The sequence below is a fragment of the Talpa europaea genome (assembly GCF_964194135.1).
Source record: "Talpa europaea genome assembly, chromosome: 1".
NCBI lineage: Eukaryota > Metazoa > Chordata > Mammalia > Eulipotyphla > Talpidae > Talpa > Talpa europaea.
In genome coordinates, this window is record NC_140073.1 from 46819298 (window position 1) to 47107655 (window position 288358).

General features: G+C 43.1%; 6 protein-coding genes and 2 pseudogenes across 10 annotated transcripts; 3 read left to right on the top strand and 5 right to left on the bottom strand.

Annotated features, from left to right (window-relative positions):
- Positions 1-2088: 2088 nt before the first annotated feature.
- On the bottom strand, positions 2089-34578 carry CHRDL2 (chordin like 2; the record flags this gene model as incomplete). Of its 3 annotated transcripts, XM_084245349.1 has the most annotated exons (12): positions 2089-2179; positions 2980-3072; positions 6480-6534; positions 7386-7559; positions 9726-9920; positions 10867-11035; positions 12792-12847; positions 14519-14612; positions 16678-16820; positions 18717-18810; positions 22768-22880; positions 34497-34578. In XM_084245349.1, the coding sequence occupies 12 exons, from the start codon at positions 34576-34578 to the stop codon at positions 2089-2091; spliced, it is 1359 nt and encodes a 452-aa protein (XP_084101475.1). The 3 variants fall into 3 exon arrangements, with proteins under 3 accessions (XP_084101475.1, XP_084101477.1, XP_084101476.1); XM_084245351.1 differs by lacking the exon at positions 6480-6534 and having other exon boundaries at positions 2100-2179; positions 12795-12847; XM_084245350.1 differs by lacking the exon at positions 6480-6534 and having other exon boundaries at positions 2100-2179.
- Positions 34579-48921: 14343 nt separating this feature from the next.
- RNF169 (ring finger protein 169) lies at positions 48922-124661 on the top strand (the record flags this gene model as incomplete). Its single annotated transcript, XM_084230146.1, has 6 exons — positions 48922-49438; positions 73640-73713; positions 99124-99270; positions 107091-107209; positions 122942-123041; positions 123477-124661. Exons 1-6 carry the CDS (start codon positions 48937-48939, stop codon positions 124659-124661), a joined length of 2127 nt encoding a protein of 708 aa, XP_084086272.1. The 5' UTR covers positions 48922-48936.
- Positions 108301-108808, bottom strand: LOC311168572 (superoxide dismutase [Mn], mitochondrial-like; annotated as a pseudogene). The gene has a single exon. The product of its transcript is annotated as a superoxide dismutase [Mn], mitochondrial-like (transcript).
- Positions 124662-134661: 10000 nt separating the features above from the next.
- XRRA1 (X-ray radiation resistance associated 1) lies at positions 134662-182354 on the bottom strand (the record flags this gene model as incomplete). Its single annotated transcript, XM_084249461.1, has 17 exons — positions 182257-182354; positions 180117-180298; positions 176252-176323; positions 174294-174366; positions 171495-171592; positions 167067-167200; positions 154577-154705; positions 153663-153880; positions 152585-152625; positions 149343-149468; positions 144304-144397; positions 143466-143581; positions 140359-140700; positions 136438-136636; positions 135595-135710; positions 135266-135371; positions 134662-134915 (listed from the first exon to the last, which is right to left on the bottom strand). The coding sequence occupies exons 1-17, from the start codon at positions 182348-182350 to the stop codon at positions 134662-134664; spliced, it is 2394 nt and encodes a 797-aa protein (XP_084105587.1). The 5' UTR covers positions 182351-182354.
- A 4891-nt stretch (positions 182355-187245) lies between these two features.
- Positions 187246-203135, top strand: SPCS2 (signal peptidase complex subunit 2; the record flags this gene model as incomplete). Its single annotated transcript, XM_084249393.1, has 5 exons — positions 187246-187350; positions 195132-195215; positions 195760-195917; positions 198067-198204; positions 202949-203135. The coding sequence occupies 5 exons, from the start codon at positions 187246-187248 to the stop codon at positions 203133-203135; spliced, it is 672 nt and encodes a 223-aa protein (XP_084105519.1).
- Positions 203136-214941: 11806 nt separating this feature from the next.
- Positions 214942-224252, top strand: NEU3 (neuraminidase 3; the record flags this gene model as incomplete). Its single annotated transcript, XM_084249585.1, has 4 exons — positions 214942-215040; positions 215229-215322; positions 218005-218216; positions 223227-224252. The coding sequence occupies 4 exons, from the start codon at positions 214942-214944 to the stop codon at positions 224250-224252; spliced, it is 1431 nt and encodes a 476-aa protein (XP_084105711.1).
- Positions 224253-266950: 42698 nt separating this feature from the next.
- On the bottom strand, positions 266951-268000 carry LOC311172647 (olfactory receptor 2AT4; the record flags this gene model as incomplete). Its single annotated transcript, XM_084236179.1, has 1 exon — positions 266951-268000. The coding sequence occupies one exon, from the start codon at positions 267998-268000 to the stop codon at positions 267029-267031; it is 972 nt and encodes a 323-aa protein (XP_084092305.1). The 3' UTR covers positions 266951-267028.
- A 15401-nt stretch (positions 268001-283401) lies between these two features.
- LOC311181334 (olfactory receptor 2AT4-like) lies at positions 283402-284703 on the bottom strand (annotated as a pseudogene). The gene is made up of 2 exons: positions 284616-284703; positions 283402-284307 (listed from the first exon to the last, which is right to left on the bottom strand). The product of its transcript is annotated as an olfactory receptor 2AT4-like (transcript).
- Positions 284704-288358: the final 3655 nt, after the last annotated feature.

Genomic DNA, 288358 nt, shown 5'->3' on the forward strand with positions numbered 1-288358 from the left:
CCTTACCTCCCTTTGCTCTTTGGCTCAGACTTTATTATCCTGCAGCAGTGAGTTGTTTGTGATTCTCCCCTTCACATGCTATTCTTCATCCTCCATGCAGTTGTCCCCTCCCATGCCATTGCCATCCTTCTTCCCTAACCCCTACTCATCCATCTGAGCCTGCTGTGGTGTCTGGGCAAGCTGTGCTCCCCGTGTTCCTGCAGTCACAGCCCATTGCACTCATGGTTGTGATGCCCCCACTTTTCTTTAAGACCTTGGTTCCCAGGGTAGGGTAGGATTCGCTCCTTACACTGGCATGGAGCATCCGGCTTGCCCCAGAGCAGTGCAGGCAGGATTTTTGCATGACTATGGGGAGGGAGAAGGCAACAACTGAAGGTGGGGTATAGCCATTGTCTGGTTGCTGAAAGATTCTTCGGGTAAGCCTGGTGTTTGCATGATCAGCAAGGTCTGAACCAAAGTCAGGAGGTGTTGCTGTGCTGTCCTGCCTCGCACAGTGGGAAGGGTTTGGGGTGTACATCACAGGCTTCATGTAAGTCCGTCAGAAAAACCAGGAAGGCAGTTGGCTGCAACACCAGAAAAAGCATACATTCCTGTCCTAAAGCCTTGGAGCTGCCTCTGATGATAGAGCCAGGCAGCCAACCCCCTTCTCCAGCAGAGGGGAGGGGCCGTGGTACAGGAGGAGGGGAGTGGGTGGGAGTGTCAGAGTAAGTTTCCCTGAGAAGACCACACCTGACCTAGGTTGAAGGGTGGCCACAGGTCACCATGTGAATAGCTGAGCTCTCAGATGCCCTCAGTTCCAAGTTAACCCTATGCGGTGGCAAGCAAGGCCTGAAGAACGGGCTTCTCTAGCAGGGATGGATAGGGTCTGTGAGGAACTGATATCTTCTGACCTGGGAAGAAAGGGCCATTCCAGCCACATTCCCCCAACCTCAGGTTCTTAAGAGAGGTCCCCGGGAGCTGCAGAGGTCATTCAGGGAGAGTGACACCTGCTCAGCGGCATTGGCAGTCTGCCTGGTCCTTCCAGACTTCAGACACCAGGTCCAGGACTAGAGCTTGAGAGACAATAGCCAGCGCCACTAAGTGGCTGCAGGTGGCAGAGCTCCAGCCAACAGGCCATTCAAACCACCCAATCAGGTAGCCAGGGTTAGGGGATCGTGGAGAAAAGGGGAACAATGAGAGAGGACTGGTCTGGGACAGGGGACTGAGCCCTAGTCCCAACTTCACCACTCATCACTTGAGGTTTTGGAGTAGACACTGGCTGATCCTGAGCCTCATTCTCCTCCTCTTTAAAATGTGGATCATTCCTTCTCTGTCCACTTTTAGTGCAGTCATGGGCTTTAAAACATCTTTGGAAATTTAAGGGACTGTATGCATCGGCAGTTACATTATTGCTAACTTTAATCATAATGGTGAGGTCTTCTCCGACTATGGTGCGAGGACTGGCAATCTGACACCGAGTCTTGGAAATCTTCTAGGTGAGCATATTTGGGTTTATAATATTGGTCACAATAAAAAGAGTGGGGAGGGCTAGCTAGGGACATGAGATCTGGCCTCCAATTCCAAATCTGCCACTGCCTTTCTGTGACTTCAGGCAAATTACTGCCACTCCTTAAACTCAGTTTCCTCATTATAAAGTAGGGCTGTTGATTTGTAAGGCTCCCTGGAATATTTGCTGGGAAACTACTTTGAGTCTTTACTTCCCATGGCCCAACTAGAGTCAATTCCCTTTCCTAGCCTTGGTGCTAAAATGTTCTGGGTGGGAGAAGTACTGATAAATGCAGGAGGTGCCCTGGCTGGGGACTGGACAGGAGCAGGCGGAAGCAGGAGAGAGGCCAAGGTGGCAGACAAGGGCCTGGTGGGGAGGCCTCGGGGCCACCTAGACCTGCTCTGGGAGCTACTCACCGGGAGAACAGGGGACAGTCTCTGCCTCTTTGCCCCTCAGTCTCCAGCCCTGTAAAATGGGGATAGCCAGGCCTGCCTAGCCGTCACTGTGAGGCTAGGAGGAGGGTATGGACTCAGAGGGCTAATGCAATTTCTTATTTATTAATAGAGAACAACAAAAATTATAAAACTCATATCTGCAACAGTTTAGGTGTTTGTTATAAGGTCTTGGTTGCTTTCTCTGGATTGGCTGTGACCTTCAGCTCTGGAGTCTGGGCTAGGAAGACGTTCCAGTGACCTGCAAAGAGGAAGGTTAAAGACTTTTTTGAGTATATGTGGTGTGGCATGTGGTATATGTGGTGTGCATGGTATGTGTGGCATAAATGTGCGGTGTGCGTGGTATGTGTTGGGGTGTATGTGTGTGGCATGTATGTGTATATGGTGTGGGGTGTGTGTGGTATGTGTATAGTGTGGTTTATGTGTGTGGTTTGTATGGTGTGGCACGTGCACATGCATACACACAAGCAAAGTCACTTGGGGTAGGAAAAGCTTAGGGAAAGGAGGACTGTGGGCTAGGATTGGAGCCCACAGAAAGGTGGGCACCCCCATCACACAGTTCAGGCACATGACCCTGCCCTCAGCTAACCAACACCAGGGGCTGGGCTGGCTTCCTCACACCCATTCATGATCCTTCCATCTAGGACTTCTTCTCCCCAACTTGGAGCCCCAGCTGGGTCCATCTCCCTGTGGTGTCCAGCAAATTAAGGGCCTCAGGAGGACGTGCTGAAGAGGGAAAAGTTCCAGTGGACAAGGAGTAGACAGCACAAGGGCTTGGGGGGCTCCCTCCCCCACAGCCTTGTCTCCCCAACTCCCAAGAACAAATCCAGCTGACTCTGCTTCACCTTCCCTCTGGGAGCTCCAAGTTGAGAAATTTCCGGCCCAGACTCCCACTAGATTCCTGTGCCGGGAATTGATGTCTGTGGCTGACGGTGGGGGGAGATCCCCCTTTCCAGCACCAGCAGCCTGGAACTCCCCAAGAAGCCCTGGCCCCTAGCCTGGCTCTCTTCCCAGGCTCCAGTCCTCAGCCCAAGGTCCCACCTTCGTGGGTGCTGGTGAGCAACCGGAAGTTTTGTGCCTCTTTCTGGAAATCCTGCTTCCTGACTTTCTTGATCTGAATCAAGTGGAAGATTCCTGAGGGCAGAGACAAGGGCATGAGCAACATGCAGTCAGAGAAACAGGGTGACTTAGACACAGAACGGACCCAGTCGCTCCCTCCCCTTCCCTATTCTGATCACACACCAAGCCCTGTGGACCAGCTTTCCTAAATATTTTCAATCTGTTCTCCCAGCCCCACCGCCACTCTCCCCATGCAGACCCCATCATGTCTTGCCTGAGTCACTACAGTAGACTTCTGAGCCCCTTCTAATCTGTGATCCAAAAATGGAGCTATGCACTGATATGACTTACACTGTCGTCCCCCTACCCTGGGACCCATTGCCTCTCTGCTGACCCCACTCCTGTCACTATCACCACCCTGTTCTCACAGGCAGTGGCAGTGGCAGTGAGACTGTCCACAAAGCAGGAGGGAGGGAAGGAGGGCCGGAGGAAGCAAGGAGGGTCAAAGGTCAGGCATGGACTGATTCAGCTTCTTTTCTGGGCATAGAACGTAGGATGCAAATCAACAGGTGTGCTTATTTAGACACCAAAGGACAAGTGCGGAGTTGTGGGGTCCCTTTCAGCATGAGCTCCAGCTCACCTCAAGCCCTAGCCAACTACTGCTGGTCTGCTGTGGAAGCCAAGGCCACACGCATGCCATGCCCTCTGCTGGAACCCCAGCTCCTACTGCCTTCTCCTTCTCGTGGCCATCAGCTGAACCCCTACTCATCCTCCAGTCTTTGGCTGGGAGGTCTTCCTTGATTTCCCCCCTACCCCCAGATATTTATTCATGTCCTGCTTGGGTACCCTTGGCACTTGGCTCCTGTTTGTGATTGTACAGGTTTCATTAGACACAATGCAGTCATTGTGTCTATTCTCACCTCTCCTACAAGACTGGGAACCCCTGGAGGGCTTTCCTTGATGGGTCCCCTGAGCCTGGCCCACATTATGCATGTAGAATGAATGAATGAATGAATGAGTGGTGGGTGGGTGGGTGGATGGATGGATGGAAAAGCAAATATATATAACCCGTTCAGGCTAGGCCCTGAGGAGCAATGAGATATTAGCTGCATCTCCTGATGTTTGCCTCCCTGGGGAAGCAGGCCATGGGCATCACACATGGCTCTGAGGCCCTGAGCACACAGGCCGTAAGGTCATACCAGCTGTTGCTACCAGAGTCTGTGGCCAGAAAGAACAGATGCAACAGCAAGACCTCCACTAGGTCAGTACCACCCTCAAGAAAATCAGGAACTGGCCTTGCTTGTGGGAATCTGAGTAGTACCCTAGTGGGACGGACAACCCTGGTCCTGGGAATGAGGTTCCGGAAGTAGGAATGTCCAACACTGTGCTCAGGCACCCGGCACAGAAACCGAGGACCAGGACGGAGGCGAGACTGGCTCCAAAGGCCCAAGCTACATCATAAGCATGAGTTGGGGATGGGTCCTTCTGGCCCAGGCCTGCCACTGCACAGAACCCAGAACACAAACTGGAGAAGGTAACAGGGATGAGGGTGGGTCCTCACACTGAGGCCTATAAATCATGATTCAAAGTACCAGACTCCTGTATCAGGAATCAAGAGCTGGCCTGAAGGTCATGCTCATGCCCTTGTCCTTTGCAGGGCATGATGGTCTGAGTTCTGTGGACCCCCAGGGCAGAAGTGGCACTGTGGGTGAGTCCAAGGAGACAGCACAGGCTCAGTTCTCTGGGTGTGGCATCACCTTACTGGAAGCAAATCTCCTGTTTGGATTTGGGTGTCAGGTGTGGGCGTGGATAGAGACCACCAGGGAGCTGCAGGGGGGCTTCCTTCCCAGGCAGAGGCTGGGGGTCCCTCCTACCCTGAAACTTCAGAATCTTGCCAGGTATTTAAAGGCCCTAACCCTAAGCCAACTCTGCTCAGTTTCTGGTGCCTGGGGTTGACCCCACTGTGACCAGACCCCACCTAGCCCAGGTTGCAGCATCCACCTGCTGGCTGCGTTCCAGGCGGGTTTCCCCTCCCTCTCCCAGCCCCTGAGGCCTGCTGTTTCCTCTCCTCTGGGGGAGGAGACAGTGAGAGCTTCCAATCAGACCTTTTGAGTGTTTTCTTTGACCCCCATGGTCTAGGACAAGAAGGTAATGGGGAAGCTGAGGGGCATTCAGGCACCCAGGGGGTCAGGAGATGACAGGATGGTGGGCGTGGCAATGAGGAGCTGTAGGGTCCTCTCCTCCTTGTCTCCTTTCTGTTGAATCTGGTGGGAATGAAACTGGCCTTGACCCATGACAACCCCCACTGTGCCATTCTGGGCACACCTTGGCCTTTCTCAGGCACCTCCCTAAAAACATAAGGTTCCTTCTGCGGAGGCAGCACTGGGGATGGTCAGACCTGGGTTTGAAGCTTTGTTTTACTGCTTAAACTGTGTGACTTTGAGCAAGTCATTTTACCTCTCAGGCTCAGTTATCCTATCTGCCAAATGGGGCATCATTTTTTATATGGATTAAATGAAGCACATTACACACAGTGCCTGCTACACAGCAATCACAGAGCACAGGGCACAGAAGTGTGAGTTCTGGAGCCAGAGTTTGAGCTATCATCACTACCCTGCCTGAGACGGGCTCCTCTTGCTTTTCCAAGTCTTCTAAGCCCCGGGCCCATTCTCCACGGAGCCTTCCACGGGGGCTCAGCTCCCAGGGAGCGCTTGCTTATTCAGACCACTAAGCCATGAGCTACCAAGGACAGAGGCTGGGACCTTTGCTCTCCTGGTCCCAGCACATGGGGGAGAGGATGTGGCGGGAGGCCCAGAGGAAACACAGATAGCACCTGTCCTGGGGCAAGTAGAATCGTAGGCTCAAAACAAAACAAACAAATATATATATATATATTATAAGGGGTTACTGAATCTGACTGCCCAGTTATGGCAGAATCCCCACCCAGCCCTTGCTTGCACACTTCTGGGAATGGCGCCTGTTCTCTCCCTTCCAAGAAAGTTGCACTGGCTGAAACCTGCTTCTCTACAAGTCTGACTGATGATGTGGGATGAGAACTAACATTTTTAGCACCAATGAAAGGTTAGGGGTTGTGCCTATATTGTTTCATTTAATCCTCCAAAACCCCTCCTCCTCAATGAACAGAAGAAAAAACTGATGCCCAGAGAGGTCAAGTGTTGCCCACGGCCACACAGCTAAGAAATGGCAGAGCCAGGATTGTCAAACCCAGGTCTGTCTGATTCCAAAGCCCCTGCTCCTTGCTCTGGTCCTCGTGGTCACTCAGAACACAACTGCTCCCTCTGCCTGGGGCAGTTCTTCAGAGCCAAGAAGCCAGCGGTCCTGTTCCCCTGAGTCTTCTCTTCTCCAGGCTGAACAGCTCCGCTTTCTTCGTCCGTTCCTCCCACGGCAGGGGCAGAGTAGAGCAGGAAAAGAGCCGCATCTGACGTCAAAGACATGGGCTCTAGCTCCCGTTCTCCACTTACTGGCTGTGTGGCCTTGGGATGGGTACTTCACCTCTCTGAGCCTCAGTTTCCTCATCTGTAAAATGGGGATAATAATACCTATCTCTCAGATCCTTGAGGATCAAATAAGATAATGAATGTGCAAGCACTTTGTAAACTCCAAAGCGCTTCACACATTGCTTGTTATCATTCTCATCATTGTCACCGCTTCCTCCACTCCCATTCCCAGCCACACCCAGCAGACGCAGCAAGTGACCTTAGATCTAATTCACAATTAAAGGATTTAGTTTGTTCTACTGCACCCCAGAGACTTACGTTTCACAAAAAAAAGGGGCTTATGTCAGTTTTACATAAAACCCTCAGCAGTTCCCTTATCAATGAAAACTCTTGGCCTTCACTTGATGGTTTGAGTAGCCTGTTGAAGTGGATGAGTTTCTTACAAAACGAGAACTATTTTCTGATGTTGGTTTACCCTGGAGCGACAGAATGCACCACCTAGAAAAGGCTGCATGAGACTAGTCTCCTGGCTCTCCTGCTCTGAAGATGCTGTGAGGCCTCCTGCCTGAAAACATCTGCCCTCAGAGTGCTGAAATTCTATCCTTAGACATTTACTTATTTCATCAGGGGATTTTTACTGTTTTGACTCCTTGCAAGGTGCAACAACCTCCTCCCCCCAGAAGAGGGAGCACTTCGAGGCCTTGGCCTCACTGCCGGGTGAGCTTATCAGAACTGTCAGCCAACCACAGAATCGTTGTCTCCCTCAATTTTGGAATCAGGGACTGTTATACCAGGAAGGGTGGCCAGAGGCAGGTCTTCTTGAGCCAGAGGTTAATCAACAAAATGTCCCTAAAACACTGAGGAGAGGGGCCTGGAGCACAGGAAGGGGGCAGGCCAGAGGTACGCCCAGCTGACCAGGCCAAAGCTCACCTTTCACCAGCTTCCAAAGGTAGATCTCCACCTGCTCAGAGGTCTCACGCTCCAGGGCAAAGCGGTGCTGGTTGTCGGGGCTTGGGGAGACTGACGTGTGGACAAGGACCCGGCCTGGCGCCTTCGGACACCTGGTGCCACTGACCTCACTGTGATCAGGGTCTGCCTTGTCCTCTGGGAGAGACAAGGAGCTCGTGAGTGCTCTGTCTCCCCACCCCTGTTAGACCCAGGAAGAGGAGCCACTGGTCTGACATCCCCCTCAGAGACTCTATAGACTCTGAGTACCCCTGGGGAGAGGACAAAAGGGGGGGCATTGCCTTCCTCACTTCCAGTGATTAGCATATCAGAAAACTTCTTCCTTCAGGGCCCACTTACCTTCTACTTCCACTAGGCAGCCCTCTTGGGACAGTCCAGCTTACCCAGTTTCCTCCTACCCACAGCCTGTAAAATCCTACTGGCCTCCCACTCATGTCCTTGATCCCGCACTGCCTTATGATTACTTCAACTGGGTACATTTTCTCTCTAAAGAGAGCCACAAGGTGAAGGACAAGATGTATGTCCTCCAAATTTTTTGCGTCACTCATGCCACCAAGTGCAGGCTTTCAATGAACACACATAAAATGACAGGTTTGAGAGTGGTGGAGGCAGTGACGATGATGATGATGGGGGAAGAGGTGGCAGTGGTGATGTGGTGAAGGCCACCGTTGGGCGGGGGGGTCGTGGTGGTGATGTTTTTGGTAGTAAATTGGATCCAGTACTAAAGACCTGACATGCTGGAATTCTAAGGACATTCTCCAGAACTTTCTATGTACCAACATTCCCTAACTATTTTTCAAGGACTGAAGGATCAAGTCCTTATACTCCTTACCCGGACCCTCCCAATTTCTAGACTCTCAATAGTTCAGAAGCACTTTAAGATGAGAACTACAAGAGCTATGAGTATGGAGTCTCAATATTTTTAAGAGGAAGTGGGCTGGGATCTGATGGCAGAGCCCAAGGCCTGTCTGTGTGTGAAAGAGTCCAGGAGTGAGACTCAGTCAGTCTCAAAGAGAATTCAAGTGGAACCCAACCCCTCATGTTTTCCAGACCCCATCCTGTCAGGCTCCCTCCCTGACCCAAACCCAAAAGCTTATTACTCTGATAAATAATAGTTACCTTATGTTTGGACTTTGGCTTACAATTCATAAAACATTTTCATCAATTCTATGTCTGAGACTTAGAAAGGCAAAGTCACTTCTTAAGATCCTAACAGAAATTTAGGTCCATCAGTTAGTCAGCTAACGCAAACTTAAACGTCCTGACTTTAAGTTCTGTGGTAAGTGGAGATGTAGTCACTCAGTTATCTCACTTAGGAAGTAGCTGAGTAGTGGGGATTAAATGAAACATGGGAAATCTCAGTAAAATACCTAGTATATATAAGTTCTCAATTCACGTTTCCTTCATCTCTTTCTTCCCTGTTCCTCTCCTCTTGGTCTTGCAAACCCAGCTCTCTAACTGGGCCAAGCTCAACCCTCACCTTCTGTCCCATCTGCCTTACTTCCAGGCCTGAGAGAGTGGGCCTGGCCCTCCACAGCTACCCTTGACAACCACTGGCTGCCCTTCTCAGCACCATGCTCTGCCGTCTCCCACTCTCATTAATCCCACCTCACATGACACCATGGAATGAACTCAGCCAGCTAGTCTGGAAGCCTGAGTTCTGGCTTCAGCTCCTCAACCACTTCCGTATGTCACTTAGGAAAGTCCCTTCTCTTCACTGGGTCTCAGTTTTCCCACACATAGATGAGGGTTAAAGGAAGACAATCATGGTCAAAAGCATTGTCTTTGGAATCAGACAGACAAGTTCAAATCCCTGGACTGTTGCTGATGTATGACCTGGGACAAAGACTGACCTTCTCATCCTGAAAATAGAGATAAAGATTTATCTTTAATGGACCTGCTGCGTCCATTCTGGTGAGGGTTACATGCATCTCTAGATGCCATACACCTCCATGGCACATGACAAGTGGTTAATAAACACTGACTACTATCCTTAAAAGTCCTAATGTCCCAAGGTTTTATAGCTTCATAGAATCCACATCATTGTTTGAGTCTATATATGTGTCTGAGTCTCTGAATCTGTCCCTGTACATTAGATAGTTTCATCGTCTAATATTTTTCGAGCCTGGCATCTCCCACTCTTGTGCTTCTAACATCTGTACATATCAAGCCCCTGCATCCTATGGCTCTGAGCCCATGCTCCATCCATGTCGGAGTTTCCCAGTGTCTGCACCCTGGGGAGACAGACCCTGGACTGAAGTTCCCTCTCGCCACTGCCCTCCCTGCCCCAGAACCTCACTGTACCTGGGCAAATCTTGCAGCACTTCCCGGTCACTTTCTCGGGGTGATGGCAGGGATACTCTGTGGGGCAGGTCACCCGCTGGCAATCCTGGCGGCCATCTTGGCAGGTACACAGGATACAGGGCAGGGGTCCAAAGGAGCGGAAGGCTGGGTGCCACACTTCCCCATGGGAGTACGTCTTGCCACCATGCACACAGGCTGGGCCAAGGAGGGCAAGGAAGGAGGCGGGTCAGAGCCTGGGACACAGGCCAGAGCCCGCTGATGGTGGGGATGGATCTCGGGAAATCCCCCCCATCCCCATTCCATCAGTCTGGCCCAGTCACACTGCCTGCAACATGGAGGTCAGGGTATAAAACTGCCCTGTGCCTACTCACCCTCCCCTCCTCCATCTCTGCACTCAGGACTAAGGCACACCTAGTGAGTTCTTGCTGAAGACAGAGGTTCTGTGGCCTGCTGTGTCAGCTCTGGGGGCACAGAGAGGGCTGGACTGCAGAGGAGGACTGAGAGCAGGTTCTGTCACTACCCAGCCATCTGAGAGGCCCCTTCCTTTCTCCGTCTCTGTCCTATCAGTACACCAAGGGGCTGGGATAGAGGCCTCTGCTGCTCTTCCCACACCACCAGCCAGGGTGCCTGCAGCTCCGTCTGCCTCCCCCTCTGCTTGCCGGGCCTCCTTCCCTGCTGCATCCCAACTGTCCTCCTATGGTCTGGCTATGGGCACCAGCCCTGGTCCCTCTTCCTCTATTAAAACCTTTCCTTTAGTACTCCCTGTAGTTTATTTACTCGGTCTCCCCTGCTGGGAGCTAGGAGCCCTTCACAGAGAGGAACCATTTTCATTTCTTTGTTTTGTGCCCCTTGATTCCCAGCAAAGACATGGCAGACACTCAAAAAAGTTATGGTAGTGACCTGTAGTCCTGATCTCAGGACTGGATCTGTCTCTAATTTAGTACTCCGGCCTCAGCATCCTCATCTGCCAAATGGGACTTATCACTAATGTCCTTTAAGGGCAATTTCAGTTTTCATTTCCTGACTCTAGAAGCTCATGGCCAAGCTGCAGTTGGGAAAGCGCTGAGCGAGGGATGCAGGGATGGGAGGTGGGTGTATTTGGGCCCTCCTTTCCCGCCGCACGGGAGGTCCCACTTCCCACCTTTCTTATGTTTCTCCTTCAGAACAATCTTGACTGTCGTGCTGCCTGTCCCCTTTAGTCGGAAGTGGCGAGGGATGAAGCCCAGAGGGTTGCTGAGCTCAGTGGGGGCTGGGGTGCTCAGGGCTCTCTTTCTTCCATCATCACCGGCACATGAGTCCTGGGGATGTCTCTGCAAATGTCAGGAAGGGTGGAGATCGCTGAGAGACCCCTGCCCTTGGGGGAGAAGCAAGGTAGAGGTTGAAGGCAAAGGCCTGAGGGTGGACACCTGGTGACTTCCCAGTGAAGAGAGGGCACAGGCTTGGGCTAGGAAGATCCAGATGGGGTCTAAGATGCTTGAAAACGCTTTCATTTTTGGAAACTCTTAGATCTGGAAATAAAGTTTCCAGCAAGCCTTCTCAGGCCTACCACAGCCATGGCCTTGGGGCTGAAGTGGGCAGAGGGTGCTGAGCTCTTGATCTGGAAGACACACGATCAGGAACCTGGGGAACTTAATAGTTAAGAAACAGAAGGTGAGAATGCAGCGCAGATGAGCGGGAAAATGCTTGGTCTGAGGAGATTCAGGCGATGAGACAAGGGGACGGGCCTCTGAGAGTCTCACCAGGCCCCAGAAACCCATGGTGCAGAAAGACTAGGAGCAGGACCCGTCAGGAGACAAAGGGTCTCTGAGATTGGCCCCCTTTCCAGAGCCCCTGGAGTCCAAGACCCCAGGACACTGTCCCTCCAGACCAGGTTTGAAAGCAGAGGGTGGGAAAGCCAGCATAATGGGGGTCTGAGGGCCTTTGAAATTATGTCTGAGGATTAGGAGCTCCAGGCCATGGGAGAGAAGCAAGTGGGTGGGGATGAGGGCCAGAGCTGCTCACACCTCTTGCTGGGCTTATGCCTCTTACATTCCTTCCACAGCCCCTTCCTGCCCTGTCCAATCTCAGTCAGTCCTCTGATGGCCTGGAGCCTGGAGTCCGAGCCCACAAGAGCTCCCAGGGTGGAAACTGTGCCCAGGCCCCAACAACAGACCCGGGAACACAGGAGGCTTGTCAAAGGGGAACATAGGCAAAAAGGAATGGAAGAGGCTACCCCCAGTGGTGACTTGCCCATGCCATTCAGGAAGTCAGTAAATAGCTGTTCAGGGCCCGCAACTAAGCCTGGGTGGGTTTCATTAGCACGCAGCCTCCTGGGGGGGGGGGGGATGCAGGGGAAGGGGGTGGGATGGCTCATGTTTCTGGGCACAGGCTGCACTGGAGAAGACCCAGCCTGGGAAGGGAGGATGAGCTGGCAGAGGAGGAGAGAGAGGTCATTAGTTCAGACTCCTGGGAAGTCTCCGGCAAGGGGAGCCCAGTCTGCAGTTCCCAGGGTCCTGGTGACTCAGAGTGGAGGCTCCGGGGGAGGGGTTCACATTGTAGCACAGGTGGTGGGTCTGAGACAAGCGTCAAGCCCATTCTCCCACCTCTTTCCTCTCCAACCAGAGAGAGCTGGTCGGTTAAGCCCATCTCAACTCTAGACCAAGAGCAAGAGCAGCCAAGACAGAGGGGAGCACAGAGAGGTAGCCTCCAGGCAAGGAACCAGTACCCCCTGAGCTGGGTGGGGAAGGCAGGCCCAAGTCAGAGGCCGCTCCTTCCAGGGACACGCCGGCCTGAGGCAACCTGAATGTGGACAGACGCAGGCTCCGGATGGAATAATGTCAACGAGTTTCCAGAGGGAAATCAGGAAGTTTGGGGCCTGCTCCTCCCTTGCGTGGTGCTTGTTTCTAGGCCCCTCCTGACCCATCAGCCACAATGGGAATGGGAGGCTAGGGAGAGGGACATGGCGGGGGCTAGAGGCGCTGGCCTAGGGGACACATGAGAAATAAAGACAATAAGTGGTGTTGCCTATTCCAGAATCATGGAGATTTAGGCCCCTTCCTCTCCCGCCTTGCGGAAAAAGGCACTCACCACTGCGTGCTGTGACTGCGTGGTGTCCTCTTCAGTGGATTTCTCACTTGATCCATCTGGAAACACAAGGGGTAGTCAGGTGAGCCTCCACCTCCTCGGTCTTGCTGCTCAGAGAGCTGAAGACCTGAGCCTCTGCCCTTTCAAGGTCAAGTGCCCCATCTGCAGCCCCCAAATGTCAGTAGGTCCCTTCGCCCCAGTGGGGACCTAGTCTCTCTTCTCATTACATTGTCTCTTCACTCTTGGGTTGACGAAGACCCTGTAACTGGCCTGCTGCCTCGGTTTCTCCCCACTGACCGCCTAGCCACCGTGAGGACTGAATTGCTTGGCTGGGCCAGAGCATCTTGCTCAGTGGCCATCGTGGCTGGCCCAAGGGTCCTGAATCTCATCCCTGCGGTCTTCTGAGCTGCAGCCCCCTGGGCAGTCACTCTGCAGGCCACACGTGAAGTCACCAGACCTTGGTTTACATTATGCACATCCAGGGACCCCTTTCTAGCTAGCCAAGGACTCCTCCACCTCTAACCCCTGGGGTGCCACCACAAAAATTCCTTGGAGCCCCTCAGTTTCTAAAACTCTGAATGGGATTCTCTATATAGTTTCTGTCTCACATACAGTCTGGCTCCCACTGAGCAGTCCTGGTTCAAAAACCCAAACACTGTCTATTAGAAATCACCGCGGCCAGCCTCTCAGCACACACAGCACAGCTGAGGCCCAGAGAGGGAAGGGACCTGCGGGAATTAACTGGAAGAACCAACATTAAATTGGAGTCACCCGGTTCCTGGCCCAATGCCTTTCTATGACACCACATCTGGGGAAGCATTCCACTGTGGAACACTTGCCTCCGCCAGTCCTGCCTCTTCCAAGAAGCTTTCCTGTACTACCGCAGCTCCCAGGGAACAGTCTGACCACCTGTGCACTTATTCTACTCCAGCCTTGTGCTTTTCACTAGCTGATATGTTGGCCTCTCCTACCCTATACAGAGATGCTACCTGGATTCTGCCTGACACAAGCACAGTGAGCCCAGACCCATGCCCAGCTGTGCTGCGGGAAAGACAAGAAGAGATGGGGTACAGACCCCTCTCTTGTGCCTCTTTGGATCATCTTGGCCTCATGTGGTTATGGGGCCCCATCGCTCTACTCAAGCCCTGCTCCATGTGAGAGCAGCTGACTGCCGAGGCTCAGCCTGCCGCTTGTCTCAGGCCTGTACCTCCTGTCCACGCCTCCTGTGCCTCTGCTTCCTACCAGACCCCACTGCTGCCTCCTGCTCCCAAGGCTGTTTCCCCCCAACATGCATGCACAAGAAGGAAGTATGAGGGAATTGCCATCTTTGGGGTACACCTTTGAACAATGGGAGTCGGTGACTGGTGGACAGATATTTGTTCTTCGCCTATGACCCCCAGACTTTTCTGAGAAGCAGAAGAAAACTTAGAGCCACAGGTTACACTGATATTAAACAGAGGTTAGTCCCCCAACACTTTTTAGGTTACCTCTCCCTGCTGCCCTGCTTTAGACTCACCTTTCTTTCCTCCTTCCTAATCCCTAAGGTTACAATTAAAATAAAGTACGCATCAGCATCTGACTCAGACTCAGCTTTCAGGGGGCCCAGGCTAAGCTATTCCTCTTGAGGGAAGGCTGTTTGCTAAGTGTCCCTGAGGAGGTTCCCCGACTCTAATGGTTCATGGCCAGGTTGAGGGGTGGGGCGGCATTGCCAGGTCTAGAGACACACTCACCTTTGCAGGCTTGACAGCAGGACGCAGGCAGCGGGAGAGGTGGGGGGCAGCCTGGCTCCGGACAGGTCATGAGGCCGCAGTAGATCTGGCCCTCCTGACAGACAGAGCACACAGGAACTGGGAGAGGAACTGTGTGAGGACCAGCCTTGGGGCTATGATGGCACCTGCCCTGAGGACCAGCCTGGGGGCCATGATCGCCCCCTGCTGGAAACGAATGGTCTCAAGGTCTCCTCAGCAGTGGAGGAGGGAAGGAGCCGCAAAGCATCCTAGGCAAGCACCAGTCAACTCAGAGGGCATATCTCCTGTGCCCTCCCCTCTCCCACTGCCAGCCCTGATGTGGCGTTCAGTCTTCAGCTCCACTGTGTTTTCCCACCTAGCCGTTCCCTAGGATGTCACGGCAATTGGTGAGGTGGGATTCTCCCATCCTATAGATGGAGAGAGCCTGAAGTCAGAGACACAGCCAGGCAGACAGGGCTAGAGTCCAGTCTTCAGGCTTTTTCTACTGAAATCAACATGCCTCTCCTCTGGCCAGGAACAGGAGCAGCACAGGGGAGGGCTGTGATGCTGTGATGCCTGGGGTTCATCCTGCTCTTAGTGGAAACCCTCCCTAAGCTTCAGGGCCTGCTCTGAGTCAGGTGGTCAACGACCTTTGGTGGGTCCCTTTTCTTCTCTGGACCTCAGTTTCCACCTCTGTGAAATGGGAACTCCCATCTAGCTCATGAAGATCAAGTGAAGGAGTAATTGTGAATATCCTAAGGCACGCTCTACCTGGGAGGAGGTGATATATTGAGTCCTCTCCCTATTCTTTTTCCACTGAGTCTCAGAAGTATGAATTCTAATCTCTCAGATGAGAAAAGGAGTCAAACTGGTCCCATATAAACAGGGATAAAAAGAAAGGAGACAAGTATCCAGCAACAAGGAATCCAAGTGCATTCACAACCCTACCACCATCATTTCTGTCTCACCTTGGCCCCCCTCTAACCCGGCCCCTCATCCCTGCATTGAAGCAGGAAGCAGCACCGTTCAAGCAAAGAACATGGGAGTTAGTCATGTAGCCCTTGGTCTGGAATCTGTCTCTGCCACTGAATGAGCTGGGCCACCTTCGGCAAGTTGCTTAACTCTTCTGAGCCTGTTTCCTCATCTGAAAAGTAAGAATAGTGATTTTTTTCTTTCTCCTAGGGTCACTGGAATGCTGTATGTAAGTGAGGCATTTCCATGAACCTGTAGGTACAATGTGCCTGCCCACCGTAAGGGGCTCAGGGCCTGAAAAAATAACTACTAGGTTAATTTATGGGCTGTTTGCTCTGCAGCAAAGATACTTTAGGATTCAAAGCCTCAGGCTCACAGGATCCTTTTACTGAAAAGACGGGGAGGCAGGCTGGAGAGAAGCAAGTTGCTCAAGGTCACTCAGGGAACCATGTCGGGTGTCCGACATCTAGGCTGGACCTCTTACTCTCCCATTACTGCTAAATCAAATTATCATCTTAAATGGAGAGGACACTGGAGATCACCCAGACTCCCTAGAGCATTCAGAGAAACTGAGAAATTTGATGGTCAGATAGTAAGGCCATAAAGAGGAACTAAACCCAAGGGTAAGGCTGACATCAGTGGGGCCATGACTAGAAGCCTCTTCCTCTTAGGAGGTGGGTGAAAAATTTCCAGGCCAGACCCCGCTTGGCTTTCATCTCTGTCCCATGAAAATAGCAGTCAGCCCTGCCTATCGCTGGTCTCAACTGACCACAGCCAGGGGAGTTTAAGCAGCTTCAGGTTAAACTACATTTGCTAAAAACAGTCTGATTCTGTCTTTGTGCCCCAGGACTGAGAACTGATCATTCACTCACTCACTCATTCATTCATTCAACAATCATTACATGCCCTCTGTGCACCAGGCCCTAAGCAGGCAATCCTGGGGCATATAAAAATGAATTGGTATGTCTCAAGGGGTGCACAGTCTAGTGGGCAAATGCCAGCACGAGGCCCTGAGTGCAGCAGGTAGGCAGCTCAGAGCATGCAGAAGAGCAGGAGGGGCAAAAATTCCAGAGATTACCTTCCCCTCAGCCCATTCATTCTCACTTTGCTTTGACCAGAGGGAGCAACTCCTCCCCAACTTGCACCACTGCTTTAGCTTAGACTTAGGGGGAGTAGGCAGAAGGTCTTACGGTACAGCTGCAGAGGACACACTGGTTGGGCAGACGGGATGGAAACAGCTCATGGGCACTGAAGATCTCTCCATGTTGGTACATGGTCCCGTTGTGCTGGCAGGACTTTGGGGGGGCCCGGAGTCCAGAGGGTGTATGAGGTTCTGCAGGTGGGGAGAGGCAGGAGGAAGCTTTCATGTGGATCAAGAGCTTTGCCCCAATTAAATGGGCCACTTTCCTGAAGATTTTGCATTTTATCCCATCATGTCATTTAACTGATCTCTGAACTCACCTGCCCAACCCATGCCCACATCAGCTAACCAAGAGAGTTCCCTCAGACCTACCTCTGGTCATGTCCCTCCCTCCCATGGCTCCCCCTTTTAGCCCCTCAATGTTTGATCTGGTCATGAGCAAAAGGCATGACCAGAAGCCTCAGATCCACTACCCCCACCCCTCACTCCCCAACAGGGACCTGTCGTAGTTCATCCAACATACAGTGAGTGTCCATGGAACACCTCCTAACACCAGGTGCTAGTCCAGGTGCTGGGGGAACAGCAGTGAACAAAGCAAAAGCATGGAGTTGCACCCTAGTGGAGTCACCGGGGATGATCCAGACGGTCCCTGTGCCTGGTGTCACCTCCTGCCACTCACAGGCCACCAGACGACTCCTCCCCATCACTTGCAATTAACCAATTCTCCTCCTACTAGGTAGAGGGGTAAACCTCCAGGCCTGAGGGAAGATTCTTTCATGACACCTTTCTAAGCACCGTCTGTGTACCAGACGCCAGGCTACACACGGGGAGCAAAGTGCCCAGTACGACTTAGCCCCTCCTGTCAAGAAACTCACAATCTAATTGGATACAGGCAAGCCACACGCAGTGGCCTGTCCTATGGAGGGTTAGGGTAAATCTAAGCAGAGAGTGTGGCACACAGAGGAGGAGCCCCTCACTAAGGTGAGGGTGGGGTAGTCACGGAAGACTTCCTGAAGGGGCTGGTGGCTGAGCTGAGTTGAGAAGTAGAGTATACAGAGTCAGACAGGCAACGGTATAGGGCACAGAAAGGGAGGGACTTCAGAGCCCATGAGGAAGGGCCCAGCCAATCAATGCAAGGTCAGGATTTGAGGAGGCAGCCCCAGACTGGAAGGAGACACAGCGTCCCCTTTAAGGGCAGGGTGAACCTCAGAGACTCTGAACCCAGGATCCGGGAGACAGAGCCAGGAATCCCTGTGACTTAAGTGGAAGCCATGATCAGATTGCTACAGGGGTTCCACTTGGAATATGGGCCCTTTACACACATACTCCACGTGGGGCCCCTGCTCACCAGGAGGACCCTGATTCCACAGCCTGCAGCTGAGGCCACAATGAATGAATGAATGAATGAACGAACGAACGAATGAGCACCGATTCATCACTTTGATGCTTCTAAGCATCAACTCTCCCCTCAACTTCTCCCCCTTCTGAGCAGGCATCCCCACTGGCTGCCGAGCACTGGTCAATTGGTTTTGCCACTTTCTTCTCAGAAACCTCCTTTCTCCTCTCTTACCTTTAGTTCCTAGAATCCCAGCCACAGGGATTCTTGGAATGGTAGAATCAGGAGATCACAAACATTTCACATCAGAACATATCAAGTTCCTAAACCTGAGGCTGGGAGGAATCTGAGTCCTACACCCCAACTTTGGACATTCCAGCCCTGGACACTCATCTTGGAGCTGCTCTGTAGGGCCTCCCAGCCCCACTCACCCTCCAGCTTAACAGGGCATGTCTCCTCTCTCTGGCTCCGGGCAGACTGGAGTCAAGCACACCCTTATTTCCTGCAGCTACTTTCCAGATTTCCTCCCACCTCCTACCCAGCATAGTACTAGGAACAAGGAGTTTGCTGCTCTCCCTGGTCTCTGGGGGATCCAGAGTGTTTACCCCCAACATCTTTGTGTCTCAATACCTCTGATGGGTGGAATCCACCCCTCTCATTCCAGGGACCATCTCAGCCAGAGGTCTGTGTCGGGAATGGATAAAGTCAGTGGAAAGGGGTGGCGTGCATCAGGGAGGCCACAGGCTACTTACCCACACACCGGGGACAGCACTGCTGTGGCTCCGTCACAGGCTGCGGGCAGTGGACAGGCGGGCAGTGGAGGCGGTAACAACTCACATGGGCACTCTGACAGGGACAGAGGGGTCAGTTGAGGTTCCAAAGAGCCACTGCCTCCCATCTGAACCTGCCTTTTTTTCCCCAAACCCCCACCACCTGCAGGCTCTGCTTGTTTGAAGTCTACAGTGGGTTAAAAAACAATTCACTGTGTGTGTCCAGCCTCTCCCGTCCCTGCTCACCTGTGTGACTCGACACCCATGTCTCTGCCCCACCACGGAGGAGGACAGTGTGTGTGGATTTTTGCAGACTTTGTGTCCCCTCATGGAGTTTGAGTTATTTTGACATTGACCTTGACTGTGCTGTTTTCACTCCAGGATTTTTCTTTTAGTTCTGGGTCCAAGCCTCAGAGGCATTGAGGGAGGGTGACAGAGCTGGGGACACAGCTAGAAAGCTAAGGAGGAGAGGCCTCAGGGCTCTGTGATGCACCCCCTAAGGCTGCAGGGGGCCTGGGTGGCCCTACGCAAAGCCATTGGAACTGGCATCAGAGAAATACAGCGAAGGAGAGAATGGGGCAGGACGCACACACAGAAAGAGGAGCAGAAACAGAGGAGCTGGAGCAAGGCCATCACCCTCCTGGAGGTTTTCCCATGTGGCCAGACAGAGTTTGTCAGCCTGTCCTGGGCTACTGCTCCTTACTCTTCCTTTTGCTATGGATCAACACACTGTTTTGTGATGGGCCATTTACATCTGTCTGTCATATATTTAACCACAAATTCCAAAGAACAAGAACCAAGCACCTTTGATCTATCTCTGGATTGTCAGCACAGGGCCTTGTTCTATGTGAGTCTCTGAAGTCTGAATGAATGAATGAGTGGGTGGTTGAGTGACAACCCACAGAGGAGGGAGAGATGATTGCCCTCTTAGATGAACAGAGCTGGTTTTGTTCAAACTTAGAGGCAGGCAAGTATTTTTCTAGCTCCTTTGCCCACAGCATTTCTCCCAAAGGCGTCCTCTTGCTCCAGGGGAAATCTGGGTCAGGCTCGGGCCCCTCTGGAGTCACTGATTCCCAAGATGGCAAGAGGTGATCACGAGTCCTCCATTGTGCTAAGAGACATCCTAGAGTCCTCAACATCTGCCTGAGCTCTAACAGGGGCCTCTAGAGACCCAGCACATACGAGTGCTTAGTAACTGTCTAGGGGTCAACTCAACCTCTCAGATGAGATACTAGGGTACTGTGAGGAAGTGCGTGGCCTGAAGCTGTAAAATCCTTCTCTAGATTCCAGCTTTGGAGGAGGCAGGAAATGGGGTGATGAGCAAGATGCACAGGAAATAAGATGTGCCTGGCTAGGGGCTGAGAGGGAAGGGGGTCTTGTAGCCCATGGGTTCCTCTCATGAACATCAGAGCTACCACTTAAGGAGTGGTTACCAGGTAGGGGCTTCAGGTTGTAAAGGAGCAATTAGCGCACTGTGTCTTCTCGACAGCCCTAGAGGTAGGCTCACTTCTGAAGTGACAAAAGAGCTCCCAGAGGCTAAGCTACCTAAGGGCACACAGCAGGCAGCATTGTCTCCAGGGTCTCTGCACTTTCCGTGTGTGTGTGTGTGTGTGTACGTGTGTGTGGTTTATTCATTCACTCAATGTTTACTGCAGGGTCGGGGTGCCAGGCCCTCTTCCGAGCACTGGGGCCACCAATGAGTGAGACCCATAAACTTTCTGCTTGCAGGGAGCTTACATTCTAGCAGCAGGCTACCAACTCTAAAAAACAAGTAGGAAGAAAAACATTTCAGGTTTATGATAATGATCAAGCAGTACCCTGATTAAGCTAACAAGGTTAGATTATTTGAGAAATATCTGTCAGAGAAAGCCTCAAAGGAGGTAACATTTAGGTTGTGAACCACAAGATGAGAAGAAATCATTCAGGAGAAGATCTGGGGGAAGAACATTCCAGATGGAGGAGCAAGAAGTAGGAATGAGTGGGTGCAAGAAGGAAATAAGGTTGGGGAGAAGGCACAAGGGGAGCAGCGAGGCTACTCTAGCTCTCCTTAGGGATTCAGGAGCCTGAAGAGCCCCCGGCAGGGGATTTTGAGTCTTACTTGAGGTGCAACAGAGGTTCTGGGATGGGCCTCCCCGGTGGCACAGCGGTTGAGCGCTGAGTTGCGAGGCTGCCCGCAGTCTCTGCAGTGCAGGTTCGATCCCCGGCAGCTCCCCGGCCACGGGAGGTGCACAGACCTCTCCTGCCGCCTGCTGCTCCCCTCAGCAGTGTACTTCGGTCCTTCTGCCTGCTCTGCTCCCCGCTCTGGCTCTGGTGAGTGCTCTCACCCTCCCGCGCTTCTGATTGTACCCAGTGCATGTATAAATAAATAAATAAATCTTAAAAAAAAAAAAGTTCTGGGAGGAATTTATGGGAATGACAACAGTTTCATGGTCTGAAAGATCATTGTAGCTGCTGTGCAGAAGCTGAATTTAGAGGGGGGACACAGGGAGGCCTGTCAGGAGGTTGGTGTGGCAGCCAGGTGACAGGTGAGATGAAGGGAACTGGGTTGCGGAGTGGTGATGGTGAGACATGGAGGGGTTCATCAACAACAGTCCTTCGGGTTGAGGAAACTGCATGTGTGAACTCTGGGAGGGAGAAATGAATTCACTCCAGTGCATCACAAAACTTGGACTTTGTCAACTGGACAGCATGATATGTCTGGAATTTTCTGTTATGGTTTCCTTTCTGTTCTTTGGCTATATTTCATAAAGCTCTATTTGGGAAGGCTGATTTGCCTCAGATGTGCTAAGGAAAACCAGGGGGAGGCAGTTGTAGGGGGTTTTGTCCCCATTGGTGTCAGAGTTCTATCGGGGGCCAATGTGGCAGTCAGGTAGAAAGATCTCGGGAGTGAAACCCCAGCGGCCACGTCAGGAAGGGGACTGGCCATGTCTTCCACCTCCCGGCGTCTCCTCAAGATCGTCTCTGCTCCCGCCCTGAGGATTGTTTTAAGAAGGGAGGCTCTCACAGGCCTTCTGCTTTCCTCTCTTGGCTTCGTGCAGGGCAAGAGAGGAGCCAAGCAGCTCATCCAGCTGGAAGCTAGATGCCCCTTCTCCCCAAGCGCCAGTACGTGGACAGAGAGAGCTGAGGACATCACACCAACCAGGCTGGGCCCCTGGCTGCTGAGCTAAAGCCAAGGGTGTTCCAAGACTCCTAAATCACTCCTTTCCACCCCCTCCTTCCATCCTTCCTCCTGGCCTGAGCACTCGGGACCATATGAGGGTCTCATTTATTTCACTCCATTGATTTTATAAGGCCCTGTGGAGGGTGCTGGGGTGAAGTGGGGTGCAGTGACACAGGTGAGTAAAAACCTGGGATTTCTTCCTCAGCATGTCAGCCTTTGACAGGTCACTGGACAAGGTATCAGCACACTCCCAGGAAGGTCTGTTCTCAGAGGATTCATCTAGGAGGGGCAGTAACTGACACACACAGATTACTATTCTACCTGGCTGAGAGTGATCAGCAGAAAGCAACAGAGAAACTTATGTGGAGTCCCAGGAGAGAATGCTTCCCTGGGAGGTATCCAGATTTACTGAGAGTCTAGATTGGTAGCATTTGAATGAAGACTTGAAGGATCGACATTTGGACCATGGCATTAGAATACTTGCTAAGGAAGGGTGGCAAAAGAGGTGGCTGGAGGAAATCACACAAGGAAAGGAAGGAATGAGAGAAAAGTTCAGAAAGGCTCTGTCTTCTACTTGGGAGGAAGAGAGGCTGGCACCTGCAGAGGGGGAAAGAGGCCTTCATCGCAGCCCAGCCACTGGGCCGTCCTGGGGCTCGTGTCTGGAAGGCACACACTGGTGAGAGTATATATTGGTAACTCGGTGATGAAGTTGCTTGATCCCAACCCCCTTGGCTGCTCCTAACAGAGGGGGCTTGTTCTAGAGTGCCCCTGACCTCCGGAATCAGGCTACCCCTTCACTTTGGGGAGACTTTTCTGGAGTGCCCCAGACTTACCTGACACAGGTGGCCAGGCAAGGTGGCAGAAGGAACCTACCTTGGAGCAAGTACAGCGCAGGCAGTACATCAGGCCCTGTGGCTCCAAGTAAGGGTGCCAGCTCTCACCGGGGGAATATCTCTTCCCATGGAAAAGGCAGAACATGTCTGGGCCTGGCAAACCAACCAGTGCTTTGTCAGGGCCAGGAGGCTCCAGCCCAAAGACCCTGCCTCATCCTTCCTTCTTTCTAATTCTAAGAAGGACGTCCTCTGGACCATTCGGGGGAAAGAGAATTACTGGAATTGCTCTCCTAGCCCAAAGGAGTCAGAATGTCTGACTTCTAATCACACCTTTGCTGTGTGACTTTGGGCATGTCACCATGCCTCTCTGAACTTTAACACTTCACTCATGGGGCAGTTAGGGGATCCAGCAGTGAAAGTGCTTTACAGATTTAAGTTGTGGTGTAAATGCTAGTTGTTATGATTAGATGAAGATTCTGAGATGGTAAATTATACCATTGTGGTCCATAAGTCAGGCACCAGACCGGTGTGACAACCCATCTCTGGACTCGCAGTCCAGTGCTCTTTCTGCCCTCAGACTCACATTGCCTTCCTTTTCCCTGGTCCCATTTTTTTAAAGATTTATTTATGCATACAAGAGCTGGGGGTACAGGCCAGAGTTGTGGGGGGTGAGAGGATTCACCAGAGACAGAGGGGGGAACAGAACAGGCAGATTGACCAAAGTACACTGCTGAGGGGAGCAGCGGGTGAGCCAGAAGAGGTCTGCTGCGCCATATGGGTTGCTCCCTGGCCGGCCGGGGAATGGAACTCGTGCTGCAGAGGCTGCAGATAGCTTCATAGGTTGCGTCTCAACCCACTGTACACCAGGGAGGCCCTGGTCCCATTTTTTTTAATGACACTTTGGCACCCACCCCTCCACCATACCCCTTCTCCCTGGTCCTGTGACCTAGCTGCTGAATAAAGGTAGTTTTCTGTCTTCATCCTCTACTGTGTGCCTATGTCTCAATGAGTTATGATGGAAAGTGCTTGAATTGGGGGAAAAAATGGTACCTTGTGAAAGGTTGTTAGAAAAGTGAATTTTAGGCTTCCCTGGTGGTGCAAGGGGTTAATACGCAACCTATGCAGCCACTGCAGCATGAGTTCGATCCCTGGCCAGGGAGCTACCCACATAGTGCAGCAGACCTCTCCTGGCTCGCCCGCTGCTCCCCTCAGCAGTGTATTTCAGTCAGTCTGCCTGTTCTGTTCCCCATTCTGTCTCTGGTGAATCCTCTCACCCCCCCACACACACCTCTGACCTGTACCCCAGTTCTTGTATGTACAAATAAATAAATCTTTAAAAAAAAAGAAAGGTGAATTTTAGATATCCCTAAAAATGGGCAATGCTACTATTGTGCTTGCAGAGTCAATTGATTGTCGTGTATGTGATTGTTGATCAGTTGTTTGGGGTTTTTTTTTGTGATCTGTTTAGTGTGGTCAATATGTAGATGAAGCATCCAAGAATGAGTGCAGTCATTTCTTTCCTTAGGTGGTTTAGATACGCTCTCCTGCCTTCATGCTTTCCTGAAACCTCCACCTCTCATTCAAGGCTCTTGGACAATCAGGCACCCAGCCTTGTCACTCTCAAGAACACTTCTGCCCTCACTTCTTACCTGCTTGCCACCTAGACCTGGCCAGGTTTCCAGATCCTGCCTGGCTCCCTCCTACTCCCCCTCCTGCCCTGTCCCTGTTGATCCTCTCCACACAGCTACCTGGTGACCCACAGGACCAGAAGGAATGCTATCAATTCTGTAGGAAAATTCTGCATCACCTAAAGAATAACCCGATCTCTTTTAGGGGGGAACTGGGAGGCTAGCACAAAGGTTACTGGACGAAATGAGATTAAAATACAGAGAAAAGAACCAAAATTTATTGATTATCTTCTCTGGGCCGAGCCCTTTTCACTCATTACTTAATTATTTCATTAACATTATTGTTTTGAGAATTAAATTAGATAATACTTACAAAGGGCTTGCTTAGCCCAATTCCTGACACTAGTTGATAGCTATAGTGATAATTATGCAAATAGTCACCCTGCTGCAGATGGACATGATCATTTATTTCCAGCAGATGATAATACTCATTTGCAGGATGGATGATAATGTGTGCCTTGCAGGGTGGCTGGGATTATTATATAGTATAACTACAAGAAAATGAGGATCATAGAGACCAAGTGATGTATCTAAGGTCTTGGGCTAGTGATTCAAACTCAGGACTCCAGGCTCCAAGCAGCTCCTTTGAGTTAGCTCACCTCCCAGGGCCTGTAGGGTCCTTCTCTCTGCCCAAACAGCCACCATCCCCCATTCCTTATTTTTTCCTCTCCTAGTCCCCTATTGTTCTAGAATCTAGAAGATGATTTTCTGGAATCTCACACTTTCTGAGTCATTCTTCTCAAACTTTCAGCCTCAGAGACTGATAGAGGGCAGGAAGGAGTGCTCTAGAAGGGTGAGCAGACACCAATGCAGGGATTCCCTCAGGTGCTACGGTGGGCTGGGACGCAGCCCCCATGTGCACACCTCTAGGGAAGAGTAGCTCATGGGCCATCCTTGACCTTCAGAAAGTTTCCTTTGGAAGAAGCTGGAATTCACCTTCCTGCTCTTCCTCCCTCTAAAAGGCTCCCCAGAACAAGGATTTGAGACTGCAGTCTTGATGCTCTCAGAGCTTTGCCTTAGTGGTCTCTGGTGATGGTAGGAATATTATTTCCCTGCCCAGATGCCCCCAAGTAAAGAGGGGGGATGAGACAGCAGCTCTCAGCTAGGCCCCGGCTGGCCTATATCAAATGAGCTGTGTTTATCTGTCAGCTTCTGCTGGCAGAGAGGGCAGGACAAACCCAGCTGGGGTGCTTGCTGGAGTCAGCCCAACTCTCCAAGGATTGAATAATGTCTTTCTTTCTCAGTCCCCTTCCCCCACCAGGGAGAGGGCGATTGCAACATCACCCTAGCCTTAGGCCTCAGCCTTGTTGCTAAAGAAATGCTGTCCCACCTTCCTTGGGGCAACCCCATAGTCTGTCCTCTGTGCCAACTGTACTCCCTGCCTCTCAGAGCATGAAGACAGAGACAATGTCTAAGCTGATGCCCAAATGTGGAGGCCCCTGCCCCCCACTAATAGGCAGAGGCTGAGAATGTGAGGGGTCTGGAAACCACCCCTCATCCCCATGAGGGGATGAGCCCCACCCTGTCACACCCTCCAAGGTGAAAGGCACAGGAAAGGTGGAATTGCCTGGAGCTCCTTCTTGAGGGAGGTGAGCACCAAAGGCTGTTCAAATCCCAGAGGGTGGAGGGGTTACCCAACCTCCTCTGGGCCCCGCAGTCCTAGCACTAACCCCAGTCCTCACATAAGGAGCTCTAGCTCTTCGGTACGATAAGCCCACCGTGGAAGCTTGAGGAAGATTAACCTTCCCTGAGCCTCAGTTTCCCACCTGCAAAATAAGGGGAGGGATGGACAATGATATCTAAGGGGCTTCTGTGCAATTTATGAATCCGTGATTTCAAAGGTCTAAGCCTCCAAGGTTCCAAGTTTTTCTTTTTTGTTTTTTTTACAGCCCAACCTCGACAGACAAGATTCCAAATTGTTAATATTCAAGATTTGAGAACTCCATATTTTCAAGAATCTGTATTTTATCAGAACATGAAGTTTCTAGAATTAAATGATGTTGTGGTTCTAAGATTTAAGTATTTCGAGTTTCCATGATATCACTAAGATGTGTTGATGGGTCCATATACCCTAAGCTCTTGGGGGCTCCAAGGTGGGTTAGGATAAGGTTCAGGGAACCCGTGGGGCCAATCCTGAGTGACATGGAGAAGGAACAACCTGTCCCACCCTTCCCATCTACTCCTTCGGTCCTCTGTGGCCTTCCCAGTCCTGGCCTAGCCTGGGCCTGCCCTGCTCCTCCCCCCACCCCATGCCACCACCATATCTCAGCCTGCCCACCCATGCCCACATCTCTCTCCCCAGCTCAAGGGGCAAGTGAACCTTCTCTTCAGAATTTTTCCAAGTCAATAGGCTCTGGCTGTGATGTCTAACCCAGGGAAAAGACATTCTTGGAGGCAGTGCTCCAGGACAACTGGCAGGACAACCGGCCCTGTTTCAAGCCTCAGAGAGACAGAGAAGGACTGAAGTGAACTGGTTTCATAGCCTCAAAAATCTCACTCAGTGGATGAGTGTATGTAGCCCAAAGACCCTGCCTTAGGAGCCAGATAGTCTAGGGTTCATTTTGGATTGAGTTTAAGACAAGCCACCAAACCATTCCAGCCTCAGTTTCCACATCTGCAAAAAGATTACAAAAATCTCTACCTCTCGAGGTTATGGTAGAAATAAATTAGATAAAATATGTGCTAGAGCCTGAGGCATAGTAGAGACTCAGTAAAATAGTAGGTTAGAAAACAAACCTAAGAGCAGATCTGGGCACTGACCCTGAAATTCCTTAACAGTCTGTTTCTCAGGACATTGCTTTTACCCCCAGATTTCTGTGGGTGGCCCCTGGGCACCGATCAGACATGGACACAATGCTACTTCACTGGGGTCAAAGCTCCCAGAAAACCTTTCTATCCCCAGTCCTCATCCTGTGGCTTCCTGCAGTCTCCTAGCCCCACTCACAAGACAGACTCTCCCTCCACCACCTCGGTGCCTACACAGGCCTGGGCAGGGCCACAGAGATGACAGTGGACAGAGAGGTGGGAGGACCGAATGGGAGGCGAATGACATGGCAGGGACAAGGCAGGAGATCAGACTGAAGAGAGGCAGAGGCTGCCAAGGACCTTGAGGGTCCTGAGGGTAAAGGAAAGTCTTGGAATAGTTTAAAACTGGGCATGTTTGTGATCAGGTTTGTTTTTGAATCATCACTGTAGCACTGGGATGGAGACTGGAGGCACAGACAGCAGGGGAGGCCACGGTGGTCATGTGTTCTGAGATCTTGCTGGCCTGGATGAAGACAGAAGAACCCCCACGCAAAAGTACAGATTTGTAGGACACATAGTAGGTATAGCGAACTGTCTTTGGGACCGACTGGATATGTATGGAGAGGGTCAAGAGGGTGAAGGAGCCATCCAGGATGGCAGTGAGGTTTCCAGTCTAAGCAAATAAGCAAACATGAGGTCCTTAGTACAAGAGATAAATGTTAATATCATGGGTCTCCCTGGTGGCGCAAGAGGTTAAGACGCAACCTATGAAGTTATCCGCAACCACTGCAGCACGAGTTCGATCCCCGGCCAGGGAGATAGACCTCTCCTGCCTCGCCCGCTGCTCCCCTCAGCAGTGTATTTCAGTCTGTCTGTTCTGTACCCCACTCTGTCTCTGGTGAGTCCTCTCACCACCCCCCCCACATCTTTGGCTTGTACCCCAGCTCTTGTATGCATAAATCAATAAATCTTTAGAAAAATGTTAATATCATTAGCTATATGTCATTAGTATTAGTAATAGTAATACGACTTCCTGCTAGTCACTCACTGATTGTGTTTTATGCAGGTCCATGGGCCTGGCCCATGACTAAATAAGCACAGTCCCCACCCTCCAGGCAGTTATGGTCTAATCAAGAAGGCAGGTAGATGAGAACCCGTCTTGTACACAGAGTCTTCAAGGAAAGTGTTCCTGAGAAGAGGCCTCAGTTGGGTCCTGAAGGACCCACAGGAAGGGCCTCCCAGGCAGGGACCTTCCTGCAAAGGCACAGTGGCGGTGTACAGGGATGTTCCCTCCCTGAGGGAAGCCTCCAGTTGGACAGGCCACGGCCAAAGCCTCTCACCTAGCTTGATATGACTCAAAGTGACTGGACTCAGCTGACCTAATGTGAATTCAGGGCAGCAATGTTTACCAGACAGACTCCACGTGTTATCAAGTCATCCTCAGTCTGTCACGAGCTGACATCCACCTGCTTTTCCAGCACGCCCCTCCATGGCGGCTTTGTTTTCAGCCTCTTCTCTTGTTAATTTTTAGGCTTCCACCAGCCTAGCAGGCAACTTCACACTTCTGTGCCCTTGCACGGATGGTTCCTTCCCCCTGGAACGTGGTTCCTCATCTCCAGTTTGACCGACTCCTCCTCATTCCTCAAAAACTTGTGTAGATGCTGCCTTCTCTGGGAAGCACTCCCCCCCCATACCCCCAATCTTCCAGGCCTCTGGCTGGTCCCTCCATGAGGTTCCCACAGAACTGTGTCCAGCCCTTGTAACTGCTCTCATCATATTGGGTTAGAAGCACATATTAAGCGGGGTTTCCTTTCTCACTAAACAATGGGCTTCCTGAGACTAAGGGCCAGATCTGATTAATGTTTCAACCCCCACAGCTCTGTGAAGAGCCTAAAAGAGCAGGTTCTTGGTCAATAAATGCATGAGGGAAGAATAGAGTCCACAGAGAGAAGAGGTTTCTGTAAGAGGAGCTGATTGATGGTCTTTAGCCTTGGAAACCTCTTTATCAAAAAGAGAATATGACATGTTATGATAATCATATGTAGCTAATGATGTTAACAGTTAGTAATGTTTATTGTGCCAAAGGCATCATGTTTTCTTACCCCTTGCCACCTAGCAGGAATTAGTCTTTCCCCACTCCCCCTTTTTAGCTCCTCGCCCTCTAAACTCCCACAGCATCTACCAAACTGAATACCATGTACAAAATGGTCAGGAGGGCCTCCCTGGTGGTGCAAGGGTTAAGCACAGCACTGTGAAGCTATCAGCACCCACTGCAGCATGAGTTTGATCCCCGGCCAGGGAGGTGACCCACATGGTACAGCAGACCTCTCCTGTCTCGCCTGCTGCTCCCCTCAGCAGTGCATTTCAGTAGATCTGCCTGTTCTGCTCCCCACTCTGTCTCTGGTGAATCCTCTCAGCCCCCACACCTCTGGCCTGTACCCCAGGTCTTATATGCATAAGTAATAAATCTAAAAAAAAAAAATGGTCAGCCGCCTGGGCAGGTAAGGGGATGAGCAATCCCATCACTTTCACGCATTTGTCAAGGTTTCTGAACTCTCCCACCCAAGGTCATCCCAGTCTGGGACCCAAGGTCATCCCAGTCTGCCTTGAAATGCCTGTGCTGTGATAAAGGTCTCCGAGGGGATCAGTTAGGAGTAGGTAGTGTGGCTAGGAATTCTTCAAATTGGAAGCAGAAAAGATAACCAGAAAGAAGCTTCCAGACTGCAGGGCAATCTGTAAGGGGGCATGAAAATGGCCCTTGGAGGGGCTGGGGTGTGAGGGGAGCACCCTGGAGCTGTGGCTGCTCTGCCCCAGCCTGCAGGAATTCAGAGATCCTGAGTGAAGCAGGCTGCACAGGAATGTGAGAACATTTACATCTCTTCCCTCACACCCACACAGTCACACTTTATTTATTTATAGTTCCCTTTTCACACAAACAAACTTGATCCCCTATGAGACATAAGCTCTGCTCTGGGTGCTGGCACCCAATGGGGGATAACTCTTAAGGGAATCAGAAGTGAAAACCTCAGCTCCTCAGTGGCTGAGCTGTGTGACCAGGGACAGGGTCTGGCTCTCTGACTCCCCTTATCTGGCCATGCAGATGTTCAGGGCATAGAGGCCCTCAAAGAAGAGACCAGTCAGACCAGTGGAAGCAGTTCTGTTTGTTACCTGAAGGCCCAAGGGGCAGAGATGAAACTGTTTACACTGTGCTCTGCTTTGGACCTACACAGAAAGTTAGGGACTGAGAGATGCCATCCAATCCGCTATTTTACAGATATAGAAATTAACTCCCCAAGAGGGGTTGGGAGTGTCTGAGGTCACTGATTTGTGCTAGCACAAACTCTAATGGCAGTCCTAGATCGGAGGAGGGTGTTTATAGGAATACCCTTTCCCTAAGGGTCAGCAAGAAGAAACGGCTGTAAATTACAAACAAAAGGATTTAGGCGATACATGAGAAAGAATTCTGCTTACAAGAATGGGAGCATAAGAAGATTGTGGAACAACCTTCTCTGGGATGGGGTTCTGTCTAGAGGCCGGGGTACGCCTGAAGTGATCTCAACACTCCATCTCCTCGGGACACTGATCTCATGCCAGTCCTTTTCTTTGAAAGTCCAAGGGATTAAAGATCCCTCTCCCAGTGCCCAGCACTGTGACCTGTGACTGGGGGAACTTGAGAGGCCAGTCCTGGAACAGGTGCAACAGCTGGAGCAACTGTGCAGCTGTTGCTGGGCTCTGCTCAGCAGCCTGCAAGGGAGTGAGTGAGGCAGAGACCTCTACTGGTGGGAGAGAGGAGGTGCAGAAGCACCTGGACAGAGACCCAGAGAAGGACCAGCCTGGAGCCCCAAGTCAGATGTCCATTTGGATGCCCTCCATACCCCAGGCCCACCACGTACATCTTCACGGGTGGATGGGGATATGACTAAGCTGAACAGCAGCACAGGGGCCCACTAACAGGTGTCCCTCTCTATCCACTGCCCCAGGCCCGGTGTCTAAAGGTCTGTCCATCTAGACAGTCCTCCCTGGCAAAGAGGACACCAGGCTGTAAACCCACAGTCTCCCAATTTCCTTTTCCAAAGGTCACAGTGGACTCAGAATCAAGGCAACACCATCTTTGGCTCTCAGAGTTTTGGAATCCTGGGATGTCTAAAAGTTAGAAATGGTCCTCAGTCATTATCTGTTTGAAACAAACAATCACCCTTTACAGTTGGGAAAAATGAGGGTCAGATCAAGGCAACTTGCCCAACGTCACAGTCGGAATGGGTGGCAGATCCAGGGCAGGAGCTCTGGATCCAAGTTTGCCCTTCGTAGCACATCATACACACAGCTCCTTTCCTGCCCCCCTTTGTTTCTGGAGTCTGGGATCTGTCACCTGGGAACAAAAGCATCGATTCCTGTAATGCCCAGAGACTTAGGAGAGAGAGCAAAGGGAGCAACAGTTTCACATGGTAACTGACTCTTGCCTGAAAGCAGAACTGGATGAAGGGAAAGAAGAAAAAGCAAAAGTGTGCTGGAAACTTTACAGGAAAGGGGGGAATCCATAAGGGAAGTGTACAAAGGAGAGGAGTTAGTGCACGGAAGAGCACTGGAGGGGGAGTCAAGACACAAGGCAGGATCTTGTTCCCCTGCGGGATGAGTGCCCGAAGTGAGCCATGTATGTGAGTCAACCTGGGGCTGGGGCCAGACAGTTGGTGACCTGGCCCAGGGGGTGGAATTGGGGTTCATCCGTGGTGAGAGTTTACAGTTCAGACCTCAGTCTGTGGCTGCAGTTGAGATTTCACCTGAGCTGGGAGGAGGGAACACTGTGGCAGGAAGCAGAGGTAAGGATAGAATAACCTCTGTTTGAATGCCTGGTCCTCTAAATGAGGAACAAGCTGCCATGTGAGCTTACAGGCCCTTGGCATTGGTGACAGGGCTGCGCCACCAGCCACACAGACAACACAGACCAGAGAATCTGCAGCTGTTGGCACCACTTCTGAAATCACCTAAAATGCTATCAGGAGACCTCTTACCAACAACAAGTCTGAGATGTCACTTAAACTAAGATAAGGAACTTCATAAGAGGCTTCAAACTGGACAGTGGAAATGACTATAGAATTGTTGCCAGATTCATAGACTGTCAGCACTAGACAAGATGAAGGCCAGAGAAGAGAAGTGATTTGTATCAATTTCCACAACCAATAAGTTTTCGAAATCAGAGACTAGGATTCAGGTCTCCTTCTCTCTTAATAAATCTGCTATGTCCCCTTGACAAGTCTTTCTCTTTCTGGGCTTTAGTTAAACTATAAGGATAGGTACATGAGGGGGAGAAGCAGGTGGTTCTCAAAGGCTCTTCGAGCTCTGACATCCCAGAATATTAGCACACCCCCCTGAATGCCAGTGAACCTCATTTTAACTAAACAAGTCTGCTCCAAGTGTAGGTGAGACAACAGCAGCAGGATCCAGAGAGATCTGGCCCCGAAGATCAATGGAGGCACAGAAGAGAGGAGATCAGCGTGGATCAGGTGGCCAAGGAGAGCTTTCTGGAAGGGGTGTGACCTAAGTAAGGTGTTGATGAGCTGACAAGATATGGCAGGCAAAGAGAAGGGATATGGGCAGGACATGAACAACCCTGCGGGATAATCTGAACCTACGTCCTCTTTCACAGATGTACCAAGGGCAATGATAGCTGAAGGAAAACCTTAAGAGCTAAGGAGGAGGTGCCACGTGGCAGGGAAGCAGGCAGGAGGACACCCTGTCCCAAGTTTCTTTGAAGGAACAGCAGGTACTTTTTAGGAGGAAACCTCCAGGGCTCAAGGAAGGGGAGGAGACAGTCACTGGCAGTAGGTCCTGCAATGGACACTTTAACACTGTCACCTCCTTTCATCCTCCCAAGAATCCTCTGGGTTCCAGTTGAATATGTGGCTCAGCTAGATGAAGAAATTGAGGCATACAGAAGTTGTAACTTCAGAAAAGTTACACAGCTATTCAGAGGCAGAGCCAAGACTTGAACCCCAAATTGAGCTCCTTCCATTACTCAGCTTCACTATTTGGTGCTGAGGATTTCCTTGAGCTGCACGATGCTGCTGGCAGCCCCGAGACAGCCAGAAGTGTCTGTCCTCACCAGCAGAGACAGGGTGAAACAAAATGCAGCAGCGCTGGCTCCAGACGGTCATACAAAAAAGAAAGGCAGAGATGGGGTGCTGGGCTGTGGAGAAGAAATGTGCACCAGGGTGGGAGCTGGGAAACTCAAGTCTGCCTCCCAGGCTCTGCCTATGGAACCTGCAGCGAGCCCCTGCCCCTCCTGGGCCTCAGTCTCCTTAGCATGTCATTTCAGAGTTTAAACTAAGCTCCCTCTCTCTCCTCAAGAGACTCTGATTCTGTTTTCCATCCTCACAGCATCCTGAGAGATTAGCAGGGGAGGGGGAAGCTGTCCAGAGCCTATTGTGGGGCCAGTGGGGAAACTGAGGTTCAAAGAAATTCCACAAACTGCTTAAGGTTACACTGTGTCTAAGTGGAAAAATATGAATTAAGGACCTTCTTTCTTCTTCGTCTTTTTTTTTTTTTTTTTTTTTGTCCTTTAAGACCCTACCACGGACAAGCTAGTTACTGGTACCAGTTGCTTTACAGGTTTTCTCTAATGTAATTCTCTACTCCCATTTTCTACATTAGGAATCTGAGGCTCAGAGAGTGTCCTCCAGCCTCCCTCCCAGCAGCCACTATTCAGATTCAGGGGGCCTGGGGTCCGGAAGACCCTGCTCTCTGTCACTGCCTCCCACCCTCTGCTAACAGCCTTTCCCATTGGAGAGTTCTGGCTCTGGGCGGCACCCGCCTCTGTAAACTGGAGCAACTTTCTTTTCTCAGCCTGTGCTATCTCGTTTGTGAAATGTGAAGGATACATACCCACCTCGTGAGAATTCTGTGAGGATTAACCGTGATAAAAGGATGGGAAGGCCATGCAGGGAGCTCTTCTTTCTTGCACCCACTCTCCTGCAGTGCAGCAACCTTTTCGGCTGCACCTCACCCTTGCAGCCAAACAAAACAGACTCTCTAGGAAATAATCAAGCCCGCTACCCCATCTGTACCCCCCAAACACAGCCCCTCGTCCTCTCTCCCCTGCCCCAGTCCTACCACCCTCGGGTCCCTGGCAGCAGCCCCCGTGAGGCTGAATTTTGCCAAGTTCCCAGCAGTTTCCAGACTCGCGGGCCCGTAGAGCTCCACAGAGGAGTCTCCACCTCTCCGCGCAGGTGCCGACGGACGGCACTCAAACCCGTCCGGGGCCCCAAGTTCTGGCACTTTCCCACACATTTTCGGGGTTCGCATCCCTCGTCTGTCCATCTCTGTCCCTCCCTTTACTTACGGGCTCGAGCGTGGGAGTCCAAGGGGAACCACAGCAGCGCGAGTCCCAGCAAGGAGGAGAGGACCCTGACCTCGGGCACCATCCTTCCTTCCCCGGGCCAGGCCGAGGGAGCGCGAGCCGGGAGGGGAGTCGGGGAAGAGAGAGCAGGAGCGAAGCCGGGGGCTCGGACCAGCAACCAGCCCCTGGTGGGCTGCCGCGGCCCTGGAGGGTCGGCTGGAAGGGTCGAGCAGAAGGTGATAATAAGAGAATAAGGGAAAGGTGCCCAGAAGACCCGGAGGCGGGGTGAGGGAGGCGGGGGGCGCGGGAAGGTCCGCGGGAGGGACGCGGGGAAGGGCGCGGAGGTGCGAGGGTGCGCGAGGAGAGCGCGCGAGGACGGGCTCCCGGGGTGCGCGAGGAGAGCGCGCGAGGACCGGCTCCCGGGGCGCGCGGGGCCGGCGGGGCGCGCGGGACTCGGGCGCTGCTGCGGGCGCGCGGGCTGGACGCGGCCGGCGCTCCCCGCTCGGGGGGCTCAGGGTCGAGCCGCGGGGTCCCGGGGCCGGGAGGGGCGGCGGGCCCGGCGGCGGCGACGGCGCGGCGGCCGCGGGGGCTGGCGGGGCGCGAGCCGGCTGTGCTCGCCAAGGGCGCCAGGCGCCGCGCTCGGGCGCATTTGTACTTTGCCGCGGGAAGCGGCAGCCCCGGCCTGGCGCTGGCCTGACGCTGGCGCCTCCTCTGGGGCACCGCGGGCTCGGTGGATTGGCCACCCGAGAAACAGGCCCACTTTCCCCCTCCTCTCTCGCGCCGGTCTCCCGGACGGCAGCCCCAGCCCGGCGCCGCGAGGAGGCGAGGGGGCTGGGGAGGGGGAAGGCCACCCGGGCCATGGGTTTAACCCCTGACTCCCCGCGACGCCCGGACTGCACCGGCGAGGCCTCCGCGCGTCTTAAGGTGGAGAGGTCAGGGTGGAGAGGGGAAGCCGTCCTGGGGACCCTGCAGAGAATTCTGCCTCTGGGTGAAATCAGGACACTTGCCACCCTGAATTCTGTCTGTGGTCTCCCGTGCCTCCTCAGAGTCTGTTCCTCTGTCACTAAAGTGGGGCGCTTAATGTCTTTAATATTTCCCCCAGTGGTTTCAAAGATGAAATGAAATAACTGCAAAGTGCTGAAATCTCGGAAAGAAGGGTCCTCATCCCAGGTGCCTACTGTGCCCTTACTAGTTGCTCTCTGTACTCACAGGCGCCATGGCCAGATTGAAATCCAGTGCAGCTGGTCCTTCCTCTGGAAGTCTTCTTCTCCCCGTTCCTCCCACTACCACAGCAGCACCTCTCCTTGCCTCTGCAGGTAAGTCCTGCATCTTTCCGAGAGAGTGATGGCCATGATTAATCCTCTTCAGTAAGAGGATTAAAGTCAGTTCCCTGAGGGTAGGGCCCTGAAGGAACTTACCCCCAGCCTGTGGCTGGTGCTTCACACCGTGTGTGGAATGGACATGAATGAGTAGGACCCTCTTTCCGGACAAGAAACCCCTAAGTTCTGAAATCAAAGGGCATGGCCCTAGTCCCAGCTCTCCCCCCAACTTTTGGGGCCATTTTAGCTCAGTACATACATCCCTGATTTGGACCTCAACTTCCTGCACAAGTTCTCTTGCAGAACCTACTGGAAACTCTAGTGAGTATTGGAGAGGGAGGCCCCTGGGAAGAATAAGAGGTGAGGCAGGGTGTTGAACCACCTCACACTCTGGTAGGGAATCACATTTTCAGATCTAAACACTTGTGTCTATAAAGATACCGTCCTGGGCCAAGGCTGGGCTCCCCATTCGACTGTGTCTCCTGTGTCTCCCTCAGGACAGAGAGCACTGGGAGGAAACAGTGATCCCAGAAATAGAGCTTTCAGAATCAGGTACAAGCTTGATCTGCACCCCCATGCCCTTTAGGCTTCGCTTCTCCATCTCCAATCTGGCCAGTCTCTTCCTTTGCCTGCCTACATACTGCGCAGGTAACGAGAGCTCTGTATGTCACTGTGCTTCCCTCTTTACCTGGGCTTTCAGAGAGCTGAGAGTTCAATGTCCTGCTTAGATGCAGAAATAATCTCATTCCAAGCATTTGGGACAGAGATCTTTTCATGTCTTCCTCTTCATTTACACTCTGCTTTGCATATATACTCATGTCTGAAGTATAAGGTTTAAGGTAGGCCTTTCCTATATCCTGTCCATTCTAGGAAAGGTCTCTACCATGAGACCAACAAAGGGTCTCAACCCTGCTCTCCATCCTTATTTCCAGAGTTCAGGTCATCCTCACCCCTTACTTGGTCTTTTCCAATAGCCTCTTAACCAGTCTTTTGCCCCCAGTCTGGGCCCCTCCAATCTAGTTCCTCACACCTGACATAAGAATGATGTTGGTCATTTCTACTGACAAATCTGATCATATCACTTTTCCCTTTAAAACCTGTTATTGGAATTAAAAAATAAATAACATTAAATGCAATGTGCTGTCCTAGATTAGAGAGTGACTGTAAAAGAGTATTATTTAGAAAAACTGGTGAATCAGGTCTATACTCTAGTTAATGGTAATTGTACCAAGACTGGGTTCTTACTCTTGGTAAATATACCACAGTGCTGTGAGATGTCAACACAGGGGAAACAAGGAATGGTATGAGATAAGAGCTCTGTACTATCTTTGCAACTTTTCTGTCAATCTAAAATCCTTCCAAAATGAAGAGCTTATTAAATAAATAATGGGGGAGAGGAACCTCACTATTGGCTTCTTGTCATTTGCAGAGTAAAATCTCAAATGTTTAAGCATTGCATCCAAGATCATGCACATTTTGACTGCTGCTTACCATCACAATCTACCTATGCTTTGACCAACCACTGCCCTCCCCAAACTGGTCGTGTATTTTCATGCCTTCATGTCTTCGTATATTTTCCTTCTGCTTAGATGGTCTTTCTCATACTCCTTCCAGTGAATTCCTTTTCACTTCTTAAAATTCAGCTCTGAGTCATTTCCACTTTGAGGACTACTGTTGAGTCCCCAACAAGGGAAGCAAATTTTGGCTCTTTATGGCACTTCATATGGTGATTACTGGAGTGTAAGTGTATTCATGTGTTGCTTAATGGGTCAATGACAGACTGCATCGGTAACAATAGACCCAACAGGCTATGCCGCATAACCCAAGTGTGTAGCAGGCAGTGTTTGTCTAAGAGAGTGTGATTATCCTGTGACATTTACACAATGATGAATTTGCCTACAGACACATTTCTCAGAATATCCCCATTGTAAGCCACACATGACTCTCCTTCCACTCTACAACATGAGGGCAGGAGGTTTTTTGGGTTTTTTTGTTTTTGTTTTTGTTTTTTTTCATTTATATCTGCCTTTCCAGCACTTAGCAAGCGAAGTCCCTGACACATGAGCTACTGAAACATAATTGCTGCATGAATGAGTGAACACCTCAGTGCTTTGAAGAGGCATTTTTCTTTCATAGGAGGGCCTTCAGCACCCCAATCCCCTCAGTTTTGATCGGATTTACCCAAAAAAACAGTTAAGGAAAGTTTTTTGTGTTTTCAATAGAATTGCTGTTGAGGAAGGTTGTCCATGTATTAACTGACATCCTTCTAAGAAGGAAGACTTGATACGGTCTTGCAAAATCCAGTGAGAAAAAAATGTATCTACCTATAGCAATTTGTTGCACCAGGTTTGTCCCTTGCTACCTTCATAGGGAACTTGCTAGTTGCCTTCCAAGGCAGCCCATTGCTCTGTTGGACAGCTCTGTTGACAGTTCTTTGAGTGAAATCTGATCCTCAATGATTCTGGAGGCAACTAGCTCTGATCCCAGTGCTATATTTAGCAATCCAGCACCTTTTTGTCTTTTGAGAACTCTGCTGAGATTTGAGGCCCACCCCCCCCCTCTGATCTTTACCATCCTTACCTGCCCAAACCCTCTTGCTATGTCAACTCTTTTCTTTAAATGTGATGAATTATTTTGTCTCCCCCACCCCACACACCCACTTCTGCACATTGTTTTTGCTAATCCCTACCCACTCTTACATGTCTGATCAGCCTATTTTTCCAGGGTCAAGGTAATCATGACCTCCTTCATTCTTCCAACAGTTATTGAATGCCAAGCCTGTGCCAGGTACCATGCTGGGTGCCAGGGACAAAGTGAACAGTAAGACAGATACTGATACCATAATGCAGGTTCCCAATGAAGTATTCTTCAGTCTCTGAGTTAGCTTCCCTCTTCAAGCTTCTGTATCTCCATTGTAGCACTTAGCACATTGTGTCTTCAAAGGTTTTGTGTTACCTCCTCTAACTAGTTCCTTGAGAACAGACTATTTATCTAATATCCTCCATTGCCTTCAGCACACAACTTGGCTCATAGTAGCTGCTAAATAAAAGTTTATGGAATAGGGCCTCCCCGGTGGTGCAGCGGTTGAGCACTGGGTTGTGAAGCTGCCCATGGCCTCTGCAGCGCCAGTTCGATCCCCGGCTGCTCCCCGGCCACTGGAGGAGGGTCCCACATGGTGCGCAGACCTCTCCTGCCGCCCGCTGCTCCCCTCAGCAGTGTACTTCGGTCCTTCTGCCTGCTCTGCTCCCCGCTCTGGCTCTGGTGAATTCTCTCACCCTCCGGCGCTTCTGACTGTACCCAGTGCATGTATAAAAAACAAAACAAACAAACAAACAAATAAATAAATAAAAACATGCCTCTATTAAAAAAAAAGTTTATGGAATATTATCCTTGTTCCTTCAAGCAGTCCTCTTGTAACATGTTATTTGTGCTTAAGGCTGTTTGATTGTGTAAAATTGGCGTATCAGTAAGGGTCATCGAGATCAGTGTCAAGGAAAGACTTGTTTATCTAGTCCACTTAATACTGTCAATAAGATTATAAAAGCAGATTCATCATAAGAGAGTTACATAACAGAGTCTACATAATAGAGTACCTACACAAGTGGTGTGTTGGTAAATAGTTAACAACCGACTGTCCAGGGGAAAAGAAAAGCCTTGGCTTATAGCAGTTGCCAGTTTCCATGGTGTAAATACTTCCATGATGGCCACTTTCAAGCTGCCAATGTGACATCATTGAATATGGAGTTGCACAATAGGAAGCCATTATGCAGATAAAGTAGACACAGCAATGTGTAGCAAATAGTTAGGAGGTGGCAAGTTTGAAAGTTTTAGATATAACTTATTTAATCATCTATTATGTAATATAATTTTTAGTAATAATTGTGTTTAATAATTGATTTGAAAAATCCCATCCTTACAAGCCACTTCTAGCACATTGCTTTTACTTGACGATGTCCTGAATAGCATGGACATGTTGACCCTTTAAGCTGGGTCCAATTTAAATACATCGGGAAAAAAGTCATATTTACAGGAGCTGTCAAAGTTAATTTGTCAAGTGAACAATCCCCATTCTGCTCCTACCCTTCAACCAGGTCAGAGTTAATCACCTGTGTAACAAACATTCATTGCAAACCAACTGTTAGTTTAGGACATGTCCATTTGGCTCTCCAGATAATTTGTAGTTGACCAAAAAGAATGCTGTAGAAGCAACCTGCAAAGCAACCTGTGAAGCTCACTTGCATTTATTTGTGTGAGTTTTATGTGGCTATATGAATATTCCTAGGTCTTTTTTTCTCCCCTCTTCCCAAGACAGCTTGCACACAAACATTCTCATTGGAGAGAGGAAACCAGGAGGAGGAACACATAGCCCTTAATCTCAAAGAGTCATCACAAGGGACACTGATTGGGAACAAAGGGTCTTCAGTGAAAGATGGAATAAGATTATCTTTCATCCAGGTACTAAGTTTTACTACTGACCAGAGGCTTTGTCTACTGCAGGTGTCATCACTAAGAATGGAACTTCCACCCCTGCCACCTCCACACTCAGGACGACTTTCAAAACACAGTTGATCTCAGAGACTTCTTTCCACAGGGCTTGTGGAGATGCAGCTAAAGTGCCACAGAATGATGCCCTACAACTTGGGTCCCATGGCTAGATGGTAACGGGCATAGTATCCACCCAAAGATGGCAATGAGGAGCCACCCGAGCTACCATTTTAAAATGGAGATTCGGTACTATCATTTCCTTTCTTAAAACCCCTCCTTTTCACTTCAGCCCCTTTGTAAGTCCCTGCATGGTCTGCCTCCACTCATCCTCTGACTTCACACCATTCTCCAAACACAGTGGCCTTCTTTCTGTCCTTGCATGCAACAAACTGCCTGGACCTGCCTGGCTTATAGCAGTTGCCAATTTCCATGGTGTAAATACTCCCATGATGGCTACTTTCAAGCTGAGGGCCTATGCCCTTGAGGTTTCTCCTGTTTGGACTATTCATCCCTCAGTTTTCACCCAGCTGACTCCTCATTCAACTTAAATGCCTTTTTCTGGTGAAGTTTCCCTGGTCCAGTCTTTCTGGTGATCTCTAGCTTCCAGTCATTTTCTGGCACTTAGTCTTGTTTAATTTCCTTTGTTTTACTTACTCTGATCTGAAAAGTATTTCTTCACTCGTATATGACCTGTCTCCCCAAGAGTATGACAATTCCATGTCAGCCTGGACCTGAACTGTTGATCACCACTGAATCCCTAGCTCCAGAACAGTGCTTAGCACAGAATAGAGGCTTACTGAATGCTTTTTAAAAATAAATCAAAATCAATGGGGGATAAAATACTTCTCAGGATTATTTGATTCAAGTGAGAAATGAACCCTCGACTCAGGGTGCAAAATCATTAGAATTCAATGACATTAGTATTTCATCATTATTATTAGGATGATCATCATTATCAAGAGTGTTACTTGGCACATAAGGGTACTGTTTGTTGAATGAATGAATGAACAGGCATCAACTTTACAGTTGATCTCAAACTTTTTCTAAACTTATTTACTACTTCCCATCTGCACTTGAACATCTTACATTGGACCAACCATTTTTACCTGACACACCATGATTTTATGTCTCCCTGTGTTGGCTTATTCTGCTATTCTTTCTATTTGGAATTTTGATTTTCTTTCTTTGATAAGTCCTTGTTCTTCCTTAAAGACCCAGTTTCATATCCCATTCAGATAACTATCACTCCTCTCTGTGCTTCCACACTGCTTTATCTATTCTGCTATTAAAAAACACATCTTACTGTTGACATTGGCCGTGTCTATCCCCCTACACAGTGAACTCCTTGAGGGCAATAACATTTTCATCTCTGTATTTTCAGGAACCATTGTTGGGCTGCCCACATAGCAATTTCACAGTCCTTGTTGAAGTCCTCCATTTTGTATCAGGCACAGCCTGCCTGCAGAACTGTGCTAAATCCTGGAGGAGGAGATGTACAATGCTGGTCAAAACATGGTCCTTGGATTTACAGTCTAACTGGAGAGACAAGTCCTTTTCACAGAATAAATATCATTAAAGACCAGATATTATAGAAAAAAAATATGAGGAGAGATCTTGATGTGGTGGAATATACAGAGAACTGGGGCACTTAGCTTGGTTTCTAGTTCCTGCGTTACCATGAGCTCACTACATGGCCTTGAAAAAGCTTTTTTCTTTAGATCTGGGCTTTCTTCTCTGTAAATGGGCAATTTCATGAATCCAATTCCACCTCTCACTTTTTGAATTTGGCTCCTGGAAACAGAGTGGGAGACGGTGGGGGAGACGGCGCAGTGGTCTCCGTTTGCCCCCTGGTGGCCACTCAGCAATAGTGCAGTCCTCGGAGACTGTTGGAGGCTTTCCAAGGAATGGAAGTAGCAGAACTCAGAGTCTGGTAAACAAAGAACTATGGGACAATGACCCTTCTAGAAGAGAAGCAATCATGTTTCTCATTGGCCGCTGCGGCACTGGTTTAGGATGAAGGAACTTGGGAGGTCACACTCTCTGTTCCCCAGTCTCTAGCCAAACCCATCTTTCGTATTTGTTTCTCTCCAAACCAGAGGATGTTTTGTAATCTCCCTGACTTTTTCTTCTGCCCTCATGACAGGACCCTCTTCTCAGGCAAACTCTCCATTCTGGTCAGTATAAAACTATCCATTCATGTATTTATGACAAAATCAAGACTTTCCCTCTCATTCATATCCTGGATCCCTCTTTTTGGGAAATGTAAAGATATTAAAGAGCTGTTTTTTCCCCATCTGTATGCTTATTAGATTTGTTTTCTGCTACTGCACGCTACTTCAAACCCCTTGCTAGACACTAAAGGCATAACAAAGGGATGACATTCATGCCACAGCACCTGGAATGTACCAAACGCTGTACCTAAAACTGCCCTCACCAACATCAGCTCAGCATCAGTACCTTGCCCAACTTGTCCACTGCTGAATTCTCAGCCCTTAAGCTATCCTGCCACATAGTAGGCATTTGACAGTTACAGATTTTTCCTGTTATTGGCAAATGGGGTGTTCCTATGAAAGTTTTGGGCAACTGAAATGGCATAAAGTGAAGAAGCATTACCATTCATTTATTTTTTTTATTTTTTTATTTTATTTTTTTTTAATTTAATTTATTATTTTTTTGGCATGTATTTATTTATTTGTTTTGTTTGTTTTGTTTTGTTTTGTTTATACAAGCACTGGGTACAGTCAGAAGCGCGGGAGGGTGAGAGAATTCACCAGAGCCAGAGCGGGGAGCAGAACAGGCAGAAGGACCGAAGTACACTGCTGAGGGGAGCAGCGGGCAGCAGGAGAGGTCTGCGCGCCATGTGGGACCCTCCTCTGGTGGCCGGGGAGCAGCCAGGGATTGAACCGGCGCCGCAGAGGCCACAGGGAGCTTCGCAACCCAGCGCTCAACCGCTGCGCCACCTGGGAGGCCCTACCATTCATTTATATAGAAAAATTTTTGAGCATTTCCAAATCATACTAAATAGCATACAAAAACCTAAAGTAACATTAACACATAGTATAAGCAGGAATGAGAGGCTAAATACACAGCCTGTCTAAAGTAATTCCTGGGCAAGGCAGAGCTTGGTGGAGAGGGCTGGGCCACATTAACTAAGTCCTGAGGGTGCTTATCTTAGTCATTAGTTGCCTTTTGTCATAAAAGCAAAAAAACTCTATTTCTTTCAGTTAGCCAAAACAGATACTAATGTAGGTCTTTGGTAAAAGCAAAATGGCATAATGCAAACTTTTGAAGAGTAGGGACTGTCTTTATTTGTTGAATACTTGAATGTTAGGGAGGCTTTCTCCAATGGTACTTCAACTCCGAAGAGATGGGCTGAAGACTGCTCAGATTACTTTTATTCTTCACTGATAATGATAGGATTGAAAGTTAACCTAATAAACTACAAATCCATACATAACATTTCCTTGGCCCAGATATGAAATCTCACCCCCCAATATTTCACTCTAAAGTGGAGATAATAATTCCAGAGTTAGGTTTAAATTAGATTTTTTTTTTGCTTAGCATGTGCCTAACACAATGTAGTTGCTTGACAAATTCTATTGATAGTTCCCTTATTTCTCCAATTTTCTAGCCTTGTGTCCAACACAATGCTCTAGCCACATCGAATTCCTTTTCAGCCTCACATGGCTCCTGACTTGTGCACTTTTGTGCCTCTGCTTTTTTTTTTCCCTCTGCCTAGAATACCTTCCCCTGTGCCTACCTGATAACCCCCCTCAGCCTTCAAGGCAAGCTCAAATGTCCCCTCCATTGCGAAGCCTCCCCCTTCCTCTTTTTGCTCTCTGCTTCCTCCATACCCTGTATGTGTCTTAGCTGTAGGGCTTGTAATTCTAATTCTTATTCTCCTGTCATAATTTTTAAATTTATATTTTTGCCTCTCAGGCTGTGAATTTGAGGGGGTAGGGCAGGGACCACATCTTATTGGTATTTATAGAGTGTTTGGAAAGAGTCTGGAGGAGGCTGGAAAGAAGACAAAGAGAGGTGGTGGTTAGTGAGCAAAAAGAACTACTTTTTTCTCTGAAACAAAAGGGAAGGATCTGAAGATGAGCCATAGGAAGTCTGTAGAAAACAATCTTTTAAAAATACTTATTTTATTTATTTATGCATACAAGAACTAGGGTGCAGGCCAGAGGGTGCCCGGGGGTAAGAGGATTCACCAGAGAGAGAGTAGGGAGCAGAACAGACAGATCTACTGAAATACACTGCTGAGGGGAGCAGCAGGCAAGACAGGAGAGGTCTGCTGTGCCATGTGGGTTAGCTCTCTGGCAGGGCATCAAACTCATGCCAAAGTGGCTGGCAATAGCTTGATAGAACTGAGACTTTATCTCCTGCATCACCAGGGAGGCACCTGTAGCAAGAATTTTTAACGTTAAAGGGACCAATCTGAAGGGAGAAATCTGGCTTGAGGGAGGAAGGCCTGAAGACATGAGAAAGGTAGGGGGCCTCTCTGGTGGCCTAGGGGTTAAGTCTCAGCATTATCACCTCTATGACCTGAGTTCAATTCCCTGCCAGGGAGCTAACCCACATATGGCGCAGCAGACTTCTCCTATCTCTCCCACTGCTCCCTCCCCTCAGCACTGTATTTCAGTAAAGCCACTTGTTCTACTCTCCACTCTGTCTCTGGTGAATCTTCTCACTACCTGGTCCTCCGGCCTACATCCCAGTTCTTCTACGCATAAATAAAATCTTTAAGAGAGAGAGAGAGAAAGAGAGACAGACATATGAGGAGGGTAAAGAAGAGGTGGCATTGGTGCTGCCTGAGGAACAGATCCTTCTCCTTCCTCAGATGTGTGAGCTCTCAGGATGGACCCAGTGCCTGGGTTGGCAAAAAGGAACTTGGGAGAAATCACCAAATGGTTTTGTTTTCACATTTGAGTCCAGCAGGGAGTAGCTGGTGCCTCCAGCTGGAGGGAAGAGGTAAGTTTTTCCAGTGATGCGCTTAAGAGGCGAAGGGTTAGTGGTGGTAGGTAGCCTAGAGTGTTCTTTAGGCAGATGCACTGTGAGGAGGATGGCAGGGAATTTGGGCAGCAAGACCATCCTCAGGAAGCATGGCAGGTGTGGCAGTGCAAACGCAGCTGGGGAGGAAGTGTCCGTAGGCGAGGCTGCGCTGCTCTTTGTTCCACTGACTGCATCAAAGCCAGTCCTTCCCTTGGTGGTGAGGACTTAGAAAAAAAGCAACACTTGGCATGTGTTGCTATCAGACTAGGCCATCAGACTAGGCTGCTTGGATTGCTTATTGTTTCATTTACAAAGCACCCTTGAGGGCCTCCCTGGTGGCACAAGGGGTTAAGCACAGCACCGTGAAGCTATCAGCAGCCACTGCAGCAAGATCCCTGGCCAGCCAGGGAGCTACCCATATGGCACAGCAGACCTCTACTGTCTTGCCTGCTGCTCCCCTCAGCAGTGTATTTCAGTTAGTCTGCCTGTTCTGTTCCCCACTCTGTCTCTGGTGAATCTCACCCCCCCTCACCTCTGGCCTGTACCCCAGCTCTCATATGCATAAATGAATCTTTAAAAACAACAAAACACCCTTGACAACCTACTTCAGGTGACCCTTCAAAAACATCCCACCAATGTCTTGGTCGAAGTACTTCATTGCAAACAACCGAAATTGTGAGGAATTTATTGAAAGGATACAGAGTGTTCAGGGAGGCCAGAGATCCGCATATGGAAAATGGGTAGGCCAGGCAGTGGGCACCACCACTGAGTTCATACCTCAGGAACAATCTGAATGATCACTGTCCCAGGCAGGGATGTCACCCCTTCCCTCACACCCCTCGGGGACCCACTGCAATTGGACACCTGCTGTCTCTGTCTCTGTGAATGATTCTGAACTTGTCAATACATCTTCACATTATTCCCCAAAAAGTTAAAGTTCACAAAGGAGTGATTTGCATCATATGTCCTGTTTGGGCTTCTAGGGAGCAGGGAGATCTATATCTCCCTGATCTAGCATTCGTAGTCTCATCAGTACTACCTAGAATGGGGCATTCCCTTAAGTAGGAAGGAGGTTTGGATGCTGGTGGTATACTCAACACTACAAAATGCCCACCATGCCCTCATTTTTCTGATTGGTTTTCTTTTCTAGTTACTCTTTTTTTTTTTTTTTTTCCAGGTGTCAGTTGTGACCCTAGTCCTAGGTTCCCAGGCTCGCAACTTTAGAATTATCCTCATCTCCCTTGTTTTCTCATATAGTCAATGACTCCAGATTTCTTACATTTTCCCTGCTTTCTGTCACTGCCACTGCTTTAGTAAGATGACTTTAGCAACAGCATAGAGGACACACTGGAAATTGGGATTCACAATTACAGACTGTTAGAACTGGAAGAACCCTTTGAATTTATTGCAATGTTTTACCTAGGAATATGGTATTAAGAAAAAAAAATATATATAGTGACATCCCATTCTCAGTTTGGCTCAGAAGATCTGAGATAGGATTTGGGTGTGTGTGTGTGTGCGTGTGTGTGTGTAGTGTAGTGCATTGTAGGTTGTGAACTGCTGAATTCCAATATGCTGATTTAAAAGATGAAAGAAACTGAGGCCCAGAGAAAAGCTACATATTTGAAATCACAAGATGACCTATAAAAGGGGGAGAGAGGCTAGGACCATCCCAGATCTCCTGGTTTTTGGTCCAGACCGCTTATTTTTTTCCCCTCTGCGAAAAGAAATCTCCTGTTTTTATTTGCATCCAAGAAATGATGCTATAATTTCATGGTTCAGCTCAGATTAAGAACCCCAAATTGTGAAGCGTTAACAGTCCCATAACAAGGACCCTGTTTTCTAATGGTTGTTGGCTTGATCTCTGGACCACAGACTTCCTGTGTCAGAATCTGGGCAAAGATTCTTAAGAACCTCAAGTGGGTAATGAAGTGAGGAGGCTGCCTGGATAAAGGACAGTCCTTCTGAGTCTGGCAGATTCTGATTGAGCCTCTGTGCACACAAGCCCTTGTTTCAATTACGTATTGCCCCTTCCTTAATGTTTGTCTGTTCTTTAGTCATCTGTTTCTCATCTGGAGAGCCACTTCTTTTTTTTCCTGCTCTCTGACCTCCACCAGTCACTCTGCCTTATATCAGTTTACCACCAGTTCAGGAACTGCTTCCTTTTCTGAGCAATCTCATGGAAAGCCAGGGTTTCTGAGGCCTTCCATTACCCACTACATTCTGCCGTTTAGATTTTGCTCTCCTTAGGAAACTTGGGTTTTCTTTAAAGATTCTCAACAGGAAATGTCATTTGTTTAATGCTGTCCTGCTCCAAATCTACCTGAGTGCAAAGCAAGCAGAGTGGAGGAATTGCTACAGCAGAGCCATCTCTCTACTAGAGGGGAGCTTTCCCCCAGACCTTCTGCATCCAGAAAGGGGCTAGCATCAAAGTCTGGGCACCCATTCCAAGCAAGAATGACATGGTCAGAGCTGTCCTTTAGGAAGAAACTTTAACAGCTATAGAGGAAAGAGTGGAGGGAGACAATTTCTAGAAGCTTCTGCAATAATCTAGGGGACATGGAAATTCAGTAAGACCTGAATTGGACAGTAAGAGAGGGATAAAGAGGAGAGGATGGGTAGGAAAATAGACATGCTGGTGGGAGAATTGACAGGAAAGAAATTGATAAGAAACTGACAGGATGTGGGAGATGAGCAAAAAGTAGCTCTTGCTAGGTTTGAATGTTGAGGAACTGGAAGGGATAATGCCTTTAATTGAATGAGGGAAATAACTGTTTTGAAACGAAGGTGGAAGACATCGACTTTAGTTTTGTACATGAGGGAGGCAGACAGCCACGAGGACGCTTCCATCAGGCGGTGGAATATGCAGGGATGGATTCAGGTCTGAACTGCAGGTATAATTTTGGGACTTTCAGCAGGAAAAACAGGGGAGGGGTATTGGGGGAGTCAGACAACATGAGAAAAGAAGAGGACGTAGGCCTGAGCCTGGAGGAATGCCCACTTTTAAGCCCCAGATAAGAGGGCGAGCACAACGAAGCAGTCTGAGAAAGAGCTAAGGGGTTGGGGAAAACAAAACGAAACAACAGGTAAAACAAAAAAACTGGAAAATACGGTTTTGCCAGCCAAGAGGGGAGATGCAGGAAGCGATGTGGGGCGGGAGGATATGGCGATGAGGGCCGAAGAGGAGCTGATGTTATTTCTGGCAATTAGCTGCTGGTCAGGGCAGGCCTGGCTCAGTCGCCACAGCTCTCCCCACAGTAAAAGCAGCACCGAGGCGAGGCTCGGGGTGATTCGCCCCCTCCTCACAGACTTCAGCCTCCGTTATTAGAGTGTCGCGGGATAAAAAGCCTCACTGCTTCCTAAAGTTCAACAGCCCCCCGAAATTCCTAACAGATCCTCTTGGTCTTTCGCTTCATTTGAGTCAATACGAGGAAATCACAGACTGGAAGCTGACGCGCAGGCAGCCACAGAACCATCCTACATATTCATGAGGCCCCGGCTCCCGCCAACCCGCTCTGGGGCGCACCTTCCCCGCCGGGGAGCCCCGCCCCTCATGAATATGCAGCCGGCGCTGCCCGCCGCGCCCCGCCCCGCCCTCTACTCTTCTCCCTCGCAACGGACTCTCCCTTCAAACGGGAAACAAGATGGCGGCCGCGGGTCCTAGTACTCGGGCCTCTTCCGCGGCGGCGGCGGCCGCTCTGAGTCGGCGGGGCCGGCGGGGCCGCTGCGACGAGATGGCGGCCACGAAGACCGGCGCCTCAGGCCCGGCCTCGGGCTCCGCGCTGCTGGTGCTGCCGTCGCCGTTGCCGCAGCCGCCGCCCGCGCCGCGGCCGGAGGAGTCGGGCTGCGCCGGGTGCCTGGAGACCCCGGGGGAAGCCGCGGCCCTGCCGTGCGGCCACTCGCTGTGCCGAGGCTGCGCCCAGCGCGCCGCCGACGCGGCAGGCCCGGGCTGCCCGCGCTGCCGCGCCCGCGGCCCGGGGTGGGCCCGCCGTCGGGCCCGCGACGACGGCCAGGCCGACGCGGAGGTGCCGGGCGAGCGCGCCCGCCGCGGCCAGCCGGAGCGCTGCCGCCCGCGCCGGGACGGGGGCGCGGCCGCCGCGGGGCCCAGGCCGGAGCAGGAGCCGCGCGCCGCGCCCGCGGAACCAGGTGGAGCTTCCCCCGTCCCCCTGGGGTCGGGAGCGAGGCCGAGCGCGCCCCGGCCCGGCCCGGCCTGGCGAGGGGGTGGCGGGTGTGGAGCGCTCTCGGGAGGTCGGGACCCGGGCGCTGCCCGGGCGCAGCCTCTTGTTTCTGAATTTTCAACTTCGGGATGAAGTACGGGCTCGTTGTTGGATTTGGAGGGGCTGTGAGGGGACCCCGCGCCTTGCGTAAGTCAGAAGTTTGGGGGGACCTGAGCAGTCTCGAAACAAGTGAGGGGCAGGTGGGAGTTGCTGTGTGGAAGGAGACTGAACTTTTGCAGGCGCCCCCGGGCCGCAGAGAAGTGCGCGGTTGAGGGTGGGGTGCAGAGCCGGGGGGCGTCGGACTGCTCGCAGAAATGGGGCTCCTGGGCCCGAGGGGGGTCATCGAGAGGGGTGGCGTGTCCGGAGGGTAGAGGACAGCTTGCGCTGGAGGATATGCAGGGAGCCTTGCAGACTTGAGAGTAGACTGAGTTGAGAGAATGAGCTCCCAAGTGCAGTTTTCACAAAATCTTGAGAAATGCGCGCCGAGCACAGGGTGCTCACAAACAGGGAGGAAGCAATACGTGACAGCTATTTATATTTATAAAATACTACTACTAATAGACGCCAGGAGTGCCCGGCAGAAACAAAAGCTGACTGGGATTTAAAGGTTTTGGAAACAGAGATTGGCTGGCGGGGGCTGCCTCTCTCCCCCTGACAGAGTAGATTTTCTGCAGTTCAAAGTCTGTTGCAGGACCCTTGTCTTCCACTTCTTTGCATCTCCTACCTTCTGCAGCCTGTCAGTCTTTGGTGCTGAGCTTTGACATAGAAAATGCCCTGTTGAAAAGAAAACAGAACCGTTATAACTTGCGACTCTGAGACCCACAACATCTGCAGCTCTTTGAATAAAAATGCTTACCTAAGTGGAGATTTTCAAGAAACATAATCAGGAAGGGCCATATATTTGCAGCTTCTGTGCCGGGAATCCTGCCATGTGTTATTTTCAGTAGGGAAAAAGAGGCATAGCTTGTTTATGAAAGCACAGTCTCTGGAAACTACAGGTTCCAGAATGCAGTCTGTTAGGATTTCAAGTAGTCGGACACCTGCTACTGCCCTGGGATACTTAATTCTGCGTCTTAGTTTCAACGTTCCGTCTAATTTTTTTAAGCTTCACAACATCCTTATGAGCTAGGTACTATAATTTTACAGTAGGCAATAGGCTCATAGAAATTAAGTAACTTGCCTGTGGACAGAAACCTAGTTCCATCTGATGCCTGTTCAAATCAGGGATGAAGGCCTCCCCAAACGTCAGCCGATTTGTGGACGCTGTGTGCTAATTGCTTCAAATTCTGAGATTATGATGAAAAAAAGAAGACACTTTTTCTGGCCACCCTATTAATGCTGTCTGTTATATGGTCAAGTAGGATAGAGATTTCTGTTTTTATTTCCATAACTTGGACTACCTTGTGAAATATCAGGTCTGAAATTTGAATCATGGGAAGAATTAAGGCTTGATGATTTGTGCAAATCCTTTTTTCTCTTGAAGAAATTTGTCATATAGTAGTGATTAAGGAAAATTATATGAAATGAGATTCTAACTTAGGATGTATTGAGTCACTGAGTAGCCACCAATTACTTTATATGTTTATATGACCATTATCATGAAAATTATTTTCCCTTCAATGTTCTTGTTGGATCATTGAGTGTCTACAGTTACATACTTGAGTCAAAGCATGGTAGAACAATGCTGAACAGGGTTTGGGATTATCTTTCAGTTTCAGCAGATAGAACCTCTTGAGGTTATATACATTTCTTTTAATTTAAAATTTTAGTAGGCAGTGCAGTCACATGATTCAAACTAAAATATAAGAAAGTTTAAAATGAAAAGTTTCCTCTATCCTTTTTCTCATTTCCCACTTCCACCAAAGATTCTTATTCTAGTTTCTCTGCTTATACACAAAAATGAGTAACTCAATTTAATTTTTAATCCTTTTACAGAAAGTTATTTATTATACATGTTGTTCTGTGTCTTTTATCCTTTAATAATACATGATGGGAATCTTTTCAAAGAAATATTTAGACTTCTTCATTCTACTTACAATTGCAAGAGATTTCACTGAATGGCTGTAAACATAATTTACTTAACCATCTGTTGGTAGATATTTGGATTGTTTCCAACCTTTTGCTATTATAAGTAATTGTTTATAAAATTACTATACAAGTGTGTGTGTACATTTTAAAGGAGAGGTCACCTGTAACTTTCACCAGATTCTCAAGATTTGCAGAAAAAGATTGACCATTACTTTAATCAAGACCCCTCATTCTACAGAAGAGAGAACTGAGGACCAGAACAGAGTGACCAGCTAAAAATCTTGTGAGTCAGTAGCAGATAAACAAGGTCTAAAAGAACAGCTTATTAATACAAGCTAAAATATAGCCTAATTCATAATTAAGTGCGCGCAATGACTTTTTATAGAAAAAAAACTGAAAGTACCAGTTTCATAAATATTTGCATTGTGCTTTTACAAGTGGGAAATGTCAGAATTAGCAATTTTAGGTAGATTCAAAAGTATTTTGCTTAGCAGAGATCTTCTGGCTTAGTTCAATCAATTGATAAAAGAAGGTTCAGGCCTGCCTGCTTTATGATTCTGGAGGCAAAATAGTGTAGTAAATGCAGTGCTGTTTAAGTGAAAATCTTCCAATTTTAAAAATTTTGTCAAAACTCCATGAATTTTGGAATTGAATCATCTACGGAAAAACGGGCAAGAGTGTGGGCTTGTTGAAAATTTTTATTTTTTGTCACTTTCTTGGCAAGCTTTAAGTTTCAGAACCTTAGTGACCCCCATGTAAAATGTTTTATTTTTACATGCATTTTCAGTTTGCGTTTGGGTATAACATGAGTTATTGTTCTTGTTGATTTGTGTAACACTGTGTATGAGGACTAAGTCAGCGATTATTTCATGGTGAACCCAGATTTCAACTTTATGTTCTTTGAGGATCTACAGCTCATTGACATATTAACATTTGGACCATCTTGAGCAATACTCAGCAAGTATTTAATGAGAGCCTGCTGTTCTAGGTTCTAGGGAGACATCAGTGAATGAAATAATCAAGCTATCGCCCTCCTAGAGCTTATATTCTGGTTCAGTGACTTAAAAAGCATTTGCCACCCAGCTATCTATAGGTAGATTTACAACTATATGCAAAATTAGTACTTAAGTCTCATCAATAATAATGAATAAGTTTTAAGTTTAAGAATTAGTCTTTCAATTGGACATCCAAGGATGATCATTCTAAGTTATACTTGAAACCTTTTAACACAATTCATTTTCTTCTACCATGGATAGTAATTGGAGAGAAAAGCTAGACAAAAGACTGATAAATCTTTTAAATTGACAGTCAATTTTTTTTCTATTTGTAGTATTTAAAGTGCATTTCAAGAAACTGAATAGATAAAAAAATTTAGTGCCTCATCTATCCCTGCCCTTTTCCCCATCCCAACTTCCCTGTTCACTTAGGATTGCTGTGTACACATTTAAAGTATTTCCTCTTTCTATGAAAAACAAGTAGTTCTGGTTTATTACTCAGTTGACAGACAATGTTTTGTTATGTGTAAAGCCTAAATTGCATTTAGGACTAATGAATAATGAAATCATGTGATTGTAGTGTATGAGGACAGGAATTCCCCTATTTGTAAGGATTTGCTTTAAAATGTATAAAATGACTCAACCTTTTATCTTTAATGACACATATTCCAGAGTTTGAGAGTGTCCTATGTGTTATACTAATGCAGGAAATATTTGCCTTGTGTTTGTTTTTTTTTTTTTTAAAGATTACCTCATCATGTATTCTACTAACTAAACATGACTTACATGGACAAAATAGCTCTACTCTATAGGATTTAGGGATGAGCAACAGGAACTTAGGAGATACTTGCTTTTGTTCATTCATATTTCAACTCTCTGACTTCCAGTTACTCTGGGGAGAGTTGCTTATCTTGAATTCATTTATATCTGAGATTGCTGTAATATAGAACGTAAGGTATTTTTTTCAAGTTTCATTCTATTAATTCGATGAGCATATTGGAGCACACAGCAAGTAAGATGATACAATAAAAAAGATGAATAAGGTGTGGACTCTAAGATCCCCCAATCTAGTTGGGGAAACACACCCTTTTGAATAACAATAGAAAGTAGCAGAGTACCAAGTACCAACACTGGTACCTAGTACCAACACTGTATGGGAATGGGCTGACAGTTTGCAAGAAACCTGAGGAAAGCATCTGACTTGGATGTTGAAAGGAAGAGTAGGAATTGGTCAGATGAGGGGATACAGAAGAACCTGTGTGTACAAAGGCAAGAGCATGTTTGGCATATTTAGGGACTGACAAGGAGGTAAATATAGATGGAATATGGACTGGTGTGGGGAAGGAGATATCAGAAGTTAGATCATGAGGGGAATTGTGTGTCATGTGAAAGGAATTTGGGGCTTCTATAGATAGCACAAAATCTGTATCTTAAAGATTTTTAAGCAGTGGAATGATGTCATAACATCATTTTGAAAGATGATATTGGTTGGCATGTGGAAGAAAGATCTGAGTAGAGGCTGGAGAAAGGAAGTTCCATTACAGGACTATTTTAGCAGGTCTGGAAAGAGATGAAAAGGGGCTGGGCTAAAGCTGTGACTCTGGGGATATTTCAGTCATTCACTAATTTAGTGATCATCTGAGGGACTCCTGTGAGATAGGCAACTAGCTCTAAAAACCAAGGCATGATTTTGCCTCAGAGTCAAAGTTTAGTGGGAAAGATTTGTATATAAACATGAAACTAATGTGGTATGATGAATGCAGTAATAGCTTTAATGCAAGATACAGTTGTAGAAGGCATAATGATGTAAATAGAGCCAGTTAATGGAACAGGATCTGGAGACAGCTTCCTAGGGTTGAATTCCAGCTCTGCCACTAATTCCAGCTCTGCTGTGTATCATTGGGCACATTGCTTCAGCTCTGTGACTTATTTTCCTCATTTCTAAAGTGGGATAGTAATAGTAGCAAAATCCTAAGGTTATTGTAAGACCAAATGAGTTATTATAATGCTTGACATATAACAACTTGGCAGATAAGAGCTCAATAAATATTAGCTGTTTTCAAAGAGAAGGAACCCAACTTGGTGGGTCAAGAATGATTTTAGTGAAAGGCAGATATTTGACCATGAATATTCAGTAGGTAGGTGGGGATAGAATAAAGATGAGGGAAATCAGTACATTTAAAGAAATTGGATTATGAAACAAGGACCGTTGTGGAGATTATAAACTAGAAGTTTGTAGCATCAAATACATGTGGGAGAGTGGAGGAGCAAGAATTGCAGAAATAAGCAAGTGCTGGATAATAGTGGATTTTGAAAGCCATACTATGGGGTCATTATCCACTGCAGAGTTTTCAGGAAGAGTTCATCATTTACTTTTCAAGTGATCACTCCAGTAGGGATTGGCAAATGGATTGTAGAACCCAAATTCTCTTAGCAAGATGCCTAATACAGATAAGCTGAAGACTCCTCTACTACAGATATGGAGAAAAGCTGGATAATATCAAACAACAATTCTTTTAAACGCATCCCTGAACTTGCAAGAAACAGGAAAATCTCCAGGTTCTAGAAACAAAAATGGAACTAAAATCCAAAGCTGTGAGCCCTTGAGTTCATCCTGTGTTGCCCTAGAGCAGAGGGAAAGAGAGGAGTGAGGTGTTACTGGTTTTCTACTGCAGAGGGAAAGAGAGGAGTGAGGTGTTACTGGTTTTCTACTGCTAATGGATTGAGTTTTAACCCTGTGGAAAAGGAACCAAAACTAAGACTTCTGCATAAAGCTGGGATTCTAGATGTAGTATATTGTAGGTTAAAGGGTGAGCTAGAGAAAAATCTTCCCATTGACATGAGTCAATAATAAGTAATTTTGTCTTGATTTTCTGAGCTCCCGGCAACAAAGGAAATGGAAAAAAACTTCCCTGAGAAATTAAAGCACAAGACCTATATTTGCTTATATTTGAGATGTGAGTTTATATACTATGGTTCAGGTGTCTCCACGCTGAGAATTTCCTATAAAAGCTGGCTCCAAACTTATGATACACATCAGTCACCTAAAAAAGGTAAAACAGGACTTGTAACAAAGGATTCTAGCAGAAGAGCTAAGCCCAATTGAAGATGAATTTATAATTGAAAATGACAACACTTGAGGGAGGTTTTCAACCGCAAATGAGAGCAGATTGAATTAGCAGGAGGATTATAGCTCTAAGAACTAGAATAGTAGAATGGCATTTTGAAAAGTAATTTAAATTAGTATATCTTTAGTGACTAAAACAGTAAAGAATTAATTGACATTCCAAGCAGTGAATAAGACGTTATGAAACAGGCACATTTGAAAAGAAACTAAACATGAAAAGTATAATGAGTGAAGTTAAACATAACAACAAACAGCTCAGTAAATAAGTTTACACAGATGAGGAGAATAGTGGGAGTTAGATATAAGAAATACCTGAGAATGTCAAACAGTAAGATGATGGAAAATATGAAGGAGAGATGAAGAGAAACAAGACCCAATATCTAATAGAAGTTACGGAAGGAGAAACAGAATCAGGAACACATGGAATATGAAGAGGTGATGCCTTGAAAATGTTTTGGAACTAATAAGACATGAATCCTCAGGGTTGTGACTCACGGGACTCCTGGCAGATAAACCAAACAAAAATCTCACACTGAACACATTGCAGTGAAACTGCACGACACCAAAGGCACTTCGAAAAGCAACTAGAAAGACAAGAACAATCATACTGAGAGCATGTGTCTTTTAATTAACAAGAGAAACACGAAGAAAATTGGATAATAGTTTCCAATTGTTGAAAGAGATCTGAATTTCATACTCAGATAAGTTTTCATTCAAAATTGAGAGCAAAATAAAAATATTTTCAGATAATAGTATAATTTAGCACAGTGCTTCTGAAATCACTATTTTAGTAAAGAATGGATTTCAGGAAAGAAATGTAACTTAGGAAAAGGAGTAAGATATAAAAGTCATGGTGAACAATAAGTCAGTAGGTAAATTAAACCAGCATTGACTGTATAAAGTAAAAGTAATGATGACAAGTTTGTGGTGGCTAAAAACAGTGTGGAACCAAAATACTAGACAAGGGTAAAATGTAAATTGGGAAAAAAAGTCATCAGCATTAAGAAGTTCCGAGATTCTAAAGATAGCTTAGGAATAGGATAAAGATATTGATTAACTTTAAGCTTTCAGTCAGATACATATTAAAAATTTAAGAGTAACTAATCTAAAAAGAAATACAATGTATAACTTGATCTACTGCACTTATTTAGAACCAGACCTCTCCACTTTGAGAATATACATTATTTTTAAAACTGGACCATTCATATAATTAGACACAAAATGTCAACAGAAGATCAATATATCAAGACTGATACATAAACCATATTGTCTGACCCCAATACAATAAAATTAGAAATTGTTCCCCTCCCACTAGGGGGAGACTGATCTTTCTTGTATGAATAGAGGTGCTTCTACCCGGTGACGGATTGCTCTATGTTTTTGGACACTCTTGTTTCAGTTTTTTCCTCTAGTGAATCAATCTGCTCTCCTCATTTCATTATTCCAGTATTTAAAAACCACAATTATTATTTCTATGTAAATTTTAGGTTAAATTTATCAAACTCATCTTTGTGGTACTCCTTTTCCCGAAGATTCTGGTCATGTCAGAGTTAATGGAATCTCCTAGTGCTTTTTGAAACCTTTTTGACCTTTTGTCATTTATGATAATTCTGTCTGGGATGTTCTTCCCTCTTATCCTCCTGGCAAATTTATAAGCATCTTTTAACATCCAGGTAAAACATAAGTGCTCTGTGCATTTTTTTCTCATTCAAATAGGAGTTACTGTTTTCTTTGTGCTACCATTTGAGCATGCGCATCCTCATGTCTGTTCCACTTTTGTGTGTCTGTCTCTGTCAGTCTTTGAGATCAGGGATTATCTTTTTGGGTACCTAGAATGTGTTAGACACTCAGTAAATGTTTAATGAAGGAAAAAGATTCCTAAAAAAAAAACCCTTAAAGTTTGTGTTAATGTTTCACAATTACTATTCTGATCACCTTTAAATGTGCAACTCAGAAATGACCCTAAAACTTTAAATAATGCATGGTGCAAAATATAGTGGGGTATATGACCTCTAACTGCATGCTAAATTATTATTAAAACTATCAAAGATTTTGTTGACCTTGTTCGTACTGAATTTGTAGGTCTCAAAACTGCCTTTTTTCCCCATAAACTGCTATCAAATCAGTCTTGTCTATATGTAAAATTAAGCCTGAAGGCAACTTATATACAATTTTAGTGTTTATTTTTTTGAGTAACAGTGGAATTATTTTGCTTTTCCTTCTTTTTTTTTGCCATTTCTCATGTTTGGTTCTACTGCTTGGTTCTCATTACCTAATCACCTCTCCAATATTTAAAAAAACCTCAAAAGATCGGACGCCATTAATTTGAAGTTGAGTTGGGCTTTGCTAAAATTTATCTCTGCTTTAACTATAAAATCTTTACTAAATTTAACTTCCTGCAGACAACACAATCTTTAAAAGATCTTAGTACAAAATGGTGCTCATGTGAAAGTACATTTTTATTGGTTCATTTAAAAAATAAGCCACTTTCTTACATTGACACACATACCTAGACATCATCCCTGTCTTCAAGGAGATCTCTTACTTTGGGGTGTCAGAGGCAGAGACAGGTAATTGTAACACCTGTGATAAAATGCTACACCAGAGGGAGTACTCCAGTTGAGACATATGCAGAATGTTTGAGGGCCTGCAGGAAGCTAATGTAATTTTCTCTTGGTTAGCTAGAAAAGCTTCACAAAGGAGAGGGCAATAAACAGGGTTTGGAAATAATCACATAGTGAAAAGGGCAAAAAGCATTCTGGGAAGAGGAAGTGGCATATATGAAGCCATAGAGGAAACAGGATATGACATATTTTTAGGAATAATGAGATATGGAGGGGAACAATATTGAGGGAATGGTAGGAAATGTGGCTTAAGTGGTAGATTGGTTTCTGTTTATAAATCTTAGAAACAGAGGGAAGCAAATGAGAATTAAACTGGAGAATGATAGTGTCAGTTCTCTTATTTTATATATAGTAGGGAAGCAATGTTGAAGATAGAATGAAATAGAGTAACAGGCCAGGTACACTACCATTTGACACACGCTAAGTACTAAGTAGGTGTTGTATTAAGTAGGTGTTGAAGAATTTGATGAGATGAAGAACCCTGTTAAGATAGTTGTTACTCTCATTTTATAGATGAGGATACAAAGGTTGGGACAAAGCCAGTGGGTAGTAAGTTTCCAAATCTGGCACTTTTTTCTAATTTTGTTGTCATTCTTCCTGTGGTCTATTGTGAACAATTCTTTATCTCAAACAGCAGATTGTACTAGGATATTTTGTAGTGGCTATAGAGATGGGGACAAACTTGGAATCTTCTTAGGGAGAAAAGACTTGTCCTAGTCTCTGCAGCATTCCTTATACCCACATATGTTTCTGTAACCTCTTTCATTGTGTGCCTTATGTTGTTTTGACTGTTCTGATCCAATATGGATTGCCTCACTGTATCTTGTTGTTTAGTGCTTTCTGGGTTCAACAAGGAACTGTATTGCTTTGACTTGACTTGCTAAATACTTGCTTGTACAAATCTGCTTGATACCTATTCTTTGTCTTTCTTTAATCCTATGTCTTAGTCAGTTTGGACTGCTGTAACAGTACTATGGACTGGGTGGCTTATAAACAACAGAAACTTACTTCTCATAGTGCTAGAGACCGGGGAATCAAAGATGAAAATGGTGGTATATTTGGTGTCTCTTGAGGGTCCAACTTCTGATTCACAAACAACCATCTTCTCTCTGTGTCCTCACTTGGAGGAAAGGGGAAGGGAGCTTTCTAGGGCCTCTTTTATAAGGGCACTAATCCCATTCGTGAGGTCTCTGCTCTCATTACCTAATCACCTTTGCAGGTCTTCCCCTGACCCACCCACCACACTAAATATTGTCACATCGGGAATTAGGTTTCAACATACCAATTTGGGTAGTGGTGGTAAGGAGGAATAGGTAGGCAGACACAGTATTCAGTCTATAGTACTAGGATTTGGCAAATCATAGTCAGCCAACCAGATCCACCTGCTGCTTACTATTTTAAAGTTTATTTAATAAAGTACTTTCTAATTGTCCCACTAATGTATATAAAACACTTCTGGTACCGTTTTTTTCTTCCATTGAATTCCTTATATATTCTTAGATTCTGAAAAAGGTGAAATTTTTCTTTTACTTTACAGGGAAGTGTCTAACATTAAATGAATATCAATTATATATTCAAAATATACTAAACATTATATTAAGTCATTTCATTTTACTGTAACAATTAATTTGAGGACGGTATTATTCTTTTGGAACATGGGGAAACTGAGGGCTCAAGAAGTTGTAGCATGCCCCAATGTTACACTGATAAGTGATGGAATAGCCCAGGATCTTTCAACTTATAGGAGTTAAATGAGATACTAATGTGGCTGATAAAATGCTACCGTAAGAAAAAGAGTTTAATAGAGTATAGTTAAACATTCCTGATAGAGTTACTGGTACATTCCTGATAGAAGTTGCTCCCTTATAATGTATGGAGGGGTGATTCTGCCCCAATTTCTCATTGTTAACCACAGGAAGTTAATGAACACCCTAGTTCCCAGGCATGCTGCATGACTGAAGTTTTACTGTTTATTAATAGTCTTACCATAGGGATAAGATTAAATGTGGTATATTGTCACTTTTGCCTGCAGGATCAGTTTATTTCTTAGTCTAATATTGAAGGCTCTATAATCTACCCCTCAACCTACTTTTCTGACCTATAAAACTCTCCTATGCAAACTTTCTCCTCTAGCAGAACATATTTATTCACTATCAAATAATAAAATGTATTTTTTCTTGTGTAAACACGTAACATGAAATTTACTTTTCAGTGTGTAGTTTAATAGTGTTACACTTTTTTTTTTTAAAAGATTTATTTTATTTATACAAGTGCTGGGTTACAGTCCAGATGCATGGGAGGGTGAGAGGATTCACCAGAGACAGAGCAGGGAACAGAACAGAACAGGCAGACTGATGAAATACACTGCTGAGGGAGCAGCGGGCGAGATAGGAGAGGTCTGCTGCGCCATGTGGGATTCTTGCCAGCCAGCCAGTATCGAACCCATGCTGCAGAGGCTGCGAATAGCTTCACAGTGCGGCACTCAATCGCCTGTGCCACCAGGGAGGCCCTAGTGTCACACTTTTGATAATGCTTTTTTGTTTACCTAAATTCTTCTTCCTGTTTTTTTACTTACCTAACTTTTGCTGCTTAGACTCAACTTCACTCCATCTTTTTTAGTTCTTCTCCTTCCAAGCCCTTGTTCTCATCCTCCTACAGACTTATATTGCAGTGTGTGTTTGTAAAATTCATTTGGCAGTAGTTTATTTTGTGACATTGCATCATCTCAGTAGTTGCTTAAATCTGTTTTCAAAACTTTTAATGAAAAACAATATGTAAAAAATGCTGGCATTGATGTGGTGGAAAGGGAACTCTTGGTGCACTGTTGGTGGGCTTATTAATCGTATAGCCACTATAAAAGGCAATATGGAGTATCCTCAAGATTTAAAAATAGGACTACCATATGACCCGACAGTTTCACGTCTGGGAATATATCCAGTGGAAATGAAAATACTAACTTGAAAAGATATCTGCCGCCCCCGCATTCACTACAGTATTTATAATCCAGACATGAAAACAACTGCGTGGCCATTGATAGATAAATGGATAAAAAAGTTCTCTCTCTCTCTCTCTCTCCTCTCTCTCTCTCTCTCTCTCTCTCTCTCTCTCTCTCTCTCTCTCACACACACACACACACACACACACACACACACACACGGAGGAATACTCTTAAACCATAAAAACTGAGGAAGTCCTACCATTTGCAACAAGATGGATGGATGGACCTTGAAGACATTATGCTAAGTCAGACTGAAACACTCTATGATCAACTTATATGTGGAATAAAAAAAAAATTCACAGAAAAAGACAAAATTTTTGGTTACCACAGACAGAAGATGAGGGAAGGGGTAATTGGAGGAAGGTGGTCAAAAGGTACAAACTTCCAGTTATAAATAAACACTAGGGATGCAATGTACAACATAACTGCAGTTAATACAAGTGTATGGTATGTAACGGATTGTTAAGGGAGTAAATCTAATGTTCTCATAAGAAATATTTTTCTAATTTATTGCATCTATTTGAGAAGATGGACATTAGCTAAACCTATTATAGTAATCATTTCACAACATATGTAAATCAAATCATGCTAGAGGCTTTAAACTTAAACAGTGATATATGTCAGTTGTTTCTCAATAAAACTAGAAAAAAATAAAAGGCAAATTGTGAAGTAGTATAAAAAATTTTGTGAATTTATCTTCATTAATGAAGCACAGATATAACTGGGAGACATTCTGGGCTTGGTTCTAGATCACCACAATAGAGTGAGTCACATGAATTTTTTGTTTCCCGGTGTGTACTAAAGTTTATACTTTGCTGTAGTCTATTAAGTGTGCAATAGCATTATGTCTAAAAAATTGTGTACAGATTAAATGTGATACAGAGATACGAAGTAAGCACATGCTGTTAGAAAAATGATGCTGAAACTCTTGCTTAATGTAGGGTTGCTATAAACCTGCAACTTAAAAAATACCATACCTGTGGCATTCAAGAAAATGAGGTATGTCTGTATATTTCAATGTTTTAGGATAAGGTCTCATGTCTTTTTTGTGTGTATTTTCTGTCTCCACACCTCTCCCTGGTTTCTCATTGCTTATTCCCTCTTTAATTTCCAATATTTAATTTGTATTAGTGTTCAGTCTGGTGATTTCTATCTCATTTAACCTAAATGGTTTCCTATCATATTAAAGTGATATATTCAAAAATCTTTCCATATAATTTTTAATGGCATTTTTTAGATTCTTAGAAATTATTAGGTCAGAGTGACATTTTATAAGTTCTTGGTATGACTTGATTTGTTCTTTAGCACAGGATAGTTTTACTATACAAACAGTATAATTTAATATAGTAGTAATTTATGGTGTTAATTATGGTCCTTAATTTTGATATTAACATTTAATTAGCTTTTGGCTTTTCCTTCTGTATGCTTTCTCTTATTCCTAGGTAAATATATTTATTTATTTATTTTTTAAAAGATTTATTTTTATACAAGAACTGGGGTACAGGGCAGAGGCACAGGAGGGTGAGAGGATTCACCAGAGACAGAGAGTGGAACAGAATAGGCAGACAGACCGAAATACACTGCTGAGGGGAACAGGGAACAAGACAGGAGAGGTCTGCTGTGCCATGTGGGAAACTCCCTGGCCGGCCGGGAATCAAACCAGTGCTGCAGAGGCTGCGGACAGCTTCACAGTGCAGCGCTCAACTCACTGCGCCACCAGGAAGGCCCGGTAAATATGTTTATATTGCCTACTATAAATTGTTAAGTTGTCTTGGGCAAGTGGGTAAACGTGCACTTGCATAAGTTGACAGTTGGTACCAGGCTGTCATTTGTACTCTTTTTTTTTTTTAAGATTTGTTTATGCATACAAGAACTGGGGTACAGGGCAGAGGTGTCGGGGGTGAGAGGATTTACCAGAGACAGAGTGGGGAACAGAACAGGCAGAGGGGAGGTGGGCGAGACAGGAGAGGTCTGCTGCACCATGTGGGTAGCTCCCTGGCCAGGGATCAAATTCGTGCTGCAGTGGCTGTGGATAGCTTCATAGGCTGCGTCTTAACTTCTTATGCCACCAGGGAGGCCCTCATTTGTATTCTTGGAGTTAGAATGAGTAAAGTAAAAAATAATGTATATAAAATGGGAACTACTTTAGTTTGGTTTTAGAACACATTTGTGGTTCCTTCCCTGTGTTTCTATCTTCCCACTTTTAAATAGTGTTATGCTTTAATTGAGCTTTAAACTTTCTCCTTTTACATATTCCTTTTGACAGTGGTTGTTCAGAAGTTTGGTGGGTAGTTTAAGTAGGCAATCATGAGTCTAATATGGAGAATGGCCTCTTGTTTCCTGTGCATCTTTACTTATGTAAGTTTTGTTGTAGAAGATACAGTATGACTCATTGTCTTCCTTTGGCTGTTCTGCCTGTCTACCTCTTGATGTTCTGTGCAGCACTTAGGGATAGTTTTATAATTCTTTGACATACTCTAGTTTCACTTACGTATGTTTTTCTTCCCTAGTAAGATTTTAATTATTTTGGTATGTGAACCACACATGTACACCTTTATTCTACTTCTTTCTTGACTTCTCAAAGGAATAGTCTCTGCTTATGTCTTCTTCCTTACTTCATTCCCTCTTTAGTAATGGTTTGTGGTTTCATCATGAAAATTTTGTCTTCTCCACTGCTTATAAAGAATGTAGATTTTGCTTCTGGCTGTGATGGAGCAGATTGTAGCAGACCAAAACTCCTGCTGAGAATAACTAGAAAAGCCTGATTAAAAAAAAAAATCTATAAGAAGCATTGGCAAGTTGCCAAGGCAGCTAGGACTTGTGGATTCTTGGCAAAGGGGGAATGTAGTTATTAAAAGGCAGAAAAGTCGGCAAGGCTTTCTTCATGGATCTGAGGATACAAAAATTGTAGTTTAGGGCTACTAAGGCAACCAGAATTTAAGAGGCCAAGATCCCAGAAAGAAGGGGCAGGTATCCCTCTGGCTCCCTCTGCGTACTTTTTTCTTGACACATTTGCCGATTCTTCAAACGTGCAGGGTAACAGGCAAAGAGGCCTCAGAGAAATCTACTAAAAAAGCAAAGCCCTGTTTTAGCAGTTCTTCATGTTGAGGAAAAAAAAGTTCAGGAAGTTTGGTAAACATACCAGACTTTCAGTTGGACTCTTGGAGGGCTAAAAACTAGAGTAGAAAGAGCTTTATGAATTTAGGCTGTGGTCAGCCTTGAATCAGCTCATGTCCATTGTGTGATGATCTACCCTCATTCTAACTGCTTGTTAGGAAACATACTGAATCCTCTGTAGGAAGAGAATATCAGGCAGAGCCTCTACAGTTTTTCATACACAGTGAATGGCACTCTAGCAAAAAGTTACTAGTAAACCAATTTAGGAATAAAGACAGGTAGTTTAGATGAAGATGTATGGTGTCCCAGTCATCCAATAATTTATTCAGTCAGTCTCTAATTAGAACACATTTAGGTTGTTTTCAGTCTTTAGTATTGTAAGTGATCTGCGGTGAACACATTCCTGTATATATGTCTTTGTCCACATGTATATTTTTTAAATCAAATTTTATTTTAAAAAAAAATTTATTTTTGTGTCAAAGAACTGGGGTGTAGGCCAGAGGTGCGGGGGATGAGAGGATTCACCAGAGACAGAGTGGGGAGCAGAGCAGGCAGATTTTTTGAAATACATCGCTAAGGGGAGTAGCAGTCAAGACAGGAGCGGTCTGCTGTGCCATATGTGGGTTAGTTCCCTGGCTGGGGATTGAATTTAGGCCACCAAGGTGGGCTTTCATGGTGATAGTGCTGAGACTTAACCCCTAGGCCACCAGGGAGGCCCCATATGTGTGACGTATCTTTAAGAAAAAGGATACTTTGCTCTTTTCTTTATCAAACTTTTTGATCTATTCCAAAATCTGACACATGAAAATGTTTTAAAAATGTTTGCTATACTGAAATAAGTGAAAGTGAATATTTTAATATGTTTATAAGTCATCTGAATTTATTTTTTTATACAATAGTTGTACATCAGATGCCCATTGTTATACAGGATTGTGAACCTTTTTTTTTTTCTTTCAAATATTGAAAAGGTAATAAGGCATAGTGTATAAGAGCACAGATCCGAGAGCCAGATTGCCAGGGTTTAAAATCACAACTCTTTCACTTACAGTAGTGTTAAACACTGTATTTCTCAGTTTCCTCATCTGTAAAATGATGATAGTAGTAACATCTCCCCATTGGGTCATTATGAAGATTAAATGAGTTAATTAATATGGAGTGTTTAGAAATTGGCCTGGTCTTATATAAATGCTACTTAACTGCCCGCCATCATAATGATGCTGCTGGTGATGAATAGAGATGGAATTTAACCTCTTATTGTATGGTAAATACTTTTTCAGGTTTGTCTTATGCTCTGCAGAAATATAAGCTGAGTTTTAAAGATGAGTTGTTTTTAGCCTGGTACAAAGCTGGCTGTGGAGAGTAAGAGTGGAAAAGGAGGCTATTTCAGGCAGAGACATGGAGGCAGAAATAGCATGTTTTGGCCCAGAAATAGCATAATTTGGTCCAAGAACCCTAAGGTGTTGATGAAATATAAAATAAGAGACAAAGACTGAAGTGAGATGAAGCTGAAGAGGTAGACAAAGGCCATGTCATGTAAATTGCCTCTTAAATCATACTGAAATGTAAATGGTATTTATACCATTTGTGCTTACAAAAAGTCATCTGTATGTTTAAAGAAAATGCATTAGTCCTCAGGTAACCATTTTAAAGCAGGTATTAACATAACCAGCTACTTGTGTGGTACAAAATAGATTACCAAACACTTAATAGCTTATAAGCTTTTGAATTCATTATTAATTTTACCTGTATTTCTGAGATATAGTTATACAACTACCCCAAGTTATGGGTGAAGAAATCAAAGAGCAAAGATATTTTTATATTTTCTCAAGAACAAATGACTAGTAAGTGGGAGGATTCAAATTAGGATCTAGGTTTGTCTTGAGACTTTTAGGTCCAAAACTGTTTTCATTCTGCTGTGCTGATAAGAAGTTGAACCCACAGGAGTAAAAACTCAGGCACAGCTTAGGTAACAAGGGAGTATTACCTTTTGATTTGAAAGCCCTTGGAATTGTATCTTTCCAATATAATTGAAGAAATTCCTTTTCTGATTTTGTATTGTGAATGTTTTGACAGTGATACATCATTTCTGAGGGTTTGGAGCCATTAGCAAAATGCCTGTCTTACAGGTTGTTTTGTTTGTCTATGTTAATAACCAGTCACTTCACCTCAGAGAAAATCCTTTTCTCTGAGGAAAGGATTTTCTGAGGAAGGAGCCTTCTTAGAAGGAGCCTTCAAGGCAGTATAAATTGCTCCTATAGTTCTCATTAGACTGAATGCTGAACTGAGCATAAGTCAATAACCACTGCTGTGTGTCATCCTTACGGCACACTCCTTAGAGTTTCTCTTCCTCTTAAACTTAGTAGCCAGAGCACAGGCATTAGGAAAGTATTTTAACTGTTGGATTCGTTTACAAATGTCAAATAGTCAGCATCTCAGTGCTACCTAAAGTAGTTTCTAACATTTTTTTTCTGTGAAGTGAAGGAAAGGTGAGTGGTTGTTTCTGTTACTGAAACACTTAAAAATTCCTTATAGAAGCTGGTGGAGCTATTGGTGGATTTGGGACTAACTCCTGGATTAAGGAAGATAGAACCTTTTGCGTTGTTTTTTTCTTAATATCTTGTTGCTCAGCCTTTTTTTTTTTTTTTTCTTTTCTTTATAGAATTTATTTTTCAGCAGTTTAGTCATACAAAAAATTGAGAGGAAGGTATGGAGATTTCCCATGTATCCCCAACCCCAAATATATATAGCTTCCCCTGTGATCAGTATTGCTCACTAGAAGGTAGATTTGTTACCAGGTAGGATGAATCTATAGTCACATCATAAACACCCAGCATCTATAATTTACCTTAAGTTTCACTCCTACTGTGCACATTCTGTGGGTTTGGACAATGTATATTGACATATGTATGCATCATTAAAAGGTTATACAGAGTATTTTCACTGCCCTAAGGATCTTTTGTGCTCTACCTGCTTATCCCTACTCCCTTCCTGTACTGAACTTTTTACTGACTTCATGGTTTGTCTTTTCCAGAATGTCATGTAGTTGGAATGATGCAGTACATTCATCCTTTTCAGAATGGCTTCTTTCACTTTGTATATGCATTTAAGATTCTTCCTTGTCTCTTCATAGCTTGATGGCCCATTTCTTTTTAGTGCTGAATGCTCTTCCATTGTCTGGTTGTACTTTATTTTATTTATCCAAGCAATGAGGATGTCTTGGTGACTTACAAGTTTTGGTGATTATGAATAAAGTCGCTATAAACAACATGGGCAGGATTTTGTGTGGACATAAGTTTTCAAAGTGGGTAAAGCATGCTGGATTGTGTGGTAAGGCTCTAGTTTTGTAAGAAACTCCCAAAGTCTTCCAAAGTGATTGTACCATTTTACATTCTCACCAGCAATGACTGAAATTCCTGTTTTTCCATACCTCTCCAGCTGGTGGTGGTGGTGTTTCTGAGTGTTAGCTTTTGTAGTAGGTTTGTAGTGGTAGCTCGTTGTAATGTGTAATTCCCTGATAACATATGGGGAACATTTTGTCCTGTGCTTATTTGCCACATGTATCTTTTCTTCGGTAGGTGTCTGTTCAAGTCTTCACCCATTTTTTAAAATCAGGTTGTTAATTTTCTTACTGTTTAGTCACATGAGTCACAACTAACTCATGGTTCTTTACGGTTGACTGTTTTAGTATTCAAGAGTTACTTCATGCAATTTTTGAGCTTTTGGGCATGATGCCATTTAAGGTAGCACAGTCCTAGTGTGACAAAAAGGCATTTGACTATTTAGCATTTTGTGTTCTCATAGCATTAAATATCATTAATCTTAATCCAAGATTAAGATTTTGGTGAATGTAAATTAATACCCCAGCTTTCCCTTGCCGGTTAACCTTAATTCATTCATTTTTTTCCAATAATAGAGCTAAACTTTATTTTAACATTTATTACATGTTTATATTTGATGTTGAATATATTAGAATTGCCATACAAGTTGGGAGAAAAACTGACATTCTCCACTCAGTGGGTTAAAAGGAATATAAAATTACAAAATACTTGTTGAGGTGCTGAATTCTGAATTATGACAAACTATAATAAATACCTTGCCATTTTTCTCTTTCTAGTTTTCCAAGATGGAATTCATTATAAAATTTTTTTTTCATAACAATTTCAAGAAAGGAAGTAAGGGATAATCATTGAAATTATTTTAAGTATAGAGTAGAAATAAATTAAGAATCTTAACACAGAACTACTTTTCATATTTAAATTGCAAATACTTCATGGTATTGTGAATTGAGGGAGGCTAATTAATGTCGGCTAGAAAATGACTTAAGCAAACCCATATATGCAATTTGCTTTTATGTGGAACAGTTAGACTGATTTAAAGGTGACACAGCACACACAGATTTGACATCTGTTTTAACCATTTGCTACTCAGAATGGGAATGGCCGAATACAAGTGCTTATTGATGGAATTAATAATCAGATGGGATTAATCAGTTCTAAGTGGCTAAGAGCTTTATAAAATTATCATTCAGTTTATAATCATGTATAAACATAGATTTTTAACTCAGAATTTTTTTTTTCTTTTATAGAGGCATGTTTTTATTTATTTATTTGTTTGTTTGTTCATTTGTTTCGTTTATACATGCACTGGGTACAGTCAGAAGCGCGGGAGGGTGAGAGAATTCACCAGAGCCAGAGCAGGGAGCAGAGCAGGCAGAAGGACCGAAGTACACTGCTGAGGGGAGCAGCGGGCGGCAGGAGAGGTCTGCGCGCCATGAGGGACCCTCCTCTGGTGGCCGGGGAGCAGCCGGGAATCGAACCGGCGCTGCAGAGGCTGCGGGCAGCTTCGCAACCCAGCGCTCAACCGCTGCGCCACCGGGGAGGCCCTAAACATAGATTTTTAGCTTTTATGGAAATTCATAGAGCACAAAAAATATTGTCTGTAGTATAATTCCAATGTTTAAACAAAATTAAATTTATGGGTAGTTATCAAAGTTGTTGTTGGTAATAAATAGTTATTTTAAATTTCTGTGAGCCCCTTAGGACATTTTTTTGTGAAATAGATTTTTATTCCCAAATAAGTCAAGGCATAATAAGAATTTAGTCAGTAAACTGCTTGGCCTGGTATATGAACTTTGAGATGTCTTAATAAGTATCCCAGAGTTACACTGTTACAGGGCAACCTTGCCTGACTGTGGGTCCTCACCCAAAAGCTTAAAAGGGACTTACAATAATACTCAACTGCGGGCACACACAAAAAGGTTAATAACAGGTTTATTTACAAAAGAAGAGGAAATGAAGAAATGAATAACTCAGGCGGAAGGAGAGGGAGATAAATTTGTGAATGCATCCTACCAGTTCCGCTGAGCTGGAACCCCAATAGCACACTGAGAGCTGGCGAAAAACTAAGAGACCCCCATAGCCCACATATCTGGTTTTATACTACACCTGGCTCTTTAACTCCACCCTTAGGTCCCAGCAATCATCCCTTGGGTGATGATGACTTTATGGGATTTGTAGTCCTTGGTGTCTTGGGTATCTTTGGTCTGGAGTGGGGGTAGAGTCATAAGACCTATTTGTGGAGTTTATTCAGGACATTCTTTCCCCCTAACAATATGAAAAGTAACTTTTTGTATAGTTTGTATTATTTTCTTTGTTCTTTTTAGGTGTACTTTAAAATCCATTAGGCCAAACCACAATTTCTTTATCTCAACAACACCTGAGACAATTTTATAGTTAGTAGATTCAGTCGCATCACTAAATAATTTACAAAGTGTTTTCACTCTCATACTCATTTGATGTTCATACTAACCTGTCTTGTTATTCATAGTGGGTATTATTCTGATTTTTCAAGAAAGGAAGTTGAGACCAATTTAGCCAAGGCTCTGGAAGCTTCTAAATTGGGGGAATCAGGCTTTTAACTTTTTATCATTTACATGATATAATAAAGATATTAAGTTCTTTGAACATTTTGTTCCAAAAGTCTGCAAGAGCCATATTAGAGAAAGCAAATTCTCCAAAGTAAGTTAAATAAAAGTACTCATTTCTACAAAGCTATCACTAAATTATTTTGTTGTCCCTTGTTTTGGATACTAGATATATTTATGATCCTTAATAAGATTATGCTCCTGTGTTGATTCCCAAATAAAAACATTTAGAATTTTAAGGGATATGAGAAGAATCTTATACTTTGTACCAGAAGAAACCATAATAGACTTTATATAATTATATATTAGTCTAAAGAAGGTCTTTCTAAGTATGCATAATGCAAAAGCCATGAAAGAAAGGTTTGATTAATATAACCACATAAGGGCTTCTCTGGTGGTGCAAGGGATAAAGTTGCAGCACTGTGAAGCTGTCTGCAGCCACTGCAGCATGAGTTCGATCCCCGGCCAGGGAGGTGACCCACATGGCGCAGCAGACCTCTCTTGTCTCGCCCACTGCTTCCCTCAGCAGTGTATTTCAGTCAGTCTGCCTGTTCTTTCCCCATTCTGTCTCTGGTGAATCCTCTCAACCCCCACATCTCTGGCCTGTACCCCGGTTCTTTTTTTTAATCATAAATAAATCTTTAAAAAATATATATATGCACATAAAAATAAGTTTGATATAACTACTATATGCAAAGTCAAGACAAAGGATAAACTGGAAAAGTATTGTTATTCATGTGACATAAGACTAATTTGACCTTATCGAGAGCTTTACCCGATGAAGAAAAGTAAACCGGAGTGGAGGAAATGCAAATTGTTCCAGCATATGAAAAGTAGTGAATTTCACTTGTAAAATGAAAATATAAGATGCAAAATTTCACCTCTTAGATTAGCAAAGGTAAAATGTTTCAGCACTTTTAGTGTCAGAGAAGGTGTGAAGAAATGGTACTCCATGACTTGCTATTGGGACTATAATTCCTTCCTGGCTTCATGTAGGAAGGGCAATTTGGTATTGTCTGTCAGAATTGCAAAAGCATGTATTATTTGACCCAGAATTCTGATTCTAGCAATTTAATCTCTGGATATCCTTTTCAACATGCAAAATTATGTATATGCAAGGTCATTCATTACAGCATTATTTTTATAGTCTTCAGGGACAAAAAACTTTCTTTGGTATGTATGTATTAGACCTTTTTATTTTTAATATTGCTTTGTTTTCTCTATTTTTCTTAGCCAGTTTTACTAGTGGTTGGCTCATTGGTCATTTCATAGTGCCATGCAAAACATAGAATCCGCCAGGATTGTTAGTTTTAATCAGCAGAAATCTTCTATGGCAGATTTAAGCAGAAAAGGAATGTATTGAGAAAGAATATGGGTAGCCTAGAAAAATCAGCTAGATAGCTAGAAAACTTGACTTGAGAAATGGCAATCAGGATCCAAAAGCAAAATCTGTAAAATATAATTTCTTTGAAACTTCTTTGTGATCTAGTATACTTTAACACTCTTGCTTGTTTGCTTCAAGGAATATTCTGTTCCTTGCGTACACAAACACACATAATCGGTTTGTTAATTTTATTGTGTAGTTTTCCTTTTTGTTACTCTTTTGGTCTACTTGATCTGTTTTTAGTTTTTCTGTGTTAAAATTTCTTATTGTAACTTTGGATTTATTAATTTCTCCTTATATTCTTACTGGTTTTTGCTGTGCTGTAGGTTGATACAAGTTCATGATCATTATATCTTCTTGGTGGGTTGCCTTTCTAAACATTGTGTGATTTCCCTCCTCGTTCTTATGAACGCTTTCCTCTGGGTTTTGCCAGGTACTGGTTCTATGACTTCGGCCAGTCATTAACCTCTGGTTTTCTTTATTGTGAAATGGAAATAAAACCACCTTATAATGTTTCTGTGAAGAGTCACTGAGAAAATGTATTTGAGGTATCTTACATAGAATAGATTCTTCATCAATTGATTGAAAGCACTTTTTTTTTTTTTTGCCTGTAAAGGTTTGCTTTTCTCACCCTTCTTTTCCCTTTTTCAAAGCATGAAATTTCAAATACTGTTTGTCTATAATTGGAAATATTCTTACAGGATATGATTAAAATAGTCTTCAGGACTTCTTTAAAATCGATGAAGATAATGGAGTATTTGCCTCCCAAACCCAGGGCATAATGATTCTTTTTTGCTTGGTAGAGTTTAAGTTATTGTTTCTTGCATTTGCATTAGGGCTAATATTTCTAAGGCTCATTTACATTTCTTAGGTATACTAAAGAGTTTTTCTGAAATAGTTGGGACAGCTGAAAGAGGACAAAAGTCAACTTTTTGAGGCGGCCACTTTTCTACAACAAATGTTTATCAACTTCAGTGGAATATAGAATTATTAGTAAGTCTTAAAATACTGGGTTTAGATTTCTGAATATACATGGGGGGCATATAGAAGTGTCACATACATTTAAGGAAGCAGAAGTGCTTACTTCACCAATTTTTGATAGCATTTGTGGCTTTTATTACTGTTCTTAACTTGGATTTTTATCATCTTTCTGTAACCACTGTGTATTGTGTGCCTCCTTGGATTTAGATGCTTTGGATGTAAAAATATAGAAAATATCAGTTGAGAAAACAACATGAAAGTTTTAAAAATATGTGATATAGATATAATGACTTGATAGTCAAGGGTTTAGATACACAGTGCTTTAGAAAAAGTTTTGATTAGTATTTGGAGACTGATGAAGAATTTTGACTTTATAGACTGATCAAACACACTGAAGGTTTCAGGATAAAAAATAATCAGATTATATACTGAAAATATCTACAGGTTACACATAGAAAAATCCACAATTTGCTACATTGAAAAAGAAGTCAAAAAATATAATACTATGAATAAACCTTTGTCTCATTTAAAATGTTACTTAGTAACACTGAACAAAGAGCTTCAAATACAGTTTTTCCTTGAGGTCTTTAACATGTTTCTTTGTCAGTCCCTTCTAGACCTCTCTAAATAAAATAATCCCTTTCTTCCATTTTGCACTTATTTTCTTCCAAAGCATGTAGAACTACCAGTCATATTACATATATATACTTGTTTATTTATTGTCTGTTTCCCTCCATGAGATTTTAAGTTCCATGAGAGCAATGTTTCTCTTCGTGTTTAGAACTGTACCTGATTTATACCCTTTAATAAATATTTGTTAAGTGAGTGAATGAATATTTGAATTTAGATGACCACATATTTTTATGTGGTTTATAATCTGGGGGCAGCAATAGGACAAGGCCTTGTTTCCTTCTGAGAAAGTCCTGTTTAAAAGTGTTTTCCCTTTTTTCCAGAGTTTATATTTAGAGCACCAATCAAATTAAGCAAGCCTGGGGAACTTCGTGAGGAATATGAAAGCCTGAGAAAGGTATAGTATACATATTATCATTACATTCGTATTCTTAATGTAAATTAAAATAATGACCTTAAAGAATGCTGAAGGGGAATTTGATTTACTAGCGATTTTAAAAATTTACCGTGAAGAGCCTGTTTTTCCTTCTTACTACCTTAAAACCAGCCATTCAGATTCTGTAGCTATAATGGAAGTAGAGTAAAACTTAACTAAGAAACCCCTTTTTTTAGCTGTTCCTTTGAAAATGAAAATGTAACTCATAGGGCCAATAATTGGCCAGCAAGAGAAGTATTTTTGGCATGAAAATGTTAAAGTCTAACATTTAAGCTTTAATAATAATGGTTTGTGTTATTTTTACTTTTCTTGCAAGGTTCCTCTAATATGTTGTTATTTTTTATTGCTTCCACTCTGAGTACTTCAGAAGAACTGTAACTTAGGCCAGTAAGGAGGTAGTGGAATAATTTCCTAGTGAGAGGACTTTTGTCATTGAGAAAGCTTTTAATTATAGCCTCATCATTTTATTTTTGACATTTTCAAGCCAACTGAAATAACTTAGAGACTTAAGGCTTCAAAAAGGCTGGAAAAAGAAGTATGAGATATGCATCATCCTTCTCCAGCCCCTCTCCCTGTACCATCGCTCACCCACCTTTATAAGTGATTACATAATCATTCTACATGTGGATATTGAAAATTTTATAAAGGCAGTCTAATCTGAATCAGATATTATCATAAATCAGAAGAGAGATAATAAAGTTATTGTGGCATTTTATACTGAATTTTAAAGATTAATATTTAATAAGGTCATGTTAAAGAGAAAAGATAATAGAAAGCTACATAATTACTGTACATTCTTTGGCCTTTTCTTTTAAATGAGGGTGTGATGTTGACTTGGGTATATTTTTATTTATATTTTTTATTTATATTTTATTTATATATTTATTATATTCAAGCCATTAGCTGGAAGATAGAGAAAATAAGGAGTTGGAATTAGAAAAAGGATGTAAAGCAGAATACATAGTAAGAGTAGACATTTTTATAACCCTTGGGAGAGAGAAAGAAACCTTGAAAAAACTTTTATTCCTGTTATGAGGGAGAGACAAGAAAATGACTTTAAATATGGCAAATGACATATTTGCCAGAAATCCAGGTCATAAAATCAAAAGGCCCTATGATAGATAACATATCCATACTATGGAATACCATAGAAAGGCATGATCTACTAATACATGCTACTACATGGATGAACCTAAAAAAGATGCCAGAGGGACAGAAGCCAGGACAAGAGAGCACATATTGTATGATGCCATTTATAGAAACTGTCCAGAATAGACAAATGTATAGAGACAGTTAGTAGATTAGTGATTGATTAGAGTAGGGCATGGGAATGAGGATTAACAGTAAATGGACATGAGTGATTTTTTATTGCGGTGGTAAAGTAAAGATTTATAAAACTGAGAGGGCGGAGCAACATGGCGGCGAGGAGACGCTGCGAGTAAGATCTCCCATTAAAAAAAGTTAATAGGGAGGAAAAGCGGCAGGTCCCAGTGAGAACTGGGACACGGAAGATAAACGGTGACTCCAGCAAACTACCCGAAGAAGAAAGTTGCCATAAAAGAGGACTAGAAGGGAGGAAAGCGCAGAACCCTGCTCCCCTCCCCCACCCACAGAGTCGGCACTCTCCGACCGGCAGAGAGGAGGAAAACAACAAACTAAAACGACCAACAAGAACAAACTACGCATCAAGCGGGACTGTGAGTGGAAAGGAACTATTTCAGCCACCATACCCCCTGAACGGGAGCTGCGGAGAACCCTGCAGGATTCGCCGCAGAGGTGAGCTCCAGGTGCCATTAAACAGAGACCCCGCCCCCCAGGAGGAGGCCAGGACCAGCACACAGCCCCTGGCTGCCCGGTAAGCTTACGCGGAAAAGCAGCGTGCTGGAAAAGCAAACGCGGATCGGGATCGGGATAGCGCGGAAAAGCAGCGCGGTTGAAAAGCAAATGCGGATTGGGATTGCGGCAGCCCAGGTCCCCGCGCCTGCGACCTAGGCTTGCAGGGAGACGCGCGCGAAGACCCTCACTGAGGTGAAAGTCCCTCACGGAGTATCCAGGAACCAGGCAACCAGGCACGGGAGCGGGGTGCAAAAGACGCCATTCTGTGGACACTGAACTGGGCTACAGCCCGCGTTCTGGACCTGAGGGCTTTGGAACTGAGATCCGGGGCACAAAATTCGGGGTGTGGGTCCTCCACGACGGTGGGGCACAAGGCAGACACAGCACCCCAAAGCCGTTGAGGTTTACCCTACCATTCCCGCTCTGTTTCCTGTCCCACGGGGTGAAAAAAAAAAAAAAAACAGCTCCCCAAGGGCTCTAGGAGAGATCTCTGGCGCCACCTAGCGACTTGAAACCAGCAGAGGCTCCTGGAGGAGCCAGTGGCCAGCTGGGAAGTTAGCCCATGCCGGGCCCCTGCCGACCAGTAGTCTGAGCCCACAGGGGGAGCGAGTACCCAAAGCCGGGGCAGAAGAGTGTGTCCCGCATCACCATTTTAGAACAGGGACATTTCTTCAGTAAAGACTGCCTGCAGAAGGCTCCCTCAGGAGCCAGAGGTGAGCCGGGGAAGTTCGCCCACACCAGAACACCTCTGGCCTGCAGTCCAAGCCCAGAGGGGGAGAGGGAACCCACCGCCGGGGCAGACCAGGAGCACAGGGGAGTGTGTCCCCACATCGGCATTTTAGAACAGGGACCTTTCTTCAGTAAAGACTGCTTGAAACTGACAGATGGCTCCCGGAGGAGCCAGAGGGGAGCAGAGAAGCTCACCCAAGATGCCGGCCAGTCCCAGCAACACAGTGTCCCAACGCATACGGCAAATTAGAAAACAGACAGTAGGGAGTAGAAGAACCACACGAAACATAGCAATTCCTCAGGGAAGAAGCACACCACAAAAAGAAAACCAGCCCCCAGATTGCAACGACAGTAACTTGGAAGAACTTCTGAGCCTTCCAGAAAGAGAATTTAAAATTGCCATGATTAAAAAAATGACAGAACTCATAAAGGAAAACAATGATAAGGGAAAAATAATCAACGATCAGAAGAATGAAATAGAGTCCCTAAAGAGGGAAGTAAAAGAAATGCAGGAGATCAAAGAATTAATGGAAGAACTAAAGAACTCTGGGAAAAGCAATGAAAGCAGAATAGATGAAATGGAAGAACAAATAAGTTCTCTTGAAGACACAGAAATAAAAAGAACCAAAACAGAAAAGGAAAGAGAAGTACGAAGGAAAAAGAACAAAGAAAGACTTCGGGAACTATCTGACACCGTGAGGAAAGGAAATATAAGAGTTACAGGAATACCAGAAGGAGAGGAGAGAGATGTAGGAACAGAGAAAATATTCCAGGAGATAATTGAAGAGAACTTCCCAAATGTGAAGAAGGAGCTGAAAATTGATATACAAGAAGCAAGAAGAACACCAAACTTCCATGACGAAAGGAAAAATACAGCAGACACATAATAGTGAAGCTCCCAAGAATCCAGGACAAGGAAAAAATAATGAAGCTGACAAGAGGGAAGAAACAAATAACATTCAAAGGAAAACCAATCAGGCTGACATCAGACTTCTCTGAAGAAACACTACGGGCAAGGAGAGAGTGGAGGGACATAGTCAACAGACTCCAAGAAAACAGATGTCAACCAAGAATACTCTATCCCGCAAAGCTTTCCTTCCTCTATGAAGAAAGAATAAGGACATTCCCAGACAAACAGAAACTATGGAACTTCATTACCAATAAACCCCCACTCCAAAAAATACTACAAGGAATCCTAAAGCCAGAACCTCAGAGGGACGAATAACAACGAAAGAAGGCAAGGAAAAAAAAAAAGATATTAAAAGAATAAATAAAATCAAAGGAAAGACAAACACAATGGCAAATACAGATGCTAACATATCAGTATTAACCCTAAATGTAAATGGACTAAACTCTTCAATAAAAAGACACAGAGTTGCAGCCTGGATTAAGAAACAAAACCCAACCTTTTGCTGTCTCCAGGAAACACATTTAGCTACAAAAGATAAAAATAGACTCAAAGTTAAAGGATGGAAAACAATCCTACAAGCAAATGGACCAAAAAAGAAAGCAGGAACAGCTATACTTACATCAGATAAAACAGATTTCAAACTCAAAAAAATAAAAAGGGATCCCAACGGTCACTACATTATGATCAAAGGGACAATACTTCAAGAAGAAATAACACTAATTAACATAAACTCACCAAACGAAGGAGCACCAAAATATATCAGACAACTGTTGTCATCTCTGAAAACAGACATCAGAGAAAACACATACATAGTGGGAGACTTCAACACACCACTATCAACGATGGATAGATCAACAAGACAAAAAATAAGTAAAGAAACTAAAGCTCTAAATAAGGACCTAGAGCATTTGGGCTTAACAGACATCTATAGAACACTAAACCCCCAAAAAACGGAGTACACATTTTTCTCAAGCACACACGGATCATTCTCCAGGATCGATCACATACTGGGGCACAAGACAAACATCAACAGATACACCAAGATTGAAATCATATCAACCATCTTTTCTGACCATGAAGGCATCAAGCTAGAAATAAACCATAAAAAGAAGGCAAGGAACTTTCCCACCTCATGGAGACTAAAAACCACACTACTGGAAGACCACTGGACTAATGAGGAGATCAAAGAGGAAATTAAAAAATTCTTTGAATTGAATGATAAGGAGGACACCAATATCCTAAATGTATGGGATGCAGCAAAAGCAGTAATAAGAGGAAAATATATAGCAATAGAAGCTCACATCAAGAAACAAGAAAGAACTCACAGAAACAACCTAATCTCGAAGCTCAAAGATCTAGAAAAAGAACAACAAAAAACCCCAAAACCAGTAGAAGAAAAGAAATAATAAAAACCAAAGCAGAAATAAATGAAATTGAAACTAAAAAAACAATCCAAAAGATTAATGAAACCAAGAGCTGGTTCTTTGAAAAAAATCAATAAAATAGACAAACCCCGTGCCAGGCTCACAAAGGAAAAAAAGGGAGAAAGCACAAATAAACAGGAGCAGAAATGAAAGAGGAGAAATCACAACGGACACAACAGAAATAAAAAGAATAATCAGTAACTACAATGAAGAGTTGTATGGAAACAAGTTCAACAATCTAGAGAAGATGGACAAATTCCTACAACTCTACAATCACCCAAAGCTAGATAAAGAAGAAATAGAACACCTAAACAGACCAATTACAAGCAGCGAAATTGAAATGGTAATCAAAAACCTCCCCAAAAACAAAAGCCCAGGACCTGATGGATTTACAAACGAATTCTACCAAACATTCAGAGATGAATTGGTGCCTATCCTTCACAAACTCTTCCAAAAAATTGAGAAGGAAGATACAATACCAAACACGTTCTATGAAGCCAACATAACACTAATACCAAAACCGAACAAGGACAACACAAAAAAGGAAAACTACAGGCCAATCTCCCTAATGAACACTGATGCAAAAATTCTCAACAAAATTTTAGCTATCAGAATCCAACAATGTATCCATAAGATAATTCACCACGACCAAGTAGGATTATTCCAGGGACACAAGGATGGTTTAACATCCGAAAATCAATCAACGTTATCCAACACGTCAACAAAAAGAAATATAAAAACCATGTGATAATATCAATAGATGCTGAGAAAGCTTTCGACAAAGTGCAACACCCATTCATGATAAAAGCCCTTGAGATTCTTGGGATACAAGGAACATACCTCAACATCATAAAGGCCATCTATGACAAGCCAACAGCCAGTATCATTCTCAATGGTGAAAAGCTGAAAGCAATTCCATTAAGATCTGGAACAAGACAAGGATGCCCACTCTCACCACTGCTTTTCAATATAATACTGGAAGTCCTAGCCAGAGCAATAAGACAAGAGAAAGACATACAAGGAATCCAAATAGGAAAAGAAGAAGTCAAACTATCACTATTTGCAGATGATATGATAATATACATAGAGAACCCCAAAAACTCCACAGAAAAACTAATTCAACTCATCAATCAGTTCAGGATACAAAATGTGGCAGGATACAAAATCAACATGCAAAAGTCAGTAGCCTTCCTATACACAAACAATAAATCTGAAGAAGAAGAAATAAAAAAAAAAATCCCTTTTATTATTGAAACAAAAAAATCAAATATTTGGGAATAAATCTAACAAAAGAGGTAAAGGACCTATACAAAGAAAACTAAAACACTGTTAAAAGAAATAGAAGAAGACACAAAGAAATGGAAAGACATCCCCTGCTCATGGATTGGAAGAATAAACATTATTAAAATGGCCGTCCTACCAAAAGCAATCTACAGATTCAATGCTATTCCAATCAAAATTTCAATGTCATTCTTCAAAGAAATAGAACAATTATTGATGAAATTCATATGGAATCACAAAAAACCCCGAATAGCCAAAGCTCTCCTGAAAAAAAAATAAAAAAAAAGGAAGGAAATGGAGGCATCACACTCCCAGACTTCAAACTATACTACAAAGCCATAATCATCAAAACTGCATGGTATTGGAACAAGACCAGACATACAGACCAATGGAATCGAATAGAAAATCCAGAAATAAACCCACAGATTTATGGTCAACTAATCTTTGACAAAGGAGCAAAGACTATGCATTGGAGCAAAGAAAGTTTGTTCAATAAATGGTGCTGGGAAAACTGGGTCGCTACATGCAAAAGAATGAAGCTTGACCACTACCTCACACCATACACAAAAATCAACTCAAAATGGATTAAAGAACTAGACATAAGACCTGAAACCATAAAATATATAGAAGGAAATATAGGCGAAACACTACTTGATTTGCACATCAAAGACATCTTTACAGATACATCACCCAAAGCAGTGATAGTGAAGGCAAAGATAAACAGCTGGACTACATCAAATTAAAGAGCTTCTGCACAGCAAAAGAGACAATAACAAAAACAAAGAGAAATCCCACCAATTGGGAGACCATTTTTGCACCCAACACTCATGATAAAGGACTGATCACAAAAATCTGCAAAGAGCTGATGAGACTCAACAACAACAAAGAAAATAACCCAGTCAAAAAATGGGCAGAAGAGCTAAAAAGAAACTTCTCTGAAGAGGAAATGCAAATGGCCAACAGGCATATGGAAAAATGTTCAACATCACTTGTCATCAGGTAAATACAAATCAAAACAACCATGAGATACCATCTTACACCAGTGAGAATGGCACATATTAAAAAAACTAGCAACAACAAATGGTGAGGTTGTGGAGAAAAAGGAACTCTCCTGCACTGTTGGTGGGAGTGCAAACTGGTCCAACCACTATGGAGAGCTGTGTGGAGATTTCTTGACCTACTAAACATAGAGCTTCCATATGATCCAGCAATTCCACTCCTAGGTATTTACCCAAAGGACACAGAAACATCAATTCCAAAGAGCACCTGCACACCTATGTTTATAGCAGCACTGTTTACAATAGCTAAGCTTTGGAAACAGCCCAAATGCCCAAAAATAGATGACTGGATCAAGAAGATGTGGTACATATATACCATGGAATATTACTCAGCATTCAAAAAAGATAAACACATGCAATTTGCAGCAACATGGATGGCACTGGAAGGGATCATTCTCAGTGAAATAAGCCAAAAAGAAAAAGAAAAATACTGGATGGTCTCACTCATAGCAGGAATCTAGAAAACTTAAATAAGGGACCAGGAAAATGAATAACTGTAAGAAAGTGAAAATCATAATCAACAAAAAACTATGAACCAGAGACACTTTTTGGGGGGTGGGGGGCAGGAGGGGAGGGATTGGGGTCAGAATGTGGGGGTTGCAATTGTATGGGGAATATGAAAATAAAATTTATTATAAAAAAAAGAAATAAATCTTTAAAAATAAAAAAAAGATTTATAAAACTGATTTGTGATGTATTCCACAGATTGATAAATTTACTACAAATCATTGAATTATACAATTGAAATGGATGAATTATATAATATGTAAAATATGGCTCAATAAAGTTGTAAGAAACATTGAAGGGCAGTAAACATTTGGGTGGGGAACTTGATAGAGAAAAAGATGTCTTTTAGAATACATGTTTCCTGAACAAAAGAAAGTAAATATGTAATTATCTGGATAATCTCCAGGGAAAGAAGATCTTTAAAAGTGTCTATTGAATCAGAAATAATAAATGAAATTAATTCTTCACAACTCATCATAAGTAATATGATGGTTAGCATATTAACTAATATACTTATTTAGTATATTTTATTCTGTTTAACAGTAAAAACCTTTAAAAGGGCTGTAAAAAGTTAATAAGATGGTGATGGTGCATGGGTGCCTTGGGGAAGGAGATTCTATGGGGATTCAATCTGAGGGGGTGGGGGGAAGCAAATATTGTCTAAAAAATGTAAAAAATGATAAATGTTAAAATAAAAATAAATAAATTTAAAGTAAGGAAAAAAGTTAATAAGAAATTTTATTTATATTATTAATATTAATAAATATTTATTAATTTATTGATTAATATTAATAAATATTATTAATATCAATAAATATTTGTTTATTTTTAAATATTTATTTAGTTATGCCTACAAGAGCTGGGGTACAGGCCAGAGATGCATGGAGTGAGAGGATTCACTAGAGACAGTGGGAAACAGAACAGGCAGACTGACTGAAATACATTGCTGAGGGGAGCAGTGGGCTAGTCTGCTGCACCATGTGGGTTGCTCCCTGGCCAGCCTGGGATCGAATTCGTCCTGAAGAGGCTGCAGATTGCTTCATAGTGCAGTGCTTAACCCCTTGTGCCACCAGGGAGGCCCAATTCTAGTTATTTTTTTAAAAGGTGTTTATTAATATTGTAGGTCCTCTGTTTTCTTATTTTCTACTATCCTTCCTACAGATAAATAATGTTAAGTTTAGTGTATATTTTAGATTCTTTATATACACACACATGATTTAGTATTTTTTAGTATAAATTAGATCATATGTATTCATTTACCAACATTTATTGTGTTCCTGCTGTGTGTCGGGTACTGGGGATTCAGTGCTGAAGAAGATACCTAAGGTCCTTGCCCTCAGGGAGATTCCTTTTTAGTGGGAAGGACAGACATAAATAAGCAGACAAATATGTAATATATATTAATAAAGCAAAGTAAAAGGAAATACAGGGCAATGGAAGGGAAATTTGAGGAGAGACAGAAGATGATCAGGAAGGTCTCTCAGAGAAGGCAGCATTTGAATTGAAACTTGAAAGAAGTCAGGGAGCAAACAAAGTAAAGGTATGAGGAAAGAGCATTCCAGGCAAAGGAAGCAGCAAATGCAAAAGCCCTGAGACAGAACAAGTTTGACTTGTTCAAGCAACAATGTGGCTAGAACTGAATGTGCAAGTGGTGGGTGGAAGGGTGGTATGGGGATTTGGTGGATGAGTTGGGAGCCATATCAAAGATGGCCTAATTGACTTAATAAGGAACTTAAATTTATTGTGGGTTTGATGGGAAACTAGTAATATGACTTGACTTAACACTTTCAGATGTCTCTAATTGTGTGGGGTCAAAACTATAATGGACCTAGAAGTTCAGAATTGTATTTATTGTGAATAATAGAGACCCAAAATAAATGACTAAAACAAATTAGGAGTTTTATTTTTTTCATGAAACAAAAACAATAGATAGATGACAACGGGCTGAAATGGCAGCTCCATGACATCAGAGATTGAGATTTCTTTCTGTTTAGACATCTTCTATTGTGTGTCTTTCTCCTTGTCCTGTGAGATGACCAGTCCTCCTCTGGAATCACATCTAGACAAGACAAAGGTAGAAACATACCTCTCACCTGAATTAGATCTTTTTTTTTAATAATTCTTTTTTTTAATTTTATTTTATATATTTTTTACATCATTTTTCATTTCTGCACAATGTATGCTTTTTCATCTTGGTTATAGTCCCCATATAATTCCCACCCCCCTTATTTTGCCTGCAATCCCTCCTACCCCCCTTCTACCCCCCACTGTAGTGTGTCTCTGGCTTATAGTTGCTTGTTGATTTTGATTTTTACTTTATTATAATTAGTCTTTTTCCTGGTTCCTTATTTAGGTTTTCTAAATTTCTGCTATGAGTGAGACCATCTGGTATTTTTATTTTTCTTTCTGGCTTATTTTGCTGAGTACATCCCTTCCAGCTCCTTCCATGTTGCTGCAAATTGCATGAATTTATCTTTTTTGATTGCTGAGTAGTAGTCCATTGTGTATATGTACCACATCTTCTTGATCCAGTCATCTACTTTTGGGTATTTGGGTTGTTTCCATAGCTTAGCTATTGTAAATAGTGCTGCTATAAACACAGGTGTGCAGGTGCCCTTTTGAATTAATGATTCTGTGTCCTTTGGGTAAATACCTGAGTGGAATTGCTGGGTCATATGGAAGCTCCATCTTTAGCAGGTTGAGGAATCTCCACACAGCTTTCCATAGTGGTCAGACCAGTTTGCACTCCCACCAGCAGTGCAAGAGAGTTCCTTTTTCTCCTCACCCTTGCCAACATTTGTTGTTGCTAGTTTTTTTAATATGTGCTATTCTCACTGGTGTAAGATGGTATCTCATTGTAGTTTTGATTTGCATTTCCCTGATTGCAAGTGATGCTGAACATTTTTTTCATATGCCTGTTGGCCATTTGCATTTCCTCTTTGGAGAAGTTTCTTTTTAGCTCTTCTGCCCATTTTTTGACTGGATTGTTTACTTTGTTTTTGTTGAGACTCTTCAGCTCTTCGTAGATTTTTGTGATCAGTCCTTTAGTGTTGTGTGTGAAAATTTTCTGCCTGTCAGCGGGGTGTCTGTTTGTTTTGGTTACTGCCTCTTTTGCTGTACAGAAGCTCTTTAATTTGATGTAGTCCCAGCTGTTTATCTTTACCTTCGCTGTCACTGCTTTGGGTGATGAGACTTTAAAGATGTTACTGAGGTTTATGTCATGTAGTGTTTTTCCTATATTTCCTTCTATATTTTTTATGGTTTCAGGTTTTATGTCTAGCTCTCTAATCCATTTTGAGTTGGTTTTTGTGCATGATGTAAGGTAGTAGTCAAGCTTCATTCTTTTGTATGTAGCGGCCCAATTTTCCCAGCACCATTTATTGAACAATCTTTCTTTAGTCCATTGCATTTTCTTTGCTCCTTTGTCAAATATTAGTTGACTGTAAATCTGTGGGTTTATTTCTGGGTTTTCTATTCGGTTCCATTGATCCATGCATCTGTTCTTGTTCCAATACCATGCAGTTTTGATTATTATGGCTTTGCAGTATAGTTTGAAGTCTGGGCGTGTGGTGCCTCCATTCCCTTCTTTTTTTTTTTTCAGGAGAGCTTTGGCTATTCAGGGTTTTTGGTGGCTCCATATGAATTTCATCAATATTTGTTCTATTTTTTTTATAAAGATTTATTTATTTATACAAGAACTGGGGTATAGGCCAGATGCATGGGAGGGTGAGAGGATTCACCAGAGATAGCGGGGAACAGAACAGGCAGACTGACGAAATACACTGCTGAGGGGAGCAGCGGGCGAGACAGGAGAGGTCTGCCTCGCCATGTGAGACCCTCGCTGGCAGGCTGGGATTGAACCAGCACTGCAGAAGCTGCGGACAGTTTCACAGCACGGCGCTCAATTGCCTGCGCCACCAGGGGAGGCCCAAAATTTGTTCTATTTCTTTGAAGAATGTCATTGAAATTTTTATTGGAATAGCATTGAATCTGTAAATTGCTTTTGGTAGGATGGCCATTTTGATAATGTTAATTCTTCCAATCCATGAGCAGGGGATGTCTTCCCATTTCTTTGTGTCTTCTTCTGTTTCTTTTAACAGTGTTTTATAGTTAAATTAGATTTTTTTAAAGAGCTTTCTCTGAAGCTCTACCAAGTGACTTCACCTGTATTTTGTAGTCCGGTGTCACAGACTCCCTCCAATGGCCAGGGAGGCTGAGAAGCATAATGTTTTAGCTGGGTACATTAACTTCCTAAACTCAGAATTCTCAAGGAAGGAAAAAATGGAAATTGGGTAAGCACCTAACAGTCTTGCCTCATGGGACAAGACTAGAAATAAGACCAGCTAGAACACTTGGAGTAAGTGATGTGTTGGGTTTAGCCAGTGTTAGGGTTTTGCCAGAAGTATAACAGAGGGAGAGATGCAGAGGATTTGTAGGTATATGCAAGTAAATTGTTTTGGACCATGGTTATTTAAGGATGGAATTGACAACATGAGAGAAATGATGGATAGTGAAAGAGTGGTATGGTTAATGGTTTGGAAGTTTTGATGATAATAAAGAATTGTTAAGGTGGAGTCACTACCATACAGGTTGGCTAGCTAGGAAATGGTGATCTAAATAAAGTGAGAGAGTCTTAAAGGTAAAGTTTGAGAGTTGGTTCAGTTGTTGGACATGACAAGATTTAGGATATGACCAAGGGGATAGAAAAGTGAACTAGAGTGCAAAAAAGTATGTATTTTGGAGTAAGTGAAGGAACTGAGAGACTGTTTTGATACTAAAATCTTTAGGAATAATAACTGGGGTAGTTGGAGAGAAACTTAGGTACTAAGTTTTTCTAAGGATAGAGAAGTAGGTGGATGACTTCCACAAAGAGGTGTCAGGGGTATTAAATTTTGATGGCAAATATTTCAGAGAAGCTAGGATTTTTGAGGAAAAATATGACCTATTCTGTAACTTGCTTTTTTTCACGTAACAGTTTTTTGGGGAGGGGTACTTTTTCATTCTAAATAATATGTCATAATATGGGTGAGGTATGATTCACTTAAACATTCCATTATCATTGGTCATTAAAATTGTTTCTCATTTCCCCCAGTTTTAAAGAGATGTTGCACTAAGTACATGTGAACATATGTGAGCAAATATTTCATTTAGGTTAGATTCCTAGAAGTGAAAGTGCAGGGTATATGGTTTATAGTATATACATTTTGTGGTTTGGTGAGTATTAACAAATTACCTTTTAAAAAGACTTTTTCAGCTTACTCTTTCAGTAATAATGAGAGAATCCTTTTCTTCAACTCCTTGCCAAACCTTTATAATTGTTTTAATAAGATGATGTACCATTGTTTTAATATATACTTCCTTGATTATTAGAGTAAGCATCTAACACTTGCTGGCCCTTTGCATTGTGAAATGCTCGGTTATAACTTTATTTTATTTTTTTTAATATATAAAATGTTTTAATTAATTAATTTTTTCTTACATTGTTGTTTATTTTTGTACAATAGTTGATTTCTCCACTGTTGTGTAGTCCCCATAAAACTCCATCACCACATCACCCATGAACTGTCACTATAGTCCCTGATACAATTTATTTTTAAGAGACCAGTACCCTGAGTTTTTATTTTATTTTATTTTTTAATTTAAATAATAAATTTTATTTTTATATTCCCCCATACAATTGCAAACGCCCCATTCTGACCCTAGTCCCTCCCCTCCCGCCCCCCACCCCCCAAAAAGTGTCTCTGGTTCATAGTTTTTTGTTGATTTTGATTTTCACTTTCTTATATTCATTTTCCTGGTCCCTTATTTAAGTTTTCTAGATTCCTGCTATGAGTGAGACCATCCGGTATTTTTCTTTTTCTTTTTGGCTTATTTCGCTGAGCATGATCCCTTCCGAAACAAAAAAAATCAAATATTTGGGAATAAATCTAACAAAAGAGGTAAAGGACCTATACAAAGAAAACTATAAAACACTGTTAAAAGAAATCGGTTATAACTTTAAATGTGAAAACCAGTTCCATCTTTGAAGTGTTTGTGATCTTGACTGCATGCTTTTGGTGGGGGGGGGGTGGTGGTGTTGTCCCTCTTTTATAGATATATTATGTTAAAAGAAGTTTTCTGTCTTTTCATGGGGTTTTAAGTAGAAACAGAGTATCATCAGCATGTGCTTAGTCATCCATCTTGTTACATTGTTTGAAGAAAGAATTTTTCTCATTCTTGAAAAAATAAATCTTGCCATATTTTTATCTGCAATAAATATATGTTGAAATGAAGTTAATTTTTAGCATGAAATTATTTCACTATTGATCTTTTTTTATGTTTTCATTCTATATGAGATTGACTGGTAGACATTTTTGTCTTGAAATAATTTATTAATCTCTAAGTTCTATTTATTGGTTGGGTTAAGCTTATTTATAGCATTGTTTCTGTTGCTTTTATGTTTGGTTGGGTGCTTAACTTTGAGCACATGATTAAATAATAGTTCTTTAATGTTAGAGTCAGGAAACACATAATCCAGTATGCTCCTGTTTGTCTTTGAATCACTGAACGCTGAAAGGTTGGAGGTAGAGGAGAAAACAACCTTTGCTTCTAAACTGCTTATTTCCCTAGTTTCTGTAGTAGGGAAAAAATGAAGTACTTTTGATAATTCTGTGGGTCACATGAGTGGTTTAGACTTTCTCTGAATTGGTTTACTGACTTACCCATTTTCTTTTTTCTCCTTCCCCACTAGTTCATTTTTGAGTATTATTTTCCTCCCATTGCAGACTGAATTATTCAAGTAGTAAACATGTAGTTCCTCATCCTTAGGCTGAGAACAGGGTAATCAGATATGGTCAATTGGTTACTGTAGTGAATAATGACCCTTTAAGGCAGTCATTAACTTTTGTGAAGGAATTTTATTAAAGGTAAGTAAACTTTTAGGACCTAATTCTCTTTGAAATTATCTCTCTAAAAATCCCATTTATTATCTCTCTGTCATGAACTGTAACATATAATGTACTTTATTCAAACTTGAACATTTTGCTTAAATCTATTTGACAATGCAGTATATCATGAGCTGAATGTTAAACTGCCCCCAGCCCCCTTTTTAAACCGGAAAGTATAAAATACACTGCAGAAGTAGAAGGTTGGTTGCTTGTCTAAAAAAATTATTTCCTATTAGATTGTAGTATCTTTCACGATGTATTTGTTTGTTTAGTCTCTTTATAAACTATTGTTATAGGACAGGGAGAGGGGCAGCCCAAGCCCCGCAAACCTGCCTATTCTAAATGGGTTCTGCCATCCGCCGCATCAACACAAAACATAGGAGACTTTAATGAAAAGGAACTTTAATAAATCTAGGAAACAATACAGGAAAGGCAAAGAATCTAGTTTCTAAATCAAGCACCCAAAGTGACCCGTCCCCTCGTGGGTAAAAGTCCATCCAAATGGGATTGGCCCAGAGCAAGGCCCCAAGGCCTGCCACAAGTCTAAAGCATCTTCCAGTGGGGACCCATAGAAAAGGGTCACAAACAACCAGACAAGCCCGGAAGGAAAAGAGCAAAATCAACATCAAGATAAAAGTTGCCATGGTCACCTCCCCACGGGTCTCACCCACATCTGTGTCACCCAGTCCACGACCACAAGACAAGCGCAGTTTCTTTACGTGTCTCTAGGCTCCATGCGCCTCCTCCAGGTCTCCTGGCTCCATCCTGCTTCCTTCCTCAGTCTCTTCTGCTTCTCCTCTTCCTGCTCAGCTCCACCCTCCCTTGGGTGGGGCAGGGAACCTCCCTCTTTCCTGGGGACCACCCTGTTACACTATCACATCTAATACAATATCTTTCACATTGGTTGTCTCAAATGTTGATAGAACTGAATTGTTGACCATCTGTTCTCAAAGCCCCTTCTTTAGAGAGAGATGACTTGTATAAGGATATACAGATGGCACATGATATGGCTAGATGTATTGTAATGTTTCTAGAGGTTTTTTTTTTTGCTCTTATTTGCTTCTCCTTCTTTCCTCTGAAATTTTATTATGTAATCATTTTGGAAAGAACTGTGTTTGGTATGTGCAGATGTACCTCTTTCTATAATCAGAAAATTGATACAAAATCTCATAGTATGTCTTTGTGAACAGGTAACCAAGAAGGAAAAGCTCTCAAAAGAGTAAATTTTAATTTTGAATGCATGAGAGAAAAACAATGAGCTTATAGGATGCTCGAAATCTAAAGATGTTAAACATGTTTTTTCCCCTCCTGCTATTTGCATCTACCCAGATCAGGAAAAATAATGTCAAATGATGTACTATTCAAAGAAAATAGCACATTTGGGAAATTCAAAAGCATGATCAAATTTAATTAGAATAGCAGGTTATTCAGGTTATTTCAGCAAATGCTATCTCTCCTTTCTTTCCTTCACTAAAGGGGAAGATCAGTAGTTACTACTATAACATGATTATTACTATATAGTTTTTATGTTTTAAAGAATAGTTTAAAAATTTCAGTAATTTCAATGCTACTTGAAAGTCAAACTAGGGACTTTTCTAGAAACAATGGCACTTTTCTGTCTTTAGTGCAAAATAAAATATTTTGTTGAAATATCTGATTAGTGAGACTCCTGCTTATAAGAGTAGGCAGAATGGTAAAATTCTGTCAATTATAAAAAAAATCAGGTAATAAAAAGATTTAAACAACAAAAGGGAAATTACCATTAATCTTATCACCTAGTAATGACATTGAAATTTTTACTATAAATTTAAGCTGAAGACTTACTACAAAAATAGATTTGGGATCATACTACATTTATACCATGCCATTTTTACTTACTTTGCATATCATTTGAAGCCTTTCATACCAATAAATTTAAATCCATACCAGTAATTTTAATGGTTATATAAATAACAGAAAATATCATTGAAAATATTATATGTGTATCAGTAGTTCTGATAAAGTCCAAGCCATTCAAGATTCAGAAATAAATGTTAAAAATATATGTTAAAAAAATTCCAAAAGATATTTTTAAAAATTTTTATTTATTTTTGCATAGAAGAATTGATGAGTGGGCCAGAGGTATGGGGCATGAGATGACTCACCAGAAACAGAGTGGGGGAGCAGAACAGGTGGTTTTACTGAAATACTCTGTTAAGGGGAGCAGCGGGAGAGACAGGAGAGGTCTGCTGCTCCCTGGCGGGTGATCGAACTCAGGCCATAGTAGTGAGAACACTGAGACTTAACCAGGGAGGCACAACCCACACAATAATTTAAAAAAAATTTTAATTTCTAGCTAAACTGGTATAAAAATTTACAAGTCATATGGTTTCATTGAAAAATTAACAAGTAATCTGTTTTCACTGAAATGACAAGCTTGGTTATATTTTTCTAGATTCAAATGAGAGTTAGAGTTTAATTTACTGCTTATATCTAAATCACATTTTTTGTTTATCTCAAACTTTAAAAAAAAAATCAGGAATTTGACAAAGCACAATATAGCTTATGCGGATATTTTACCTTAGGAAGAAAAGCAGTGTATTATAGTGAGTAAGAGGTAAATGTCTGAGTTCAGATCCTGGGTCTGCATGTGTATTTGGGGAGGCTAGCTAATTTCTCCATGTCTTACTTTCCTGGTGTATATAAAATGGGCACCATAGTACTGTGTTTATAGGGTTGTTGTTAAATAATGCTTGGTTTCATAATAATCCATATATAAGAATTGTTTTTTACTAGTTTTATTGAGAAGTAATTGACATACATCATTGCATAAGTTTAAGGCATACAAATGATGGTTTGATTTACATATATTGTGAAGTGATTACCATAATAAGTTCAGCGAACATCCACCTTCTATAGATGCTATAAAAAGAAGAGAAAAAAGGAAAGAAATTTCTCCTTATGATGATACTTATTAGGATTTACTTACATAACAACTTTCCTTGTAGATCATGTAGTTATCATGTTGTATTGCGTCTCTAGCACTACTTATCTTATAATTGGAAGTTTATTCTTTTTGAATACCTTACTCAGTTTCCATCCCCCATCCCCTTCCATCTCTGGTGAGGACAATTCTGATGTCTTTTTCTATGAATTTTGTTTGTATGTTTTTTAAGAGTCCACCTGTAAGTGACATCATAGAGTATTTGTCTTTCTGTGTCTGACTTACTCAACACAATGCCTTCAAGATCTATCCTTGTTCTCCCAAATGGTAGCATTTCCCCCTTTTTTATGACTAAATTTTCCATTGTGTATGTGTATCATGACTTTTTTTATCCATTCAACTATCAATAAACACGTAGTTTGTTTCCATTTCCATATCTTGGCTATTATAAACAATGCTGCAGTGAACCTGAGGGCACAGATATCTTTTCAAGTTAGTGTTTTTTCATTTCCATTGGATATAGTCCCAGAGTTGGAATTGGTGGATCATATGGTCGTTCTATTTATAGTTTTTATGAGAATCCTCTATACTGTTTTCCATAGTGACTATACCAGTTTACTGTCCCACCAATGGTACACACAGGTTCCCTTTTCTGTACATATATGCCAGCATTTCTTATCTTTTATTTTTTTGATGATGGACTAATAGGCATGAGGTGATATCTTATTGTAGTTTTAATTTGTATCTCCCTAATGACTAGTAATGTGGAATATCTTTCCATGTACCTGTAAGCCTTCCTGTATATCTTTGGAAAATATCTGTTCAAGTCCTTTATCCATTTTTGCTTTTTACTTATTTATTTTTTTTGCTATTGAGTATATATTTTGGACTAAACCCTTATTAGATACATGGTTTGCATATATTCTTATCCCATTTATAGGTTGTCTTTTCACTTTGTTGATGAGTTGGTGGTTTTTTCTTTTTTTTTTTTCTGCTGTGCAGAAGCTTTTTAGTTTGATATAGTCCCACTTACGCATTTTTAATTTTTTGTTCATGCTTTTAGGTGTCATATCCTGTTATTCTTTAAAACTTGGAATTCTATTATAGCAAAGTAACTCCCCTCTATTGCTGCAATTGTTCATTTGAATTAGAAACAATATAAATAATTTCTACCAATTGCAAGAGAAAAAAACCTGAATAACTAAAAGAAGGGATAACAATATTTATAGATATTTCATGAAAGAGGATTCCCAATTAGTCAATAAGTGTACATAAAGCTGTTCTACATTATCAGCCATCAGAGAAATGCATATTGAAGTCATATTTCACTACTAATATATAATACTCAGTAGAATTGCCAAAATGGACAAATAGTCTATTGTGTTAATAAGACTGAGAGCAGTTTTTATTCTGCTACACGGGCATGGGAAGGTGGGTGCAAGTGTAGAAAATTATGGTGGCATACCCATATATTATCTTATGACTAAACAGTTTCCTTTCTAGACTATGCCCCACAGAACACAATGTGTATCGGGAGATATGCAAGAATGTTCATAGCAGTTTATTTGTAAATATCCAAAAATTAGGAACTACTCATATTCATTAGCAATGAATTGGTTGTTTTTAACCGAACAATACAAACCATAAAACAAGAGAAGGAAAAAAATACTGTATATCTACTATGTAGATGAATCTCACAAATAGAATGTTGACTGAAGGAAGACAGACTCAATACCCATAAAATTCCACTAGTAGGGCCTCCCTGGTGGCGCAGGGGTTCAATCCCTGGACAGGTTGCTAACCCACATGGGGCAGCAGACCTCTCCTGTTTGCCCCGCTGTTCCCCTCAGCAGTGTATTTCAGTAGATTTGCCTGTTCTGCTCCCCACTCTGTCTTTGGTAAATCCTCTCACCCCACTGCACCTCTGACTTACACTCCAGTTCTTGCATGCATACATAAATAAAAATAAATCTTTAAAAAAATTCCACTTATATGAAATTTAGAAATAGGTAAAATGATTTTTTTGGTGTTAAGAAGCTGGATCATGGTTACTTTAGGGTGAGGGTATATATAAGGGGTTCTGGTATATGCCATTTTTTCACCTGAGTGATAGTTACATGGATATCCTTGTTTTGTATAATTTATTGGCATATGGTGCTTTCATTTTTAAAAAAATTATTTTTAAAAGTAAAATTTTAAAATCAGGGCAAAATAAACATTTTTAGGATAAAATTTCATGATATTCTTGGTGGTATGACTGAGAATGAGATTAATATACAGAAGTCAGTATTAACATCTGAAAATGGGGGCAATAAAAATCATTCCATGTATAATAGTAGACAGTTTTCCTTTGCTTTAACCTGCGAGCTCCATGTTCAGGTTCCTACTGCCTGTCTCTTGCATTTCGAGGGCTTCTCTGTTGTCAGTACTGCAGTGTCTACATGAGGCTTCCTCAAATTGTACAAGCCAATGTACAGTGGAAGGTGAAAGTCAATAGACATATGATTTTCTTTTTTCCCACTTCAGACTGACAGTTTTGAGGTACATTTCACAGTTTCTCCTATTGTCCTCTGTCACTGACTATTGAGCTGATTGTACCACTTTTATTGGCTCTTTGTCTTTCCTTGTTATGCTGTTCTGATTTTAATTTCTGCTCTCTAATAAATGCATAAGCCATTTTAGATTTCTCAGCTCCCCATAACAAAGAATTATCTAACCTAAAGATGTTAGTAATGCTGAGGTTGAGAGACCCTGATATATGAAGCCGTTGGTTTGCTTTAAAATCCAAGCTCTTGGGGCCTCTCCTAGTGGCGCAGCGGTTGACTGCTGGGCTGCGAAGCTGCCTGCAGTCTCTGCAGCGACGGTTCAATCCCCAGCGGACGGTGAGGGTCCCACATGGCATGACAGACCTTTCCTGCCGCACCCGCTGTTCCCCTCAGCAGTGTATTTCATCAGTCTGCCTGTTCTGTTCCCTGCTATGTCTCTGGTGAATTCTCTCACCCTCCCACGCTTCTGACTGTACCCAGTGCTTGCATGCATAAATAAATAAATAAATAAATAAATAAATAAATAAATAACTCTTACAAAAAAAATCCAAGCTCTTTATAGATTGTTGTTATCAGTCCCTTATCAGTCATATGGAGTGCAAAAATTTTCTCCCAGTCAGTGGAGTGTCTTTCTGTTTTGGTTAATGTCTCTTTTGCTGTATAGAAGCTTTTCAGGTGTTTTCAGGTGTAATCCCAGGTGTTTATCTTTGTCTTTACTTTCTTTGCTTTGGGGGGTGAATCTTTAAAGATGTTACTGAGATATATGTCATGTAGTGTTTTGCCTGTATTTTCTTCTATATGTTTTATGGTTTCAGGTCTTATATTCAATTCTTTCATCCATGTTGAGTTGGTTTTTGTGCATGGAATGAGGTAGTAGTCTAGTTTCATTCTTTTTCATGTGGTGGCCCAGTTTTCCCAGCACCATTTATTGAACAAACTATCCTTGTTCCATTGCATATTCTTTGCTTCTTTGTCAAAGATTAGTTGTCCATATATGTGTGGCTTTATTTCTGCATTTTCTATTTGATTCCATTCGCCTGTGTGTCTGTTTCTGTTCCACGACTCAACAAAAACAAAGAAAACAATCCAGTCAAAAAATGGACAGACGAGCTAAAAAGACACTTCTCCAAAAAGGAAATGGCAAATGGCCAACAATATATGAAAAAATGTTCAACATAACTTATAATCAGGAAAATACAAATCAAAACTACAACGAGATACCACCTTACACCAGTGAGAATGGCACAGATTAAAAAAAAAAAAAACTAGCAATAACAAATATTGGTGAGGATGTGGAGAAAAAGGAACTCTCCTACACTAGTTCAACCAATATAGAAAACTGTGTGAAGGTTCCTCAAAATACTAAAAATGGTACTACCATATGACCCAGTAGTAATCTACCTAAAGAACACAAAAACATTAATTCAAAAGGATACTTGCAACCCTATGTTTATTGCAGCACTGTTTACAATAGGTAAGATATGGAAACAACCCAAATGCCCAAAAATTGGCGACTAGAGCAAGAAGATGTGGTATATACACAGAATGGAATACTATTCAGCAATCAAAAAAGATAAACTAATGGGCCTCCCTGGTGGCGCAGCGGTTGAGTGCTGGGTTGCAAAGCTGCCCACAGCCTCTGCAGTGCTGGTTCGATCCCTGACGGCTGGACGAGGGTCCCACATGGCGCGCAGATCTCTCCTGCCGCCCGCTGCTCCCCTCAGCAGTGTACTTTGTCACTCTGCTTATTCTACTCTCCGCTCTGGCTCTGGTGAATTCTCTCACCCTCCCGCGCCTCTGATTGTACCCAGTGCTTGTATAAATAAATAAATAAATCTTAAAAAAAAAAAAGATAAACTCATGCCATTCACTTAACTTGGATGGAGCTGGAAGGGATTATGCTCAGTGAAATAAGTCAGAAGGAAAAAGAAAAATATCAGATGGTTTCATTTATAGGAGGAATATAGGGGAACTAAATAAGGGATCAGAAAAAAATAATAAAAAATATTAACAGGCAATTATAAATCAGAGACATTCTGCAGGGGAGGGGGAAGGAGAGGGATCAAAAAGGTGAGGGAAGAGCACGAGGGACTGTGGCGATGGTACACAGGTGAATTGGTAGTGGGACTTTTATAGGGACTACACCTGAGAGGAGAAAGCAAATACTATACAAAAATGAATAATGATGCAAAAATATGTATAAATAAATACATTTAAAAATATTTTTAAAATATCCAGTCTCTATGAATTTGGAAAATAACCCCTGTTAATTATTGTTCTATAAAATGGTAGTGATTGATAAAGACAGATCCCTTAAAGATTAAAAATAAGATAAACTTCAAAAACTCAGTGCCTGGAACATTGAAGAGTTCAATGAACAGCAGCTGCTGATATTTCTTTTTTTTTTTTTTAAAGATTTATTTATTTATGTATTTATTCATACAAGCACTGGGTACAATCAGGCACGGGAGGGTGAAAGAATTCACCAGAGCCAGAGTGGGGAGCAGAACAGGCAGACTGATCAAGTACACTGCTGAGGGGAGCAACGGGCGGCAGGAGAGATCTGTGCACCATGTGAGACCCTCACCTGGGGCTGGGGATCAAACCGGTGCTGCAGAGGCTGCGGGCAGCTTTGTAGCCCAGCGCTCAACCGCTGCACCACTGGGGAGGCCCAATATTTCTTATTCAAGTTTATGTGATACTTTCTGTGAGTATAAGAGCTCCTAGAGTCCAAATTCTCAGGTTGTTATAAATAATGGCCAAAAGGGACCCAAAAGAAAGAAAGAAAGAAAAGGCTTCTACAGAACCCAGTATAGGTAAAGCATCAAGATTTAAATGGATATATGTAGCTTTTAAAATTTTATAATTTTTTAGCTTTGCAAAATTCTGTTAGCAGAATTTTTAAATGTTAGCAGTGCATTTTAAACTGTTAGCAGTGCATTTTAATATGCACTGAAAAGTTTGTTTTGCTAGCAACACTAATCCATTGTCAAAAATCAAGAACAGCAATAAGCATTTCGTGGCAGAAGGGATACATTCAAAAGCACTAGAGAAGCCAAGGGGCTTAGTGTATAAGTACCAGTAAACATTAAAGAGAATAACACTAAAATATGTAAAACAGAAAATTTGATATTTACTTTTTCTAAAATAACATGTTTATGTATATATCGTATGGGGCTATTCTGTGCATTAAGATTTTTAGTAGCAATCCCTGGTCTTTACCCACTAGGTGCCAGCAGCACATATACCCCACTTACTTAGCTGTAATAACTAAAAGTATCTCCAGACATTGCTAAATGTATCCTGGGAGGCAAAATCATTCTTTGGTCAGACCCACCGAGATAAACCTAGATTTGAATTTCAACTCCAGATCCTATGACTATATAAATTTGAACACATTACCTCACTCTTAAGCTTTATCTTTCTCAAGTGAGATAATATATGTAAATATTTAACACATGACACATGGTGTTCAGTAAATGATAGCAATTATTATGATACTAAAACCTGTTCTCTTTTGTGCCACTCTGCCTCTCTAACCTTTAAAAATAAAATGCCCCTTTTTGTGTTCTGCAATCAAGTTGTTGAACAAGAATTTCTCATCTAAGATCTTCAAAAGGCATTGATCTTTTTTTTTTTTTAGAAGCATGTTTTATTTATTTATTTATTTGTTGTTTTGTTTTTGTTTATACATGCACTGGGTACAGTCAGAAGTATGGGAGGGTGAGAGAATTCACCAGAGCCAGAGCAGGGAGCAGAGCAGGCAGAAGGACCGAAGTACACCGCTGAGGGGAGCAGCGGGCGGCAGGAGAGGTCTGCATGCCATGTGGGACCCTCCTCCAGTGGCCGGGGAGCAGCCAGGGATCGAACTGGCGCCGCAGAGGCCGCGGGCAGCTTCGCAACCCAGCGCTCAACAACTGCGCCACCGGGGAGGCCCGGCATTGATCTTTCATATGTGCCATTAGCACTGACTTCAGATTTGCTTTCTCCCTGATTTTGAATTTACTTTTCTTTGTCTTATGTTTTTGTTTGAATTGAGCAGAATTGGGAGTACGTTATTTCATTTGAATCTCCTTCTGGCATAGCATTGTTTATGGTGTTCTTTACATATTCATAAACCCTTGAATTAGACACAGTGTGTGTTATAGACGACTTCATTTTTGTAGGAATCAGACCTATAGAAATTAAGTTGTTACTGCTGTTCTTGTTTTTTTTTAACAATTAATAAGGACAATTAGTATGTTCTTTAGCTTTTTATTTTTGCAGCTGTGGTTAAAAATATTAGTAACTTGTAATTACTTTGATATGCATATGTCATCTAAATTTTATTAAAACCCTTGGTAGTTAAAAAATAATAGAGATAAGGAAAGGGAACTTTTTTCTCTTCTTTTCATTTATTTAAATTTATTTATTTTTAATTGAAGTAATATACCCCCATCAAGTATTGCTACTCTAGTATCCTAGGAAAGGGAACTCTTAATGTGCTACAGGTCCAAAGCAAGACATATTAAGTACATTGTGTAGTATATTATTTACTTCTTACAACAATATCTTCAAAATAAATAGCATTATCCCTATTTTGTAGGTGAGCTTAGGATGTTTGCCCAAGATTATATCCCCAGTAAGTAAGAGGCATAATCCAGGTTCTTGGTTCTAGACCATCTTATTTTCATGCCAAACCACCTCCCCAAAATGAAGAGGATATGTCTCTACCTTCAATTTCTTTGTGAGTCTACTTAGCTTAACCCAGCCTCTGAACCACGATAGTAGTACAAATTGTAGGATATTGCAACAATAAGAAGTCATTTCTTTCTTGCCACTATGCCTAACTACTTGTCTTGCTTATTAGCCTAGCCTCTCAGTGACCTTCATCTCTGCTGTTCTCCTGGTCCAGTGCAATTAAAGTCAATTTATAGGAATAAGGAAAGTTTTAGGTTCAGCCTCTTTGGTTAAATGAATAAACATTGGTTATGTGTATTATTTTAGCTTTTTTAGTTTCATATTGCTTAAGAATGCAAAGCAGTTAAATCTTAAGTCACAAAGCATATGTTTGTCAAGAACCAAGTAGAAGCAGATTTACTTAAAAGTCAAGAGAGCTATATATCCAGTAAGAAAAGCAGTCTCGGAACTACTATGTGATGTTTGTTCGGATAGACTACTGAGTGAAAGTTATTTTTACATCTTTAGTTGCCTGAAACTCTACCATTTTGGTGTGATTTGTATCTTTTTAGCTGAGAGAAGAAAAGTTACAAGAGGAGAAAACCTCTGAAGATCACACCCACAAGTTGTTACCAGAGGACACAGAAACAGGGAAAAGGAAAATGGATGAACAGAAAAAGAGAGATGAGCCGTTAATACTGAAAACAAACCTGGAGCATGTAAGTAGATCTCCTTTTTGATGAACATTTCCCTCAGTCAGCAATTAGTTCTGGGGAAGGGAATCTGGAAAACCTATGTCTGTAAACTATGAGAACAGTAACAGTCAGTGACTATGCAGCTTAAGACTAGGGAAGAACTTACATCCAGATGAAAGATGGAGAAAATCATTCATGACTGGGAAGAGGAGATCTGTGCGGAAAGATTAAGGGAACAGTGGGGGGAAGATGAGAGGAGAAACCTATTATGTATACTGCTTATAACATACAGTATTTTATGTACTCTTATTTTGACATGTTTTATTACAGCCTCAATTAGATTTCCATAAATCTTGTATTTTGCTTTCCGTTATTCTTTATAATGCTATAAGCAGCACAGCGCTAGATATAAGGTGGGTCCTCAACATTGGATTAGATATTTAATTAATTAATTAATTTTTTTCCCTTCAAAGATTTATTTATTTATGCATACAGGAACTGGGGCACAGAGCAGAGATGCAGGAGGATGAGAGGATTCACCAGAGACAGAGTGGGAAACAGAACAGGCAGACGGACTGAAATGCACTGCTGAGGGGAGCAGCGGGCGAGACAGGAGAGGTCCGCCTGGCCATGTGGGTTGCTCCCTGGCCAGCCGGGGATCGAACTCATGCTGCAGAGGCTGCGGACTGCCTCATAGTGTGGTGCTCAACCCCTTGTCCCACCAGGGAGGCCCTAGATACTTAATTTAAATTTAACCTAGTGAGATTTCTAATTGGGCTAAATCTTGCCTGAATTTTTTTCCCCTTTGCTTACTTATCAAGCAAATTACTGGAAAGGTTGTGCTTTATTTAACTTAGGCAAGAAGGTGCTTTCAGAGTGTCCAACAATTACATTCAAATAAACAATTGAGGGGTTTTTCTTTCTTTTTTTTTTAAGATTTTATTTATTTATACAAGCACTGGGTACAGTCAGAAGCGCAGGAGGGTGAGAGAATTCACCAGAGTCAGAGCGGGGAGCAGAACAGGCAGAAGGACCGAAGCACACTGCTGAGGGGACCTGTGGGTGCGGCAGAAGAGGTCTGTGCGCCATGTGGTGACCCTCCCGGGCAACCGGGGATTGAACTGGCGCTGCAGAGGCTGCGGGCAGCTTCACAGCCCAGCACTCAACCACTACACCACCAGGGGAGGCCCTCAGGGGTTTTTCTTTACCAAATCATTGAACTGGACATCTTCTATTGCTTGCTGTGTGTGCTTAGCATATTTTTAGAGTCACATCTCTTAAATTATTTTGTGATTTATCAGCTTATTAGTATTTCAGGTTATCTTTCTAATTAGCTAAAATTAATAAAACTTTACCATGTATAAAAGCAAGCATCATATCAGAATAAGAAAAAAATCTCTGGATCAGAAAAAGTCTGCCTTTGAGGTATTGTAGGTCCCAGTTTTGTACAGATTGTACAGCTTTGGCCAGGTTACTTCTTTGTGCTTTTTGTATACTCTTTGCAAAGGTATTTTTCCTGAACTTAAAAAAAAAATGACCTTTTTCAAGCTTTCTTGATTAGTGGTATTTGCTGACTGTTACAAGCATGTGGAGCTTTTTGATTCCAGTTATAATAATAATAGTAATTGTTATTACTAAAAATTATTAAGCACTTATGCTATAGGAAGTTTATCTTCTAAAAGATTCTGTGTAACACAAATGAAATACTTGGGTATTCTTAGTACTCTGTTCAATGTCAACTACAAACTGCAAAAGACTGCTTCTGGAGGGGATATGATTTAGCTAAGAAATCAAGAATAAAATAATGATAGACTATAGCATATAATATCTCCTGACTAATAACCCCACTACAGTGTCTGTTCTATGTTTTCTAAAGACTAACTCTGCCTTTTCACCTCAGTATTACTATCCACTGGGGACCTCAGACAAAACAATCCCAGATTTTTCTTTTTAGGATAAACCAATCTAACAGAGAGAGCTTACCCTCCACTGTGGTCCTGTAGCAAGTACTTGCTGGTTTTGACCCTACTGGATCCAGTTTTCCTCTAGGAGTAGGAAATTGTTCTAATTTTTTCTTTTTGTCTCTACCATCTATGAAATAGAAATCAGTTACATCAACCTAATTTTATTTTATTTTAAATGATGAGTTTTTTTTATTAATTTTTTTTTTATTTTTTACATCGTTGTTCATTTTTGAACAATATTTGCTTGCTCCCACCCCCTCAGGTGTAGTCCCCATAGAGTTTCCTTCCCCAGTGCACCCGTGCACCATCACCTCAGTCCCCTGTGCTCCTCCCTCCCTCCCTCTGATCCCTCTCCCGCCTCCTCCCCTGCAGGATGTCTCTGATTTATAATTGTCCATTTTTGCTTTGTTGTGTTTTGCACTATTATTATTTTTTTACACTGATGTCTTATTTGGTTCCCCTATATTCCTGCTATAAGTGAAACCATCCGATATTTTTCTTTTTCCTTTTGGCTTAATTCACTGAGCATAATTTCTTCTAGCTCCATCCACGTTGCTGCAAATGGCATGAGTTTATCTTTTTATATTGCTGAGCAGTATTCCATTGTGTGTATATACCACATCTTCTTGTTCCAGTCATCTATTTTTGGGCATTTGGGTTGTTTCCAGGTTTTACCTATTGTAAATAGTGCTGCAAAAAGCATAGGAGTACAGGTGTTCTTTTGAATCAATATTTTTGTGTCCTTTGGGTAGATACCTAGGAGTGGAATTGCTGGGTCATATGGCAGCTCCATTTTTAGTAGACTGAGGAACCTCCAGACAGCTTTCCATGGTGGTTGGATCAGTCTGCACTCCCACCAGCAATGTAGGAACGTTCCTTTTTCACCACATCCTCGCCAACATTTGTTGTTGCTAGTTTTTTTGATATGTGCCATTCTTACTGGTGTAAGGTGGTATCTCAATGTGGTTTTAATTTGCATTTTCCTGATTATAAGGGATGTTGAACATTTTTTCATATTCCTGTTGGCCATTTGCATTTCCTCTTTGGAGAAATGTCTTTTAAGTTCTTCTGCCCATTTCTTGACTGGATTGTTTATTTTGTTTTTGTTGAGTCATGTGAGTTCTTTGTATATCTTTGACATCAACCTAATTTTAATCTTAAAAGATAAAAGAAAGTGCAAATTCTCTACTAGATTTGTAAGTTTGTTGTATATAGGAAGTGTCTTAGCTATTTTTAAATTTCCTAAAGTGGGAGGCCTCCCTGGTGGCCTAGGGTTTGAGTCTCAGGCTATCACTGCTAGGGCCTGAGTTTAATCCCCAGCCAGGGAGGTAACCCACATGGCACAGCAGACCATTCCTGTCTCTCCTGCCTGTGTGTCCTTAGCAGTGTATTTCGGTAGATCTCCCTGGTTTGCTCCCCACTCTGTCTCTGGTGAATCTTCTCACCCCCTGCACCTCTGGTCTATACCCCAGTTCTACACAAAAATAAATAAAATTTGAAAAAAAAAAAAGGAAGAAGACCCATGGGAAATAGCTCTTTCCTCCCAGGCTTGGGGTCTCACTTAAAAAAAAAAAAAAATTCCTAAAATGTCTTATACATCACAAGCATTAAAAACATATTTATCAATGGAATTCAAGTGGAGGGAGGAACGTGTTCATTTTAGAAGCAGAGATGATATCATCTGCTGTTATTTTTTTCAGAATGGGAATAAAATGGATGCAGTATTGAATTTAGTATGATTATTATGGTACAGTTAATACCAATAATAATATAAATTGTTGGAAAACAATTAGGTATAACAATGATAGTCACATCAAAAGTTATATCTTATGAAGATATAGCTTTTGGTTTCATTGATCTTTTGAATTGTCTTTTATTTCTATTTCATTTATTTCTGCTTTAATTATTTCCTTTTTTCTATTGGCTTTTGGATTTTTTTGTTGTTGTTGTTCTTTTTCTAGTTCCTCAAGATGGGAAATTAAGTTCTGGGTTACTTCTTGCTTCTTGATATGGGCCTGTATTGCTATATATTTTCATATTACTACTGTTTTTGCTGAATCCCATATGTTCTAGAAAGTTGTGTCATCTTTGTCCCTTGTCTCAAGGTATTTTTTAATTTCTTCTTTAATTTCCTCATTAACCCAATGGTCTTCCAATGGCATGTTGTTCAGTCTCCATGTAATGGGCCGTCTCCTTGCTTTCATGTCATAGTTGATTTCTAGTTTGATACCTTTATGGTCAGAGAAGCTACTTGGCATGTTTTCAGTCTTCATGTATCTGTTGAAGTTGGTCTTGTGACCCAATATGTGGTTGATCCTGGAGAATGATCCATGTGCATTTGAGAAAAATGTGTATTCAGTTTTTGTGGGGTAAAGTGTCCTATAGATGTCTATTAGGTCCATGTTGTCTAGATCTTCATTTAGGGCTATTGTGTCCTTGTTTAATTTCTGTCTTGTTGATCTGTCCGTTGGTGAGAGTGGGGTGTAAAAATCTCTCACCACATACATATTTTCTCCAGTGTCTGTTTTCAGAGCTGGTGGTAATTGTCTAATGTATTTTGGTGCTCCCTCATTTGGTGAATACATATTTATGAGTGCTATGTCTTCCTGGTGTATTGTCCCATAGAAGATTATAAAGCAGAAAGTGAAATTAACTTGTCATCCTACAATCTAGAGATGATCCCAGTAAATATTTTGGTAAATATCCTTCCAGAGTTCTTTTCTATTTATTATTTTCTTTTCAGAAAATGCAAACTAGTGTACATAATGTTTTATAACCTTTTTAAATAAGCTGTCTTTCCATGTCAGTAAGGAATTCCCACATCATTATTTAATGGTCTCTTAATATTCTTGACTATAGAATTTATTTAACTTGCTGTTGATATTTTGCTCTTAAGCCACTACTGTGATGAAATTCCTGTCCCATTTGTTTCTTAGAATAAATTACTAGAAGTGAAGTTACTAGGTCAAAGGGAGTGTCTTTTTTTAAGAGTTTTGATATTTACTACTCAGTTGACCTCAGAAAATTTATATATAGTTATGCTTTCACCAATAATACACAAAATACTAAATGAATTTCCTCACACCCTTGCCGGATTTGGTTACTGTTCTTTTAATATTTTTAGGCACAGCATTAATTTAGGTAATGCTACAGAAATTCCATGATGCATGTTTTATGCCATTTTAAGAATCCATAGTGCTTTAGGCTTATTTTTATTTAAAGTGAAAGATGAGAGGTAATCATTTACCTATCATTCTAGATTTTGTGGGCATAGAAATAAAAGGGTAGAAAAAGAAAAATACCAGATGGTCTTACTCATAGCAGGGATTTAGAAAACCTAAATAAGGGACCGGGAAAAAGACTAATTATAATAAAGTAAAAATCAAAATCAATAAGCAACTATAAACCAGAGACACACTATGGGGAGGGGAGGGAAGGAGGGATTAGGGTCAAAATAGGAAGGATGGGAATTGTATGGGGAATATAACCAAGATGAAAATGCATACATGGTGCAAAAATGAAAAATGATGTAAAATATATAAAATAAAATAAATTAAAGAAATAAAAGGGTGGGGGAGCAGCTCTCTATTTCTCATAATGTAAAGTTGTTTTTTAATAATTAAAAGGAACTTGACATGTATCTATGGTAATACTAAAATTCTTCTTAAATGAGTAATAATATTTAAGTTGACACATCAAAACCTACCTGTAGTTGCATACTTATTACTTGTTAACTAATGTGCTAGATGCTTTTAATGGTTTATCACAATGGAGCAATCTTTATTAAACATGAGGAAAAATGAAGCTCAGAAAGATAACGCAACTAGCACACAATGACAGTAATAGCTAAGTTATAGAACTGGGATTTGAACACTCTTTTATTTGGTACTGAATTGATTATGCAGAAAGAGTTAAATAAGCAGAAATTGACATTATTTGTCCGCCGTTAAGTCTATTATGTCAAAACTTTCTTTTTTTCCCAGAGTTCAGAAGAGAATATCTATAAAATTTAATAAGGGGTTAGTACTATTAAAGTTTTTCTAGTGAATATTTTGTATAACTGGGTTTTTTAAAGAGTGATACCTGACACAATTGAAAGACTTCACTATAAATTTTAATTCTTCAACTCTTTCTGAAGATGTTAGGAAACAGCCTATTGCACATATGTGCCTGTCACATATACCCACAAGAAATAACAAAACATTTAAGGAATGCTGAGCTATTAGGCAAATATCTTACATGCCTCTGTCTATACCTCTCACTTTGATAGTCATTTGATCATTGGATAATCAACTACTCATTTTCTAGTTAGACATTTTTTATTTACCTACTATGATGTTACTGATCTTAATAGAAAGATGGCCACTTGCTCAGAGTTTATTATCTGAAGCAGAAGGCAGACTCCTAAGTAAGAAGTTATATTTCAGTGTGATTAGTTGCTATCCATAAAATGAAGACTTTCATATTGAATCATGAGGCACTTCTTCACTGTATATTGTATGCAAATGGCACATGTCTAAAAGAAACTTCATATGTTGGGCCTCCCCGGTGGCGCAGCGGTTGAGCGCTGGGTTACGAAGCTGCCCGCAGCCTCTGCAGCACCGGTTCGATCCCCGGCTGCTCCCCGGCCACCGGAGGAGGGTCCCACATGGCGTGCAGACCTCTCCTGCCGCCCGCTGCTCCCCTCAGCAGTGTACTTCAGTCTGCCTGCTCTGCTCCCCGCTCTGGCTCTGGTGAATTCTCTCACCCTCCCGTGCTTCTGACTGTACCTAGTGCTTGTATAAATAAATAAAAATAAATCTTAAAAAAAAAAAGAAACTTCATATGTAAATTGAAACTTAAAATTGGAAATTGAAACACTCAAAAAGAGACAACAAAATAAAATGAAGGTAAATGAATGGGTATCAACTAGGTGGAAAAAGCTGACTCGAGAGGTATTTCTCTTGCAGAGAAAGTGACACTTACGATGACTAAAAGGCCAATGAGTATTTTATAGGCAGAGAATGTGGAAGGGAAAGTTTAGGCAAAGAAAATAGCATGTCCAAAAAAGAAATGTTTTTGAAAGACTAATGGTATATGTGGAGAGTAGAAAGTAGTTTGGTTGATTGTAGCCCAAAGAGTTCCCTGTGTGGGAACAGGTAGGACAGAGCTATGAAGTGTTTGGTCTAATCATCCTGAGGCCACCAGCATTTAAGCAGGGAAATGATCGAATCTATGTGTGCGCTTGGTAGTGTGGAAGGGATTGGAGGAAAAAAAGGCTGGGAATAATGAAACCAGGAAGTAGATTATTGCAATAGTCCAGCCAGAAAAGGATGAGAATATGAGGAAAGACAATGACAATGAGAATAGCTGGGAAGAGATTGATGAGAGACATTTTAGGAGTAGCGTGGAGGGAGTTGGGAGACAGACACTCTAGATTTAAATGCTAGCTTTAACTATTAACTCTGCAGTCCTAGGTGAAAAACTTTTCTGAGCCCCAGTTTGCCATCTATAAAAGATAGATCATAATCCCTACTTAATAGGGCTATTTCGTAGAGTATATGAAATAAAATATTTAGAAGCGTTGGGGTACTCAAAACTTATCTACAGTGTTAGTATGACTTCAAAGAAGAGAAAGAGTTGTAATTTACACTGACTTTTCTAACTGGGTTGGCGATGGGATTTAGAAAAGAAAAATAGTGAGTTTGGTTTTGGATATATTAAGTTGGTGTGACATTTAGGTTATCCACCTTGGGATCTCCAGGTGGTAGTTGGAAATACAGATTGGTGCTCAGAGAAAAATGACATGTAATAGGAAAAGAGATTTGAAACAATAACTAGGGGGAGATTTCATGAGCACCACAGATCAACAGTGTTGTTGTTTCTCTTGTCTCCTGCCAGTGTCCTGCACGTCTCTCAGATTCTGAGAATGAAGAACCTTCCCGAGGCAAGATGACACAGACCCATCGATCTGCATTTGTTTCCAAGAACAGCTCCTACTCCTTAGCTTTCCTGGCAGGGTAAGAGACTGATGCTGAATTCAGTCACGGTTCTTTCATTTGGGGGTATTAAACAAAAAAAGGGGCTGGGGGAGCAAAAGTATTTGTTGCAGCTACTTTGGACGGGGGATATGGAAGTGGGGAAAATAGGTGGGAAGTGATTTTCCAATAGGAATTTAGGGACAAGAGATTGACCTAATTTCTAAGGAAAAGTAATATTTACACATTTCTGGTATCCTCGGGGTAGGATTGTATTAATTGCTCTGCTGAAAAATGTGAGCTTAATATCCTGGGAGGAAACAACAGTCTTCTTGGTATGAAACAGCTTCTACATGCCTTGTTCTCTGTTTGATATATACATGAAAAGACACAATCTTTACCCCATTTTATTGTCTGTTTTGTTTATTTGTTTTAAACTGGCATTGTGCACTTTCTTCCTATCAGCAATATGAAATAGTTTTCTCATTCTTGCTGCCCCTATGGGCATACACCTGGACTTTTTTTTTTTTAATCTTAAGGCTTTTTACTGCTTGTCACTAATAAATATGACCATAGAAGCTACCAGAGTTTATGAATGGTATGAGGTATGTACAGTTATGATCCCTGAGGTAGTTTTTATATCTAAATCCTTTTGTATGTTGTTTTGGAGCAGTCTGATTTTGTTATTTCTGAATAAAATTCACTAGCCCTCCTCTCCCTTTTCATATTATCCTTTCTCTAGGTAATGACAGCTCTTTCTTTCAGTAATGCCCTTTCCTAGAAGTATTTATTCACTTATTTGACATGTGTTGAATGGCCACTGTATTGTAGACACTCAGGTTTGATTGATGTATTCAGGACCCAATAAGAAAGATGTAAGCCAGTATCCTTTCCATTTATGATGAAGATAGAACTCTTTTTTAATCATGCAAAGCATGTAATATTTCTAAACAGTTGCTTGATAACAAAATTTTAATACAAGAAATTACTCATAGCATTAAATTATATTTATCAAATACTTGAATAAGCCACATTACATACTACAATAGAACAGCTTACTGGTACATGGCAGTGTTCTACACTACTATAAAAATGCTTTGAAGAGATATTGTGCTCAGTGTGATGATCATGTTTTACTTGCTGCAAGCCTTTTGTCTTTCAGTTATATTCCCCCAGTTGATTACATTCCAAATAGTTTTCAGATAATCAGGTCTGACAGTTTTTATACTGAAGTTTAATAAGCATGTTCCAACACATCAGTCCCCAGCAGTGAAATAAGACCTGTCACTTGCGGGGAATCTTGGTTAGAACAAGCAGCAATCTGTAAACGGCCCTGTTCCTTTTTGAAACCAAGTCAGTCCCAGCCGAGCCGTGGATGCCAAGCAATACAGTGGTTGACTTCTTAAATTTGTCAAAGGAACCAAAGTTCCCTTTGATGGGCTTTGGGTTCTCTTCCACCATTAGGGCTCAGGTTTATCCAGAAAATGGTGTGATTGATATGGCTTCCACCACTGAACTTCAGTTCAGGCTGAAGAACTACCAGAGTTGTAACTTCACCCTTGGCTGGCGCTTCCTGGTGCTTCTTAGTGGCATCAGGTTGTTGACATAGGAGGCATGGTACTTGCTGTGGTGCAGCTGCATGATCTGGGCATTAGTGTGCGGCTCTAGGACACTCATAGGGAAGGTCAGGGGAACTCTGCTTCTGCCAGGAACCCAAAGACGCCAGGGCTGGCACCAACCGCCCTTGGCCTCTGAAGATGGAACTCTTGCATTCTATATATGAGCTTACACTATAGATTCCCTCTGAAGTTAAAAATCAAGATTGCTTGACTAAGAACTGTCACCTGTGGGTTCCCCCATTTATAACAGGCATGCTTTAGTAATTATAAGAGGGGTCTACTGAAAAGGGAAATTTTGTATCATGTCATTCACTCCAATCAAGTACAATAAATACTCCAAGGAACAAATAAATGTTACTTTAGGCCATCTGATTAGTTATTTAATATCTCATAGTTTGAAATGACTTGGAAAAAAATTATATAAAATCCAAGTATGCCAAGGCCAAATTGCTCCAATTAGTTGGAGTAGATATTAAACAGGTGAATTACTTATTACCAATTTTAGTCTTTACTTTTGTAATTTGTTCTTTCAAAGAGGGTAACAGGTTAATATGTAATTATTTAGAAATTCCTAGCAAGGAACTTAGAAAATCCTTGTAAGTAAAACCCAAAGCTTTTATGGAGAGGTGTGCTTTTGATTATGTGTGGTACTGGAGTATCTGTAATATATCTTCTTTTCCTGCTTCCTGGCTATTCTTGCCTTACCCTATATCATTAAGCCACATGGGACTGATTTTTAGGAATGTATTCATTTAGGAATTTTTAGGAATGTATTCATAAAATGAATACTGAATGTATTCATTTTACTGTTAAGATATTTTTGTAGTTAGTATTACACATATGTGAACTTGAGAGTTCTTTTTTTCCAAGTATTCAAGTAGACTGAGTTCAATTATTAGTGCAATTATTGTAACAATTAACTGCTTTTAGTTGACAGTATGATCTTTATAGGAGATAATTTGAGGATGTTATGGAAATGTTAGGTTGGTAAATTATGGTAGCACTGTAAATTGCATCTCTTATTTTTTAACAATGCTTTTATCTTAGATAAGATATTGTTTCAGTCCCAAATGATACATAGGAAAACAATATGGAATTGTTACTGCCATCAGTGAGATGTCATATGTTGGTATTAAAAAAGAATTAGAATGGTGATGGTTGCACTACACTGGTACTGTGAACTTAAATGATTAAAATGGTGATGGTTAAACCTTATGTATTTTACCACAGTAAAAAAGAAGAGGCATTGTTTATAGTTTTGGGGTATTTCAAATGAATTTTTTCCTTTTTGTTAAGCAATAACAGAAGAATAGGTTTTCTCTGCAAGTTCTTTTACTGAAGAGAGTTCCTATATAAGAAGCTTTATAAGTTTTTACAACTGTATGTTAATCAAATAAGTCTGCTCTTTGACTTATCTATTTATAAACTTTTCTTCCTTAGACCCCAAAGCATAGAGATAAGAGTGGGTAGGACTGATAGCATGATTTTTTTGGAAGGACTCCATTAATAGATTCTGGCTACAAGTCTTGCCAGCCGTTCAGTCTGTTTCACTTGAAAAATTCAAAGCAAAAGGACTTTGAAGCAGTATAAATGACGTTCAACAGACCTTTGAAAATGAAACTTCTTTCAAATAGGCAGATAGTTAACCCAAGATCATTGATAAATCAATCACAAAATGTTAATCAAAAAGATTAACTTGAGTCATAAGCTAATTGTAAATTTTAGTTTAAATATATAAAAACTTGGTTTGTTTCTTTAAATTTATTTTCTTTTACTCCTCATTCCCTTCTGCCCACAATGGAATCAAACAAAAAACCTGGTTGTAAATTCTTTTAAAAGCTCAGCCTGGAAAAACTTTCTCATTTGAGCTATGTCTTTTCTAAGAGCTATGTGTCTACTTTTCTTCTCTGCTTTAATTTACAGGAAGTTTAGGATTAAGACAAAGTTTTTAAGTTAGTCGTAATGGGTTTTCAACATGGCCTTTAATTTAAATAATTTTGAGTATCTTCCCATGTTTAGTGCAAAAGTGATCTTTATTCTCTATTAAGGCTCAGTCGTTAGGTATTTTTACTATAAGCCACTTCACATCTTCTTGAAAATAGGGTATAATCATAAAAAATATGTAATCAAACCATTTTCCACTTGAAATAATAACAAAAGAAAGAAAATAATGCAGTAATGACAGCACTGCCATCCCATTAAAAATTGTGTCTTAAATAAATGTTGCCTAGCAAGATTTCTGGCACATGATAAATCTTTGGTGAATATTGCTGCTATTTTGTTGCTTTCTTTTATAAGATGGACTCATCACTAAAGTGGACCTTACTGTCGTTTTACCTAACCCTGTTGTTTTATGGATGAGAAGATTAAAGCCTGGAGAGAGAACATGACTTTCCAAAAATCTTAGATTTTTGTAATAGTAGGAAACTGAGTTAGAGCCATGGATTCGTAACTCTTTCCACTATACTTCATTGTTTCCCACCTTCCCCCGCCCCACATGACCTTCTTCTACATCTCTATGATGCCTCTGCCCATCTTTTCCCATAAGATTTTAAATGCCTTGTAAGAAGGAATAAAATATGATTTGCCATTATATTTGCAGTATTTGATAATGGTACTTGGCATGTGGTAGAGACTCATTGAATACTAATGGAATGTTTGAATAAGATAGGTCTTGTGTGGGGGAGTGGACTAAACTGGAGCTTTGTCAGAACTGATTATTAAACTTGCAGCATAGGTGGGAGGGAGAACTTTGGCAACTATGGATAAATAGATTGACTGGTGGCTGTTTTTCAGCTTTTTAGAGTCCGTAAGATTAATATGGGATTGGGGGTGGGGTTCTAGTGATCATATTGGTGAAGGTTTTAAAATATAAAGTTACCTTTAGCCTCCTAATGCATTAGCGATAGCTTGTGATGATTCTTTTAATAGATTCTATAAAAGAAAGATCTGTGTTCCACTGAATAGAAATTAAGCATTAATTAAGTAGAAATTAGTAAAATAGAACAGGCACTGTAAGGTAGCTGTATAGGACAAGATATAGACAGAGATTGACTGACAGACACAATAATGTTAAAAGTATGCCCAGTCAATGTTGGAATGAAATAAGATAGAGTCGTCCTTCCTTAAAATGAACAAACGAGCATACAGAAACTTTCAAGTAACAAATATCAGACAGACATGGAGTCATATGATAATGAAGGACTAGCTCTAGAACTGATGAGGCAAAGCCAGAGAGGCTGGGGACAGGGCAGGGAGAGGGAGCCTAGTCTAGGATAGATTTTAGGGAGGATGTGGCAGTGTGAGTGTCAGTCAAATCAATTGAACTGCTTCTGTATCTTTGTAAAATGCAGATTGTTATATCCTCCCTACTTCCTAGGCAGGAGGCTTTACCACATGGTTTCTTAAAATTCTCCCACTTATAAAACCAGTGTGTAGAAATGGCTTAAAGCAGTTTTAAAGGGTGGGGGACATGAGGCCAGGACATCAAAGAAAGGGGTGGGGGCAGTTAGAAAGTTAAGTAAAAATCTAAGAATTCACAAGTTGTCTTGGGAATAGTCAGATGATAACTATGAGGGAAAGGGAGCTTTCAGAGAAGATGGGTGGTCAGTTAAAAGTCTCCACAAGGGCGGGTTGTAAGCAATTGAAGGGGGGGGGGTCTGTTGGGGGAGGGGAAAAAATTGAAACAAATCAAGTAGATGAGACTGGTTCTTAAGAGGACAAGTCTTGTTAACAATAATGAAATGTGGTTGGGGAAAGGAAAACAGCTTAAGGAGAAATGATGTGAAACTTACTAAGGAGAATGGCAGATTTTAGAAGTGTCAGTAATATCTGCCATTTTAGAACATAAATATGCTAGGGACCTGGCAGGGTGGCAAGAGGGTAACATCAGGAGAACTAATCTTTTCCCAGTGCTTCTAGCTATGTTAACTGCTTTCAATAATGTCTTTTCATTTATTTCTCACATTAACCCTGTAAGATTTATAATATCCCCATTTTATGGCTAAGGAAAATGCAGTTCATTGAGGTTAAGTAACTTACCCATGATCTCACCACAGTAGAAGGACTGAGTTGGAACTGAAATTCAGGTCTCTTTTGACTCCAAATCTATGCTTTTTCTGTCAAATTGTTATCACAGCCGCAGTTCAAAAGGCCTAGTGCTTGGCTCTTTGTCTTGGCATCATCCACCTTTTTTTACAGAAAGCTGCCTTCCTTCTGATGGTTTAATAATTTATATGCTGCCTTGTTCCAAAAACCACAAGGTTGCTACAGAGATAATTAAGCTGTCCATTTGCCCTGCTGCTTGAGAGACTGGAAACCTTTTTGCATTTATGCTTGGCCTCTGAATATAACTGAAACAGTGCTTCCATCCACCAACAAAAGAATACTAGTATATGTCCAGAATAGGCAAACGGGTAGAGACAGGGTAAATCAATGGTTGCTTAGGGCTGGAGGAGAAGAGAAATTTCGGGAGTGATAACTAAAGGATAAGAGGTTTCTATATGGAGGTGATGGAAATGTTCTAAAATTGATTGTGGAGATGGTTAAATAACTCTGACTGTACTAAAAGTCATTAAACTGTACACTTTAAAAAAAGAAAGATTAATAGGGTATACAAAGTAGATAATTCAAATCATAAAGAGGCAAGGGAAGGATTGTAACAAAAGTTCACCAATTTCTGGGTGCGTGGTAGCTACAGTTAGGCTTAAGGAAGCTGCTGATTCCACTCAAGTTTGGGGAGGGGTGATGGGATAGGTGTCTTTCATCCTAGGGGCTTGGAGAAGGGCCCTCTCCAACTTTTAACTTCCTGATGGCTTGCTTAAGAAACTAATAAGCTGTAAGTTTGTGAGAGACAGAGAAAGTGATTATTAAAAAACATGAACTGGCTAATGTTTTCTATTACCAATTACCATTTCAGAGTCCTCTAAGTAGTGTTTTATAAGTATTTAATCTTATACTTTTCCAGCTGCAAGTTTATACTGGCTGTCCCTCCTTCTCTTTCTTTGTGTGTCAAGCTCATTGTGGTTGTGTTATTTTTAGCCTAAATAGACAACTCAGAAACAATCTGATCTCCTAGCACTGGAACTTTAAGCCTTTTGTCCTTCAGAAGTGCTACTTTCTCTCTTTATAACTTCATTTGTATTTGGAAGAGAGATTTTCCATAATGTTCTGAGTTTGTTCTTTGGCAGATTAGAGTAGAATGTAAAATCCATATACTGTGGTAGACAGGAGCACAAGATACAGTTTTACATCTTGGCTTCAACTGTATGACCTTGGAAAGATCACTTCCCCTAAGTTCTTTGTATATAAATTAAAGATGATTATGTCAATCATAGGGTTTCTGTATGGATTAAATGAGATAAATATATTTAAAACACTTATTAACACCATGCCTGACAGATTCCTAATAAATGTCTCCTTTCTTTAAAGAGTAGAGAAGCACTTCTAAAGATATTTTTATTTATTTATAAGAAACTTATTGACTGTATCTACTCTGTATCAGATACTATGTTAAAGTTTGAGAATACAGAATTGTATGTATACAAAGATGGAAGGAGTAGTTACTTTCTCTATTTTAATGACTATTGTGTTTGAGCTCTTTCAATCCTAAGAACACTGTGAATGTCACTGCCCTTGACTGTTCTTAGTAAGCATTTTAAAACCTCTTATCCTGACCAAATGCTGTAACAATAATGGTAACACATGTATATTTATGGCATATATAGTATTTTCACATTCATGATTTTTGGGACTCTTAGTGTGTTAATGGAAGTATAAGGGTGGGGATAAAGTTATATAGGATCAGAATTTTTTGGTCTGCTATTAAAATTCAGTTGGTATTAATTTGAAATAGATTGTTGTAAATTAAGGTGTTAATTCTAAACCCCAGGCAACCATTAAGAAAATAATTTACATGTGTATTAAAAGAAAGCAGATGAGAATGAAAATGTATTCTAGGTAATATCTAACACAACAGAAGACATTAATGAAAGAATTGAAGAATTTAAAAAGTATAGAACATATATGGAAACAAATAGCAAAATGGCAGAAGTCCTTCCTTATCAGTAATTCCACTAAATACAAATGAATTAAATTCTCCAGTTAAAAGACGAGTTTGAGAGAATGAATTTTAAAAATATGATCCACATATATTCTGGGACTTTAGCTCCAACTGCAGAAATTGGTTGAAAGTGAAGGATAAAAAAAGATGTTCTATGCAAACAGTTACCAAAAGAGGCTGAAATAGCTGTACGATATTAGACAATATAAACTTTTGGATAATAATCGTTACAAGAGACAAAGAGGGTCATTGTCAGATGAATCAAGGGTCAGTACTTTAGAAAATACAACACTTGTCTACACATATACACCTAATAACAGATTCATAAAATAAATGAAGTGAAAACTTATAGAATGAAGGGAATAGTAGGCATTTTAACCATATCAATCAGAGACTTTAACCTCCATTTTCAGTGATGCATAGAACATACAAATGAAAGACAAAGAAGAATGAAAAACTTGAATGTTACATACCAACTACACCTAACAGACTTATATAGAGCATACTACCAAACAATAGCAAAACACTCATTCTTCTAAAGTGCGCATGAAATGTACTTCACAATAGACTGTATGTTGGACCATAAAACAAGTCTCAATAATTTTTAAAAATACTGCACTATACTACATTATGATCAAGGGGACAATACTTCAAGAAGAAATAACACTCATTAACATATACTCACCAAACGAAGGAGCACCAAAATATATCAGACAACTGTTGTCCTCTCTGAAAACAGACATCAGAGAAAACACATACGTAGTGGGAGACTTCAACACACCGCTATCAACAATGGATAGATCAACAAGACAAAAAAAATAAGTAAAGAAACTAAAGCTCTAAATAAGGACCTAGAGCATTTGGGCTTAACAGACATCTATAGAACACTAAACCCCCAAAAAACGGAATACACATTTTTCTCAAGCGCACACGGATCATTCTCCAGGATCGATCACATACTGGGGCACAAGACAAACATCAACAGATACACCAAGATTGAAATCATACCAACCATCTTTTCTGAGCATGAAGGCATCAAACTAGAAATAAACCATAAAAAGAAGGCAAGGAACTATCCTACCTCATGGAGATTAAAAACCACACTACTGGAAGACCACTGGACTAATGAGGAGATCAAAGAAGAAATTAAAAAATTCTTTGAATTGAATGACAAGGAGGACACCAATATCCTAAATGTATGGGATGCAGCAAAAGCAGTAATAAGAGGAAAATATATAGCAATAGAAGCTCACATCAAAAAACAAGAAAGAACTCAAAGAAACAACCTAATCTCGAAGCTTAAAGATCTAGAAAAAGAACAACAAAAAAACCCCAAAACCAGTAGAAGAAAAGAAATAATAAAAACCAAAGCAGAAATAAATGAAATTGAAACTAAAAAAAAAAAAAAAAAATCCAAAAGATCAATGAAACCAAGAGCTGGTTCTTTGAAAAAATCAATAAAATAGACAAACCCCGTGCCAGGCTCACAAAGGAAAAAAGGGAGAAAGCACAAATAAACAGGATCATAAATGAAAGAGGAGAAATCACAACGGACACAGCAGAAATCAAAAGAATAATCAGTAACTACTATGAACAGTTATGTGGAAACAAGTTTAACAATCTAGAGGAGATGGACAAATTCCTACAACTCTACAATCACCCAAAGCTAGATAAAGAAGAAATAGAACACCTAAACAGACCAATTACAAGCAGCGAAATTGAAATGGTAATCAAAAACCTCCCCAAAAACAAAAGCCCAGTACCTGATGGATTTACAAATGAATTCTACCAAACATTCAGAGACGAATTAGTGCCTATCCTTTACAAACTCTTCCAAAAAATTGAGAAGGAAGGGACAATACCAAACACGTTCTATGAAGCCAACATTACACTAATACCAAAACCGAACAAGGACAACACAAAAAAAGAAAACTACAGGCCAATCTCCCTAATGAACACTGATGCAAAAATCCTCAATAAAATTTTAGCTATCAGAATCCAACAATGTATCCATAAGATAATTCACCATGACCAAGTAGGATTCATTCCAGGGACACAAGGATGGTTTAACATCCGAAAATCAATCAATGTTATCCAACACATAAACAAAAAGAAATATAAAAACCATATGATAATATCAATAGATGCTGAGAAAGCTTTCAACAAAGTGCAACACCCATTCATGATAAAAGCCCTTGAAATTCTTGGGATACAAGGAGCATACCTCAACATCATAAAGGCCATCTATGACAAGCCAACATCCAGTATCATTCTCAATGGTGAAAAGCTGAAAGCAGTTCCATTAAGATCTGGAACAAGACAAGGATGCCCACTCTCACCACTGCTTTTCAATATAATACTGGAAGTCGTAGCCAGAGCAATAAGACAAGAGAAAGACATACAAGGAATCCAAATAGGAAAAGAAGAAGTCAAACTATCACTATTTGCAGATGACATGATAATATACATAGAGAACCCCAAAAACTCCACAGAAAAACTAATTCAACTCATCAATCAGTTCAGTAAAGTGGCAGGATACAAAACCAACACGCAAAAGTCAGTAGCCTTCCTATACACAAACAATAAATCTGAAGAAGAAATCAAAAAAACCATCCCTTTTATTATCAAAACAAAAAAAAATCAAATATTTGGGAATAAATCTAACAAAAGAGGTAAAGGACCTATACAAAGAAAACTATAAAACACTGTTAAAAGAAATAGAAGAAGACACAAAGAAATGGAAAGACATCCCCTGCTCATGGATTGGAAGAATAAACATTATTAAAATGGCCATCCTACCAAAAGCAATCTACAGATTCAATGCTATTCCAATCAAAATTTCAATGTCATTCTTCGAAGAAATAGAACAATTATTGATGAAATTCATATGGAATCACAAAAAACCCCAAATAGCCAAAGCTCTCCTGAAAAAAAAAAAAAAAAAAGGAAATGGAGGCATCACACTCCCAGACTTCAAACTACTACAAAGCCATAATCATCAAAACTGCATGGTATTGGAACAAGAACAGACATACAGACCAATGGAATCGAATAGAAAATCCAGAAATAAACCCACAGATTTATGGTCAACTAATCTTTGACAAAGGAGCAAAGACTATGCATTGGAGCAAGGAAAGTTTGTTCAATAAATGGTGCTGGGAAAACTGGGTCGCTACATGCAAAAGAATGAAGCTTGACCACTACCTCACACCATACACAAAAATCAACTCAAAATGGATTAAAGAACTAGACATAAGACCTGAAACCATAAAATACATAGAAGGAAATATAGGCGAAACACTACGTGATTTGCACATCAAAGACATCTTTACAGACACATCACCCAAAGCAGTGATAGTGAAGGCAAAGATAAACAGCTGGGACTACATCAAATTAAAGAGCTTCTGCACAGCAAAAGAGACAATAACAAAAACAAAGAGAAACCCCACCAACTGGGAGAACATTTTTGCACCCAACACTCATGATAAAGGACTGATCACAAAAATCTGCAAAGAGCTGATGAGACTCAGCTACAACAAAGAAAAGAATCCAGTCAAAAAATGGGCAGAAGAGCTAAAAAGAAACTTCTCTGAAGAGGAAATGCAAATGGCCAACAGACATATGAAAAAATGTTCAACATCACTTGTCATCAGGGAAATGCAAATCAAAACTATCATGAGATATCATCTTACACCAGTGAGAATAGCACATATTAAAAAAACTAGCAACAACAAATGTTGGCGAGGTTGTGGAGAAAAAGGAACTCTTCTACACTGTTGGTGGGAGTGCAAACTGGTCCAACCACTATGGAGAGCTGTGTGGAGATTTCTGGACCTACTAAACATAGAGCTTCCATATGATCCAGCAATTCCACTCCTAGGTATTTACCCAAAGGACACAGAAACATCAATTCCAAAGAACACCTGCACCCCTATGTTTATAGCAGCACTATTTACAATAGCTAAGCTTTGGAAACAGCCCAAATGCCCAAAAATAGATGACTGGATCAAGAAGATGTGGTACATATATACCATGGAATATTACTCAGCATTCAAAATAGATAAACACATGCAATTTGCAGCAACATGGATGGCGCTGGAAGGGATCATGCTCAGCGAAATAAGCCAAAAAGAAAAAGAAAAATACTGGATGGTCTAACTCATAGCAGGAATCTAGAAAACTTAAATAAGGGACCAGGAAAATGAATAATTATAAGAAAGTGAAAATCAAAATCAACAAAAAACTATGAACCAGAGACATTTTTGGGGGGATGGGTGGCGGGAGGGGAGGGATTGGGGTCAGAATGGGGGGGTTGTAATTGTATGGGGAATACAAAAATAAAATTTATTATTTAAAAAAAAATACTGCACTAATACATAGTATCTTTTTGACCATAATGTAATGAAGTTAAAAATCAGCAACAGAAGGAAAATGGGAAAAATCACAAATACGAGGACATTTAAATAACACGTTCTTTTAAAGCAAAGAGGTAAAAAAGAAATCGGAAGAGAAATTAGAAAATAATTTGAGAAGAATAAAAATCAAAACCAGCATATTAAAACATGTTGTAAAAGCAGTGCTCAAAGGGAAAATTATTGATGCAAAAGCCTGTATTAAAAAAGAAGAAAAATATTAACCTTTTACCTTAGGAACTAGAAGGGTAACTAAACTCACAATCAAACAAAAGTAGGAAATAGTAAAAATTACAGTGAAAGGTAAATGAAATGGATAAACAATAAAGAATCAATGAAACCAGGGGCCTCCCTGGTGGCGCAGCGGTTAAGCACTGGGTTGCGAAGCTGCCGCCAGCCTCCACAGCACCTGTTTGATCCCCGGCCACCTGCAAGGGTCCCACATGGCACGCAGACCTCTCCTGCTGCCCGCTGCTCCCCTCAGCAGTGTATTTCGTCAGTCTGTCTGTTCTGCTCTCTGCTCTGGCTCTGGTGAATTCTCTCACCCTCCCACGCTTCTGACTGTACCCATGCTTGTATTAAATCTGTTAAAAAAAAAAAAAAGAAGCTATTATCTTTAAAAAAAAAGAATCAATGAAACCAAAAGTTGGTTCTTTTGGTTGAAAGGATGAACAACATTCACAAACCTTTAGCTAGGCTGATCAAGAAAAAAAGGGAGAATACTCAAATTATTAAGATCCAGAATGAATGTGGGGACATTATATCCTCATAGAAATAAAAATGATTATAGAGAATACTATGAACAATTTTATGCTAACAGATTAGATAATCTAAATGAAATGGACAAATTTCTAGAAGCATACAAAATATCTAAATTAACTCAAAAAGAAAGAGAAAATCTAGTGAGAACTATAACAAGTAAAATGTTGAACCAATAATAAAAAAATATCCAACAAGAAAAATCAAGAACCAGATGGCTTCACTGGTGTCTCAACCACACACTTAAAGAAGAATTAACATGAATCCTTATACTCTTCCAAAAATTAAAAGTGAATACTTCTCAGCTCACTCATTCCATAAGGCTAGCATTACCCTCCTTATATTCTTAAAGTAACTGAGACACAACTGGATATGAGGTGTTATCTTGTTTTCATTTATTTTTTTAAATTTTTTAAAAATTTATTTGATTGAGATAATATTTGTTTACAGCATTGTTTGTGGTTTAGAGGTATAGGATTTCCCCCTTCAGGTGTTGTTACCACACTACACCCACCACCAAAACACTCATAATCCACACTATAGTCCATTGTATCACAACTTCTTTATCCAGTCAGTCACTGATGGGCATTGTGTTTGTGTCTTGGCTACTGTGATTAGTGCTGCATGGACATAGGGGTGCATGTATCTTTTCAAACTGGTGTTTTTTATTCTTCCGTTCCATACTCGGATACTGAATTATTGGATCATATGGTATTTCTTTCTTTAGTTTTCTAGGGACTCTACCTACTATTTTCCAGTAAGGCTGTAAAAGTTTACATACCCACTAAAAGTGTATGAAGGTTCTTTTCTCTCCACGCCCTCATCAAAATGTGTTATTTCCAGTCTTTTTAATGTAGGCCATTCTCACAGGTGTGAGGTGGTATTTTGTTGTCACCACAGCAGTTTCATCTGCCCCTAGTTTACTTCTGGGTGACTTATCACCAGTGATAGTTTGTGAGAGTTTTGAGAATGCAAATGAATTTTAATACTATTCTAGTTAAAATACAAACCAAGTTGACTTCTCAGCAGCTGCTCTTTTTATTTTATAAGGTAATGTTGAAATTTCATACCTGCTCCAAAATATATCTCCTGCTGGGTAGTACAACACCCACATTATTATTTTTTTTTAGGTTCAGTGTTGAATTTTCTTGGTTGTGTAGACATGGGGTAGCTTGGTCACTGCTGCCTGCTATTAATATCATAGCATAGATTGGTCATCACATTGGAGCCATCTAGCTAGGTGTGGTGGTCATGAGATATAGGATGAGAGGGTTTTGAATAGGAGAAATAACTCAGAAATGGTGGAATAGAAGCCATTGTGAGTAGGTAGGATAGCCTTGTCTATCATGGAGAGGCATCCTGGGAATGTGCCCCTTTACCGCCTTTGTAAGTTTTCTCTGAGCTAATCCTGGCAGAATAAAATTTTTAGCTGCATAAGAGAGTAGATACAATGTGTTCCCTTCCAAAGCTAAATAGAGCATTCAAGGAAATAATTTCTGTTTAGGATCATTTGCATGGGTACTTCTCCATATTGACTTCTGGCAAATTCCTATTTTTCTTTCAAAATACATATGCCACAGGTAGACTTTCCCAGTTTTGCTCTCACTCCATCCCAGGTAATTAAACTCGTTTATGCTGTATTTTGTTTCTTAGGGATGCCTGTTTTTGTTACACCTTTTCCCTGTATTTCCTTGAATTGCTCACTTGTCTGCCCCACTGGAAGTAACTCTGTAAAGGCCTAGACTATATTTCACTCTTTTCTGTACTCCCAGTGCCCAGATAATGCTTATTAGTGACTGGTACATAGTAAGAGAGTGATAAATGCTGGTTTAATAGAATTCTAGCATGGGTAAATATCAGTTGCAAATATTTAGGAAAATATTATTCTTACAAATATTTAGGAAAAATATTAGGCAAGAGAGTGGGAGAAAAAGGTGAGTTATGAGATAATCAAGGATCTCTACTAACAATCTGTAGGGTAGGTGGCAGTCACCTACACATAATTCGTATTAATGCTGTATTATAGGTACTATGATAGGGATTTTTTTTTAAAGATTTATTTATGCATACAAGAACTAGGGTATAGGCCAGATTTCTGGGGGGTGGGGGGTGGTGAGAGGACCCACCAGAGACAGAGGAGGGAACAGAACAGGCAGACTCACTGAAATACACTGTTGAGGAGAGCAGCGAGTGAGACAGGAGAGGTCTGCTGCGCCATGTGGGTAGCTCCCTAGCCAGGGTCCGAACTCATGCAGCAGTGGCTGCGGATAGCTTCATAGGTTGTATCTTTACCCCTTGTACCACCAGGGAGGCCCTAGTATAGGTTTTGGATTATGAAGTTTTAATATAATGCATGTGAGACAAAAAAAATCATGTGTTCTTGAAATCTCTTAAAACACCAGGATTAGGCCTTTGGAAGCCAAACTGTAAAAATTGAGAGAAACTACATTTAATTTTGACACCCTACATAAAAATTTAGTGCACTGTTATGCATTTTTGTAATCAGAATTTTGTGTGTGTGTGATTAAATATTTATTTCATGACTGATTTAGATTGCTTAAGGAGAGATTTGGGCCTCATAAAAGGAAAAAAGTTTGTAAAGGTGATTTAACAGTGTGTCCACCCTATTGAGGGGAGTGAAGTATCCCTGCATCTCTCCAGGCTTGAGCAAAACAGCCTCATTTAAGCAGGGTCTAGTTTGGAAATAAAGGCTTAATCCAGATATCCTCTCTAGAGGACCATTTCGCTTTTGATGGGATTTGTTCTTTAATGTGCTTGTTAATAAATTAACTCATTTTCTGTTTTCCTGCCCAAGGGAATTGACTTTCTTGGTGTGAGGCTTTGAAAACATGGACCAGGTTGTCATTCTTTTTCCTTAGCTAGCTTATGAGTTCCTTTTGACAATTCACTTTTTCTTTTTTAGGAATCTAAATTCCAAGGTGGAAAGGAGTCAGAGCTGCAGTGACACTGCACAGGACAGAGCAAAAAGCAGACTCAGAGCAGCACCAACGAGCAAAGTCAAGGTATACCTCAGGCATCTTCTTGGGTGCTCTAGTGCCATCCATTCACCAACTCTGCCATGAAAGAAACCGTCGAACATGAGAAAAGATAGACCGGGTGCTGGGCATGCTAGTTTTGTTGGAGAATTCTACAAACATGTAAAAGCAAAGAGTTTGAATCAGTAGCCACATGGCGGTAATGATGGCCAGTAGAGGAACCTTTTTATAAGTTGTAGATGACTTTGTTTTCTCTACAGATTTTCAGTTTTATCCGTTGTGTCAAGTATGTGGGAATTTCTGCTAAATGATGTGCTTTTTAGGTCAGGGACTTCCCCCATTTCTTAGGCTCATATTACCCTTTTTTTTTCCCATTTTCTTAACTTTACCCTTCCATCATGAAGGAATTATGAAGAAAATATGTGTATATTTATGTATGTATGACCTTTTCATCTCTTTCAGGTCACAACTATGACCCCAGCGTCCAACCCCATCATTGGTGTTCTGTTATCCACTCAGAACAACCGCTGCCTCTCAGCTCCTGACTTAACCATTGAAAAGCGTCTACCCTTCAGCTCTCTCTCATCATTGGCTTCCCTGCACAAGCCAGAGCGCTCCATCAGCCCTGAGAGCAATGACAGCATCTCTGAAGAGTTAAACCATTTTAAACCTATTGTTTGCTCGCCATGTACTCCTCCTAAGAGACTTCCTGATGGCCGTGTGCTCAGTCCCCTGATCATCAAATCAACACCCCGCAACCTAAACAGAAGCCTGCAAAAGCAGACTTCTTATGAGGCCAGTCCAAGGATCCTCAAAAAGTGGGAACAGATCTTTCAGGAGCGACAGATCAAAAAGACCCTTTCAAAAGCCACTCTCACCTCTCTGGCTCCAGAAACAGGGGAAGACTTACTAGTCTCTGAAGTTATCCATTCTAGCAAGGAGAAACCACTTGTGGCTTTAAATACAAGACTGTCCAGTGGGCAATTGCTCTCTGAGTATACCGGACCCACTCCCACTGACCTTGATTATTTCCCCTCTGTTAGCCAAATAAAAGCAGGACAGGGCAGTGATAGTAAAAGAAGCAGTGAGATTCCATTGGAAACCTGCTGTTCTTCAGAAGTCAAAGGGGGAGCCAGTGGGACATCTTTGGAAAGAGAACAGTTTGAAGGGTCAGGGTCAACTGCAGATGCCAACTTAGACAAAATCTGTGTCAGCGCTGCGGTGAAAATCTCCGCAGTTAATTCAGTGCTACCCAAAAACAGTGTTTTGGGTGGGGTCCTGAAAACAAAGAAACAGCTGAAGACAGTAAATCATTTTGATCTGCCTAATGGTGTTCTTGCAGACAACCGAGGTGAGGAGCCACTTCCTTCCTTGCGTCGGGGCCGGAAAAGACACTGTAAGACTAAGCACTTGGAACAAAATGGCTCCCTTAAGAAACTGCGACAAAGCAGTGGTGAGGTAGGTCTGGCCCCAGCAGACCCAGTACTGCGAGAGATGGAGCAGAAACTGCAGCAGGAGGAAGAAGACCGACAGCTGGCTCTGCAGTTGCAGCGCATGTTTGACAACGAGAGGCGGACTGTGAGTCGGCGAAAAGGAAGTGTGGATCAGTATCTCTTACGGTCCAGCAACATGGCGGGAGCCAAGTAGCACCTAACGAATAGTGTTACCTATTTTTAAGAGGTCTTTGGACTTGATCATTTTTCCTGAAGAGCTGAGTGTTCTCACTTTGGGTTTCTTTTAATGGCAAAACACTGTCTAATGTGGTTCTAAGAGGTTCCAGGGCCTTGGTAGTATGTATCGAAGGGAACTACATCTCTGCCTCCCTGAGACCCAGGCCAGAAGCACTCCTCACCTCCCAAGTGACCCACGCCTGTGGACTTCTGGGCCAAATCTGACAGCACCCATTTGGAATCAGATTCAGGAGCACAGTGGTCAAAGTTAAAAATGGTAGAGGAAAGAGGGGATACCTTCCCAAAGTGATAGGCCTCCTGACTTCTTTCAGTAGCACGGTGTTTTAAATCAGCCTTGCAGATAAAAATTAGTTCTGTCTTTTTAAAGAATTAGAACAGTACTTCTTTGGCAGATCCAAAAGGATAAGTTGTCACGTTTCCCCCCCACCCTCCTTCCCCTGCCACAACTAAATATACCTAATGAAATCAGTTGAGGTATGTTTCTACAAAAGTTAATGTACATTCCCTGTTTAAAAATAACATTTGATTAATGCTGTATAATTGAAAGACCACATTCATAGTCATTGTTTAATTTGGTCTTCCCAAGAGACCTAACATGTAAGTGGCATTAGACCCATTTTAAGATGATGAAACTGCAGTGCAGATATTTAGGTTTTCACAGTTACTGAATGGCAGAGCTGACCACTGGGTCTCCTGACAACAAATCCCATGGATTTTTCACATTAACAGGTTGCCGTAGTGGATTGCAACTCAAGGGCATGCCAGGAAAAGCTGAATTGTGCAAAATCCACAGGCAGATAAAGAAGGTTGACTGAAAGTATATTCAAATGCTGTGTACTTGTCCCCACCCCCACAGTTTACAACCTTCTGTTTTCCTAGTGGATTCTACCCCTGTAGATATACAGATGGACTTCATTATTACTCTCTGCTTGGCCAAGGGTTATCTGCAATGTTGATCTAAAATCCAAAAAGTTTGGCCAGAAGTCAGGCAAGCGCTGAAACTCCATTCTATGGAAACAAGGTATCTAGCTGAATGCAGCTAGTAAATTCAGTCCCATGGACCTTTGGGGTTTATTTTCCATAGTTGGTGACACCATGTGTCTTTTGCATCCCTGGTGGTGCTTGGTGCTTCTGCCCATCTGGGCTCATTGAGAATAGGGATTAAGATATGATTGTAGGGACTCTCAGGTGGGCTGACATTCCCTGTGCATGTATGAGCTGTTACTATTAAGTCATGGCATTTTAACGAACCTTCCAAAGCTTATATATCCCAGCGTATCCTGTCCCCTTGAGTGGCCCCAGCAGATTATGCATAGTTTTTCCAATGATGTTGCCATTGGCAAAAACCTTTCTGGAACTGTGCTCGAAAGCCTAGAAATATCTAGAGATGCAGGCTCCTAAAATATCAGAACTGTAAGGAAACTTACTGGTCATCTGTTGCAACCTCCTCCCCTTCTTAAGGCAGAAACTAAGGTCCAGAACAGTAATTCAATGATCATGGTCAATAGTGATTTATTATATCATGTTTTGAGTCTTCTTGGTAGAAGACTCCCCCTTCCTTCTCTGGGTAAATCTTCAGTCTTGGGAATAATCATAGTGGAAAAAATTTTAAGTTTGACATTAGAAACTATTTGAAGTCTCTCTAAGAGAAAGTGGTTATCAAGAAGCATGAATGAGGGACAGCTGTAAAGCAGTCATCCTTGTACAGCTCATAAACAGTCCCCAAATAGAAGTTCCAGAGATGTCTTAAGCATCGTGGTTGTCATGAGATATACGTGGAACCTCCTCAGTGACCACTTTGGTGGGGAGTGTCATTCATCTGAATCTGTGTGTTCTGTGTTCCTAGTGTGTCTGTGTGCACATGTGCAGATGTGTGTTTTTAAAACATACATCAGTCTCTTTATATTCACACCATTTCAGTTCTGCGTCCCATCAGCAACATATACCCTCGAAAGGCTGCTGCTGGAGGGCATATTAGTGCCCAAGATAGAAAAGTTAGCAATGGTCTGCAAAGGACAGGGAGGTAACCTCAAGCCCTTAGCGAAAATATCCGCTACTGCCATTTCATAGTTCCTTTTTGAGCTTAGTACATATTCTTGGAAGGCTAGTCTCATCGGTAGTAGCAAAGACATATTTTTCCACTTGCCACCTTTTTCTATGTCCCCAGTAATTTGAAAAACACTTTTCAGTTGGAACTGATTATTTGGTTTTGGAAGAAAGATAAATATTTTTAATAGATAAAGATTATATATTTTAAATATTTCCCAAAAGTAATAATTTCATTTTAAGAAATTGCATAGCAGTAGCAACAAGCTTTAGCTTCAGGTTTAGAGAGAGAAGCTACTTCTTGTTGAGAACTATTCCAAATGCTGGATCCAGTTTACTGACTCCCCCCCCCCGCCCCACCTTGAACCTACTTACTGGTGCCGAAAATGGCACTGATGGTTGTCGTTTTCCAAACTTCCAGCTGAGCTATAGTCCTTCAAACACAGGCATAGCAGTCTAGATTAAAACAGGGATAGGGATGAGGCTTAATCTTTAAGGCTTTGGAGGAGGAAAAAACCACTAAGGTATTACCTGTATTTTAAGTTGCTTCCCATAATTAATAACTAAAACCTGAACCCTTCCTGAAAAAGTCCCCCCTTCTATTGTTTGTTTGTTGTGGTCCCAAATGGAATTGTTCGCATGAATTGTTTGGAGGAATAAAGACAAGGAAGGAAAATAGAATGGTGAGGGTCTGTGAGCTAGAATGAGAGATACACAATTTCAAAAAGCAAACAAATCATTGGAATCCAGTTCACTACTAACTCCCTTGCTTGTGCATAAGCATTCTATGTTATTAAAAGGGAAGTTATGAGAGGTTGGATAACAGAGGTTATTCTGATGGGAAATCCAGGAAATGGTGGTACCCTGAGGAGGGAGATCTCAGCTCTTTTCCATAGAGTGGGGAAGATACTTTGGGAACATAATCATGACCAGTTGATTGTACCTGCCAGAAGAAGTCATCTGGGCCTGTTGGGTTGGTGTCACATCAGGGGATTATGCATTCAGCCCCTGGCCCCTCTTTGAAAGATTAATTCTTCTTGGCTGAAGCTTCCCAAGAAAATTGTAAGTGGCTTCATTTAAAAAAAAAAAATTAATTTTTGCTTAGAGGAAGCACTGGTGATAATGCCCTCTGAGTTTTGGTGGTTTTTGTTGTTCATTTTCCCTAAAGGAAAAATGCCCTTAAGAGATTAAAGCTGCTTAAGTAATTGCTGTATGATTACAAACCGACTAAAATAGGAAGGCGCCACTGTGCTGGACTGGTGAAGCTGATGACCGAAGGCTGTGCTGTTGCCCTTTCTGTTCCATATGACAGACATTTCCTGAGCCTCGAACTTGTGCCAACCCTGCGCGGGGTAATGGAGATACAAAGACAAAAAGGACATTCCCTACTCTTGAGTTCAATGTCTAATGAAATGTATTTGAATGTATGTGTGGCTGGAGAGTTTGTTGAAAGGCTACTTTCATAGCGATGATCTTAGGATGCTATGTGGCACCCAGTAGGCGGCCTTGAACATTTTCGATACCCCGATCAGTATTTGTGAACTTGATTGCAACCCTCATTTCCATTTCCTCAGTTTTACCAGAAGAGAGTGAGGTGGAAGGGAGAAAAATTGAAGGCTGGATCATAATCATAAAATGTTTGGAATGAATAAAGTCAGACTTCGCCCTTATTACCCCCTTTTCTTTTTTAAGATAGGAGGAACATGGAATCCAGTGTCCTGTGCCCTGTTTACTACTGTAAACAGAAGGATCTAAGTAAATAGACTTTTAAGTTATACACCCATGATTTGCTAGTAAGAGGGACACCCAAATGATTTAGGAGGCTTTCAACAGGTTTTTTTTTTTTCTTTCTTTTTTTTTGGTTAGAATTAAGATGGACCTATAGTCCCTAATATACACCTGGTAGGGAAAAACCCCTATAGTATGAGTAATGCAAATATGTCATCTTGGGAAGTGATATATTTTGATTGGAATATCATTTTAATGGTCACAGGTAACAACTAGCCAACACTTCATTTCCCTTTGAAAATCAAGTACTTTCTTAGGGACTTCAGTCTTCTCAACCAGTCTTTTCCTCATCAGCCTGTAGAGTGGTCTTTTTGGCCTGGTATTTAGAAGTGAGCATAAACTGCTTATGAGTTTTATGACACAATGAGAAAAGCCTGCTTTTGAGGGGAAGGAGGAGGGGTAGAGGGGAGATTTCTAGGAAATAGAGGCTGCTGAATAGATTTTCTCCAAAGATCAAGAATTGCATCTTTGCCCGTGATTGTCACCTGCGGTAACTTCCTGAAGAAGATTGTTCTACAGAGAAGGACTTCACACTTGCAGGGTCACCAGTGTGGAAGCTGGTTAAATTGAATGAAGGAAAAGTGCCGAGACTATGCACATTGTTCATGCATTATCAGTGTTCTTTTTCTTCCTTAGAAAGAAATTCACACATTTGCTTTGTGAGTAAATGCTTCCTTCACGTCTGTAAGTGTGGGAGGCAACCTCCAACCTGGGGCATGCTCCACATTTTCTGGTGTCTCAAATTAAGAACTGGTTGGACAAAGCCAAGGTAAAGCCAAGTTTGTTCATCTTCCTTTCCTCTCAACATAGGGGGGAAACAGGCAATGCACTCTTCAAAGACCAAGCCCTCAGAGCTCAAGGGTAGTTTTGGGCACTGGCTCTGGATGGCAGCAGTCAGATCTCCCAATTTGTTCTGCCTGCTTTCCACACCATGCCAACGGATGGCAGCAGTGGTTTCAACCCTCAGCCTCTGGCAAAACACTTAAAGCCTAGTGAGAGGAGAACTACGCAAGGGGAAAATCTTGTCTTAAATGCCAACGAATGCATTTTTCCCCCTGATAGTGCTGTTTACTTTCAACTCTGTACAAACACGGTTTTCCTTAGGGCCTCTCCTCCTCCCACCTAGAAATAGAAAATGGACTGTATACTCATTTCATTCAACCTGCTGTCTGCGTTAGAATTGGAGAAGGGGCTTGGGTCCTGATGGGCTGGGTCCTGCCTCTCCTGATTGCCTCTTCTCCAGCTCATCATAAAGAGCATTTTGACAAAGATAAGAGGACTCAGAACAGGGCGTGCCCTCAGGGATGCGTCTGCCAACAAGGAAATGTCATGAAATCAAATGGGATGATGTGTTGTTTATTAAAACAATACCAAAGTGCACTCTTTAATGTATATTTGCCTGCTTGAGGAGAGGCCCAAGTTGAGAATACAGTAAAGCAAACTCATGAATATGAATGTTCTTTCTCTAGTCAAAGTCTTATCCCTGGGCTAAGCTTAGACTATGGGTGGTGTGTGATCTTTGGTGCTATCTTTGCTCTGGGAGATGTCCCATGTTGTAGTGACTTGCTTTGGCATTCAGAATGATGAGAAGTTGGGAGGTGGGATGGGATTTCCATGGTGTATAGCTGTGTCTTTTTGAGTTCTAAGTTTTTTCAATTTATACCTATCATTCTCATATTCAACAAGTCATACTTCTGAGGCACCAGGAAAGAGTTCTGAGTAAAGAGCAGATGTACAGGATGACACTGTCCTTGTCTTTAGGGCTGTACCAGGAAATCTATTTCTTTTTTTTTAATACCCTCATTTGAGACCATTGTTCAGAATTCATCACAATCCTCTTGGTGTCAGTATCCTACCCAACAGAACAAATGTTTCCATGTAAACATGTAAAGCCAGTTTGAAAGACTAATAGTCATACACTTAATCAGCACTTGTTTTGGGTGGAGGGCTTTGAAATCATTTTGTACAACCTCTTCAAGAGAAAAGCTGTTAAAATAATCAGCAGGAAACAATAGACTGGTTGGCGATAATAAGAATACGACGTCACTGTTTCTTGGGCCCTAAAGTGACAGATTATACTCCACATACCCTTAGTAATTCTCTTATAGCTTGAAATCTCCACACAACTCTCCATAGTGGTTGGACCAGTTTGCACTCCCACCGACAGTGCAGGAGAGTTCCTTTTTCTCCACATTCTCACCAACATTTGTTGTTGCTAGTTTTTTTAATATGTGCCATTCTCACTGGTGTGAGATAGTATCTCATTGTAGTTTTGATTTGCATTTCCCTGATTACAAGTGATGTTGAACATTTTTTCATATGCCTGTTGGCCATTTGCATTTCCTCTTCAGAGAGATTTCTTGACCTACTAAACATAGAGTTTCCATATGATCCAGCAATTCCACTCCTAAGTATTTACCCAAAGGACACAGAAACATCAATTCCAAAGAACACCTGCACCCCTATGTTTATAGCAGCACTGTTTACAATAGCTAAGCTTTGGAAACAACCCAAATGCCCAAAAATAGATGACTGGATCAAGAAGATGTGGTACATATATACCATGGAATATTACTCAGCATTCAAAAAAGATAAACACATGCAATTTGCAGCAACATGGATGGCGCTGGAAGGGATCATGCTCAGCGAAATAAGCCAGAAAGAAAAAGAAAAATACCGGATGGTCTCACTCATAGCAGGAATCTAGAAAACTTAAATAAGGGACCAGGAAAAAGAATAACTATAAGAAAGTAAGTATCAAAATCAACAAACAACTATGAACCAGAGATACTCTTTAGGGGTTGGGGGGTGGGGAAAGGAGGGCTTGGGGTCAAAATAAGGGGGTTGTAATTGTAAGGGGAATATAAAAATAAAATTTAAATAATAATTAAAAAAAACATGAAAAAAATTCCCTTACAGCTTGGTGTGAGGGAAAGCCCTCATTACAGATGGGGAACTATGACCCTCACAGTTACTACTGGCCTGGAAATTGTGTCCACACTGCTTTTTTTTTTTACTGCGCTGGCTCAAATCAGCTGCAGGTGGTTCCATCCTTCTCCACTGGCCGTGGGTAACAGTATGGTTCTTGCTGTGTTCTGAACTGGATCTCTTAGACTGAGCCTAACAGGGATAGAGGGGCAGAGCCTTCCCCCCTGCACCTACTATTGGGGTGGGAGGTATCCTGAGGTAGCAAGGATTGTGAGGCACAATCTGCCTCTAAATCGGTTTCCCTGTGGCCTCATCTGATTGACTCTCGGTGTTCACTGGCATTTTGGATAGGGGACTAGAAAAACAATGGGCCTACCTAATTAATCTTGGAGAGACTTTATTCTGGTTTGCTCTTGGTAAAAGAGAAGATTGGAGAAGGCTCAGAAGAATGTGGCAGTCAGCTGCCCACCAGCGGACTGTGGACTCGGGACCAGCCTGGGGATGAAGCTTCTGGCACGTCAGGTGTGCCGGGAGGGGTGATTACTCTGGCTGCAGGGAGGGTGGCCGCCACCCAAAGCCTCCGTGATTAGTTACGAATCCCCTTTCATTCGACAAGTCTAGTCTGAGGTTTTACTCAAACAAGGACTAGGTTATGTTTCCAACTATACAAAATGCAGGCAACCTACTGAATTTGCTTACTTGAGACCTCAAAGTGTGTGTTCAACATCACAAGGACCCAGAGATATTGAAAATCCCCCTAATGGTATAGGCAAAGTTAAATAACCTGCCCTGTATCATACAATAAATGAGATGGGGTTAAAATTGAACCCTGGTAATGTAAGTCCAGGTTACATATGAGTTGGAAAGAATAGACAACTGGTATATGATTGAATGGCTCCGGAGAGGCAGAAATTCACCTTGATGGGAGGGTGGGGGAGTGGGCAGTCTGGTCTCTGCCTCATATACTTAAAACAGTAGGCAGGCTGGAGGGCTGTTTTTTTCTGCAACGTGGTGGTTTTAAGGGAAGGCCCAGGCAGTGCCTGTGGGAACATACCAGCACTGGCTTCTAGTCTCCTTAAATAACTGTATAATCCCGTCAAGCCAGCCCCTGTGAACTATATCATTCATTCCTCCCAGTAAATTCAGCCAATAAATTTTAAGTGCCACCAGGACCCAGGCAGTGGGCTGAGCACCAGTTCCTGGTGGTACACTGCAACCATCTAGGGTCACATTTTGGGTGAATTCAAGGACACGCCTGAGCTGAGGCTGAAAGGATGAGTAAGAAACATTAGCCCTCGTGGTCTGACCTCAGTCTTCTAGGTAGGACCTAGAAACAGCACAGTCTACAAGCCCTTCTAAGTGGGTAGCAGAGTCCCCGGGTAGCCTTTTATGGCTTCCTTCCTGCAAATTCTACAGTGACATGATTTGGTGATGGAAAAGGGTCAGTGCTCAGCTCCCTCCAAACAGCCTCCACCATAGGAAAGCCAACAACTGAGAATTCCGAATGACCCTGGCATCCTGGAACTCTAGGTTGAGGCTGAGATGGTGAAATGTAAAAACCCTGACTCAGCACCAAAGGTCAATGTCAAGTATATAAAAGGGAAAATAGTTCTGATAATAATCTGCTGACAGCAGCGCAATAAAGCCAGTGGGTAAATGTAGCTTCTTTAGTATTTTCTCACATTGGTGAAGGATTGGCCTGGCTGGGTAGAAAGAACAGACACATTCTTGGCCAAAGAGCAGAGCTAAGATCTGGAAGAACTTAAGCAGGTAGCTTAGTCTGATGGCTAGAACTACCAATACTTTCCCAACACAAGTAAAGACAGGCTTTGGAGAATGCGCTCCCTATCACTAGACGGGTAAGAGGAGCTGAATGACCTGCTGGGGGGCTGTAGGAAGCTTCTGAGAGGCTGGAATAGGGTATTCCTGGGAGCCTTTTAGGCCAGATGGTTCTCCAGAACTGGCACCTAATAAAGTTTTCAGGGTGGAGGTGGATCCTACTTACTAATAATAGCAGAAGGGTGCTTTTGGGTCTGAGGCCCAAGGTGGAGAGTCAGCAACATGTCCTGCGCACAAGTGCCACTATGAGTGACTCGCCTTCCAGTCTACATGTGTGAGGCTGTGAGTGTGATAGTAGGAAAGTATTTGTGTCCTCATAGTCTCTCACGCTTGTGATATGGCAGATACTCCATACTTCTGTCATACCTGGGGCTACAAGACTTCATCTCTATAATCACCTTAATTGCAACTTAGGTTGTGGGAGTTTGTGCCACTGCTTTCTGGGAACTGCAGGCCTGCTCCCCAGGCCACTCTGTCCTGCCCAACATCCATCCCCAGGTGCACAGCCTGGACCCCAGCCACAGGGGCCTTCTCCAGCTCTCCCTCTGTCGCAGGTGCTAAATTTTGGGCGCTCACAAGAATGGGGTGACTCCATTGGCTGCCTTGCCAGAAGTCGGTTTACTTACTGTGAGTCTGGGTTCACCTTGTGTAGTCGCAGGGACTCTTTTAGAGCCACGGCCCACCTTGTCCTGAATTAGGGACTTAAATATGGGATTAGAGGACCTCAGCTTGTCCCACCTTTGTGTACATGGCCATCCGACAATTCCTAATCCTCCCCTGCCCACCCCATTTTCCCTTACAATGGTAAAAGCTGCCCTACTAAAAAGGTGCTCATTCCGAGGCCTGGAGGGCTCCAGGTCCCCCTCCTCCCTTTGTTGTCTATGAACAAGCTAGTTAACTCCACTGAACCCTAGATTCTGTGCCTTGTCTCTGTTCCACCTACCCCCACCTACCCTAGTGATCATCTCAGTTCTGTTGTAGGCATGTGGCTCGGGCAGGTTTCCCACAGGACTCCCACAGACTCCTTGTCTGTCAGAGATGTGGTTCCAGTGTGACAGCCTGCCCCCGGTTCCCAGAAAGAATGCGTGAGTACCTTGTGCTATGCACCCACTCTTTATTGGTGCTGGCCCAGGCTCCAGGGTCTGTTAGCCTGGCATGGGCGGGGGGAGGGGGGGTGGTTCTGGTGAGTTCCCCACTCTCTGCGGCCAGCCAGCCAGCAAGGCTGAGCCCAACTCCAAGGCCCACATAGGCCTAGCAGTCCCAGTGGAGGGCGAGGTGCCCTTGGGGATGGGGGAGGATGTGGGGTATGGGGCACACGCTGGATGGCTTGCACCCCCACCCCCACCCCACAAGCCCTAGTCTCTTGAGTCACCGGCCACGGGATCCTGGCAGAACTCGTCCATGAACTCAAGGAAGTGGCCAAACTTAGTCTGGCCTTCACTCAGTGCAGGGCGGGCTGGGGCTGGCTCTGTGGTTCCGAACACTGTCCGCATTGAGCTGCGCACCAGCCGCCTATAGCGTGCCCGGAACTCCTTCAGCAGTCTCTTGGCCTCCAAGTACTGCTTCTGGTTCACCAGGCGCTGCTCTGTCTGCCGGCGCAGGACAGCAGCTGCAGGGAGAGAAGCCCAGAGGGGCACCAAGCTCACCCTAGGTGGTTCCTAGCCCAGAGTGAGGACAAGGACTGGGTCCAGTGTGCCCCCAAAAGTGGGATGGGGTGGGAGGAGCCTTGGGCCTTTGAGGAGCTGCCAGTGTCTCCTCCTCAAGGGTAGTTCTAGTTCATGACAGGTTGTATGACTTTGGGCAGCCTCCTGCCTCACTCTGGGCCTCGTTTCTCCACTTGCACATGGAAAGGGCAGGGGTTAATACTCTCGACGGACCATTTCTGCTCTGACACAAGCCCTTAGGCCAGCAGCTGAGTAATTCAGCTCTCCAGTCCTGGCAGCTGAGGGTGAGCCCTACCGAGTGGAGCCTCTGTGATGTTCCGGGGGTCCCGCATGCGAATGAGGATGTCATCCAGCAGCTGAGCTCGAGTCTTCCGTGGGGATGAAGCTGGGATCTTCTGGGTCTGACAGAAGGCAAGAGAGGAGTGTGTCGTCCCACTTCCACACCCCAGGCTTGGCTCAGATATTCCTGGCCTCACCTCACGTGGTCACCCCAACTGGCAGGGGAGCCCTTGGGGGGCACTGGAAATGCATGCCCCTTAGCAGGTCCCTGGGTGATAGCCACATCTGTGCACATTTGTGGGGGACCCCAGGAGTCATTTCACGCTCAGTTAGGTAGGCACCTACCCGCTTCTCCTTGGGGACATAGCGTTTCTGCAGGGTGTCCAGCCTCGGCTTGGAGGAGCGGTACAGGAGCGGGTGCTTCAACATGTGCTGTAGGGCCTGCGTGTTCTTCTGGATTCCTAGCGCAGGGAGGCGAGGCTGAGTCATCAGCAAGACACCTCCCTCTCCTCCCCCAGGCTGCCGGGCCCAACTTCCTCATTCTCTACCTTGCAGTAGCCCTGGGGAGAAGGAGTCTAGAGACCCCAAGAAGGAAAACACTGCCTGCTCATCTCCGCCTGCTCTATTACAGTGCCTGGAGGGCCATCATTCAGGCATGACCACGGGTCCCCTCTCAGTGCAGATCCCAGCAGAAAGGGCTGACCCCAGTGCAACCCCATTAACCTTGGGATAGACTGACACCCACAAGGGCACAGCTGAGCGCCAGTTCCTTCGGAAGTACAAATACCATTAACGCCTCAGTGTGAAACTCAGAGAGGGCGCGGCCTCCCTTGCCTCAAACCAAATAGGGGTCCAGCCAAATAGGGGGAGATTTCAGATGTTCACTGGGCCGGGGAAGAGTTTGAAAATCTGGCCAATCTGAGTGCTTGTACAGCAAATCCTTCTTAGAGGCTTCTCCAACAAGAGCAGGTCAGCCCACATTGGCTGGAATATGAGCAAGCTGTGGCTCCCAAAACCAACAGGACTCAGGCTAGGGGTGCCAACATGTAGGGTTCCACAGCAGGACCCCCTGGGGGTACGGTGTACAGATTCAGACAGGACAGCACCCTGGCAGGGAAACAAGGCCTGGCAGCAGCCTTGGCTTCTCCCCAACTGGCTCTGGGCCTTGGAGACTTTCTCGTCACATACCCTTTGGCTCAATAAAGGCAGGATCGGGCTTGGCTGTCAGCAGCTCCTCATAACCGTGGTACTTGCTGGAGAGGGAGGCAGATAAGAGCTTCCTCGGAGTCTTCTTTACTTCTCTGGGTGCTGTTTGTGGCCTCCTTTTGCCTTTCTCTTGCAAGTCTGAGTGATCCCTCTGGAGGATGGGGGAAGGCAATGCATTCACCTGTTTCCAGGAAGAAAAACACATTAGTCTAGTCCATTAACGCTAACAAGCATCAGTTCTCTGCTGACCCCCAGGCTGGGCCCTGACGGGGGGCAAGAACAAGGGCAGAGGTGGGAGGAGGCAAACATGAAAATAGACGACCTTAAAAATGCTAGAACAGACGAGATCGGGTGCGTTCAGGGTGGTATGGCCGTAGGCTGGCGCCGGAAGTGATCATGCTCAGCGAAATAAGCCAGAAAGAAAAAGAAAAATACCGGATGGTCTCACTCATAGCAGGAATCTAGAAAACTTAAATAAGGGACCAGGAAAATGAATAACTATAAGAAAGTGAAAATCAAAATCAACAAACTATGAACCAGAGACACTCTATGGGGGGTGGGGGGCGGGGAGGGAAGGGATTGGGGTCAGAATAAGGGGGTTGCAATTGTATGGGGAATATGAAAATAAAATTTATTTTAAAAAAATGCTAGAACAGGAAGCATAAGATTCTGGGTGAGCCTATTGGGAACATTAACCCAGACCAGGGTGCCAAGAAGCTGCCCAGAGGAAGTGATACCTTCGCCCAAGGTAAGTCTCCAAGAATCAGGCGAGCTGGACTCCGGCAGGGATTGTGAGAGGGAGCACCGCAAGAGAGGAGGAAGGATGACTTGCAGGCAAGGAGCAGCATGGACAAAGGTGCACAGGTAAGACCCAGTAGGGTACACTTGGGGGAACTAAAACCTGCTTTTTTTGGAGTGTACCACGAAGAGGAAGAGGCAGTGGAGCCATAAGCGGGGCCTCGATCACTGAGAACATTTAAGTCCAGGGCTCAGGGCAGTTGGTCATGTTTGGGTTTGTGATGTCTTTATCCTCACTCTGATGGCAAGTCACAGAGGCTTCAGGAGGTGAGGACATTATCTGAACTCACATTTTAAGTCCACCCTAAAGGTTTTATAAGAAATCTTATGAAACCTGTATTTCAGGCAGGGATGTAGTTACACCCTTTGGTTGAGCACTGGGTTGCGAAGCTGCCCGCGGCCTCTGTGGTGCCGGTTCGATCCCCGGCTGCTCCCCGGCCACCAGAGGAGGGTCCCACATGGCGCGCAGACCTCTCCTGCCTCCCGCTGCTCCCCTCAGCAGTGTACTTCGGTCCTTCTGCCTGCCTGCTCCCCGCTCTGGTTCTGGTGAATTCTCTCACCCTCCCACGCTTCTGACTGTACCCAGTGCTTGTATAAACAAAAACAAACAAACAAACAAATAAATAAATAACATGCCCCTATTAAAAAAAAAAATTTAGGAAAAAAAAAAACTTATGGCTGATCGAAGAAGAAACAGAAAAGCTGAACAGCCCTAAAACAAGAGACTGGATCCATAATATTAAAACTTCCCACAAAGAAGAGCCAACAACCTGCTATCGTTAACTACAAATCTAATGACTATTTAAAGAAGATGAATACCTATACTTCAGAAACTCCTGAAAGTCTGGACAAGAGAGAACACCTCCTACTCATTCTCTGAGGTCAATGTCAAACCCTGAAACTAGTTTTATAGGGAAAGATGTTACAAGAAAGAACAACCACTAAACAATATCCCTTATGAACAGATACACAAATATCCGCAAATATTATTAGCAAAGTGAATCAGTGACAACAAAAAATTCCCACCATGATCAAGTGGATTTATCCCAGGTCTGCAAGACTGGCCTAACATGAGGAAATTAATTAATGCAGCACACTGTAATCAACAAATAAATAACAAAACCACATGATCTAAATGGGTGCAGAAAAAGCATTTGATAACATTTAATACCCCTTCATGATTAAAAAAAAAAAACAACAGGGCCTCCCTGGTGACGCAGCTGTTGACCGCTGGGTTGCGAAGCTGCCCGCAGTCTCTGCAGTGCCAGTTCGATCCCCGGCTGCTCCCCGGCCACCGGAGGAGGGTCCCACATGGCGCGCAGACCTCTCCTGCCGCCCGCTGCTCCCCTCAGCAGTGTACTTCGGTCCTTCTGCCTGCTCTGCTCCCCGCTCTGGCTCTGGTGAATTCTCTCACCCTCCCGCGCTTCTGACTGTACCCAGCGCTTGTGTAAATAAATAAATAAATCTTTAAAAAACAACAACAACAACAAACTAGGAATAGAAACTCCTCAATCTGATAAAGGACATACACAACTAATAAATTTAATGATGAAAAACTGAAAGCTGTTCCCCTAAAATCAAGAATAAGACAAGGATGTCTGTTCCTACCACTTCTGTTAAACATTGCACTAGAGGTGATAGCCTGGGAAATTAGATAAAGAAAAAAATTTTCTGAACATGGTGACTCATAATTGATTGCATGGCTTTGGCTACCAGAAGCTCAGAAGGCACCATGTACACGGCATATTTAACCTTGTATTTAATCCTTTCTTGTCCATATTTTCCTTCCCTCAAACTCAATTTTTTAAATATTGATTATACTCTACTTTCTTGCAAAAACTTTCTGAGTTCCTAAAGATGCTTTTATCCTTGCTTTTATCCTCATTATAAGTCATTCTAAGTGATCTGTGGAGTGACATTAGAGGTGAATGGATAGAGCTAGACATACTGCACAGACAGGTGTACAACTGGGAAGACCTAGCAATGAGCAGGTTAGGGGAGGTAGGGAGATCAGGGAGAGTGATGGTACAAGAATAAAGCTCAGGCGACCTAGGGGTTAAATCTCAGCACTATCACCACTGCAGCCTGAGTTTGATCCCGGGCCAGGGAGCTAACCCACATGGCGCAGCAGACCTCTCCTGTCTTACTCACTGTTCCCCTCAGCAGTGTGTTTCAGTGGATCTGCCTGTTCTGCTCCCACTCTGTCTCTGAAGAATCCCCATTACCACCCCCCCAACCCCACACCCAGCTCTTCCACACACAAAAAAAATAATAAACAAACTTAGAAAAAAAAGAATGAAGTTCAATGAAGTTCAAGGGGGCTCTGCCAACTCCATCAGGCTCATATTTTCCTTTCTTTATATGTCACCCTTCTGCTGCACTGACACTGAACCATTCATGGTTCCTGCTCACACCAGTTTTACTTTCTGCCCAGAAGGCCATTGCTCCACTCTTTACCTGTTTAACTCCTACTCGAACTGCAAAGCTCAGCTCATTTGAACTTTCAGGAAGCCTTCCTGGTCTGGGGCAAAGGCAACCCTCCTTCCTTTAGGCTTCCATCCCCTGAGCCTTCCTCTGCTTCTGCACTGACTGCACACACAGTTCCTGTTCAGCTCCCCCATCAGACTCAGGCCTTCTAAAGGGCAGGACCCACATCTCATCCATCTGTGTTTACAGAATTCAAAGGCAGCTTGAGAAGTGAGGTAACCTTAAGCATTTAAGCAGAGGGAGCAGCAAAACTGACCAAAAGACTGGTTAGAACACCCCCCCACCACCACCAGGCCCCAGTGTCTGTGCCATAGGACTATGACTTGTCCCCATGGGTGCCCCTACGAGGAGACTGACATCAGCAAATCTCCAAGAAGGGGCTGCAGGGGTGCTGCCTTCTTTTTTTTTTTTTAATAATAAATTTTATTTTTATATTCCCCATACAATTGCAACCCCTCCATTCTGACCCAATCCCTCCCCTCCCGCCCCCCCCGGTGCTGCCTTCTGACTTCCAGATCTGCCTTGTGCTTACTTCTAGCTGTCCCCCGCGGCCCAGGGTTTCACAGACACCTAGGGGAGCTGGGGAACAAATGGGCAGGGGCAGGTGGATCCAGGCACCTGGGTCAAGAAGATGGACTCTGTGCTCTTGGTGTCCTCATCTGACAGGTGCTCCAGGCTGACACGGCTGGCTGGGTCGCTGTGGCGGGATGTAGATCCTTCACTGTTCACCGTGGAGTGTGAGAGGATGGGAGGCAGCGGCACGAAGGTCCGACGAGATAAGGAGAGGCCCCCTGGGCCCTCAATGGGCATCTCTATGTTCAGAGAAGTTTTTCTGGTAGTGGGCAGCTGTTCAGGCAGCCCTGCTTCTGACTCCAGCATCTCCTTTGAGGGAGACTTGGTTATGGATGGCTGATGGAGGGTCAGAGGCTGCTTTGGCACCTTTGGGACCTGGGTTTTTACCTGTCACGGGAGAAGGGCTTGATCGGTTTGCTGCCTAATCAGTGTCTCTCCTCCTGGACCTCACCATCCTAAGACCACCTGGTATAGCAACTGGAGCACTGGGTGAGGATTCCAGGAAGATGGAGGGAGCAAAATCACACTTCCTGGGCCTCTACAATGTGCCCCATGCATAACCCATATTGTTTTAGTTACACTTCAACACTAGCCAGTGAGTCATTATCCTCATTTTATAAATGAGGAAACTAGGGCTCAGAGAGGTCAAAGGGCTTGTTTCAAGGTAACAGAGTTATTCATGGCAAAGCCCAGACTATTCGATTCCTGTTCTGGGTGCCAGGCCTCTTCTGACAGCCCTGACCTTATGCCTCTGGCCTCAGGAGCCTCATTCCTTGGCTCAAGACTTAACAATGTGCTCTTGACTTTCCTTGGGGACACCTACGAGGGTATGAGGAGATGGTCCTGTGCTTTCTGGAAGGCAGCAGCTCCAGGCCCCTTCAGGAAGCTGGTCCCTACACCGTTATAGAAAGACACAAAAGGCAAATCTTCCTCGAGTTCAGTTTCCCGCTGAACTGCTCGGCTTCCTTAATTAGCAAAGCCAGTCGCCTCGCCCTCCTCCTCCTAGCCATGGGCTTACTCTTCCCTCCCTAGTGACACGCGTGTTGTTTTCTATGCTCTGTCAAAGGTATTTGGTCTGTGCAGATCTGCACTTTCACAGACCTCGTAGTGTAGTAAGGCTCCCAAGTGCTGATGTTAGAAATTTAAAGGTCTTTGAGCTTCCATTTCCCCTCCAAGAACTGAGGCAAATGTCCCTGCCCTGCCTGTGCCAGAATTCTCCCAAATGCACCTAACAAACTAAGGTGTATTAGGGTAACTCTTCTATAAAGTTTTCTTTAACAAAATATTTCCTTTGGCAAATAGCAAAACCCCAGAGTTTGGACTTGAAGCCTGATGAACACAGCTGGGTTTTACAGAACCCGCGCCTCAGTGCCCCAAACCCCAAGTACCATCAGGTGCTGGCTGGTGGGAAGGGGCAGCATTTATTCCTCCCTCTCATCTCTGGGCTGGAGGGGTGCTGGGAGGATGCCCTTCCTCCACCCCACCCCCACCCTCCCTGCCCCCTTCCCAGGGAAGACTGGATAATCTGGTTGGTCAGAGGGGGCCGGTCACTGGACACCACACATCCCGGGGGAGCTGGACTGTCGGCGTGGAGGGCAGGTGCTTTATCTTCCACGTGTGCTCTCACAGCTCTGAGTTACGTGTTGCGTGGGTCCAGGAAGGCCTGTGCTAGCAGCTTCTCCACTTTGCCTTTTTGTCCGTGCCTGGCAGGAGGGGAGAGCCTGCAGCTTCTGTTCACTGACCGAGTAAAAGGTCCAGGTGTCTGCTCTGTATGTCCAACCCATCTCTGTACACATGCGGGCCACACAGGCGCTTTCATTCTGGCTGAAGGCCTCAGCCACATTCTCCAGTCTCGCCTGCACTGGGGGGTTAGGTGGTATTTGCAAATAAATCACAAGCACTGATTTGCTTCTTATGTGGCCACTGGTATTTGAGTCTACCCTCTAGTAGTTGGAACCTCATGGGTTCCCCTGGATGCCCACACTAACTTTTCACAATAAGTTATTTCACTCCTCTCAGCCTGTTTCTGCGTCTGAGGTCGTGAGGTTGTGGAGAGCACGCTCTGCATGGGAGAGCAGATGTGGTCTTAGCATCAGCTCACCCTGATTCTGTCCTTCCACTAGCTGATGGAAGGGAGGGAGTAGGATCTTTATAGGAGGCAACAGACAAGGACAAGGTGATGGAAAACATCAGCTCGCCCTGATTCTGGCCTTCCACTAGCTGATGGAAGGGAGTAGGGTCTTTATAGGAGGCAACAGGCAAGGACAAGGTAATGGAAAACCTTTGAATTTCCGCCTATTTGTGGCTTTAATTGCTGTTCTGGTCCCCCTGGGACTCCAGACAAGAGTGTGGCTGGACTGAGGTGGGTTGCTGGGGGTGATGAGAAAATAACTGCATTTAACTTCTGAGGTCAGCACTGGCCAGTTCAATTTTTTTTGGCTATGGGAGGACTGAAGTTCAGGATGGAGGAGCATTTCCCATAAATTTCTCAAATCCTTCAGATGAAAGGGAGATTTGATTGACTTTATGGGCTCTCAGAGGCAGCCCAAGCCCACTGACTGGCTAGGTCTGAGGGGGCAGGCTGCTCGAACAAGGAAATGCTTCCTGAGGCTCTGACAGGAGTCATGTTCCAGGCCTGGCAGGGTCATTCATGATTATCCCAGGTGCCTCTAACCTGCATTGTTACAGGATTAAGGTGTTTATAAAGTATTTTTATATCTGTTGTTCCATCCAGTTCACTCAGCAGTTCTGAGAAGTTCTGGAATTGAGAAAACTGAAGTCAGAGAGTAAAACTCTTGCCCAAGTTCAGGCGGCTAAGCAGTGACCCAGCCAGGCTCATACCTGGGTCTTCTGACTGGATTCTCCCCACGCTTTCCAGCTTCTTCTCTGGACTTCAGTTTCTCTGTAAAATTAGGGAATCAGACTCAATGACCTCCAAGGCTCTTGCCGATTCTGACTTTTGGATCTGTCTTGGCCCTCTGGGCACATCTGTACTGACAGAGCAAGGCAGGAGGAGACAATACTGCCACTGGACGCCGAAGGGAGAGGTTCCGGCTATGTGGGAAAGCACAGGTCTGTGGCCAGGTCAGTTTACAAGCATCCACGTGGGCTCCACTCCCTCTGGGGTTGGCGTTCCCCACTGGAAGCCTTACCTTCCGTGAGTCCTTCCGAGGCATCAAGATATGATGCTTGGCCTTCACGATCTTCCTGCGAATTAAGCGGATCCCCAGCCGATCATGAAGGAAGCTTTTCAGCAGTGGAGGGACCCCTGGAGCCGTGATGGGAAAGTAAGTTTATGGACAGCTCACACTTATTGTGCGCAGGTGCTGCTCAGGTTGCTGTACGTGTATTGATGTACTTAGTGACCTTCCCACCAACCCTGGGAGGTAGGTACCAATATTATTCCCACTTGACAAGTGACAAATTTGAGGCACAGAGAGGTTCAGGAATTTGCCCAAGGCAGCAAAGATGGTGTAGCTCAGAACTCCACTGGTGTCCTGCCACTCCAGCTGCTGCATCTTGGGCAGTGGGTTTCACTGCTGAGGTGGCATCCATGGGCTCAGTGCCTCTGGAGGGGAAAGCCCTGATGCTGGGCCCTGCGTCCCTCCCCAAGTGGGATGTGGGAAACGAGGTCATAGCAGACCTGGCTGCAAGGCAAGGTGTCACTTACAGAGCTCACGGGATCCAGCTAACTCTGCATTCCAACCCCAGCTCTGCCTGCACTTGCTGTGTGACCTTGGGCAGACTGTGAAGCTCCCTGGCCCCAGTGTCCCCAGTGCACACAGGGATGACGCCTGTACACGAGGCTGCGTCAGGATGAGTTGCCGGGGCTTGGTGGCACCTGCTGTTTTCTTCATTCCCCAGCACACCCGGATCCACCCCCACCCACAACACAGAGCAGAGCCTGGGGCTTGGTGTGGGCAAGGTGAGAGGGGGCGGCCCAAAATTCTTGGGCACAGGGTTGGGAGGCCAGGTTTGTGGGCACTGTACCTCGTGTGTGGGCCACCAGAGGGTTGTTATGAAAGACGAGCTCAGAGAGAGATGGGAAGAGAGCTACAGGCAGCATGGCATCCTCCTTGGCGATCTGTCAGGAATGTAGGAGAGCATGTCAGGTCAAGGCTTCCCCCACCCCTGCAGGTGCGTAAGGTTGGGGTGGGGCGGGGACGTGATGCTGCTATGGGCAGGACTCACTGCTGGGTGATATCTCATCTCTGCAGTTTCACCTGATCACACCCAGAACACCTTACCCCTCTGGAGCTCCCCTGCGAGCTGCAGTGCTGCCCTTCCTGCCCTCGGAACTTCACACCTTCTGTGGTCCCCAACACCCATTAGCATCTCCAGGCACATGAAGGGCCCCTCAATACAGATGGGTAACTTAGTCATTCTCTTTCATTTTTGTTCATTCAATCAAGAAAACATTTACTGAATGCCACATGTGCCAAGCACTGGATTGGGAAAAAGCCAAAGAGATACAATTCCCATTCTCAAAGGAGCGCTGCTAGAGGGAAACCAGCACTGAAGAAACTAGCACGAGTGGAGTTGGCCTGCCCTGTGAGAAGCGCCACAGAAGAAACGCATGAGAACCACAGTGATCTGACCTGGCCCGGGAGGTAAGCAAAAGTCTCCCTGGGACCTGAAGGATGAGTAGGAGGTAACTAGTGAATGCAGTGGAGGATAGAGAATGTGGTTAAGAAAACCTCTGTATTAACCAAAACCCTTTCCCCTCTTCTGGAGGCACACAGCGAGACTGCAGTACTTTGCCTCCCAGGCAGAGGTACCCAGTTCTAGCCAATGCAACCTGCAGGTGCGTCTTGAAGGAGTGACAAAGGCCATTTCCAGGCCATTCAACAACCCCTCCATGATCCACTACCTCTCACTCCCTCCCCCTTCCCCTATTCCCCACCAGGCTCCAACTAAGATTCTCTGGGCTGACAGAGTCACAGACACAGGGTCTCTGAGTGATCATGTGGAAGGTCACTGGCTAACCTGAAATATCCATAGTTTTATAAAAAGCAAAAAATACAGGGATACCTCATTTGATTGCACATTGCTTTACAGCACTTTGCAGATTCTGTATTTTTTTCTTTTTTTACACACTGAAGGTCTGTGGCAACACAAAATGGAGCAAGTGTGTTGGTGCCATTTTCCCCACAGCGTGTGCCCACTTGGTGTCTGCCACAACGAAGGTAGTAGCTACAGTGTTTTTGAAGAATGCTATTGCACACTTAACTGACTATATATAATGTGTAACCAAAACTTTTACACATACTGAGAAAACAAAAACTTGATGCGACTTGCTTTACTGCAATATTCACTTTGGTGTGGTGCTCTGGTCCTGAATTTGCAGTTTGTCCAAGGCATGCCTGTCCACTTCTACTGCATTAAGCCACTGAGACTTTTAAGTTTGTTGTAGCAGCTAGTGTTACTTATCTTAATGCAGAAAGGAAGTTCCATGCAGAGAGAAGGGTGCCACGTGCAAAATGAGGCTGGACCAAATAAGGACCAGACCAAAACAAGCTAAAAGATTTTCATCCTTGGGGAACCTATTAGGTGGATTTTGAGAAATGCAGAGGACCTGCGTTTGACAAGACTTGGTAATGGATTAGATTTGGGTGGGGAGGAGGGACATAAAAGATAAAATAATCCAGGATGACAATCAGGTCATGTTGGACCAGGGGTCAGCAGATCTTTTCTGTCAGGCTAGAGTATCTTGGCTTTGCAGGCCTGTCTGTCACAGCCATAGTACAAATGCCGCCAAGTGTGCTGGCTCTTTGCCATCAAACTCTACTTATGAACACCGAAATTTCCTATCACTTTAATGTGTCAAGAAGTATTTATTATCCTTTTTTTGATTTTTTCCAGCCATTAAAAAATGTAAAAATTACTCTTAGTTTGAAGGCTGTACAAAAATAGGGTCACCAGCTATAGCCCCACAGGTCAGAGCTAGCCTCCCCTCTCTGTTTAATAAAACTCCATGAGAACATGGCCACCACGCCCATTCATTTACCTACTGCCTCCTGTGTACCAAGGGCCGAGTTGAGTAGGTGAAACAGTAATGTATTTATTATCTGGCCTCCTTGCCTAGACTCTAGGGAAACAGGAAAGAGGGATGAACGAAGCCTAGTATATGCTGGTAAATAACTACATAGTGGTGGCTAAAGAGAATGCAGTCTCTTGAGTGCACATCAGGCCGTCAAAAAGCAGTCACACCAGAATGGGGGATGGGAATTTTAATTTTGTCAGGATGCAGAAATTCAACCTGGGTCCAGTCCAGTAGAGGTAGAACCACTCAGGAAAGTTCATCTTTGAGACATAGGAATCCAGGGTCAACTCAAGAGCAGGGTAGGAAGCTCTCATTGCTTCCCACCCCCCACCAGACCATAAGGACTAACAGGCAAAAGCAGTCTTGAGCCAGAGGAGAAACAGGGTGTGGCGATACGCCCCTCTAGGGCCAAGGACCATAGGCAAGGCCGAGAGCTGAGAAGAGAGCAGGAACACCAAGAAAAAACCCACCCCAGCAAGAACCAACTACTGGCTGTCTGAAGAGATTGCTTTACATACAAAGCTGTAAATAGGCTAAAAGTTTATATAGAAACACGCAAGCAGGAGGCATAAGGAAGCTGGATAATAGTGGACTACAGTGGTGGACTTTGGGTGCTTTGGTGGCCAGAGTGGTTAACATCATTAGAAGGTGGGGATCCCCTTCTGTGGGAGTCTAAGACACAAACAGTGTAAACCAATGCTAACACACACACACACACACACACACACACAAATAATTGGGGAAGAAAAAGAAAACTCTCTAACTATATAAAAATCAGACAAATAGACATCAAGACAAGGAGTATTTATTACAGGCAAAGGGTGGCAAGTCATAGTAATAATGGGATAAACGCATCGAGTAGTTAATAAAAATCCTAAATTTATTGTAGCTAGTAGTAAGGCTTCAAAATACATGCAGCAAAATTTGAGCAGAAATATAGGGAGAAACAGACAAATCCACAGTCATGACTGGCAATTTTAACATGCCATTCTCATAAAGGGTAGAACAAAGAGACAAAACAATAGTACAGAAAAGACCTGAGTGACAACATCTGCTACCTCAACTTAATTGATATTTATAGGACAATGTTCGCCCAAACTGCAAAATACACATCTTTTTCTAAGTGCACATAAACATTTACCCACATGGATTATAGTCTGGACCAAAAACCGAGTTTAGACAGATATCAGAAGAATGAAATCTCACAGATTGTTATTTGACCATAATAGAATTAAATTAGAAATCAACTACTATAAGAACTCATTTCCCAACAACCCATGGGTCAAAGAAGAAATAACAAAAATTAAAAATATTTTAATTGAATAGAAATCAAAACACATACCATGATAGGCAGGCTCCAGCTAAAGCAATGAGTAGGAAAAAAATGTCTAGTTTTATATGCTCATATTAGAAGAAAGGTCTAAATCAATGGATCTATAAATGTTCTGCTTGGGCTACCAGAAAAAGAGGACCAAATTAAACTCATTGTGAATAGAACAGAAATAGTTATGAGCAGGGAAACCTATTCAATAAGATGGAAAACAGACAAATAATAGAAAAATTCAGAGAAACCAGCAGCTAGTTTCATTTTTTAAACGTGCATAAAAGGGATTACTTCCAGCTATTTTGCCACTGATTTTCTCACCAGGGTGAGCAGACCATTCAGTAGGGAAAGACTAGTCTTTTCAAGAAATGGTGTTGAGAAACTAGATGTCCACATACACAGGATGAAGCTGGACTCACACTGTACATAAAGGGTTAATTTAAAGGGATCAAAGACTCAAATGTAAGAGCTGAAAATATAAAGCTCATAGAAGAAAACACTTAGGGGTTTAGCTGTACCGATGGCTTCCCTTAGAAGGAATGTAAGTAGAGCGTCTTAAAAGCTGCCTGCATCTCAAATTTGAATGTAGGATCAATTAGTGGGGTTTACAGAAAATTAAACAGGATATGGATATGCAAAAAATACATGGAAATCATGTTAAAGCTGCCATTCCCTTAGGCTAGCACATTTCTCACTTCAGTCTTCCCTCAAGTAACTGAGGCTTAATTGGTCTCAGACCCTAGCACAAAAGGGAGGGGGAAAAATTTATCTAAACTATTCTCAGAAACTTGCTTTTGCAGATACAGCAGCATCTGGAGGCTTATTGATTAATCTTGAGCTCAGCTCTAAGGTGAGCTGGAGTTGGGAGACTCTAGAACATGGCTGTGACCTGTAAGGGGCCACCAGCAGAAATTCCCATCTCCAGTTATCTGGAAAAAAGCCTCTTCAGACTTCCTCACATATGAACTGTCCTGTAAGTAGCAAGGGAACTTGAGCTAAGTCGACATTGCTTTGTTCCTAATCCACTCCTTAATCTAAAGATTTTAACTCCTTTGTACTCAACCCTGATCCCCCAAAACCTATATAAACTCGCTTCCTTTCTTAAACAGGGAGGTAGACATGAGTTTATGGCCATCCTTCCTCTCAAGTGATTTGCAATAAAGCTTCTATCTCTTCTCAAACCCTGATGTCAGGGTAGCAGTTTCTGTACACCCCAGGTAGCAAGCCCACTGCTTGGCAACACTCACTCTTCACTTAACTAAACTCACTGCCTCAGATCTCAGTGTAAACACCACTCTTTAGGCAACCTTCCCTGATGTCAGGTATTAAGTTAGATTCCTCTGTCATACACTTCACAGTATTGTGAATTTCTTCATAATGCCAAGCAATCTTGTATGTGATTATCTGTCCAGTATTGGTCTTCCTGACAGGTGACAAGCTCCTCAGAGTGGAGGCTGAGTCTCTCTTTGTACAACTGTATTCGCAGGGCCAGCATAGAGCCTGGCCTGTATTAAATAATGTCTCTGCTTCCCCCACCCTGAGAATTCCTGCACCTGCAAATATTATGCAGGGCTCCAGAGCGCTGGCCTTTAGGCCAGAGTAGTTGGCATCCCACCCTCCCATCTGTCCCCTGAGGAAATAGGTAGAGAAGCAGGGAGTCACCTTGTTGTAGGCCAGGCTAAGGTACCTCAGCTCTGGGAAGGGCGGGGCCAGTGTCTGGTTCCTGGCTTTCAGGGACTTCACAGGAAGAATCTCGAATATGGGAGGAAGTGCACATACCTTGGTTGTCTTAGGAGGGAAAAAAGATCAACGTCAAAGTGCCCTGAAGATAAAGAAATTAAATCCTGCCAAGGACCAGCAGAGACTTCCTAAGGAGTGTGGTAGCAACAATGAGCATTCCAGAAGCCTGGCCAAAGAGACATCTGGGGACATATGGGGAATGTCAATTCTGGTTCTACATTCTCCGGAGTCACGTGGTGAGTCAATTCTCCAGCACCCAAAGTTCAGTTTCAAGTTCAATGAGGCCAGGCGATAAGATACGATAAGATACACAGTAGTACCATCATCAGAGGTTCTTTGCCCTACAGCAGTTTATCCTGAACTATCTCTTCTACATATTTGGGCCACAATTTCTCTAGAAGGTAAGGGAGAAGGTGCTTGCTTGGTTAAGGGGACTTTCCCAGTGGGGAGACGGAGAGGAGTGATGTGAGTCTTGCATACCTGATGGGTGTCTCACGTCCCACGGTTGGGGACAGCTAAGTCCCAGGCGCCTTCTGGCAGGCCTTGATGCAGGAATGCTACAAGGTGAATCTGGTCCTTTTCAGGGTCAGTCTCTCAGCACAAACCAGACTCCTTTGTACTCAACCCTGATCCCCGAAACCTATATAAACTCGCTTCCTTTCTTAAACAGGGTTTGCTCAATCAAACTTGGAAATTGCTGGATTAACTAGGTTCAACTCAGCTCACTCTCTGTTTCCTTGAGTTAGATGGGACTCATTTAAGGGATTTACAGGATAGATGTTGGGATAATGATTGGGTTCAGATGAAGCAGATTCTGTTCCAAGTTCTGCTAATCACTGTAGATTAGTTGAGATTAGCTCTACTAATCTCTTTTTGTAGCGTATTAAGCAAATCACTTGCTCATTCAGTGAATGTTTGTGAAGCACCTACTTTGGGCAAAGTATTTTGTGCCCTCCTGGGGTCCAACTTGTCTCATACAAGTGGGATAGTTCAGTTATGTGTGAAAACCCAGTGCTGCTGCTTGGGAACTCCTGTGACTGTCATCTCCAGCTGATTTAAATGCAATCTGAGAGGCCAGAGTGGAATGAGGCGGCAACCTGACAAGGCACTCTCCATAACGTGCCATTTCCTACCTGGAGCAAGACTCTGGGAGCATAAGAGGGCAAGTCAGCACAGGGAAAAAAAGCAAAAAACAACCCAGAGTCAGGCTCAGGTATCTTGCACTGTCCAGGGGCAGCACTATCTGGACCATGACTGGGCCTGCTGGGGACAGAGAGGGTCCTGCACTAATGGGGAACACATCTGGCATTTGTAGAGACTTCCACTAAGAGTCTTAAGCATCCTGTACAGTCTCAGCGGTCTCAGATGCCAGACAGCTGGGATCTGAGCACTGAGCAACCTACCGCTTGTCTTTGACTTCTATGGCAGACTATTTAGCAGCCATCACTAAACAGTGGGCCTCTATCCCACGTACAGTCTGGCTGCTTCTCCCATTCAGAGGTGGAGTCTATGGCTCTGCCTTCTGAAAATAAAGCTGGCTATTATAAAATACAGAATCTGTCTGGTCTTTGGGCTTTTCCACTGAACTTCTAAAACCCTTGGAATTTCTTGAGTGACTGGAGTGTCTTTGTTATTCAGGATACCTTGGATCACACCTGAGTTTATGTTAATGAATGAGTCAGGACTGGGGCTGGCTACCTAGAAACACTGCCAAGTGATGAGAGGACTGGGGTTTGGCCTGACTGCTCAGGAGGAGTGGCGAGGACTAGAAACTGAGTTCAATCACGTGGACAATGATTCAATCATGTCTATGCAATGAAACTGCAACAGAAGCTCTGGAAACTGAGACACAGGTAAACTTCCTGGTTGGAGATAGATATCAGTGTGTGGGAATCTCACACACCTGACTGCATGAGGAGAGGACCCAGAAGTTCTGATCTGGGGCCCTCCCGGACCTTGCTTTCTATGTAAAATTGCAACCATAAGTATAGTGTTTTCCTGAGTTCTGTCAGTTGTTCTAGCAAATGACTGGACCCGAGGGGGCTGTGGGAACTCCAAAATTTATAGGTAGTGTGTCAGAAGTACGGTAGCTTGGTGACCCCCAACCTGCAGCTGGCATCTGAAGTGGGGGCAATCTTGTCGGGGACTGTGCCCTTAATTGTGGGGTCTGTGCTAGGTGGTTCACGTCAGAATTGAACTGCAGTATTATACTTGCCTATAACTTCCCTTGACTTTGAATGTAGTAGAAGTGCAACTGTGTGAACTTCAGAGTTTTGCATTCACCCTTGCTCTCTAGGAAGCCTGATGCCACCGTGCTTAAAGAAGCCCAGAATGAAAAGAGAACAAGGAAATGCCAAGTCATACCCACTGTCCATGAACCCTCTTATGTGACCTTGAGCCACTGACTTAACCTTGCTGAGCCTCAATATCCCTATTGCCAAATGCCAGCCACATGAGTGAGCTCTGGCAAAACCAGCTGCACACCTAACCAACCCAAATAATTTGTGAAAACTAATAAATTGCTATTGTTTGAGGCCAGTATTGTTGGGTTGGTGCATCTACGGCAATTGTTAATTGATAAATTTCTCAGTTGTATGAGTTGGCTGAGTAACTAAGCTGCCTCAGAAAGCAGGGGTTGGCTAAGTGTATAGTTGTGCTTCTTTAATCAGTATTTAGTATTCCAGTCTTCATGAGTTTGGTTAGTCAGCATCTATCTTGAGATAAAAATTAATTTTTGGTGCTGACAAAAATCAAGTGTCTGAGCGTGTGACACCAAGGATGGTGGTATATCTGGCAAGATCACTCCAGCTTTGGGGGGCTCTTGTTAGGTTGCTGCTTGCTGAGCTTTATCTTAGTGGCAGCCTTCAATGCCACCTTGACCACCTGGCACTGATTACCAGCAACGTTATGGCTGAACAGCATCTGAGAACAATGATGCAGGCCGTGGGAGTGTGTGCTCAGGAGCCTAGCTGGTGAGTTCGCTGATCTCCACAGGTCAGCACAATGCCCAGAACATAGTAGGTGCTTGATAAATATTTGTTCAATGAATGGGCTTCCTCAGTATGACAGTTATCGATGTCTCTCACAGCCCCATGAACTTATTTTTGTTCATTAAAACGTATGTTCTAACTCAAGGACACAAACTCAAAATAGTCAGTTCCTACCTCTGAGGTTGAAAATCCAGGATAAGATGAGAACACCACCTCTGAAACAAAAGAGAAATAGAATGAAGTTTGGTGAGAGTACTGTATGGCCCCTAGACAGGTGAGGGGCTGGGTCTGCCAACTACCCGGCCAGACCTCTGAGGTCCCGCATGACCTGGCCCCTTTGTGCTTCTCTGACCTTACCTCATGCTACCCTTCCCCTCATTCTACTTCAGCCACACTGACCTTTTGGACTCTGTAACAAGCAAGTTCTTTCTAGCCTCAGAACCATGGGGGCAGTCAGCACTGACTAGAGCCCCAACTCAGGAGAGGTTTGCTGCGCCATGGGGGTCAGCTTCCGGGCTGGCTGGAAATTGTACTCATGCTGCAGTGGCTGGCGATAGCTTGATAGCCCTGTTTTTAGCCCCTGCGCCACCAGGGAGGCCCCTTAAGTAGATTTTATTTTATTTAGATTTTATTTATTTATGCATACAAGAGCTGGGGTACAGGCCAGAGGTATGGGGGGGGGTGAGAGGATTCACCAGAGACAGAGTGGGGAACAGAACAGGCGGACTGACAGAAACACACTGCTGAAGGTAGCAGCGGGCGCAACAGGAGAGGTCTGTTGCCCCATGTGTGTTGCCCCCTGGCCGGCTGGGGATCAAACTCGTGCTGCAGAGGCTGCTGATTGCTTCATAGTGCTGTGCTTAACCTGTGGGTCACCAGGGTGGCCCCTTTTAAAACCACCTGACTGACAGAACCAGTGAGGAAGTCATTTAAACGGTTCTTGTGAAACCTCCAGGTCCCAGACTCAGCAGCTTAAATGCAGCAGATCCCAAGGGTGCCATGGGCTCAGAATAAATTCTCAGAAGTTTAATCTCACCTACGGAGCCAAAATCTCCTGGTCAAGGAAAATGAATAACTATAAGAAAGTGAAAATCAAAATCAACAAAAAACTATGAACCAGAGACACTTTTAGGGGGGCGGGGGCGGGAGGGGAGGGATTGGGGTCAGAATGGGGGGCTGCAATTGTATGGGGAATATAACAATAAAATTTATAAAAAAAAAAAAAAATCTCCTGGTCAAGGGCACCGCTTACCTGTGCGGTCAACATCCTTTTTCATGGGCAGTACGGTATAGTCTGGTTGCTCATCTGAAGGCTCTAACATCCACGACGCGGGTTGCAGCACGGATTGGTCCTCCTTCCGGGGACTTCCCTTGCCTCCAGCCCAGCTCGCAGATCTGTCGCGGACCTGAACCTGCTGTAGGTACGGGATCCTGGAAATCCTGTTTTGGTCCAGGCTTAACTTCTTCAGTCTTTAATTAAGGAAAGTGAATACAGAATCACAGCAGTAATATTTCAGGGGCACTTACCAACCAACTTTAGGGAAAGAATGTGGAATCAGGTTTGGACACTTAGTCCTCTTATGTGACCTTGAGCCAGTGACTGAACCTCACTGGGTCTCAATATCCTATCTCTAATATGGGGAGAGTATTTATGAACCTTTTAAGGTCCTTGTGAATGAGACAATATGTAAATAATCTGGTATAAAGGAGTATTCAGTAAATGGTAGTTGAATCAAAGTAAATTTTCTATGGATCTAAAGTTTAATCACTAAAATGCTAGCATTTTTGTTACTTCAACCAAATAGGTAGAACTCAACAGTAAACTTCTCTCTCTCTCTCTCTCTCTCTGTCTGTCTCTCCCTTTTCTTTTTTTTTTTTTGGTCTTTCTTTTCAGTCAGGATCCTGAGTCCAGCAACATCTCCTCCTACCTTCCTTTCTCTTTATGCCTTTAATCTAGTCACATGATTGAAAATGTCCTTACTGACACTCCACCTTAATGACTGACTTGAAGCTCAGGGGGCAGAAATGACTCACTCATGGCCACACAGCAGAAGTAGGGCTGGGATTTATCTTAGGTCTGGGCTTTTTGTCTTCCCAGTAGCACTCAGGGTGTGAGCAAGGCTGGGGACTATAGAGGGCGCTGCAGGGAGAGGCTTGTGGCCCTACCTCCTGAGCCCAGCCAGGCTGGCAAAGCAATTGGGATTGGAGAGTCTGTTGTCATCCAGCATTAATGTCTCCAGCGCTGGGAACCTCAGGATGTACCTCTTGCTTGCCACTGATGGTGCTGAAAATTCCCTGTGAATGCAAAGATCTTAGGTAATGAGCAAGGGTAGAGGACAAGTTCCTCCATCGCCAGAAGAAATGGAGGGCAGAGATTCAATACAGTGGCCTGACCAGCGTGGGAACTTCTCTAGTCCCAAGAGAAGACCCTGCAGGGAGGGGTCAGTATCCCTCCCCAAGTGACCCTCTCCCAACCCCCACTGACACATATAGTCTCCTGCATAGAAAAGGCTGCACACACTAGTGGGCTCAGAGAGACTGAGCTGGGGCAGGATGGGCAAGTTACACTGCTCTGCCTTTTATAAGTTTCACCCTAATTGTAAAAGAAAATTTTTATTTTGTCCCTAAAATTTAGCTGCTGGGGGCAGTGAGTAGGTAGGAAAGGAGGACAAGATGCCAGACTCAGAGAAAGCATCAGGCTCTGCACTAAGCCCTCCCCATGGCAGTTTGAGAACAGCCCTTCGAGGTGGCGGGGGGCTCTGGATAGTGGACAGACTGAGCTTTCCAGCTCTTTGGAGTGGTGCTACTTTTATTACAGCTTTTGGCAAAAGGAATTACTATCACTTAAAATCTGATAGGCTTTACTTTTTAGAAGCTAAGAGAACAGATGCATTAATGGGAATTCGCAAGCCGGGGATGGGGTCAGGAGCCTGACCCTGGGCTGCCCTGTCTAGGGCAGTTGCCGCTTTGCTTGATATGTGGCTTCCAACTGGTGTGGAGCACCTCCGGGCCCAGTCAGTTCCTCTGTCTCTGTGACAAAAGGGGATTTTTTTCACTTTACACTAGACTTTGGATCAGGCTAAAAATATTGCTCAATAGACTGAACCAAGGGCTGCCGCAAAGAAGATGAAATTTAGCAAGCTCTGGGGTCTGTTCAAATGTCAGATCATCTTCTGTGATAATGCTGTAGAGCAACCCCGATACAAAATGGGGTGCCTGACTGTGGGTCTTTACTCGTGTGCTTAAAAGGACTTATCAATGCTCTACTGCAGGCACACACGAAAGGTTAATATAGGTTTATTTACAAGGGAAGGGGAAATGAGGAAATGTACAGCTCAGGGAGAAAAGTGGGAGACAAAGTTTTTTGTTTTTTTTTTTTAAAGATTTATTTATTTATTTATTTATTTATTTATTTATTTATTTATTTATTTATTTATTTATTTATTCAAGCACTGGGTATAGTCAGTAGCACGGGAGGGTGAGAGAATTCACCAGAGCCAGAGCGGGGAGCAGAGCAGGCAGAAGGACCGAAGTACACTGCTGAGGGGAGCAGCGGGCGGCAGGAGAGGTCTGCGCGCCATGTGGGACCCTCCTCCGGTGGCCGGGGAGCAGCCGGGGATCGAACCGGCGCTGCAGAGGCTGCGGGCAGCTTCGCAACCCAGCGCTCAACAAAGTTTTAAATGAGTCCTACCTGATCCAAGCATCAGGAATCTCAAAATGGCGCTCTGAGAGCTGGCCGCCAGCCAGGAGCCGTGAAGCCAGGAGGCGAGTGACAGCGAGCCCCGCCAAGGCCCACGTGTTTGGTTTTTATATCCAACCTGGCTGTCTAACTCCACCCTCAGGTCCCAGCCACCCTCCCTTTGGTGGTGATGGGATTTGTCTTTCCCAAGGTCTTGATGGCTTTAGTCTGGAGTGGGGGTGGGGTCCACAAAGCCTGTGTGGGATTAACTCAGGACATCATTTCCCCCTAACAATTAGAGACAGAAAACCCCTCATGAAAGGAGAATGAGGGAGAGGTGGCTTAACAACTTGCCTGAGTAAAGGACTGATTATACAGCTGCGAAAAAGTTGTGCTCCTTTAGGTGGCCTTATTAGGAATACAGTGACTAGGAAAAAAAGCTAACAATCCCCCTCTGCTCTGTGCATGGGCGAGGTGGGAGGGGAGGGGTGCCAGCAGGTCTAATGGGAGGGCCAGAGTATCAGATGTCAGTTAAAGCAAGTAAGAGAGTGTCTAGAGATGGAGTAGGCCAAATATGATTCCTCCAACTCACCCACGCTGAGACACTATTGTGATCCATCATTAATGAGATGCAAATAGTTCAGAATAGAGGAGAGAGATCGAGAAATGGGAAAAGCAAAGAGAAAGAACAGAGAAGTAGGCAGAGGCAGGTTACGAAAAGTCTTGTGCTCAAGGTTAATGGCCTTTATCTTTAGAATGATGGTAAGCTCTTAGGGACTTTAAGCAGGGCAGCCACAGAACCTGATGTACAGTTTAGAAACATCCCTCTGGCAGATGGTAAGGAGAACGGGTTGGGAGCCAAGAAACTGGAGACTTAGGCTAACAGAAGTGGTCAAGTTTGAGAACAATTTAGGAAGTAGAATTCACATCTGGTGAATTGGATGGATGTGTGGGGTGCAGGAGGGAAGGATATAGGCTGATGCCCAGGTTTTGTTAGGGGGAAAAGGATGTCCTAAATCTAATCCCACACAGGCTTTGTGGACTCCACCCCCACCCCAGGCCAAAGCCAAAGACACTGGAACTCCAAATCCCATCACCACCAAGGGGAAGGTGGCTGGGACCTGAGGGTGGGGTTAAGCAGCCAGGTTGATATAAAGCCAGACATGTGGGCTTGGGGGGGGGGGTCCCCCATTTTGGCTCTCCGCCAGCTAGCAGAGTCTGGCCAGAGCTGAGAGTGACTTTGGGTTTCCAGGTCGGCGGATCGGGTAGGACGCATTAAAGACTTTATTTCCCTATTTTCTCCCTGAGTTGTGCATTTCCTCATTTCCCCTTCCTTTGTGAATAAACTTTTTATTAACCTTTTGTGTGTGCCTGTAGTGGAGTATTAATAAGTCCCTTTTAAGTGCGTGGGTGAGGACCCACAGCCAGGCAACCCGTTCAGTATTGGGGCTGCTCTATAACAGCTTCTACCTGGACAGCTGCACAGGGGATGGAGAGCAGTGCCTGTCCCTGAGGCCAGGGACACAGGAGTGGACATTTTGGCATTGGTGTGTAGGTTTGGGATGAATTTAGTATTAGTAGGATATATGGGTGTGTAGTTAAGAAGATAGAAGTGAGATAGAGAAATAAGCAAGACTTGAGAAGAGAGATCACAAAAGAAAACAGTATAAACATTAAGAAAGCCAGTAGGTTGAGCACAGACAAATGTTGGGACCACCAACATTTAAGAGGCTGGCAGAAAAGGAAGAATCCTCAGAGCATACTGAGTGTAAACAGATGAAGGAGAAGAAAATAACACAGCACTTGTCTGGAGCCTTGTGACTTTCAAAGGACAATGATTTCAATTGATATTCTTTTGTAAGTAGAAGTATATGTATTCTCCCCGCCTTACAGGGAAGAAATGGGAAGTGTAGAATGGGGGAGACTAACCTAGTTCTATGTAGCCAGGCTTTCCAAGGAAAACAAGTATATGGATAAACAAAACGTAAAAAGGGAAAAAAGATCCCTCCCTTAAAAACATGCTAGAGATGTGGAGACAGTAAGGGAGCAGCATGACACAATCTAAAAACCAGGAGACAGAAGCTGAGCACAAGAAGCTACTTTTGCCTTGAGGGTGTTCGTTGATCTTGTCAAGACAGAAGATGGGGCATCAAATCAGAGAGCCCTGACATAAAATTCCCTAAAGAGATACACCCTTAGCCAGAGTGAACCAGAGCTAAGCCCATTCCCCTCACTACACAGCCAGGGGAAAGCAGAGAAGGTGGGGGGTGGGAGAGGACAGACTAGTCCTCTTGCCAACAATAGCCTAAGTCTGTACCATCAGAGGAAATATCTAGCTAGTTTAGTTTTAAAATGGTTCTGTACTGAGGTGCCCCATGGCACCTGGCCAAAATAAATGGAAAGGTTTATGGTACTGCAGACTAAATAATGTGGACCAGCTCTCCCCTGAGTATAAACTAGAAAATCAGACAAAATATATATATTAAAAGCAATCTTCTTCAAGGCATCTGGGAACTAACAAGCTGTGAACAATTTAAGAGCCATGATTTAGGAGGAGGAGGAAACCCAAAACGGTTCATGTAACGTCTGCTGAGACAGAAAGGCTAAGGAGCTGAGCAGAATTCCTGACACCCTTGCTAGACTAGGGACCAAAACTTAGAGTCCAGGGTGTGCCACAGAAAGGGAATCCTGCTAAACTGCCCATGCTTTAAGTTAGAGTATTGAAGGATTTAAATTCCAGATGTCTGACCTGAGTGCTGCCCTTGCAGAGACTAAAGACAAGTTGCAAATATCTTTAATTTTTATAAGTGAAGTAGGATGATTCAGAATTATTAGTGGTAGACATAGCCGAAAAACTCTAACATGGTGAGGAGAAAAATAGCATTTGAGTTACCCAAAAGAGAGTCATCACTTTTCATTCACTTTCCTGGTTATTTACACCATATTGAAACCAATTAATAACAGTGTGGTTCCTCAAGCCACAGCAGTCACATTTCAAGTGCTCAATAGGACTAGTGGTGAACATACTGGACAATGCAGATATAGAACATTTCCAACATCATGGAAAATTCTCCCAAAGAGTGCTGGGCGAGGCCTTTCAAGGATTACTAGACACTACGTGCAAGTTGGTGCTAATGTCTAGAGATATGACAAGCACAGTGGCCCATGATTCAGTGATGATGAATAAAATGATGGGAATGGGCTTAGTTCTGGTTCATTTTAACTAAGGGGATTAAGATGATCAGATGGAAGAGTGAAAATTTAGCCTGTGAATGGACCCCAGGGAGGCCATAAACCTTACTTTGCAGTTATCGCCCCAGTTTATAGATGCACAATTAGAATAAACAGACTGGAAACTGATAGAATAACCACAATTTGTTTACTAACCAACACAGTGAAGGCTGTTACAGTGGGAAGGATCAATTTGAAATGCCAAGTATTTTGCTTTCAGCACAAAACTAATTCTGCACCCCTAGGTAACTGTGGAGATCACGGCCGTCACTGAAGACTAGGAGGGTGGTGGGAGAGGCCTATTACATCACCGTTTAGCTTGTTTATTGGACTTGTGCACAAGACAGTTCTTGAAGAATGACTGTCAAGTATTATAAGCCCAATAATTTCAGCTGCTATTTCATATATGGCTTCTTTTCAATGTAGCAAATCAACAGTACCTGGCACTTGTGATACAGCCAAGGACCTGGCAAATGTTTCCTTCTCTTTATTAATTAACAAAGACCACCATATGCAGTCTGCTTTCACCTGACAGGCCCAACAGTGCGCCTCTGTCCTCTCAGGGATTTATCAACTCCACTAGTCCAATCATAATCCATTACTTGGGGATCTTGACTATGATGGGATCCCACAGAACATTATATTGATTAGACCTGAAGGATAGGAAGATGCAGACACCCTAGATGACTCAGTAAGTCAGACATGTGTGCCAAAGGATGACAGTAAACACCAAAATTTAAAGGACTTCCACCCTGACAAACTTCCTCGATACTCAGGTATCTGGAGTATGTTGGGGTACATCTCCAACGTGAAAAAACATAATCCTTCACTTTGTACCTCTCATTACTGAGAAGGTGGCACAAAGCTTTGTTGGCCTTTTTGGATTTTGGAGGCTTCACATAAAACATATTTGCTGTTCTGACCCACTTACTGAGTGTCTCACAAGCTTGTGAGTTTTGAGTGGGGTGCAGAGCAAGATGAGATTCTGTGAAGGTCCAGGCTGCAGTGCACCCTATTCTTTGGACATCGTGGCATCAGCCAATGGCGCTGGGCTTTATTGCTTGGAAGAGCTGTGCTGTCTATGTAGGGTTACCATACATCCTAGTTTTAAGAACAGTCTGAGTCTTCACAAAGTAACTAATAGTATCCCTTTCCTTCTCAAATAGGTCCTGGTTTGGATGACAAATTACATGGTTACTCTAAATAGAACCTTTTGTAGACACCAAATGCAGAATCATTTTTGAGCAACAGTGTATCTTATTCTACAGATAATCACTTCCTTTTGAAAACCAGTTTCTGGTTTACTGCTGCATGTTGGTAGAGGCTGAACACCTGTCCATGGCACTTGAGCTGCTCCTCATTATTAAATGTGCAGCAAAACTCCTTCATCAAGTGAAGGCAATATTTGAGATCGGGCTCAAGCAAGTTTAGAATAGTTGCAGGAATTAATATGGTAAAGCGTCCTATGATAACTGCTTCTGCTGCACAACTACCTTTCCACTAAACCACAGCTAATGTCCTATACACAACGGACATAGGGGACAAACCTCCACTTGCATTTACAAATGATTGGGCATGATACGTTGACCCTAACAAAAACAGGGATGGCTGTGAAGGACAGTGAAAGAGAATTCCTCCCAGTAGGTAAAGCATAAAGCAATATATCTGACTGTCCTTTCTTCTTGGTTGGGAGATAGCCAGAGGAATAGGTCTCTGCTGAGGCATGCGTAGTGGCTAATGGTCTAGTTGAATAGTCAAAGCTTGGGGAAAAATAATGTAAAATTGCTGACAGGAAGCTAAATCTAGACAGATGCGACCCAATTCGTGAATAATTTAATAAAGCCAATTTGCTCTATAAAAAAATTGCTGATCGGGAAGCTGGAAGGGAAATTATGTGACTGGACCTCTCAGAATGTACAGAAAGTGGGAGGACTATTTGTGTTCCAGATGAATGCTTCCCAAAGACTAGCCACTGTAGATGAGAGGCTCAGTGATCAGGTAGACAAGATGACCCATTCCACGGATGTCATCTGGCCTCTTTCCCTGGATACTCTGGTACTTGCAAAATGACCTTGGCAGCAGAGATGAAGGCTACACAGTTCCCCTCAGCAAAGCAGATCTGGTAACCACCCCAGCCGCGTACCCATCCTGCCAACGGCAGAAGCCAATGCTGAGTCCCTAACATGGCACCATTTCTGGGAGGATTAGCCAGTCATCTAACAGCAGGATGATGACAGTGGACACCTTTCTTCATAAAAGTGTGATTTTCCCTTATTGGGATAAATATGAATTTTGGACATAGATTTGCATTCTCTGGCCCCAGTGTTCTGGTACCATTACCATCTGTGGGCTTATAGAATGTATTATGTATTATCCTGGCACCTCATATTGTTTCAACCATGGAACATACTTCATGTCAAAGTGGTGAAATAATGGGCTCATGGACATGGAATTCACTTTTTTACCATGTACAGAAATAAGTAGCTGGCCTAACAGAATGGTAAAATTGGATTTCGACGACTTATTTGTTACACTCACTAAGAGACCACTTGGGGTGCTGACTTACAGGACAGGGTACCACATAAACTGGCAACTAATACTGATGCTGTTTTTCTTATAACCAGGGCATACAGGTTCGGAACAAATGAATGGAAATGAGGGCAGCTCCTCTTACAATCATACCTAACCACCTGCTTGCAGCCCTTTGCAGCTTCTCATTCTCACAACTTTGAGCTCTTCTGAGTTAGAGGTTTTAAGTCTTTTTTTTTTTAAGATTTATTTATTTATTTTATACAAGAACTGGGGTACAGGACAGATGTGCGCGAGGGTGAGAGGATTCACCAGAGACCAAGCGGGGAACAGAACAGGCAGACTGACTGAAACACACTGCTGAGGGGAGCAGTGGGCGAGACAGGAGAGGTCTGCTGTGCCATGTAGGACCCTCGCAGGCCGAGATTGAATCGGGGCGCTGCAGAGGCTGCGGGAAGCTTCATAGAGCTGCGCTCAACCGCCTGAGCCACCAGGGGAGGCCCAGAGGTTTTAATTCTTAAGGAGGAATACTTTTATAGGGGACACAAAATAGTTCCACTTCACTGGAAGCTGAAATTACCACTGGCCACCTGAGTTCCTCATTCCATTGAAACAACAGGCAGGAAAAGAGGGATTTAAGATATTGGCTGGGCAACTGACAGTGATTATCAAAAGTAGATATGATTGCAGTTATACCTTGAGGGCAAAAGGATTATATGTGGAACCTAGGGAATCATCTGGTATTCCTCTTGGATGGGTCCTGTCCATTAGTCATAGTTAGTGGAATTTTTGCAAGATGAAGGAGCTCTGGAGAGGGACGGTAGTAACGGCTGCAAAGCTATGTGAACATACTTAGTGCTGCTGAGCCACACACCTAAAAATGGTTAAGACGGTAAATTTTATTTTATTTTTTTTTAAAGACTTATTTATTTATACAAGCACTGGGTATAGTCAGAAGCGCAGGAGGGTGAGAGAATTCACCAGAGCCAGAGTGGGGAACAGAACAGGCAGACAGAGGACACTGCTGAGGGGAGCAGTGGGCCTGGCAGTAGAGGTCTGCATGCCATGTGGGACCCTCGCCTGGCGGCCGGGGTTTGAACCGGCGCTGCAGAGGCTGCAGGCAGCTTCACAGCCCAGCGCTCAACCCCTGCGCCACCGGGGAGGCCCAAGACGGTAAATTTTATATTATATGTATTTTGCACTTCTTTTTAAAGTCAGAGAGTCTACAGCAACATAATTAAACCACTAAGGTCCCAGGCCGTTTAAGAATGAACATCTAGGGGGCCTCCCTGGTGGCGCAGCGGTTGAGCACTGTGTTGTGAAGCTGCCTGCAGCCTCTGCAGCGCTGGTTCGATCCCTGGCTGCCGGCGAGGGCCCCACATGGCGCGCAGACCTCTCCTGCCGCCTGATGCTCCCCTCAGCAGTGTACTTTGTCAGTCTGCCTGCTCTGCTCTCCCCTCTGGCTCTGGTGAATTCTTTCACCCTCTGGCGCTTCTGACTGTACCCAGTGCTTGTATATATAAATAAATAAATCTTTAAAAAAAAAAAAAAAGAATGAACGTCTAGAATACCACACCAGTAAAAGAGCCCAAGCAAGCAGCAGAGGCGCCGGATGAGGGAAGGCAAGCTGAGCACAGGCAGGCACTGGGAGGAGCACTCATAAACATGTGCTGTGGCACCCTCACCAGCTGAGGAGGCTGTGGCACATGTGTATATTTTCATGTACATTTTCTTCCTGGCTTGTTTGATGTATACATGTGGGGGCCAGGGGCTGTGAGACATGAGCGTACATGTGAATGACTAGTGGTGGGTGACTTTACAATTTAGTTTCTAGGTTATAAAATCCCCTGATCAGGTTGTGCCTACTTTAGAAAAGAATAATATCCAGAGAAGGATACCATGATCGATGGAGCTGAATCTCATCCCTTTATGTGTAAGAGGGTAAAAGTCTTCACATAAGAGGAAAGGTTCTTTCATGTGAGGTGGATATGTGTTGTGGTTGCTCTTGTTGAGTGGAAGTTAAACCTCGAGAGGAGAGTAGATAGTGGGTTTTCAGGGGTTGGAAGGTACTAGTTAGCTGCCTAAGTGCTCTGAACCTGCATTCCTTCCCTCTGCGCTGCTACGTAGTACAGGGGTGCTGGAGCTACCCCTTAAGCTGCACTTCTCACACTGCCTTTCCAACTGGCCCCCAGCTAGGAAATCCAAGAGAAGGGATTGGCAAGAGACTGGAAGGCCAGTATCTCTCGTGTTTAGTTTCCAACATTTCTGGTAGCAGCAACAATGCAGCAGTGACAGTGGCATCTGTGCCAACAGAAGTTCCAGCCTTGGTTTGAAACTGGAGACCCCCTTTTTGGGGCTCTGATGCTTGGCCCCAGATCACTTCATATGGGCAGTACAAGTGGCAGCACGTGGCCCCACTGAGGCTCAGGCTGCAGGCAGAGGCCAGAAGGCAGCAGTGGTTCCCCTACCATGCCACCCCAGAGCATGCAGCCCCTGTTCAGGGATACAGGGAGGAGCATGGGGTCCTACTGGGCCAGCTCCAGCACTGTGGCTCCTTCCAGCTGCGGGCAGTACAGAGGCCTTTGGTTTGGTGTCTGGGCATAGAATGGACTGATCAGGTGTGAACTATTAGCTGATTGGTAACTGGTTCAATCAGCTCTAGGATTAAAAATGGTCCAGTCAGATTGGTAGGTGGGGGGCTCTGAAAGAGGATATAGTCAGGAACCAACTTGGGGCTCTCGGACTCTCAGAAGCTCAGACTCTGACTCTTGAAAGGACACTGTTCCTGGCCTCTTAAGAAGCATTCAGCAGCTGACCTCCACGGAAGGAAAGAAGCCAAAAAGCTTCACAGGGGCCGGACTGGCCGCACCTGTGAGCATCTCTCGCGACGATGAGTTGGATCCTTGCCCGCTGCTTGCCGGCTACTGTGAGCTCCAGGCCCTCGTTGGTGGGACTGCACACGCTTGGATAAGCAGCCTTTTGTTTAGGACTTCTGGACACTGTGGACACTATCTGGGGTGAGAGAGCCGGCCACTTGGGCCTTTAAGACTCTTTGTTTTTCCTGTTTGTTAAGGAAATCCTGTTGTTGCTCCACCAACCTTAGTGGTCATGCAATTGTGCACGTCAATGAGAACCTGAGAACCCACCGAAAGCGGCCTGTTCTTCTACTGGGCACTGTCCTTTTGATGCTATAGCCCTGCTGGGGCCCTCCTAGAGCTCGCTGTCAGGTTAAGGCAGCACATTTGCAGCAGATCTAGGTTTATAGCAACGACCTCTCTAGAAGCCCAGAGGCAGCGACAGGCCTGTGAGTCCCGCTGCAGTAGTGCACTGGTGACTTCTGATCTCCGGGTATCTTCCGTTTTGCTCTTCCCATACCCCTTTCACATTTTGTTCTTCTAATCCTGCCATCCAGGTAACAACCCTCTGTTTATTACTGGTAATATTTAGGTGGGAAAAAGCACTCTGATTAAAGAGTCCTTATCTTTAGAGGTATGCACCGGATTATTTTCAGATGAAATATATGACTGTGGAGTTCATTTATAATTGGTACATCTGAAATTTTTCTTAGGTACAATCTAGAATGGTGGGAGTAAAGATGAAACAAGATTGGCCCTAACCTAGTAACTGTCAGGTGATAATCATTAGGTGACAGGTACATGCAAGTTCATCTCACCATTGAATTCATTTTACCATTGACTCTACTTTTATGTGTTTCTTTCCCCAGTACAGTATCAACTATTACTTCTCCCCACTGAAAGCAAGTAACTGCCTCAGTTTGTACTACCTTGAGTGGTTCCTGTATTCCTGACTAGACCCTGGCTGATGAGTGCCTTAAGCCTGAGATGAAGCCAACACTGAGAAAACAAAGATGTGTGCATGTGCTTCAGAAAGCAGGTGAGGGAGAAGAGACAGAAGCTACATGCATTCCCAAGAAATAGACTTGGAGGCACAGAGTCTTGACAAAATTCTGTGCACCTATATCCAGCCATAAATGAGTTCAGAAGATTTAGCTTAGGGGTTTTCAGATACATGAGGAATAATTTCCTTTTCGTTTAATTTAGTTTGAATTGGATTTCTGTAACTTGCAAGCAAAAGAACACTGATTAGTGAGATCCTTAATATAATGATCCCTACTGCTATTCCAGCCCCCTGGAGGAGCTGAGCAACCACCATCATCACTATAATCTCTATCACACCCGCCATCATCTCAATACATATTATCACCTGACTTTCACTATCACCATGTCTAAAGGCACTAACACTCACTGAATACCTACTTGTGCAAAGCTCTGGATCTCATCTTAGTGCTGTACATCAACAGGGAAAAAGACAGAGTCTCTGTCCTCATAGGGCTCATTCTCTATTTGGGAGACTACATATATCTCTCATCCATTTATCTATTAAAAGTATATACTCATATTCATGAGGCATACATCACAATAGAAAGTATAATAAGCTCTAAACTAAGTAGAGGAACACTAAATTCAACAGATATTTAGAGGAAGGAGAATGGCTAACACCTACAGAAAAGACTTCTGGTAGGAAAAAAAGGATCAGAGCTGACCTTTGGAGTATATATAGAATCTACCAAAGAAGAGAATGCAATGGTTTCAAGCATGGTCTCTGGAGTGAGACAGAATTGGTTCAATCCTGGCTCTACCACTTACTAGATTTATAACTCTAGGCAACCAATCTGTGCCTCCATGTTCCCATCTATAAAAGGTGGTAATAATAGGACACCTACTTCATGGGGTTGATGTGAGGATTAAATGAGTCACTTTATGTAATGGGCTGACAACAGTGTCTGGCATAATAAGCCCTATACATTATGCGGTCACTATTCTTAAGAGAGGAGAGGCAGTAGATTCTGGCCAAAAGGAAAGGTACAGAATGGGAATATGAAAAACTTAGTAAGAAGGTTTGTGAAGGGGAATGGTCTGGCAAGAGCAATAGCCACAATTCGGATGACCAACAGCCAATCAGAGGCATGGATTGCCAGGCACCTGGGTCTCCCTTCTGAGGCCTCCCCCATCCTTTGGGGACCTGCTCCCATGACTGTCTTTCCTGGGAGCTTTGGCAGGTGCTTTCTCTGTTTTCAGCACTCACAGTCTGTCTGACAGCATTTCCAAGCTGCTCTGGACTATGCCTTAGATACTTGTACCCAGACAAAGGCTTATGAGGGAATACAAGGGACAGACTCTGGGATGTCAAACTTACTGCTCTGTGACAGCCAAACTGGGGGGCAAGGAGGTGAGCCCATTGCCTGTAAGCAGCAGGACACGGAGGTGTGGCAAAATCCCCAGGTCACAGATGGCCTCTCCAGTCAGGCTGTTGAAGGAAAGGTCCAGGAACTATGGTGCAAAGATAAAAGATGGGAACAGAGGTACTGCGCGTGACAATGATGCTTGCGTACGCATGGAGCTAGCTGCTTTTGTTTTTTTTTAACCTTCTTGGGAGCCCCATCACCCACAGAGTGAAGCCCTCCTGACTCTCTGAGTTAACATTCAAGGCCTATTACAGTCGGTTCCCAGTCTATTTGCCCTTCTTTATTCCACTGCAAACTTCTGTGTATCTCGTGGCGCTGATCTAGTGGCTTCTCCCTGCTCCTTATCCGCCACACCCAGAGTTCTCTCCTTTCATTCAACCTGGAATGCCATCTCTCCAGTATCCAAACCCCAGCCCCAAAGGCCAGCTCAAAAGCTGCCTCCTTAGATTTCACATAAAGGGGTGCTCCCCCCTGATAGGGAAAAGAGAGAATCCTTCAAGGAGGAAGACTTGGAAAGCTGGCTTGGATAAGCCCATGTAAAGGTGGGAAAATATTTTCCCTTGTACCCACATGTGGGCAGTCCACAGAGCTATAGAGTCTAGCTCTTTAAGGTCTCTCATACTTGTTCAAGTCAATTCATTCTTCAAACAGCAGCCTAGACCTAATATCCATAGGAAAGGGTACAAACTCCTTAGCAAGACTTCCAATGCTCTCCATGGTCTCTCTTCTGCTACCTCTCCAATAACAGATGATATCACCTATTTTACCATATCTCAATCTTCATTCCTACCATACTGAGCTGTTTCATCAGTGTTCTTGCACAAGAGGTAGCAAACTAAGGCCTGCAAGCCAAATCAACCTGCTGTCTATTTAGTATGGCCTATGAACTGAAAATGATTTTCAGATCTTTGGATGGTTGAGAAAAAGTCAAAAGAATAACATGTGGAAAATTTGTGAAATTCAAATTTCAGCATCACAAAGTTTTATTGGGACACAACCATGCTCATCTGTCTATATATTATCTCAGGCTGCTTTCTTCTGACCACAGCAGAGTGGGCTAGTGATGACAGGAGGGTTAGTTATGTCCACATGCACTACAAGCACTAAAATATTTAATACCTGGTCCCTTTAGAAAAAGTTTACTGACCCTTGTTCAAACTGCTTTCACTATTTAGAGTGCAAATCTGCTTTCCATAGAATTAAGGGTAGCTCAAAGAAAAGAATAAACTTAGAACCCCAGATCACAGAATTTCAAAGTTGGCACAGAATGTACAGAGGGGGAAACTTAAGTTGTACAGAGGAGTATGCCAAAGTAGTGGGCAGAACCAATACTAAAGACAAGGCCTCCTGATGCTCAGAGAGGGCTCCAGGGCACCCTTTTCCAGATCTGTATGCAGAGAATCAAATCATGGCAGTTAAGTTTTTCTAAACTCCTGAAAAAGTCTACTCTGAGGCAGCCTTTCTGGAAAACAAGGACAGAAGGTTCTGAACTTGGCTACTGCATCTGCTGAGTCACATCAAGTTTTATTACACATCAAAATATTATTACTGTGAGCTGCAAATTCAGGATACTTGACAGGTTTATCTTTTTTCTTAGTGATCCCTTGCAAATCATAGAGAGATGCAAACAAAATGATGGGCCAGATTTCCTCTTGCATTTATATTCTGCATCTTGACTTTGGTCTGCTCTCTTATGTAAATAAATGCCTTTGGATGAGATTGGGTCTGCTGGGTAGTTTTTATCTCAGATGCTATCAAACTATGAAGTAGCACCTCCAAAAAGTTAATCATGATCAACCAGTACATCCAAGCTAGGCAGGGGAAGAGCCTAGAGTCAGGGCCCTTCCCCATGGTCACTGATACTTGATGTAGGGTCTTGAAAGGGGAGGGGTAAGGTAGACAAGGCACAATGCACGGCACACAGGAATCAATAATTGCTTTAAAAAAAATTGAGTAAGAAATTAAATAATAAGTGGAGTTCATTTCTCTGTAGGTCAGAGAAATCATTCCCCCTCTGCCTCTAGAGCATCTAGAACTGGTTTCCCACTGTTTATACAAAAATCTCACCAAAAAGTGGATTTTTTCCCCACATATGACAGTATTATATCAGTTGTAAGTTTCTCTCTCTTTTGTTGGCCTTTCAATAGCTTTGGTGCTCAGATGTGTCTGAGACCCCTCCTGTCCCAGATCATAGTAAACCCCTGCTATCTTTGATATGACTTGAAACCATGGAGAGCAAGTACTACCATACTCAGTATAGCATGCTTTAAGAAGGCAAGGACATACATTCTAGGATTGCTGTCCCAAGCAGTTAAAACTTTTAAATACTTTGGCATTTAAAGGTCATAAACTCTGAAAAGTTCATGCTTGTGGAAGGTCTCTCTCTCTCTCTCTCTGGCAAGACCAGGGAAAGTGAGGCTTTTGTGAAGAATGACTGACCCTAGATGTTTGCAGATTAAATAATTTAAGTTACCAACTCTTTGGTGTTAACCCCAAGGCTCAAGACATGCAGACATTTTGCTGGGGTTTAATTGTGAAACACTTCTCCCATTAGGCCAGTGTGTGGGGAAGAGCCCATTATGCAGGGAGTGAGCCTGACTAGAAGCCCAGACCTATACCTCACTCCAGTTCTCATCCCTCCTCTCTCACATATGCACTGACGTGTCTCTCAAGCTTTGTTCCTTTGTGAAAATGTGGCCCTCACTTATAATGTGGACCACAGAGAAACAAAACAAAGGGTCGAATAAAGCCAAACCAATTTAAAAACACAGAGGTGGAGTGGGGGAAGAGAATAACGCAGGGAGGGGGCACATGGACTGCGGTGGAGGACTCTGGGTGTTTTGGAGGTGGGTGTGGTACGCAAACAACACCTGGAGAGGGAGATCCTAAATCACACATGTTTTAAGCCAGTGTTAGTGACTTTAATAAAAAGAGAAAGAATAAGTGCCCCAAAGTTTCCATGAAAGTTGAAGAGGTGATTAACTTGAAGTATGAGGAGTTATTCATACAGGTGAACAGAAATGCCTACATATGGGGAATTTATTTAAGAGAAAGCTAAGAATAAAAAAACGAGATTTTCAGTTCTTTCAAATCTAGGGTTTGGAGAACAGCTGAGGATGGACATACGTCAAGAGTCTGCTCCAGAACCAATAACTGACAGGAGCACTCATATTTCATACTCATCTCCAAGCCTAGGGACTAGCCTGTAGCCTGCCTCCTCCCAGTCTGCTGGAACCAGTTTGATTCACTCAGACCAGGGTGGGCCTCTGGAATCAGTCCACAGTGCCTCTAGCTCAGCAGGTCTACTCCACCACATCTAGCACTAACATGCATGACTTCTCAACCCTCAATGGATCCAGGTCTCCCCTCAAAGTCTCTTTCCTATAATACTCTGTGAAAACTCACTTTTCTGCATAGATGCTTTTGGACACGACCTTTAGCATTTATTTTCCAGGGCCATCACATAGCCCTAGATATGCTATATTACCATTTATGTGCCACTGTGGCCACCACCACTGCCAACACCACCACACCAGCTCCACCACTTTCCTCGGAGGCTAGACCTGAAGCAAGGGTCTGGCTGCTTCTAGCAAGTTATAATCAGTAGAGTCAGAAGGAGAAAGACACACACTGGGTGACTTCACTCACATGTGCGACATAAAGAAACAAAGCAAAGGAGCAGACAAAAACCAAAACAAACCCTGAGAGTAAGAACTGAGGTTCCCAGAAGGGGATGGTGGGGTGAGCAAAGTGGGGCCCAGGGGCCCAGTAGACTATGTAAAGGATTGTTGGGGCCCTGGTATGGGAGTGGTGTGATTACATAGATTTGCAGAGCTGAGACCCTATACCCCTGAAGTATATACAGTGTTCTAAATCAGCATTATCTCAGTAAATATAATTTCAAAAATAGAAGTGCATTTATCTTGGGGCTGAGACTCCCCCAGGATAAGCCAACACAGCCCAGAGATGTGAGTGTACAGACACATGTGGACAAAGCAGGAGATGCCAGGGATCTCCATCAATGCAACTTTAAGGGCTTAACATGGACCAAAGCTCAGTAGCCCCCTCCCCACCCCCAACTAGGTCTCGTCCATTTTTTCCTCATTCGCCCACCCTCCCTCCAAACATTACTGAGGCCCAGTGTGGCTCCATGCTGCTTCCTGGGGGCACAGAGGCAGCTGAGACTCTGACCCTGCCCTCTGCGGTCCATTGTGCAGTGGGGAGGATGGAGGCCAGGCTTAGATGAATATGGAGATGGATATAGGACTAGCTAATGGAATGAAGGGTGCATGAAAGTGCTGAGGCGGCTTCCAGGGATGCCCCCCCCCCCACCTTATAGGGCACAGGTGGACACCAAGCACTCCCTACCTCCAACTTACTTCCAAGTACTTAAAGTCTCCATATTTCACGTAGACTGTTTTGATGCCATTAAATGCGAGTTCCAGTTCCTTTAAGGTTGGAAAAGTGTGAAATGCCTCTATAGGGGGAGGAGAAAGAGAATCTGTAGCTTGTGAAGGACTTAAAGATATTAACAATGGTTATTTACCGGATAACTGGGTTCCCACTGGATTAGGCCAGGCACTGTGGGAAGTGCTTTACATACATGGCCTCTAAATCTCTAACAACCCTGAAAAATGGGGATTATACATCTGAGAAAACTGACACTCAGCCCGGCTAAGTGATTTCCAGGAAATGAAATTGATGTTTGGTGGAAGAACCAAAAATGGAATCTAAGCTTATTCAAGTCATGGTCCATTGAAAAAGTTATTATTTCTGATAACAAAAGTAAAACATGCCCACCAAAAAGTAAAATACACAGAACATTTCCTTTAAGTGAATCAATAAAAATAACTTAAAAGTTCCATGTAAAAAAAAAAAAAAAGGTTCCATGTATAACACTCCAGACATATTTGTATGTGTATACTGAAACACACACACACACACACAGACACTTCTTTTTGCAAGAATGGAATCATACCATACACATTGTGATTTTCTTCCCTTAACAATATGACTTCAATATTGTTCCATATCGAAACACAGATCTGCATTATATCTGAGTTATGTTCGATAAACCTCCCTAGTTCACTTCACCATTCTCCTACTGATCGCTATTAGATGATCTGGACAAAATCTCAGAACACTTTTTGGCATGAGACCTGGACCTTGGGCTAACTTTCTAGCCCATTTTCTTTGGTAACCTGAAATAAACAGTATGATAACTGTGTTCCTAGGCAATATAGCTTGTGTAAAGCCCCTGGTTGCTAAATTACATCTCGACTAGGAGATACTATAAATGACCCCCACACATCTGAAGGTGGGGACCAAAACTTTGGGTTTGTCTCTATGTGGTGGCTCCTATAACTGGAGAAGGTCTCCATAGAAATTTTAGGAGCTATGTGTATGGCGTGATTCAGGGGATGTTTGCTCTTGTGGAAAAGAAATTTCTAAGCCAGAGTGGCTCCTGCATCCATCCACCCAATAACAGTGTCATTGTCTTGACACCTCAGGACCTAGAGAGTAACTCCTGGAGACCAGTGGGCTGTCTTCATGAGGACTCCGAGTGGAATTACTTAGTTTTCTAAATAAACTTGGTGTCAAGTGTGGCCTTTGGTGGTCTTGTGAGTCAGAATGTTCTGCAGCGCCTAATAAAGAGACTGTTGGTAGATATTTCAGGTATTTCCAGTGAACATCCCATAGGAGTGTGTTTCTGTTGAATAAGTTCCTGGAAGTGGAACTACTAGATTAAAGATAAAGCCTATTATAAGAGACATTGCCAAATTGCCTTCCAAAGATGGCGCACCAGCTTAGCACACTTGTGCCAACAGGATACGAGTCCAGTGCTGGCTGTCATCAGGACTTCTCATTTTTGCCAACATGTATAAGGCAGGAAACAGTACCTTGATACTGTTTCAATTAGTGAGATTGAGCATCTTTTCATATGTCTGTTTGCCTTTATATTTTAAACCTGACAGATCACACTGTTTCCTGGAGGGCAGGGACTTTTCCCCATGCTTCTTTAAAAATACCTCTCAAACGCAATGCATTCAAAATGGAATTATTCTATTTCCCCCAAACCTGCCCCCCTTCTCCTGCTCTCCAGGTGAATCCCCATGGTTTCTCCTCCCCACATCCCCATTAGTGACCAAGTCCTGTTATTTCTACCACTTCCAGCATCTCTCTCAATCCCTTCACCCCCATTTCCACAATCCAGTTCAAGTCTCCTCTCCATTTCCCTGAAAAAATGAAACCTTCTCATCTCCCAGGTTTCCTGGCTTCCATCTTTTTGTTTATAATCTACTCTCTCACAGTCAACACTGAGTCTTTCTATTTAAAAACCTTCCAAGGGTCTCTTTTGCTTGCAGCATTAAATCCAAATCACACAGTGCCCAGGATCATCAAGTTCCTGCCAATCTTTCTAGTCTGGTCTGTGAGTTAACAATGACCCTGTATCCCTTGCAAGCACACAAAGCCTCTTCAGAGTCCCTGATCAGGCACCGCTATCCCACATCGGGTTGCTTGACCTGAATTGCCTTTTTACCTTCTAATTCCCGAGTCACTCCCATTTAATTTTTAAGCCTCAGCTAGGTTTTCCTCTTTGAAGAAATTTCTCCTGACACTCTGGCCCAAGGTTAAAGTCCTGTTTATATGCTTGCATAGCATTTTCTGATTTCTTCTCTCATTACAATCACTGTATCCCACTACAGCCATCTGTCTAAGCCCATCTTTCACCAAATAGCTCACCTAGCAGGAGCTGGATCCCTGTGCTTTTAAGTCAAACCTTCCTAGTCCAGATATCCAGCAGGGGGCGCTGCGAACTTGTTGAATAAACCAGGCTTTATGCACTTGAGCTCTTAATGACATAAAAACATTTTTATACACCTATCTTATCTGAGTCTGCAAGGGAGCCTGTCCTGGGAAAAGAAAAAGGAAAGGGATAATCTCCATTTACAGGTATAGAAGATACAGACTCTAGGAGATAGAGATATAGAAGCAACAGATCACAGAGAAATGTTCTAAGTAGGTTAGTGCCAGTTCTGGGTTGGAATCCAGGCCACTGCACTCCCAAAAAGAGATGCATGACCAGTCATGGATGGACTGACAGACACATTCTAACATGAGTGACCTGCTGTGCCAGCAAAGAGGCATAAGGCAGTTTTTGGGAAGAAAAAGCTTACCTAGAGGCAGCAGGTTTTCTGAGGCATTGATGTAAATCACAGAATGAAAGTGTTTGAAGTCCTTTTCCTTAGCCTGTGGGAAAGCATTTGGAAAGAACATAAAATAAGTTCTCTGCTGAGACCGTTGCAAAGCTCCAGAACTGCTGTCAGAGGACAAAGACCTCAGGGGGAAAGATACATCCTTAGCACAAGAAGCCATGAACCCTGTTAATTCTTCCAATCCATGCACATGGGCTACCTTTCCATTTCTTTATGTCTTATTTCTTTCTTTCAACAATGTCTTTTATTTTTTAAAGATTTATTTATTTATGCATACAAGAACTGGGGTACAGGCTAGAAGTGTGGGGGGTTGGTGAGAGGGTTCACCAGAGACAGAGTGGGGAACAGAACAGGCAGATTGACTGAAATGCTGAGGGGAGCAGCGGGTGAGCAAGGAGAGGTCTGCTGCACCATGTGGGTCGCTCCCTGGCCGGGGATTGAACTCAAAGTGCTGCAGTGGCTGCAGACAGCTTCATAGGTTGCGTCTTAAGGACTTGTGCCAAAAGGGAGGCCCTCTTTCAATGATGTCTTTTGTTGTATAGCCCTTCACCTCCTTTGTTAAATTAATTCCTATGTAATTAATTCATGTTTATGTGATTATAAATGGGATTATTTTCTTGATTTCTTTCTCTACCAGTTTGCTGTTTGCATATAGGAACACAAGAGACTTTTGTATATTGATTTTGTAGCCTGCCACTTCACTGTACTGGGTTATTGTACAGTAGCTTTTTGGTGGAGTCTTTAAGATATTCTATTTATATTTTCATGCCATCTGCAGATAGTGATAGTCATACTTCTTTCCTAATTAGGATTCCTTTATTTCTTTCTCTTAGCTAACTGTTCTAGCTAGAACAGTTGAATCATAGTGATGAGAATGGGCATACCTGTCTTATACCCGATCTTCGAGGAAAAGCTTTGTTTTCTTTTTTCTTTTTTGTAATATTCTTGTCTGTTTTTGGTATGAGGACAATGTAAGCCTCATAAAATGTATTTGAGAGCATTCCCATGACTTCGATATTTTGGAAGAGTTTGGGAGGGATAGGTATCGAAGGCTTGGTAGAACCCATTACCAAAACCATCTGGTCCTGGACTTTTGGTTTTGGGAGACTTGATTACTGTCTCAATTTCTTTGCTTATAACTAATCTGTTCAGGTTTTTCTATTTATTCCTGATTCAGTCTTGGAAGGTGATAGGATTCTAAGAATTTGTCCTTTTCTTTTAGATTATCCAATTTGTTGGCAATAAGATGTTCATAACAGTCTCCTATGATCCTCTGTATTTCTGTGTTATCTGTTGTAACTTCCCCTCTTTAATTTCTTAACTGTCAAAAGACAGTCCAAAACAAACAAAATAGACAAACCTCTAGTTAGGCTCACTAAGAAAAAAACGGCAGGAAATTCAAGTAAATAGAATCAAAAATGAAGAAGTTACTACAGACACATTAGAAATACAGAGAATCATAAGAGATGACTGTGAATGTCTGGCAGCAAGTTAGAAAAGAAAGAAATGTGACCCATTATATGAGTCAGAGCATCTATAAGTTAACATCAAACCAGTTTAGGGAGAACCATTCCACTCCTGGCATTGAAGGCTGAGAGAAATATCTCCTATAGGCTCTTTCAATGGGAACTCAGTGTCACACATACCCTAGCAATATTCTTTGGCAAATTCAAATCCAGTTCCACCAGGCTACTTCCTTTAATTTGCCTCACAAGAAACAATGACAACACCAAATTTACAACAGAAGTTTGTCCTTGAATATTGTTTCCACCCAGTCATTGGAACCTTGTCTGATCTTCCCTGCAACATCCCCCTTCACAACCAGATTTTCATTCCCAAGGGCTCTGGAGGTGCAACTAACAAGCAACCAGGTGCTCACTTGGGTTTGGCTCATCCCCACACATCCACACTGGCCGTACCTTGCAGAACTTTAGGCCGCTCACATTGATGTTGCATAATTCTGATGGCTTCTTCACACAGTGGTGCTTTAGCTGAAACACAGTGCAGAGAGAGTCAGCTCCCAAGACCCCAACACAGTCCATCTAATTGACCAAGACAACAAATGACTCCCCATTTTGGCAGGTGGTCTGGTGGAACGAAAAGAACACAGGCATTGCTCAGAGCGTAGAGTTATTCAGAACCAAGCTGTTGTCTCAGTTCTTCAACTCTCAGTCCCCATTTTTTTTTAAAGATTTATTTATTTATTTATACAAGCACTGGGTACAGTCAGAAGTGTGGGAGGGCAAGAGAATTCACCAGAGTGGGGAACAGAACAGGCAGACTGACGAAATACACTGCTGAGGGGAGCAGCGGGTGCGGCAGGAGAGGTCTGCGGACCATGTGGGACCCTCACGGTGGTGGGGATCAAACCGGCACTGCACAGGCTATGGGCAGCTTTGCAGCCCAGCGCTCAACTGCTGTGCCACCAGGGAGGCCCTCAGTCCCCATTCTTAAGACAAGGGTAGTGACACTGACTTAGAGGGTTCTCTGAGCAATCCTTCCTCTCAGTTCTTTCTCTCTCTTTTCTAGGCCCACTTCCTTTACTTGAGTGAAAAAAAACAAAACAACCTGATTTTCTGGGACTTTCTCTTTTATTCTCTTCTGTTTTTATTTGGTGTTCTCTCATTGGGCAATCTCATACCTTTGTCATAACTTATTTGCTTGTTCATTTATTCATTCACCAAATATTTACCCAGCACATTTGGGGCCGTATATTATGCTAAATACATCAATAAAGCTTTCTTCTACTCATGGTTAAACCTTTCAGCCTAAGTATTATTATCTCCCATTTTAAATGATGGAAGTAAGGGTAAGAGGTAAAGTGCCTTGCCTGAGGTCCCGCAGGTAACAGGTGACAGAGCTATTATTTGATTTCAAATTCATAATCACTAAACTCTGCCTACCATACATTGCCCCTCATAATTAAAATGTTGGAAGAAAAAAATCACCTTGGAGCTTCTATTTCTGTTTAATCAAACCCTTTCGCTGCTAACCATTTATTTACGGTACCTGTTATGATTAGGCATTGGGAAGACAATGAAGGAAAACTAGAAACATGCCATGCTTTCAAAGAGCTTACAACTGCATGGGAAGTGAAGTAGCATGCAAGTATTTAGAAATGTGGTATTTAAAGGAGAAATCCAAAATACCATGGGAGATGGTAACAGGAGGTCCTAAACCTAAGTCTGGAAGTGAAGAAATACTTAAGGAAGAAAATATTTCAGCTCAGACCTAAGCACTAAGGAGGAGTTTGTCCTATGAAAGTAGGTGACAGAGGTTGCGAAAGTTATCAAGGGGTTAAAATGCAAGGTGTTTTTGAGAGGATGGAAAACAAAATAAGGCTAGGAAAGCAGTCAACAGATCATCTGGGTCCATGCTGGTTCTGTAAAAGGGTGTGACTTTTATCCCACAGTCAATAGAAAGCTGCCAGATGTTTTTTGGCATGGGGCAGATACCAATTTTATAAAAACTGTTGTATCTGATACACACAGAAAGGGTAAGACAGGAGAGGGAAAGATGAGACCAACCCTCAAACACTGTTAATTACCTTTCCTAGAGTCACCTCTCTACTTGGTCTACTTCTTTCTTGTTAAAGAACCCCGATGCTATTCAGACTTTTTTGTGTGGATAAAGCCCCACTCAAAGGGATAAGCCCCAGCTTATAGTTAAGCCACAGCTCCAAGGGATAAATTTTGACTTACCTAAGTCAATCATGGAAGTTGAGCTTCTAACTAAAGACTTGGGATATGTGATCTAGGTCTGACTAATGACGCTGGCTGTGGGGGGGCAGTTCTGGGAAGCTTTCTTTTATTATTAACAATAGACGTAAGACAGTGCCAATTCCTTTTCCACCTTTACACGTGACAACTGGACCTGCTGCAGCCATCTGGGGATCATCAATCCAAGAAGATAAGTTAACATGCCGAAGATGGAAGACCAAAAAGATGAGCGAACCTGAGTCTTAGATGTCAATTAGCCAGTAAATTAACCTACTCTGGAATAAAATGAATCTGGCTTCTTTAATGAGAAGTGAGAGCATCCTAGCTGGTTCTAACTAGTTAGGAAGTTACTGAATTAGTCTTAAAAAACCATGGTGGCAGCTCAGATTGGGGTAGTGGCAATGAAGATGAGAGGACAGATTTGACAACTGTTTTATAAAAGTTCATGGGCTAGTGGGGGCTGGGGGTGGCACGGGGAAAGCAAGTGTCAAAAGTAACCCCAGGTTACTGGCTTGGTGAGTGAGTAAACAGCAGTGCTATCAGAGAGAGAGCAAACACTAGAAAAGAGAGATGTTTGGTAACTAGGAGTAAGTGGATTGGTCAATAGAAGTAGCAGTGAAATATTCAAGTGGAACTATCCAATATGTGGGGAGGTAACCCATCACTCTGAAAAACATCTTGTTGCTTTTCCCATCCAAAGTGACAACCTGGGTAATAGCCATCTTGAATCTGGGAACTGTTGATGGAAGCAAAGGGGAAAAGAAGATTACTATGGAAAGTGTGTCTGCTGCTCCTCAGTACTGCTGGTTCAGTCTTCCTCATGCTCAGTGAGAAGTGGACATGTCTTCCTCATGCTCAGTGAGAAGTGATGAAAGAAATTCCACAGGACTCTGAAAAAAGCTTACACTACCCATTTGAGGTTGAGACACAACCAACTACCACTTTTAAGTTCTATTTCAACATCTGATCTGTGCAGAAATGCACCTCCTTGGGAGCTAAAGCAAAGCATGGGTACAAAGTAGGCTGCCAGAGAGCTCTAAGGAAACTGTGAGAACTGGACTGCACATTAGTATTGGTTTACAAAATGTTTATTTCTTTGCAAAGTCTCTGGGGCTTGTGCCGAGATGTGAAATCACCTGGCTGATCTCCAGTTCAGCTACTCCAGGGCTCTTTGTAAAGCCTGCCCCAGGGACTGGGACACTTCCCCGAGCCTTCAGTCACACACTAAAGCCAAAGGACAAAGGTTGTGGAATGCAACACTCTCCCCAGCGTTCCCACTCTTGGAGAGATCTCCCTACAGCTGAGCAGGAAACTCCACATCCCACCAGGCACTGGAACGAAGTTCCCAGTGTACTGTTCTTGCTCGCCTGCTCCTTTGTCTCTCCACCTCAGTTGACAGTTTCACCTGAATAATGTAAGACATAGGCTTTGGAGTCAGGAGACCACAGTTCCAATCTTCAGTAGTTCTAATCTGAAGTAGAACAGAATCTTAATTACTAGCAGTGGGACTTTGGCCAAGGCAAATTATACCTCAGGGCCTCAGTTTCCCCATCTGCACAATGTCAACAATGTAATAGGGATGATAATAACCTATCACACAAGATGGATGTACAGAAAAGTTTTACAGGGCCTTCCCAATGGCATAGCGGTTGAGTGCTGGGCTGCAAAGCTGCCCGCAGCCTCTGCAGAACCAGTTCGATCCCCTGCCACCGGTGAGGGTCCCACATGGCGCACAGACCTCTCCTGCTGTGCCCGCTGCTGGCCTCAGCAGTGTATTTCGTCAGTGTGCCTGTTCTGTTCCCCGCTCTGTCTCTGGTGAATTGTCTCACCCTCCCGAGCTTCTGACAGTACCCAGAGCTTGTATAAATAAATAAATAAATCTTTTAAAAAAAAGGTTTACGTGTAAAGAAAGCTTTGGCTTCCTTCATCATCCTAGCTGTACTCAATTTGCCAACAAAGAGTTGGGGTGGGTTGGGGGCGGGTGTACCAGAGCAGATCAGGGCAATACGTTGCCCCCCAGGCGTGGCTGATACTAACAGCCCTTCCAGGATGCATTTACTCTCACCAGAAAAGCCTGGTCTAGGACGTGTTCACGAAGGTCCGCCTGGCCCTCCCGTTGAGAGCCTTTCTTTTTCGAGGTGTCCAAAGAAGTCTTCTCACTTTCCTGACTTTCAGCTTGTGCCTCAGCCACAGCCTTGGGTTTCTTCTTGAGGTTACATTTCCGAGCTACTACCCAGTGTCCTCGGCCTGTGGATAGGGTCAGACAATGAGAAGCAACAAACTCCTCCAAAGTCACAATTATTGCATCTATAATACTTAACCTCCAAAAAGCTCATTACTAGATCCCCAAACTCAGTGAAGAACATGTTTCTGTCTCCACCTGACAGATTAAAAGGCTAAGACTCAAAAAGGTGGGATGACTTGTCTGATACCTTCCTCCACACTTTGTCTCCAAATTTAAGGTTTTTTTCAAGATCCCACATCAAGTGTTTCCTGTTCTGCAAAGCCTCCCCTGACTCCCTTTCGCCAAGTTTACCATTCTTTTCTGTGTCAGCTATTTATTTCTCCATTGGGTAAAGCCCAATGTGTGATGTAACTCAACAGGGTTCATCTTCTCAGACCTTAGCCTGAATTCCATCATTTTAGGGGAAAGGTTGTATCAGGAGCTAAGCATAAGAAAATGACAGTTGGGGGCCTCGCTGGTGGCGCAGCGGTTGAGCACTGGGTTGCGAAGCTGCCGGCAGCCTCTGCGGAGCCGGTTCGATCCCTGGCTGCTCCCCAGCCACCAGAGGAGGGTCCCACATGGCGCGCAGACCTCTCCTGCCGCCCGCTGCTCCCCTCAGCAGTGTACTTCGGTCCTTCTGCCTGCTCTGCTCCCCGCTCTGGCTCTGGTGAATTCTCTCACCCTCCCGCACTTCTGACTGTACCCAGTGCATGTATAAACAAAACAAACAAATAAATAAATAAAACATGCCTCTAAAAAAAAAAAAAAAAGAAAATGACAGTTGGCATTAAAAAGAATAATAATAAAACATGTTCGCTGGAGAAAGAATCAGGAAATGTGTGTAAGCCAAAAGATCAATACAAGGCTTACCAGTAAGCCCACCTAACAAAAATGAAGAATCTAGAATCTGTTTTCTCCTGTACTGACATTTTATATTCCAGAATCTGTTTTCTCCTGTACTGACAGTTAATTTACTGCAAGTCACTCAATGAAACTGTAATGATCTTATTTGTTCACTTAATTATCTCTGTTACCTGTCCACAACCAGCCATTCAGACCTTTTCTGAGCATCTGATATGTGCCTGGTGTTGCGGTTATGGGAATGAGTGAGAAAGAAGCTCTGAGTCATAGGAGCTCAAAAATATAAGAGGTGTTGTGGAGGCCCACCGGGGAGAGCTGTTAGCCTAGAGCTTGAGCTAGATCTAGTAAGTCGAAAGTTCACTAGGTGGAGATGGGAAAACCAAGCAGGTGGGCAGGCAGAAGAGCACAGAGGTCTAAAAGATTGGCACCACACAGAACAGCAGACTATGGGAACCAGCTCAACATCTCCTGCCTGCATAGCCCACTACATGAGTTTGCCTGGCTCACCTCACCACTGCTGCCAATCCTGCCTCTTAGATCCAGCTCTTGCTGTGTCTGACATGAACATTTCCCATTCCCACTCTGTCCTAACACTGCAGGCTCCCACCTTCTGGGGCAGAGACTTTGGTTCTTTGCCCCATCCTATAGCCCTGATTCCTAGAGACGCCAATCTGAGTAGCTGCCGAACTCCCAACAAGGAAGGCAGAGGATGTCAGGAGATGAATGTGAGGGGAAAAAAGAGATGAGGTTTGGGACTCAGGAGAGTCAGATCAGTCAGATCATAAACGATCTTGAGGACTAGAATAGGAGCTCAGGTTTTAATTGGGGTAGACTTTTAGCAAGACGCGTATTCATGGGAAGGGTTTTTTTGGGTCCATCTGTAATTTTTCATTTTGAGGTAATTTTAGACTTCCAGAAAAGTTGTAAAAATAGTAGCATTCCAGTGCCACCTTCATCCAGTTTCCATGTTAACATCTTGTAATGTTATAATTACAATGATTGAAACCAAGAAATTAAGACTGTACAGTACTAGTTACTGATCTACAGCTCTTTGAGTTTTGCCTGTTTTTCTCACTAATGTTCTCTTTCAGTTCCAGGATTCAATCAAGAAGCCACCTACCTTCCTCTGGCATCCGAAGCAGATTTTTGGCTGGAAAGCAGTTACTCAGGTAAGGTTTCCCATCATCCAGTTTGTAGATTCCTGAGGTGGCCATCTCCCTGGCAGTGAGGCAAGGAAATTGAGGAATCAGAAGAGTGAGGAAGCAACTCCTCACTGTGGCCACACAAAGTGGCCCCAAAGGCCTCCTTCCCGCTTAAGAAATGGCCTGGTCTTTGAAGTGAAGAGGAAGGCAAAGCCTTGGGTTTTTCAAATCAACCCTGACTTAGTAGAACTCTAGCAAGGGCATCATGTTGGGGCTCAGACAGACCTAGTTTGGATCTTAGCTCTGTCTTTCCTCACTCCATGATTGGCAAAGTTACTCTCTGACAAGGTTCGGTTTCCCCAGATGTAAATCAGAGTAATAAAGTAGTTAATAATACCTACCTTAGAAGAGGGATGAGGGTCAAGTTAGAAAGGTAGTGTCTGGTACCTATTAAGTGTTCACTAGAAATTTTCTTTGTTTTGACAGAGTTAAGGAAGAGGAGTTGAATTTTATGTAAGATGATGTACAAATAATGAGATTTGTATGGGGATAAACAGGGTTGAAGGGATGAACTCAGCTTTCTGATAGAAAGATACACATTCCAAACAGAAGGGGCTCAGGACTGAGGGCATGATGTTTGGCAAGTCTGGTACAGTAAAAATACAGCCTGACTCAGGAAGGGGGAGCATGTGTAGCTGGAAGTCCTGGACAGTAGGGTGCCTGTTCCTGCAGGGCCTTCAGTGTCATGCTGGGAGCTCAGGCTTCAAGTGTCTGAGCTGAGGAGAGCCACAACCCAAGCTGACTGTTAGAAAGAGAGATCTGATTGAAAATGCTAGGTGACATGGGATTCCACTGACTGATCACTGAATAGCGACAATTCTCAGAAATACTGTTGCAATGTACTTTTCACTCTTTCACTGCTTTATCTTTCATCATGTCCCAACTAGAATACTGTAATAATCCTTTAACTGGATTCCTACTGCGCATGCTTGAGCCTGGTCTTGCAGGCCCTGGGAGTACTAAGCCCTATCCCTGTCAGCTCCCATCAGGTTCACACAATCATTTTCTATTCCTAAAACATACATTTTCTATTCTCTAAACACACATTCGGTCTCCCCTGCTTTTGTTCTTGTTGTTCCTTTGACTTAAAATAGCCTCCTCCATCTGGTTGATTGCATCCTTTAAGATTCAGCTCAAATACCAAGTCTTACAGGAATAAATCCCTAATAAAAGATCTAAATTTCTTTAACCTGAGTTCTTAGAGAGCTGATATTTTTCTTAAAAAGACAGATCTGAGGCAGACAGTGGGACAGAAAGTGTCAAAACAGGGGAGGAAAGAGCACAAGGAATGATGGATCATGGGTTTGGATCATGGGTGCAATGGTGGTGGGGGAAATGCAGGGACTGCACCTGTGGGAGAAATCAAACACTGTCCCAAAATGAACAATGATCTAAGAAAATAAATACTTTTAATTAAGAAAAAAAGGATCCAGGGCCACCCCGGTAGCGCAGCGGTTGAGCGCTGGGTTGCGAAGCTGCCCATAGCCTCTGTAGCGCCGGTTCGATCCCCGGCTGCTCCCCGGCCACCGGAGGAGGGTCCCACATGGTGCGCAGACCTCTCCTGCCGCCCGCTGCTCCCCTCAGCAGTGTACTTCGGTCCTTCTGCCTGCTCTGCTCCCCGCTCTGGCTCTGGTGAATTCTCTCACCCTCCCGCGCTTCTGACTGTACCCAGTGCATGTATGTATGTATGTATAAATCAATCAATCAATCAATAAATAAATCTTTAAAAAAAAAAGAAAGAAAGAAAGAAAGAAAGAAAGAAAGGGTCCAGCCATTCTGACATTTGCTTTGGAACAACTTCAGGCAATTTGGGGTGATAAATGTTTAGAAATATGCAAACCCCTGGCAAGGTGAAGGGATGCTGTGGGAAAACTGTGGGACCCACAATTTCTATAAAAGAAGGAGCAGAGTGTTGAACTAGAATCAGGTGTCCAGGGAAGATGTTATTATCAGCAAGTTACAAGTGTGATGAGTAGAGCGATGCACTAGGAAGGGCAGTGATTTTGGAGGCAGGGAGAGTAAAAGTAAGCCTGTTTCCACCACTAAGCTAAGGGGACTTGGGCAAATGCTTTCCTCTTCATGGCTCAGATTTGTCACATATGAAATGAGGATAAAAACCTGTGCCCTGGGGAATGTCAGCAATGATGACTGCTGGAGAAGGTCCAGTAACTCACAGAGTATAGGAACCTTGCTTCTGGTCTACATAGTACTTACTTCATCTTTGACCTTGGGAAAGGCCCCTTGATTGCCTTCTTTTTTTGCTTCTTCACTTGTTTCTTCACCTGCAAAATAGACATTGCACTCCCTCTTAGCCTGCCATTCAGATATATATGCTTTCGTTTATTAATGAACTTCCTCATTAATATATCCTATTATGACCCTTCTGCTCCAAAATATATCTCATCTGGGGCCTAGAAAAATACCACAACTAAAGATCCCAGATACAGATGTACAGATGTAGAGAAAGAGACACAGACATAGGAAGGTGGAATAGAACAATTTTTGACAGTGGGATGGGGCTAAGAATGCTTAAATAATATATACATATTAAAAATAAGAAAGGAAAGGATGGTTTATATGATTATTTACATAAATTTATATACAGTAAAAGCATCAGAGACAAAGTTGAAAGATAAGACACAACCTGGGAGAAGATATGTGCTATGCATAAAACACAAACGATGAAGCACTGAGGCTTAGTCATAGAAATTCCACTTCCCTCTGAGAAATACCAGGTGGTAAGGTGTAGATTTATAACTAATGGGTCAGGAAGGGCATATAACCCCCATATTACATTGGCTAGAAAGTAACCCTAAGAGAAATATAAATTTATCTGTATGGTGGGAAAAAATAATTTCAAGTTCCACAGTAGCAGCTGTCTCGTTAGCTTCAGCTATTTTGATCTCTATCTCAAACGAGGCAGCTAATCTCGATCTAACTATAATGTCTCTCAGCTCCATAACATATACACACACACACACACACAGTGTAATTCTTCACATCTGCATACATTTGCTTGTTCCATTCCTTTGGCCTATCACACTTCTGCTCCTCTTCTTTGCTTGCCTCATATGGATAACTCTCCTGTAACTCCCCCTCCTCAGGCTGGTCCTTCTCTGTGCTACCACTTTTAGGCCTGCCTCTTAATGGTGGCACTCTGCAAAATTGTACTATAATGGTCTGTTTACCTGTTTGTTCCATTCCTCACATCAATAACCCTAGTCTGTAAGTATCTCTAACACCAGACCTCTACCTTTATCTCTATCTCTAGGGTCTGGCCCATTGAAAGGGTTCTATGAGTATTTACTGAACTAAACTGAACCAGGAAAACAACACTATGGAGCTCTTGCTTCTGTCTGAGAAGAAAGAAATCAGGAGCAAGGAAGGTTTCACAGAGCAGGTAACTTGAAAAATGATGTGGGTCTTAAAAAATGAGAAGTTATAATAAAAGATGAACACAAAAAGCTACAGCAAACCTCACCGGATTGTTTCACAGAGATGAGGAAATCTCGTCTACCATTATTTAGTGGTAGGCATTTTTTTTTTAAGATTTATTTTATTTATGCATACAAGAACCGGGGTACAGGCCAGATGTGCAAGAGGGTGAGAGGATTCACCAGAGACAGAGCAGGGAACAGAACAGGCAGACTGACTGAAATACACTGCTGAGGGGAGCAGCGGGCAAGACAGGAGAGGTCTGCCGCCCCATGTGGGTATCTCGCCTGTTGGCAGGGATCAAACCTGCACTGCAGAGCTGCAGGCAGCTTCACAGCACTGCCCTCAATCTTGTGCACCACCAGGGAGGCCCTTTAGTGGTAAGTATTATCACATGAATGTGAGCTTCATTGAGATAGGGACCTTGTCTGTTTTATTTGGGGATAGATCCTCAGTGATTAGAACAGTGGCCACTACATAGTAAGCACTCAACATGTATTTGTTCAATCATTTGAGCACTTATGAGGGAGTCATGGAGGTGAAAGACAAACAAGGGATGCAATGTAAAAGGGGAGAGTATAATACAATCCTATTTTGTGGTAACTCCAGGTCACTAAAACAAGGGTTCCAGGAGAGTAGGGAACAACTTGATGCCCTTGTATCAAGTCCCAGTCCCGGCAATGCTGGTGCTCAATAAATATTTGTGGGGGGACATGAACTAATAAAAATGTAGATACTATTATATCTAAAACTAAAAAAGCAGTAGTGGCAAAGGGAACATCCCACAGGTTCTGATGTCCAAAAAAAAACCTGACTTCTAAACCAGGTTCTGATACACGCTATCGGGCCTTGGATTAGTGCCCTAGTTTCCTCATCTGACAGGGCTCGTAGTGGACTAAATTAAAGGGTGAATGTAAGTGCACAGAGGACACAGCCTGGCAGACAAATGTGAGTTCTCAATGCCACGAAAACATTGCAAATAACGAAGATGGCAACCACTAGAGAAAAACCTGTACGTACTGTAACAGGAGTAGAAAAGGCTGGAAGACGAGATGCTGCACCCCTTCAGAAATTCAACATCTGGGGCGGGGAAGACCCACTTAGGCGAACTAAGTGTTCAGTCGTACCTGCCTGCGGCGTCGCTTCCGCCTTCGAGTAAACCGCAGGGGCGTCGTCCCGACCAGGCGGGATGCGCGCCTGCGACCCTCCCCGGGATCTCTAAGCCGCTCCACTGTGGCGCTTATCACTGGCTTCTCCACCCCTTAGTAACCGCGACGCGGCGTTGGCAATGTAGGCGGCAACCGGCGGCGAGAACTACAAGTCCCAGCGAGCCCCGCGGCCACTTCCGCTGGCAACGCGTCAGCAATCCTCGACTACGGATCCCGACGCCCTCCGCGCGGCGCCGCATCCGTCAGCTTCAGCCAATCGGCTTCGGCCAAGTCGGAGGGGAGGGAGACACAGAGGCAGAGAAGATGGCGGCCGCGGCTGCACAGGGCGGGAGGGCTGGTGGTGGCGGAGGTGGCGGTGGTGGCTCCAGCTGCGGGACAAGCAGTAGCCGTGGCGGCTTGTTGGATAAGGTGAGGCGCCGGTGCTGGAGAGGCCCCGGAGGGCTGCGGGGGCGGCGAGTCCACCTTCCCATCACGCCCCCGTTTTCTTGAGCTGCTCCCGGGGGGGAGTATTCCTAGTCTGGCCTGCATGGAAGTGCTGCAAGCTCTTGTAGTCCTTCTCCCACTTCACGCCCATGCTCTCTCTTTAGGTTTTTCTTTTCGGAGGTGTTCCAGGTCCTTGACGTTGGTCACCATAGCTTCTGGTAAATTGGTTATGCCCCACATTTCACCGTGACCATCGCTTTTCCTCTGTGGTGCCGGGACCTGTTACTCTTAAGTTGTCCTTTTTACCGACGGGGAAAACCGGAGACTGAAGAAATGAAACCGTCCACTAAAGTCGGTAGCCACTGAGCCCTCGGGCACTATGCCCCTTGCGTGCTGCTGCATATGCCAAGTACTCGTGGACCTTCGTTTCGTTTGCTTACTGAAATGTCTAGGCGTTTTGTCGCTATTCAGGATACTGAAATTAAGAGTATTGGCCTTCTCTGCTGGGTTGACAAGCCTTTAAGATTTATCTATTTTCTTCTCTCTCACCTTCCCGTTTCTTTCTCTCTGTAGTCAAGTGCACTAAGTGTATCGAATTCAAGAGGCTGCTGATCTTGGCCTCTTCCGCCCATCTAGCTTTTTGTGTGTCCCCTCTCTCCCCCAACAAGGATTATTTTAAAAGAAGGGCAAAAAGGAAATTGTTCCTGGGTTTCCCCATATTGCCTTTTGCTTAGCATATTGTAGGAAATGATTGGGTGAAGATCTGGGTCCTTAGTACCTCTCATTAAATGTGTGACCTTGAAATAAGCATTTTCTCCCTATGTCTCTTCCTTCATCTGTAAGTTTCATACACAAATTCTGCCTTTCCCCTTGGTGAGCACCTCATAGCCTTTGCTCATCCTATTCCATTAACTGTTTTTGCTCTTCTCTCCACTTGGATTATCACCAGCAAACGAAGCCTGGGCATTCTGACAAGGCACGATTATACTGGAAAGTATATATTATCACTGTGTTATTGAAAAGACTTGGTTTTGGGGATCAAGGGTTTTGAAGTAGCTCTGCTACTTTAAAACTGTGTGAAGGTTGAAAAGTCAGTTAACTAAGCTTCCCTTGGGGCTTGGGGGAGAAACAAATGAGATGATATATGTGAATGTTCTTTCTAACCTGTAGTGTTTACTACAAATGTGTGATAGAGAAATAAATCCAGATCCTACTGTCAGAGTACTCAGTATAGCTAAGTATAGAAGATAGAGGACTGAAATATTTAACAGAGAGAAGTATGTGATTTATTCCAGTTATACTTTTGCCTGAGTTTGATGTGAGAATGATCTCTGAAATCGAACTGATGGGGGGGGGTGAAGGAAAAGACCTTGTTTCTAAGAGTGGAACTGGGATCTTATTTTGGGGGAGAGGGAGAGGATCATACCAGGTGAGATAGTTTCCTTCAGTTCTCTAAGATGGTTCTCTAAGAGGGCTGTAAGTGACAAGAGCTAGAATCAGCTTGGGTTAGTCATGGATTGCTTGAAGTAGGAATAGGAAGCTGTTGAAGGTTTTTGAGACTAAAGTGGCTTTAGGAAAATTATTCAGATAGTTTGAGCCTTATTCTTTTTTTGGGTTTAGTGTAAAAAGAAAGACAAGTTTGTGTTCTAGTGCAGCACGTTGGTTGCATGGAGTTGGATATGTTACATAATTTAAATGAACTTAAATTTCTTTTTTTTAATCTTTTTTTTTAAAGATTTATTTTTATGCATACAAGAGCTGGGGTACAGGCTAGAGGTGTGGGGGGTGGGGTGGGGTGTGAGGACTCACCAGAGACAAAGTGGGAAACAGAACAGGCAGATTGATTGAAATACACTGCTGAGGGGAGCAGTGGGTGAGTCAGGAGAGGTCTGCTGTGCCATGTGGGTTGATCCCTGGCCGGGGAGCAGTGGCTGCAGACAGCTTCATAGGTTGTGTTCTAACCCTTGCGCCACCAGGGAGGCCCTGAACTTAATTTTCTTACAAAACAGTGTGGATGTGTAATACAGGTTTGTTGTAAATGTTAAATTGTGTAGTATTGGTAAATGATCTTTATAAAGAACTGTAAGAATAGAATGACAATGTGATGAAAACTCAAGCTTGAGTAGCAGAAATGGATAAAAGGCCTCACAAAAGAGTAACTGGTAGGATCAGACAGTTGTATTAACCAAGAAATGAGGGACAGAGTAGAAAGAAAATAATCAAGAGCTGTTCAGGTGTTTTTCCTTGGAAATCATGTCATGAATTCTTTATTGCTTATTGCATGTGGGAATACTGTCTTGTGTTTTTCTATTAGTTTGTAATTTTATAAGTTTCTTAGCTCCTGTAGTGGTCAACACAAAATAAATACTTGCAGCATTGAATATACCAGAGGAAAAAATTCATATCTACCACCTCAATTTTCAAAAACAGCCTTAGAGGATGGTGCCTCTAATTGCCTGAAAACTGAGGGTACTGTGGAAGAGAATGTACAGGATCTTACTGACAGAGATGCTTTTTCTCTGGGAATGAGAGACTTACCTTATAATCTCTTTAATTTGATTTGACTCCATTTTGGGGAAGAGATTTTATTTCTGGCAGCTATAGTTTCATTTAACAAAGAAATGTAATGAAGACCTGCGAATGTGCTTCTAGCTTTCACTAGACAGATGTGAATTTCTTCTATGAAACTGACTTTAAGAACAAAGCAATTCTATGTAGTTCCCTCATCTAAGTAATAGGTATGCTAGTATAATCTTCCATCCTCCATTTCAGAATAACTTTACTTAGATCACTGTAGTATATTATTTTGGCCAAAATATATGAAAGCAAACAATTAAGAAAAATTGCATAATTTTTTTTGGCTACTAAAATTGATAGGTGATATTAAACCCAGCCTCATCTTAAAGCACAGCTTTTTTAGCTTAGACTTGGAGCCAGACTGTCTTTTTGACTTTGAAATATGATTCAGGTAATTACTGGATATATGGTCTTGGGCAAGTTAATAAATCTTTTTCTCAGTTTCCTCATCTGTAAAGTGGGATAATAATAGTATGTACCTTAAGATATATTGTATGGGGGAATATAAAAATAACATTTATTATTTAAAAAAATAAATAAAATAATAGAGAATAAAAAAAGATATGTTGTTTGGTACATAGTAAGCATGCAACAAAATACATGTAGCTACTAATTAGCTGTTAATCTGTACTTTAGCTTTCTAAGATAAATGCTTCTTATAACATGATATGAAGACTCTACATAAGACTCCATTGGGGTTTTGGTTAAAAATACAGATTTCTGGACTTCATCCTGAGTCTGAATCAGATTCTCTGGACGTGGGACCTAGGCAACTGCATGTTTTCACACATAGCTATTTATTGATTTCCTTGACATTTTAACAGTTACTTACAGGTTGAGAACCCTTGTCTTAGATGATTTTTAAATTCCTTCTGCTTCTGACATTTTAAAGTTTTTTTTTTGGTTGTTTGGTTTTTAATTTTTGGTTTGATTTTTTATCTATTCTGCTTAATCAGTAGTGGTTTCTCTTGAATTGTTTATAATGAGAAAGCTTGAGGTTCATTTGTTCCAGTCTCCTCATTTTATGGACATGGACATGGTTGGAAAAGGAAAGATGAAGCAACTTTCCTAAGACCACTCAGTGAGTGAGCACACAAAAATTTTTTTAAGTTGATGAAGTCAAAGCTAACAAGTACTGAAACAGTATTAGTTTGCAAGACAATATTTTAAAAGCACTACCTTGTTTCTTTAAACACAATTACAGTAATATTATAAAACGTCCATCTTCTTTGTCAGAACTGGGTCACAGGGCACAAGCATACTCTCTAGAAGTCTTACAAGCTAAGCCATGATAAAGAAAGTGAAAAGACAATCCACAGAATGAAAGAAAATATTTGCAAATCATATTTGATTATATATCTAGACTATGTAAAGAATCTTACAACCCCCAAATAAAAAGACATTCCACCTTTAAAAAAGAACAAAGTATTTGAACAGACATTTCTTCATTGGGGATATCCAGGTGATCAGTAAACACTTGAAAAGATATACAACATCATTAGTTTTATTTTGTTTTTTCCCCCTCAGAAGCCCCATGAGTGCCCGGGTCAACATCATTATTAGAGATGTTATTGTTATTAGAGAAATTCATATCAAAACCACAATAAGGTATCACTTCATAGTCTCTAGGATGGCCACAATCAAAAAACAAAAAAGTAACCAGTGTTGGTGAAGATGTGGATAAACTGGAACCCATGACGTGGGTGGGAATATAAAATGATGCAAGTGCTTTGAAAAAGTTTGTCAGTTCCTCAGAAAATTAAACATAGTGTTACTATTTGTTTGGCTCAATATATTCCACTCCTAGGTGTAAACTCAACAGAATTGAAAAATGTATGTCCATCCAATTCTGTTGGGTTTACACCTGGAAGTGGAGCATGATCACATCTTCACCAGCACTGCAATGTAATATTACTGGGCAATTAAAAGAAATAAAGTACTGACAAGTTACAACATGAGTGAACCTTGAAGACTATGCTGAGTACCAGTCACAAAAGACCCCATATTGTTTCAATTCATTTAAATGAAATGTGGACTAGGCAAATACAAAGTAGAGGAGCAGTTGCCAGGGCTAGGGAATTGGGGTGGTGGGTGGGTATGACTGCTTCTGTGTCCTGGGTTTCTTTTTGGGGTGATGAAAATAATACGGAATTACATAGTGGGACGGTGCATAGCCTTGTGAATATATCGAGCAGCACTGAATTGTACATTTTTAATGGTGAGTTTTACGGCCTGTGAATTATATTTCAGTTTTAAAAACTTAATTCTTTTGTCTTCATCAGCTTTATGGAATAACCTTTAAAACTTCAAGTTGTTATTATTTTGAACAATTTATTCATTATGTAACACAGTTGTGTCACAGATGTTAAATACTGTCTGCCTAGGTTCCTTTTACCTGTAGCCTATGGCATTTCTCTGCTCTGACCTCTTGTCAATCGTCAGTGGTTTTTCATATTATCAGATCTTTGAGTAGCATGACTCATTGATCACTTCTTTTTTTGCAGTATTTTCTTTACGTAGCTTCTAGAACACCCCTTACCCCTGCTTTTCCTCCTTCACTGGTCTGTCTGTACTGTTACTATTACTCTTTGTTGTCTTCGTCACCTACATGTAAATATTGGCAAGCCCTCTGCCCTCTTCTTGACACTGATCCCCGTGTCATGGCTTAAATGCCATCTATAAGTTCATGACTTACAATTATTTTTCCTTCTCTGAGCTTACATATCCAGCTGCCTATTTGCCATCTAGTAGACTAGCCAGTCTGCTTACCTCTGGATTCTTAGAAGTTGCCACTAATGTACATGCTTATAATTTAACTAACATGGTAATTTATAACCTCCAACTTGACTCCAATGACAATGAAGCCAATAATAAGCCACTATTAGCAGATGTTTTGCTTTGCAGTATTTCTTGGTTATTTTTACTAAAAATAGATTGAAAATGGAAGATTAAATATGCTGCCAAAAGCTATAATCTAAGATAATGGTTTTTGTGAGTTGGAACCTAAAGTAAGTGACGGTGCATATTTTCAAGATATCATTTTTTCCCCACATTGAGCATATTTTTTATTTTGAATTTATTGCTTTCTGATCTTTTGCTAAACGTGTGGTTATAAAGTGTAGAGGTGTATATTTAAAATGCAGATTTAATCTCAGTTTCTGAGTCTACCATTAGTTTTTATAATCTTATTTTGGTTTAAAAATTTTTGAAATACTATAGAGCTTAAGTGCCTCGTACCTTATAAAAATGGGTATTCTTTCCTCTGGTGTTACTTCTCTTAACCAGTGACATGACATGGAAACTGTTATCCAAGCACGAATTAGAGGAGAGTGGTCATCTCTCTCAGATGGCTTCTAAGTACTAGACAGTGGCGTTGCAGCTGAGGCTATTGCAGTACCTGCTGCAATAATGTCTACATTTTGTCTCCAAAAATTACCAAGAAATTATCCTGAGTTGTAGAGGCAAGTTTCTTTTTTGTAGATGCTGCAGGTAGTAAGAGGTGACTGGCTTTCTATGCAATTATGATATTTTCTTTTGGGAATAAGCCCCAAGTTTTTAAAATGACTATTTCACAACTCAGATTTTGTTGGGGATTCTGTCAGTACGAGTTCTTTTACTTGCTGTTATCGAAATGGGATTTCAACATAAATAAGCTATTTAGCTAGAAAATCTGTTAATTCTTGATTTAATTTGCATTTAAAAATTTGGTGTCAAATTTGATTTGTAGCCTGACAGACTGTGGGAGTCAATATTATAACATGCTTCCATGAGTAATTTTGTTGAAGAAAATTCTTGTGAGATGCCAAAATGGGGGAAAGGGGCATGATTGACCGACTTTTAATCACTTGAAGTATGACTGATTTAGTTCTTTGGTTTTTTCACACCCCCCAGCAAACTTTGGAAAGCAGTTTTTCCCTTTTTTGTATAGCAATATATGGAATCACAGTTAAAATAAATAAATAAATAGAACTTGATCTTGCTTGCTTTTTACATTCTCCCTTTTTTTTTTTGTATTCGGTACCCATAAATATATGCTCAGAAAGATAAATAGAAAGTCACTTTCCCATCCTTTAGTAAAGTCTGTGCTAAAACCCAGTGAAGTTTGGATTGCCTGCTAGTTTATAATTTTTATGAAGGTAGACTTTGTTCCCTTGATATAAAAAATTAACAGTTGGTCACTATGATCTGTAAAAGGCAGGTTTATCAGTTATTTTTAGCACCCTGTTCCACTTTAAGCTATATTCATATAATCCCTGTGTTTGAGAAAACTTTTAGCTATATAATACATTCACATGATTACAAATTAAAAAGACTTTATGTTGAGAAGTCTCACACCTAACTGTGTCCCTCTTCCTTCTCAGGACATCTAGATGTACCATAATTTGTTTAACCCACTAGAGATGAACACTTAGAGTAGCTTTGTATATTATTTCATGTATACACATAGGATGTTGAATCCAGGTTGCTAGATAGTCTTCTATAGGTGGTGTACCATTTGGAACTTTTCTGCCAGTAGTGTGAGAGAATCACTTTTCTCCAACAGTGAAACACAGTTCCCCTGAGCACAGTCTTTGGGAATCTTTCTAAATCTGTGTAGATGAGGAAATTGGAAAAGGGCTTGTCAGAATCACAAAACTGATCTTAATCTTAGCACTTGGTTTTTAATTTGAAGTGTTCTTTCAAACTGATTACACTGGATTTACTGTTTCCTACAGTTAATACATGGTGGTTAAAATATGAAAGTTGCTCACTACAAAGTTGTATTAAAGGAGATTCACCTCACTTTGATAGTGTCGAAAAATTCATGGAAGTATATTTTCTGAGTTTCTTGGTCACAGAATGAAAGGATGAACAAATTGAACAAGTGAATTTCTTTTCTATATGGGTAAAATGGAGATGGGATGCGTGAGTTCACACTGTAGTCTGCAACCTGTGTAAGGGTTCTAGTTTGGGGTTTGTTATATTGTGACTTCTTAGCATGGAGACAGGCAACATTTGAGTACCACCAGAAATGTAATCTGGTCTCCTTCAGTTTCATTTTTAAATGTCTTGGCTTTTAGCTATTTAACATGAGAAGACTGTAAACATTTTGTATAATTTAGGATATTCCTAAGGAAATAAGTAGTTCATTTTACTTTCGGTCAGATGACATGTCTCTTAATGCACAACTCTTCTAATTTGTTTTACAGTGGAAGATTGATGATAAGCCTGTAAAAATCGACAAATGGGATGGATCAGCTGTGAAAAATTCTTTGGATGATTCTGCCAAAAAGGTACTTCCTTGAGGTAAAGGGTATGATAGCATGTCTCTAACTATGGCCATCTTCTGCGGGGTCTTTTTCCTCTGTGACTTTTCAGTGTTGGGACTTGAACAAGAAATAAGTTTCTAAAACCCTTACTGTGTAAGTAGGGGGAGATGTGTTAAAATGAAAATGTTAGGTATTTTGTCCTCTTCAAAGTCTCTTTTTTTTAAATCCAGAAAGCTGGTAGTCTCATGCTTTTGAGGTTAATTTGCCTAGAACATAGAACATTCATGGATGACCATCCATGAGTGGTCATCCGTCCGTTTAAAAGGAGGAAAGAAACTGTTAGCTTCATGGTGGGGAAAACTGGGGGATTTAAAAAAAAGTTATATGAGAAGTTGATAAACAATTTCACTGGGATTTGTTGTAAACAGCTTTTGCAGTAAAATTTTGATTGGAGGGAACTGTTTGATAATTATATGGTCCTTAACATAACTTTACCATGGAAATGAGTAAAAGCAGGTACTGGAACGGACATATTCCTTTTAGCTTGATTTCTTGTTCTTCTCTCTAGGTACTTCTGGAAAAATACAAGTATGTGGAGAATTTTGGTCTAATTGATGGTCGCCTCACCATCTGTACCATTTCCTGTTTCTTTGCCATAGTGGCATTGATTTGGGATTATATGCACCCGTTTCCAGAGTCTAAGCCTGTTTTGGCTTTGTGTGTTGTGTCATATCCTTTATTATGCTCAGGTTTGTTTCTACTGGTTTATTTTTTTAATTTCTAATACTTTTCCCTGCTCCCAAAAAGCAAACTTTGATGTTGGGGCCTGCTAATGTTGGAATTTAATATTATGAGGTGTGGGTATTTGTGCATTTATATATTAATTATCATTGATTGTGTCGATTTCACATGGATATTTTATCTTTAATTATATGTAGCTATTAATGTAGAGGTTATTATTTAATCCACATGTGAGTGCTAATAGCAACACAGTAATAGTGAGATCCAGCTCTTTTCTAACCCAGAGTTTTTTTGCATTGGACCAGGTGCTTCAAAGGTTGTCTTGAAGCAGAGGGGCTGGACTGGGAAGTACTGAACAGGAGGTATTGGCCTGGGCTGGGGGAGGGAGGTAAGAGTGGACTTAAGAATCTTTTCTGGAGATAGTGAAGGTTTGAAATTCAAGGTGTTTGGTGATCTTGTGATACTAATAGCTCCTTAAATGCTGCTTATTTATAAATAGGGATTTTTTTTTTTTTTTTGGTGGGACCCTCACCGGTGGCCGGGAAACGAACCAGCACTGCAGAGGCTGCAGGCAGCCTCGCAGCCCAGTGCTCGACCGCTGCACCATCAGGGGAGGCCCTGTAAATAGGGATAATACTCAGAACTGTGAATGAGATTTTTTTTTAAGGTTTATTTATTTATGCATGTGATAGCTAGGGTATGGACCAGAGGTGCGGGGGGGTGGTGAGAGGATTCACCAGAGACAGAATGGGGAACAGAACAGGCAGATTGACTGAAAGAGCAGCGGGTGAGACAGGAGAGGTCTGCTGCGCCTTGCGGGTCACCTCCCTGGCCAGAGATCGAACTTGTGCTGCAATGGCTGCGGATAGCTTCACAGTGCTGCGACTTAACCCCTTGTGCCACCAGGGAGGTCCTGTAAATGAGATATTTATAATGGGTTTGGTATGTAATTGGCTCTCAGATGTTTCCTTTCTACTTTCCTTTTTATAAATACAAAATCATATTTGTTACCTCCCAGCTTAATTCTCAAAAAAACTGGATAGAAAGAACCTGTTATTATAATTATTACAAAAGTTATACATGTTCATAGTAACAGTTTTCATACTCCCCCAGTCAATCTGTATATACTGCATTTTTCTTTTTAACTTCAGCATTTTATGTTTTTCCATATTAAAATATACACATCTACCACATTCTTAACAGCCACATGGTGCTACTGAGTGACTGCTGTGTGCCAGCATTGTACTAGCTGTTTAAAAAAGTCATTTTGGTAGGCAGTTTACTTTTCTTACCAATGTTGTCTCTACCTGAATTATTTCTTAAAAATTCCACTTTGGGAATTTTTCTTCAGAGGGAGTTAGCAAACCCTTTAATAAAGCAGGGCCTGATCAAAAATGGTATTTTCCAAATTGATCCTAAAGCTCAGTCCCCAGAGTTGACACCTTCACATCTTTCCCTAATCAGATAAATTGCCCCACAATTAGTTTTACTATTAAGACTATTCAAAAGAATGTGCCATAGGTTCTGGAGACAGTTTCCAAAGGGATTCCAAAGAGATGTGGACAAATAACAGCAACATTATTACAGATACATAATCTCACAAGAGAACTCCCTTAATGGAATTTCATTTATTTGGTTATATTTATTTTAAATGAAATAAGATCTTGCTATTTTTATAATCATGTCATTTTTATATGTAATAGTAATGGCTACCATTAAAAATGTTTTAATAATGAATCCATCCATATATATACATATATATATATGAAGTAATTGTTCTCAAACTAATTTGAAGTCACTTTTCCTTTAATTACCTTGAAATTAGTTGAATGTGAACAGGTTCATCGTTGTTATTAGTTTTGATTTTTATGGAGAAATAAAAATGAATCTTGACAAGCTAGGTAAAAGAGAATCTTCTTATATATGTTGTTCTTGAACAGAAAATGTGAGCTGGTTTATTCCCTGCATTTTTTCCCTTTCTTCCTTTTTTGAGGTGTTTTTTTTAAGTATTAATGAGAGTATGCCTCGCTTCTTCACTATGGCTACCTTTATGAAAGTTATTACAGCCCTTGCTTGTCATTTGTGTTATTCCTCTTCTGTATGTATGTTTGTGTTTTCCCCTTAACTTTATTTGAACCTATTTTGTGATGATGGGAATCCTGACCATTTACACCTCATATAAGGAGAAGAGCATCTTTCTTGTGGCCCACAGGAAAGATCCTACAGGGATGGATCCTGATGATATTTGGCAGCTGTCCTCCAGTCTCAAAAGGTATGACTCTCCTCACAGATGCTTAAATCTTGGTGTTGGATTTTTCCCTGGGTGTTGAGTCGTTATTGGCAACTGACTATTGTGTTCCTAGTCTACGCAGTAGGAACACTGCATTTTACAGTGATGTAAAATGAAGAAAAGTGTGTGAATAACCTAAATATGGTCATTTTTCCTAGCACTGACTCCTGAGGTACTGCTTTATCACAGAGGCACTCTCAGAATAAATTGTGTGATGATGTACTTTGGTGGAAGAATGAAGACTGGTTTTCTTTTTCCTTGCCGCCAATTAACTGAGCCAGTTAGAGTGCAGAACTGTCAAGGGCAAAGATGTGAAGTCAGTTTTCTTTGAAGAACCCCATTAGCTTCTGTTTTCTGTGACCTTGAGTGTACTCTATGCAGTCAGGATCCCCTGGAGGAGTGCACTGGGCAGCCCAGAGCAGCACAGTTGAGTCTGTTTATGACCAGTTTATGCAAACTAATACCCCAGGTCCTTGTAGATATCCAGAATTCAATTCAAATTCCAGCTCGCCTCTGGCTGCAGTTGACTTTTGGTGTGTTGTGTAAACTATTTGAGCTTTAATAGAGTGAAAAGTGAGTCCTAGAGTTGTTGGAAAAATGAGCTGCCAGTTGTAAAAATAGTGAATACCTTTGAAACTTTTGCCACATTCTGCTAATTGCCAGTTACATGACCTCGTTTAAAACAACCCATTTTTTTAGATAAGAACATAGGTTCGAAGGGCTTACTGAATTTTAAGCCCACAGGTGAATTTGAGCAGTAATTCCAACTTAAGCCTGAACCCAGAACTCGTGCTTTTAGTCACTATCCTGAAAAGACATGTAGTCATTCCCAGCACAGAGGAGGCTTTTAAATGTAATGATTCAGATGAAAATGCATACATTGTACAAAAATGAAAAATGATGTGAAAATACATAAAATAAAATATATATAATGATTCATATGTGAAGGTAAATACAGCATCAACACCAAACAGCCTCTCTCATTACTAACTTGTGGAGATCCCTGTGAAGAAAAGCAGACCTTTATTCTGCTTTTGCAGCTGAGTTCTTACCTCCTGGCAGGGCTCCTGGCTACCCATTGACCTTGGCCATCATAGCTCTGTACTCTGCCATGGCACTAAAGCACGGTTACCAAATTCTAGAACCTAGCAGCATGTTGATTCATTATTTTCATTCTGACTTAAATGTTTTTAACCACATTATTGAGATACAGTTCACATGCCATATAGTTTGCCTAAAGTGTGCAGTTCAATGGTTTCGAGTATATTCACATGTATTTGCAACCATCACCAGTCAACAATTTCATTGCCTCAAAAAGAAACCTTAAACCCTATCCCCCCATTTCCTCTAACATTAAATGACCATTAATCTACTTTGTGTCTCTTTAGATTTCATTTGAGTGAAATACTTCTTATGAATGGAATCATGTAATAGGTGATCTTTTGAACTGACTACTGTCACTTAATATTTTCAAGGTTCATTGATGGTGTGGCATGTATCCATATTTCATTCCCTTTCATGCCAGCCAGTATTCCATTGTAGGGATCTCTCACATTTTGTTTATCCATTTATCAGTTGGACATTTCAGTTATTTCTACCTTTTGGCAGTTATGAATAGTGCTGTTGTAAACATTCTTGTATACTTTTTTGTGTGGACATACGTTCTCATTTCTCAGGTAATGTACGTGGGAGAGGAATTGCTGGGTCATGCTAACTCTTTTTGATTGTATGAGGAATTGCTTGACTGTTTTCCAAAACAGCTGCACCATTTATAATCCCACCAGCAATGCTTGAGGTTTCTGATTTTCTACATTTCCTGTTGATTTTTTTCAGCTGCCATAGTGTGTGTGCCTGTAGAGAAGTATGCCACCTCTCTTCCTTCTCATTGCAGTCAAATACTGCCCTCTTCTCTTTCCTGGAAGATGGCTCCTGCTCAGTGGCACTCTCTGGCATAGCTCGTTTCAAAAGTCTTGGTGATTTGTAATTCCCAAGTTGATGTTTATTCTAATACTCTGATCTCTCGCTTTTCCTTCTTCCTTTCCTCTGATTGTTTTTGTTTTCTATCATGTCTTAAACACTTATTTCCTTGGACATACCCTAGACCTTGCTATTACTGGTAACTATTTTCAATAATTTCAGTTTTTAGTATCCCACTGCCTAACCAGGGCTTCCCGTTTTTCTAGTTTCTCCCATTTCTCTTGGCCCAGTAGTTCTTTAGCCCCGGTGGTATCTGCTATCCTTTGCATCTTTTTACTTTTTACCTACCATCTTTTTACTGCCCTCTGTCCCTTCGTCATCTCACTTCCTTTTTACCCAGCATAGTTTCCATGACGTTTCTGTAGTTCAGTTACTCATTCACTGCCCTTAGAGAAATTCTCGGACTTTCTGCTCTACCCACAAGCCTGCTGTCCCCTCCCCCACCTGTCCCTCAGCTTTACTTTCAGCTTCTTTTGTTGCTGAGAAGATAGAAGTAATGAGAAGTCACCTGTTCCTACCCACTTTGGTGTGCTCATTATAGTCTTCCTTCCCTACAGAGGCCTGTCTAAGGTCACTTCTCCGTTTAACCTCTAGAGTCCATTCCTTCTCACTTAATGTTTTCCTCTTTGCTGGATCATTCCGTGGTACACAAATGTGCTCTGATTTCTCCCACCCCCTACCCCCGAATGTTTCCTTTTCCTTTATTCTTATAGTCCTCCCATTTCCCTTTTCCCTTTCTCCCATCAGCTCCTGGGTCTGCTATTATGTTCATGTTTCTTTACTCATCACCGTTGCCCTGTCAGCAGCATTTAACACAGGGAATCACTCTTTGTTAATACTTTTTAACTGGATACCATAATTTTCTAAATTTCCTCTGACTTTAAAGTCTACTTCTTTGTGATTCTGTATTATCCCCATCTCTAATATACTCTGACCACTTATCTCCATTGCTGCCATCATTCTTTCTTAAGTTACTGTAATAAAGCCCTAATGGACCTCCTTAGCTAACTCTGTGCCTGTAGTCTATTCCCAGCATAGCAGTTAGAGTGATCCATTTGAGATACATCTTCTCACTCCTCTACTCAGAACCCTTTCTTCCACTCAGAGAAAAAAACCTAAAATCCTGAGGATGGCTTAGAAGTCCATACCTATCTACTCTTTGCACCCCACAACCTTCATATGCATACTCCTCATCTCTTAGATTTCCCACACTCAATTCTCTTAGCATATTCTTGTCTCAGGGTCTTTGCATTTTCTGTTTCCTCTGCCTGGAATAATATTTTTCCCAAATAGCTTGTTCCCTGACTTCAAACATGTGCTTGGAAAAGCCTTTCCTGCCTACCATATTTAAAAGAACATCTTATTTTTACTTTTGTTATTGGTTCCCTCATAACACTAATGTAAAAGTTCCAAAAGTCAGGGATTTGTTTATTGTCTTAACTGCTGTGTATCCTTAGCATCTAAAACGGCCTAACATATATGGTTAGTGCTGAGTAAATATTTGTTTAATAACATGAGCGCATGTCTTGCCATCACAGCCGTGGAACTGGGCTCAGAAGTCCAAAAATTATTTTGGTATTAGTTAGCAGCATTTGGTCAGAACTTGAGAAAAAAATTTGGAGTGTTGAAAATAATTCAAGGGCCTTCACTCCTAGCTATCCATGTTTGGAGTAACTTGACTAGACAACAGTTTATTGAGGTGATTTTTTTGAGCACCAATTAATAATAGGCACTGTCTTACGACAATGATCCTGAAAAGTAAGCAGTAACTTTCCCATTTTACATATGCAGAAACAGCCCAAGGATCTGCTTCCTTTAAGGGTGGTAACAGTCTGATAGTCCATTGAATAGTGCCCCAGTTATATGGAGTCAGAAACAGGTGTGTGTGGGGGGGGAGCCAATGTCAGCCTCCCAGAGGTTGATATTATAAATCCTCTTGAATGGGTAGAGATAGAAAAGACTTTCAAGCTATCTTAAGGTGCAGCCAAAGAATCTCTAGAGTTCATTCAGTTACTTGACCTCCCTTCCTGGGATCATGGTAGAACCTGGAGCTAGATTGATTAAATAGTACAATGACAACTTCAAATGGGGGAACACCTGTGAAATCAAGATTTTTCACTTGTTCATATAAATTTGATTGCCTACTAAGTGCCAGACTAAGGATAGAAAACTAATAAGACAAAATCCTTAACCTTAAGAATCACCTGGTCTAGTGAAGAATACAAATACGTAAACATTTCAAAAGATAATTTCATGGGAAAATGATAGCCTATCATTAGACCTGACACATGATGGGTACTTGATATTAAGAGTTGACCACTGATTGTTGGTGATGTGGTAGACAGAGGAGCAACTTATGACACAATTTGGGAGTGTTTGGGAAGGCTTTTCCAGAGTTTACGCCCAAGTATAGTACTAACAAAAGGGAGCTAGGTAAGATTGGAGAGAGGTGACTACTAGTGCAGTAAGTTTGAAGTTCAAGGTTAGAGAAGATGGTCTATAGCATTACACTCTGTGACAAGGAAAAGAAAGCACATAGTAATTAAATCAGATGTGGCAACACTTGTGAATCAGAACCCGTATCAAGAAGACATTTTCCTGGTTTGTTTTGTTTTTTTTTTTTTAAAGGGTAGATCTGTGTGTTCCCTTCACAACCAGTAGCTCAACCTTGTTCTTCAGAAACATTTGGCGCTTTCTTGTTACTGGTTGAATCCCTGTGTTTGGTTTTTGATTTATTATCTTTGCTTAGGTTCGATGACAAATACACTCTGAAGCTGACCTTCATCAGTGGGAGAACAAAGCAGCAGCGGGAAGCCGAGTTCACCAAGTCCATTGCTAAGTTTTTTGACCACAGCGGGACACTGGTCATGGATGAATATGAGCCTGAAATATCCAGGCTCCATGACAGTCTCGCCACAGAAAGAAAAATAAAATAGGCAGTTCTAAAAGCAGCCATCTTTCTGCTGGATCATGCTGAATTATGGGGTGAGAGGGGAAGAAACAGAAAACTTAAAATGGATAAAGTAGAAAATGTTAAAAATACCCATCTTGTCCTGAGATTTTAGTTCATTATGAATAAATAGGGTTTTCTAGCTGAGATATGAGAAATTTTAGCTCTGATAGCTAGCTGTAGCCTCCCAGGTCTGCTGATTGCATTGTTTTTATTTGCTTTTTTAGAAAGCATTTTTGCTAAAAGCCATGCAGACTTCTTCATAACTAGCAGTACTTAGAGTATAGCTTTGTGCCATGTGACATTTGAAGATTCTGTTTTTAAAATTATTAACCTGTTTCTTAATTGTGTTAATTCCTTTTTCAGTAGCTGTTCCCCTTAATTCAGATGCAGCTTCTTGTGTATGCCATTGTTCCTTCACACACCAGTTTTGTGGGTGTGTGTATACCTAATTTGGAATGAATTGGGGGGAAACCCAGCTTTTTAATTTGTTTTAAACAAACCTGCCTGTTACATTTTGTTCTCTTAACCAATTAAAGAAGCCAGTGGCAATTTTAGTTTTATACTGTCTGTGTTTCCACTTGTATATCCCTGTTGATTTGTTTGTGTCCTTTATTAACTGCCATTTTATAAAATTTTTTTCAATAAAAGAAAAGAGGATGTGAACAAATGGAGTCTTAGTCTTGATGGGAGAATGGAACGGCAAGTTTTAATTCTTAATACTAAAAGTTCCTTCTGTTTGTAGGCTCTTTTGCTGCTGAGAGGCCCCCGAGAACCTGTTGGTGAGGAACTGCTAGCTTCCAGTGATAACGTTAGTGACACTCAGCACTTACTTTGTGCCAGGTAGTGTCCCAAGTACTTCATGTTATTAATTCACTAATATGATCCTAAGAAGTGGTATTAGCCCCATTTTATAGATGAGGGAACTGAGGAACACACTTTGAGTAATTTGTCACTCAATTAAACCTGGATAGTCTGGCTCCACAGTTGTGGGCATCATTGTTTCCAGTATTTCCCCTCTGGGGTCAGAAAAGAATTGGGCACTTGCCCAGATACTGTGACCTATAAGTATATTGTCCCTTTAATCTTTACAAATGTACAGGTCCAGCCAAGTATAATACCTAAAATCATTCAACTTGTAAGAAATCATGCTTACTTCATTTTCTTCTTTGACTAAGGAATGTTATCCATCTAGTGCCACACAGTGGGAGATCGTGGTACATCACTGGAGAAGCTGAAGCTTTGGATTCTATACTCTTTATTCCTGTAAACCTTGTCTGCGTCATGTCATTCCCTGAGCTTGTAGTTGACAGTGTAATCTCATAATCATTTTTACAAAAGAGAAGTGACTATCAGACATGGGTTCCAAAGCTAATGTAGATTTAGACAATGAATGACCGACTCTATAGTAACTCTTTGGAGTACCTTCACTTTCCTGTTTTTCACATATACAAAAATTATGTTCACATATTTTTGAATAACATTGAAATATGTTCTATAGTTTTGTGGGGTTTCTTTTGCTTATACTTAGGTAGTTTTCCCTGTTGATACATGTAGGTCAAACTTGGTTTTTTTGATAGGTGCTTAATATTCCATAGTATTGTTTCTGATGTAACTATTTCCCTATTGACATAAATGTTACCAGTTTTTCATTATTCCAGGAGAGGAGACGGTTTGAGGGAGATGGGGGAAAATAGTTCTTCAAATGGGACATAAGAGACCTGGGTTGTTTCCAGGTTTATTCTTAATTTGTGACCTTAGACAAATCTCATATCTTCTGTAGGACTAAATGTCTGAACCTGTCACAAAGGTTTTAGATAATGTGTCCTTTTGAGATTATAAAGGTCTCTTAATCCCACATGCAAATGCATTCTTGGAAAAGATTCCTTTTAATGATAAAAGACGAGTGTTGTAATCCCTTGCATCTGCCTATAATCCCAATGTGAGATTTCTTAGGCCTCATGGTGCTCTGAAGGTTTTCCATGTCTCCAGAAACAGGTTAAGAAAGAATAGATTTGCAATAGCAGTGGATTAGCAAGCCAGTCATGGGTTGTACTTGATCTCTCCCCACTTCACTCCTTCTTGCACATGTGGTATCTTAGGATAGTTTCCTATCACTTGAACAGGCTTAAGCCTCAGCATGAGTGCAGTTGGTGAGGCTGCAGAGTGCCCCTGTTCTGCTTTCAACACCTGTTGAAACCAGGTGGGCCAACCAGGTGGGCACAAGGCCATTAGGAATGCTGCTGGGCTGCTCTTACCCTCCCCCCCAGGAAGCCCTGACATCCATCATGTGAACCTCCTAGCTCTCCTCACATCTGCCAAGAATGGACTTAGGTCTTCCAAAATAAGACCACTGATGAGAGTAGGGAAAGATAGCTAATGTTTTCATTATTGGTATATTTCAACTGCTAATGTGGATTTGATGTCTGATGCTGCTACATATTTCTAGAAACAATCTTAGCTTCAAAACATTAGGAAATGAAAAAAAATACTAAGTTTCTTTGAATACACACAAGTTGGTTCCAAGTTACTGGGCCCAACTTACTCCTGAGTCCAAGTTAACCCTCAGTTTTAGAGCTCTTTTCACCAACTCTCCATACCTTACATCCATTCCTGGCTTGCCTCCCTTCCCTCCCCCCCCCCCCCCCCCATCCCTGCTTCAAACCTTGTGTCCCTGATGCAAATCTCTGGGAAAACTGCAAGTATTGCACTGACATATTTTTGTAGACTGCATGCTTTCCTATGTCCTTAAATAGAATATTCTTTTTTTTTTTTTTTAAAGATTTATTCATGCATACAAGAACCAGGGTACAGGCCAGATGTGCGGGAGGGTAAGCAGATTCACCAGAGACAGAGAGGGGAACAGAACAGGCAGACTGACTGAAACACACTGCTGAGGGGAGCAGCAGGCGAGACAGGAGAGGTCTGCTGCGCCATGTGGGAATCTTCCTGCCGGCTGGGATCGAACCCATGCTGCAGAGGCTGCGGACAGCTTCACAGCGTTGTGCTCAACCTGCTGCGCCACCGGGGAGGTCCTTAAATAGAATATTTTTAAAAACCCAACCTGAAAGCATATGGGCTCAGATGACTGATTTCATCCACTATTTCTTATAAGAATCATCAACAAAGATTCTTAATCTTTTGTGTACCATGGTTCTTTTTGACAATCTGGTGTGATACCCTTAGAATATTATGTTCTCAGTACATATTGCTTGTGGAGAAGAGGAATTGGAAAGGGAGTTGGAGGCTCTGAGTACTGGGAAGTAGGTTCAAATACTTGCCCACGCTTCCCTGGGCAGGAGGACTTCCCTGACCTGACAGGCAGCCTCGGGTCCGCCCCATTGTAACCACTGGCCTATAATAGTCATCCGGGGTGGGCAGCATTGTTGCACCTTTCAGATGGCAGTTACAGAGATACATGGCTGCGTGAGCATAAAAGAAGGGAAATTCCTTACTACTTTGGGCAGAAACCTAGGGAATTATTAAAACTTTGACTGGATTAGTTGAGAGATGAGGGACTTAGTTTGTGTGATGCGTGTTCAGGAAGAATGGCAACTTCTGCAGGATTGTCATGCCAACCTCAGATCCAGTCAGAGACAACAGTAGAGGTCTCTGAATTTTTTGCAGTGCGTTTTGGCTGCTGTCAGGGAACTTTTCCCTTGGGAGAGATTTCCCTGTGAAAAAGTCATATTCAGACTTACAGTGCTGGGCATTTGGTTTATAAACCTGTCAAAAGTGACCCACTGCAGAATGACAGATTGCTGGGAGAGGCAATCTGCCATGAGCCCTGAGCATCCCTGCATGTTCTTGCTTTGTATAAACACAAAAGCCTGACCACTCTTCAGGGCCCTGTCTCAGTGATCTGTTGACTGACCTTGCAAGAAGAGGTAATGTCGCTTCTCTAGGAATAGATTTGCCTACTGTTCACTATGAAAGTGTTGAATTCCTTCCCCCCACCCCCTCCCCCCACCCCCCTCCACCAAGTTCAGAGTTCTTTTTCTTAGATACAACCCACCCACTACATGTGTAGGTATCCATCTAGGGCTTTTGTTGTCACTTTTCCGTGGGGTGGGGGGAACTGGCACAAACATGCTCCTGTTGCTTGTTCTGTGAGTAATAAAGCTCTTCAGTACAGGAGTCTTGTGTCTTTCAGCAATATCTATGAGAGAATAGTAGGCTAAATTATTTGCAGGCAGGATGAAGTTCTAGGCCCTTCGTAAACTACTTTGACAATTTGGTGACAAGGATGGGATTCTGACAGATATGCCTTTCTAAAAGAGAAGGATGTGGACCAGGTAAAGGGTTAGGAGTAGATCCCCTGGGGTCTGGTTGCAGTTGCTGCTGAGTGAGAGTGGGGACCACAGTTCCTCCTCTTACCTGTTAATATGTCAAGACAAGGAGCAGAAGGTAGGACTGAAACACAGCCAATATGGCACCTACATAGTTGCTCACTCTCCTTTGTCAGGAGGAGAGAGGATGTTTTGATGTTTTGTGGCCCCAGCTAAAGGAAACATGACTGGTGAATAAAGGGCTCCCCAAAGGTGAAATAAATGTCAGCAATAAGGATATAGAGATTTAATGACTCCAAGACAGTAGGAATAAGTTGAGTCCAGGCAGATAGTCACTTACAACAAAAGTAAACATATGACCTTGCTTACTAGACCAAAACACACACACACATACACACACACACATACCTCTCACTCTGACTCCTCTAATCCTTCTGTCTCTGAGGAAAAAATTTTTGTGTACTGGGGAATCTTTGAGGACGGGAGAGATGCCCCTTTTACAGCTCTATTGTATGTAAGGATCTAAGTCACCATCTTATTTGGTCCAGTGGGGACGGGGAGCCCTGGGTGCTGGGATAATTAAGTCCTGAGGGGCAGATCTATGGTGGTATGCAGGAAGTGAAGAAAACCCAATCAAAATGGCAGTCTCAGCACTAGGTGCTTGTCGAAGCCAGGTGGTACACAAAGGCAGAGTCAGACCTCACCCTGGAGCAGGAGTCGAGAGAAGCCTTCCCACTGACCCAGCTGACCCCCACCGGCTAGCCTCTCCCACCCTCTGAAGTCCCCTTTCTCATGACTGGGAGAGAGCAAAACTACCTTGGTGGCTGTGGCCTCCAACCTCTTTAAACTGCCAAGAGGTGGAAAGTGCTTGACTTCAACTGGTAGGGCTTGGGCAAAGTTTGCAATGGGAAAGGTAAAATTACTTAGAGAACCCTTATAGGACTGATTGGATTATTACTTTTTAAGGTTTTCACATCAATGTTATTGATCCAAATTATTTGTTAGTGGAACTGAGCATGCTTCTCCCATTTAGGGACTACTGCATATTCAGAAGTAATCCCTGTCTGCTCTGCTCTCAGGTAGTCTAACAAAAATAATAGACTCCTAAGAGGAGAGAAATAAAAGTCACAGCTTTTCAGTTTTCAGTTGAAAACTTGGTGCCTGCTGGCATACTCAGGCCATTTCCCAGTGCAACATGCCCTGTGCAGGCACCAAGCACCCTTTCAAAAATATAGGGCCTCCCCAGTGGCGCAAGGGGTTAAGCGTGGCACTGTGAAGCTATCTGCAGCCTCTGCAGCATGAATTCGATCCCTGGCCAGCCAGGGATGCAATAGGCCGCTCCTGTCTCACCCACTGCTCCCTTCAGCAGTGTATTTCAGTCAGTCTGCCTGTTCTGCTCCCCACTCTGTCTCTGGTGAATCCTTTCACGTCCCGCACCTCTGGCCTGTACTCCAGTTCTTGTGTGCATAAATAAATCTTAAAAAAATATATAGACAGCTACTTGGTTACTGAAGAGTTACTGCTGAAACTGAACATCTGACTAGTGAAAACCTCATAATTCCAGTTTTGGGTCTGTTAATTCAACAATTAGCAAAAAAGCCCAGCAATTTTCCATCAAATGAAAGTGGTGTGTTCTGGGGATGCACCTGCCTGATCCTCTTAGTTTCATATGAGAAAGTAACAGCTCCTCCCATGGAGGAAGGATGCTCCAGACACCTGGAGCAAAACCACTGGCTCAGTGAGGCCATTGAGTCACAGAGATTGTCCCAGTCAAAAGCCTGGGCCTGCTTCACTGATGGTCCAGCTAAGTTAAAAGCTGCTGGTGTTTGGTGACCATTCTGGAAGACTGACTACAGTGAGGTTGATGAACACAACTGGCTAAATTGAAAACTGGCTGGTTGCTAGATGGTATTTCTAGGGATCAGATATATGTTTACTGACTCAGTTCTAGTCTTTAGGTGTGTCACTTGGAAGACTACAGATGGTTAGATTAAAGGCATTCTTTGGGGCCATAAACTAGAAATGAATTATAGCTCTTAGTTGAACTGTTTGCGTCATTTATGCCATGCCCACAGTGGTGACACATTGATGAGATCAACTGGAATCAAACTTCCAACAGAGCCTGTACCACTCACATTACCACTGTTGTTGCCTAGAGCCCTCCTCATACCAGAGATGGCATTTCACTCACCATCATTTGCCTGGGCACAAAGCATAAGACCCCAGTCAGAAGATCTGTTTGCCAACCTGTGAGGGAGGCCAAATGGATCAAGGCCTCCACCCACTCCAGGTAGATTGAGAGCTTGGGTTCCCTTTCGGGGTTCTCAGTAGTGCCTCACCACTTTGGGCACTTATAATTACAGTTTTACTCTTCTAGTCCACTCAGTCAACTCCAATCCTCCAGACAAATCACAAATCTATCTCATGTTTTTGTTGCGTCACCATAAGCAGTCTGACAATGGTACAGCTTTGATTGCAAAAGCCACTCAACAAAGTGCTGATAGCAACTTGAATTTGGATCCAAACCAGACTGCGCACCCTTGTTTGTGCATCTTCCACAGCTAAATTGGGTCCACGTGATGAGCTATCACCACAAGGAGAAGGAACACCCTCCTGGGTCTATGCTCTGAAACAACTTATCAACTTAAGGTATTTGATGGGTCTTCCATCTTCATTGAATGTTGGAATTCACTCGAATAAATTCAAAAGATTTGTGACTGTCTTTCTTATTTCATCCAGGTTACTACAGCTTAGTATGGCAATTTGGTCACTGAATACAACTGTCCCCAGTAAGATGTCACAGTATCTTGAATGCTCTATTAGGGCTCTCCAGGAGCCTGTGGCTAGAAGGCCACATTAAGGACATTATCAGCCTGTGCCCCTGTTAGAAGACCCCAACAGTTGTAAACAGGGACATTATAAATGGCCCTGGTACTCTTTCCTAGGACTGTGTGAAAGCCAGCATGTTTGTTTTTGTCTCCGAAAACATGGTGCCTTACACCACAGGAGGGGTCATAAGCAACCATCAAGTGTTTAAAGAAACACCACCACTAGATCATCTGGTCCTCAAATGACTATGGAGATTGCTCCAAAATTAATCTACCCTTGGTTATGTGAACATTAATATTCAGGCCTATTCAAATGAGGTTGGGAGGTAGAGATTACCAGCATTGGTAAACCAGCAAACTACAGAATCCATAATGTCTTGCGTCTCCCCCTGTTTCCTTTTCTTACTGAGAATGTACTCTTGTCTGCCAGTTTCTCCTTTTTTTGTTCCTGAATTAAACTTGTTTGTGGATGTAACAGATGATTTCCTTTTTGAGGTCAATAATTACATGGGGGCTTTGGGAGGGGTGACTGGCTAATTTATGTACACCCTGTAGAAGGCTAGCCGTATCTTAAGAGCTGTCCTGTTGTTAGAAAGGGGACTACCCTGTTACACTATTAGAAAAGTTGATATGAAAATCAGGTCAACCTCAGTTCACTAGCCAGCATGGTTAGTAGATCCACTACTTAGCTGATGGCACAGAAACAAAAACGTGCCACCAGCTTTTGAGAAAAGAACCTGTTAAAGCAGGGTCACTTGGCTGAAGACTGGAGGCAGGCTTCTCAAACCACTCCCTGAGGATGGGACCTTGAGTAGTATTTACAGGGTTGAAGAACATGTGTAGAAAATGCAAGTTCGTAGACTTTGATTAATTGCTTTCTGCTAAATCATGGTGTAACATGAATTTGGATCCAAACCAGACTGCGCACCCTTGCCTGTGAATGTTATGCATTTGACCACAAGTCAGGCATCTTCCACAGCTATATCGGGTCTAGGCGATGAGCTATCACCACAAGGAGAAGGAACACCCTCCTGGGTCTATGCTCTGAAACAACTTATCAACTTAAGGTAAATCAAGTTTTTTCCCCTTGTTTAAAATAGGTAGGGGTATTTTTGCTGCATTGTTGCAAGCCTTCCCTGCTATTCCTGCAAGACAAGCAGAAATAACAAATGACCATCTGTAGGGTAAGATAAAAGATATCAGGCTTTTCTACCCTCCCGCCATTAGGATAGATGACGGAACCCTTCGGTCCTGAATGCATGCCCGATGGCAGGCACCTGGAGTAGGGTGTGGGCATAGGTAGATGGGATTCGATTGGGCTTTTAAGGGCGGCGTCGCGGGGATGCCAGTAGAAGCCGAGAGAAGGCCGGAGAGCCCAGAGTGAAAGACCTGCTGGGGGCTGGGAGGCCTGCCAGCCTACAGGACCCCAGCGCCCCTGCCTGCTGTATACCTGGTAATCCCAATAAAAACCTGCAAAACCACTGAGGACTCTGACTCCTCCTTTACTCAGTCTGCTGGATCATAGAAAACCTCAATGTGGCCTGTCCTGCCATTACACCGTCCTGACCACCAAGGTTTGGTTGTGGATGGTAGACTACTCTTGATTTCCTTATGTGGTGATTAGTCTGCAATGGTAATATACCCAGTTGTACTTAAATTAATGCCTCAGGCCAGTTTCAAAGTCAACACATAAACTAGAGAATGACACCTGGCTTTCTAAGGTAGATCATGATGGCTTATGTTTGTTTTTGTTGTTTGTTTTTCCAGCTGGCTAAGTCAGTGCCCTTGGGTAAGTTTGAAGTCAGTTCTGCAGGTTGGACTCAGCCTGTTGCTTGGAGTTCTGGTGATAGTATCCATAATTAAATACTGCGTGACAATGATAGAATGGTTTGGTTCCTTTTCTGTCAGATGAAGCCAATGGAGTAGCATTCTCAGAAAATTCATCAGAAGCCATTGGTTCAAAGTGCTATGGAGGCTTGAAAAGGAGTGACTGTTTCAGCATAGAAACTGGGAGATCCTTATGTAGGAAATGAAACTCACTTGGGCTGAGCCATGAATGAAGATAGAGCCAAGTGTATCCATTTACAGGTGAGGAACCTGATGCACAGAAGTTAACTCATTTGCCAGTCACTGCTAGAAAGTAGGAAGTCAGGATTGAAGCAAAGATCTCTTGCTTCCATCCAAATGTAGAGATTGCTACTAAATCCCACTGCCTCAGGCATAGGCTGAGACACCAGTCAAAGAAGAATTGAGATTTGTCATTGACTTTAGATATTTTTCTGAAATTTGCTTGGTGATCCACAGTGTATGCCTATTGAGAGCTTGAAGCCGCTGAAGAACCCTCAGACTTCATATGAGCTAATTTACAAAAATGAAATATTTTAGGCAAATGGTAAGGTTTAAAGAATAATAAAATGAACACCATGAAACTACTGCCACCCTTAAAAAAAATTACGGATACAATTGAAATCCCTTAGTATCCTAAATCACATTCTACTTAACTGTGCTCCAGAAGGTGACCATTATTCTGGAATTATTGATAGTATTTATTATTCCCATGTATTTTTTTCATACATGTGTCCATTGATAACAACATGTATTAATAATATATAGTATAGGGCCTCCCCGGTGGCGCAGCGGTTGAGCGCTGGGTTGCGAAGCTGCCCGCGGCCTCAGTGGCACCGGTTCGATCCCCGGCTGCTCCCCGGCCACCGCAGGAGGGTCCCACATGGCGCGCAGACCTCTCCTGCCGCCCGCTGCTCCACTCAGCAGTGTGCTTCAGTCCTTCTGCCTGCTCTGCTCCCCGCTCTGGCTCTGGTGAATTCTCTCACCCTCCCGCGCTTCTGACTGTACCCAGTGCATGTATAAACAAAACAAACAAACAAACAAATAAATGAAACATGCCTCAATTAAAAAAAATTTAAAAAAAAAAATATATAGTATATACATATAATACACATGATATGTAGATATATACATAATATAGAGTATATATAATAATGGTATATATCAATACATACTATTGTTTTAAAACTCTATATATTGTATTTGGTTGAGGGTTCCCAAGATCATCCCTAGGTTAATGACCGACAGGACTCACCATACAGTTGTACTCACTGCTAGGATGTATTAAAGCAATATAATAAGGACACACATCTGATATGCAGGGGGAAAGGTGTCCACGTGTAGGCTTCCTTAGGCTGTCTTCTCTGTCATGAGAGATGGCATGAAGCATCCTTTCCCCCAGCAATGAAAATGCAGCGACGTGTGTGCCTTATTTCTGCCTAGGTGGAACCCATTAGAGCACCCCCAGTTTTTGTTGCAGGCTGAACATGTGGGCACCCTCTGCTTGGCAGGTAGCAAAATTCCAGAATCCAAGTAGGAAATCAGGAAATCAGCATCAACCATACTGAGTTTAAAATCGTCGGCACACAGCCTGCGTTTATTACTTGAAATTCCGTTGTAAAGAAAAGAAAGCGTGTCCTTCCCTATTTATTCAATTGTTGACTTCAATATGCATTCAAGGGTTTTCATTTTATTCACTGGATTATAATCAAATACAAATGGTATTGTAACAGGGTGGTCCCCAGGAAAGGGGGAGGTTCCAGGTTCCTTGCCCCACCCAAGGAAGGGTGGAGCTGAGCAGGAAGAGGAGAAGCTGCAGAAGAGACTGAGGAAGGAAGGAAGCAGGATGGAGCCAGGAGACCTGGAGGAGGCGCATGGAGCCTAAAGACTCGTGAAGAAACTGCGCTTGTCTTTGGGTCGTGGACTGGGTGACACAGACGTGGGTGAGACCCATGGGGAGGTGACAATGGCAGCTTTTATCTTGATGTTGATTTTGCTCCTTTCCTTTCGGGCTTGTCTGGTTGTTTCTGGCCCTTTTCTGTGGGTCCCCACTGGAAGATGCCTTAGACGTGTGGCAGGCTTTGGGGCCTTGCTCTGGGCCAATCCCATTTGGATGGACTTTTACCCACGAGGGGACGGGTAACTTTGGGTGCTTCATTTAGAAACTAGACTCTTTGCCTTACCTGTATTGTTTCCTAGTTTTATTAAAGTTCCTTCCCATTAAAGTCTCCTATGTTTTGTGTTGATGCGGCGGATGGCAGAACCCATTTAGAATAGGCAGGTTTGCGGGGCTTGGGCTACCCCTCTCCCTGTCCTGTAACAGTATTAATACACACACATAGCATATATGTCAATATAATTTTTTTTAAAGATTTATTTATTTATTTATACAAGCACTGGGTACAGTCAGAAGCGCGGGAGGGTGAGAGAATTCACCAGAGCCAGAGCGGGGAGCAGAGCAGGCAGAAGGACCGAAGTACACTGCTGAGGGGAGCAGCGGGCGGCAGGAGAGGTCTGCGCGCCATGTGGGACCCTCCTCTGGTGGCTGGGGAGGAGCCGGGAATCGAACCAGTGCTGCAGAGGCTGCGGGCAGCTTTGAAACCCCGCGCTCAACCGCTGAGCCACCAGGGAGACCAATATAATTTTTTAAGCGACGGCCAGGGCTCTGAGTCCCCGGCCTTTCGGGGGCGGCCCCTCAGAAGCCCGGAACCTTCGCGCCGTGCCCAGCAGCTCCTCAGGGACGTTTTAGGCGGCGACACCTGTGGACGCCGCCAGCCAATCGCGCAGCGGGCACGGCCGTCCGCGGCCCGGAAGCCGTCCGCGGCCCGGGATGGAGGGTGCGGACCCGGCACCTGAGCTGCGGCGGGTGGTGACCGGAGAGGAAGAGGCCGGGCCGGGCTCCCGCGAGGCGGGGCGCGGGGCGGGGCAGGTCGCGGGGGCGGAGCTGGCTCCGGCGGCGGCCAACCGGGGTTCCCCCCGCGGCGCCCCGCGCCCCGCCTCCCCGCCCCCGCGGGCTTCTCCGCGCGCCCCGCCGGGGCCGGCGCTGTCAGCCTGGCGGTCGCTGGGCTTTCCGTGCCGCTTGTCGGGGTCCGCGCTCTCGCTCCCTGTGTCTCCCAGCCTCGGCCGTTCTCCCCGGCTTCGGCGTCGGTCCCGAGGACCAAGCCCTGCGCACCCCAGCTGAGAGAGATGGAGGAGCTGGGGTGCCGCGCAGGTGAGCCGGGCCGACACCCGAGAGCCTCCCGAAAAGCTGGGCGCCTTGACCCTGGGGATGGGTTCGGCAGCACCATCAGGGCCTAAGAAACCCAGCCTGAGGGGGTGGGGGACCCCGAATGCGAGCTGGAGAAACAGATGATGTTAGCACCATTACAAGCGAGGAAACTAAGGCCCAGAGGTGAGGTTAAGTGACTTGCTAGTCACTGTCAGAGGCAGGTCAGACTTCATCGTCCCAGCTACACGGTAGCCTCTCCTACCAAGATAGGGAGGACTTGATTGAAAGGTGGTTTTTGAAGCAGCAGTTCATAATTTGAGTTCTCTGATGAAATGAACACCTGCAAGGCAGAATTATATATGATTCTTCTCTATCCCTAGTTCCCAGCATATGGTTCTTTTGAAATAGCTTGGGTGTCAGTGCAGGGGCCAAAACTCCTGTGTTACCACTGTCATCAACATGATCAGCATGGTCAGCAACATGATAATAAAAATTAATTATAACAATTTTAATTGTTAAAGTTGTAGCAAAGCCATAGTGAATTTGTGGAGACATCGAAATTGATGATAAAAACTTTTAGATTGTGCTTTAAAGTTTATAACGCACTTCAGAGTAGTTTTCCAAATTGATCACCTTAAGTAGGTTTTTGTATTATTACTCATGCTTTACAAATAAGGAATCCAAGGCCTGAAGAGATAAGTGACTATTGCAAGGTCATATACACTAAGAAGTACCATGAATCCAGTCCCGTTTGACAAGTTACGCTTTCCTTCTTTGGTGCTTGCTCCACTTAATGTTTCATTCCTTGCATGCCTGCCCCGTGCTTCATTCTGCTTATCACCTAGAGAATTCCTGTTTATATGTTTATTAGTAATCACATGATGACTGATGATTGATAGTGTTGGTATTAACTCATGTAATTAAAGTGTTAACTTGAGTGTACCAGGTGATCTCTTGCTGAGGTATAGAGGGATTTGAATGCATTTAAGAAGGGGAATTGCAATTGTGGCTGTTATTATTATCATCATCAACACATCAACACAGGTTTCAAATAAAAAACTAGAACATGCTCACTATGTTTTCTGTTACAGGCTTTTCATACCCATTTCCTCTGCTCTTTTCCTTTTCACCCTTCAATTGGGTAATCAGTTATTCATCCTTTAAAATCCAGCTCAACCGCTCAAGAAATTTGTTGAGTGCCTGTTCAGTTACCCTGCATGGTTTTAGGTATAAAGGTATAGTGGTGAATAAAACCGACATATCTGCTATTTTTGAAACTTTTGTAGGATAAAACAAGGAGACTGCATGGATGGCAAGATGATATGGAGCTCAGAACAGGGAAAGGGGTTAGCAGGGAAGTTGTCAGGAAAGGAGGGGAGGGAGGGAGTTCTGTGACTATCTGAAAGAAGAATGTTCCTGTCAAAGAGTAGCGGAGATACTTCACAGGGTTGCTTGGCTCAGTTATTACCATCCCTAAATCCTCTGCTCCTTGATTTTGACAGACGCCTTTTCTCTTTTCCTGCATGCCAGGTTTACCTCTATAGTGGTGCTTATTGCATCATATTGTAATACTCTATGTCTGTTTACCTCGCTTGTATGCAGGTTTCTTGAAGACAGGAACCTCTGATTCTTGTCTCTTCAATATCTACCTCATAGTTTGATTTGGAGCAGGGACCCAGAAATATTAATTAAGTCAATGAGTAAAGTCTTAGGAGCCTCACTCATACAACCTGATAGCTTTTACAAATGATTTATAAGATAGAGCTTGAATGGTGAGAGGGGAAAAGAAGAATTCTAAGTCTTGTTCTGCCTGGAGTGATTCCTTTTTTGGGCCTCTGAGAAGTAGAACACCTGATTTCCTCTGAGAAGTGTACTTGGAAACTCCCATTTTCAGCATTATGGCAGGCTAGCTTACCCCTAAAATGGCAGGAAAATATAGCAACGTCCTTCACAGTTGAATTTTCAGGAAAGTAAGATAAATTTTCAGGGGCCTAAAAACCAAGAGTAAACTCAGCCCCTTAACATGACCTTAGCTCCCCTGGATGTTTGCTGGTCTCACTTACCTAGAAATTGGGGGTTTAGTAGACTTCCTATTACAGTGAATGAAACCACAGAGCCACATGGTTTAGACTTTGAAGGATGAAGCTGGGTGTCTTGGAAATATACAAGCTCTGTCTGATCTGCACCCTCTGATAGGGTAGACTAGGGAAAAGGGAATTCTCTGCTGACACAGTGAGGTGACTAAAAAGATTGCCTCTTATTCTAGGCCCCAGTAAAGGGAAAAAGTTGCCCTGGAGAATTCTTAACCACAGACATTCCCTCATATGGTTTTGGGTTTATATTTATATTACCTGAATGGCCTAAAAAATGCCAAGCCAAGAAACTGACATTTGAAACCATCGGGCTGGTCATATGCCTGGATGCTTGGCAGAAGCCCTTGGAGGGACACACATGACACAGGCTGAACAGGATCCCCACAGAGGCTAGAGCATAGATTTGGAAAATCAGATGCATTTTGCTGTGTGCTGTTAAGATCATGATGTTACCTTTACATTAAAAAAATAATAAACATTTGAGTAAATCTGAGCTGCCCTGGATCTACAGAAATGGAATGATAGAGCAGAATTTGGATACGAACCAGCACTTAGGTACGGACACACGCTTAACTGCCTCCTATCCTTGCAGAGGTCGTGGAAGAAGCGACAGCGTGTTCCTTCACCAGCCCTCTGTTCCAGCAGGAAGACAAGAGTGGGATCACCTACCGGATCCCAGCCCTGCTCTACATCCCTCCCAGCTGTACCTTCCTGGCCTTTGCAGAGAAGCGTTCCACGTGCAAGGATGAGGATGCTCTCCACATGGTGCTGAGGAGAGGGTGGAGGACTGGGCACTCAGTACAGGTGACTCCTCACCCCAGATCTTGGCCTGGGCCAAGGTTTCTTCCCACATTGCGCAGAGCTCTTCAGGGTCTGTGACTTTTCTTTATCAGGGCAGGGAAAGCCCTGTGAGTGCTGAGGAGGAAAAATTGGAAAGCAGTGGCTCTCACTTAGTACTTGGATCCGCACAGCCACTCTGATGGAAACTATCATCAGTCTCGCTTTACAGATGGGAAAACTGAGGCTCAGAGAGAGGTTCCCATGCTCAAGGTCACAGGGCCGTAATGAAACAATAGAAACAGGCTGCACACTCAGTCTCTGACTCCAGAGACCTCTGTAGTTTGCTCACATGAAACTAACACGTGGTGTGCCTTCCATTCACATTGTTTTCCCTCTTCGTAAGTCACCCAGGGAAGTGAGCCCTGTCGGTCCAGTTTTGCTGAGGGACACTGGTGTTTCACAACCCGTTAGCAGAGAATCAGGGAGAGGATAAAAACCAACACATTCATAATCCTCCTCGTTTACCCGCTTCTAAACTCCTCACGTGAGGTTATTATCCCCACGTTACAGGAGAAAATGGGGGCTGAGAATTAAATGACTCACCGTGGGCACACCCGCACTAAGTGGAAGAACTGGGGTTGAACCCTCGCCCCTAAGTAGCCTATGATTTTACTGCTTTTTAGTGAGGGACAGTGTGGTTGCTGCCCGTAGGCTATGAACTTCGGGGTTATTTCAGATCCCGTTCTTCTTCCTCTCATTCTCCTTTATCTCCCAGAGAAAATTAAAGAGAGGATCAAGTGAGACAATGAATTTGACCTTGTCAGTGAATTTCTGGAGAGAAAAACAATTATTTTTTAATAAAAGCAAATGTATATATACTTATAAATATGTATTTTACTATATGTTAATATATATTTTAACCTATATATTTATATATGTGTGTGTGTATCTTTCTAATAGATACTTCAATCCTAACCTGCTCTGCTTTTCTAGCTAGAGAAATCTCAGCATTGAAGCTTCTAGTCCACAGATGCCCTGTTTTGCCATTAGAATGCACGTACTGTTCTACCGAAGGCGGGCCTTGTCAGCAACCTCTGTCTTAGCTTTTGATGGCTTGCTCACATTTTCCTGTGGGGGAATGTTCTGCTTATCTTATCTTATTGTGAGTCTTTATGGCTCCTTTGCTCCTGCTTGTTTCACTGACCTGCACAGAGCCCAGCCCTGCAGCCCAGCTTGCAACACAGCTTGGAGTTCTAGCTCCTTTGCTGCCTGGAGCACAGACCTGGCCTGTTCTCATATTATCGTGCTTTATATAATAGGCCATTGAGTAGTTATATGTTTATATCATATCTGTTAAATAACCTCATTCACAAATGTGCCCAATTTGATTCATTCTCTATGTTATTCACTTTCATTCTCTGATTTAACTAATTGTAAAATCTTGAAATTAGAAGACTCATTAGCCCAATTTTTCCCCTAATACAGAAGTCTTCTGTATTGCATTGCAGCTAATAATAGTGATTAAGGGCATAGCTTTGGAGTCAGCCAAGACCTACCATGTATTGACTGTGTGACCTTGGATACTTGACCCTTCTCCATTTCACCATCTGCAAAATGAAATTAATAATAGAAATTACATAGTGGATATTCAACATTAGTCATCTTCTATAAAAGGTGTCCTTACACAACTCCTTGAATGTGGATTTAATCCTATTGCAACTTTTCTTTTGGAATGATTATACTTCTCTATAAAATCACTGTTGGTCTCGGGCAGTTCCTGGGCCGCCAATCTGCACAAAATAGAAAGTCCCTTTTCTCGGGAACTGCTCTTTGATGTACCTGAAAGTAGTGTCCATACCCTTTTAGTCTTTGATTTTCTGAGTTCAACAGCTTCTGTTAGTTGCTTGGTTCTGTTAGTTGCTCATTAAGCCATAGTCCTGACCTGGTTTCTGGTTCCATGAAAACTGTGCTTACTGTCCTTAGGATCTGGTCTGGGTTGTCTGGATGTTCTTTTTCAAAGACTACTCAAAATTCAGTGAGTATTCCAGGGACAGATTGATCATTTCAGCAATGAGGTTGCTATTCCATCTTTAATTCTTTTTTTTTTTTTTGCAGCCTGAGATAAAGTAGCATTTACTTCTTTGACAACTGTATAAAACAGTTGACTAATGCTAAGTACAGAGTCAACTAAAACCAGCATCTTTTTCACTCCCAGTTTTTCAATGTGGTAAAATACACCTAACATAAAATACACCTAACTCAAAAATTTCCTCTTAACCATTTTAGTGTACGTTACAGGGTTGTTGACTATATATGCATTGTGTACAATAGATTTCTCTACCACAGTTCTATATACATTAAATAAGTCCTCTTTTCTCTCTCACCCCCAGGCCTCTGGCAACACCATTCTACTTTGTTTCTGTTTGATTAAATGAAATCTTGCAGTATTTGTCTTTTTTGTGATTGGCTTATTTCATGTAATGTAATGTCCTCAAGGTTTATCCAGCTTGCAACATATGATAGAATTTCCTTTTTTAATACTGAATAATATTTTGTTGAATCATATATTTTGTTTATTCATTCATCTGTGGATAAATAAATGAGTTTGCCAACACAAATGACTGGGTTGCCCCCATCTTTTGGATAATGCTGCTCTGAACATGCTATGCAAATATCTCTTCGAAACCTTGCTTTAATTCTTTTGGACGTGTACCTAGAAGTGGAATTGCTGGATCATATGGTAACTATTTTTATATTTTTGAGGAACTGTCATACTACTTTCCACAGTGACTGCACCATTTTATATACCCAACAGAGCACAAGTTTCTCCACAATTCCATTTCACATTTAGAAATGGAATTACTGGATCACACGCTGTGTCTATGTTCATGTCAGTAGATAAAGCCAGCCAGGTTTCTGGAGGGGTGGTTGTTTGGTTTCACTCTGACTCTGGGATTTAGGTATTTAAGACTCCAGCTCAAAGCATAGGAAGTTTTCCAGTGGCTCCAGTTTTTGTCCTAGCTCCCTGAAGCAGTCAAATGAATTGCTCAACTTCTTAGCCTCTCAGTTACCCCTTTGAGAATTAGTAGAGATATCCAGAGAGGGGAAAAGAACTCAAAATACCTGTCCAGCCTCTCTGACTTGAACTTCTCTCAGTTCTTAGGCAATAAGTCTTCATTTCCTTGTTTGCTTGCTGGTGCTTTCAAGCAGGTTTTTTTTGTGTTAATATTTAACTATCATTGCTAGTTCTCAGTGGAAGGGTTTGTTCAAATTATCTAAGTTGCTGTAATTGGAGTCACTTTACTTTTCTTATGCGTATGTGCAGAACAGAGACCACTCTACTTGCTTTGTTCATTTATCCACATATTATGGATACCTTTCCTTATCAATATATAGAAGGCGTCCTTCTTTATTCATCTCCTGCTTTATGTGTTCATTTAATGAGTCCCCCATTGATGTATATTTGGGTTTTGCTGTTTCAAGCAGTGCCATAGTGAGTAATCTTAGAATATTTAATTTGATGAGCAGATATATCTTAGGATACATTCCCAGAATTCAGCAGGCTGGGAAAATATAAATGTGTTTGTAATTTTGATGTGTTCTAAATAAGTGCTGAACCATTTTGTGCTCCATCCAGATGTGACAGTGCCTGTTCCTTTATATTTTTGCAACAGAGTGTTTTCAAAGTTTATGATGTTACCAATAAATACTTTGTTAATTTTATTTTTCCTCTTTTTATATGTGAGGTTGAACATACTTTCTTTTTTTTTCTCTCTTTTTGTTGTCTCTTTTCTGCTCTTTGCCTGTTGCTGTTGAATATCTTGAAATGTTCTTACCACATTCTAAACTACTAGAGAGATTAGGCCTGTCTGTGACATGCCTGATTAGGCTTTATCTCCTTTCATCCTTGTAATGACTCCTCTGTTGAGCCTATGATTACATCCTCTGTTGAAATGATGAAGAAACGGGTAAAGATTAAGTACCTTGCCCAACATCTCATGATCAGCGATGAAGGCAGCATTTGAATTTGGTGTCTTCCTCTCCATGCTTGGGTTTTTAATAATGCTGTGATGAATTGCATCCCCAGGCAGTAGAGGAAGGGGAAAAAAAACCTTCGTGAATCTCCCTTTATCTGCCTAAAACTTCCATATTTATCTGCCTTGTTTTTCTTCCTTTGTTTGGGTTTTTCTTTAAAAAATACTTCGCTTCCCTTAATGTGCTGGCCATTGGAGATGCAAACTTAAAATAATTTGGTTTCTTCCCTCAAAAGACTGATAGTCCAGGAGGAGAACCAGTCACATAAAAAAAAAAAAAAAAAGACAGTATCATATCATAGGTGCTGTAATTCTTTTATATGTACAAAGAAGAAGCCACCCATTGCCTTTGGTAGGGCAGGGAAGAGTGTTTCATGGAAAGTTCCTGAAGGAGATGACTTGAGTTGGGTTTTGAAGGATGAGTGGGCATCTAGACACAGTGAGGACGAGCTCCCAACAGAGGGGCCGGCATGTGCAGAAGCTAGCAGTGCCTCCCTTCAGCTTTGTAAATCTTTGTGTAGGGGCCTTCCTGGTGGCTGATGGATTAAGTCTCAGTGCTATTGCCACTGTGGCTTGAGTTCTACTCCCAGCAGGAGGCTAGCCTACTCGTGATGCAGCAGACCTCTCCTGTCTTCTGGCTTCCTGCCTCCTGCTCCCCTCAGCAGTGCTTTTCCGTCAGCCCGCCTGTTCTCTTCCCCACTCTGCCTCTGGTGAATCCTCTCACCCTCTGCACCTCTGGCCTACATCCCAGTTCTTCTATGCAAAAATAAATTAAAATAAATTTAAAATAAATTTAAAAATTATTAAAATTAAAATAAATTAAAAATAAATTAAAACAAAAAAATCATCATGTAGTAGTGGAAAATATAGTGAATTCTTGGGCCTTTGTAATTTTATAGATTCTAATACATTTATTTCTTATCCCTGAAACGTGCTAATGCTTTCAGTGAACCTCACGTCTTCCTCTCCCTCCTGTACTCACTCTCTTCCTCTCCTCTAGTGGGAACCCATAAAGCCACTGATGGAAGCCACATTACCTGGGCATCGGACCATGAACCCCTGTCCTGTGTGGGAGCAGAAGAATGGCCACGTGTACCTCTTCTTTATCTGTGTGCGGGACCACGTCACTGAGTGTCAACAGATTGCGTCAGGCAGGAACGCTGCCCGCCTCTGCTTCATCTATAGTCAGGATTTTGGCTATTCGTGGAGCGAGGTGAGGGACCTGACTGAAGAGGTCATTGGGCCAGACGTGAAGCACTGGGCCACATTTGCTGTGGGCCCAGGTCATGGCATCCAGCTGCAGTCGGGGCGACTGGTGATCCCTGCGTATGCCTACTACATCCCTTACCAGTCTATTTGCTGTCGGCTACCATGTAAAGTCAGGCCTCATTCCCTGATGATCTACAGTGATGACCTAGGAACTACCTGGCACCGTGGCAGACTCATTAAGTCCACAGTGACAGTAGAGTGTGAAGTGGCAGAGGTGATCAGGTCTACTGGCCACCCTGTACTGTATTGCAGTGCACGGACACCAAACAGATACCGAGCGGAAGCTCTCAGCACTGACCATGGTGATCACTTTCAGACAGTGACCCTCAACCATCAGCTCCATGAGCCCCCACATGGCTGCCAGGGCAGTGTGGTTAGTTTTCCGCCCCTGGAGCTCCAACATGGGTGCCAGGATCCTAGTGGCAAAGATGCTGCAAAACTGTCAAAATCATGGCTCTTGTATTCACACCCAGTCAGCAAGAAACGGAGGGTGGACCTAGGCATCTACCTCAACCAGAACCCCATGGAGGCTGTGTCCTGGTCCGAGCCCTGGGTCTTACACTATGGGCCCTGTGGCTACTCTGATCTGGCTGTTCTGGAGAATGAGGGTTTATTTGGGTGTTTGTTTGAGTGTGGAACCAAGTGTGAGTGTGAGCAGATTGCCTTCTGCCTCTTTACAGGCCAAGATATCCTGAACCACGTGCAAGGGAACTGTACCAGTCCCGGTAGTAACACTAGCCAATTCAAAATGAGCTAACTGGCTCAGCATGCACCTTTCCATAGAAGGGAAACCAAGAAAAACCACAGCCAGGGTGACGGAGACCAGGACAACAGAGGTCATTGAAGTCTCCATAGAACCCCAAAACAATATTCTGTTCCCTACCTGTTTTCACTGCTCCTTTCCCAAGAGCAAAATGAAACTTTGGCCATGAGTACTGCCATGGAAAGAGCACTGCACTGGGAGCTGCCTTGCTTTGGGACCTTGGACATGCCTCCTGAACTCTCTAGGCCCCTGGTCCGTCTCCACCTGTGAAATGACTGGACCGATACTGTGATTTCTCCTCCTCCCGCCCTTACCAGGGGCAGAGTGCCTGCAGGCTCCCTGACAGCAAGTCCTGGTGTCTGCACGCTCATCTCAAAATGAAAGTCATTTTCAAATGACTCACCACTCATCCAAGTGGGAAGTTACCAGCAGGTAGCAATACGAAGGAATATCTGGATGGTTTGGTTTGTTTTTAATAACAAAAACACCCACACTCTTGTAATCATGCTCAGAACTCTGCACACTCTGGTCCCAGAGGAACTGGCCAAAGAGAATCGTGAAGTCAACTACCTTTGCAGCCCTGCTGAACCTTTGCAGCTCTGCTGAACCTTCCCTTCCTCCCCTGAAAGCACTCTCTCCTAGGGAGAAAAGGCAAAGCTCAGTGAGGTGACAGTGGTCCTTAACGCTATTTTGTGTTTCTGGTGGCACTGAAGTTCATTTATGAGCATGGTTCCTGATAGGAAAAGGACATGGGTTAGAACTTCAAAACGTGAAAACTTCCCAAAGTCTCTGCCTCAGCATCTCCCTCTTTGTGAGAGAGAGAAAACTCAAGAAAATAAATGCTGCTGGTGGGCTAGTGCATAGATGCTGGGTCTAAATTGTGGATGAGGGCAGCTCCTGGCGTCACTGTGTTAGCTTTATCCTCATTGAGACTGAAGTCACCCGCCCCATGGCTTATCCAGACTGCTGGGTTTCCTCCCATTTCTTTTGTCTCAGAATGTTGTGCTGGCCCAGCTATTCCTTTACTCATGGAGAAGGTCTTCACCATTAGGAAGGTGTTCGGACCCCCAGACCTCTGAATCAGGCCTGTTTGTATCAGCTGAGGTCATTATGAAGTAGGGGTGCTGCTTTACTAGATTTGAACTGAACTTTCCAGGTGCTAGGGCTCTTAGATGGGGCCACATGGGCTGCTCTCATCTCAGATGGTTTCTCCTGTAGCCTGGGGTTGTGACAGAAATTCTATTCTGCAAAATTTATTTTTTGTCCCTATTTCTGGAAGATAATGCCTTCAGTTGGTATCAGGTAGGTAAACTTGATGCTGAGTGATGACCCCAGAAAGCAAGTCTTGGTTGTGGCACAAAGCTTGGGAGGCCAGAGGTTAACAGTTTCACTGGTCTGGTGGGGGAAGAGTTCTGCAGGATTAAATGGAGATTAACTTCAACTGCTTTCTCATCTGGTTTAAGCCCATAGCTTGGAGTGACTTAAAATTTCCTTAACCTTTCCTGTATTTGCCAAAGTTACCTTCCCAATACACAATGCTAATCATTCATTCACTCATTTATACTCTTATCTAGCTATTTCTTGAGTACCTGTGCCTACGTAAGGTGCTTTTTATTGCCATTCCTTGGTTGAGAATCACCTGTGGCTCTGCATTGCCTACTAAAATGTGGGCTTGTGCCTACTAAATTTACCTGGACCTTCAGTTATTGGGTGAAAAACACAAATACTTAACCTCTCTTTCTTTATATGAAGCCCACTGTCAGAGAAGACCTGTTGAGTTGCCAAGTGGAAGGGGGGAGGGATCTGAGTGGGTGGAATTGGTGGTGCAGGGAGGAATAGGGGAAGAGGTGAGGATTATAAGGCGGTTCCCTCCTGAGTACTAGAAACTTCTTGTTCAGCCAAGCCTTCCTGAGCACCCGACTCCAACTGTGTAGGAGTAAGGAGGACAGCTAAGTTCTACGACCAGGGCTGAAGCATGGAGAGAATCAAGACTTCTTTGGGACTCTCCAAGAAGAGAGTCAAGGAAGGACCCTCAACCCCATGCATGTGGGGGGCACAGGTGTCTGGTTATCCGGGAGCACAGGTGTCCAGTATTATTCTCATCCCTTTCTAAGTTACTCTGTTTCCTCCTTTCTTTGCCTTGTATTTGCCGCCCCTCAGTGACAAGCAGTGAAACCTGTAATAGAGAAAGGACCTTGATGCTCATTTCAGGAATAGCAAGAGGGTTAGGATGGGGGTAACTCAGAATGAGAACTAGAGAGGGAGACAAAGTAGGTGATGGCAGCAGTGCAGAGAAAACACCTTTAGGAAGGTGTCCTGACACCTTTAGGGAGAGAACGTGGCACGGACATGAAGGGAGGGGTGTTGTAGGTGGTAGCTGCTGTGAAGAAGAAATGACAGGCTGGAGCTGTCCCCAGAACATGTGGGAAGGGTAAGAGGCCTATACAGGCCAGCAGGCTAGGGTGCAGAGAATTTCCCACCCAACGCTGTACCTTTCAGTTGCCTCAGCCTGTCCATGTTCCAGGCGACTAACAAATGACCAAATGACCTGCTCTGTGCCAGTACCCAAGGTCTTCAGGCCCTCGGGCCTATACTGTAATGCTGAGATCTTAACTGAGCCCATTCAGTCCCCTTTGAGTTGCTATAATGGAAAGGGTAAGGCAGGTGATGGTAGCTGTGAAGATAAGTGGAACGCAGACTGGACACTCATGATCTAGAGGCATGAGGAGAAGACCACTACAGTTGTGGTCCTTTGCCCCCAGATGCCCACCCTGTCCTTGGCCCCTTGGGCTGGTTCTGTCCAATGCACATGGCCTGGCTCTGCAAGAGCAGGAAAACAGGCAGGGGCCTCATGTGGCTGGTAGGTATCGAGTCCTGTCTCCCACTGTCAGTCCTGCTGGTCCTGCTCATTTGCCCTAACTCCTGGGCTCTGGATATCTACCTCAGCACCTTGCTATTTGGAGGCTTCATTTGGCCCTGCTTCTCCTGCTCATCAGTCTCCCAAGACACCCACAGGATGTCATGCAGCTGCAGCTGCAGGGGGAGAGAACTTGCACCTGCCTATGGGGAGCTCTGGATGCCCACAGGGCTCAACCTGATGCTGCCTCCCTCTTCTCCTCCTCCCCCCCACCCCCAGGACAGTGGGACTTGATACTTCCTCTTAGACTAGAATAGACTGCTCAGTCTTTATGTGGATTTCCCCCACTGCATTATTCAGCAGATGTCCTGCCATCTGTTGCTGGCGTGTACAGCCTGAGCCTCCCTTTGGTTGTCACCACGCGTTGCCTTGTACAGTTTTCTGTGTGTGGCTCTAGGCCTCTGCTGGGCTGCAAACTCCTGAGGGTCAAGTCTGTCTGACTTCTCTGTGTCCTTTTTACTTTGAATCACAACGACTTATTTACAAATACATGATTTTCCTATCATATTCTAAATTCCCTAAAGGTCAGGACTGTGATTCCTTTCTTTGACCTCTGCAACCTGCGCCAGGCCTGGCACAGAATAGGTGCCGGTAAAGCTAAGCTGAATGACTAAAGGAGACGGAGATCTTGGCCTCAGGGAGCTGATTGAGGAGACTAAGGCAGCTCCCCGGACCCCCACCAGGAGGAACGCGACGCATCCCTCCGTGGCTTGCACAGCTTTCTAAATCTGCTCACACTTGCCCCGAATGAGTGTTCTGCCCACGTCAGCCAGCCACATTAGATCCTGGGGTGGGGCTTCTCTGGTTTGAGTTTGGTCCTGCCTGGATGTCCCAGGATCACCGCTCACGGCCAAAGCCAAGGCTCAATTTGGGGTTCTCGCTTCCCTGGCATGTCGCCTTGTCCCTCATCAGACTCCTGTAACCGCCACTCCTCCAGGCCTTGAGGGAGATGCTGGAACTCGGTGTGTTCTGAATGTGTCGTGATTCTGTGATACCAAGTGCCAGACATGTTCTCTTGTAAAAGCCACTGTGACTCTGAAGCAGGAAGAGGGATAAAAAGCTTAAATCCTTTTCATGGCTTTACTGGTTTTCTTTTTTTTAAGGAAACTGAAATGACTGTCATCCTAATACTAACTTGTACCCAGATTCTTTCAACAAAGTGGATTTGAGGCACTTTTGCTTTTCATTAGAACAGTTACTTTCGGAAAACTTTAAAAATAACTCTTTGGGCCTCCCTGGTGGCGCAAGGGGTTAAGTCTCAGCACTATAAAGCTGCCATCAGCCACTGCAGCACGGGTTCTATCGCTGGCCAGGGAGCTACCCACATGGCGCAGCAGACCTCTCCTGCCTCGCCCGCTGCTCTCCTCAGCAATTATTTCAGCACATCTGCCTGTTCTGTTCCCCACTCTGTCTCTGGTGAATCCTCTTATCACCCTACACCTCTGGCCTACCCCCCAGCTCTTGTAAACATAAATAAATAAATCTTTATTAAAAAACAAACAATAACCCTGCACTTTTACATGCTGTCGGTTGAACACAGTCTCCTGTTGAGGGAAGTGGGTGGAGACTGCAATAAATCTTGACTGCGTGTTACACTCTGGCGATGAAGCAATGGGGCTGGAATGCAAACACCACCTCTGACCACCCCCTGCCCTGGGCACTGAAGATCTCGTTTCGTTTTTCAAAACACCTTAAGATATTCTGTACTTGAAGCTAAAGAGGTCACAAGCATTTACCTCAATGAAGTGGGGTGATAGCTTTAACAACTCATGTAACCCCTCGACCTTTGAGTTTTTTTTTTTCCTTAAGCTTGTTTGAATTGTATGTATACGGCTTGTAAAAAAAAAAAAAAAAAAAAAAAAAAAAAAAGGTAGTCCCATCCTCACGGGAAATTTGATAAATTGGTACCATAACCACTTTGTCACTACCTGGAACTGAAAACTAACTTCTGATATTGTCTCCTAAAGTTAACAGTATTGCGTTAAGGCTACTTCCCAGGAGAGACACGGCCAAGGCATAGACAAAGGACTGGACTAGGAGGGCTCAGGAGCCAGGGTCCTTGTCCTTGAGCTTGCCGTTGCTCTGATGGATGATTTAGTAGCAGCCACTGGTCCTCCTGGGAACCCATGTATTCAGCGAGAGTGGGGCGTGATTCTTGTCCTGTCACCTCGCCCAGGGGTTGTATTGATCTGATGAGCTAGTGAATATTCAAAAAGGTTCAGCACATGGTGCAGTATCATGTAAATAGAGAATAAATTGTCTTTCATCCCTGATCTCCATTCTCCATCAGCATTGGCAACATTTGACTGTTGAATGCTGACACTGAAGGTGGTAGAGGGGAGGGGAGGAAGCTGGGGCTCACTGAGGCGGGCACACCAAGGCTGGGCATCCATCTTGCCTCAGCTCTGTCATGTCCTTACAAACTGCAGGCCTCATGATTTTGCCCAGCCTTCTGGCTTTGTACCTGACCTTTTGCTCCCTTCCTATGAAGAATGACACACCCAAGTATCAAAGAAGAAAATAGCATCCCCAAGTGGGAAGGGACCTGACCATCTCTGTTCTCAGTGCCCACCAAAGGGTTAGACACAGTACAGAATAGGCAAGAAGGATGCCAGGGGGGTAATATTTGTAAAGTGCCTACTGTGTGCTTTGAGTGATACATATGTTCTCTCATTTAATTCAAGAATCCATTTTAGAGATAAGAAAGTTAAGACTCCTCAGGGTTGTTACATGATATGTTCCTGTGTCATGCACCTGTGAGAAAGTCAGATCTGATTCCAAGCTTCTACTTTTGTTATACAGCAAGGAAGAGTCAGAACTCAGGGTGACGCGTCCCTTGCAGCTTGATATGTGGCACAGACCCGACCTCTCGGGTCCTTGGAACATGGTGAGCATTGCCTAGCTGGTGAGGATGGTCCCTGTGGTAATAAAGGGACTCACAGTCCTACTAAGTGGCCTCTCAAACAAAAGGTCTTCCCCTTCTTCATCCAAGAGAAATGCATTGGTTTCTCTCCTCCAGTAAGCTGGAGATTACTTTCCAGTACCCACAACCTTCATCGCAGCTGCCTCTCACAATCTAGAGTCATCCTAAACATAGATTTTGTTGTCATCATCTAGGAATAGAATCAGAAATGAGAACATGCTTCCCATGAGGGATAAACAAAGAATTTGAGAGCAGGTGTCAAAGCTGACTTAGAGACAAATGAGGTGGTCAGGGGCCTGCAGGCAGGCGTGTGACGTAGCCACAGGGAGAAAGGGACTGGCTTCTGCTTCCCCACTGTGGGCCAGTCCCGGGAGCGCCACCCAGTGGCCAGGTCTGAGCCCTTCACACAGGGACTATGGTCCTCCCTACCTTATCTAATAATCCTCACAACAGCCAGGGAAACATGACTCTATTGTCCCCAAACTGCAGACAACAAATCCGAGGCTTGGAAAGGTTAAGTGATTTGGGCAAGGGTCTGAAATATAATTTCTTCATCTGCCAAATAAAAGTCTAGCTGGGATAATGAAAGTAGCTATAGGGTCACTGCTAGGGTTATGTGAGAAAATGCATTTAAACTTAGGGAGGGCCTCCCTCGTGGCCTAGGGGTTAAGTCTCAGCACTGTCAATGCTACCATCTGAGTTCAATTCCCAGCCAGAGCTCTAACCCACACACGGCACAGCAGACCTCTCCTGTCTCTCCCGCTGCTCCCCTCAGCAGTGGATTTCCATAGATTCACCTGCTCTGCTCCCCACTCTGTCTCTGGTGAATCCTCTCACCATCCCACACCTCTGGCCTATACCCCAGTTCTTGTACACAAAAATAAATAAAAGCTTTAAAAAATGATAAATAAACTTAGTAACCATTTACAAGTGCCTGGTGAATAGTAGATATTTGAAAACTGGGAGCTGCCAGAAGGTCTTTTTTTTCTTATACGAACCCTGTGTGCCCATCATCCATGCACAGTGTGTTAGCAGCACCGGTCAAGCTTGTGTGTGCACACAAACCACCTGGAGAGGTTTAAAAAACTAGGTTTCAGCTCCACTTCCCCAAGAATTTAAATCTGTAAGTCTGGGGTGGGGCCTGGGGATTTGCATTTCTAACCAGCTCCAAGTAACACAGGCTGTAGGCTCGCAGCTCTGAGGTGCACTGTGTCACAGCACTCACCTCTCCTCAAGCAACACACCCTCTAGTACTTGCACTGGCTGGCCCCACAAGGTAGGAGGACGCTAGACGGCTACCGCATTCTGTGTTGTTACTGGGAAATCTTTCCTCAAGGCTGGTCTGAACACGGCAGCCTGCCTGGTCAGGGTATGGTCAGGTGAGCACACTTGGCCTGGAGCCTTGAAAGTGGAGAGCAGAGTTCCCCAAAGTCAATGTGGTGATGGCAGCAAGAATCGATGAAAGAAGACCAGAGGCCAAACTGAAATCTGAGGCCAGGTCTGGCATGTCAATTGCCTTCCTTCACGCCTGTAACTATCCCCCTTACAGGAAAGTAACAGTTCCCTTATAGCTCTCAGGGTGGGCAGCTTGGGGGGCAAGTTTCTGTGCTTCAGGAGTTGCAGATGGCGTGCTGGGGAGCTGAGGCTGACTCCAGCTGGGAACAGAGGAGGAGTTCTTGCTCCTGGAGCTCAGGTAAGTGATGTATTTGGGCAGGGTTACTGCTTTTGGGGTATGGTAAAAAAGTGCCCGATCAAGGGGCAAGTGGGGCCTGAAATCCAACCAGTGTGGAGCTTGAGAGCCATGCACCTGTATGGCTGCATCTGCCCAGAGGGTGCGCCTTTTACTTATTAATAAAGAGTAGACTAGGGCATTTGGGTGTCTGGGGTGGAACTAAGCAGGGTTCTCTCGCTGTGGGCTAGGGAGTCTACGCCTGGCTGCTTTGAAGGATGCTGAGCCAAAGACTGGCTTTCCTCTTTGCCATGTCTGAGAGAGGTTGGCCTGGCCTGGGCTAAGCCTGCCCTGCATCCAAATATGGGGCATTCTGGGCCCCTCTCAGAAGAGGCCTCTGCCTTTGACAATGGGCCTTTTGGCTTGTGGGTAGGGATTAGTAAAAGTTTTTTTTTTATAAAAAGACTGGGAGGTAGGGAGGGCAGCGCAAATGACATTTAAAGGAATGTAATTCACTGAATAGAGGAAAATGATAGGAAATTAGGGTTATACTGGGGTGAAAACGTAGCTTAGAACAGAGGTATGGGTCTAGTTCTAATTAGAGGGTCTAGTTCTAATTAGATTAGAACTAGTTCTTTCTTTTTCAGCCCTCCTTCCCTCTCTCTCCTTCTTTTCTATTTTTTTAAAACCAGCTGGGTGAGCTCTTGGGTGATTTAGCAAACCCTGGGCCCGCACTCCCTCTCTGTGAGTGGACGAAACAGCATGACCCTCTGGGTTTGCCAGGGGATTCAGAGCACGTCCATGTGATGTGATGAGTTTGTCCTCTCCCTCCCAAACTTACTCCTATTTCTGTCTGCTCAGGGTCAGTGGGCCGGGGGTGCAGGTTGTTGGGGAACCTGGGGCCATAAGCTGCCTCTATCTCCTGTTCTGAGGAGACCACAGTGACCCAGGGAGGAGACCTAGGTGCTGGCCGAGGAGGGCCAGGTGCCAGCGAAGGGTACAGCCCCGCCGGGTCTCCTCACTGCCCCTCCAGGCTAGGAGTGAAGGCCCACCCTGTATAAAAGAGGAAACAGATTTATACTTTGACTGGGTGCCTTGTAGAGGGTCACCCAGCAAGTGTGATAGGTACCTCAGTGTGAGTGTTTAGTCTAATGCCCATTATGACTCTGTGAGGCTGCCACATTTGTCCCACATCTTAGACTATGAAAGTGAGACTTGGAGAGAGCAGTGACTTGCCCAAGGTCATACAGTTAAAGTCAGGTCTACCTCTGCCCCTGGGAGATCCCAGACCCATTTCATGGCACTACCAATACAGACCACCAGGTGGCAGACCTTCCCAACTTGCCGCCGCCAGTAGGCACCTGGAACCTTCAAAGACAGCACCGGACTGCTGGGTCTTTTAAAACTGCCCTGAGGCATCGCTTATAACTATTGTCTCCAAAGGGAAGCTGATGTCCTGAGAGGGGCCACAGCTTTCCAGAAGCGGAAGCTCTGTGTGGGTGCGTGAATGCAGGGTCTGCTTCAGTCTGGTTCTGTTTGAGAATAATGGTCTAATGACTTGTAGCTCAGAGAGGTGGACGCGATTTTCTTGGCGTATTCAGTTTCCCCTGTGACCCTTGTGTAGCCAAGGCCCCAGTCAGAGGTGGCTGTCGGAGGTTCAAGGCCCAGTCCCTTCTGGAGGTGACATCATCCTGGTCTGAGACCACCTAGGCCACAGCTCCATCTCCTTTTGTGAAGTTTCTGTTCTTTGTTTGGAGCTGAGATCTGTGCCTGCCAGAGGCCTGGGAAACCTGGACTGGTCCTCTGAATCCTTCCAGTGTCCTTCCCCTGCTCCTTACATTGTTGGCTGGAACAGACTCCCTTCGTGGGAGCTGTGCCCTGCATGTTGTCTCAGTCTCTGTGCTGGTTTGTGGCAGCCCAAGGGAGGGTCAGTGGATTCCCTGCTCAGCAAAATTTCTGCCTGGAGAAGAGGGGGTGGTCCCCCTCCAGCAGGCATGCCCTTTCTGTGAGGGGTTCTGGAATACTCTCCAGTCTCCATCAGGGGAGTAACTTCTCAGCACTCCTCACAAGTCTCCCAATGACTTCTCCCCTTTCCTGCCTGCTGTGCCCCTGAGCACCTTTGGTCCCTTTTTTGTAGGAAGTGTCTTAAAAGCCTTTTCTCCTCAGCATGGGGCCTTCACTTTAATTCTGCACATCAGCCGTCTCAGGGGGAGTTCTACTCCACATCCTGACAAGATCAAGGCAGCTACCTTGGTGGACCCGGAAGGGGTTTAGTTTGTTTACAAGCGAGGGAGGCTGGAGCTCCCTGAGGGCAGAGACCTGTTTGCTGTAGGAAATGCCTGGTCCCATGATAGGACTTGTGTGGAACAGGCCTAGAGAAGGTTGCTCACATAATGAGGGGCCCTGGGGCTCCTCCCTATACCAGAGGAAGTTGCCTCTCAGAGCAGGTCTGGTCCCCCTCTTCTGTACTTCCCACATTCCCTTCTGTAGGAAGGGGGTTGGGGAACAGAACAAATATTTATTAGGGAAGCAGTAAGGCCATCATTTCAGGGTGTCCAAACCTCTTTCATTCTCATGCCCCCTTTATGATTTTTGCTAAATCCATATATTATTCTTAATATTTTCTCTAGAACATATGTGTGTGTGTGTGTGTGTGTGTGTGTAACTTCACTCTCTCTTAGGTAATAATACTCATGAAATCACAGATTTGGCTATTTTTTAATACATTCTAAAATAAATACATAGGTGTTAAAAAAAAATACCAGAGACCACTGACAAACATCTGATACGCCCAAACAGGTTTATGTAATTGGGTTATCTAATTTTCCCTTGGGTTACCTAATTCTCACAAACCCCTGTGAGGTCAATAATGTTGTTTCTATTTCCCAGGAAGAGAACTAGAAGCTCGTAGAGGTGAATTGACTTGACCAAGGTCACAAAGTCTTTTGGGGTTGGCCTCTGCGCCTGCAGACAGGGGAGGGAAAGGAAGGAAGCTGTGCTGAAGGGGATGACTGGAGGAACATGATGAGGGGGGAGGACTTGAAAGGAGGCAGAGGAGATAGGGGTGGGGGCGCCACTCCCCATCAGAAAGGCAAATGACCTGCGTCTCAATGTCCTATGCACAATAATGGCCATGAAAATAGCTGCAGATTTGCCTGCATTTGTGTGACCAAGATTTATTGTGCCAGCAACTCCGGTAATTGGATGATGAAAGTACTGCAGCTGGGACTGTTGGCTGGAGATTAATTATTGGGGGGAGGGGCCTGGATGATGCCAGGCCTGAATACTGTAACCCCTGGCAAGAGCAGGCGGCAGATTTTAGAAATCAGGTGGACCCCTCGCCACACAGCAGAGCCCACAGAGGAAGGTGCCAGGACCAAAGCCAGGCCATTCCACAGCAGAGTCCGAGCTCTCGTTCTCAGAGTGCTGCTGGTTCCCAGGAAGGAGGCAACTGCAGCAGCAGGAGGTGTTTGGGCCTGAGTCAAGAGGCCAAAGGGGAAACCCCAGCCGTGTGGCTTACTGGCTAGCCTGGGGTAGCCTCAGTTTCCCCAGATGGAAAGTGAGGATGATGGTGCTGACTTTACTGGGACGTTGTAAGGCTCCCAGGGCATCACTGGGCTGTGTATGGAGCTGAGCCCTGCTCTGAGGAGATGTTACCCTCACCCCATGGCTCAGGTCTGGTTTTTGTCTCCCCTGCTATCGTCCTGCAAGCCCTATCTCCCTCTCCCTAGAGCCCCGAAATTTGACGGCAGGTTACTGCAGGTCCTGTCTGCATGAGCGTCAAGGGTTCTCAGTGGATGGGGAAACCTGAAAGGGTGTAGGGACTGGGAGAGGCCTGAAGGGGACGGGGCACTTGGAGAATGGATCAGACTTGAGTCCACCCACCCCTCCCAGCGGGGCAAGCCTCTTGCTGGCATCTGTCTCCCCTGGGCTGTCCCTCCCCTCTCTCCGGACGCCAGGGTCTGAGGGTAAGGCCGCAGAGGAGAAGGGGCCTTGGCTTACTTGGGCTCAGTGGGGAGGATGAGTGGGCCCTGGGGAAGGAAGTCTCTTAGATTCTAATTCTAGCTCCGGCTTAGCCAGCTAGCTGGGCGTGGCTTCTCATTTCCATCTCAGACTGTTTCCTCATCTGCAAAGCAGGGATCTGCTTTATGTGGAATTCTTTAGTTGCAAAGAACAGAGTCACTCTCAGCCCATTAGGCAAAGGGGAGTAGGGGAAGGAGCCGGCTCTGGGACAATGCAAGGGGAACCTAAGCCCTGGGAAGAGCAGAGGCCTCCACCCCTCTCCAGCCTTGTCTGTGGGCCTCTGTTGCTCTCGCTCACCTCCCACTGCATATAGGCCCATCCTGTCCCCTGCTCTGCTTCACAGCTTCTTCCTCAGAGGCCTTTGTTCTCCCATGACTTCTGCTTACACGTGACCTCTCACGGCTGTGGTTCAGCTCGATGGTCCTTCCTCTGGGCTACTCGATAGTTCTCACTCTTATTGCCCAGTGCTACCTCCTTCCCAGCTGACATGCATGACAGAGGACATCTGATTGGCCCTACTTGCTGGTCCTGGCCTAGCGCGCCAGAGATTGGAGAACTGCTTGTGGTCTGCACCTGATCAGGGATCACAAGGCCTCACAGATGTATGGGGGCATAGCCCCTGGACCTGCTTTCCTCATGCTGGGTGGGGCTGGGGTTGAATGAGCTCATGGATATAAAGTGCAGCAAGTGGCACCTGTGATGCCACCTAAGTGCTCAGGAAAATTTCGCTGAATGAAACTCAGAAATCCTCTCCTACCACAGACCGTCCACCTGATCCTTCCGCTTATCTTCACCTTCACGGAGACCTTCAGCCTTGGGTCCCCTCATCCCTGCAGCTTTTCTTGGCCTCTCCTCCTCTCCCAGCCACTCTGCACTCAGTGGGGCAATGGTCCCATCCTGATCCCCTGCAGTGCCCAGCACACCCCGCCCTGTGACCCAGCATAACTTCACTTAAAGCTCTAAAACCTGGCTCTGCCGTGCCTCTCTGCAGACTCCTGTCAAGGTCTATGTCACAGGGAAGAGTGACTGATATTGTCAGGACCAATATCCACGGACATCTCTAAGTGCCTGGCCCTGTGCTCAGTGCTTTACACATGACACTGAATACTTCACAATCCCCTCTTGAGGAGGAGCTTGGCCTGGTTGAAAGCAGTGATGCTTGGCATGGTGAAATGAGATGAGCCTAGCTCTATCTAACCCAAACCTTTGATTCAAGAGCAAAGCTGTTGGTGTGAGCTGATCATTAGTCCTTCCTTCCAAGGAGGAAACTCCAAGGAGTTTCCACAGGCCACACCAATATTTCCCTCCCTTCTTTTAGCTTTACAACATGAGTTAACTAGAAGCTAATTTTTTTTGACAAAAAACAGTTAACTTATCAAGCACTATACATGTGCCAGGCACAATTTTAAGCACATTAGATGTATCAACTCTTTTAATATTTATAATAATGCTAAGAGATGAACACTGTGAGGATTTCCTTTGGAAACAAGGAACTGAATTTTCTGCCTTAAGTAACTTGACCAGTTACACCATCCTGATGGAACCAGATTTTTACAGCCATCTTGCTAGAGTCTCGAGCTCTCACACACTTTGCTGGAGAATAATGGCCACAGAGCCCCCACTCCAGTTCAAGACCTGGGAGCTCATTTTCTATCCATTTCCACCAGAAACTGGTTCTACCAGGCTTGTACTTTCCACTGGTTCCATATGTTTATGATTTTTTCATCTCAAAAATTTTCAACTTCATGTGAGTCTACAGCTATTCCTCATTTTTCCTCACTATCAGCACATGGCCATTTTCTCGAAAGTTTCTCTATTTGCTGTCTACACATCCTCAGTCCTCCTCAAACTGGCTTCCATTCTTTACCTAATCTGCCCTAAGCACATAAAGATTATATACCTACCTTTCTAGAGGAAAGCAATTTATGCCTATCAACAGCAAAAACAAAAAACCTTGTCAATCAAATGTGAAATCAGCTAAGTAAATTGCAAAACATGGTACAGCTCTAGTAGTTCTGCAACACATTTTCCATCAATATTAAAAAAAGGAGTAAAGACATGAAGTGTTGTAGAGCAACCCCGATACAAAACGGGGTGCCTGACTGTGGGTCCTCACCCGCGCGCTTAAAAGGACTTATCAATGCTCTACTGCAGGCACACGCGAAAGGTTAATAAAAGGTTTATTTACAAGGGAAGGGGAAATGAGGAAATGTACAGCTCAGGGAGAAAAGTGGGAGACAAAGTTTTAAATGAGTCCTACCCGATCTGCCGATCAGGAATCCCAAAATGGCGCTCTGAGAGCTGGCCGCCAGCCAGGAGCCGTGAAGCCAGGAGGCGAGCGATCGCGAGCCAGCGAGCCCAAGGCCCACGTGTTTGGTTTTTATATCCAACCTGGCTGCCCAACTCCACCCTCAGGTCCCAGCCACCCTCCCTTGGTGGTGATGGGATTTGTCTTTCCCAGGGTCTTGATGGCTTTAGTCTGGAGTGGGGGTGGGGTCCACAAAGCCTGTATGGGATTAACTCAGGACATCATTTCCCCCTACAGAAGTACTTGGTTGATGACACTGGAGTCAAGTCTACACAGTTCAAGTTCTGCTTTTCTGCTCACACACACTCTTATACCCAGCCAACATGTCACTAAGGCAAAAGGCAAAAGCGTAAGTGCCCTCAAAGGCAACAGTCTGATACCTGCACCATTGTTTCACTGGGTGCACATAGTTGTTCCTCTTCTTCACTTATTTAACATTTCTGCCATGGTGGGTTGTGATTTCTTCCTTGTTAATTACAATTATTGGAAAACAGTATCAAAATAAATCTTTCTTCTTGGTGGCTTCTCAGTTATCAGATCTCCCTAGCATTTGTTGTGCCTTTCTCAGTTTTTCTTCCTTCTAAAATGGTGTGTGGTTTCTTTTTTTTTTTTTTCCATTTACATCTCTCCTTTATTTCCCTTCCTAAATCTGCTGTTTCTCATATGGCTCAGGATTTCTAGGAGAGGTTAAAAAGGCGTGTGTAAGATTCAAACCACCCCCAAGCCTGTGCAGAGAGAGTATAGGGCCATGGAAAGGGTACAAATAAATCCCTCCAAACCTTTGGTAGCGCACGTCCATGAAGACTGCTCTGCCAAGGCTTCTGATGTCTTCTGCTGGGGACCCAGCTGCTGCACTGCTGCCTGCTGGTCCCTAAACCTGGCTTTTGGTTTTCACTATAATGACCCCTTGGCAGCATCATGGGATGCATTCTCCTTGACCTTCCTGAAGCAAGTCCATTCCTTCAGAGCTGACATCATTCTGATTCCCTCTCCATCCTCCTGCTACTTATCTCTAGAATTTGGAATTCTCCAAATTTCCAGCCTGCATACTCCCTCTAATCACCTAATCCACTCACACAACTGTGACTACCCACTTGTCATGATTCCCAAATCTCTGTCTCCAAGCGAGGTCTTGGCTCCACACCCAGATATTCAGCTGGCTCTAATTTAAGACCAAACCCATCCTCTTCTTCCATACATGATCCTTCTTGTTTCTCCTTTACCCACCCAGCCTCCCTGGTCAGAGCCTGCATATCATCCTTGACTCCTCTCTGTCTTTTGCTTCCCAAGTCCAAACAATCACAGAAATCAGATGGAATCTATGCTCTTTGACTTTCTGGAACCAATTTCTTTCTAAGAAGAAGAATGCAGTAAAAAGATTACTTCAGGGTTAGACAGACCTAACCTGTATTTTGCCTCTGCCATTTATTGACTATATGACTTTGAGAAACTCTCTTAATTCACTTAAGACTTAATTTCCTTATCTACAAAATTAGTATAATAACATACTTGAAGATTAGAAACAATGATGTAAATACCTAGCACTGTGCCAATCCCATAATAACAATAATATTCAACAATAGTATTCACTATAATTACTATAATGATTATTATTATTTTTGGATTCATTATTATTACCCTAATTTAGCAATCATCTTTTTCCCCCAAGACTATTGTAGCCTCCTCACCCTGAATTCATTCTCCATCACCACCCCCAAACCTGCTTTTCAGATGGCCGTTGGAGAGATTTTTCTAAAATGGAAATCGTATCACAACACTTATCAGCTTAAAATTCTCCCCCCCCCCATTCCATCTGCCCTTTGCCCCAAACATACTCTAAGGCCTCTGGGAGCACACTGGTCACTCACTGCCTTCTGCCATGTTTTGTTCAAGCAGGTGCCTCTGTCTCTGCCTGAAAGTCCTCTCCCCCCTTCCTTCACTCCCTACCTGGCATTCCTCAGCCTTCGTGCCTAGTACTAATGTCAGCCATGCTTCTGTGGGGAGCCTGCTTTTTTCTTTGTGGTCCCTGCCTGCCTGGAGAGGGCGTGGCATAAGAAGGGCCTTCAGGATGGCTTCAGATACAGCCCCAAGGTTGCAAGTGGGTCAGCAACATAGCCAAGACTTGAAGTGAGGTCGCTGGTCTTCCTGCCCAGGACTCTTTTGTGCATGTCATTTTGCCCCAGCAGAGAGCACAAGCCTAGGTCTGGTGGTTTGGGTCTGAGGGGGCCTCCCCACAGGAAGACAGCAGGTGACCTAAGGACATCATGCACCCCTCTCCATGCTGCACCTGATAAGCAGAGGAAGGATAAAATTATCCACTGCCCACGTCCTGTATCTTCCCATCCGACATGGACTGGAGATAAAAAATGAACGACACAAAATCCAATCTTCCTTGGCGCAGAGGCTGGCAGGGGTGTGGTGGGGGTGGGGCTGGCGGCCCAAGCAGCCTCTCATAGCACAGCACATCTCATATTTATTGGCTCATAATTGAAGGCAGCCTGGCGCTGGCCCAGCGCTGGCCCCCGGCAAGACAGATAGGGGCACAATAACTGCTGAGGGAGGGAGTTAAGACACAGGCGCCTTCGCAGGACTGCAGCTGTGGAGGGAGGCAGGACCAGGAGAGAGCTGTCTGGCTGCTGCCCTGGGCCCAGGCATCTGACCCAGGTTCAAGGGCCTGCTTCTGTCACCCAGTTGTGAGGACCCTTCTTTCCCCAGGCCCAGAATTTCAGACTCCCAGGGCCCATTTCCATTGTACTGGAGAGCTATTCTGGAATTGTAGAATATAAGGGTACTAACCTGCCGTGTGGTTTGAGGTGAATCTCTTTACCTCTCTGGGAATTGTTCTTTCTCTTCATAAAGAAGAGAGGGCCTGTCATGTCCATATGAAGACAGAGGGGTTTGAGTTGGCCTACACACAGCCAGGCTAGGCTGGCACTAGAAGGCTCCCTATTGAGGAAAGGCAAAGAAACAAGAAATGCTGCCAAGTCTTAAGATCCTGCTGTGTCCCAGTTACTCATAGGAACAGCCCACATTCGCAGGCTTGGCATCCAAGGCTCTGTGAAACCCCAATAGTTTTACCTTTATTATTTGTGTCACTTTGGGAAAAGGGAGGGACTGTGGCTACAAGTCAGAAAGTCTGGGTTCTGGATGGTGTCACCCCTGTCTTGCTATGTGACCTTGGGCAGGACTTTTTCCATCTTTGGGGCTCAGTTTCCCCATCTGTAAGATTCCCTGTGTGATCTTTGAGGCAGTCAGGGACTCCAAGCCTAGAGCTAGTCAGTTACTAAGTTCTGTCATCTCTCCCTCAGTGTGTCCCCCAACCCTCCCTCTGCACTCCCGTCAAGGCCATTCCTGACTGACTGCTTGTCTCTTCCTCCCTGACCAGTACAGCAACCTCTTCACTGGTCTCCCAGCCTTCACCCAGCCTCTTGGTCGTGCAAACAGAGTGACCCTTTAAAGCATGTTTCTGACCCTGCCCACCCCCTCCCTGTGCCAAGCCCTCCCTCAGCTCCCCACTGCCTTCAGTCAGGCTCCTTCGCATGACACTGGGCCCTGTCTTGTCTTCCTGCTCTCAGCTCTTTGTGCCATTTGGGCTGGCCGCCTCATTGCCCTCTCCAGGGCCTTTGCCTGCAATGTTTTCCCAGCTGCCCTCTCTCCAGCTGCAACACCAGGCTGGGCCTTCCCAAACAGGGCACTAGAGACCCCGAGGCCCTGGAGACCACAGTGGGTTGGGTCAGCATTTTCCCTTGGCCTGTATGCCAGTCTTTCCAGAAGCTTCTGGAGTTCTGAGAGTTCTGAGCCAATAGGGCACCTGCTCTTTGGAGTCCCTGTGGCCTCAGGGGAGAATGATGTTGCATATACTTCTTTTTTTTTTTTTTTTAAGAGGCATGTATTTTTTATTTATTTGTTTGTTTGTTTGTTTGTTTGTTCGTTTACACATGCACTGGGTACAGTCAAAAGCGCGGGAGGGTGAGAGAATTCACCAGAGCCAGAGCGGGGAGCAGAGCAGGCAGAAGGACCGAAGTACACTGCTGAGGGGAGCAGCGGGCGGCAGGAGAGGTCTGCGCGCCATGTGGGACCCTCCTCCAGTGGCCGGGGAGCAGCCGGGGATCGAACCGGCGCCGCAGAGGCCGCGGGCAGCCTCGCAACCCAGCGCTCAACCGCTGCGCCACCGGGGAGGCCCTGATGTTGCATATACTTCTTGATGCTACTGATAATTGGAGCTAAAGGGGGCCTGAGATGACCTCCTATAATCCCCCATGGTAGAGAGGGGGAAACTGAGGCCAAGAGAAGGGCAGTGGCCACATAGCAAGGCAGAACAGAGCCAGGACTGGACTCACTCCTTGAGCCCGCTGCCTGTGGTAGGGGTCCAGGGCAGAGTAGCACTGCAGAGGAGACAGACACTCCAGGGGCTTGGGCAGGAGGGGGCATCCCTGTCCCCCACCTTCATGGCCAGGGTGAGAGAATTCAGCAGGACACTCAGGATGGGAAAGAGGCTCCTCCTGATTGAATTCCCACCCTCGATGGACCCCTTTTGGTTCTTCCCATTAAGGGCTATATATCCTTTTCTTTTACCTCTTGGCCCCATGTCAAATCTCTCTAGACACTGGAAGAAAGTGAGGGAAATCGAGTCAGCCAGAGTAAGCATTTGTGAACACTTCTAGTCAGAGCTGTAGGGATCCCTAGAGCATCCTCCCAAGTGCCTGTCTAGTGTGACACTCCAGTGACAGGGGATTTGGGTTTCCTAGAACAGAACCTCCCCTTTAGGGGCAGTTGGTCCTGGACCAAAGACCTGTTCTCTCTAAGCCAAGCCTGAGGGCTTTTCAGGGGAAACTGGGGTGACAGGAGAATCCTAGAAATCAGTCTTCCCTATAGGGGAGTTCTGAGGCCAACCTTGGCTCATTCAACAATCTATCATCCATCCATCCATCCATCCATCCATCCATCCATCCATCCATCCATCCATCCATTTTACACTCCCTGGGGCCTTCTCTTTTGCCAAGTCTCGATATACTGGGGATTCAGAATATGACCAGTGACCATCTCTATTCCTGCGCAAACAGAGATAGACCTGCTCTCCCTCTCTCTCCCACCCCAACAGCACCCCTTGTTGCTGGTTTTTGCCCATAGAAAAGATAATAAACGTGATTGCCTGGCATTTCTTATCAGAAAGTTATTAGTCACATCAACTTGATGTTGGGAGAAAGTCTCCATCTTGCCTAAATATGTGTAGTAAAATTACAAGTCTTAGTCACTGACAGGATATTATTGGACACCTGGATCCTGTAAAAGGCCTCAGCTTTGTTCCCCAGCTGACCTGACCAGATCTCCACCTCTGGTTAAGACTTGTCTCTGCCAGGTGCAGCAGACATGATCATACTCCTCTATTGTGTGTTGGGGACACTCTGCTCTTGACCTTGCAGCTCAAGGGCCTGAAAATAGAAAACAGGGACTCCTGAGGGATGAGGAGATGAAGCCAAGTCATGATAGTGTTCATGGGGAGAGAGGGATGGATGCTAGAGACATCGAATTGGCAAGAGAACATGTCACAGCCAGGGCTTAGGTGCCCAGGGGTGAGGGCGGCCAGGTGGAGCACACACCTGCCCCAGGAGCTGTTTCAGAGGCCCAGGCCCACAGGGCTCTTCACAGGAATATGTCCTGATCAGAAAGACTGGCCTCGACCAGGGGGAGGGCTGAAACATTCTCCCCTGTCCCACTCCCACTTCCAGAGAACCATCAGCTCAGGGCTGAAGTCGCTGCTTCAAAAAGGTTATTTTATGCAGGCCAATGTTATGGTTGCAGTAAGTGGCCCCACTAGGGAGCTTCTCCGGGTGTGATGTTATTAGTCACTTCACAGGAGGAATAAGGCCAAAATGGAACTTTGTTGATAACAATGGACACAGTCTAAGATAGAAAATCAAGCGTTAGCTACATACCACATCTGTCATTGGTAGGGGTCCAGGGCGGAGCAGCGCTACAGAGGAGACAGACACTCCAGGGGCTTGGACAGGGTTCATGAACCCTCACCCATCCCCAAAATAATGACAGAGCTGTGGACTCGGCTCAGTGCCAGGTTCTGGGAATCCTCAGTCCATGCCTGCACTTCCTTTCGTTCTCATAGTTTCATCTTTGCATTTCATTCTTTTAAAAATTTATTCTCTTTTTATTGAGGTAACTTGGTTTACAACACTGTATGTGATTCAGAGACATAGGGCCACACCTCCTTAGCTGCATGTCACTATAGCACACTCACCGCCAGGGCTCCCATCTAAGGCTCGTTTTGGGATATAGTATAAGGTGAAACTCTAAGATGACCCTCCACTCCCGCCCAGCCCCTGATTTGGGCTGGGTTCTTGTGAGTTGTGATTGAATCAGAATTTTCCAGAGTGTCCCTACCACTTCCATAAGATGCTCAGGAGTCAAAGGATTCTGTAGTCAAAGAAGCTTGGAGCTGTTGTTCACCTATAACTTCCTTGGAGAATCACAGAGGCTGTGAATTTAGACAGGCTCCGAGGAATCCTGCAATAAGGAAAACTTTGTGGCTTGTTCCTTGATTTTATGTTACTCTCCAGAATTCATTTTAGAATAACCGGTATGAACGTCATGCAGGACATTCCACTTTAGAGTCAGGGACATGCTCATTCAGAGCCGAGCCTGAGGCCTCATCTGCCTCGTGTCCAGCTTCTGCTCACTGTGGGTCTGGGTCTGGCCCGGAAGGGTGACATGCGGGAGACTTGTTCTGCCCAGGGCCTCCAGGGCTTAGGGCTCTGCCAGGAGCCACAAACTATGGTGCCCATGGAGGGCGAGGTGGCCTGGCTGGCATTCAACTTTGCCTCCACAGAGGAGTGTTTGTGCCGGGCCTTGAAGGATGCACAGATGTGTGGGAACAGAAGTGGTTCTAGTGAGTGCAGGACCTTCAAGTGACCCTTGACCAGGTAGAGACCAGACCACGCCTCCAGAACCACAGAGCCAAAAGAGCTGGAGAAGCAGAGATGCCTGAATGGAATGTCATGTGGAACACATGGCCATCACACGGGCGAAGGTGTGCCCGGGCAGAGCCGGAACAGTGCCAGGAAAGGGCGCTCAGCATTCCCTTTCCAAGCACTGTGTCCGCCTTGATGAGGCGGGGGCCCCTGGGGCCTTATTACAACAGTGAGCACAGACCACACATGTGACCTCCTCCCACGGCTGCTCTTTCCTTGGGGAGTCTACAAAGTTCCTTTCTTGTCTGAAATAAGTAACTGGGGAGTTAGGGTAGAGTGAGAGGAGAATGTGGGGACCCAGATTCCTAGGGATTAATTAGGGCCTTTCAATGAGATCTACTTCCCCTCTGGAGGCCAATTAGGGCATCTGGAAGCTTGAGAGTGTGCAAAGGGGAGGTAGGTCTGTGTGTATGCTCTTGAGGCAGGCCCATCCCCTCTGTTCGGCTGCATCCCTTTGGGAGGAGAGAGACCTCAGGGGCACTCTGTCCACTTACAGTAAAAGCGCAAAGTGCAGAGATAATCACAATACTGTTTTCACCATGTAAGAACAGGACTTCGGTGTTTCACTGTATGAAGTACATGGTCGTCATCACCAGAACCACCCTCACCTCTGCGGGCTGTCCTGTGCTGGGGACTCTGGGGGCCAGGCCTGAGGCTCAGCCTTTGCATGCATCATCTCATTTGCAAAACAATTTTATTGAGATATGATTCACATATAGACAATTGACCCATCTCAAGTATGCAATGCAATAGTTATTTTTCTTTTAGATTTATTTTTATTTATTTTTGCGTAGAAGAACTGGGGTGTAGGCCAGAGGTGTGGGGGATAAGAGGATTCACCAGAGACAGAGTGGGGAGCAGACAGGTGGATCTACCGAAAGACACTGGTGAGGGGAGCAGCGGGCAGGACAGGAGAGGTCTGCTGCACCGTGTGTGGGTTAGCTCCCAGGTCGGGGATCGAACTCAGACCATAGAGGTGATAGCGCTGAGACTTAACCCCTATACCCCTATGCCCCTATTATACCTGCAGTGTAATAGTTTTTAGTGTATTCACAAACTGTGACCTTCACCATATCACTTTTGGAGCATTATCATCAAAAAAGAAACTCCATCCGGTATTTGCCTTTCTCCATCTGACTTACTTCTCTCAATATAATCCCCTCCGGCTCCATTCATTTTGCTGCAAATGGCATGAATTTCTTGATAGCAGAGTGGTCTTCCATGTGTTCAGCTAGCTTCCTGATCTGCTCCTCTGCCCTCTACCCACTAGCAGTCACTACACTTTCCCCTCCAACTACACAGTCCCTAGCCCTAGGCCACCACGAATCTACCTTCTGTGTATGGATTTGTCTATAGCTCCGCCCATTCTGGATAGTTTACTCTGTGAGGCTTTTCATGACTTGCTCATTTCACTTTGCGTAGACTTTTTTTAAAGATTTATTTCTTTATGCATACAAGAACTGGGGTACAGGACAGAGATGCAGGGGGTGAGAGGACTCACCAGAGAGAGTGGGGTATAGAACAGGTGGATTAACTGAAATATATTGCTGAGGGGAGCAGCTGCGAGACAGAAGAGGTCTGCTGCGCCATGTGAGTTGCTCCCTGGCTGGCTGGGGATCAAATTCATGGTGCAGTGGCTGTGTAGAGCTTCACAGTGCTGTACTTAACCCCTTGAACCTCCAGGGAGGCCCTGCATAGATGTATTAAGGCCCACCTTTGTTGTAGCATTTACCAGTACTGCATTCCTTTTTTAAAAACAGCTTTTTTTCTTTTTTGAGATAAATCCCCATACCATTTAAGTACACAGTTGGGTGGTTCTTTAGTATATTACATTATTAATTTGTAAAACTGTAGTAAAATACATATAACATAAAATAGGCAATTTAACCATTGTAAGTGTCCCACTCAGTGGGATTAATTATAATGTTGTGCCACCATCCCTTCTATTTTGAAACAGTGACTCCCCCATCTCCCTTCCCAGCCCCTGACAACCTCTCATCCACTCTCTGTCTCTTTGAACTTGCCTTTCTACTCAGCTCATGCATGGGCAAATGATATTTGTCCTTTGATATTTGGCTTCCTTCACCCTTAAAGTTGTCAAGATTCATCCATGTTCAATAGCCTGAATCACAATTTTATTCCTTTAGGCTGAATGACATTCCATTGTGTTATGAACCATATTTGAAAAATCCATTCCTTGTCAGTGGACATTGGGGTTGTTTGACACCTTTTGATTATTATGAATAGGGCTGATATGACTATCCACATACAAGTTGATGCTTGCACGCCTGGTTTCAATATTTTAGCATATTGCCAAGAGTGGAATTCTGGGCCATGTGATAATTCCATGTTAACTTATGGAGGAACTGACAAACTGTTTCCCACAGTAGCTGACACAGAGTCCTTGGGACCTGTACTCAAGAAAACAACGAGAACTCATCACATTGCCAAGATAAAGTAAGGGAGAAGGTAAAGGTTTTATTTAGCAAGAGTGATAGGCTCCAGGGAGATATCCTTAAGGGATTGTGTCCCCAAACAAGGTGTAGTTTTGCTTTCTTTATTTAACAGGCAGGCGTGTTGGGGCCAGGCTTCTGGGGCAGTCAGTGAAGCATGTTACAAGGTCCTCTCACACACATTTGTAGTTGCACAACAGCACAGGAATCATTAATATTTTAAATCTCCTACCAGGAGTGTGTCAATTAGCTTGTCAGAGAGGATCTCGGTTACCGTGGATCATGCTCTTCTCATCCTTGTGTGTGTGTTGAAATGTCATGACACATTTTTGCATGCCTGTGCTTGAGCATCTTCATCTGCAACTGCAAGGTCTCTTTGTAGCTGAAAAAATATCTGTGAAAAGAGACAATACAAATATTAACAGAGCAAAGCTTGTAATAGCGAGCAGAAGGAGGAGACTGAGAACCATCTTGGGAAGGAGATAATATTAACAGAGCAGGGCTGGGACCAGTAGACTCCTGTAACTTACCATTGTCCTTTGCTCTGTTTCTTTCCATTGGAGCTCCTTCTTACCCATTATCATGGTTATCTCTTGTATATTCTCATCAGCAATGTCTGAGGGTTCCAGTTTTTTCATATCCTTACCAACATGTTGCACTTACTTGTTTGTTTTTAAAATGACAGTGTTCTCTTGGGTGTGAAATGACATCTCATTGTGGTTTTGATTTGCATTTCCCTAGAGACTAATGGTCCTGAACATCTCTTCATGTGCTTATTAGCCATTTGTGTATCTTCTCTGGAGAAATGTCTATTCAACTTTTGTTCATTTTTAATTAGGCTGTTTGTCTTTTGCTGTTGAGTGGTAGCTTTCATATATTCTGTGTATTAGTCACTTATCAGACATACAATTGCAAATGTTTTCTCCCATTTTGTGGGTAGTCTTTGCATTTTCTTGATGGTGTCCTTTGAAGCACAAAATTTTAGCATTTTGATGAAGTCAAAATTATCTATTTTTTGTCATTTTTATCATAGCTAAGTAACAATGGTCAATTTTAAGGTCATAAAGATATTTTCTTCTAGTTGTATATAATGTTTACAATATTACATAAGTTTCAGGTGTCCAGTATTATAATTCAACACCTTTAACTCTTCCATTAAAGTCTTTGATCCAGTTTGAGTTAACTTTTAAACAGAGTGTGAGGTAATGACCCAATTTCATTCTTTTGCAGTGGTTACCCAGCACTGTTTATTGAAAAAACTATTTTTGCCTCTTTGAATGGTCTTGGTATTCTTGTCAAAAATCAATTGACTTTACATAGGTTTAGTTCCAGATTCTCAATTCTATTGCATTAATTCATTTGTCTATATTTATGCCAACACCATACTGTTTGTGTTACTATAGTTTTATAATAAGTTTTGAAATTAGGTAGTATGAATCCTTCAATTTTGAAATTCTTTTTCAAGATTTTTGGTTATTCAAGCTCCCTTGTAATTCCATATCAATTTTAGGATCAAATATTTCATTTTTGGAAAAAAGGGCAGTTGGGATTTTGGTAAGGATTACCTTGAATCTATGAATTACCATGGGGAGGAGTATTGTCATCTTAACAACATTATATCTTCCAATCTGTAAATTTGGAGTGTATTTCCATTTATTTAGATATTTAATTTCTCTTCGCAATATTTAAAATTTTTCAGTTATTAGTCTCACACATTCTTGACTAACTTTATTTGTAAGCATTTCCATGCTATTGTAAATAAAATTGTTTTCTTAATTTCCTTTTCACATTTTCTATTGCTCGCATATAGAAATACAACTAACTCTTCTGTGCTGATCTTTTACTTTACAACTTTGCTAAATTTGTTTATTAGCTCTAGAAGCTTTTTGTTGATTTTCAGGGATTTTCTATATATAACATCCAGTCATATGATGAATAGAGACAGTTTTACTTCTTCCCTTCCAATTGGGATGCATTTAGGTGTAGAGGATTGGGAAGCCAGGGAAGGAGCAGCTTGGGATTCTGTGATACAAAGTATCACCTTCCTGGCTCATGACCCTCTTGAGGAAAATTGATCTTTGATTCTACTGGGTTGTCAGAAATGTCATGACACATTTTTGCCAGAAAACAGAAAAAAATACGTCATGACTTTTACAACAACCCAGTAATTTTACTTTCTATGTATGAATATTCCTATTTGCTCTTCCCATGAGGTTAAGTGGAGGGACGCTTAATGGAAAGAAAATGGATCTTAGCCAGGAGAACTAGGCAATGGCTCCAGTTTTTTCTTTCACTTATTCTGAGTCTTTGGGAAGCACATCTGCTCTCTTTTTTGTGTGAGTCTAGTCATCAATACAATGTAAGATTGATGAATTGGTTACTCAGATAGTGATAGAAAATAAATGCCATGTGCTAAAGACAGAGCTACTTATTTATTAATTATTATTTTAATTTTATATTTTTAACATCATTTTTCATTTTTGCACAATGTATGCATTTTTTTTAAATAATAAATTTTATTTTTATATTCCCCATACAATTGCAGCCCCCCCATTCTGGCCCCAATCCCTCCCCTCCCGCCCCTGCCCCCCTAAAAGTGTCTCTGGTTCATAGTTTTTTGTTGATTTTGATTTTCACTTTCTTATAGTTATTCATTTTCCTGGTCCCTTATTTAAGTTTTCTAGATTCCTGCTATGAGTGAGACCATCCGGTATTTTTCTTTTTCTTTTTGGCTTATTTTGCTGAGCATGATCCCTTCCAGCGCCATCCATGTTGCTGCAAATTGCATGTGTTTATCTTTTTTGAATGCTGAGTAATATTCCATGGTATATATGTACCACATCTTCTTGATCAAAGTCATCTATTTTTGGTCATTTGGGTTGTTTCCAAAGCTTAGCTATTGTAAACAGTGCTGCTATAAACATAGGGGTGCAGGTGTTCTTTGGAATTGATGTTTCTGTGTCCTTTGGGTAAATACCTAGGAGTGGAATTGCTGGATCATATCGAAGCTCTATGTTTAGTAGTTCCAGAAATCTCCACACAGCTCTCCACAGTGGTTGGACCAGTTTGCACTCCCACCAACAGTGCAGAAGAGTTCCTTTTTCTCCACACCCTCGCCAACATTTGTTGTTGCTAGTTTTTTTAATATGTGCCATTCTCACTGGTGTAAGATGGTATCTTATGGTAGTTTTGATTTGCATTTCCCTGATGACAAGTGATGTTGAACATTTTTTCATATGCCTGTTGGCCATTTGCATTTCCTCTTCAGAGAAGTTTCTTTTTAGCTCTTCTGCCCATTTTTTGACTGGATTATTTTCTTTGTTGTTGTTGAGTCTTATCAGCTCTTTGCAGATTTTTGTGATCAGTCCTTTATCATGAGTGTTGGGTGCAAAAATGTTCTCCCAGTTGGTGGGGTTTCTCTTTGTTTTTGTTATTGTCTCTTTTGCTGTGCAGAAGCTCTTTAATTTGATGTAGTCCCAGCTGTTTATCTTTGCCTTCACTATCACTGCTTGGGGTAATGTGTCTGTAAAGATGTCTTTGATGTGCAAATCACGTAGTGTTTCGCCTATATTTCCTTCTATGTATTTTATGGTTTCAGGTCTTATGTCTAGTTCTTTAATCCATTTTGAGTTGATTTTTGTGTATGGTGTGAGGTAGTGGTCAAGCTTCATTCTTTTGCATGTAGCGACCCAGTTTTCCCAGCACCATTTATTGAACAAACTTTCTTTGCTCCAATGCATAGTCTTTGCTCCTTTGTCAAAGATTAGTTGACCATAAATCTGTGGGTTTATTTCTGGATTTTCTATTCGATTCCATTGGTCTGTATGTCTGTTCTTGTTCCGATACCATGCAGTTTTGATGATTATGGCTTTGTAGTATAGTTTGAAGTCTGGGAGTGTGATGCCTCCATTCCCTTCTTTTTTTTTCAGGAGAGCTTTGGCTATTCGGGGTTTTTTGTGATTCCATATGAATTTCATCAATAATTGTTCTATTTCTTTGAAGAATGACATTGAAATTTTGATTGGAATAGCATTGAATCTGTATATTGCTTTTGGAAGGATGGCCATTTTAATAATGTTTATTCTTCCAATCCATGAGCAGGGGATGTCTTTCCATTTCTTTGTGTCTTCTTCTATTTCTTTTAACAGTGATTTATAGTTTTCTTTGTATAGGTCCTTTACCTCTTTTATTAGATTTATTCCCAAATATTTGATTTTTTTTGTTTCAATAAAAAAAGGGATGGTTTTTTTTATTTCTTCTTCTTCAGATTTATTGTTTGTGTATAGGAAGGCTACTGACTTTTGCGTGTTGATTTTGTATCCTGCCACTTTACTGAACTGATTGATGAGTTGAATTAGTTTTTCTGTGGAGTTTTTGGGGTTCTCTATGTATATTATCATATCATCTGCAAATAGTGATAGTTTGACTTCTTCTTTTCCTATTTGGATTCCTTGGATGTCTTTCTCTTGTCTTATTGCTCTGGCTAGGACTTCCAGTATTATATTGAAAAGCAGTGGTGAGAGTGGACATCCTTGTCTTGTTCCAGATCTTAATGGAATTGCTTTCAGCTTTTCACCACTGAGAATGATACTGGCTGTTGGCTTGTCATAGATGGCCTTTATGATGTTGAGGTATGTTCCTTGTATCCAAGAATTTCAAGGGCTTTTATCATGAATGGGTGTTGCACTTTGTCGAAAGCTTTCTCAGCATCTATTGATATTATCATATGGTTTTTATATTTCTTTTTGTTGATGTGTTGGATAACGTTGATTGATTTTCGGATGTTATACCATCCTTGTGTCCCTGGAATGAATCCTACTTGGTCGTGGTGAATTATCTTATGGATATATTGTTGGATTCTGATAGCTAAAATTTTATTGAGGATTTTTGCATCAGTGTTCATTAGGGAGATAGGCCTGTAGTTTTCCTTTTTTGTGTTGTCCTTGTTCAGTTTTGGTATTAGTGTAATGTTGGCTTCATAGAACGTGTTTGGTATTGTCCCTTCCTTCTCAATTTTTTGGAAGAGTTTGTGAAGGATAGGCACTAATTCGTCTCTGAATGTTTGGTAGAATTCATTTGTAAATCCATCAGGTCCTGGGCTTTTGTTTTTGGGGAGGTTTTTGATTACCATTTCAATTTTGCTGCTTGTAATTGGTCTGTTTAGGTGTTCTATTTCTTCTTTATCTAGCTTTGGGTGATTGTAGAGTTGTAGGAATTTGTCCATCTCCTCTAGGTTGTTAAACTTGTTTCCATATAACTGTTCATAGTAGTTACTGATTATTCTTTTGATTTCTGCTGTGTCCGTTGTGATTTCTCCTCTTTCATTGATGATCCTGTTTATTTGTGATTTCTCCCTTTTTTCCTTTGTGAGCCTGGCTAGGGGTTTGTCTATTTTATTGATTTTTTTCAAAGAACCAGCTCTTGGTTTCATTGATCTTTTGGATTGTTTTTTTAGTTTCAATTTCATTTATTTCTGCTTTGGTTTTTATTATTTCTTTTCTTCTACTGGTTTTGGGGTTTTTTTGTTGTTCTTTTTCTAGATCTTTGAGCTTCGAGATTAGGTTGTTTCTTTGAGTTCTTTCCTGTTTTTTGATGTGAGCTTCTATTGCTATATATTTTCCTCTTATTACTGCTTTTGCTGCATCCCATACATTTAGGATATTGGTGTCCTCCTTGTCGTTCAATTCAAAGAATTTTTTAATTTCTTCTTTGATCTCCTCATTAGTCCAGTGGTCTTCCAGTAGTGTGGTTTTTAATCTCCATGAGGTAGGAAAGTTCCTTACCTTCTTTTTATGGTTTATTTCTAGTTTGATGCCTTCATGGTCAGAAAAGATGGTTGATATGATTTCAATCTTGGTGTATCTGTTGATGTTTGTCTTGTGCCCCAGTATGTGATCGATCCTGGAGAATGATCCATGTGCGCTTGAGAAAAATGTGTACTCCATTTTTTTGGGGTTTAGTGTTCTATAGATGTCTGTTAAGCCCAATTGCTCTAGGTCCTTATTTAGAGCTTTGGTTTCTTTACTTATTTTTTGTCTTGTTGATCTATCCATTGTTGATAGTGGTGTGTTGAAGTCTCCCACTACGTATGTGTTTTCTCTGATGTCTGTTTTCAGAGAGGACAACAGTTGTCTGATATATTTTGGTGCTCCTTCGTTTGGTGAGTATATGTTAATGAGTGTTATTTCTTCTTGAAGTATTGTCCCCTTGATCATAATGTAGTGACCATTGGGGTCTCGTTTTATCTTTTTGAGTTTGAAATCTGTTTTATCTGATATAAGTATAGCTGTTCCTGCTTTCTTTTTTGGTCCATTTGCTTGTAGGATTGTTTTCCATCCTTTAACTTTGAGCCTATTTTTATCTTTTATAGCTAAATGTGTTTCCTGGAGACAGCAAAAGGTTGGGTTTTGTTTCTTAATCCAGGCTGCAACTCTGTGTCTTTTTATTGAAGAGTTTAGTCCATTTACATTTAGAGTTAATATTGATATGTTAGCATCTGTATTTGCCATTGTGTTTGTCTTTCCTTTGATTTTATTTATTTATTCTTTTAATAACTTTTTTTTGGGCCTTCTTTCATTGTTATTCGTCCCTCTGAGGTTCTGGCTTTAGGACTCCTTGTAGTATTTTTTGGAGTGGGGGTTTAGTTGTAATGAAATTCCGGAGTTTCTGTTTGTCTGGGAAGGTCCATATTCTTTCTTCAAAGAGGAAGGAGAGCTTTGCGGGATAGAGTATTCTTGGTTGGCATCTGTTTTCTTGGAGTCTGTTGACTATGTCCCTCCACTCTCTCCTTGCCCGTAGTGTTTCTTCGGAGAAGTCTGATGTCAGCCTGATTGGCTTTCCTTTGTATGTTATCTATTTCTTCCCTCTTGCCAGCTTCATTATTTTTTCCTTGTCCTGGATGCTTGGGAGCTTTACTATTATGTGTCTTGCTGTATTTTTCCTTTCGTCGTGGAAGTTTGGTGTTCTTCTTGCTTCTTGTATATCAATTTTCAGCTCCTTCTTCACATTTGGGAAGTTCTCTTCAATTATCTCTTTGAATATTTTCTCTGTTCCTACATCTCTCTCCTCTCCTTCTGGTATTCCTATAACTCTTATATTTCCTTTCCTCATGGAGTCAGATAGTTCCCGAAGTCTTTCTTTGTTCTTTTTCCTTCGTACTTCTCTTTCCTTTTCTGTTTTGGTTCTTTTTATTTCTGTGTCTTCAAGAGCACTTATTCGTTCTTCCATTTCATCAATTCTGCTTTCATTGCTTTTCCCAGAATTCTTTAGTTCTTCCACTAATTCTTTGATCTCCTGCATTTCTTTTACTTCCCTCGTTAGGGACTCAATTTCATTCTTCTGACCATTGTTTTCCCTCTTTAGGGACTCAATTTCATTCTTCTGATCGTTGATTATTTTTCCCTTATCATTGTTTTCCTTTATGACATCTGTCAGATTTTTAATCACGGCAATTTTAAATTCTCTTTCTGGAAGGCTCAGAAGTTCTTCCAAGTTACTGTCATTGCAATCTGGGGGCTGGTTTTCTTTTTGTGGTGTGCTTTTTCCCTGGGGAGTTGCTAGGTTGCGTGTGGTTCTTCTACTCCCTACTGTCTGTTTTCTAATTTGCCGTATGCGTTGGGACACTGAGTTGTTGGGACTGGCCGGCATCTTGGGTGAGCTTCTCTGCTCCCCTCTGGTTCCTCCAGGAGCCATATGTCAGTTTCAAGCAGTCTTTACTGGAGAAAGGTCGCTGTTCTAAAATGCCGATGTGGGGACACACTCCCCTGTGCGCCTGGTCTGCCCCGGCGGTGGGTTCCTGCTCCCCCTCTGGGCTTGGACTGCAGGCCAGAGGGGGTCTGGCGTGGGCGAACTTCCCCCGCTCACCTCTGGCTCCTGAGGAAGCCTTCTGCAGGTAGTCTTTACTGAAGAAATGTCCCTGTTCTAAAATGGTGATGTGGGACACACTCCCTGCGCATCCGGTCTCAGGCACACTCTTCTGCGCGCCTGGTCTGCCCCGGCTGTGGGTGCTCGCTCCCCCTGTGGGCTCAGACTACTGGTCGGAAGGGGCCCGGCGTGGGCTAACTCCCCAGCTGGCCACTGGCTCCTCCAGGAGCCTCTGCTGGTTTCAAGTCGCTAGGCGGCACCAGAGATCTCTCCTAGAGCCCTTGGGGAGCTGATTTTCCACCCCGTGGGACAGGGACCAGAGCGGGAATGGTTTTAGTTTTAGTCCCCATACAATTCCCACCCCCATTGTTTTTATCCTACTCCCTCCTCCCCCTCGTAGTGTGTCTCTGGTTTATAGTTGCTTGCTGATTTTGATTTTTACTTTATTTTAATCAGTCTTTTTCCTGGTCCCTTATTTAGGTTTTCTAAATTCCTGCTATGAGTGAGACCATCTGGTATTTTTCTTTTTCTTTCTGGCTTATTTCGCAAACATGATCCCTTCCGGCTCCATCCATGTTGCTGCAAATTGCACGAGTTTATCTTTTCTGATTGCTGAGTAATATTCCATGGTGTATATGTGCCACATCTTCTTGATCCAGTCATCTATGGATCTTCCATATGATCCAGCAATTCCACTCCCAGGTATTTACCCAAAGGACACAGAAACATCAATTCCAAAGAGCACCTGCACCACTATGTTTATAGCAGCACTGTTTACAATAGCTAAGCTATGGAAACAACCCAAATGTCCAAAAAACAGAGCTATTTATTAAGTCAGTACTATGTTCCAGACCCCTCGGAGGTCCTGAGCATGCAGGGATGAAGAAGGCCTATCCTTACCTGGCATGCAGTCCACTGAAGAATATGTACAAGCATAACAAGGTAATTATAATTCAGTGTGGTAAGGGCTACAAGAACTCTATACTAACTTTTATAATAGTAGCACAATTGTGAAGTTCATAGCAAAATGACTATCATGTTTGGTGAAAAAATTTAAAATTTGAATGAAAGACATAAAAGAAGATTTGAGTAAATGGGAAGCTATAAAATCAATGGAAGGAGTAGCATACTGCAATCTCAAAAATTGTTGCTAGATTTTCAAGGAGGCTGGTAAGTATATTTAAAAACTTAAATGAAAGAATAAAGACAAAGAAATAGGTAAGTCAACTTTGCAAAATATGAAAGGTGAGAAGCGGTTTCTTGAATCAGACAGATAAAAATACAAATACTGCGAACTATAATAATAAAATAGTATGGCATTGACTGACAAGCAATAGACAAATGCATAATAGAAAGAAATGAAAGTAGACAAGAGGTCTAGGAATATGAAATTGATAAAACATGGCACAATAAAGCAACAAAGAAGGACAAATTTTTAAAAAATTCATTTGAGGAAAATGGCTTTCATTAGGTTGAAAATAAAACAGAATGTCAACTTTGCACATTAAATAGAGAGGATCTCCACATGAATTCCACATTTAAGTGTGAAGATAAACTATGAAGCTAATGAGAGAAAATGTTGAGGGATACCTTTGTGATACAGTGCTAAGAAAACAGCAAAAGCCTAGCTAACAAAAGGTAAAAAAATTGAGTATGTCAAAATTAAGAATCTCTGCAATATTTAAAGTTGCCCAGGAAAAAGCATATAGAAGTCCTGAAAGCAATAAAATAATATAGGAAGCCCAAAGCAAATGAGCAAAGATTCTCAATAAGCAACTCACAAAAGGGGATGTAAAAGTTGCCAGCAAGTGTATACAGAGATGAGTCATTAGTGACCAAATTAAACAGAGAGTCTCCACATTAGCCTTATACGAAGGGCAAAACATTAGAAAGTTGGGTGCTACCAAAAATTAGTGAGGCTGTGGGGAAATGGGACTTGCATAGTTTTGGCGTGTAATTGGTACCCCCACTCTAGGAAACTATCAATGTACAGTAGGTTTTAATTTCTTGCAGAAGTTATACTCTAGAAGGTTGCCGTGAACACTGAATTAGTGAACACTGAGTCATTCTTTTAGGGGAGACAGGGTCTTGCAGGCTTCTGGTCACATTTTTGTCAGCTGACCAGTGCAAAACCTTATATATTTCTGTGTGTGTTTCTGATTTAATACCGGTTGTTGACTCTTTAACAAAGAACTCATGAGTGAAATTACAATGTAATTTCTCCTTAAGGCGCATCATAGACTTGTGCTCAAGAACGTTTTTTGTGTCTTAGCACTATGTTCAGGTACCATTTTAAACAGTGGAATGACCAAAATCAGCAACAATACCAAAAAATAGTGAAAAATACAGCACTACAGACCATGGAAAGGACAGGATTATAAAATGAGAGCCAACACTAGACAGCAGAGTGTTTCCTTACTTTCTCAATTGGAAATGTGTGCGTGGATGTCTCAGCTATTTTGCTATTCTGAGCTTGTCCATAAGGGATATAGAAAATGCTAAGAGTATTGCTTTTGGGGTTAGTGAGTCAATGAATTTGCAAATAACAGAATCTGCAGATGAAGGGACCTCTGTTGAATTACAATGCATGTACACCCTGTGACTAATCTACTTGATTCTTATTATACATTTCATGGAAAATCTTCCATGGGTTCATGAACGGGCACATACAAGAACATTCATAAGACATCGTGGTAGCAAAGACTTGGAGGCAATTTAAGTGTCCTTCACTAGGAGAAGGGAAAAGTAAAATGTGATGAAATCAAACTGTTGAGTATCATGCATCAATGGCAACCCATGAAAGGAGATGTATACTTAATGACACAGACAAATCTAAAAAACAGATTTGAGTGAGAAATGTAAGAAAGAGAGACATGAAATACAATTCTTTTTTTGTAGATGTAAAGTTATATACATATGCAAACAACATTCTACATATGATACAAAGATATGATTACATTTATAGGCATACGTCGTCTGAAATCAGAGTGGGTGCTTAGGTGTGAAAGGGAACTGGGTGGACTGGGGGATAAGAGAAGATAAATAAAACAAGCAAGGAGTCTGCACGGACCAATGGGCATAACATGCCCTGAACTCTCTTCTCAGGGCTATTTCAAGGAAGTGGATCAATGGGGGAGTTATAAAATGTTAAAATGGTACCTATAAATGGCTTTTACTTCACATTGCAGGGTGCCAGGACAAGTTCCCCCAAGAAAGTGGTATTTCAGGAGAGGCCTGGGTAAGATTTTGACTGACAGAGACAAGGAGAAAAGTGTGAGTATTTTGTGAGAATGAAAACTTGATGTGTTTGAGAAATTGAGATAAGTTCAAAATTACCACAAGAGAGGCCAGGTTGAGACATAAAGTCAAAGAGATCATTTAGAGGCCTCCTGGTGGCACAGGGGTTAAGTCTCAGTGCTATCAAGCTATGACCAGGCACTGAGGCATGAGTTTAATGCCTGGCCAGGGAGCTGACTCACATGGTCCAGCAGATCTCTCCTGTCTCACCGCTACTCCTCTCAGCAGTGGATTTCAGTCAGTCTGCCTGCTCTGCTCCCTACTCTGCCTCTGGTGAATCGTCTCACCTCCCCCCCCACCCCAACACTTCTGGCCTACACCTCAGGGCTTTTATGCATAAATAAATAAATCTTTTTTTTAAAAAAGGAGATAATTTAGGGCCAAATGAGGGGAAACTATTAAGTAATGTTGAGGGTGGTAATGTGACCAGACTTAGGTGTGAGAAAGTCCATTCTGGACACTTATGGAATGGCATGTGGGGGGAGTAATGAAGGGATTGTCGTGCTCCATCAGGAGAGCGAAGGTGGTAGCACCTTCACCAGGGTTCATGAAATGGGGCTGGAGAGGAACAAGGCAGTCTGTAGATGAAATCACCTAGTTTCATTCAATCTTCATAACAACTGCATGATACAAGTGCCTGAACTCCATGCATTTCCCTCTGGCCACAGTTGATGGGTCTGGAGATGAGCATCTGACAAAAAGGAAGCCAGCCATGTTTAGTTTGTATCACAATTTCATCCTTTTTTAGGGCTCAATTTTATTGCAATGTATGTATATATGAGACACCACATTTTGTTTATCTTTTTATCTGTCGATGGACATATGGGTTGCTTCTGCCTTTTGGCTATTATGCATAACGCTGCTATGAAAATAGGTATATAAATATGTCTTAGAACAATGCTTTCAATTCTTTTGGATACAAACCCTGAAGTGGAATTGATGGATCATTTGGTAATTGTAGGTTTAATTTTTTGAGGAATAACCATATTGTTTTCAATGGTGGCTGTGCGAGTTTCTTCTACAGTGGTTCCAGTTTCACCTTATCTTATAGCTGCTTGTTTTCCATTTTCTGATAATGGCCATCCTATTGGCTGTGAGGTGCAGCTCATGTGGTTTTGATTTGCATTCCCCTCATTGTTAAAGATATTCAGCATCTTCTTATATATTTATTTTCCATTTTCATATTTTCTTTGGAGAAACATCTTTTTAATTTCTTTGTCCATTTTTATTTGAGTGTTTTTTTTTGTTATTGAATTGTAGGAGTTCTTTATATAATCTGGATATTAAATCTTTATCACACTGATGCTATGCAAGTATTTTCTCTCATTCTATGGGTTTTCTTTTCACTTTCTTGCTAGTGTCTTTTGATGCACAAAAGTGAAATTAGTTTTTTAACTAGGAAATACAGAGCAACGGTGCCAATCACCAGGTGAGCTTAGCAGTAAAAAAGGAACATTATTATTGTTATAGTTGTTGATGTTGTTACTTCATGTTTACTCATGATAAATATTTAGGAGTAGCTAGAAGGAAATAGTGAGTGAGGATGGAGGTGGCTGGGATTCTGATCACTACATCCAGTCTCCATGATGAACTCATTGTTCCATCTAGAAGGGGGACTGAAGGTGAGAGGATGTCATGAAGCTCACCTAGGGACACAGCTGAAGCCCTGAACTGAAACTGGAATCGATAGCAGAGGACAAGGTGCACAAAAAAGAACTTCACGTGGTGATACTTTGGGAGATGTTTATTGGGTGGCAGTGGAGTAGGGGCAGAAAGCACCAGGGAATATGGCGGGAATAAGGAGCCAGGGCTGGCAACATGGTCAAGAAGGAGTACTTAGGATTGCTTTTGAGAAAGAGGGAAGGTTGTAGACACAACATTCTATGGATAAAGGGAAACTTCTCTACTTAACTCCCCATTGTCATGGATGGGATAGTATGGTGTGACTGAGAATTAAGGGAAGTTTAACATTTTGGACTTTCTTATACTTACTTATTTTACAGGTTAGGGTTCTCGTTTTATTTTGAGTTCCATGCTGCATCTTGATAATGCAGCCCTGGGCTTAGGGACTTACAGGTGCTATTTCCCAGGGCACAGAACTTGCCCCAGCAGGTCGTCCTTATTGGGATAGTCTCTAAGCCAGCTGCAGTGCTGGTGGCAAACATGGAAGGACAGAAAACCGAGTCACCTGAAAGTCCAACCTGACACACACTTCACCTACATCATCACCCACCATTGCCCAACACTGCAGAGAGGTTATGTCCTTCAACAAACAAGAAACTGTGGGTCAGGACAAGGCCATGGTGGTGAGGAGTGGGAGCAGAGGTTGCTCTGGAGCCAGCCTGCTGTGGGGGGCTGAGCTCCACTGGGCTCTTGGATTAGCTCTAACACGTGCTTGCTGTCACTTAAGGCCTCTGAAACTTGGTTTTCTCATCTGTGCAGTAAAGGATTTGGAGGAAAGGATCTCTGAGAGGTTTCCAATTCGGAACACTTAGAGGTGTCCCCTCTGTGTCTGGCAGAGTGGTTGTCACTGCCCCAGGGCAGAGGGGGCAAGGCTTTCCCACATAATGAGCTGCTGCAAACTTGGATCTTTGCCTTCATTGTGTCATGTGGATCTTAATGGTGAAGCGTGCGGACTTATGAGTTGGAAAGAACTGAATTCCCAACACCTGCCCCCAGCCTTAAGAACCTGAACAAGTCACTGAGTCTTTCCCCCTCATCTGAGACCTCCTGGGGTTGTTGTGAGTCTTGATGGAGAGATGCTTAGACCATATTTACAGAAGAATTGGACATGTAAGAGCTCCAAGTGTACCAGTGTTCCCAGTGATTACTACTGTCATCAGCCTTCTTTCTTATGGGCAGCCCTTGGCCCAGATGATTTGATCCCACCTCCAGGCACATTCCTGTGTTCAGACCTTCCAGGATATGTAGGCCAAGATCCCGCAGCCCAGGTTTACACAGCCAACCTGGATTCTGGGTGCCTCCCTCTTGTGCCTGCTCAATCAGTCTTCCTGAGCCTGGTCTTGACTTCAACCCCAGCTTTCTCTGCTTTTCTCCATCCCTCGATCTGCTCACGTGCTAGGCCTGGTCCACACTGGTGTCTCCAAAGAAAAAGCTTGTTGGAGGCTGGGCCACTGTCCATTAAGCTCTCAATTTTTCCTCTCACACAGGACTCTTGGGCTGGGGTTCTTCCCTCAAGATGGTGCTCCCACAGGGCACTGCACCCACACTCCTCAGGGACTGATTCCCTGGCATCTCTTGCAGCACACTTGTGAGGGAGGTATATGCGTGAAGTCGCTTCTGAGCTGGTAATGAGAAGAGCATCAATAACAACCCTCAAGGGCTCAGGACTTCACGCCATTAGTCTTCATTCTCATCACAAGCTTGGCTGATGTCCATGGTTTGGATCATCTTGTCAACTTAATCTGCCTACTCTTGATAGTTTGGGGACTTTTTCTTCTATTATGAATGCCCTTTGGCAAACAGTTACATGAGACGCAAATATCTTCACAGTTGATGCACATTCTGAGAGATCCATCACTGGAACTCTTCTCCAGGGCTCTTATCTTGTTCTAAGTTCTTCATACTCCAGCAAACCCATTAGCCATTGCTCATAAACTTGTATAACTCCATACTGCTTCCACTTCACCTCCCAGGGGTGTTAAAGATACCAGGTGAAAAAACCAATATGCTGACATGACCCCTCTTACTCCCTCCAGACTTTTCTGACTGGGGCTGTAACACAAGAGCAATCCACTTTTGGGCAGCCCAAGAACATTTTGAAGAGATATTTATAAACAAGACCTGAGTTTTTTCTTCTTCAGGGTGTTGATCGTGGAGGATTTTCCAAGACGCTGTTGAAGAAGGTGGGCAGGTGTCCGTGAACCAGACTGTGTGTTTTGGAAGTAGGAGCCACCTGTCATGCAGCTTCCTTGTGCATTCAGGATCTGCCCGAACTAACCGAACGTTTATCACGTCCACTGGATGGAAAGTAAATAACCAATTTCATGATTTGTTTGTTCAAGTGAATCCCCAGCTTATCAAGGGCTGCTTGAAATCCACAGTGGGTTAGTGTTCCCTGTCAGACATTCAGTCTACTCCAGGACCAGGAACTATTTTTCAGAAGGAGAATAGACATCTACAGAAAGCAAACAACAACATGGGTTCACTCTGAAGTCCTGGGAGCTGTCACAGTTCCTGGAAATAGTGTGTGTTTATACTTAGCTGGAAAGTGATCATGAAAGTGCTTTTCCCAGGGTGAGTCTCCCCCACACTCTGGGTGTGCTGACCCCTGAGAATCCCCCAATGTGGGAAACTCGATGCATCATTTGTGGTATTGGGGGAATGAGTGTGTGTTCTCCCCTGAGACAAAAAAGAAATAGTGTATGTTTTCTTAAAGACTAGGAAGACACTTAAGATTTGGCTTATTACTCAGGGATCTTTAATTAATTACAATGAACATAGTTCCCAATATAGAGGAAGAGGTAAACAAAATAGAACTAATGGAGAATTTCAAGAGAGAACTGGAATCCATAAAACAGAATGAATGAACATTTCAGAACTGAGAAATACAGTATGTGAACTTAAAAACTTTTGGGATTGGCTTTATAGGAAAAGATGAGCAATCTGGTAGATTTATTAATAGAAAATATACAAAATGAATCAGAGAGAAAAGTAATTAAAAATTTAGAAAGCACAAAATATTGTGGGTCCTGGTCAAAAGGTCTAACCTGCATGCAATTCAAGTCCCAGAAATAGAAGGAGAGAGACTGATGCAGAAACAATTTGTACAGAGATAATGTCTGAAAAACTTCCAAACGGGTGGTAAAAAAAATAATCAACGCACAGATGTAAGAAGCTCAGCAAATCCCAAGCCAAAAAAGAACACAACAACAAAGAAACCATACTGCATCATAATTAAACCGCTGAAAATAAAAGTTAAAGGGAAAAACTAAAAGGTAGCCTGAGAATGGATGATATTGCCTTTTAGTGTTGCAACAATAGGACTGATAGGTGCCTTTTCAACAGAAACTATGGCGCCAACAGACTATGGGATGGCATACAGGGCTAAAAGAAAAACCCCTCTAGCCTACAATTATATTCTTTACTTAAAGACATTATAAAAAGTGAAATAAACCATTATCAAAAGGACAAATTTGGTGCAATTTCCACTTATATAAGGTATACAGAGTAGTCAAAACTATAGAGACAGAAAGTGAAATGTTGATTGGCAAGGGCTGGAGCAGGGAATGGAGAGACAATTAAAATCACTTAAGCAATTAAACTCACTGTAAACAAATGAGTTCTAAAAACTATTCATAGACTGAAGTGGAAAATGTAAAATAATAAAACTAGAAGAAAACATCTAGAAATGTCCTAGGGGCAAAATCTGCACAATCTGAGAGTGAGTATTTAGATATGAGTTGAAGAGTTTAAGTCATGCAAGGAAAATCGATAACTTGGACTTTGTCAAAGTTGCAAATTTTTCCTCTACAAAAGACACTAAAGAGAAAGAAAAGGCCAGTCATTGATTGGAAGAAACTATATGCATATCGCATATCTGGTAAAGGACTTAAATACCTAGAATATATAAAGAACTCTTAAAATTCAACAGTCGGACAGCAAACAAATAAAAAATGGGCAAAAGATCTGAACAGACCACAGCAAAGAAGATGTATAGATGGAAAAAATGAGCATATTAAAGATGCCCAATATTATTAGTCATAGGAAAATATAATTAAATTACAACCACAATGAAATATCACTACACATCTAATTGAATGACTACAATTAAAAAGCAACAACCTAGACAAAACTAATTGCTGGCAAGGATGCAGAACAGCAGGGACTCTCTCTCTCATTGCTTGGGGGATTCTAAATGGTATACCACTTTGGTAAACAGCTTACCAGTTTTTTTTTAATTAAGCTAAACATACACGAACATTACACCCAGCAATTCCAGTCCCAGGTTTATACGTCATATTGATATCATTTGCTCACTGATGTATTTACCTCAATCAAACCAGAATCTATAACCTAAGTTCATTCATGATAAAATGTTACAAATTTCAGATTGAGGAATATTCTGCAAAATACCTGATAATTCCCTTTTTTTTAAATTAATAAACTATTTCTTGGAGCGATTTTAGCTTCACAGAAAAATTGAAAGTGAATTCCCTGCACCACAACTCCTGCCCCCCACCTTCCCCCACTATCAGCATCACCCATCATGGTGGAACATTTGTTACAATCCATAAATCAACATTGACTTATTGTCATTCAAAGTTCAGAGCTTCTATTTACAATAGCTAAGCTTTGGAAACAGCCCAAATGCCCAAAAATAGATGACTGGATCAAGAAGATGTGGTACATATACACCATGGAATATTACTCAGCAATCAAAAAAGATAAACACATGCAATTTGCAGCAACATGGACGGCGCTGGAAGGGATTATGCTCAGCGAAATAAGCCAGAAAGAAAAAGAAAAATACGGGATGGTCTCACTCATAGCAGGAATCTAGAAAACTTAAATAAGGGACCAGGAAAATGAATAACTATAAGAAAGTAAAAATCAAAATCAACAAAAAACTATGAACCAGAGACACTTTTTGGGGGGTGGAGGGCAGGAGGGGAGGGATTGGGGTCAGAATGGGGGGGGTTGCAATTGTATGGGGAATATAAAAATAAAATTTATTATTTTTTAAATAAATAAATAAATAAAGGCTATAAGCACACAGACACAAAAAAACAAAGTTCAGAGTTTATATTAGCATTCACTCTTCACATCCTATGGACTAACGCAAATGCATAATGTATTTAATATCACACAGAATAGTTTCACTGCCTTAAAAATCTTCTGTGTTCTGCCTGTTCATCCCTTTCCTGCCCTAATCCTGCAGCCACTGATATTTTTACTGCCTCCATAGTTTTGCCTTTCTAAAATGTCACATAGTTGGAATCACACAGTATATAGTCTCTCCAGATTGGCTTCTTTCATTTAGTAACTTGCCAGGGTCATGAAAGATAAGGAGAGACCAAGAAAGTCAACTAAGGAGATGTGATTATTAAATGCACCATAATATCTGGGATTGGATACTAGGGTGAAAAACAGCATTAGTGGTAAAATTGGAGGAATTTGGTAAAGTCTACAGTTTAGTTCATAGTATCAATGTTAATGTCTTAGCTTTGATAAATGTTAAATGGCTACATGAAATGTTCTCTTTAGGGGAAGCTGGATGAAGGGTAAATTAAAACTGTGTTATCTTCACAACTTTCTGTAAATATAAATCATTTCAAAATAAAATGTTAAAAATGACACTAGCTATAGAAATATATAATTTAAATGTAATATACTATTTTAAAAACTATATGTCTATATATTTTAAAAAACTCCTCAATTGCTTTAAGAAGTTGTTATAATTTTTCTTGTTTTTATATTAACTCCTTCTGCTTTTAAAGTTGCTAGTAATTTTCTGCATATCATGCCATTAATTTGATAAACAGCCAAGGCCAAGTGTTTCTGTTTATTCTAAATAGAGGGTCTTGCTTTTTAATTTCTTTTAATTATGTAACAACTGTACATACACCTAAAGTCAAATAGTACCTTTAAGCCCATCTTGCTTCCATTCTTATCCCCCCAACCCAAGCCTTCCCTCTTATTGGTAAATATACTTATTAGTTCATGAGCTTAATCTTTCTGGTTTTCCCTGAAATTTAAGACATATCTCTCTTTTTTTTAATAAAACACATTCTACATCTTATTTTGTTCAATTAAAAGCATATCCTAGAGATGACACCATATTAGTATGTAGGGAGTGTCCTCACTTCCTTTTTATAATTATATTGTGTATCTTCACAGTTTGTTTAATTAGTTCCCTATTGATAAATGTGTCCAGGTCAGCTCCTTCAAATTTTTAGGAACTCTGTATGCATTTTGGATATTTTCCTTTCCCCTATAATATGTCTCCTATTTGGTTTCTTTTTTTTAACTTTACTTATAAAAGATATTTCTTACTTAATGCAGGTATTTCTTTAAAAAAAGCTTTTAGAGTTGCTAAGTAGTGAAATTCACATAGAACAACTGAAGATTTTCTATAAAGAGGAGCATGATTCTCTTGCACTGAGGGGAAAGCTCTGGACCAAAGTGTGAAAACCACTGTTGGAGCTGTCTGCTCAATTAAATTTTCTTTAATTATTCTATTTTCACCATTTATTTCACATCATATTTTTCACCATAAATTTACCATTCTATATTTACTTTTTCAAAAAAATCGTTGAGTTTGTACTTTGTGCTGGCCATTGTTATATGGTGTTCTGAAAGAATTAGTTGCATCTAAAGATCAAGGGCTCCTATCCCGGACTGGGTCTTGATACATGCGATTTTGGTGATGGCTGCCTTGACATCTTTGTTTCTCAGTGTGTAGATGAGAGGGTTGAGGATTGGCGTGAGAATAGAATATGCTACATTGCCCATGATGTGGAAGTCGAGGGGCAGGTCAGCCCTGTAAGCCACGTAGGCCACAGCAATGGATGAGTAGTAGGTGCCAACCACTAGGAGGTGGGAGCTGCAGGTGGAGAAGGCTTTTGAGCGTCCTTCTCGGGAGTTGATGCGAAGCACTGAGGCCAGGATGTGGGCATAGGAGAGAAGCACCAGGAGAAGGGGCAGGAAGGACACCACCATGGCAATGCAGAAGCCCATAAGGGTCTGGGGGGCTGTGTCAGAGCAGGAGGACTGAACGAGAGCCAAGTGGTCACAGAAGCAATGGTAGATGTAAGCAATGTTGTTATATGCCATCTGGGAGGTCTTTATCACTGCTGTGATGGGCAGGAGCAGGGCAATGAACCAGGCACTGGCCGCCAGTGCAGCGTTGTTCTGGGGGGTCATGTGGACAGGGTAGTGCAGCGGGCGGCAGATAGCCACATAGCGATCATAGGCCATGACCACCAGGATGAAGGCTTCAGAGCATGTGAAACTTTGGAAAAGGTACATCTGCAATAAGCAGGCAGGGAAGCTGAGGAAGTGGTCCCCAAGTAGGAATAGGGACAGCATCTTGGGGACAGTGGTTGTGGTAAAGAGGATGTCCAGGACAGAGAGGTTGATTAAAAAGAAGTACATGGGCTTATGGAGACTGGGTTCTGCCACCACAGCCACCAAGATCAGGGCATTCCCCATAAGGATGAGAACATAGAAGAGCAAGAAAATAAAAAACACAGGGAGGAAGAAGGATTCAGGGAGAGAAGGGATGCCCACCAGATAGAATACTGGGAAGCCATCCACCGTTCCATTACAGGTTGTAGTCTCCATAGTGAGACAGAGAAGGAGCTCTGCAGATGGGCAGCTGGAGCATCAGAACACTGGGAGTATCTGGAAACCATAGAAAGAAAAGATTCTGGAATAAGGATTTGTGTTTACTTGATAATTAATATAACCACTATTATTTACAACCAACTCTAGAGGGCTGAGGATGGGCTGTGGTATTCAACCCCTATGTGAACCCAAAGTCCTACCTTCTGTTGTCAATTATTAATTTATGTAAAACCTGCCAAATAGGAGTCACCACACTGTGTTTGCATGATACAGTGATGAAAAGCAGGGAAAGCTTCTATTTCCTTAAAGTTACATTTTACCAGAATAATCAGAAATTATGATTTTGAAAAATGCTTTTTTTAAAAAACTTATTTTATTTATACGAGAGCTGGGGTACAGGGCAGAGGCGCGAGAGGGTGAGAGGATTCACCAGAGACAGAGCGGGGAGCAGAACAGGCAGACTGACAAAATACACTGCTGAGGGGAGCAGCGGGAGAGGCAGGAGAGGTCTGTTGCACCATGTGGGTATCTCCCTGGCTGGCCGTAAATTGAAGCTGCACTGCAGAGGCTGTGGACAGCTTCACAGTACTGCGCTCAACCTGCTGCGCCACTGGGGAGGCCCAAAAAATGCTTTGGAAAGATTTCTGCTGGCCTTCATCTTAGGTTTCATGTTTGGTTTGGGATATCAGATCTCAAGTCAAGTTCTTAAGATTGTGTTTCTACTTTTGCACTCACTCAAAGTTCCACCATGTTGCTTTGGAAGGATTACTTTCTCCAACGTTCTCTCCAATTTGCTGCTGTTCACATACTTATTAAGCTTATTTTTCTCTTGTATACCTTGAGTAGTAGTATTTCTTGATGCCATTTAAGCTAGATAGCCAGACTTCTGCTCCTGTGTAGGATGGAAGAGGTCATGGTAGCCCCATACTTCCACTTCAACAAGTAAGAAACCTGGATAAATTATACATCACATTAAAAAAAAAATGAAGGAATATAAGTGTAACAAGGATGAGATTAATTGGAACTTCAGGGAAAAAAGTGAACTGAGAATCACCAGCATTTTTCTTCTTTGGAAATATTTTATTTTGGGCCCATCATGTGGCTTGGACTTGACCCAGGCAGAGAGACATAGATGAGAGGAAGATAAAATGGCAAGGCTTTTGGTAATCAAAAAGGACTTGCAAACAGATTGGAGATTTCAGGCACTCTAAATGCAGAACAAGTTTTCCCCATAGGACATCTTCTGAGTTTGGGGGTTATGCAAAGAAGGCTTGGGAGCTAAGGTGAAGAGTTTTAAAAGACAGAGTAAAATTTCCCATAATCCCAAAAATCTCTCTAAGCTTAAGAGATTTTTAAGCATACTCAAGTTTTTTGAAGTTGTGTGTGTGGAGGGGGAGGGTTTGCTAAAGACATCAGCTCAAAAATTCCAAAGAATAGAAACAAATTTCCTACCATTTTTCAGGGCTGAGGAGACAGAGATCAGCCAAACTATCAACCCAAGACTCGGGAGGGCCATTCCTTAAGAGCAAAGCAAAGTTAGACTACATCTTAATAAAACTGAGCACCAGACTTGGTCTAACTCAAGCCTAGACTGGACCAAGGCAATCATTCCCTTCTCCTACCTTCTACCAGAGGAAAGGGAGAGATGTGTCTGGTGAGAAATATTATCTAAATCCTATATGATTCTATTTAAATGGTGTCCAGCACATGATAAAAATATTAGAGCTGCAAAAGGGAGGGAAAATGTGACAACAACCAAGAGGAAAAAAAAGATATACAGATGATTCCAATAGGATTTCAGCACAAGCTACCACGTGCTATTTTACTTTGCTTTATTGTGCTTTGAAGATTGCTTTTATTTATTTTTTCTTTTTTGTAAATTGAAGGTTTGCAAAAACCTTCAACCTTCTGTTGCCTTCTTCTTATTGGTTTGTGGAAGGCTTCTTTATTTTTTCCAAATCTTGCAACCTTGTGTTGAGCAAGTGTACCAGTCCCTTTTTTCTAACAGCACATGCTTACTTTGTATCTGTCTATTGTAGTTAATAAAGGCATGTAGGTAATTTTTTTTAAAAGGATAATGCTATTGCACATGTAATAGTGTACAGTGTAAACACAACTTTTATATTTGCTGGGAAACAAAAAGAACTTTTATGAAATATTTTATAGCAATATTTACTTTATTGTAGTGACCTGGAAAGGAACTCATGCTATCTCTGAGGTGCACCTAGATAACTATACTTTATATGATGGAGAAAATGTTATAAAATGGATTAAAAATAGAGATTTTTCAATACAAAATTGGAATCTATTTTTCAAAGCATCAGATGAATATTTTAGAAATTAAATATCCAATGTTTGAAAATAAGAACTCATTGGGTAATTATAATAGCACACTGGGCACAGAATAAGACAGGATTGGAGACTTGGAAAATAGAGCAATAGAAAATATCTAAAGACCCAGAAAGAGATAGAGTTTTTACTATATGATTTAATTGATATTAAATTTGTTGACAGGCAAAGCTAATTGATGGTATTATAAATCAAAACAGTGGCTGCCTATGAAGGTAAAGACTGATAAAAGAAAAAATGGGCAAGAGGAGGATCGCTGCTACTCCCAGAGTTTGATCACCTGCCAGGGAGCTAACCCACATGGTGCAGCAGACCTCTTCTGTCTCGCCCGCTGCTCTCCTCAGCAGTGTATTACAGTAACTGCCTATTCTGCTTCCCACTCTGTCTCTGGTGAATCCTCTCACCACCACCCCCGCACCTCTGGCCTACACCCCAATTCTTCTATGTAAAAAAAAAAATTGGTCAAGAGTATACTTTCTGGAGTAATGGGAGTGTTCCCTATATTGAGTGGTATGATGATTACATGCACATTTATACTTATGGAAACCATGGAATTATACATTTAAAATCTGTGCATTATCTTCTGTGCAAATTTTACTTCAATTTAAAAAATACAACATGAAGAGATGATAAGCCAAGACCCAGACTGGGAATAGACACTTTTCATATATGTGTGTGTGTAATATGTATATCAGAGGATATATATCCAGCATGTAAAAAAACAACAGCAACAATAACAACAACAAACCAATAAGAAAAGTGTAAACAATCTAACAGGGAAAAAAAATGGGCAAAAGACTTGAATAGGCACATCACAAAAGAGAACATCCAACGAATCAATAAACATATAAAAATGTGCTCAATATTGTTCATCATCATAGGAATGTAAATTAAATTAAAACACAGTCTGATACCACTACATACTCACCAGAACAGCCAACAAGAAAAGGACTGCCGAGTTTGGTGAGATGGGAAGTAACGGGTACTTTTATACATGGCTTGTAAGTGTGTAAAATGATACAACTGCCTCACAAAGCCTTCTAAAACTTACGACAAGCAATTCCACACCTGAATATATAATCAAGAAAAAAGACCAACAGGAGACATGAATAAATATATTCACAGCCCAAGGCATATATCTAAGAAAACTGAAGACAGATGTCACACAAAAATTTGACATGAATGTTCATACCAACATTATTCATAAGAGTAAAAAAATAAAACAACCCAAATGTCCATTAACTGATAAACAGATAAGCAAAATATTATTTATCCATATAATGGAATATTATTCACCATAAAAAGGAATCGAGTACTGATATGCTACAATTGATGAACCTTGAAAACATTAGGTTAATATGAAAAGTCAAATATTAAAAAATCACACATTGCATAATTCCAATATGTAAAATGTCCAGAACAGGCAAATCTACAGAGATAGAAGGATTAGGGATTTCTAGAGATTGGAGGAGGCAGCAGGTGGGGCGGGGGTGGGGGGTTGTGGTGGGAGTGATAAGGAATGACTGCTCAATGGATATGGATATTTATTTAGGAGGTGATGAGAATATTTTGATTATATTTGAATACGTTAAATCATTGAAAGTATTTTGGAATTAGATACTCACATGTGAATGTACCATTGAATTGTTCACTTTGCAATGCTATGGAAGGACTATAGGTGCCTTGGTGGTGTGTGGTGCTATGGTAACATACACCTGAAGAGATAGGATCCTATATTTCTGGGTCATATACGACTTATAGGAAATTTTACTTCAATAAAAAAATGTCCATAGCAGTTTTATTTGTCATTCCTAAGTGGAAACAACCCAAGTGTTCATCAACAGTAGAATGGGCAAAATGTGGTATGTTCTTGCATACTGTAGAGCAATGAAAAAGAATGAACTGTTATATGCAGAGATGTATGAGGCTCACAGTCATAATTTTGAATGAGAGACCATATCCAAAAGATTATATACAGTATAATCCCATTTAGATGAACAATAAAAGTAGAAAAAAAGTAATCTATGATGATAGAGGTTATAGCAGTAGCTTCATTGTGTGTGTATGGGGGGAGTGTTGACTGGGGTGGGTGGTAGGGAACCGTCTGGATTGCTGGATATGTGCTGTATCTTTTGTGATCTATAGTTATATCTATATTTATACCTAACATTTGTGGACTTCATTCTATCTGAGCTGTACCTTAATTAAACAAAGACATGAACAAACCCAACTGAACATCCTAAATCTTGCTTCTGTGTGTGACTTTTTGTCATATTACAATGAAAGTAATGGCAGAGGATGTCTTTTGTGGGAGGAATCTAAGTGAAAGCAGAGGCAGCGTTTGGAGGGCATCCTTGTGTTTTATGATTCCCCCTCCCTCCTAGCTGCTGTGGCTGCTCAGCAGATGCTCCTGATGACTATGTCAGGTCCATTGGTCTGCAGGCTTCCTGAGCCCCAAGTAAGAAGGTTCTACAGTAAGGTGGGCCTTAGGAGTCTAGGAGTCATTGTTGCTAGAAATGAGCTCTCTTCTTGTGACAAGTGCCAATGGCTAACTCCCCTGGATCAGAGGTTGTTCTCCTCTTGTCAAGGAAGCAGAGATGTGTGCTTCTCTCTCCCCAAGGACCAGGAGGTCTTCAGCTGAGGGACAATAATGACTCCTTGGGGATGTCCCTTTGAATAAATGTTTCATGAGCAAGTCCATGGTCATGTTTTCATTATTGCCGTTTCCACCCTGATGACACTAAAATTACGCCATCCCTGGTTTTTTCAGAACTGTCCTATTTCTCTTAGAGTGAAATATCTCTCATGCTAGTGAATTGTAAAAATGCTAAACCTGGAAATGTCTAGCCAACTTCTTTCTTTATAGACAAAAAGGACAAGGACTTGCCCAAGATCACATGGGCCATCAGCCACAAGGCCAGGACTAGAACCCAGGCTTCTGACTCCCAGCCCAGGGCTCTTTCTTCTACATCGTATACCCTGGAGAATCTAGTAGCTTAAGTTTTCATATGGGGAAAAACTGGAGCAAATGTTTCCTTTTTTCTGCTCCATTTATTACATGGCTATTGCCAGCAATGACTTTCATTTGAGTTTATTCTTCAGTCTCCTAAGTGTGGTGGGTGATCTGGTTGTCTGTCAATGAGTGAAGGCTGGTTCTACCTATTTCTAAAAAACACCTGTCACAGACCACTGTGTTTGAAGGCTCTCTTGAAAGAAAATAAAGAGTTGGAGAGCTCAGCCCCCAGGCAGGAAAACAAGACGACTGCTCCTTAATTTGAAAGAGTTAACCCTCGGTGAACCAGACCCAACCTGCCCTAGTCAATCACCAGGTCATTCTTACGCCCACATTGATGCAGACTACATTTTCCTGCATGTTGTTATAACTCGGAGAGGTATATTTTTAATTGAATGTCACTGAGTCAAACTAAATTGGGGTATTAGGGGGCAGAAATTCAGAACCATCAAGTCCTGTTGTAGCCCTCCTCCTCCCCCCTCCTCTACTATTAAACAGTGGAAGAGATGGAAGGGTGTGTGAAATCTAAAAATAGATTTCAAAGGTCTATCAACAACTTTGGAGCAGAGGTGGATCTTGAACCTGATGGCCTGGCTCCCACCCAGTGTTGATGGGAATTTTTCATGAGAGAAGATGATTCCTTAGCCTTCCATTCAAAGCCTATTTTATGCAGCCTCCTTTCTCTGGTCAAATGGCAACCCGCAGCCTTGTTCTAAGTTCAAATATTCCCTCTTCCAGAGGCCTATTTTGGCCTGGCTAGCTCAGACCCTCTCTTCTGGACGCCACCATTCCCGTGCTTTCCTTTGTCATCACTCTGACCAATTGGGTTGTCTCCCTTGTGTTTGTGTCTCTGTGGTTCCACCAGCCCAGGTGCACTTGCAGGACATTAATGGGGCTTGGCTGTTTCTGTTTAGTATGCACCGCCACCCTCCCTCGGAACTCAGTGCTCCAGGGACAGGAGCCAGAGGCAGCTTTCCAAACTGGACTCATTTTGCTGCAGAATCATAAAACTGGAATGAAGAAGTCATTAGTGACTAAATAGTTTTATTCTGATCTCTTTATTGTCCATATGGGGGACTGAGACAGGGCACTCAGAAATGGGTGGTGATTTGCCCAAGGTCACACAGTAAGTGGGTAATGAACTAGAACTAGACCCTCAGCTGGGCTGGATTATCAACTCACCCTGAGTTCCACCTTCTTGAGGCCACAGTCAAGACCAACAAGTTGAGATATATGTGCTCAACCCCCTGAAGCACTTCCCTGCCCTAAACTTCTATTTTGGCAGAGTGGGCCTGTGCAACAGACAAGCAAAGTATGTGCATAGGGCCTCAGCTGGATGGGGGCACTGAAAAAATGGTTTTGGAAGAATTAATATTTGCTATTTTTAAAAAGCACTCATGCAGCATCATGGTACAAATCAGAAATTTTCTGAACTTCTCTACATTTATTTTGTGGTTTAGACTAAGTGGTTTTATTTTGAACGCACGTTACAGAAGTGTTTTCAATGCTTGAGGACTAAAGGAATCTTTTAGGGCCCATTTCCTTGGTTTGACTTACCTACTGGTAGGTACAGTGCAGGTGGAGGATGAAGCGGGACAGAAGAACCAGTCACCAGAATGTACAACTTTGACCTTGCCCTTCAAGTACATCATTTCCTCTTATCATTAAATTCTTCCAGGAAGACAAAACATGTCTTGAGCAAATGAGAAATTGGGGCCTCCCTGGTGGCGCAAGGGGTTAAGACATAACACTTTGAAGCTATCCACAGCCACTGTAGAATAAGTTCGATCCCCGGCCAGGGAGGTAACACACAGGGTGCAGCAGACCTCTCCTGTCTTACTCACTGCTCCCCCCACCAGTGTGTTTCAATCTGTCAGCTCTGTTCCCTACTCTGTCTCTGGTGAATCCTCTCACCGCCTCATCTCTGGCCTGTACCCCAGCTCTTGTATGCATAAATAAAAAAAAATCTTCAAAAAAAAACAAAACCAAAAAACACAATTCTGAACGTCCTTGTCCAAGTCTGGAGCCAACCTGCAGGAAAGAACTGAGTCCCCCCTGGCAACCCAGGGTCCTGGCCCCTGGCCCAGCTCTATCACTCGCTGTGATTTTGGGTCTCACTTTGCCATTTGTAAAATAAAGCCTTTGAAAGAGATGATCATGTTCAGCTCCATAAGCATTTTTGGGCCTCTCTTCTGTATTTGGGCCAGTGAGGGGTCAGGGATAGAAGTCCCGTGGCCCAAGTCCCTAAGGGGGGAGGCAAGTTCTCACCTATTAAATGCCTACTTCATGCTTGGTTCTTTACAGTCATTATGTCATATTTCCACTACCCTGCTCCCATAGACTAGGAGTAGGAGACATGTGAATTATAGAGTTAGCTTTATTAACCGGAGTTAGAAAGACCTGGATTTCTGTCCTGGTTCCACCACCTCCTACTTTCCCTCATCTGTGACTCACAGTGTTGACAGATGCCACATTAAATATTCTCATTTCTTTTACTGCCATCTGCCTTGACTGCCTGTGAGAAACCCTCTGATAAGATCATCAGATTCTCTTTAGTGACTGCACATCCCTGCATGGCCTGCCAGGGTATCCGGCCCAGGGTCACACAGACCGTGCGTGCACAGCCAGGACCTGATGCCCCCTCGTCAGGTGTGTGTTCCTGGGATCTCCGAGGCTCTACTCACCCTCACCTCCCTGAGTCTGTCTTTTCACCCCGGCCTTTGCCTGTGTCTCAGGTCTCCAAGCCCGGCCCAGTTCACCTGCTCCATCCACCCCGGTGTCTTCTGTGGAGTCACCACATTGGGCACTGAGGAAAGTCAGGTGGGGGCTGAGCTGCAGCTCATTAAACCCTGGAACCAGGGCCCGCTGGGGCTGCTCCTTCAAGTAGGCCCCCTATGGGACACCACACCTACCCACTGGGAACAGCTTCCTAGGGTGCAGAGAAGATACTGGCCCTGGGTATTGCTGATAATGAAACAGCTTCATTATCAGCCCTCATGGGGCCAGGACTTTATCACAATGGGGCAGTTTTATTCTTGTTTCCCCACCTGGACTTACAACAGCCAAGAAAGGCGGGCACATCGTTCCTGCTATTTGAGCTTTGGGGAAACTGAAATCTAGAGAAATGGAGTGACTTGCCCAAGATCACAGGGCTTGGGATTCGAACCCAAGGCTCTGATTCAGGTTCAGCTGAGAGCTGAGTTCTTTCCAATTAGGTCACCCGACATAGTCCTTAACCCCATGGAGACTTCATTTTCTTATCTGTAAAGAGGGTATAACGACACTGTCTCATAGGCCACAGGGACAGTTTAGGTGCTAAGTCCAGTGTCTACCTCATGTGAACATTCAAGAAGTGAGAGCTATTATTTTCATAAACCCAAATAGTAATACCCTATTGTGTAATTGTGCTGTACTTCTGCTACTGTGCAGTGAGGAACTTGCGGGCATTTTGCAGCGAGAACATGAGGGGAGCTGTCTGCCCCAAGCCCAGGCAGGGTCAACCCCCACAGACCCTTTGGACCTCAGGCTTTCTGAGTCTCTTCTTTGACTCAATAGCTCTCTATTTCTGACCCTGTCACTCTCTCGCTCAAATGTATAACATTCAAACAATTAAAATATTTCACAAGTAGGGCCTCTCTAGTGGCACAAGGGGCTAAGCACCACACTATGAAGCAATTCTCAGCCTCTGCAGCAAAGTTGGATCCCCAGCTGGCCAGGGAGCAACCCACATGGCGCAGCCGACCTCTCCTATTTGGCCCGCTGCTCTCCTCAGCAGTGTATTTCAGTCAGTCTGCCTGTTCTGTTCCCCACTTTGTCTCTGGTGAATCCTCTCACCCCCCAACACCTCTGGCCTGTACCCCAGTTCTTGTATGCATAAATAAATAAATCTTAAAAAAATAGAAGAAATAAAATATTTCATAAGTAGTAATGACCCTTATTGTAAAATGTCTTCATCCACACAGAAATTTTATTGAGTAAATATTAGATGGTTTCTTCACATTAGCTCTTCACCTGTTTCTACTTCCCTTCCCAGAGGTATCACTATCACTGACTTGGTATTTTCCTTTCAAACTTTTTCTAAGCCTCTGTGTGTGTGTGTATCTATGTGCCTGTGTGTGCAGTTTTATTTGTCTTATAATACATATTGAATTGTTTTGTATGTATTATATCTCTTATATTCTAACTCCACGAATCTTGTGATCTCCCAATGTCTGATCAACTTCATTCTTTTTATCCAATATTGATGTTCTATATTTTTATGGATATGACATAGTTTCTCTAACATTTTCCCTGTTGATGAATATTTAAATTGTATCCATGTATTGTTATTATGAACAATATTAAAATTACTTCCTTTTAACATGTATTTTTGGGGCACATATACCCAAATGTGTCTCTAACATACATAGATCCTTAGAAGTAGAACTTTGGGACTGAAGAGCAAGTACATTTTAAAATGAAATAAGGTGTGCCTGTGCAGGGACCATTTCAGCTTCTGACCTTGAGGCTTTGAGACCACAAGCCACATACACACTAAGAAGCTCCTATTACACTAGTGGCTGATGCTGCCCGGAACCAGGGACAACCAAGCATGAATGATTCATTTCCATCCATAGAAAAAGCTTCCATAACAGATCTCTAGTGACCGCAGATTTACAACTGCAGGATGCAAGATTCCTAGGCCATTGGCAGCTGAGTACAAAATTTCATAGGGCCTCCCTGGTGGCGCAGCGGTTGAGCGCTGGGTTGCGAAGCTTCCCGCAGCCTCTGCAGCGCCGGTTCGATCCCCGGCTGCTCCCCGGCCACCAGAGGAGGGTCCCACATGGCGCACAGACCTCTCCTGCGCCCGCTGCTCCCCTCAGCAGTGTACTTTGGTCCTCCTGGCTGCTCTGCTCCCCGCTCTGGCTCTGGTGAATTCTCTCACCCTCCCGTGCTTCTGACTGTACCCAGTGCATGTATAAACAAAACAAACAAACAAATAAATAAATAAATAAACATGCCTCTATAAAATTAAAAACAAAAACAAAAACAAAAAAAACTTCATAGACACAAAAGAAAAGGAAAAAAAAAAGGTACAACAGAGGGAGGCTACAGGCCTTCCTGATCTAATGATCTTCATGACTGAAGATGGTTTGTATAACAGACAAGAACTATATGTGTTGTCTCCTCTTCTGATCTACCCCTCAGAATGAAGAAAGGAGTTTTGGTTTGGCATCAATTTGTGTATGTGGGTCTTTGCTTCGGTGCCATAAAAGTAAGTGCTAAAAGTGTTTCAGGGAGAGAAGCTCTAATGACTCTTAAGTGTAAGGCAAAGAATCCTGCAGAATCACCAGACTATTGAATGGATGCTTTATTGTGTTTTCAGTTTCTCAGACACTACAGAGCTTCTTAATAAACAGAGCCAACTTTTGGCAGCATGAGAATGACTAAAGGCTTTTTGGGATGTTATGAATGAAGTTAATTAAAAGACTTGGGTACTTGGGCCAGAAGAACCCACATGGAGGCAACAGTTGGTAGAATTGCAGTAAACAGGAGAAAACAAACAAAACCCCCAGACTTAGCAACCTTTTAGGTTTCTAATTTTGTTATGTTTTGCTAGAGAAAATGAACTTAAAAAGGAGATCTAAGCTGTTGGCTGAGATTTCTTTGTAGAAAGCCAGCATTCTAAGATTCACTATTACAGCATTATGGAAGGAAATACGATTTATTTTATTACCTCTGAGGATAAAAATATTCTCATACTTCTAGGAAATGACTGGTTGCTCTACAGCTATGATAACAAATAATCATCAAATTTGTTTTAAATCTGTTTAATTGTTGAACAATAGCTTTTTACCAGAACAAAAGCTGGGCTGAACGCCTGCCAATCTAAGTCAACAACTTCTCTCCAGTAACCACACCTCCACATCTGAAGGCGAACAATTGCTACATATTCCCACCCCTGAAAGTTCATCAACCCTTGATCTCCACATTTTTCACAACCCTATATAAAATTAGTGACCTATGTTGCTCAGAAATATACTGTGTCATAAACAATAGCATTCTTGGGCCTAAGCTAGTAATAAATTCAGCCTTTTGTTTCAGATATTACATAGCAGTCTCTTCTGTAACATTTCTTATTTATTTCTCTATGGTCAATAGCAAAATCCCCCTTTAATGTTTTATTTTAGTAATTGGGGCCTTATCTCTTTTTTTCTTGGTCAATCTAGTTAAGGGTTTGCCATTTTGGTTTTCAAAGAATCAGCTTTGTATTTGTCAGGTTTTTCTATTCTCTTTTCATTTATTTCCACTCCTATCTTTATATGTCATGCCTATGGTTTGTTTTGAGCTTAGTTTGTTTTGCTTTTCTAATTTCTTAATGATAAAATTAGGTTAATGATTGGAGATTCTTCTTCTTTTTTAATATGTGTTTATGTTACTAATTTCCCTCTAAGTTCAGCCTTAGCTGCATTGCATAAGGTTTGGCATGTTGTGTTTTTATCTACCTTCATCTCAAAATTTTTTCTGATTTCCCTTGTGATTTTTTTTTTTTGACTCATTGATTATATGAGTGTGCTATTCAATCTCCACATCTCTGTGGAAATAGCACTCAGCTATAGAAGTTTTATTCTTTTGAAAACAACACAGATGGGCCTCCCCGGTGGCGCAGCATGTTGAGCACAGCTCTGGGAAGCTGTCTGCAGCCAGGGAGATTCCCACATGGCATGGCAGATACCTCCCGTCACATCTGCTGCTCCCCTCAGCAGCATATTTCGATTGTCTGCCTGTTCTGCTCGCTGCTCTATCTCTGGTGAATCCTCTCACCCTCCCGTGCCTCTGGCCTGTACCCCAGCTCTTGTATAAAAATAAATAAATCTTTAAAAAAAAGAAAATAACAGAAAAAAGTGGGTGGGTTATTTAAAACATGTTGCTTAGAATTATAAAAAGCTAATTTGGAGTCTGCAAAGGTAAAATGGAGTGAAATCTTCAAAGGTAAACAAGACAAAGCTAGCACAGACAATTGTGTACATACATTTGAAGAAAAAAATAGTGGAGAGATAAAAGAAATCAAAGTGAGTGGTGCTATTTTATATACAAACATAATATTCAAATAAGAATTCAGTATACTGCATGTATTTAATTATTATCAGGAATACATGAAATTAATGCAGGAGAAATGGTATCATCATAAAGATAACTTTTGTAATGGAACTATAATGTCATGAGGATGTAAGTATTTTCACTATGTGTGATAAGTAAAGTCAATTTTAGAGTTCTTTTTTTTCCTCCCCTCAGGTTTATTTATTTATTTATTTATTTTAACATTTATCATTTTTTAATTTTTTTAGACAATATTTGCTTCCCCCCACCCCCATTTTAGAGTTCCTTTTAATTGACTCCCAGTAACATGGGAATATAAACTATAGCACATAGTAGGCTTGTGACATATGTATGTAATAGATGACTGACACTTAATTGTCATTTAGCTGACAATTTTTATTTCCTAGGCAAAAAGTTGAGGTAACCATTTTTGAGGAGAGAAAAATAATTAGATAAAAAAAATATTAGGCCATCACTGCCGGTAAAACAAGTTGGCTTTTGCAATTACCCCAATGTGTGGTTTTTAAAAAAATCTCTACTGGGGAGAATCAGTAACATTCATCTTACATATTCTGGCTAGGGCTGAACACTTCGCTCTTAGTTTTGTAAAAGTGAGATTAATCTTAAGAAAGTATTTTTCTGACATAAGCATACTTTACTTGATTTTAATGTAAGAGTGTTTGACAGACAATAAATTTAATTCAAGAAAGACCTTAATTAATGCTGGAAAGCAGCCACCTTATGTGTCCCTGCTTTGTTCCCTTAACTCCTCTTCCAGAGGAGTTTTCCATACTTTCTGAAGAACCTTATTACTATTTTCTGAAGATCACACTCCCTGTAAATGCCCATGCTTAAATTTCCATTTAAATGCTGCATCTTTATCACAATTTGCTAAGGGGGCCCTTTTTCCCTTTAACACACACCACACACACAAAAATATCACTGCCTGCTCCATTCACTTTTCTGAGAATGGTTTTCCTTTCTGCCTATTTGGGTGGGGGGGGCACTGTAGTTCTGTCCTCTTTGACTCCATTCTCACCTGTTAAAATCCTGGGGTTTAATGAAAGGAAAACTCCATTTCTTGATGGCAGGTGTGTAGAAGGGAGAGGATAAAATATGGAAGACATTTTTACCTTGAATTAAATAGCATCCTGATATTTCTGACATAAGCATACTTTACTTGATTTTAATGTAAGAGTGTTCTACAGACAATAAATTTAATTCAGTCTGCCCCCCTTAAGTCTGTCCCCCTTGCTAGAATGTGAGCAAATCAAGGGTAATGATGACCTGAATTTCTCTCTGAGTCTCTACCTTCCTCTGCATGGTCCAGCACTTCCCAGATATTCAATAAAGGCTTTTTAATTGAATGAACAAATGGGGGAAGTTATATTCAGCAAGGTAATGATTACTGTGAGCGTGAAAACCATCACAATCTACCATACCCAATGGGAAGGCTTGACCAAACATTGAGAACTACTATTGCATCTCTGCCCAAATGGAATAATATCTTGTAAGAGTTTATTATGAATAGAATGTTCATAGAGAACAAAAATGTGTAAGGTCTAAATATACAGTTTAATTGTAAAGCAAACCCCATGTCACTATCATTCAGATTGGATAAAACATTGACAATACCTTATAAGCCCCTGGGTGGCCCTCCCTAAGACAGCTTTCTCTTTCTGCAAAAGTAAGCATAATTCTGATTTTTGAGGTAAATGTCTTCATAGTTTATGGCATATGCATGCATCAATAAAAATATATTTTAGATTTGCCTAAACCTTATATAACTTAGAATCATATATACCACATGTATTCTTTGAGTTGATTCTTTTGTTGGACACTGAGATTCTTCCACGTTGTGGTATGCATTAATTTTATATGTGATTCCTTCATATTTTAATGGTGCATAGTGTTACAGTTTATGAACATTTTGCAAACTAGAGAAATGCTATATGCTAGATCATAGAGTACAAGTATCCTCAACATTCTAAGATAGTGATCAATTTTTCCCAAGTGGTTGTACCATTGAACATTGCCGCAATCAAGATATGAGAGTTCTCTTGACTCTCACCTCTGTCATCCCTTCATTGTCAGATTTTCACATTTCAGTCAGTCTGATTGGTTTTTAATGGCATCTATTTGTTGTTGTAATTTGTGCTTCTATTATTAAAGAGGTCGAGAGCACTTTTTGTTATATTTATTGGATATTTGTTTATTCTCCCTATTTTCCTGATGACTTGACTAACTTTTTTATTGATCTGAAGTAATTAAATATTTTGACTATGAATACTGACTCCATCAGTTGGCTATATACACTGTGAATAGCTTCTTTTGTTCTGTAACTTGGTTTTTCACTCTCTTTTTGGTCTTTTGATGAACAGAAAATCTATTTTATAAAGCAGTCAATTTTTTTTCTCTTGGCTTAGAGTTATTTTTATAATCTTCTATATAGTTTTGTAGGTTTTTTTCTTTCATTTTTAGGTCTTAGATGAGATTGATTTAGGATTCACTTGAGCTAAGAGACAAATTTCTTTTTTTGACTTATGGATACCTGACAGTTCTAGTATCATTTATTATATGCTCATCTTCCACCCTGACCTGAAATTTCGTTTCCTTCAAATATCAACTGTCCACATTTAAAAGTCTGTTTGTAGGCTCTCTGTTGTATTTAATTGATCTCTATGTCTACCCATGTCTTAATAACTAACCTTCCGATGTTCTCATCTTTATTACTGTTTTAGTCTTAATATATTGAACAATCTATTTGATACTTTTATGAAGATACTTTTTATATTTTCCCTGGCATTTTTCTTTCTTTCCACAGAAGAGTTGATTTCATAAGCTAGCCTATCATTAATGGAAATAGAAGTCCCAGTGGTATATTTTTGGCCCTGCTATAAGTCATTCTTTCCTTCAAAAAACTTTCTTGATGGCATTCTATATTCTCAGCACACTGTTATCTTGGGAGCAGAACTGCGGCTAAGGATAAAGGGTTCCCAGAATGCTTGGGGTCCCGGGGACATGCCATTTTGGCAATGACTGCTTTGACATCCTTGTTCCTCAGCATGTAGATGAGAAGGTTGAGAATGAGTATGAGAAAGGCATACACAACGTTGCCCATGATGAGGAAGGCAAGGGGCAAGTAAGCCCTGTAGGCCACAGAGACCACAGCAATAGGTGAGTAGTAAGTGCCAACCACCAGGAGGTGGGAGCTGCGGGTGGAGAAGGCTTTGGATCATCCTTCTCAGGAGCTATTGCGAAGCCCTGAGGCCAGGATGTGGGCATCGGAGAGAAGCACCTGGAGAAGGGGCAGGAAGGACACCACTACGGTGATGCAGAAGCCCAAGAAAGTCTGAGTTGTGGTGTCAGAGCAAGAGGCCTGGACCATAGCCAAGTGATCACAGATGCAATGGTAGACCTGAGCACAGAACCAAAAGCCATATGGGAAGTCTGGACCAATGCTGGGGTGGGCAGGAGGAGGGCAGCGAGCCAGGCACTGGCCACCAGTGCAGCACTGTTCTGGGGGGTCATGTGGACAGGGTAGTGCAGCAGGAGTAGATAGCCACATAACGATCATACGCCATGACTACGAGGATGTAGGCTTCCCAGCAGTAAAGGCTGAGGAAAAGATACATTTGCATGAAACAATCAGGGAAGCTGAGGAGGTGGTCCCCAGGCAAGAATAGGGACAACATCTTAGGAACTGTGGTTGCAGTGGAGAGGATGTCCAGGGCTGAGAGTTTGATCAGGAAGAGGTCCATGGGCTTATGGATGCTGGGTTCTGCCACTACAGCCACCAAGATCAGGGCATTCCCCACCAGGATGAGCAAGTAGATTAAGAGAAAAACGAAGAAGGGGCTCCCTGGTGGCACAGGGGATTAAGACGCAGCCTATGAAACTATTCTCTGCCACTGCAGCATGAGTTTGATCCCAGCCAGGGAGCTACCCGCATGGCACAGCAGACCTCTCCTGTCTTTTCCGCTGCTCCCCTCAGCAGTGTATTTCAGTCAATCCGCCAGTTCTGCTCCCCACTCTGTCTCTGGTGAATCCTCTTACCACCCCCCCCACACACACCTCTGACCTTGTATATGCATAAATAAATGAACCCAGTTCTTGTATGCATAAATAAATGAATCTTTAAAAAAAAAAAAAGAAAATAATGAACAGGGAGGAAGAAGGATTTGGGCAGACAGGGGATGCCCACCAGGTAGAAGATGGGTGGTGAGTCCTCCAATCCATTACAGGCTGTGGCATGCATAGTGGGTCAGGGCTGCTTGTCTGCAGACAGACATCGGAACATTAGCATACACCTGGAAACCGAACAGTCAGGGAAATGTGAACCAGAAAGTGAACCTTTTTCTTTCCAACCATGGAAAGAAATCCCACCTGTTTCTTTGTGGCAGGAATTTCATTATACAACAAAGATACCCAACATGGTGAGGGTCTAATGAGCAATAGTTGAAGAGCTGGTCCCGTCTGACTAGGAAGAGAGGTGGGCACCGACACCGAGGGGACTAGCAAAGGGAAGAGAGACACGAAGAACCTGAACCAGTATTAGCAGCTCCAGGGACCTGAGTTCCACCTCACACATGGAATGTTTCTTACAATTAGAATTATCCCACAATGCAAAAGGTTTGCTTGAAAATTGGTGAATTCTTTGTAACCAGAGGTACATAAGATGGGCTTTTGGGGGCTGAAATACTACAGAGGAGATTTAGTACTTGGACAAGGGCTAGATTAAAAACCTTTAAGGAACTTCCTAACCCTAGATCCATTTGTTCTAAAAGAAAAAAGCAACAACAAAGGTAATATAAATGAACCACATCAATAAGATTACAGGTCTAGAGGGAATATATTCCAAACAAGAGATGAAATTTTGAGAAGCATCTATTTATGTTCAAGTGTCAATTAAAATGTCACGCAAGGGCCTCCCTGGTGGTGCAAGGGGTTAAGCACAGCACTGTGAAGGTGTCCGCAGCTGCTGCAGCACGAGTTTGATCCCTAGGTGGCCAGGGAATTACCCACATGGAGCAGCAGACCTCTCCTGTCTCGTCCGCTGCTCCCCTCAGCAGTGTATTTCAGTCAGTCTGCCTGTTCTGTTCCCCATTCTGTCTCTGGTGAATCCTCTCACCCCCCCACACACACCTCTGACCTGTACCCCAGTTCTTGTATGCATAAATAAATAAATCTTTTTTTAAAAATGTTACGTGATTCCTTTACAGTACAAATAGCTCTTTGAAGGATGTTTGATGTGGTAGCCTAGTTCCTGTTACCACAGGTGAAGGAACATCCTGGGTAATTTAATAAACCACTTACCAGAAATTGGCCACTGTCAGTGCCAGAATCTTCACTGCAGTCATTTGGCACAAATCCATCCAGCCCAGCTATCTCCACACAGCAGTTCCTTGTGGGATTCTTTGCCTTGAGAATTTGTGAATACAACAGGTCGCTGGTTGAGAGCAATAAAGCTAAGCCCTGGGGTGAAAACTCTATGCAGTTTAAGTTCTCGTGACTCTACTTATGTGCCTCTGAGCCCAGAGAACTGTCAATGGCCTCAGATAAAGACTTTTTGCTCACGCACTCTGAGGATCTGGAGGAGCCCTTTTCTTTTCTTTTTTAAAGATTTATGTTTTATGCATACTAGAACTGGGGTACAGGCCAGAGGTGCGGTGGTGAGAGGGCTCACCAGAGACAGAGGTGAACAGAACAGGTGATTGACTGAAATACACTGCTGAGGGGAGCAGCTGGCGAGACATGAGAGGTCTGTTGCACCATGTGGGTAGCTCCCTGTTTGGCTGGGGATTGAACGGGTACAGCAGAGGCTATGGATAGCTTCATAGTGCCATGCTTAACCCCTTGCACCACCAGGGAGGCCCAGGAGGAGCCCTTTTCAAGGATGGCTGAAAGAACCTTTCTGTACAGCTCTAGATTCAGTTCCTCTTCTCTGCCGCACTCCATTCTCATCCCACTCCACCTGGACTGGGACATTGTGTCTCTGAATAGGTTTCCATGCGCTGTGTTATCCCACCTTGGTATTATAGGGAGAGCTGCTTCTTACAAGGAACACTACAGAATGCTGTCTGCTAAACCCCAGTGGCTTCTCTTTCTATGTACCTGCCTCTGGGGCTCACTGTCTCCAACTAAGCCAGGTGCTTTGTGATTTGGTTTTACATAACACTTGTTGTATCATTCATGAACCACCCGTCTTGATTTATTTAGACTGTCCTGATTTATTTAGCACTGAAACCCTCATATCTTGAGAAATTCTTCCATCCCAGCACACCCAGAGGATATGGGATAGACGGGTCACCCTATGAGGGTGGAAGGAACGTATGTGCCTTTCTCAAGAGTCAGCTCCTGAGTGGAATCCACGTTGACAGTGGATTCTCCCCGTCCTGGGTACAAACAGACTCCAGAGTACTTCCTGGGTCACTTATTGTCTCCCCTTACCTGGCTACAGCAGCTCAGCAGCTGTTACTGTTTAGCTATTTCATGCCCATTGTTCTGGAACCTTCTCTCCTGGGCTTTAGGTCAGAGGGCATTTGTGAGAACTGAAAAGTCTCAGAAGCAGCGTCATGAGGAAACAACAAGCCATCCGCAGAGTAACTCGGCGCCTGGAAGATGTTGGAGAAGGTGACTGTATATCAAGGCAGCCCAAGGCCCCAAAGTGAGGCTTTTCAACCCACAGAACTCAACTGAGGGAGGATAATTTTATCTTGACAAAGTGTCCGGACCTGGGCGATACTGACATTCGGATCACTGCTTCTCCCTCCACAGCAGCTCCCAGAGCAGTTCTACTTGTTTCCTCAAACTATGCCCAGTGTCTCCCTCTCCTAACAAGACCCAGCCCATGCCCTATGGATAGTCGAGTCCCTGACCTTTCTTCAAAAAGGAGGATTCAGACTGGGGCGGTGGGGAGCAGGCCCGGGTGGACAGCAGACCAGTGCCAGCCTGGACTCCCCACCAGGCCAGGCCACCTGGAGAAGTTGGAAGCTCTGCTTTCCATCTGGGGACAAATCCAGTCAAAGATCTTATTTCTTTCCATGTTTCTTAGGCTGATGTCAGAGGCAACTGTACACCACTGTTTTGTTTGGAGGGTATTTTCAAACGGTTTCAGATGGACTTATTACTAAATAGAGGTTCTACAAGGCTAGAAAGAAGGCTGTTTTCAACAGATGATTTAAGATGGACTGGACTCATCTGCATGGAAAAGGGTCGCGTAGCAGCCAGGCCACACGTCTGGAGCAGAAATGGTGTAAAACAGTCACCTGGTGAAATCGACTCATAAGAAAACCTCAACAAGTATTTCTGAAGATGTGAATTAATAAATGAAAGAGTTAACTTTAATTAAATTGAACTTTTTCCCATAATGGACTAGTCAGCAGGGATTTTGATTTTCTTTTACCTCAACACCCAAATGGACATGAATTGTACTTCCCTGAAAGTTGCTGCTGTTCTTATGGGCTGTTCCCTTCCCTGACTGTGTCCACATAAGCCAACTATGGGGTTTGTTGAGCAATCACGGATCATCAGAGGCAGATGGAAGCCAATGACCACTTCCCCCCATTTTTCTAATAAGCTCCTCGAAGGGAGTGACTTGCTCGAGGGCACAAGGGAATGAATGACGAAGCTGCAGGAGAAGCCAAACTCTGGGCCCCCACCCAGGTTCCCACCCAGGTTTTTGAGCTTCCACCAAGAAAGAGGCACTGACGCTTCCCTGTCTGCAGCACAGCTCATTCTCAGCACTGTCATCTGTGTTTCCCTCACCAGTATGGGGGATCCCTGGGGCTAGAGCTCCTTTCTCACTCCTATAACTCCTGCATTTCCATGGGGCCAGCACTTGCTTCTCAGGGTTTCCACAGGCAGAGACTGGAGCGTGGTGGTGCTGACAACCTCAGGGCTTTCTCTCCAGC